Source organism: Durotheca rogersii (assembly GCF_024521655.1).
Source record: "Durotheca rogersii strain YMJ 92031201 chromosome Unknown GGS23scaffold_31, whole genome shotgun sequence".
In the NCBI taxonomy this organism is placed as follows: domain Eukaryota; kingdom Fungi; phylum Ascomycota; class Sordariomycetes; order Xylariales; family Xylariaceae; genus Durotheca; species Durotheca rogersii.
Window position 1 is genome coordinate 219,957 of NW_026251262.1, and position 239,433 is coordinate 459,389.

The 239,433-nt window shown below is 51.1% G+C and overlaps 54 protein-coding genes across 54 annotated transcripts; 29 read left to right on the forward strand and 25 right to left on the reverse strand.

Moving 5' to 3' along the window:
* Positions 1–3,829: 3,829 nt before the first annotated feature.
* Positions 3,830–5,515, forward strand: GGS23DRAFT_607437 (glycosyltransferase family 31 protein; the record flags this gene model as incomplete). Its single annotated transcript, XM_051520054.1, has 1 exon — positions 3,830–5,515. The coding sequence occupies one exon, from the start codon at positions 3,830–3,832 to the stop codon at positions 5,513–5,515; it is 1,686 nt and encodes a 561-aa protein (XP_051368289.1).
* Positions 5,516–8,113: 2,598 nt separating this feature from the next.
* GGS23DRAFT_314007 (uncharacterized protein) lies at positions 8,114–11,043 on the reverse strand. Its single transcript, XM_051512816.1, has 2 exons — positions 10,228–11,043; positions 8,114–10,156 (listed from the first exon to the last, which is right to left on the reverse strand). The coding sequence occupies exons 1-2, from the start codon at positions 10,624–10,626 to the stop codon at positions 8,180–8,182; spliced, it is 2,376 nt and encodes a 791-aa protein (XP_051368290.1). The 5' UTR covers positions 10,627–11,043; the 3' UTR covers positions 8,114–8,179.
* Positions 11,044–12,479: 1,436 nt separating this feature from the next.
* GGS23DRAFT_314081 (SWIB-domain-containing protein) lies at positions 12,480–14,592 on the reverse strand. The gene is made up of 5 exons (XM_051512817.1): positions 14,278–14,592; positions 13,839–14,167; positions 13,606–13,745; positions 12,934–13,449; positions 12,480–12,853 (listed from the first exon to the last, which is right to left on the reverse strand). The coding sequence occupies exons 2-5, from the start codon at positions 13,849–13,851 to the stop codon at positions 12,665–12,667; spliced, it is 858 nt and encodes a 285-aa protein (XP_051368291.1). The 5' UTR covers positions 13,852–14,167; positions 14,278–14,592; the 3' UTR covers positions 12,480–12,664.
* A 5,981-nt stretch (positions 14,593–20,573) lies between these two features.
* Positions 20,574–22,583, forward strand: GGS23DRAFT_314164 (G protein-coupled glucose receptor regulating Gpa2-domain-containing protein). Its single transcript, XM_051512819.1, has 2 exons — positions 20,574–21,390; positions 21,499–22,583. The coding sequence occupies exons 1-2, from the start codon at positions 20,702–20,704 to the stop codon at positions 22,340–22,342; spliced, it is 1,533 nt and encodes a 510-aa protein (XP_051368292.1). The 5' UTR covers positions 20,574–20,701; the 3' UTR covers positions 22,343–22,583.
* A 1,811-nt stretch (positions 22,584–24,394) lies between these two features.
* On the forward strand, positions 24,395–28,797 carry GGS23DRAFT_314215 (uncharacterized protein). The gene is made up of 3 exons (XM_051512821.1): positions 24,395–24,456; positions 24,515–27,439; positions 27,511–28,797. Exons 2-3 carry the CDS (start codon positions 24,934–24,936, stop codon positions 28,650–28,652), a joined length of 3,648 nt encoding a protein of 1,215 aa, XP_051368293.1. The 5' UTR covers positions 24,395–24,456; positions 24,515–24,933; the 3' UTR covers positions 28,653–28,797.
* Positions 28,798–29,241: 444 nt separating this feature from the next.
* GGS23DRAFT_314254 (uncharacterized protein) lies at positions 29,242–30,245 on the forward strand. The gene is made up of 3 exons (XM_051512822.1): positions 29,242–29,545; positions 29,613–30,177; positions 30,240–30,245. The coding sequence occupies exons 1-2, from the start codon at positions 29,346–29,348 to the stop codon at positions 29,983–29,985; spliced, it is 573 nt and encodes a 190-aa protein (XP_051368294.1). The 5' UTR covers positions 29,242–29,345; the 3' UTR covers positions 29,986–30,177; positions 30,240–30,245.
* Positions 30,110–34,048, forward strand: GGS23DRAFT_314175 (uncharacterized protein). Its single transcript, XM_051512820.1, has 3 exons — positions 30,110–30,177; positions 30,240–31,193; positions 31,246–34,048. The coding sequence occupies exons 2-3, from the start codon at positions 30,443–30,445 to the stop codon at positions 33,759–33,761; spliced, it is 3,267 nt and encodes a 1,088-aa protein (XP_051368295.1). The 5' UTR covers positions 30,110–30,177; positions 30,240–30,442; the 3' UTR covers positions 33,762–34,048.
* A 1,730-nt stretch (positions 34,049–35,778) lies between these two features.
* On the reverse strand, positions 35,779–37,305 carry GGS23DRAFT_600286 (fatty acid desaturase-domain-containing protein; the record flags this gene model as incomplete). The annotated part of the gene is made up of 2 exons (XM_051519044.1): positions 35,779–36,218; positions 36,273–37,305. The coding sequence occupies 2 exons, from the start codon at positions 37,303–37,305 to the stop codon at positions 35,779–35,781; spliced, it is 1,473 nt and encodes a 490-aa protein (XP_051368296.1).
* A 2,244-nt stretch (positions 37,306–39,549) lies between these two features.
* Positions 39,550–40,516, reverse strand: GGS23DRAFT_585132 (uncharacterized protein). The gene has a single exon (XM_051517355.1). It carries the CDS (start codon positions 40,062–40,064, stop codon positions 39,618–39,620), a length of 447 nt encoding a protein of 148 aa, XP_051368297.1. The 5' UTR covers positions 40,065–40,516; the 3' UTR covers positions 39,550–39,617.
* A 2,200-nt stretch (positions 40,517–42,716) lies between these two features.
* On the reverse strand, positions 42,717–45,034 carry GGS23DRAFT_615984 (chaperonin Cpn60/TCP-1 family; the record flags this gene model as incomplete). The annotated part of the gene is made up of 4 exons (XM_051520752.1): positions 42,717–43,260; positions 43,313–44,687; positions 44,789–44,943; positions 45,032–45,034. 4 exons carry the CDS (start codon positions 45,032–45,034, stop codon positions 43,201–43,203), a joined length of 1,593 nt encoding a protein of 530 aa, XP_051368298.1. The 3' UTR covers positions 42,717–43,200.
* Positions 45,035–45,457: 423 nt separating this feature from the next.
* On the forward strand, positions 45,458–48,868 carry GGS23DRAFT_585149 (eukaryotic translation initiation factor 3). The gene is made up of 3 exons (XM_051517356.1): positions 45,458–46,161; positions 46,229–47,777; positions 47,842–48,868. The coding sequence occupies exons 1-3, from the start codon at positions 45,893–45,895 to the stop codon at positions 48,253–48,255; spliced, it is 2,232 nt and encodes a 743-aa protein (XP_051368299.1). The 5' UTR covers positions 45,458–45,892; the 3' UTR covers positions 48,256–48,868.
* A 3,037-nt stretch (positions 48,869–51,905) lies between these two features.
* On the forward strand, positions 51,906–54,216 carry GGS23DRAFT_600289 (TBC domain-containing protein; the record flags this gene model as incomplete). Its single annotated transcript, XM_051519045.1, has 2 exons — positions 51,906–53,642; positions 53,704–54,216. 2 exons carry the CDS (start codon positions 51,906–51,908, stop codon positions 54,214–54,216), a joined length of 2,250 nt encoding a protein of 749 aa, XP_051368300.1.
* A 1,217-nt stretch (positions 54,217–55,433) lies between these two features.
* Positions 55,434–58,580, reverse strand: GGS23DRAFT_600290 (glycosyltransferase family 90 protein; the record flags this gene model as incomplete). The annotated part of the gene is made up of 4 exons (XM_051519046.1): positions 55,434–57,956; positions 58,035–58,333; positions 58,407–58,471; positions 58,540–58,580. The coding sequence occupies 4 exons, from the start codon at positions 58,578–58,580 to the stop codon at positions 55,434–55,436; spliced, it is 2,928 nt and encodes a 975-aa protein (XP_051368301.1).
* Positions 58,581–60,244: 1,664 nt separating this feature from the next.
* GGS23DRAFT_314578 (glycoside hydrolase family 10 protein) lies at positions 60,245–61,719 on the reverse strand. The gene is made up of 3 exons (XM_051512823.1): positions 61,397–61,719; positions 60,673–61,308; positions 60,245–60,596 (listed from the first exon to the last, which is right to left on the reverse strand). Exons 1-3 carry the CDS (start codon positions 61,622–61,624, stop codon positions 60,360–60,362), a joined length of 1,101 nt encoding a protein of 366 aa, XP_051368302.1. The 5' UTR covers positions 61,625–61,719; the 3' UTR covers positions 60,245–60,359.
* Positions 61,720–66,763: 5,044 nt separating this feature from the next.
* On the forward strand, positions 66,764–69,264 carry GGS23DRAFT_314701 (cytochrome P450). The gene is made up of 4 exons (XM_051512824.1): positions 66,764–67,195; positions 67,283–67,410; positions 67,465–68,688; positions 68,750–69,264. Exons 1-4 carry the CDS (start codon positions 67,037–67,039, stop codon positions 68,955–68,957), a joined length of 1,719 nt encoding a protein of 572 aa, XP_051368303.1. The 5' UTR covers positions 66,764–67,036; the 3' UTR covers positions 68,958–69,264.
* A 42-nt stretch (positions 69,265–69,306) lies between these two features.
* Positions 69,307–70,689, forward strand: GGS23DRAFT_314740 (uncharacterized protein). The gene has a single exon (XM_051512825.1). It carries the CDS (start codon positions 69,553–69,555, stop codon positions 70,441–70,443), a length of 891 nt encoding a protein of 296 aa, XP_051368304.1. The 5' UTR covers positions 69,307–69,552; the 3' UTR covers positions 70,444–70,689.
* A 246-nt stretch (positions 70,690–70,935) lies between these two features.
* On the reverse strand, positions 70,936–71,909 carry GGS23DRAFT_607449 (mitochondrial phosphate carrier protein; the record flags this gene model as incomplete). Its single annotated transcript, XM_051520055.1, has 2 exons — positions 70,936–71,778; positions 71,826–71,909. 2 exons carry the CDS (start codon positions 71,907–71,909, stop codon positions 70,936–70,938), a joined length of 927 nt encoding a protein of 308 aa, XP_051368305.1.
* Positions 71,910–74,295: 2,386 nt separating this feature from the next.
* Positions 74,296–75,540, forward strand: GGS23DRAFT_607450 (alpha/beta-hydrolase; the record flags this gene model as incomplete). Its single annotated transcript, XM_051520056.1, has 2 exons — positions 74,296–74,992; positions 75,095–75,540. The coding sequence occupies 2 exons, from the start codon at positions 74,296–74,298 to the stop codon at positions 75,538–75,540; spliced, it is 1,143 nt and encodes a 380-aa protein (XP_051368306.1).
* Positions 75,541–76,318: 778 nt separating this feature from the next.
* On the forward strand, positions 76,319–76,754 carry GGS23DRAFT_585178 (uncharacterized protein). Its single transcript, XM_051517357.1, has one exon. The coding sequence runs from the start codon at positions 76,367–76,369 to the stop codon at positions 76,688–76,690; it is 324 nt and encodes a 107-aa protein (XP_051368307.1). The 5' UTR covers positions 76,319–76,366; the 3' UTR covers positions 76,691–76,754.
* GGS23DRAFT_585180 (uncharacterized protein) lies at positions 76,755–78,059 on the forward strand. The gene is made up of 2 exons (XM_051517358.1): positions 76,755–77,341; positions 77,403–78,059. Exons 1-2 carry the CDS (start codon positions 76,926–76,928, stop codon positions 77,974–77,976), a joined length of 990 nt encoding a protein of 329 aa, XP_051368308.1. The 5' UTR covers positions 76,755–76,925; the 3' UTR covers positions 77,977–78,059.
* Positions 78,060–78,102: 43 nt separating this feature from the next.
* GGS23DRAFT_616002 (uncharacterized protein) lies at positions 78,103–78,979 on the reverse strand (the record flags this gene model as incomplete). Its single annotated transcript, XM_051520753.1, has 3 exons — positions 78,103–78,476; positions 78,558–78,793; positions 78,950–78,979. The coding sequence occupies 3 exons, from the start codon at positions 78,977–78,979 to the stop codon at positions 78,113–78,115; spliced, it is 630 nt and encodes a 209-aa protein (XP_051368309.1). The 3' UTR covers positions 78,103–78,112.
* A 643-nt stretch (positions 78,980–79,622) lies between these two features.
* On the forward strand, positions 79,623–81,421 carry GGS23DRAFT_585184 (uncharacterized protein). Its single transcript, XM_051517359.1, has 2 exons — positions 79,623–79,876; positions 79,965–81,421. The coding sequence occupies exon 2, from the start codon at positions 79,965–79,967 to the stop codon at positions 80,805–80,807; it is 843 nt and encodes a 280-aa protein (XP_051368310.1). The 5' UTR covers positions 79,623–79,876; the 3' UTR covers positions 80,808–81,421.
* A 157-nt stretch (positions 81,422–81,578) lies between these two features.
* Positions 81,579–84,786, reverse strand: GGS23DRAFT_314837 (uncharacterized protein). Its single transcript, XM_051512826.1, has one exon. It carries the CDS (start codon positions 84,166–84,168, stop codon positions 82,024–82,026), a length of 2,145 nt encoding a protein of 714 aa, XP_051368311.1. The 5' UTR covers positions 84,169–84,786; the 3' UTR covers positions 81,579–82,023.
* Positions 84,787–87,952: 3,166 nt separating this feature from the next.
* GGS23DRAFT_585191 (lytic polysaccharide monooxygenase) lies at positions 87,953–88,980 on the forward strand. The gene is made up of 2 exons (XM_051517360.1): positions 87,953–88,437; positions 88,508–88,980. Exons 1-2 carry the CDS (start codon positions 88,080–88,082, stop codon positions 88,879–88,881), a joined length of 732 nt encoding a protein of 243 aa, XP_051368312.1. The 5' UTR covers positions 87,953–88,079; the 3' UTR covers positions 88,882–88,980.
* Positions 88,981–89,667: 687 nt separating this feature from the next.
* Positions 89,668–91,748, forward strand: GGS23DRAFT_585195 (uncharacterized protein). The gene is made up of 5 exons (XM_051517361.1): positions 89,668–89,989; positions 90,055–90,196; positions 90,273–90,787; positions 90,861–90,959; positions 91,035–91,748. The coding sequence occupies exons 1-5, from the start codon at positions 89,807–89,809 to the stop codon at positions 91,263–91,265; spliced, it is 1,170 nt and encodes a 389-aa protein (XP_051368313.1). The 5' UTR covers positions 89,668–89,806; the 3' UTR covers positions 91,266–91,748.
* Positions 91,749–92,603: 855 nt separating this feature from the next.
* Positions 92,604–96,005, forward strand: GGS23DRAFT_314989 (kinase-like protein). Its single transcript, XM_051512828.1, has 5 exons — positions 92,604–92,835; positions 92,926–92,954; positions 93,034–93,151; positions 93,217–93,364; positions 93,432–96,005. The coding sequence occupies exons 1-5, from the start codon at positions 92,788–92,790 to the stop codon at positions 95,681–95,683; spliced, it is 2,595 nt and encodes an 864-aa protein (XP_051368314.1). The 5' UTR covers positions 92,604–92,787; the 3' UTR covers positions 95,684–96,005.
* Positions 96,006–96,488: 483 nt separating this feature from the next.
* GGS23DRAFT_314984 (uncharacterized protein) lies at positions 96,489–97,469 on the reverse strand. Its single transcript, XM_051512827.1, has 2 exons — positions 97,071–97,469; positions 96,489–97,002 (listed from the first exon to the last, which is right to left on the reverse strand). The coding sequence occupies exons 1-2, from the start codon at positions 97,296–97,298 to the stop codon at positions 96,616–96,618; spliced, it is 615 nt and encodes a 204-aa protein (XP_051368315.1). The 5' UTR covers positions 97,299–97,469; the 3' UTR covers positions 96,489–96,615.
* A 2,332-nt stretch (positions 97,470–99,801) lies between these two features.
* Positions 99,802–101,418, forward strand: GGS23DRAFT_315081 (Zn-dependent exopeptidase). Its single transcript, XM_051512829.1, has 2 exons — positions 99,802–101,066; positions 101,132–101,418. Exons 1-2 carry the CDS (start codon positions 100,034–100,036, stop codon positions 101,317–101,319), a joined length of 1,221 nt encoding a protein of 406 aa, XP_051368316.1. The 5' UTR covers positions 99,802–100,033; the 3' UTR covers positions 101,320–101,418.
* Positions 101,419–101,517: 99 nt separating this feature from the next.
* Positions 101,518–102,786, reverse strand: GGS23DRAFT_600306 (methylthioribose-1-phosphate isomerase; the record flags this gene model as incomplete). The annotated part of the gene is made up of 2 exons (XM_051519047.1): positions 101,518–102,515; positions 102,579–102,786. 2 exons carry the CDS (start codon positions 102,784–102,786, stop codon positions 101,518–101,520), a joined length of 1,206 nt encoding a protein of 401 aa, XP_051368317.1.
* Positions 102,787–103,490: 704 nt separating this feature from the next.
* Positions 103,491–108,538, forward strand: GGS23DRAFT_616010 (trafficking protein particle complex subunit 10; the record flags this gene model as incomplete). Its single annotated transcript, XM_051520754.1, has 3 exons — positions 103,491–103,524; positions 103,592–106,443; positions 106,493–108,538. 3 exons carry the CDS (start codon positions 103,491–103,493, stop codon positions 108,347–108,349), a joined length of 4,743 nt encoding a protein of 1,580 aa, XP_051368318.1. The 3' UTR covers positions 108,350–108,538.
* Positions 108,539–110,595, reverse strand: GGS23DRAFT_315129 (terpenoid cyclases/Protein prenyltransferase). Its single transcript, XM_051512830.1, has 2 exons — positions 109,626–110,595; positions 108,539–109,566 (listed from the first exon to the last, which is right to left on the reverse strand). Exons 1-2 carry the CDS (start codon positions 110,344–110,346, stop codon positions 108,728–108,730), a joined length of 1,560 nt encoding a protein of 519 aa, XP_051368319.1. The 5' UTR covers positions 110,347–110,595; the 3' UTR covers positions 108,539–108,727.
* A 1,011-nt stretch (positions 110,596–111,606) lies between these two features.
* GGS23DRAFT_600309 (increased loss of mitochondrial DNA protein 1) lies at positions 111,607–112,279 on the forward strand (the record flags this gene model as incomplete). The annotated part of the gene is made up of 2 exons (XM_051519048.1): positions 111,607–111,744; positions 111,842–112,279. The coding sequence occupies 2 exons, from the start codon at positions 111,607–111,609 to the stop codon at positions 112,277–112,279; spliced, it is 576 nt and encodes a 191-aa protein (XP_051368320.1).
* Positions 112,280–113,310: 1,031 nt separating this feature from the next.
* Positions 113,311–117,016, reverse strand: GGS23DRAFT_315245 (N-acetyltransferase B complex non catalytic subunit-domain-containing protein). Its single transcript, XM_051512831.1, has 8 exons — positions 116,650–117,016; positions 116,519–116,596; positions 116,372–116,461; positions 115,800–116,308; positions 115,449–115,749; positions 114,574–115,393; positions 114,398–114,516; positions 113,311–114,337 (listed from the first exon to the last, which is right to left on the reverse strand). The coding sequence occupies exons 1-8, from the start codon at positions 116,851–116,853 to the stop codon at positions 113,444–113,446; spliced, it is 3,015 nt and encodes a 1,004-aa protein (XP_051368321.1). The 5' UTR covers positions 116,854–117,016; the 3' UTR covers positions 113,311–113,443.
* A 261-nt stretch (positions 117,017–117,277) lies between these two features.
* Positions 117,278–117,830, reverse strand: GGS23DRAFT_315256 (uncharacterized protein). The gene is made up of 2 exons (XM_051512832.1): positions 117,573–117,830; positions 117,278–117,391 (listed from the first exon to the last, which is right to left on the reverse strand). Exons 1-2 carry the CDS (start codon positions 117,747–117,749, stop codon positions 117,371–117,373), a joined length of 198 nt encoding a protein of 65 aa, XP_051368322.1. The 5' UTR covers positions 117,750–117,830; the 3' UTR covers positions 117,278–117,370.
* Positions 117,831–118,396: 566 nt separating this feature from the next.
* Positions 118,397–119,584, reverse strand: GGS23DRAFT_585214 (uncharacterized protein). The gene is made up of 4 exons (XM_051517362.1): positions 119,303–119,584; positions 119,127–119,234; positions 119,001–119,028; positions 118,397–118,929 (listed from the first exon to the last, which is right to left on the reverse strand). Exons 1-4 carry the CDS (start codon positions 119,377–119,379, stop codon positions 118,888–118,890), a joined length of 255 nt encoding a protein of 84 aa, XP_051368323.1. The 5' UTR covers positions 119,380–119,584; the 3' UTR covers positions 118,397–118,887.
* Positions 119,585–120,361: 777 nt separating this feature from the next.
* On the forward strand, positions 120,362–121,289 carry GGS23DRAFT_315373 (uncharacterized protein). The gene is made up of 4 exons (XM_051512835.1): positions 120,362–120,404; positions 120,661–120,891; positions 120,947–120,998; positions 121,076–121,289. The coding sequence occupies exons 2-4, from the start codon at positions 120,764–120,766 to the stop codon at positions 121,193–121,195; spliced, it is 300 nt and encodes a 99-aa protein (XP_051368324.1). The 5' UTR covers positions 120,362–120,404; positions 120,661–120,763; the 3' UTR covers positions 121,196–121,289.
* A 743-nt stretch (positions 121,290–122,032) lies between these two features.
* On the forward strand, positions 122,033–123,343 carry GGS23DRAFT_315330 (uncharacterized protein). The gene is made up of 2 exons (XM_051512834.1): positions 122,033–122,721; positions 122,814–123,343. Exons 1-2 carry the CDS (start codon positions 122,357–122,359, stop codon positions 123,127–123,129), a joined length of 681 nt encoding a protein of 226 aa, XP_051368325.1. The 5' UTR covers positions 122,033–122,356; the 3' UTR covers positions 123,130–123,343.
* A 345-nt stretch (positions 123,344–123,688) lies between these two features.
* On the reverse strand, positions 123,689–125,563 carry GGS23DRAFT_600313 (tannase-domain-containing protein; the record flags this gene model as incomplete). Its single annotated transcript, XM_051519049.1, has 1 exon — positions 123,689–125,563. One exon carries the CDS (start codon positions 125,561–125,563, stop codon positions 123,689–123,691), a length of 1,875 nt encoding a protein of 624 aa, XP_051368326.1.
* Positions 125,564–126,624: 1,061 nt separating this feature from the next.
* On the reverse strand, positions 126,625–128,747 carry GGS23DRAFT_315400 (MFS general substrate transporter). The gene is made up of 4 exons (XM_051512836.1): positions 128,440–128,747; positions 127,939–128,376; positions 127,318–127,795; positions 126,625–127,261 (listed from the first exon to the last, which is right to left on the reverse strand). The coding sequence occupies exons 1-4, from the start codon at positions 128,512–128,514 to the stop codon at positions 126,792–126,794; spliced, it is 1,461 nt and encodes a 486-aa protein (XP_051368327.1). The 5' UTR covers positions 128,515–128,747; the 3' UTR covers positions 126,625–126,791.
* A 2,578-nt stretch (positions 128,748–131,325) lies between these two features.
* On the forward strand, positions 131,326–132,225 carry GGS23DRAFT_315501 (uncharacterized protein). Its single transcript, XM_051512838.1, has 2 exons — positions 131,326–131,621; positions 131,704–132,225. The coding sequence occupies exons 1-2, from the start codon at positions 131,488–131,490 to the stop codon at positions 132,029–132,031; spliced, it is 462 nt and encodes a 153-aa protein (XP_051368328.1). The 5' UTR covers positions 131,326–131,487; the 3' UTR covers positions 132,032–132,225.
* Positions 132,226–132,386: 161 nt separating this feature from the next.
* Positions 132,387–135,165, reverse strand: GGS23DRAFT_315462 (uncharacterized protein). Its single transcript, XM_051512837.1, has 6 exons — positions 135,026–135,165; positions 134,524–134,972; positions 134,313–134,461; positions 133,908–134,256; positions 133,021–133,761; positions 132,387–132,938 (listed from the first exon to the last, which is right to left on the reverse strand). Exons 2-6 carry the CDS (start codon positions 134,723–134,725, stop codon positions 132,634–132,636), a joined length of 1,746 nt encoding a protein of 581 aa, XP_051368329.1. The 5' UTR covers positions 134,726–134,972; positions 135,026–135,165; the 3' UTR covers positions 132,387–132,633.
* GGS23DRAFT_315520 (uncharacterized protein) lies at positions 134,683–135,804 on the reverse strand. Its single transcript, XM_051512839.1, has 2 exons — positions 134,907–135,804; positions 134,683–134,850 (listed from the first exon to the last, which is right to left on the reverse strand). Exon 1 carries the CDS (start codon positions 135,711–135,713, stop codon positions 134,985–134,987), a length of 729 nt encoding a protein of 242 aa, XP_051368330.1. The 5' UTR covers positions 135,714–135,804; the 3' UTR covers positions 134,683–134,850; positions 134,907–134,984.
* Positions 135,805–158,926: 23,122 nt separating this feature from the next.
* On the reverse strand, positions 158,927–159,844 carry GGS23DRAFT_315576 (uncharacterized protein). Its single transcript, XM_051512840.1, has one exon. It carries the CDS (start codon positions 159,533–159,535, stop codon positions 159,032–159,034), a length of 504 nt encoding a protein of 167 aa, XP_051368331.1. The 5' UTR covers positions 159,536–159,844; the 3' UTR covers positions 158,927–159,031.
* A 751-nt stretch (positions 159,845–160,595) lies between these two features.
* On the reverse strand, positions 160,596–162,078 carry GGS23DRAFT_585243 (S-adenosyl-L-methionine-dependent methyltransferase). Its single transcript, XM_051517363.1, has one exon. The coding sequence runs from the start codon at positions 161,916–161,918 to the stop codon at positions 160,707–160,709; it is 1,212 nt and encodes a 403-aa protein (XP_051368332.1). The 5' UTR covers positions 161,919–162,078; the 3' UTR covers positions 160,596–160,706.
* Positions 162,079–167,949: 5,871 nt separating this feature from the next.
* Positions 167,950–169,952, reverse strand: GGS23DRAFT_315903 (uncharacterized protein). Its single transcript, XM_051512841.1, has 2 exons — positions 169,004–169,952; positions 167,950–168,810 (listed from the first exon to the last, which is right to left on the reverse strand). The coding sequence occupies exons 1-2, from the start codon at positions 169,687–169,689 to the stop codon at positions 168,333–168,335; spliced, it is 1,164 nt and encodes a 387-aa protein (XP_051368333.1). The 5' UTR covers positions 169,690–169,952; the 3' UTR covers positions 167,950–168,332.
* Positions 169,953–174,655: 4,703 nt separating this feature from the next.
* Positions 174,656–176,898, forward strand: GGS23DRAFT_316006 (uncharacterized protein). Its single transcript, XM_051512843.1, has one exon. It carries the CDS (start codon positions 174,805–174,807, stop codon positions 176,677–176,679), a length of 1,875 nt encoding a protein of 624 aa, XP_051368334.1. The 5' UTR covers positions 174,656–174,804; the 3' UTR covers positions 176,680–176,898.
* A 1,513-nt stretch (positions 176,899–178,411) lies between these two features.
* On the reverse strand, positions 178,412–179,269 carry GGS23DRAFT_315970 (uncharacterized protein). Its single transcript, XM_051512842.1, has 2 exons — positions 178,967–179,269; positions 178,412–178,913 (listed from the first exon to the last, which is right to left on the reverse strand). The coding sequence occupies exons 1-2, from the start codon at positions 179,159–179,161 to the stop codon at positions 178,674–178,676; spliced, it is 435 nt and encodes a 144-aa protein (XP_051368335.1). The 5' UTR covers positions 179,162–179,269; the 3' UTR covers positions 178,412–178,673.
* Positions 179,270–183,991: 4,722 nt separating this feature from the next.
* GGS23DRAFT_616040 (subtilisin-like protein) lies at positions 183,992–185,473 on the forward strand (the record flags this gene model as incomplete). Its single annotated transcript, XM_051520755.1, has 5 exons — positions 183,992–184,267; positions 184,329–184,511; positions 184,569–184,661; positions 184,717–185,136; positions 185,195–185,473. The coding sequence occupies 5 exons, from the start codon at positions 183,992–183,994 to the stop codon at positions 185,387–185,389; spliced, it is 1,167 nt and encodes a 388-aa protein (XP_051368336.1). The 3' UTR covers positions 185,390–185,473.
* Positions 185,474–187,231: 1,758 nt separating this feature from the next.
* On the forward strand, positions 187,232–188,888 carry GGS23DRAFT_585271 (ERV/ALR sulfhydryl oxidase domain-containing protein). The gene is made up of 3 exons (XM_051517364.1): positions 187,232–187,952; positions 188,098–188,472; positions 188,543–188,888. The coding sequence occupies exons 1-3, from the start codon at positions 187,630–187,632 to the stop codon at positions 188,559–188,561; spliced, it is 717 nt and encodes a 238-aa protein (XP_051368337.1). The 5' UTR covers positions 187,232–187,629; the 3' UTR covers positions 188,562–188,888.
* Positions 188,889–189,022: 134 nt separating this feature from the next.
* On the forward strand, positions 189,023–190,565 carry GGS23DRAFT_585276 (proteasome A-type and B-type). The gene is made up of 6 exons (XM_051517365.1): positions 189,023–189,273; positions 189,331–189,376; positions 189,439–189,453; positions 189,521–189,555; positions 189,630–189,870; positions 189,963–190,565. Exons 1-6 carry the CDS (start codon positions 189,240–189,242, stop codon positions 190,276–190,278), a joined length of 687 nt encoding a protein of 228 aa, XP_051368338.1. The 5' UTR covers positions 189,023–189,239; the 3' UTR covers positions 190,279–190,565.
* A 6,256-nt stretch (positions 190,566–196,821) lies between these two features.
* Positions 196,822–198,441, forward strand: GGS23DRAFT_607470 (cyclin-domain-containing protein; the record flags this gene model as incomplete). Its single annotated transcript, XM_051520057.1, has 2 exons — positions 196,822–198,129; positions 198,265–198,441. 2 exons carry the CDS (start codon positions 196,822–196,824, stop codon positions 198,439–198,441), a joined length of 1,485 nt encoding a protein of 494 aa, XP_051368339.1.
* A 1,124-nt stretch (positions 198,442–199,565) lies between these two features.
* On the reverse strand, positions 199,566–201,529 carry GGS23DRAFT_316541 (uncharacterized protein). Its single transcript, XM_051512844.1, has one exon. The coding sequence runs from the start codon at positions 200,923–200,925 to the stop codon at positions 199,864–199,866; it is 1,062 nt and encodes a 353-aa protein (XP_051368340.1). The 5' UTR covers positions 200,926–201,529; the 3' UTR covers positions 199,566–199,863.
* Positions 201,530–202,811: 1,282 nt separating this feature from the next.
* GGS23DRAFT_585291 (uncharacterized protein) lies at positions 202,812–205,443 on the forward strand. Its single transcript, XM_051517366.1, has 2 exons — positions 202,812–203,031; positions 203,164–205,443. The coding sequence occupies exon 2, from the start codon at positions 203,344–203,346 to the stop codon at positions 204,946–204,948; it is 1,605 nt and encodes a 534-aa protein (XP_051368341.1). The 5' UTR covers positions 202,812–203,031; positions 203,164–203,343; the 3' UTR covers positions 204,949–205,443.
* On the forward strand, positions 205,361–206,144 carry GGS23DRAFT_585301 (uncharacterized protein). The gene is made up of 3 exons (XM_051517367.1): positions 205,361–205,406; positions 205,467–205,579; positions 205,653–206,144. The coding sequence occupies exon 3, from the start codon at positions 205,735–205,737 to the stop codon at positions 206,035–206,037; it is 303 nt and encodes a 100-aa protein (XP_051368342.1). The 5' UTR covers positions 205,361–205,406; positions 205,467–205,579; positions 205,653–205,734; the 3' UTR covers positions 206,038–206,144.
* Positions 206,145–239,433: the final 33,289 nt, after the last annotated feature.

The following is a 239,433-nucleotide window of genomic DNA, read 5'->3' on the forward strand; positions in this document are numbered from 1 at the left end:
GTGAGACCTATGACACCATCGGTATACCGCTACCTTTTTGTGTTTTGGTCTTTTCTTCGAGCCGCTTTCGAGTTGCGAGATGGGCCGCCCCCTTTAATGGATACCAGTATCGGACGTATGTATTTCCGGCTCCGACAGTCCCGGTGTTTGCCGGTCCGTGTGTTTTTAGTCGCTAACATATACGGGCCTAGAAATTAGCAGGTTCGGTAGTCGCTATTAGACCCTGCGCCCATGCGCCGGAGCGAAGTTGCCTATTTAGGACTATCACCCATCACCGTTCGTCCTTTGAAGGATAGACGCACGCGGTTCGTGACAGAATTGCGTTCTGGTTGACAGCGTCGTTGAGCGGCGGGGGTAAGGCAAAAGGTATAAGTAGGTAGGTAGGCAGGCAGGTAGGTAGGTAAACCTTGGCATTCCATACTCAGGATGGACCCCATTAGCTGCACCCAGGCCAGATGGTGTGTGAAGCATGCCAGTATATAGAGAGATGTAGAGATATACCTATGTACGTATACGTGTGCATGTACCTACGTAACGTGTACGTATACATACACGTACGCATGTACGTACGCATTATATGTCTATAGGGATATGTCGATAAGCACGATGGCTACTTTCCTCTCGTCCAGAGCTGCTGCTACCTACCTACGTAATATACGTACTACGCAGCAGGTCGGAGGTGGTGGTAGTCGCGCCAGTAGGTTAGGCTAGGTACCGCCTCATAATGGTCTACCACCCGAATTAGAAGCGGCGCAGTAGTTTGAACACCAAATCAAAAGGGGGGACAGGCTGGTCAAGGTACGAGCCGATCATGGCTAAGCTCCGCGTTAAGAGATCGCCGAGCCCCCACATGCCTTGCCACGATTGCGGATGCCAATAGGATTCGGTTCGCAGAGAGTAGACACATAAACGTCGGTTCTGGTCCCTGTATGCAAGCTTCTCTAGACATATGCCGTGTCTTGTCCGTACATACGTAGGTAGGTAGGTGATTCTTGCGAGATATATACCTGGGATACTTCGTCGCCGTATTTAGCTGCCCGTCGGGGACCCCTGCACGATGTGTACCAGAAAGACGTGCCGGTACGTGTACATCTGTAACCCCGTCCCAGGGCTCGGGATCCGGCGCCAACTTGTGGGTGGTACTCGCGTATTCCTCGAAGCGAGACGCTAAAGAGGCTGCAATTTATAATTGGTATCTAGTCTCCGCGTCCACACCACACTAGTTATGCTCCGTGTATAAGCGAGCGAACGTCGGCATTCCGGCTACACAATTCCATATTCCATACCTACACATTCCGTAGCTCCAAGTATTTATTTTGTTGTTTTTCTTCTTCTTCTCCTCCTTCTTCCAGATCTAACCAAGTTTATGTGTAGATGGAGGGGGTCGTTTCTTTTCGGCAATTCCTACCGAATGGCGCTTGAATGCCGACGGCCGCGTATGTGTCGTAGATCAAAATATATATTCAATAGGCGATCGGCCATGACATGCCTCGCTACATAGAGCTAGCCTCTCCGTCTATTCTACATTTTTCTTGGCCGCCCGCAGAGTATCTATGCCCTTCATAATACCGTCTGCCGATCTTTCACATTCAGCCGCTTCCCGCTAAGTAGCTAGACATATAGCCGTACGTGTAGGCATGCACGCAGGTATGAATACCTGGTGAGTATGTCGCGGGCGTATACGTGTGCGTGTGCGTGTGCGTGTGCGTCGGTAGGAGGGGTATGTGCTGGGAATCGCTTTGTTTGTTAGGGAGAGGCAGCCACCCTCCCCATTCCCCTCTATTCCCGAAAGACGAATGGCTCTAGCCTGCGGTCGATGATTTTGCGATTAGGTCCCCGACTAGGAGAGATTCGCCTAGGAGAGATTCGCCCGCAGCCGCCGATCCCGAGACACATACATACTACTCGAGCCATGATTTTACGGTCGTAAGTAAGCCCATTCGTCGACAACGACGCGGACCTTGCTGACGCATGGGCTGTTTGCTGTAGAAATCGCCCTCTTCTCGTTCTCACCCACTCAAGCCGGGCTGCAGAGTCTGGATGACGCGTCGCACCCAGGTGGTTTGCACGTATGCTTGCAGCACGTCAACCCCCCTCTCGTTCGACCGTGGCTTACCACTGGCACTCTGAGACATGGCCTGGTTTGTTGCAGGGCAAGCAGCCGGGCCATAAAGATCACCCCACGATGCGACATACGAATCTATCTGGCGCGGGCTTTATAGAGCTGCGTGCGGGTTAGTTCGCCACCTTACTCCTAACAGAGTCCTATCTTCCGCGAGCGATCAGAGTTGGACGGTTCCCCCGTCGTGGTGTCGACAAGACAGACAAAAGGGGGGGGCAGCAGAGGGTGCACAGTGCAGGGGTGGAGGAGGTAAAAAAAGGACTCTTGTGGCTTGGCCCGGTCCACTCTCAGACAGGGATGGAGCCACGGCTTCAGATAGATTGAGTCGGCGGCTTCTCGACGGCGTCCTCGCGCCTCGGCGCATCGCTCGAGAGTCTATTGGCCACGGCTGGACCTGGCACGGCTGAAAAGACGGGTCCGAGCCACGGCGAGCGAAAATCGCATCGTTCTCGAGCGGTACGCCCCCGGCGCAAGTGCGTCATCTCTTCTCCCCCAGCACCGCACACATTACCTTATAGAGGATACGTCTACATCATGCAGTAGAGATACCCGAAGGCCGCCACGTACGGCCTCTTACTCAGGTACCTAAGTACCGATAGGTACCCACCTCGCACGGCAAGGTACATTCTACCACCGTTCGATTGGAAGCCCCCTTCGAATCCATCTGAGCCCCCTCTTCCCACGCTCCACCTTCCCATCCGAACCCTCACCAGCCGCCGCTCCGCTGTAAGAGACCCTTGCGTGTATTGCGTAGGATAACCAAAGTTGTCCGCGCCATGTACCTACCTACGTCGCTAACCTGCTCGACATCTCTCTCCTCTGTCTCTTCGCCTGACTTATCCCATTCTTGCTAGGGAGGAGATAGCCTACCTCCCCTGCCCACCGCAGTGAGAAAGCCCGGGTTTTGGATAGAGGTCCCAGCCATGGGCCCTGCCTATCGTACACGGGTACATTCTTATTTTACTTCATAAGTTAGGTGCTTAAGGTACCTAAGGCAGGTACCTCCTTCGGAGGGCAGTCTTTGTATGTAGGTACATGCACGATTGGTAGGTACCTTTCATGTGTACGAGGAAGAGAGAACGGGAGAAAGAGAAAGGGAGAAAAGAGCGCCGGATTCATTCCAGTTCGATATTGGCAAACGCACCTACACAACAGGTCTCTACGTGTATAGAGATAATACCCATAGGTACCTCCTTTATCATAATTACCTATACATTCTATTCTGATACATTCTACTATACATACCTACCTACCTATGTAGACCTGGACCGGAGATCGTCGGGCTCGCCCGTTTTGTTTCGTGCCTCTCATCCCCCACCTTCCATCCGGAGTCGATACATGTTTCATTGTGCTACTTGCCGTACATATTTCCTGTCTCCTTTGCCCTTTCCTATTTTCGTGCCACCCGGCTTCTGCCTTCTTAGCTCTCTCTGCCCCTTCTTAGCTCCGACTCCGGTTCCCGCGCTTGGTCCTTGGTCAGCTCTTATTCCCTACCTCCTCTCGACTACACCCGCATCTTCCTCTCCCTCATCATCCGACCCATCATCCTCTTCTTCGTCGGCCAACCGACCCCCTCCCTCTTACTCTCGCAACCCCTTCACGCAGTCTTACTTACCATCACTCACGATAGTTCCCTATTTTATTCCTTGCTCTTGCTCTCTACCGAACTTCATAGCTATGACACCCATGCGGTGAAAGCGTCCTCTCATGTTTCCCGCCAAGGTACCCCGCGTCTTTGTCGTCGCCAGCATCATCCTCTCCTTCCTCGTTACCTATACCACCCTTCACCTCTATCACCGGGTTCCCCCATCCTACCCGGCCACAAATTCCCAGGTTGCCTCCATCGCAGATGCGGTAACCCTGGGACAGCGCCCTGGCCCAGGCCACGGCAGCAACACCGCCCAGACCGCCACCACCACTGTCTTACCGACCGTATTGGCCTCCCCCGCGCCTCGTCCCACCTCCGGAAAGGGGGAGCCCGATCGGAAGCCAGGTGCTGGCGAGAAACCACCGACTCCGCCGGTCCTGCCCGGCTACTATTCTAACGTAGCCGGAGGCACCTCTGAAGAAGAGCAGCAGATGCCGTTGCCCGATCCTAGGCATTGCCCCGAGGACCTCCGGTTTCTTGTGCGCTCCAGCATCGATCTGGAGCTGACGGAGCGGGTACGCTACACCCGTCGCTATATCCAGCCGGTCTTTTCCAAATCCACTATTAGGGACGATGTCGTAAACATTACCGAGCCCCTCGTTAAGGGTGACGTCGAGGTTGATTTGTACGACTGCAGCGATGTCACCATACCGACCTCGGCGCCGATCAAGCTTCACGTCCCGAACCCCTATCCGGACGCGGCCTTCGCACATCTCGTCTTCGGCGTGGCCACCGACTTCCACCGCCTTAACGATTCGATCCGCCCATTTTCTCACTGGATGTCTGACACGGGCGCAAAGCTCGTCGCCGTTGTCACCGACGCGAAGGACAAGAAGGCCGAGGAGATGGACAAGCTAGCTCGCGCCTTCGAGGTTGCCGGTATCAACGCGACCCTGGTCAGGCCCATCAACGACACGTTCACAACGTCCCAGAACCACTTCACCGTGCTCGTCAGCATGCTCGAGCACGCCAGCCCCGAGGCCCAGTGGTTCGGCCTCCTCGACGACGACACGTTCTTCCCGAGCCTGAAGCCGCTCTCGGACAGCCTGGCCAAGCTGGATCACGAAACCGACGCTTACGTCGGCGCCCTCTCAGAGGACTTTGCAGCTGTCCGGACATTTGGCTTCATGGCTTTCGGCGGTGCGGGCGCATTCCTATCGGCGCCGCTCGCGAGGAAGCTAGGCGACCAGGCGCTCAAGTGTATCGACGAGGCGACCAGCAAGGAGGGCGACATCATCATCCGCGACTGTGTCTATACGAACTCGAAGGCGAAGCTGACCATCCTACCCGGCCTCTACCAGCAGGACATGCGGGAGGATGTGAGCGGCTTCTTCGAAGCGGGTCTGAGGCCCCTGAACCTACACCATTGGAAGAGCTGGTACAAGGAGCCGGTGGAAAAGATGGCCGCGGCCGTCAAGTTGTGCGGGGACTGCTTCCTCCAGCGCTGGCGATTCGGCACCGACACGGTATTGTCCAACGGATTCTCCATCGTGATGTATCCGGACGGGCTTGACTCGGTCGACCTGCAGTCGATGGAGGGCACGTGGAACAAGGCCGGCAAGGACTACGATTTCAGCATTGGCCCGTTGAGAAAGGCATTACCCGCAGACAAGAAGAGGAGCTATAAATTGAGGGCCGCCGAGTTCGGCGAGAACGGGGATTTCCAACAGTTATACCTTAGGGTTGGCGACGCTGCCAGGGGGGAACTCGACGAGGTCGTCGAATTGGTATGGCGAAGGCATTAACTAGATTGGAGGCGTTTGCTTGTTCATGGGAGGGAGGCACACTTCTTTAAAAATTTCTTTTGTCAAGGTCTAGACGGGTCAAGGGCCTGATCGGAAAGTCGCTTGTCGGGGACAGCGCCATTGCATATTTCTCATCGCATATTTCTCACCGGTAGACCACGTGGAAGTGCTCCTTTTGGTCCCGGGAGGGTTACTACAAGGCATGTCAGAAAAAAATTATACCCTGGATATTACTACCTTGGCAGCACTCGGCGCCTTAGGTAGCTCCTAACTCACTCGTTCTTATTTTTCTGCTACTTCGCCTTGACATTTCTGATTGCTTTCAGACTCGGCCTACGTGACCCCGACGCTGTAAGCAGTGAGTTTGACGGTTTGATTTTGTATTCTGGACGTAGGCCTATACTATCGGTTACGATTCTAAGGAAACCGGTGGTAATGTATGACTTGCCACCGTGATGGGTCGAACACCTCAAGCGCGCTGATCTCATTGAGGGGGAATCGAGCTTGCGGGTAACCAAGTTACAAGCATTCCGATCCTCAAATTCGCTCTCAGGCCCCTAATGTGCAAACTCTGACTTGCAGAGCGCTCTGCATAGCATAGGCCTCGTTAAAGAGACCCAAACCGACGACTAACTATGCGCGCAGCGGTTCTTACATGAGAACTGGAAGAAGCTGTTTCTGGACAGCGAGCCACAGCAAAACAGACGAGACGCCGTAGAGTACTTGGTGCTGCGATCCTCAAAGAACACCGCGGTCCTCGGCCGAGGACCTTTTCCAGCTCGCTCAAAGGGGGCCTTTCCCTTGTCTCTCGCAAGCACTTTCATTACGGCGTCGCCCCTAAAGGTATCGCCCGCCTACTACCACGCCGTGGGCTATCACTACCATCCTGACATCCTACCCGCGTCATTCCGGGGTTGCTGACCTCGCAGGACAACTGTTGGCATGCCCGCCACGCGCGTTTAGTCTGGGAGCTGCCACACACCCAAGCGAATCGCGACCTGTGAATTGGCGAAATAATACAGACAAGCAGGTGTCGCGGCCTTGTGGAAAGGGGAGGAGGGTTTTCGGGTTAGCATTTACTGCACTCGTAAGATCGCACCACCGCAGGCACAGAGAGAGCTAAGTGCCAATAGCACCCAGCCGCGCGTGAGGCTGGCAGCCGGTCCGGCGGCGCTTGGTGTACGGCCGGTCGCGTCGCCGAGGCGACTAGAGGGGACCGGGGGCGCGCGCTCTCTCTCTCTCTCTCTCTCTCTCTAGGACGACGGCCGAGCCAAGTTGCGCAAGCGGCAAAGTCAGCTGCAACCCCCTACTACTTCCCAGGCTTCCGGGACACGGCGAGCCCCTGTGCAATAGTACGGTAGGTGTTCCCGTCTAGCGGGAGAAGAGCTGGGCGTAGGTAATTAGGCGTCGACATGTCGAGTAGGCGTGATTACCGAGCTGGGAGCAAAATATGAATAATAATAAAACTATTAAAAAAAAAACTGATTAAAAAAGAAGTCTGTTCTTAGCGGCGGAGGTGCTAATAGTTTGCACTACGAGGCGCCTAGTTGTTATTAAACGGAGTTAGTTTGTGTGCGTGTAGTTCTCGGGTAACAGGCGGTAACATGAAGGCATTTTCCAATCCCAGTGCCGAGTACAAAGTTGCTCCTCCGGATGCAAGGAAGACTACCAGCCTGATGTCTCTCGCGGTATCCTAGGGGTGCTATGGCACAATATACCTACCTCTCGGAATTCTCAAGTGCCACTCCCCAACTCTTTAACGATGGGGTGGATGATCTATCTGCTGTTGCAGTCGAGGCTTCAATATAGTAGATCGTGATGGGCGTGGACAAGTCTACAGTTATATTACAGCAAGTAGGTATGCAACGAATAGACCAACGTCCACGGCGGTGCTATTACTATGCGATACCTTATTACAGAGCAATCCTAGGTTAGAGGGGGTAATAGAGGCAGGGAACAACGGCCCTCGCAAGAGCACAAGGAGACGCAAGTCAGCGTCTATTTAGACTTACAGGCCGTGTCCCGCCAGCTTCCGCGTAGTGTACCTATGCATACCCGTGTCGCCGTGAAGACTCTGCGTCGAAAGGGCCCGACGATGCTATCCCGCGGTTGACGGGCGGCACCACCACGCAGTTTGGGGAAGCGTATCGACCTCTAATACGGAGCAGCAAGCCGTTCTCGTTCCCATAGCCAAGTCACATTTTTCCAAGCCTTAGTGCCAGTGAGGTTAGGTACAAAAGTCTTCCACATGTAACCCTTATGACATATCCCAGAAGTAACTTTTCCCGCCCGCCCCTTCTTACTACACCAATGAAAAAGGCTTCCCGTCAAACTAAGCCGCATAATCAAGGGAGTCCCCGTGGGCTTGGTGTGCAAGGGGTACGACCGGTATCGTATAATAAGCAATCCTCGGGCCAGAATGCCTCCGAAAGTACTCCGGAACCTGACAGGACCCCGAACAAGGGGACCAACTATGACGAACGGGGCCAGCTCTCACAGCCCTTACCGCGCACGATACCTGGCGTGCTATAGTGCGGTGCGGCCAGCACGCGCAACTAGGGTGGACACGTTATACTGACCGGATCGAAATCGCTCCGACCGGCCGCTTCATCGTCTCATGTAGTCCGTCGAACACCACCGTCCCGACCGTGGCCTCCGTATTCTTCATCCCCACTGCACGAGGACCTTCTTTCTACCTTTGTTGCCTTTCTTCCCCTTGGTAGTTCCCTCACCGTCGTTCCCCTCGGCCTCCGCTGCCAGAGCCGGCGTGCCTTCGTTCGACGCACCCCATGCGGAGCCCGCGTTCCTCGAGGCGCCAATATCTCTGCGTACGCTCCCCGTTCCGTATCCGAATATGGTGGTCGTAGGCTTGGGGGCGGTAGGGAGAGCCGGGAACGCCTCGTCTCGATTGGCCGGCCTGGGGGTTCTTGTCGGCGCTTGCGATGTTCCCGTCGAGCCCCACAACGCAGTCGAGGAGGATCGGGATGCGTTGGTGCTAGACGGTAGAGCGGGGAAAGAGGCTGCCGAAGACGGCGCTGGAGGCGGACGAGACGCTCCGGTACTGGGAAATAACGCCGGCGACTGCTGTGCGTTTAGTCGTTGCGACTGCTGGGTAGAGCTCTTGAGCTTGAGCACTCGAGTGGTATGTCTTTGCGTCGGTGCGGCCGCTGCTGCGACGGGAGAACTGGCGGCAGCGGCTGCCCAGCCGGTGCTCGACGTCGTGGCGCCATGCATGCCGCCCAAACCGGGGAGCGTCGGGTAATCTTCATTTATCGCCCTCCAGTCGTTCCATGCCTTCCGCAGCCTGTCACCTTTACTCTTGTCCTCGAAGAGTTCGGCGAGCTCGCGCACGAGCGTGCCGAGGGCAGAGGACGACGTGTCCGAAAACAGCGAGAAGAGCGCATCGACTAGGGCAGCGGCGGACACCTTGTCCTGTCTATATGATGATATATGGCTGCGAAAAGCGGCAGTTTTGCTACGGTCGTTCTGTAATAGATTCGAGGCACGCTCAATCACCGCCGAGTGACGAACTAGTCGTGCGCGGTCTTCCGGCGTGAGATTCGGGTCTGTCAGGCTTAGTCCTCCCATCTCCGCAACAGGTGCACCTGGCGTCGAAGCGGGGCCTCCAGTCGCACGCTGGCTCATCTGGTTAGGCGGTGCGGCGTTGTTAGCTGCTGCTGGTACAGGTCCCGGAGCTGATGGTGACGGTGATGACAGCTGTCCGCCAAAAGTCCGATTTGATACGGACTGTGAGGAATGTATGGTCACCTGCCGCTGAAGAGCGAGCTCGTCCCGCCGAAGCGGCTGTGCCGAGCTGGCCGGAATCGGTTCTGCGTTCGGATCGCGACCTCTTCCTCGTCGCTCTCGCGGTGGTTCTCCGTCGCCATCCCTATCTGCACCGGACCCTCCGCCGCCGCCACGTCGCTGATTGGGCTGATAGGGCTGCCGATAGTTGAAGCTAGCCATGTCCACCAAACGAGCGTCGCGTCTCGCGTCCTTGGCTAGCGAATTCCCATGGTCCCTGAGCTGATGTGCCTTCAGGTCCATCTCGGAGCCGAAGACGACGAATTTCTTCTCCAGGCACTCGCGATCGGGACAAAGGAAATGGCCCTTCTTGAAATGGTCCTCCAAGGAATTGTAATCACGGTAGTAATGAGGCTGTCTAGGGTCTTCTCTGTCGCATAGAAAGCAGCGTTCGTGGTTGCTTCGGCAGTGCTCATAAAGTTTGTCGTCGTCGTAGAACCGCTGACCGCAGAAGGCGCAAAGCGGGTGGCCCTTGAAGCCTGTCTGGTCAACGGTACCGGGACGGTCGTCACCGTGTCGCATGTGCTTCTCGAGCTCCTTGTCGGTGAACAGGTCGTGCTCGTGGGTGAAAACCTTCTTGTTTCTGGTACAGAGGTCGCACATCTTCTTCTGGTGCGAGCTACGAACGTGCCGGTGTAAATCGGGCCAGCCGAGGCCGGCAAAGTCGCAGGAGGCATCAGGACAGTTGTAGCGCAGGAGAAGAACGGTGTCTCCGACTATATCTTCGTTCGTATAGCGAATACCGATGTTATCGTCGGCGCTGGTAACGTCGGCGTCGGAGTAATCTTCGTATCGCTTCGTAGCGTCGTCGGTGAAGATGACAAACTGGGCGGGTGTCTATACACGAAGCGGGCGGGTTAGCCTTCAGCGCCTATCCGTCTTCACGCGGGTTCGCAGGGCAGGCATACTCGACAGTGCGCGCACTCCTTATTCTTGTACAAGGCCCTCATGCGCAGGGCGCAGATGTGGCAGGTCCTATGGTTGCAGGGGGCGACGGACTGGTGAACGACAGGGCTTGCGCAGATGAAACACACTTCGGCCTCTGTGTCTTCTTCGTCCCGGCTAGCCTCGTCATTGCCGGGTTGTATGCGAGGCTGAGGCGGGGGTAGTGCGGATAACGAGGACGACGGTGGTGATGCCGGCGCACGGCCTCCCCCTCCCCCTCTTCCGCGTTGCGATCTTCCTCGGCCACCTCCTCGGCCACGACCACGGCCCCGTCCTCTTCCTCTCGGGTTGGTATCGTCCCTATCTCCATCTCGGTTCGGGCCTCGAGGGCCGCCGCCGGATCCTGTAGTTGGTGCCTCCATCGAATGGCTCCTAATTTTGATGTTTGAGGGGTGAGATCTGTCCGACTAGATGATATCGATTACCCTAGATGCCTAAGGTATTCCCGCCCTGGGAGGCGGCAGCCAAAGGTCCGGATAGATTGTACCTGATTCTACTCGACGTGAGCTGGTATGCCGAAGGACGACAGAAGAGGGAAATAAAGAGACGCCGAAACGCGGGAGGAAAAAGACAGTAGGTCGAGCGGCTGCTGAGTCTGGACGCAAGTACCCCTAGCTAGAGTGTGTTGATCTTACCTATCAATTGGATAGCCCATAAGAACGTGATGAGGAACGGAGGAGCGGAAATGTTTGAGGTATTTGAGGCCGGTCAGTAAGACAAAGTTGGGCAAGTTCTAAGGGACCTACCTATATATCTTGCCTGTCTTATCTCTAGAAGGCAGGTACTCGTTGTTTCTGTACGTACCTAGGTATATACCCGCCTTATATAACATTTAAAAATACTATAGCGGGAGGGGGAGGTCTATCGATAGTATATCTGTAATGCTAATATAATATAAATATAATCTCTATATAATATAACATTAATAAACTCTTTCTATAAGTATAAAATATTTATAGTAAAAGTTATAATACAGATTTTATTATAATATAATATAATTATTATAATATGATTATTTTAATAAGGTAGTATTTATTAATTTTTCAATATTATATTAATTTAGATATAGATTTTAACTTAATACTATATAAGATAGCTATTTTATCCTTAAAAAGAGCTACTAAATTGATATAGTATTTATATTATACCTATATAGCATTCTGAGTTTAATTTGTTTTAGCGTCACGATAAAAATACTTTTAGCTATAATAATCCTTTCTAGAGAGGGTAATAGAACGTAATATAGTACCGATAGACCTCTATCCCCCCGTACAGCAGCTACTTACGTAGGTAGGTAGGTAGGTACCTCCTAATTTATTAAAACTACTTGGGTACCTACATGGGCGAACCTTGGTATATACGGTACTTCTATATATGCATTAATTATTAGGCATCTAAGTATATGTATGTGCATACTTAGGCACTCAGTACCTACATCCCATTACAGGTACACTGAGTTACACCTCAAGTGCTCACATGGTTGATGCCAATCCCCATCAATGGCACGCCCGGCATACCTCCTATATAGTATGAGGTCGCTATAAACAATGCGTACAGCCACACAATTGCGGGGGGAGGGGGGAATTCCGCCTATGGATCATAATGAGTAAGACGGAAGACCACAACTCGAGACCTGTTTAGGTACCCAGCTATATTATGTTAGGAGGCAGATACCTGTAAGCGCCCCTCATATACAATGGCAAGGCAGGGAGGTACCTATGTATGTATGTAGGTACCTACCTCCTGCTGAGGAGCGAAACCTCCATCTGAGGGCCGATACGGTATCGCCATCTGTCGCTCGCTCGGCTGCGTCGACCTCACACAAGCACGCGGAGCCTAACTGCCAGTGCTAAATTCAGCCAGGCCCAACGCAAATTACCACGATAACGACAGCACGTAAGCTTGGATACCTCGAAATCTCTACTTGCAACGGCGATGGTGGCGATGTAAGTGGGCAGGTAGATTACAACTCGTGTACTGCCGTACAAACCTACCCACCCAGACCCGTGTCTCCCAGCAATCACAATCATCCGGGGCCTGCCAGCCCGAGACCTTGCCCCGAAACTCCCGAGGTATAGGTATCGTCAGGTACGCAGGCGATCTGGTGCACGCGTCGCCTCGTCCAACGCTTCAATTTGTTCCGTCATAAAAAACGCCTTCCGGTGACTCGTCCCGAGATCCATCTCTCATGACACGTAAAGAGCCGGTGGTAGTAAGGAGAACAACCTTGAGAGAGAGAAAAAACTGTGATAAATAAACATGCTAATCCCACTGGGCAAAAAAATGCAACCGTGAGACTCCACGACGTGTTCGTCTCTCTGTTTCCCCTCCTCCTTCACACTCTATCCTAATACGATAGGTACGCGTGCCGTCCCTGAGCTTATCCTTGGGACCCGTGTATCATTCCTCGTCCACGGGGTAGAGATGGTTACCGACTAGTTTGTTCATCTGAAACATGTCCACTCTAGCCTGCTTGAAAACGGCTTGCATTCTCTCGTCACATCGAATTTGCCGCCCGTCGTTCGGGTCCTGTAGTTGATTCCCCTTAATGTGTTCCCATAACTTCTTGACCACCTGCGGTCGGGATAGCTAAGGGATGGGGTTAGTAAGCCGAGCCGACAACAGAACGACAATCACCGAGGGGTGGACATGATGATGAGAAAGCGTACCTGGGATTCGCCGCATAGCTCGGCCAACGGATAGCTGAGGTTGAACGGTTTCTGGAAGCCTCCGCCAGCCTTCCGTGGCCGGGTGCCCGACTCCTCGCTCCCGTCGACGTCGCTGTCATCTTCGGGGCGAACTCTCTTATCGCTCTTCTTCCGAGGCGCCGCCTTCTTCTTCGCAGGCGCCTTCGGCTTGCCGCCGCCGCGCGTCGCGCGGGTCCGCTGGTTTTCCTGTGCCTGCAGCAGCGCTGCTAACTTGGCGTCGGCATCCTCGGTGTCCTCGCTCTTCTCCTTGCGTTGCCTTTTTCTCGGCGGCTGCACTGACACCTTGATCTCGTCGCCGTTGGCGTCCTCTTTACCCTCTTCCGAGGCGTCTATACTATTCTCGTCGTATCCGTTAGCATCACGCTTAGGTGACGCCTGCGGAGATGCGGCTTCATCCTGGGGAGCTGCCGAGGATGGTGGCGGAGCGGCAGAAGATATGGCGTCGAAGCGCTCCTCGATGAGCGCCTTGATCGCGGTCTGTGATAGCCGACATTAGTTAGACATGAATATTCAGTGCGCCGCCGTTCAGCAGGGCAGTTGTGAAGAGGACCGGACGGGGGAGGGGGAGGGAGGAGGGGGGTGTGGTTATCAGTAGCCACAACGCGGTAAAGAAGATTAGGGCGCGCAATCTACCTTCTGATTAGACAAATCTTTCCCGCCTAAGGCGGCCTCGAGACCCATGCGCACCTTCTTGCGCGTGACGGTCAGGAGGTCAGCAGTAGCCAAGATCCCATCGATGACTTCCGTGTAGCGGGTCTCCTCCTCCAGAGTCACTGCGGCCATCAGTCAGCTGCTCACGAGTCGCAGACACGGCTAGATCACGGTAGCAACGCTAGAATATAAGATGGGAGGGGAATCGGGCTTACAGGGTGCGGACATGATGTAGGCGTCGTATGTACAAGCTCAGGACGTATGGTAACTAGGCGAGATAAGATCGAATCTTGGCGGCGTTTTGTATGGCAATGGGTGAAGATGAAGGCGGAGCAAATTAGGAATCAATGCAGGCGCTGTAGTCTGCTAGAGGGAGTCGCCTCGGAAGTTAGAGCATAGCGGGGGGGGGGGGAGCGGGCACGGGAAGTTTGATGTCGGACTCGGGAGTCGCGTATGGTACTGCTGGCTGGGCCGAGGCGGAGAGCGCTATCGGGAAGCACACGAGAAAGAAAGTAACAACAGGGCGGTAGGTATCTCCAAGGATCTGAGGATATCGTCAATGGTTATCAGTCGAAGAGATACAAGGTGCAGGAGCGGAAGACAAGAGATCGCGAGAGTGATCAGTTGGAATATCAGCTAGGGAGATATGCATACCTGTTGCTCGGAGCCAACGCCAATAGCAGCTCGTCCGCAGTATTCGGCGCGCCTGACCAGATATCGACTCCACCAGGTAGAAGGCTAGTTGTGCGACGAAGGGGGTGGGAAAAAAAAAAAACAGGAGGGCGGCGACAGCGACAGCAGTACGGCGGAGCAATTGGCAGGTGGGTATATGCGAACGCGACACGAGACGGGATGCTAGCAGATCAGGTCGGATAGAGTGGTCGTCGGATGCGGATATTTGGGGGGGGGGGGGGGTTGAGTATGCTATGGTGTTGTGGTGCGGTTGCGAGGGACACGCCTGAACAACCTAATGGCGATTGAGTGGGTGACGTCTAGCAATTTGCGCCTGTGGGATCGGGGTAAAAAAATGGAGGGACGGGGATATATGGCTACCTAGGTACTTAGTCGAGCGAGCCAGAGCGCTTGGTCCACTGCAACGGCTGACCTAGCAGAGCGAATGAGTGACAGAGAGAAGCCAAAACAAAAGAGGAAGAAAAAAAAAGATCGTCAGATAGGTAAGTAGTAGAGGGGAAAGATGTGTAACAGGTACGCAGCGCAGTGCGCAGAGGGACAGACGAGCGCGGACCTACGGAAAGGTTCGGTGTCCTTAACCTGTTTTTCCTTTCTCTTGTCTTTTTCAACAAGAACACGAAGTTTTTAGGGATGGACAACAGCCAACGGTGAGGTAAATTGAGGTCCAGTCAGGGAGGCAAAAGCTAGGTGCGGTTCGAACAATCCTCAACCCATTAACAATACAACATTGGCACTGGGGCTTACGGGGCTTAGGTAAGAAGGTACCGGCATATACCTACGGGTATCGTGAATACATACCTAACGTAAGGTAGGTACCTCCTAATATAACAATAACCTCTTGGCCCATCAGCCATCAGCTCAGGTAAGGAGGTAGGCAGGTAGGTAGGTACCTAAGGCAGATACGGTGTACAATATCTTGAGTGAGAGTGAGAGAGACAGAGAGAAAGACGTGGAGGCATGCCTATAAGCCATATGGGGATATGTAGATAACCCTGGCCTCCCTACGTATCTGTCGCATGTTTCCCGTTTCGAGAGGGCCCTGCTCGGCAGAAGAGGGAGGGCAGCAGCGGAGCGACAGGCTGGACTCGGTACCAAGCGGCAGCGCTAGCGTGAAGAAGGTTACGGGAAGATGGGAGGGAGGGAAGATGCGGCTAAACTGGGCTAATCACAGCTCTATGGGTCGGGTCCTGGTGCGCCACGTTCTCACGTCATTAGTCATGGGCTCCAAAATCTAAAGCCACACAACACATTCCTATACGCACCTCTATATAGCAGGTACCTTAGGTAGGTACCTAGGTACCTATGGTATTCTTCTCCGGGTCGGGCTACCTTATCTCATCACTTGCATACCTACGTAGGTACCTACCTACCTACCTGATATGTCCTGAGCCTCGTCCAGACTCATAGCACGCCTACTCTTGTCAACCCCTTCTTTCCGCCGCCCTATTCGAAGCAAATCGGCCACCGAGGAAGTCAACATCTCAGCTTCTACCCGACGACTTATGGTGGCGATCCCAATCAACGCCCAAGTTTGTTTACCGCGGTCTGACGAGGCGTGCCAGTCTGCCCTGATGACGGCTTACGAGGATCGAAAACGTTGTACACAGAGGTGCCATCCAGGAAGCCAGCCCACGAACTACCTATTACTTCCCTACGCCATCGCTTCGTCCATTGCCGTACAACACTAGTATTTTATCTCGCCGGCGCAACTATGCGATGACGGACGACCGGAGCTCGATAGATATGATATACCAACAGACGCCTCGTCTCCTTATAACCCCTGCATCTAATGCCCTATCGACTCGCCCTCCGTCTCCCCGCCCGAGTATCCTGAAGCTGTTGCTAGCATGTTGCTCGCACTATTACCCTGTCGGCGGTCCGCGAGGTGTGATCTGAAAATCAACATGCCGAGACACGACAGGTGTGCCATCCTCAGTATACAACCCCCCGTTGAACAACAATACCGCGTTATGCCTCGAGAGGGCAAACACCTAGCGCCCGCCGGACACCCCAGTGTCATTGCCAGTCTCATCCATAACCTGGCGAGGTACCCGCTCGCCGAGCAACTGGCTATCCCACAAACCATACGAAAATAGCGATATCAGCCCTTCCACATAAAACCCCATGGCCCCAGCTAAGAAGCGATGGGATTGAGATATGGACATGGATAGGTAGCATCCGAACGCCGAGGCGGTCTCCATACACGAAGAAGACCGGCGTCGTGCGTTACTGATGGAAATGTCGTCATTGCAATGCCACAAGGAGCTGCCTATCCCAAGGCAGGGGACAGGCAGGAGGAGGCACGAGATGCGAACGAGCTCTTGGTGTCCCGCACACATGTGGCACGTTCCAGGTAAACGGGTCTGTGACCCACAGCCACAGGCTTCAAGAGCCTGACGTACAACGGCGCTCAAAAGTGGGCTTTGATCTACGTCGAAGTCGGCCCCCGAAGGCCTACGCATCAACCCGGAGGTCGGCGGTACCTAAGAAGCTTCTCACACCTCACGATAGAAGGCATCGAGGTCTCGTATCGTGGGGGATTGGCTGTGCTGCCGGGCCGGCTGTTGGAAAAGCTCGTCCTGGCGCATACCTAGCTATAGAATTTAACCGCATGTTATCGACACTACCGTGCGACTGCCCAGACTCTAAGAGGTCCTTAACGCAGACCATATAAGAAGTAGAAAGGCCCGAGAAGCTTCACTGCGTGTTCGACGAGCGTTTCAACGCAACCGCAGCTCACCTCTCACCTCTCTTACCTCTCTCACCTCTCACCTAACGCGAGATCCACAGCCAGCCGCAGTACAATCCAGGCTGGTTTGGTTTGGTTTCCTAATCCGTCTTACGACGTCCTCGTGTCCTCTCTCCCGCACCTATGCGCAAGCTCGGGATCCGTCGGAACGCTAATGGGGCACAACGAGCAAGGGATGGCGGCGCATCGGAATATTTCAAGCCCCCGAGACCCAAAGCCATCGAAGGCACGGCGGAAATTCCTTAGGCAAAATAAATACATCGTCACCTTTCTACCAAGCAACAAGCCATCTAACGTGCATATGTCCACACCGATGCAATGGAGACAACGCAACGCAACACCGTTCGTCTATCTGGGGAAGCTGTCGGCTCCACGGTTTGGTTGCTTGGTTCGACCACCGTAGCTGAGTAGAGCTGATACTCACTACCACTAATCCTCGTGTTCTCTCGTCAGGGAGGAGGTAGCAACGCAAAAGTGCAAAATTGCCGTGCAAGGCCCTGCAAAGGTTGTGTTACATCGTTTACTACCACCTACCACGTGCATATGTAATCTAAGACGAGTCGTTGCAGCGCCAGCAATACAGTAATTCCGCTGGCTTCAACACATTGTATGCGTAACCAGAGACGAATGGCCTGCGGCCCAGGCCATTCATCTGCTAGTACGTAGTATGTGCTACCTGCCATGCCTTACAGCACACTGCCGCCGCCGCTTGGGAACAGCGGCGCTCCGATCCCCGGCCGGGTCGAGGCCGGTTATTGGCCCCATCGGACTTCCTTTATTATTTGGTAGCTTCATGGTTTCCTATAGCTACGCCGGTGTTAGGCCTATGCAGGTGGCCCCTCACACCTCTTCATCCATCGCCTCCCCTCTCCATCCAGGGGTTTTGGAGTACACCCACAGGCAGCCTCCTGGCCCATACCAAACGCGGTCGCCGCCGTATAGCTGGTCAGGAAGGCGTCACGTTCTCGGGCGTGTCCCAGGAAATGCAGGCAGGCATCGCTAACCAGGAACCCGTGGCAACGGTAACAAGCGAAAGGCCATCGTCGATGGGTAATCGCCAACTTGATAGGCCGGCCTCTGGGCAACAGTCTAACGGGAGTGTAACATGACCAGATGGTCAATTATTCATACGTGAGAAGAACCATCCATTCAAGGGCACTCCCTCCTAGTTGATTCTCAAGACCTATCATACAGTCCTAAAGGCCTGCCATGCAGTCCATGCTCCCTCAACCAGACTATACCGGAACCTAGTACGTATGGCACCTATATATGTACCCTAGCATATATAAGGAGTAAGGAGACCGGGGTTGGGGTCGGACTCAACGCCGAAAAGCTAGGAGCCTAGCTCCAACTTGCAACGAGAAAAAGATCCGTACAGATCGGCCAGCTCTGCCAGCCAATCCACATCCATGGCATCAAGGTAATTCCATACCACTCAGATCACCGGAAAACCTTGGAGCCGCTACTTCGAACCATGTACTTTGATGAGTCCCGTCACTTTAAACGCCCTGTCAACTAGTCGCTGATGGCACAGACAAGGCTGGCTCCTTATTGCACGTACGTAACATACCTTCATACTATGTACATGGTGGGCATATCGCTTAGCGACGCGTGCATTTCCTATGCCCCGTCGAATCCGCGTAGGATGTGCTCGTCAAGCCAGGTATCGTGTGGGCCGTATGTATTACATACATTCATGTCTACGCTGTGTTGGTCGTGCAACATAGCTATATCATATACGCAGAGTATGTATGTCGTTCCTAACATCCGGCCGCTATCAGCCACAAAACGCCGACGACAGGGTTGTCAGTCATCCCTACATATGTAGGTATATGTGTTGGTGGATGAGCCTCTCAGCGGAAAGCCGCACCCTACCAACTAGCAGTAGCCCTTCTTCTCCCTCCCTTTCCCCCCCACGCCGGTGACCCTTAATATTAGGACAAAGGCGGGTATCTGGAAGCTAAAGGCGAAAATTCCACATAGTTTCGTTCATTTCTTCATGTACCTGTAAAATCGCCTTGTCCCTACTATACTAGCCTACGAGCCAAGATCTCCTATGCCCTTGAATCAAGAAAACAGTCTAGATATATAACGTCAAGTCCGCATGGCCACCCAAGTGCTAGGGCCACCTTAGCTCAATGTCGACCATTCCTTTCCTCATGGTGGCATCCTAACGTGACCCGAGATTGGTTGAGAGACCAAACCAATTCAGGGGTCGAGACGCAAGCTGAAATGCAGCCAAGGCCCTAAAATAGGGTGCAAAGAGGAGACAAGACTGTCTTAGCTAGACGAACTGCACGTCACGTCGGGGATTGACACGTTAATGCGTGTATGAGTACTCTTCGGTGGTTTCTAAGCCACCAGTTCCTTCTAGACAGGGAGAAATAGGAATATTGTATCAACATCAGCTTACAACTCCACGATCCTATCAGCGAAAGGCCTCGAGTCGAGTCAGTGGCATCGTGGGAAGGGACGCCGGCTTACACACCTACATAGGATGCGACATAGTAATAAAAAACGTAGACGTGTAGGATGCGTAGATATCAAGCAACCCCAACTACTGCGTATTACTCCCTAAGCTCTATCTCCATCAAAGACAAGCCACCACCTACTTGTTGTGTCTAGACGTTATTTAATTCCCCTTGTCCCTACCCTCCGTTGCCATGCTGCTCACTTAAAACAGAGATCGGTTGCAAGCGGCAGAATAACACTTGTGTGGGACTCTCTCTTCGAACTCCTCAGCCTAGATACCTACATTAGCGCGCGGCACACCAGGTAGAAACCCGAGGGTCATAGCAACCGAGTCCCACACTTTGGAACATTACAACCTTCTACTATAGCTCTGTGAATACCTACCTACGTGGACGCCCAGTCCGGTTCGAAGTCACCCACAGAGGACTGCACCTACCGGCGTCCCTCTTGCACGACCGACTCGGCGTAACTGACCAGAGGTCGGAACGTCTTCCCAAAAACTTGCGATCCCCCCCCTGGCAGGATAACAACAATATTCTTAACGCCGACTTGTTCCGGCCATCATATGAACCCCTTCAGCTAGCTTTATATGGACCAGGATGCCGTTAGCTGTGCCGTTCGGCCGGATGATGTAGCGAGCAAACCCCCCGTCCCCTTCCCTTGTCGAGTATGTAGTAGCATGAAGAATGCTCCATCGACGGGTGGCGCTAATAAGAATTAGCCTGTCTGGACCGTCTCATCGCCTGGGTGGCTATCGAAGAAAAGGCAGAGTGCTGGAAGAGCAGACGCACCCGGCTTCTCGGGCTTGAACAGAAGAATCGTGACCCGCGATTTAGAACCCTGGAATCTCAAACCCTGTCTACGAGAAAAGGGTTTCGTTGCCACCATACAGGTATATCGCAGGTAAAACACTCCAACGCACCGCCAACCAGCATCTCGGTGAATGAAGCCGAACTTAGTGCCGGCCGGTGTTAGTATATCATTTACAATCTGCCCTCTCTCCCTCTCCCTCCCTCCACCTTCTTCTTCTTTCTCTCGGGCCACTCGGAACAATCAACCTCTGGCAAATGGTGTCCGCGCACGCATACTTCCCTCCTCCCGTTTCACTATCGTTCTAATCCCCTTTCCTCCCCATGGGACGACGAAGGAGAAGAAGAGTTGGGTATGGCGAATATAGATGACTACGGGCCTTTGGCTCCCGTCAGCGATACCCTATCGCCCTTAGCCGACAGCCATCGCAACGGGCTCGTTGCCGTTGTCGTCTGTGGCATGCTCTCGTTCGTTTCGACGACGACGCTGTTCCTGTATTTGACATACAAGCTGGTAACATGGCACCTGAACTACAGAAAGAATAGACAAAGCCAAGTTCAGCAACAACAAGCCCCGGCAAACGACCTGTCGCTAGGCTTGGCACAGAGAAACTTTGGCGCGACTAAGAAGGCCATCCCGCAGGATCAGAGAGATGCTGAGCAACAGCAAGTGGCAAGGAAGGGATCACCGAATCAGTTCCTAGTTCTCGTCTACAACCTATTCTTCGCCGACATGCACCAGGCCACGGCTTTCATGTTAAATTTGCCATGGGCCCAGAACAACGAGATTACCGTTGGCATCCCGACCTGCTGGGCCCAGGGTTGGTTCGTGTCGACCGGTGATTTAGCTGCGAGCTGCTTCATCTGCGCCATCGCTGTCCACACCTACTTCTCCGTTGTAAGGGGCCATAAGCCTCCCCAGTGGGCGCTGTATTTGGTTATAGTCGTTCTCTGGGTATTCGTCTATGTCATGGCCATCGCCGGTGTGGCCGCCACCAACAACGGCAGGGGAGTCGGTGGTTTCTACGTCCGCGCAGCGGCATGGTGAGTTTTGAACATTCCCTGCTCCTCTCCCCTTACCATATGCTTGCCATTCGAATACTTGCTAGTTATAGACGACGAGAATACGTTGACTAACGCGGGCACGGAAAGGTGTTGGATCAATGTGGAGTTTGAGAGCCTTCGCCTCTGGCTTCATTACTTCTGGATTTTTCTCTCGTTCCTGGTGACGAGTGTCCTGTACTCTCTCATATTCATCTCTCTCAGGCGGAACAAGGCCTTCTCACAACCCCCAACGCATGGCCATCCGTCGGAATCAACGCGGTCCGGTACCAATAATACCCCAACGCGATCCAACCCTTCAGGTCATCATCCTGCCTTCCTTATCTATCCGATAATCTACGTTCTCTGTACGGCGCCGCTGGCCTTAGGGCGTGTGGTGACCATGACCGGAACGAACGTAAGCGTCGAATACTTCTGCCTCGCCGGCGCTATGATAGCCTCTAACGGCTGGCTGGACGTTCTCCTGTTTTCGACTACCCGCCATACCATCATCTTTAACGCCTCGCTCGATATAGAAAATACCGGCCTCGAGACCTTCGCCTTCATGCGGACACCTCACTGGCGGCAGTACGGGAATATTGTCTGGGTGCAAGGCGGGGATCAGCCAGGCAACGGTGAGGGGGAACGCCAGCGGAGGCGGCGCCGGGGCGGCGTATGGGGGAAGATCGAAAAATGGGTGGGGTGGAACGGGAGAGCCGGCCGTTCTAAGAGCGGCGGCAGCGGCTGGGTCGGCGGCCAGGGCGGCGGGAGCCAGGAGTCTCTCAGGGGCATCACGGGAACGGCGGAGACAGGGATCCAGATGGATACGGTCACGACGGTTGTGGTGGAGATCGAGCAGGAGAACGCGAAGACAAGGTCGCGGGAGCCGTCGGCGCACTCGATCGACAGCACGGAGAAGGTGCCCGCCCACAGCGCGGGAAGCCTACGCCTATGAAGTGGGCATAGGTATGTCTGCGACAGTAGACTTATTACCTAGATTGACGTGTCATGAACGTCACGATGGAATTCGCGAGGGTGCCGAGGCCACCCGATCTTAGTACCACGCCCGAAGGTCACGTTGTATATATCTCGACGAAGTTCAATAGCGTCCCGGCATTTACTTAATCTAAACCTAACTAAGATAACGCTGCTACTCAATCACGTATTCGGCACAAGCATCCTAGGCATTCATACTTGACCTAGATAATCCTTGCTAACTGGATACTAAACTAGGTATGTGTCCCGAGACGGAAACAGGTTGTTGCGATCTGAGCCTGCAGCTTGATGGAAGAATTCAAGACGGCGCCCATCGTTAAGCGGCTACCAGGGAAAAGTTGCTAGGTTAGATACTATGCTAGAATGTATCCCGATTATACCAAATCTAGAGTACCTCTTAATGGGATGCAGGTACCTGCCCACCTACCTACGTAGATACCTCTAGCTAGCTGTAGCTATGAGTAGCTTCGCCGGATTCATCGTTGACGGGGTGACAGTACCGCTTCTCATACTCCTCTTAACACAGACGGCACCGTATGTAGGTAATATTACCTATGATTCAGGAGTCGAATCCTCCGAGGAGGGCCATACACGTGACGAGTGCTGCGGGAATTTATGAGATATTTAGCCGGGGGTTGACAGCTTACTAGAAGTTGGGCAGAGAGACGACTAAGCAGCAGGTTTTGAGTTATCTATGCAGGTACCTTGGGTGCACAGATATATTACCCGGGCACTACCTCTAGAGGTCCCTAAGGAGGTACCTCCTACCTAACCTAGGTACCTTAGGCAGCCACATTCGGTACTTGTAGGTACTTGACACGGAAGGCACCTCATATTGTACCTAAGGTAGACTACAGGTACATAATGTTTGGTGGAGGTTAGCATGAGCGAAGTCGCTAGCCTAATGAGTGTACCTGCAGACGTGTGTGTTCGGATAAAGGTCTAATAATAGGTAGGTACCCAGGTAGGCAGATGGGCAAGTACCTAAGCTAGGTTGGGTACCTCTACCTCCCTACCTACCTACCTACCTGTACCTCCTAGGCTTGATGCCTGGGGCATTACACCGTAGTGTTAGGTGCTCACCTTGACACCTACCTGCCTAGGTAGGTACCTAGGATAGCTCAGGCATGTACAATAGGGCGTCTTCCAGATTCGGTTTATCCGCAGCCTGGGAGGAATCCCTTCTCCCATGCGCCGCCCACGACCACCAAGGAATGGGAAGAGAGGGATGGAGAGACCCTAGTCAGGTTTCGCTTCTTTTTCCCCTTCACCCCAACGACTTATCTCACCACATCACCCTCACACCGCGCCGGAGAAGGCGTAGAGACGAGGAGAGAAGAGGGAAAAACAGGGAGAAGGGAGAAGCGAAGGCCCCGAAAAAGGGAAAGAGGGAAATCCTTCGGCGGATGGAAAACAGATCACCTGTCGAGTGACCGCCCTGCGCTGGCTTGGAGAGAGACTGTGTGTGGGTGAGCGTAACCCGCCTGTATTTTTTTTGTGTGCGTTATCCAATTTGCCCCTGCCGCTTCCATCGCTTTCGCCCTCTTCTCCCTGTTATTTTCACTGTCCGCTGGCGGGGTAGGGCATACCACTCTTCTCTCCTCCTTCTAACCAGCCACCAGCGTCGCCATCAGCGTTAGCATCAGCGTCACCACCACCATCATCACCACCATCGTCGCCATCGTCCTTCCTCCCGCCTCCCGCCTCATATATCCCGTGTACCATCTCTAATATCCCTGTGCCCCGTTGTCTCCGTCACCTACAAAATACCTAACGTTGGGGATTCGCCCTTCCCTTTCCGTTTAGTCTAGCGCTGCCTTTGGCGTCTTTTGGCCCTCTGTCTTGGAACACGAATCTTCGCTATTCCCGGTCCGTTCCGGTGCGTAGTCCGCCGGCTTGTGATTTGTATGCCGTCCCGCCGCGTGCAATCTCTTGCAAGTCGCCTCACTAATGCTGACATAGCTATTATACGTAGGGTGCCCCGACTCTCCCGGCGATTGTATCTGGCGGATCATATCTGGGCCTGCGCGACTCTCGTCGGACGACCCGGCTCTGGTTTTCTTGGGGGCAGAGGTGAGCAGCTGCGACTCAGGTGTCCAGCACAGTAAAACTCACCACTCTCTCTGTTTAGGTACCTACATATAGACGATCGACGCGACTGGACGCTCACCTACTACGACGACTCCCCTAGGCGAGGGTATCGACCCTACCAACCAACCAACCAACCAACCTACCAACCTGCCCGCCAACGCGGCCCCCTCGAGCTAGGCGGCTCGCCTCCGTCTCTTTCCCACCCCCCCCTTTGGTCTCCCGTCCTCCCTCGCCAATTCCCTCGTCTGACATCGTCTCACACCCCTTGCAACCCGGCCAAGCTTGGCCATAGTTGACCTGAACCCCCCCCATCGCTCGTATTGTTCTCTCGACTCGATTAACCTGCATTTTCTCTTTTTTCTTTCTCTCCATCCGGCTCGCCTCATGTGATCGATCGCCTTAATGTGATCGCTAATCGCCCATCTATTCTATCCGCATCAGCGCGTTGTCGTCTTCAATATGCTGCGACGGCCTCCGGGCGAGGGACGGCATATCGCTCAACAGCGCAAGGTCTTGCTCGCCTTGGCCGTCTTCCTTCTCCCCTGGCTTCAGCTTGTCGATGCTCGGCAGCGGCAGCCTTCCCCGGACCAAGCTCCTCCCATTCCCAATTATCTCAACGATAATGCCGACAGCAACGTTGCCGTCAACAAGCATCATGTCCACGATCGAGACATTCCCAATCCCCGATTCGAGTCTACCTTCGAGGCCAACCATGTCCTAGGCGACAACCGCGCCGCCGCTACGCACCCCAAGGCCCGCAGTGCCCACGGGACTCCCAGCGCCAGCCGCAAGAGCACGGTGGCTACCGCCGGAAGCGGCCGTTCCGCCGACAAGAAGAGATTCGCAAACATACTTGTTCCTAACGATGCGAGCGCCCTCGCAACTTTGGCTCCGGCTCAGTCCGTTCGAGCACCAAACTCTCTAAGACATCTGCCCAGCCTGCTTGCCGGTGCTGGGCTCTCCTCGCCGCAGACTGCGCGGAGTCTGGAGAGATGGGAAGTGGAAGACTACGTTCTTCTGGCGACCGTCGATGGACATCTTTACGCCGTCAACCGTGAATCCGGTGACGAGCGCTGGCATCTCCAAGTGGAGCAGCCTATCGTTGAGACGATTCACCACCGACTCAACAATTCCCTGGGCGACGACCAGGACGAACGCGACCGCCACCCCCTCGACGACTATGTCTGGGCCGTAGAGCCCACCCGCGACGGCGCCCTTTACGTCTGGTCCCCCTCCGGCTTCGGGAGCGGCTTGGTCAGTACCGGCCTTACCATGAAACAGCTGGTAGAGGATTTTGGCTCTTACGCCGTCCAGAGCCCGCCGGTGGTGTATACCGGACATAAAAAGACGACCATGATCAGCCTAGATGCCGCCACCGGCCGCGTTCTCAAATGGTTTGGCCAGTCCGGTTCCCAGGTCGACCAGAGCGCCACCTGCTATCCGCCGAATGGTCGGTTTGCCGACTCGGACAACGGGGAGTGTAGCAACACCGGCATCATCACCCTGGGCCGAACGGAGTACACGGTCACGATTCACCGGTCCGACGACGGAAGGGAGATTGCTACCCTTCGATACGCCGAATGGGGCCCGAATAATTTTGACAACGACCTCCACCAACAGTACCAGGCCACACAGGATAATCGGTATTTTACCAGCCAGCATGATGGCAAGGTGTATGCGCTCGCCCACCCCACCGGGGCCACTTCCTTCGCGCTCCAATTCTCCGTTCCTGTTGCTCGTGTCTTTGACGTCGCGAGACCCGAGGACGTCCCGCCCGGAACCAACCCGGAGCTTGTTTTACTCCCTCAACCTACTCCCCCGATTAGAGACGAGGACTCGGCGCGCGCCAGGAGCCATAGCGTGTTCCTTAATCAGACCGAATCTGGGAGCTGGTATGCGATGTCCGGCTGGTCGTACCCCCTTATCGTCGACGCTCCCGCAGCGCGAGTCAGCCGGGGAAATCCCTGGGATATGTTGGACGCTGCCGCGGCGGACCAGTCCCTTGTCGGTACGCACGTTCTCGGGAACGCCAGAAGCGTGCCGCAGTGGCCGCAGAACTTACCGCCCAGTCTACCCTCACGCCCCTCTCCACCGGACGTTAGCACCGATGATGCCGATCCTACCGCGTCGAGCCCGTTCCCTGATACAGTTTCTGAGCCGCCGAGCCTTGCCCACAAGGTCAGCGCCATCCCTCAGTATGCTGCTGACAAGACCCTCGATTTCCTGATGAATCCCATCTTATTTCCCGTTCTTATATACCTTCTGTTTCGCTACTACAAGGATCTGGTTCGGTGGACCAAACGACAGATTGGGCCAAAGGAGTACCCCGAAACCTTGACATTTGTGCCCTCAACGGCCCCTGGTATCAACCCACCTCCAGATGTAGTCAACGAGGAAGCCCGGCCGCTCGACCGCGATCCAGTGGTAAAGCAGTCTGAACCGACGGCACCTATCGAAGCTGGAAGGCCCGAAAAGGATGTAACTGCCACCATTCCCTCCCCAGATCCCGAAGGGGCAGATGTGGATGGCGAGCGCGAACAGCAACAGACCGAGGGGGAGTCCCCCGAAAAGAAGAAGAAAATGCATCGTGGTCGGAGAGGGGGGGTCAAGCATCGGAAGGGAGCGAAGAAGCCACGAGATGCGTCCGAGAATACCGGTGACCGTGACTCGCCGGACGCTGGGGAGGGAATCCCGGGCCTTCAGAACGTCGGTATGCCGCCGAAGCTCGAACCGAATGTCATGACGATGAATAACGATCCCGAGGATGTGAGCGGACCCATCGTGAGGATCGGCGGCATTGAGGTCAACCAGGACGAGCAGCTTGGCATGGGCAGCAATGGCACTATCGTCTTCGCAGGGAAATTTCACGGCCGAGATGTCGCTGTCAAGCGAATGCTCACTCAATTCTGGGATATCGCCACCCAGGAGACTCAACTACTGCTGGAGAGCGATCACCATCCAAATGGTATTCGCTTCACCTCTCCCATTATAATGATCAACGCCTCACCAGCTAACTTTGCTAACCCGGGCATTTAGTGATACGATATTTTGCAATGTCGAAGAATGATAGCTTCTTGTACATCGCTCTAGAGCTCTGCCAGGCTTCTCTTTCCGACATCATCGAGAAGCCTGCCTTGTATCGGGACTTGGCTCACGCGGGCGAGGTAGATCTACCGCGAGTTCTGTTGCAGATCGCCCACGGTCTAGGGTTCCTCCACGACCTCCGCATAGTCCACCGCGACCTCAAGCCGCAAAACATCCTCGTGACCATGGGGAGGGACGGAAAGCCACGACTTCTCGTATCCGACTTCGGACTGTGTAAGAAGCTCGAGGGTGGGCAGTCGTCCTTCGGGGCTACCACCGCCCACGCCGCCGGCACATCGGGGTGGCGAGCGCCGGAACTTCTCTTGGACGACGATGCACGCGAATCCTCGACAATGTCTATGACTAGTACGCATAGCGACTCGAGCCAACTAGTAAGCGCCGATGTTATGCCTAATCGCCGCGCCACCCGTGCTATTGATATCTTCAGTCTCGGTCTCGTCTTCTTCTATGTGCTCACCAAGGGACTGCACCCGTTTGACTGCGGCGACCGCTACATGCGCGAAGTCAACATCCGGAAAGGCCAGTTTAACCTCAAGCCACTCGACATGCTGGGTGATGTCTCTCACGAGGCCAAGGCTCTCATCGAGACGATGCTCCGGTCCGACCCTCGGGCACGGCCGTCTGCCAAAGACGTCATGTCCCACCCCTTTTTCTGGTCCCCCAAGGAACGGCTTGCTTTCCTCTGCGACGTATCGGACCATTTTGAGCTAGAACCTCGCGACCCACCGTCCAAGAGTCTAATGGAACTAGAGGCCTACGCGCCTCAGGTGTGCCGCGGCGACTTCCTCAAGGCCCTGCCGAAAGAATTTGTCGACAGCTTAGGCAAACAGCGTAAATACACGGGGTCGAAACTGCTCGACTTGTTACGGGCGCTGAGGAACAAGCGGTTCCATTACGGAGACATGAGCGAGCCTCTAAAAAAGCTAGTAGGATCGTTGCCGGACGGATATCTGGGTTTCTGGACTAGGCGATTTCCTAATCTGCTGATTGTGTGCTGCGAGGTCGTCTACAAGCTGAACCTCGAGGAGCTACACACGTTTAAAGAGTATTTCAAGCCGAGGACGCCTCTGTAGGCCGATTCTGATCCTTCCAATCTCGATTCGCTTTCTCTCTTTTCAATATACAGCGTATCAAACCATACTCAAGGTAAAATTCCACCATTTTCACAACCAAGCAGGCTTGCAATGTTATGAATATATGACTTCTTACTGCTCTCGGTATTATATATGCGGGCGGACATGGCATATAACCCACGCCTACACGGTACTACCGGAACACGCATGTATTATATCAATCACAAGCATAAATTAATTTGTGGTGTGGTATCAATCCAGGCGACTGCCTTGTAGCTTAGCCGTGGCCATGCTCATCTGGTCGGTGACAGGGGCGACAGGGGTTGAACGCGTCGAAACGCGTCTTCGCTTCTATGGCCAGACAGGTACCGGTAGATTACCTAACCTGCCTACCTCCTACATACTGGCATATAACATACGGAATGCCCCCAGACTTATCCTAACGTACGTGCCTGGATTTATTACCCGTCTTAGTATACCCTGAATCCGCGATAAGAAAATACGACCTATCCTACTTAGAACACTGTCTAGAATATCTATGTAAGAACTATGTACACATGAGTTTGTTCACGATCTACCACCCTTCAGCCACACACAGTGCCAAAATGCCTACCTTCTGCCTCGAGACTCTCTGCATCAACGTATGTACATGCGTTTGCGTACCCCTCCCCCTAACCCCCCTCCTCCTCCCGCATGCTATGCTCCAGCCGCCCCCGTCCTCTCAATCTCCTTGTTTATCTGTGCTTCAGCAGCCATGTACGGAACCAATCTGCTCCCGGTCATGAAAATCGATTTGTCCCTTCGGAGAGCTGGTTGCTGGCAAGGGGACGTAGAGGACGCGGGTCGGGTCGACTGCTTCCCGCGTCACCGAGCTCTCTTTGCTGTTATTTACGGTTGAACTCCTTGCGCACCGCCCAGCTTGTTCGGACAACCGACCTGACCTTGTTGCCAGGAGAACAGGCGCCATCTCCAAGGCAGTCGACAGTTTTCCTCAGTTTCAGCATTTGTCTCCTTTCAATGCTCATCTCGTTCTCTGTCTCTCGTTCTTTTCTCTTTTTATACCTTTCTCCTAACCCTGATTCAACTCACCCCTCTACTCCCTCAAACATTCAATCCAGCCATCAACAAGACATCCAAGTTGGCACCACCACCTACCCTTTTCTCTCTCCCCATTTTACAATCTGTGATTTCCCCATTTCGAGGAATCGGGTCGTGGCAACCAGAGTTGGATCTCTCGAGTTATTACCCCGAGCTACGCCCCCTCCCCTTCCCCCTCTCCCTCCGTCTTTCTCTTCTTCATGACATGCACTTTTTGACTCCGCAAGCTCGCTGAGGAAACCAGATCCATGCTATAGCCGGACAACGCTCAACGCATGCGCGCTATTTGACCTTAAAGAAGGAACACAACAGCTAGCAAGAGGGATTTCCCGAGGATTCTACGCAGCAACGGCGGGCTTAGTGAACGTAACCAAAGTCGCCCAAGTCAGTTGCCATCAATACAGCGGCGTTTCCGAACTAGACAGAGGTAATGAGATGTCATGTTCCAATCTGATAGTTTTGCCAGCTTGCTAATGGCCTGTCCGAAAGACGTGCAACCGGATTCAACGCATCCTTGCAATCCCGTCTCCCCATAAGCGAGGGATGAGAAACCCCCCCTAACGCCCTCTTCTAAGTCTGAACTCGGCGTAAAAGACCCGGCTAGGGCTCTCTCCAGGGCTGCCCTTCCGATTACAACGAGGAGGGGGGGATACGGATTCGAGGTCCCCCCTCGAGCAAAGCGGGCTTATCAAATGTCACTTGCGCCAGACTCCTCATCGAAGTCTACCGTGCCTCAGATGGCCAATGGACCTCATAATATAACAGCACCGTCGGCGATAGAGGCGGCCGCTGGGAACGTGTTGCGTTCAGATCAGCACATTGGTGATCCCAACACCTCTTACACGTCTATCAAGGAGCCGGCTGTCCAGTCCTCAATTCACGAGATCGCATCAACGCCAATTACATCGCAGGCTAACATCGCGTCGTCAACTCCTAAATTCCCTCCTAGGATGGCCAGTATCCTGGAAAGGTCTTATTCACGACTTCAAGGCCCGCCGGGTGTCCCCCCTCACGCTTGGATCGCCATCAGAGACCATCGTAATGAAGCCAAGCGTGTTAAAGCTCGGCACACCTCAGGTATCCCAGAAGGCGCAACCATCATCTCGCTCGACGATGACTCTTCTGATGATGAGATAGCCGCACCGCTCATATCGTCCTCCTATCGTCGCTCGCTGTCTTCTGGCGGCCCTGTTTCGTCTCGGCGCGCCCCATCGGGACTTCCAGCGAATGCCAAGGTCATATCACTAGTGGGATCGTCGTCATCGGCATCGTCTGAGTTCGTTGGGGGAGAAGAGTCTGCTAACGCCCTCACACCTTCACGTTCATTTGCTGGAAATGCAGAGAAGAATTCTCACACAAGCAATACCTATTCAGATATCACGGGCAAGACATCATCAAGTACAAGGCACGAGAATTTGGCCAGAATCGGTTTAATCGAGAAAGGTTAGGCTCCACGCCTAACCAAGCTGTACTCCTGCTAACATGATAGGGATAGAGCGGCCTATTCCCGAGTCGTTCTTTAGGGAACCTGAACCGTCTGACGACGAGTATCCATCCCCTCTCGGGGCCACTAGCGAGCAGTCTCACGATGATTCAGACGACTACGTGCTTTCACATCAAACACTCCGGGCGGTAACCCCGTTGCATCGCACAGGAGACGTGTTGTCGTCGTCACAGCTGAGTTCTTCTCGGGGACCTCGCAGCGGATCTTACCCAAAGCCTGGAGGGGGGTTCACGCCGATCAACAATCTGTCTCCCAAGATACGTGGGCAGCAATCGGCGCCCGAGCAAGTACAAACCAGGAGATTCGGCCGGGGTTACTCGAAGCGCGTCCGTGACGCTTTTTCTGATGCTTCCGCCTCTTCCGCATCCGAGGTTGAAAAAGACACATGGGCACCGAAACCGGGGATGCTGCCGCCAGGCCCTAGGCCTGCCTCAAGTCGTCAAGGTAGTTTCGAGAACACAGTTGTGTCCCCGCCATTAACCACCCAGAGGCAGCCGTCGTGGGAGCCACTTGCGTGGATTCAAAAATACGAGACGCTATTCCAAGGCGATAGGGCCGGAAGGCTGTGGTTCGCGAATGGGCCATTCAAAGGCTATATATGGAGCGGGCCTGGAGAAGGGAGCTATATGTTCGGCTGCAGGGCACCGGACGAAAGAACACTGCTCAAGGCAGAGAGGGTTGCCATCGCCAGAGAGGTGACTAGAACGGATGATCTATTGGGTATGCCGTCGAGTCATGATTATCAGAAGGCCCATGGCTTCAAGCGAGATGATACCAAGAATGAAAGAGATGAAAGCCTGCTGCGAACGAGGGAATATCATAATAGTGGAAAGTGTACGAGAGGATCCGTGCCCGGTGCCTGCCAAAACGACGAGACAGCTCTTAAGAGGAATATATTTCCCGTCCAGGGCTCCCGAGAGCAAAACATTTACGAGGCAGCTCCGGTACTAAGTACGTCTTCGGTGACAACGTTGCGAGAACAACAAGACCCCATTAAGACCAGCTCTCGAATTGCCACCGCCGGCCAAGACGAACTCGATAGCCAAGTCCGAGAAGGATCATCCACCAAGTTGAGGCCAACAAAAACCCCGACACGAACGCTCTCGTCGCCGTCAGAATCCGAGACGGCCTCTACTCTCATCACGCAACAGTTGATGGATTGCTGCCCGCCGCCCTCGAACCAGGAACTAGCAGAACTTATGAGCTCGAGTCCCACAAACTGGTGTGCCGGCGCCTCATCGCCTCTCCCGGAACACGGACAAGATGACAGTGGTTTCAGCAGCAGCAGCGAGTCAAGCTCCGGAATCCCCGCCCGGGTCGTTGATAGTACGCCAATTCCACGTGCAGAGAAGACGAGGACCACACCTTTAGTATGTGACCACCCCGACGCGGTGTTTGTATTGAACGGAATCGCCGAGCGACGAAATACGCTGCCCATCACATACCGCTCGCCCTCAGTCCCCAAATCGAGCTCGAGCCATCGGCATAATAGTAAAACACCCGTAGGCGCTAAGCTCAAATCCAGCCGAAGTAGCGAGACGCCGACGAAGCCACCACGGAAGCCCACCAATACAAGCAAGACGACGCCAAAGCCCAACGCAGTCGAGGAGGGATGTCCCGCAGAGGCCAATACCGCCGTCGAGCTGCCAAGTCTGGAGACCGAGAAGCAGACGCCGCCCAAGGCAGTTTCTCCAGGCCCGGAAGCGGACCACCTCTCCCCAAAGAGCTTCCAGAAAATCAACCAAGACACTAATATGCAAGAAAACGACAATTTCCCTCGCGATTCAGATGTAGCGACTCTCAGCTATGTCTTGGGGAAATGGCCTAAATCGCCAGAGAGCATTACACAGATCGACCCGCTGCCCACGCTCCCTCGCCATACCAACGGCCGGCTTACTCAAGAACCGTCTACGCCGTCTCCTCCCCACAACGCATCTGCTCTGCAGGCAGGAAGCGCGCGGGAGCGTACTCCCAGCCTTGATTCCGGGGCGTCCGCCACCAGCCCTCCGCCGGTCGCAGGAACAGAACAAGCTCCCGCCACCTCGGAGCTAATAACAATATCGCACGACCCTCGGGGGCGGGCCGACGACGCCGGATCGGCGCCGCCGGCGCGCAAGAAGCGAAGGGGCACGAAGAAGTCCCGAGCCCCGCAGCAGGGCCGCGGCGTCTCCGGGGGGGGGGGCGGCGCCTGCAAGTACGCGCCGTCCACGACGCCCATCCCGCCGCCCGCGATCCCGCTCCTGCGTCGGCGCTCCGAGCCGGCGACGAAAACGCTCACGGCGACGCCCCCGGCGGCCGGGCCGGACCCGCTGCAGCAGCAGCAGCAGCAAGGCCGCTGTCCGGGCCAGACGCCCGCTCTCCCGGGCGCCAGGAAGAGGAAAAACGACGGCGAGCTAGTTGTTAGCGGCGAAGGCGGCGGCGGCAGCCCGCGCAAGAGGAAGAAGAGGAACAGGAAGAAGAACAAGAACAAGAGGCAGAAGCAGAAGGAGAAGGGGGGGATCCAGTAGGGGGGGGCGGGGGGCGGGTTAGGTACTGCCGCGATTACTACCGTCGTTACCGGCGGCGGAAACGGAGATAGCGAGGATGAGATCAGGGATAAAAACGCCGTCTACGTCAGTATATACTCGTCTTGAGGCCGAGTGGCAACGGCAATTGGCCATGTGTATACGAAAGGGGAGAAGAGGGAGGTTAGAGAGGGACAGATGACTCGCGTAGGGGTCCGTCCGCTGCGCAGCCAGTATACGACCCCCACAGACGTAGGTAGGTAGGTAGCCCTATAGCGGCGTATCCTCGCATCCTACGTTAGGTAGGAGGTATGTAGGTAGGTAGTCCTTCCCCCCCCCCCGTCGACGATAACGATAACGCATTCGCGGAATCCCACCCGGTTGGGGGTCTTTGGCATCGCGCGTGTGCATCAGGGGTATAGTCAAGGCTGGCCCCGCGCGGCGACGGCGGCGGCGTTAAGAGGCTGCTGCATATTACCTACACGCGCGCGCGCGTGCGTGTGCTTACTGCCAGCAACGCCCATCTGGGTATCGCTCAGCGAGCAGATATGGCTCGCTCGTTAAAGCCGCGAACAAATGCCCGCCGTATATACGCTTGCCGCTTCGCCCGTGTTGCAATGCATGTATGTGCGCACGCCCGCAACTACTAGGGTCCGTTGTGTGTTCTCCCCCCTCAACAACGCTGCACTGCGCGTAGACAGATACCTAATACGTTCCACGCCACGCGCCTCTGCGCCGACAAGGCAGGCAGCGTAGTAATCGCCGCCGTCTCGCCCGTCCGCCTCTGTATACCCTCCCTCCCTGCGCTGCCCGCGTACCTATCTCCTCGCCCCCCTCCCCCTGTCGTATTTCCCTCCCTTTCCCCTGCGGTAGCCAGGTTACCCCTTTCTTTCTTTCTTTCTTTCTTTCTTTCTTTCCTTCCTTGCCCCGGCCTGAGGTGAGACATGATACCTGACCTCAATCAGGTACAACACACGCCGCGTACGCAGCCCCCCCCCCGTGTCTCAGAGCGGGCACGAGACGAACATCCATCCGTCCGCGGGGGAGGGAAGGTCGGGGCGATCGAACGCGAGCGAGAAGGAGAAGAAGAGTTCGGCGATAGTGGATTACTACTGCTACGCTGTGCTGTGCTGTGCTGTGCTGTGCTGTGCGGCATAATAATGCCTAACCTGGGAAATTGTTCCGGGTGCGCCGTGTTACTCGTGTCCCTGCATAGGTAGGTAAGGTTAGGTAGACATGGTAGACAGACAGACGCACGCAGATAATTCGGCCTTGGGTTATGAATCGCGGTGCGCTGCTGCTGCTGCGGTGGAGAGGGAGAGAGGAGGACGGCGAGTAATTGTACGCGCGCACGTCGTATATGACGAGGGACGAGGGGGTGTGTCAGCCCACCCTCACTCCTCCTCCGCCTTTCCCCTCTCTATTACCCCCCCTCTGTATATTGAATCGCGGATCTACCGGGAACAGCAGAGATATCTTAACCCCCCTTCCGCTCCCGCCGTCTTGACAACTTCTACCATTTCACGCTCGTCTTTTTGTCAATTCCCCTCTACGATGCACTGCGATTGTTCCCTCCGCTTGTCTCTCCCCTTTCTAACTCTCTCGCAGCGTTAGTTTACATACCCCACATCTCACTACCCACACATCCACAGCTCTTCATATTTAAGGTGTTGCGCACTCGTCGTAACGGTTTATTCATGACCCATACCTCTACGCTTCATATCCCTCCCTTCCCGATGGCGGCACAGCCAGCCACTATCACTCCTTAGGGCCGAGGGTAGAGATCCGTAGCTCTTTCTATATATACTGACTGGCTACAATCAAGTCAAGACCACAGATTCGGCGTTGCAGAACAACGCAACTTGAACTGCGATCGAGCGCTCCGCTGCGCGACATCCTCCACCGCTAAACCGTATCCAGAATGATCTGGTGAGGCCCTAGTCTATCAGTCAAGTTGCTGATACAGCAACGGCCTTCCTGTCTTCGCCCGAGTCGAACATGCCCCTCGACCCAAACCTCCTCACGCGTCTGCGCCAATGGTCATCCCTCGCGTCGGCGGGCTCATCTTCGCAGGCTTGGTGCCTAGGCCGTTGGAATTCCGGAAAAACAAGACACCCTTGCCTTCGCCCTTGGCACCCTCGCTAGGCTCGACCCAGTGGCACATTCTCGCGCTGCGCCACATCGCCTTGATGAAGCCGAGGGAACCGCCCTTCGTGTCTGATCGGTAGTGGCGGCCCATGACTTTCTTGATGGCCTCACTAGCCTCGTCGGCGTTGTAGAACGGGATGGTCGACACATAGTGGTGAAGGACGTGGGTCTCGATGATGCCATGCATCAGCTGGCGGCCGATGAAGCCAAACTCGCGATCGATCGTCGCGGCTGCGCCACGTACGTAGCTCCACGACTCGGGCTTATAGTGAGGTAAGGATGGGTCGGTGTGCTGCAAGAAAGTGATGGCAACTGTCATCTCGTTAGCGGGTCGGCACGGCTACCCTGCAATGCTGAGATACTCACCAAGCCAGTGGTTGACCCAGAGATACGGCAAGAAGTACCAGACGAAGAGGTTGCTCCAGCCAAACTTGTTACCAAGAAACACGAGGATGCTGATGGTGACGGCCAAGCCCAGGTCGCTCAGCACGATCAACTTCGCGTCCTTGGCCTCGAAAAGCGGGCTTGAGGGGCTGAAATGGTTGACGCCGGTGAACCAGCCGTTCTTCTTCCCCTTACCGCGACCTTCGCTCTGGCGTTCGTGGAAGTCATGCCCAGTGACGTTGGTCAGGAGGTAGTTGGGCCAGCCGAACAGCTGCTGCCCGATAAGCGTCAAGAAGGTTACGATGGGCGTCTCCTCGCCGAGCTCGCCGAGCTCATGGGCCAACTTGCCGAGGCGGCTAGCTCGCTGCTCGCGGGTCCGGGGGATGAAGACCATGTCACGCTCCATGTGCCCCGTCGCCTTGTGGTGCTTGCCGTGCGAAATTTTCCAGCTGAAATACGGCACGAGAAGGGAAGAATGCAGGATCCAACCGACAGTATCGTTGAGAACCTTGGAAGGGCTGAAGGCCTGGTGGCCGCACTCGTGAGCCAAGACCCAGACACCGGTTCCGAAGAGGCCCTGGATGACGGTGTAAACCCCCCACAGGACCGCACGGACCGGGGTCGAGGGGACATTCTCCGGGGTCAGATAGGTGTGGAAGAGGTAGAACGTCGTGGCTAGGCAGGAAATATCGCGGAAGACGTAGGACAGACTCTTAACCGCGGACCTCTCGAAGCAGTGTTTGGGGATGGCGTCACGAATGTCCTTGATAGTGTAGTCGGGGATCTCGAACTCGTTCCCGTACGTGTCGATGAGCTTGCCGTGAGCGGAGCTGTTAGGCTCAGCAGAGGACATAGAAGAGAGCGAGGTGGACGAAGCAGATGGCCTAGGAGAGTCAATCGGAGAGCCAATGGCGGTGGATGGCGCCGACATGTCTGGGTCCGCGGTGGTAGACGTGGCAGTCCGGCGAAGGGAAGGGTTCTGGCGGGGAACGCCAGTGGCGATGGCGGAAGGCATGATGATCGGAACACTACCAAGACCGAGGGCGAGGTTGGTTTCGACCAAGGCTTGCGAGATGGGAATCAACGAGGGAAGCAGGATCCGTCAATAGCTACTGCTACTATGAGACAGTGAAGCGGGACACCAGCCAGCGAGAGAAGGACGGTGACGTTGATCTACTTCCTCCACGAGGCCAAATGCGGAAACGGAGAATATATGACCAATGCTCGTGGTAGCACGTACAGCACCAGGCGAGACGTGTCAATGGCCAGAGAGATCCAAATCGAGGCCGAGGGGGAGGACCAGGATAAATATGTAGCGGCAGTGTGTACGAGTATAGGAAGATAGGCGTGTAGGGAGGGGGGGGGGGGGGGGGGGGCGTCTTAGTGAGAGGACGGGGAGGTTAACAACCACTTCACCACGGAGACCAAGAGGGATGGCCTTATAGGACGGCTGAGTTTGTTGGAGACGAGAGAGGTAAGTAGTTGGAAGTAAGGAGGGGACGGAGAAAAGGAGGGATTAGGCGTGGCCGAATTCTGGTTTCTTCCTCCTCTTATGAGAGGGAGAAGTCGAGGGTAGAGAACGTAGAGAACGTAGGGGGAGAAGAAAGAGGGAGGGAAAAAAAAGGTAGACAAGAAAAAAAAAAGTCGAAAGAGTTGACAGTTCGTCCGATGGTTTAAGGTTCGACATGTACCTACCCGGTACCTGTTTTGCCATCTCATCGCTGGTGCTACCTCGAGCTACAGATCTACGAGCTGCCTTAGGGTACGAATTGGTGAATGTCGGCGCCGACATTCATACCTCGGTACCTGTTGGGTAGCCTTAGGTAGGTACGTGTTGGGTTCGAGAGCACGGCGGCCCGGACCCATATCCAGGTAGGTATCGATCAAGTAGACGCCCCATAATAGGCATATATACGCGGGTACCTCTCAAAGCATCATTCTTATAAAGGGAGACCAGTTGGGAAATTCAAGCCCGCAAGTCACGTCTCAACGACGCCGCGATATAGCCTCGAGAGGTTAGGTACATGCCAATGTGCGTTGCAATAATTGACCTACCTCGAATGCACCACGTCGTTCAAGCCACCGAACTCCTCCGCCTGCCCACCCCACCATCGATTGGGACATTCTTCGATCGTATCAGTCCATCCCGCCTATGGAACCCCCTAGACGGCGCAGGGGGGGAGAGGGCTGTACCTATGCCATGCATACATTAGGACAGCCGTGTGTAGCTATATATGCATACATGCATATGCACTTACACACCATAGATGTATGTAGGCAGGTACCGAAGATACTAGGGGCTGATAGGAGGTAGGAGGTACCTCTTAACCCTTGCCTCCAAGAGACCATCACCTCGGTACCTATCTTTTAAGCTTAGGTAGTTATCGATTCTATATGTAATTTCGTAATTCGCCTCTCGGTTACTCCTCGTCGAATCCGTAGTGTTGAAAGTAACACCACTCGCTCATCTAGCTAATTATAAGAGAAGAAGAAGAGCCGCATGCCTACTCACTAGATTAGATGGCAGGTTTCACGTCAGTCTGTAGTAGGTTGGCAGGTTGTTACTCTCCTGCTCCTCTCTCTCTCTTTATATACATAAAGCCAAATCGAGCACTCGCTCCCTTACCTAAGGTCCCTCGACACCGCTCAACAGACGAAGGCAAAAGGTCATAAAAAGGGGGGGGGGGGGTCGGTGAGAATGGGTACGGCTCTAATATTCACCGCTTCTCAGCCCAATCGACCTCGAACTCAACCTCGAGCCAGTGATCACACAATAAAATAGTCACGTAATATGATCAGGGTTAGACATGCATAGCGCGACGTGAAGATCTCATATTCCAGCCGTGTTAGATAGGTGCATATATACCACGCCTGCCCACCGCTACGTGCTACATATAATATACCGGTACCTAGGTAGGTAGGTTATGCGCTGCACCCATGGTAAGCGGGACAGGTAATGGGATGCAGCGTTACCACGCGCAGAACCGGGCGGTTCGTGCTGCATATCCCTACCTGCATATACATAAGCGTATATACGAATGGCTCTCGGATGTGAGCACCCTAAAGTAAAGTATCCCCTATCCGTGCTATTATTGCTGTTGCTGTAACAATTCTTGCCTTCAGCTGCCTCGGCTCGCATCATACGGGTATATGCCTACTAAGCAGATAACCTCTTCCAGGGATGGATGTTACGGGCGGTTAATACCGTCGTGGAATAGGAGGGCGGGCTAAGGGGGAAAGGGGGTCTACTAAGTTAGTAGGAGAAATCGTAGCCGGCGTTCTAGAGTCTCTCTCTCTCCTGGCCCGGTTACGGGGATGCCGCCCCAGTTAGTCCATCCACCTCCTTTTTTTTTTTTCCCACCGTTCTCCGCAAACACACCCGACGGCGCAGGTAACGGCGGGAATCTCTCTCATCGCATCGTACGGTAACGGCAGCATATAGCACGCCCATCGTGCCACCGGCCGAGGGGAGAAAAAGACGGCGGAGCAGAGAGCGCCAGGCATGGGGTGCCAGCCAGGAAGGGGGGGGGGGAGCGCAAATAGACTCACGACATGTGGCGGCACGGCGTCTGCCTCCCGCCTTGCTCGCGTCAGGTATAGTGTGTGCGTATACTCACCGGGTCCCCCCGCCGCCCTCGACGAAATCGAGAACCCGAGATCTGCGCATCGACGGATACGGATAGTTTCGTCACCTCCTCCCCCCTCGGCCAGACGCAACAACGGAGCCCAGCCGAGCAGACATGTGCGCGTCGGAATTCCGTAGGTTCGAAACATGCATAAACACTATCGACGGACAACACACATATTCACATCATAGCTACAAACGCAAATAGATGTCCCCCTGTCTGTCTCTCTCTAGAGGTGTGTAGGCGTGTGTGTGTGTGTGTGTGGAGTTGAGCGCTTAAACTACCGAACCATAACTCAAACGAATGGTACCTCGGACGCTGCATATCCGTATACATGCATATCTGCAATCTGAAAGTCCCTACGTGCCCCTCTCCTCCATTTTTTCCCTCTAACAGCCGAGCGGAATGGTGGTAAGTAGGAGGTATGTAACGGCAAGGGTCCGACCAAGGTGGGAGAATAATATTAATAAAAAAAGGGGAGGAGGTTAGAAGAAGCGACTTTAGTTTCCCCAATCCAGCAACTGAACCCCAGCTCCGGAAATGGGGTTGAGGAGGGGAGGAGGCTCTCCGCTTTCTTGTATCCCTGGTCTGTGCAGTACGTAGCGACTTTTTTTTTTCTTGTTGGGGATCTTCAAGGATCTGGTCCTCCCGTACAGATCAATTGTTGAGAGAAGCCGATCCCTGCAGGCCCTCTTTTTTTTGGGTCCTCTTCTTTTTTTTCCCTTGTTTCATTTTCTTTTCTTCTTTTTTTCGCCCAACCCACCACCACACCACTACCGCCGCCAGTCGGCAGCCTCGAGAAACTCGTGCCAACCCGGCTCACAATCCCCAATCCACGTGCGGCGCCGATCCGCCAGCCACATCACGTATCCCCCTCCAGCGCAGGAAAGGTGGTGTCAGTCATGTTGTGCACCACACTATGTGCATACATATGTACATAAGACATACTTGATGCGTCCTGTCGCTGTTGGTTGCTACCAAGCTTAGGTAGTTACAGTCTCGGGTATCTATACATATATAATACCTACGCGTAGATGAACTATATGTATTGTCTTCGTGAAGAGCCTTAAAGTCTTCTTCTCTTGCCCCCCTTATCCCGATCCGCCAGCCCCGCCACTTATAAGTAGTGCCTCCGTGTGACTGCGCACCGTAGCCTCGGTCAGCGCCGAGGCGGACGGCGTACGGCCAGGTTATGGGGTAGGGTAGGTGACGAGATGGAGTCGGCTCCTTAGACCGGCTTTGCCTACGTCTCCACACCCAGTTGGTCCTCACACACACACGCTTGGCCGCGGGGATTTGAGATCGGGGACCTGAGCAACCTTCCCGTCTTGTTGTTAAGCATAATCCATCACCGCCTAATCCCCTTTTCCATGTGGGAAGACATCCCCCTCCTATAGGACGCCGAAGAAAGGCTGGCCTTTTGAATCTGTAGGTAGCATCACTAGCGACCCGCTTTGACCAGTACCTCGGCCCGTTGGCCCGTATACTTTAGGGAGGGAGTAGTAAGGGGGTTTTGCCTTCTTGTCGAGCGGCCGTTGTTAGGTAGATTTAGTGAAGACTGTTGCTTCTTACGCCACCCCCCCCCAAACTCGCCCGAGTGTGAACGGCTTGCAGCTTGATGAATCCCCTAGTCTTGCATCGGAACTCTCCATTTTAGCGGCTCTCCATTCGTTTCTTCTCTTGTGCCGTTGTTCGCTGCGTCTTCTTGGTCGGTCATCCGGCCATGGCTGCAGCCTCTCCGGATTGCGAAATCTCCTTTTTATCGTCTTCTACAGGGGTGTGCCACGAAGATCAGTGACCCAACTCCTCGGGGAAATTCTCGCCCGTCCTTACGACTCACTACGTATATAGACTTCGGTTGAGCTTCCCATTAACAGCTGGTAATTTTTACCCGCGTTAACAACCATGTCGCAATACCGCCAGATACGCACTCATTCATCGATCAAGATATATGGTGTCGTTGCGCCTTTAGCTTGCTTGCGATAATGTCTAAAAATCGACAAAGTTGCACTCCTAGCATGAAACCCACGAGTGAAGAAGCCGGTGCGGACCGGAGCATTTCCAGAGCCTATATGAGTAGGTAATCCAGACGATAAAGGTATGTATTCGATGCCAATGCCAAGGCGCCTGAATCCTCGCCCATTTCTTGCATATATGCGATTGTCAGTTACTTAGATATAATACCTGATAGGCTCATAGCATGCCATGGTGTAAGGTGAGTTTGGAAGGCCCGTAGAAGTCCTCCTTTCACATAGGTACTATTCAAAAATATGACTGCAAAGATAGACAGCGCTGGGCTTCAGTATCAAGTAACGATGCCATTGTACTATGCTTGGGATGGAACGTCGTAGGATATGGTGTGTTATCAAGGCTATGGTGCATGTCTCTTTCGACTTCCGACAACCAAATTGTCAGATATGTTCCGTTCTCGGTGCCACCAAAAAGTCCCAGATTCGCCTTCGAAACTCAACGTAAAATAATGGAAACCTGCCTTGGTTTATAACAAGGTCGGAATGTACGTAGGTCGTCAAGGTTCGACACGTTTGAGCCAGGTCATTTACCTAACATGTGTCCGCTGAACTTCGATCCTCACCTCTAGATGTTCAGAAATGCAACGGGCAGATCCGGGCTTAGTAGCATGCTAAGCGGAAATGAAGCCTCGCCTCTGCATTCTCGCCAGCTCCGACCCGGTAACAAGCAGAAGCCACCTTGCGTTCCGTGATACACGAAACCCCTATTTAGCCCCCCTAACCGACTGCCTCTAAGGTGGCACAAAATAGAAATATATATACGATGGAACGTTGTACATCATCCGCTGTGTGTTGTCATGTTATTCATAGTAACAGAGTAGTTGTACATTCGCTCTAACGCGCACCGGGGTCATATGCAGTGGAGGGTTAGGCAGGTGTATAATACTCTCCATAATCAGACGTTGATCGACATTATAGGAATACCGCGATTCATATCAAATGTGAACAGTATAGAGAAGCTCTCGTGATTCTTTTTTTTTTCTTTCAATACTCCTAGGTGCCTCTTGCCTCATTCTACAGAAACGCCGTGGGAATGATCGCCGAGCACTCGTGTGTTCACGTGTTAAGACTAGGTTTCGCCATCTATACTGCCGGAGGCTTTGCAGTTCTTGTCATTAAACGGTACCGTATTTTGAATTGTCAAACACCCAGACCAGATTGTTATTCCCAACCTCCTCATCAGGATTGGTATTTACCCAGTCTGCGGCCTGGTCTATCATGGTTATATATCCGCTTTTCAACATTGTCCTTCAACTAATGTCTCTCTCTTCTCCGGGGCGCCGCACGGATTATATCATCTACTCTCAGAAGTAACTAATTATGTCAGTATTCGACTTGGACGTTTGCACAAGGAAAGGTGTCTTACCTCTGCGGCTTCGCTCGCTGACGAGACGACAGCCTTCTTGAGCTTGTAGCTCTCAACAACTCCTAGGTCTCTCATGTCGGCTATCCCCCCTCCAGGGGTCATTAAATCCAGTCCGTAGGTCGACATGCCGTCGTAAATTGCCTTTCGTAGTCTTGCAACCAGGTCGCTTGAGTCTAACCCTGCATTATCGGCAAGAATTGTAGGTAGCTGTCGTAGAGCTATCGCAAATGCCGATACGGCTATCTGCTTCTTGCCCTCTACACGAGTTGCTGCGCCTTCTACCGCCTTGGCCATAAGCATCTCAGCACATCCGCCGCCGAGAGTTGTCCTCGGCTCCTTGACGGTCTGCGAAAGAACAGCTAGAGCGTCATGCAGAGAACGCTCCGCCTCGTCTAATAGCTGCTCGGTAGCACCCCGAAGGACGATGGTACAGGCCTGGCCTGCGGCCACTCCAGAGAACTTTATGAGTGTATCCTCACCAATAATGACCTCCTCGATCAAGTCGCAGTGGCCCAGCTTTACTTGTTCCGGGTGGTCGAACGTGGACGTGATCTCGCCTCCCGTAACTAGGGCTAGGCGTTCGATGCCGTCAAAGTCGGCATGTTCGATGGACATGATGCCAGCGTCAGTGAAGAGCTGCTCAGGCCAGTTATAGATTAGCTGTCGGTTGATGAAGCAGTTGATCCCGTGTGCCTTGATCCTGTCCACCTTGGCCTTCATCTTGTCCTTTTCGGCCTTCTCCAGCTCGGCTAGCTTTCCAGTCGAGCCGACCTTCATGCGAGCACCAAATATCTTAACTTTGTCCGTATCCATCGAAGTGTTTGCGACCAGGATCTTGGCCTTCTCGAGTCGTTTGGGTTGGTTTACCCCGATCCTTTTATCGAGAATGAACCCTTCGTCGAGGTACGAGTCGCTCAGCTTCCCGCCGGCCTTCTTGATAATCTGGATGTGGCTGAGATCCGAGGACCCTTTAAGTCGCAACACAGCCTCGACAGCCAGCTTGGCGAATAGGTCTCTGTCCTGGGCTAGCACCTTCGAGCTCAGGGTTGTGCGCCCGATGGCGAGCAGGTCCTTCTTGAAAGCCTCTGGGTTTTTGCTGTGGTCGACGGCGGAGCCCTCCAAAGCGTGCAGGGCAGCTTGACTTGCTATTCGGTAGCCCTCGATGATGGTCTGGGGATGGATCTTCTTATCGACGAGCTTCTCGGCTTCCCGCAATAGTTCGGCTGCCAATACGGCCACGGATGTGGTGCCGTCTCCCACTTCGTCGTCCTGCACCTTGGAAATGTTCACGAGTACTTTGGCTGCCGCGTTGTCAAGAGCGATCGATTTTAGGATGGTAGCGCCGTCGTTTGTGACCATGATCTCGGAGGTGGAGCTTGACAGAGCGTTAGCTAGGAAAACGCCACGATAGGCATACGAAACGATATATATATGTCTGCTAAGCCTGTACGGTGGGAAAGACGGGGGGATACGCACGCAGACTGTAATATCTTGTCCATCCCCTTGGGACCGAGCGTGCTCTTGACCAAATCCCCGACGGCGATGGCACCAACGAAGGCGGCGAGGCGGGCATTCTCCCCTTTCTCTTCGGTGGTGCCCTCCTCGAAGATCTGGGTAGGACTGAAGGACGACTGGACGAGGCGTTAGTTACCCAGCCCAGCCAGAGCTGGACATGCCCACGAGATCACGGAAGGGAGGGGGGAGGGGGCGTAGGCGCACCATTCTGGCTACTGTAGAGGTATATTTAACACGATTTGTGTTCGAGGATCGAGCTATGTTGTTGGGCTGGCCTCTGTTGCGAAGCTCTGAATTTCGAGCACACCCGTCAGTTTACCTAGGTATGCGACACGGTAAGTGGTAGGTGGACCCTGGCTGGGAAGAGCTCTATCAGCAGACGCACCCGCCTACCGCCTGAGCTACGTCCATCCGCCCTACCCCACTGAACTTCCATTTTTTCATCGCGGGGCACGGGATGACAACACAAAACGGAGAAAAGCGCTGCCGGTCTCCGACGTGGGTGGAGGGTGGCGCGGCTCAAGCAGGACTGGAAGGTGGGGGTTTCAAGGACGGGAGCCACTTCGTGGCTAACCAGTCAAGCAGCTGGAAGCCCTTGGCAGCGGGCTGGCGAGGACGTACACACACAATCGACAGGCACAATTGGGGCTTTTTTGGCCTTGTGGGCGTCCAAAAAAAAAACCCCCCCCACCTACAAAAAATAATCTCGCCTTTTCCTCTTCAAATCACGGCCCGTATACTCCTATTCGAGCCTGTATTGGCCACCGTCTTCCCGGCTACGACGTCGCAACCACGAAAACGAAAGGCTGCAAATATAATCACACTCTCCTTCCTCTACCATTTCTATCGGTCGCTGCAGCCCGAACCTCGAAGCCTGCTATCTCGCGTCGTCCTTACTAGCGTTACCGTTTTTTTCCAGAAAAAAAAAGAGAGAAACTGAAGGCGGTTGAAGGCGGGGCAACTTTCCTCTACCCGGCTTCTCTCCCCCTCCCCCTCGTCCCTCTACGAACGTATCTACCTTGATCTACGCACCGCTAGAACCCTCTGACTATACGCCCTCCCAACATGGCGCCCTCTTTCGATCATCTGCGTGATGCAGACGTCGACGAGGATGACTACGATGAAGATGAGATTGACTTCTCCGACCTGCGCGAGAAGTATGAGGTCCAGCTCGAGCAAGGATACGACGCCTTCGTCGTCATCGACGGTCTGCCCGAAGTCACCGAAGAGCAGAAGCCCAGGCTGGTGAAATTCTTGCTCAAAAAGCTAAATCAGGTTGGGAAGACGAAAGAAGACCAAGTCTACATGCCCATGGAGAATGGCTCGTCGCTGAGGTAGGAAGCTGGGTCTGTTGACAACACCGTGCTGGGATATCCCCCCCAAAAACTGACCTGGGTGCAGGTTCGCCTTTGTGGAATATTCCTCGCCAGCCGAAGCCGCCGCCGCTGTGAGGCAGCTTGATATGGTGCCCTTGGACAAGAGACACACGCTGAGGGTCAACAAGATGAGCGACATCGACCGATACGGGCGGGAAGGTCGTGTAGACGATAACTACGTGCCACCTAAGATCGAGGAATTTACCCCAAAGGAGCACTTGCGCTCCTTCTTAGCCGACCCGAGTGGCCGCGGTCGTGATCAGTTTGCTATGTATCGGGGTGACGTCGTCGGCGTATTCTGGAATAACGAAAAGGATACCCCCGAGAATATCGTCGACCGACAGCACTGGACCGAGAGCTTCGTCCAGTGGTCGCCCCTGGGCACTTTTCTAGTATCCGTTCACCAGCAGGGTGTCCAGTTGTGGGGTGGTGCTTCCTGGTCTCGACAGAAGCGGTTCGCGCATCCGTTTGTCAATATGCTCGACTTTTCCCCGAACGAGAAGTATATCGTTACCTGGTCGAACCGGCCCATCTCCATACCCGATGAAGGACATCCCCAGCTCTCCCTGGACGAGGACGGGAAGAACTATGTTATCTGGGACGTCGAAACTGCCAAGCCGTTGCGATCATTTGCGAACCTTGATCTTCCGAGTGCCAACGACTCCCACGCGATACCAGCCAAACAACCACCAAAGTTTCCCTGGCCGGCGTTCAAGTGGTCTGCGGATGACAGGTACGTAGCGCGGTTGACCCAGGGCTCCTCCATATCGGTCTACGAGCTGCCTCGCATGGGCCTGCTGGACAGGACGACGATTAAGATCGACGGCGTCATGGACTTCGAGTGGGCGCCTTCGACGCCTCAAAGAGACGGCGTCAAACAGTACGAACAGCTTTTCTGCTTCTGGACGCCGGAGATTGGGAGCAATCCCGCGAAAGTTGGCTTGATGAGCATACCCTCGAAGCAGATTGTCCGATCGTTGAACTTGTTCAGCGTTTCGGACGCTAAACTTCACTGGCAATCAGATGCCACGTACCTTTCCGTGAAGGTCGATCGGCATTCCAAGTCGAAAAAGTCGCAGGCCACCACCCTCGAGATCTTCCGTGTAAAGGAAAAGGGCGTCCCGGTTGAAGTTGTAGACACGATCAAAGACACTGTCATCAACTTCGCCTGGGAGCCGAAGGGGGATCGTTTCGTTATCATCACCACTCCGGAGCCGACCGGCCCCACAGCTGTCGCACCCAAAACCTCGGTTGCCTTCTTCTGCCCCGAGAAGGCCAAGGGATCAGCCGTAGGCAATTTCAAGCATTTGCGGACCCTCGATAAAAAGAACAGCAACGCCATCTACTGGTCCCCCAAGGGCCGCTTTGTTGTCATTGCCACAGTTGCCAACCAGCAGAGTTCGGAACTCGAGTTCTACGACCTCGATTTCGAAGGCGAGAAGCCCGAGAGCGATAAGGACCTCACGGCTAACTTGCAGCTCATGAATGCGGCTGACCACTACGGCGTCACAGACATCCAGTGGGATCCGTCAGGGCGTTTTGTCGCCTCGTGGGCGTCCGTCTGGAAGCACGCGGTATGTTTCACGTTTTGGAACCGCTTCATACACGTCCGTTTCTAGTGCTAATGTCTGGCGATAGATGGAGAATGGGTACCACGTGTACGATTTCAAGGGTGAACTGCTACGGGAGGAACACGTTGAAAAGTTTCGCCAATGGTTATGGCGACCACGCCCCCCCACACTCCTTACGAAGGACGAGCAAAAGCAAATCCGCAAGAATCTAAGGGAGTACTCGAAGACGTTCGAGCAGGAGGACGCGGAACGCGGAGCGTCGGCCGATTTGGCGGTTGTCGAGGCCAGGAGAGGCCTGCTCGACGAGTGGCTGGCGTGGCGTGCGTCTGTCGAAGCTGAGCTCGAGGACGAGAGGTTCGACCGAGGTTTGCCAAAGCACCCGGCCGAGGCGGACGGCAAGGCGGCAGACGATGGCGAGGAGCAAGTCATCGAAGAGATTGTCGAGGAGGTGCTCGAGGAGAGCGAGGAGATCATTCCTTGATATTCTTCTCTGTCCGCACCGCGGTGTGGGTTGGCCGGGGATACCTAACAAATAAACGGCATTCTATGCGAGGGCACTTATGAGATTTGCTGCTAGGTGGCATTAACCATGACGATTGTGGCCAATCGACACGTGCCTAATTAAGAGGACCGGGAGAGAACCAGGTGTGTTCCTGCTAACATGTCCCTTCGAGTTTGGCCTATAATAGTATGTAAATGCATATCATATGCCTTCCTAGGCACCGTGCTGGCCCGATCGGGGTGTTCTCGGCGTGGGCTTCTCTGTCCGATTCTACCGCGCAGCTAGCGACGTGGCATTCGTTTTCGGACGCGCTGTCGAGGTGTGTAGCAGGTGGGAAGACTGTGGGATGCCGCAGCCCCATCTTAGCCACGAGGGAGAGTTGGGAGAAGGAGGTTGTAAATGAAGACGGAGATGCGGAGTGCATGCATGAGTTGAAACGCCTCGAGCGAGTAAACGAAACAAAGTATAGAAACGAAACAAATGTAGGCGAGTTCACCTGCTGTTTCTAGCCCCTGCCGTATCCGTTCCGGGGAGGAAGGTCACAGGTGAGAATCTAGACTGCCTCCTGTCTTCCATCCTACCTGGCCGCCTGGCTAGGTACTGACCTTACCTGAATGCACGTAGCTGACGATTATTTCTCACGAGGGATGTGATGGGCTGCCGGCACTGAAACGGGCGGGTAAAATGGTCAACTTGTGGCTGAGCTGACTTTTAAGGACTTGTGCTCGTAAAAGGTCTTACCTCCCATCTCAGCACCTACCTTTTTGAACTACGCGAACGGGACAATATACCTACCTAGTAGGTCGCTTTCTGTTTATATTGTCTCGAGAACCTAGAATAGGCATCTTTAGGAAGGATGAACGAGGGGACGGAATTGCACGGTCGGGAATGCACCCCTGCAACAGCAGAAAAGGGAGTTCGACAGCTGCCTCGGTTCATCAGTTCACAATTCAAGGTGCATAATCATTCATGTCTGTGTTGTGGCATGTCCAGGCCGGCATTGCTCCGTAGCAGAGGATATCGTTTCCTTCCAACATAGGGTAGGTACCCGAATTAGAGGTACTTATCTATATGTAATGGATTAGATGCACACCTACTCCGGTTGAGGCAATGCGGAACGCTGCTGTATAGGTACCTCCTGCGTAAGTATCTCATCTAGACTGGTGCTCCATCTTTACCCATCTACGCACACAGATAAGTGCTATATGAGTATCGCATAATAGACGCATCTCCATGTACCCACGTCTAATATTACAGGTACAGGCAGAGAGATAGGTAGGTCTCTACGTAAATATGTGTATGTACATGTACGTACAGATGTATGGCGGGGCGCCCTGTGGGGACCTGGATGTGGAAATGACCGATGGCTCCGGCTTGGGAGCCCAAACCGCGTCGAATCAGGAGACGCAAAGATGCGTAGGGTCGGCAAGAACTGCATACATTATGGTATCGGCGCAAGGTAGAGGTACTTAAGGTAGGTGGGGGAAGTTGAGCAAAAACAAGGTGCTGGGAACTTGATTTGTGGACCGTTGCATTATCTGGCAGTACTTAGGTGCGTATATGTACGCCCTCCCCCTCCTAGGTAGGCCGCCAGTGCTATTCTGAATTCTGAAAGCTGCTCCGTATTTGGCTCTGGTCGGCCAGATGATTCCTGATTTGCAGCGATCCTTCGTTTCGCGCCTGCGTATTCTTGTTTCTCCAGAGAAGCTGCCAATCGCCCAGCAGTCAGCCCGTCGTGGAGGGTACGTCGGCGCTAAGTACCTCCTGATTATACGTGTACGCAACATGGCCACGGGGGTGAGAGGGAAAGTCCCCTGATTCTTGAAACACCCCCTGCTAGGACGAGTCGGTCTGCCCTCTTGTACTCAATGCGGGCCTTTCATGTACCATCCCCCCCTTTTCCCGATCATTCCCTCGGATTCCCGCGTACTCGGTACCTCCTTGCTTCCATGGGGTACGCGTCATTAGACCACCCGGACTAAATCAGATGGACCTATTGACGGCGCCAATGATCTGAGCAGGTGCAGCTTATGAAGATTACCTACCTTCTAGAGGTACCTACCTACCTAGGTAGGTATGTAGGTAGGTACCTTGGATGGTTATCTGCAGCTACCTGCAGAGGTACACACCTTGCAAGCGGGAGGTACCTAGGTGGCTTGATGTAACTATCTGCAGTATGTCCGTAGGAGGTACTCAATATACCCAGGTAAGTACCTACATATCTGGGCAGGTAGGTATCCTCACGAAGATTTACGTATGTTAGGTACTTATATGCGCAGTAGTGTTATGTATCCAAAGTACCTCTTTTTGGCCCTCCCTTTCCGTCGCCAGCATCACCTTTTCCCAACCCTCACCCCGTCACCGGCCGCCCATCTCATCTCCTCTCAGCTGGCTTTACCTCGCCCTCACCCTCTCTCTCCCACGCCTTTCCTCAACCTTCTCCCTACCTACCTTTTCTCCTCCGTCCAAAAGGGGTCCGCTCGTTCTCTACAGGATGCCATCTCCTCCTCATTGATTCCTGATTGAATATCCAAGACAACCTCGATATTCGTCCTCTCCTTTAACAAGACTATATTCTTCGCTCGTTCTTCGTCAAAATTCGTCCTTCGTTTACATCCACGTCGCGCTCTCTCTGCGGAATCCTGGCAACCCCCGGCAAGCCAGCATAATATTGACTACTCGAAAGGAATCGTATCTCGTCTCAGTGCCGGCATCAGTACCACGCTACTACCGCTGCCGCTGCCGTATCGCCCTAGCCGACACGATACTTTGCATTCCACACCACCAGATTGCTTTGTCCGTTGGGGGTTGCGGCTGTTTAGACTTTGCTGCTGAATTTGTAAATTGTCTCTCCCGCCAGCTCCCGGAGATCGACCGGACTGGAATGCTGCATTGCGACCATTGTTCGCCAATCATCCTTCCCTCGCTCGCGCTCGCTACCTACGACCTACGCTCAGAACGACATCGCCAGACCTCGTCAACGTCGACGATCCAAGACGACATACCGCTAAAACTGTTCATAATCATCTCTGTTTCGACTCGTTTCCTACACTAGACCGGACTTGTGCAAAATATCTTGAGCCGCCGAGTCGAGTGTTGCTAGTAATCAGTCAATCTTAATCGACACTCACAATCCCAATCCCCCGCCCGCCGGTATCCAGGGGTATATCCTAATCGGGATCGTGAGACAATATACAGGCCTCGTCTCGCTTGCGACCACGCTATCGCAGATCAGGGGCTATCTCCTGCGATCCTACTCCGCTTCAACAGGGCACCTCCCGAAACAACTTCCATTATCGTGGTTTGCCTAGGCGTGCTATTCACTTAAAACATCGCCGTCTCGCCGTTGCTATTCCTGTATACCTTGCGGGCCTCCCCTCATTCCTTCGCCCGAATTTGGCGGGAGAGAGCTCTGAACCTGAAATATCATATGAGTAGATATCCGACTATCTGCAGCCGGTAGAAGACGAGCCGATCCAAACAACTATCAACCTTCATAACATTGACGAAAAATAACTTCGAATACGATAGCGCCGTATATTACGCTCTACCACGGGAACCAAACTCCCGCCCTTAGCCCTAGGGAAGAACTATCATCAGCTAGCTACTCGATGCCCGACCATGCGACCATGACCTACGCCGGAGAACATTTCGACGGGGTTGAGCTCTCAATTCCGAGTCCTGGCTCGCCACCCGCTATGACTTCATCGACTATCACCTCAAGAGCGTCATCTGTACGCTCCTTCAATTCCGACGAGGCCGACGACGGTATCGCGGCAAACGTGGCCAACTTCGAAGAAATCGGTCTAGACGACGATTCGATTGATGCCTCCCACTTCCGCGAAACTCAGGCCAAGTCGCCTCCAAACCCCTATAGTGCCAGCTTCGCCTCCGATATTCGCGCCGCGTCCGCGAAGCACGTTGGCCCCAAGATTCATCCACAGGCCCGCGAGATAGCCCGTGCGCGGCCACAGCGTCCGATCCCTCTCCCCGGGTCTCGCCCTGGGCCCCCTACCCTAACTGCACAGTTTAAAGACACGAGCACGCGTAGCCTGAGTACGGGCATAGGAGCAGAACCTCAATCTAACCGGTTACCCATACACGGGCTCTCGGTACGATCTGCTTCGTCGTCAAATGCGGGACGCCGGCGTCGAAGCCCGAGCCCCAATGTCTCGGCTCGGTCGCTGAGCCCTCGAGATGCCGTCGGATTGGCACCAAGGCCGCAGCGGCGTAGCTGGCAGTGGAGTCGCGAAGTGAAATCGGCAATCGATCTGGAGAAGGAGTGTGACGACGACGACGACGACGACATTCCTGATGGTCTCATCCTTGATAATGTCCCATTATCACCCCGACCTCCGATGGAGAGATCGGCTAGCCGACCAGGTTCGGCTTCTGCTTCGCCCGAGAGACGGCCAAAGGAACGAGTCCGCAGCGTTGGGAATGGGACGCCGCCGGTGGCGGTCGATCAGGGTAGCCTCAAGTCACCAACGTGGAAGATGGATTCATCACCATTGTCACCGTCATCTACTGCAGACTCGCTTCAGTCAGCGCTGCCTTCCCCCATCAAAGGCCGTGCCAAGAGCTGGACTGCAGCTATTTTGGAACTCAGCCCTGAAGCAAAGGCTCTCACCGAGAAGCTGGAGGAGCATGCAGATGAGCTGGAGAAGCACGGCTTGTATTACTCGACATATGGTCGCCCAGCACCCAAGCCGCGGGTGAAATCGGCCCTGGCTGAACTGCCGCCTCTACGGCGAACCAACGTCATGATCGACCCATTACCTGTTTCCAAGGAGAAGGAGGCTGTACTCTCGCGGACAAGGCCGTCTTGGCTGCCACCGAAGGACCCCGCAGAGGAGAAGAGACATCTGAGAGAATATCAAAGGATGATAGCCAAAAGCATCGAAGCAGACAAGAAACGGGAGGCTAGTCGGAGGGAGAAGGAGCGGAACAAGGATATTGCCGCCAAGGCTATCGTGCAGATCTGGGAGGACGAGATCTTGAAGAGGTGGGATGTCGCTGTGAATGAACAGCGGACTCGGGAGCTATGGTGGAAGGGTGTAGCTCCTCGTAGCCGAGCTGCTGTTTGGTCCCGAGCCATCGGCAACGGGCTGGGGCTGACGGAGGCGTCGTTTCAGGCGGCCCTGACGAGGTCCCGCGAGGTCGAGGGGCGCTGCGTGGCTGGGAAGCCCAATGCGGAAGACGAACGCAAGATGGCCTGGTTTGCACAAATAAAGGCAGACGCCGAGAGAACCTGGGCCGATCTCAGGATCTTTCAAGTCGGCGCTCCGTTACACGGGAGCCTGATCGATGTCCTTCGTGCATACACCATGTACCGGAGTGACATTGGCTACGTGAGCGGCTGCAATGTGAGTTTTATGAACTGTCCTCCATATTTAGGCCGCTTGCGTTGCTAACTTGTCTGAATAGACGATCGCGGCGATCTTGTTGCTTAACCTCGCCACGCCAGCTGCGGCCTTCATCGCCCTGGCAAATATCCTGAACCGTTCCCTCCCGCTCTCCTTTTATGTCGCCGACCCTGGGGCTAAGGCATCCGTGTACGCCTTGGTTCTCGAGACTCTGGCTGTAAAGTCTCCGCGACTCCACCAACACCTAAACAATCCAGAACTCGGCTTACACCCGGACGAGTACCTTCGGGATATTTTCACGTCCTGCTTTACGCAGCATTTAAGTCTTGACGAATGCACCAGGCTATGGGATGTATATGTTTTTGAAGGCGATGCCGTCTTCATCCGTGCTGGCGTTGCTCTGCTGCTGGATACCGAGATGAAACTTCTCGGTGCCAACACGATAAAGGAAGTACGGGACGTGCTAAGCGGAAGAAGCAAGGCAGACGAACAGGAGAAAGTCGACTCGTGGATGGCGCGGGTCCGCAGCTCCCGAAAATCTTTGAATTCTCTTTCCAGCACAGGAGCAGCCTAAGGAAACTGAACAACTGAGTTCTAGGCCGATCGCAAGCATTAATTCTCTAATAAGCTAAAATAGTGTATTATTGTAATGCATGATATAGCATTGTCATCTGCTATAATATTTCGGGCCATGCTGGGCCAGTCGACAAACGCGCGATCTCTTTAGTGGGAGGAAGAGGAAGGGCAAGTTCCGGAGCATAGAGGGGGATGTTTACAGCCAAGGCCGCTTGGCCTGGCGCGGACTGCCTCGTGGAGGAAGGAAGGAAGAAAAAGAGGGAGAGGAGAAGGAGGAGTCCAGTGGAAATGAATCGTTCACGATGCGGGAAAAAGATTATATAGACCTTGGAAAGGGGTATAAATGGGACGGACGGGTTGGAGGTGGGAGTTGATTGTTACCTACCTATTCACCTACTAAACTACCCTGCTGTACCAACCACCTAACACATTACCTACCTACTAACCTACCTACTCATTTCTCTCTTCAACAACCCCAATCCCCCCCCCCCTTCCCTACCCTTTTTTTGTTGTCTTCACTTCTTGGAAACCCATATGCCGCTCTGATCCGCGGATCGGGCGCGCAACAACCTAGGCTAGCAATTAGCTACCTAATTTGACGCATCTTCTGCCCTGCGTGCGTGTACCTAATTAATTCACTGGCGATGTTGTTTAGTGCCCTCGTAACTACTTCCATCACTACCGATCACGGGTTACCGAGTCGGACGGACCGGAGGGGAAGAAGTTGGCGTGGCACGTCCTAGTCTGGTCGCTAAGCGATACGACGAGCCTCGCCTCCCTCAGCGCGCGCCGAGGTGTTTACTCATGTAGAGAAATCTTACATACATACCAGTACATATGGGTATAAATATAGAATTAATCAACGATAAGTAATTTTCCGAGTTAACGCCTCATTAGCATTATTATATCCGCCGCACCGACCTATATTATACATGAACCGACGACCATTCCTCCTCCCGAGTAGGCATGGCGAGATAAGATGAGAAGGGATAGGTACCAATGCCACAAAGCCAATTCATTCGCTAACCTGATTCTCCCCGAGTTCCCGCGTACATATATCCTTCGTGTGTGGTATGGTATATCGTGTATCTCATCATCCCTTGAGTGAAGGGGAGGGTATCATAGTGTGAAATTGCCCACATTGTACAAAACCGACTACTCCTAATTCCGATGGTGGCCCCCCGCGAGACTCCCCCTCTCCTCCCCCGCATTATCTCAAAGCGAGAACCCCAGGTCTTCCCTCCGGTCGTCGACGATACGACCCCACTCGAGGAGGAGCCTAAACATATACACCTGCATATCCTCTTTTCGGAGGGACCGGAGAGCCCACTCCCGTCCCGCGTTCGCCATCTCGGCCGCCTCCGCCTCGCCGGGCCCGCCCAGGAAACTCACGGCATCCCACAGGTCGCCGAGCCGGATGTCTAGCGGCACGAAGTGCCGCCACGCGTGGACGCGCTCCTCCCACCAGGTCCGGAAAAGCGCGGCGCGATACGGCAGGGATCCCGACTTGAGGAACGGCAGGAACCGGCCGCTGAAGGCGGCGCCGTCGAGATCGACCAGGTGGCGGTGGCGCCAGTGCTCCTGAAAGTCCTGGGAAGGCGGAGGCTCAGCCGTGGGCGAGCCATAGAAGGTTGTGTGCTCGGCCGTGCAGTCGCGCTTGTCGCAGCGCTGAAATTTGCCGACGAAGGATACATTGACCGTGATAGCGCCCTCCATGTGGGGAGGGTTCTGAGGCGTAGGCGGCGACGTCGCGGCGTTGGTGGAGCGGAAGGGGGAAGAACGGTACCTGCCGGGCAAGGCCATGCTGAATAGAGATTTTGCTATGATTGAAATCTTGGCTTCGGCGGCCTTGTGCACGAACCTGGCCCGAAGGAACATCTGCCAGGCGCCATGCGTAGCGAACCCGTCTGAGGAGGCGCCGCGCCAGTACACGCTGTTGAGCTTCTGATCCCAGGGTATGCGCTTGCCATCGTCGATGGTCACCTTGTCGCCAAAGTTCCACGGGCTCGGATACATGATATCGGCGAAATTATGCAACCGACTTTGACTGAATACGGGGAATAGGGCGTACGTCGGGGCCATGGCCGTCGGCGATACCAAGGCGCCGTGTAGGTAGGCAAGATCGGGCTGATGACACAAGTCGCCGGAAAGCGTCCAGTTGGAGACGAAGCCGTTCGTCATGTGCGGAGGGGAGCAGCTGAGGCACTCCGCTTTCCTGTTCCGCCAGCGATACTTGTTCGCGGGGGAGTCGGCGGGGCAGGTCGGTGAGATCCACTCGTGGAATATCTGACGCTTCGACCTTTGCGAGAACCAAGGGGACTGGTTATTCCAGATACTGTCGTCTGCGCCGAGATACTGTGTAGCCCACGGCGGTTCCTGCGCGCCGCCGAACCAGGCCAGCTTCTCCTTCGCGCCTAGTCTCGCCCTCGCCTTGATCGCTTCTTGCTTATGAGCCTTCATGCGGTCAAGGGGAACTGATACGCGGCACTCGTCATCCAGATTGAAGGCGAGCTGCATGTCTGGCAGCCACTTCGCAAAGGGATTCATCATGTCCTTGGTGGCGTCCATCATCCACCTGTGAGTGCCGTGAATGTGCGGGGAAATGCTGATTCTACCGCCCTCGACGATGATGCCGCCCATGGACAAAGCAGGATGCTCAAGCAAGTGTGTCGTTCTCTCGCGGAGGACGGCGGGCGAGACGCCCCAAAAAGGGAGGAGGTCCGAGTTGATTTGGTCGAAGATGTCGATGATGGGGGATTTGACTGAGGTCGCAAACTCGTACCACTTGTCGAAGTTGGGCGGCGGTGGTATCCCGTAGCGCGCTCGATATTCCGAGACGGCTTCCTTGAGGCTCTTGCTCTTCCCTGCCTGCGCTATCCACGCGTCGGACTCGCTCTTCGCACCAGCTATAATAGGCCGGGGAGTGGGCCTGAATCCGCCGGGGCTCATGAAGGCCGCCTGGCAGAAAACTAGGAGGAAGATCACGAGGGCGTACAGACCGTACCGGTTCCTCACGACGACGCCCTCGCCGAAGGGATGGTATCGCGTCGTGGCAACTTTCCCAGCCTGGAGCAAGACGCCAACGCCTAGAAATAACCAGATGCCCGTCAGGAGCCCCCACCAATTAGACCAGACCTTGATCATGGTTCCGTCCGCGACCCTCCATTGTATGTAAACAAATGTGCTCGCGGAGGCGAACAGGAGGCTCACGGTAGTGGCATGGAAGTGGCCAAGGAGATAGATTCCAGAGACTACAGCAAGTGTCACAGCGATACTATCGGGTATCAGATCACCGACGGCGAGCCACGTGACGAAGACGTTCCAGCGAAAACTAGCTCTGTCGATGGATGAGTAGATAGCCAAGAACGCTAGAACCGTTGCTGAGATTAAAAAAAGGCTACTCAGAAGGTGCCATACTTTCGGTTGGCCCTCGTTTGCCTGACGGAGCTTTGCGACTTGGGATATGAAAAGAGCGTCTAATAATAACATGACTAGCTGGGACAGGGGAACCGTGCGCTCGTTGTCTTCGCCGGTGGGACAGATGGCGCCGGTGGTGCGCTTAGAAAGGAGGAGGGTATCGGTGGCGGCTAAACCCCACAGTAAGGCGAGAAAGGCATATTTTCCGAACGGAGATGAGAGGCGCGCGGTCCGTACCTGAGCGTCATGTCCGTGCCTCGGTAGAAATATAGGTCGCAGCTCGAATACGCCAAAGACAGCGATCAGGAAGGGGAGAAATGCCTGTAGAATCGATGGGTGCTTAGCAGCCGTCTTTTCTTTACTCGTGTTTCCACGAGGGGGTGTCTATTAGGTACAGACCTGAAGGCCGTCCCACGAGCAGTGGATGGTGCGGATAATCCTCCGATACAGAACAACGCGAGCGACCACACAAAAGAGTAGCAGCGCGAAGGTGGATGACAAGGACCGAAGTCGTAGCGACGATCTCAAAATCTTGGTGAGGAAGCTAAACTTGGGGGAAAACGTCTTGGTCGAGATCGAGGAATCACCATTGCCAAGTGGCGCGTAGCTCGACTCCGCGCGAAACACATATCTAGCTGAGATAGACAAGGTGAGGCCGACGAAGAAGTATGACAGGATGGCGAAGTGGAAAGGGCGCTCTGCACTGGGGAATTAGCCAGGGCTAGCGCTCCTAGTTGCCAGGCCAGGCAAGGAGCTGGTAGGAACCCATACCGAAGGCGGCGCTTTTGTACGTGTAGTATCTCGACCAGACGAAGGCGTTGCTTAGGCCTAGGGTGCTGGTGCCGGTCAGCGACGAGGAGGTTGGAGAGGGCCCGCATCGGCTCATTACGAGAGGCGAGCTTACCATATAGCTAGGATGTCGAGTCGCTCGCGCGAGAGCGCCATGGCGAAGAGCAAAATACGGCCGGGAGGAGGAGGTATGGTTGCGGCGTGTGCACCCGGCTCGAGAGCGAAGAAATGAGGCGTCGATTCACGGAAGGGTGAACAAGTAGGCCATGATCATGACTGCGCGGGAGAACAACAGCCGATTCGGAGTCGGTTCCACATGGGTGGCAGAAAGCATAAAAAAAGAAGAAAGAATGCGAGATTAGAAGCTGGCAGCGAGACGAGGACGGCAAGAAGGGGACAGCACTATCAGCACCATCGACAGCAGCAGTGGCAGCAACAGACCTAGGATATAGGGACCCCGGGTAACGGGACCTTTGCCAGGCGCCTTGGCGAGATATACGAGTATAGCCCAAAAAAGAGGCAAGGCGTGTAGGCAGCCCACAAACGGAAATGCGGCACCACAACGAGCCTGGGGGCCTGTAGCCGACGGCTCGCGGGGGATCAACCAGGCATACGGGCTATAGGCTCGCCGATTGGACCGCCCCGTCGCGGGTGAGAGTAGAGATATGAGTTGCGATACATACGTAGGAGGTACATGGTGGGCAAGCGATGTAGGGAAGAGGTGTGAATTGTTGAATGATTCTGGGTCGCGTGCGGGGATGAGAAAAAGGTTGCATAGGAGGTACCTACCTGTGTTTGGAGTCCAAGGTTGTTAGTCCAAGGTTATTAGTCCAAGGCTACTATCATTACACAATTACCTGATGGCTCAAATGTTTATTGCGGAGGAGAGTCCCAACCCCTTTCTGTATGGGCACCTGTACTTACCGATCGCAGTACCTACATCTACCTACCTAGGTACCTTCCAGGCAAACGCAACTGGCCGAATTCTCGCAGCACCAGGAGCCAACCCCGCCCGGGTGGCGCTTCCACCTTGTGCTTCATTTAAGGTGTGCCAGATCTAAGGGGGAGATAGAATCGTCGCTCGTTAGGTTGTCTCTTGCTCGATTGGCGGATTGGAGAGCTCGATCGTCTAATTTTATTTGCTGGAATTCGCTGTCAGCGAATAACGCCAAGTCAGCCACCTCAGGGCGTTCCGGGGTATTGAGCAGATACGAAAAAAAAAAGGGAATGTAGGATCTTACAGAGCGCATCAAGAAAGATATAGGCGGGTACTTGAGGTATGTAAGCAGCCTATACCTACCTAGATTAGGAAGGTACATAGGTCGATACCTACCTAAGTTAGGTATGGGACGACATCGTATGCGTACCTGCGAAGTGCAACCTAGGCAGGTAGGTAGGTAGGTACCTAAGGTATCTATCTATACACACATACATAGGTGCGTACCCGCTGTAGACTGGTCGAGACCGCTGCGCTCGGCACACCCTAGTCTCTCGGCCCCCGGCAGCGATGTACCTAAGTATGGGTCGCGCTTGCATCCAGGTCCCCAGAAACCAGGTCCGGACGAGATGGCGCCAGCTGACAGCGAATTATGCAGCGTAATGCCGGCCGGAACGCCGACGCTACAGGTGCGACAGGACCGGGCTGGCAAGAAGACCTCAGGAGCCAGGGCCGGCTCATAGAAGCGCAGTATTCTGGTAGGCAACATTTCAAGTCCCTGTCTATGTAGGTAAGTAGGGGCAAGGTTCGACAGCAACGAGGTGATTCGAGCCACAGCAGCCTGTCTAGAGGTACCTATCTAACATCCATACAACCCCACGGGCCGACTAGAAGCATTGGGTATACCTATACAGAACCGGAAATCGCCAGACCGACCTAGGTACCACCGCCTGGCTACCGGCCAAAAAAAAAACACACCTACACCAGCACCGTCCTCGTCACGCCAATCGGGCCCTCTCCCAGCTGATGGTGCTCTGGTTGGAAGGTGGTGTCTCCGTCCCGTTCTTCAGTGCCTCGATAACCGCATCGTACGCCGGATGCTTGCTAAAGTCGTCAAACCACAGCAGCGCGGCGCCCTGGCCCTCGAAGACGTACGGAACCCAGCTGAAGGGGTCGTAGAAGTCCCAGAGCGTCACACCCACACACGCCGGAACCTGCACACACGCTCCGACCGACTGGAGAGGAATCCCACGTTAGCTTCGACAATTGCCTGCCTGTTTAGAGAGAGAGAGGGAGGTTCGCGATGCTCACATTCTTATAAACCTCGGCTTGCCATCCCAAACTAGTCTCGTTCGCCGGCAGCTGGACCCTCACGTCGAGTTCCGTCAGTGCCACCTCAACACCGAGCGCGGCGTACGACTCCATGACGGCGATCTGCTGATCGAGTGTGGGCCCCCTGCTCGCGACAAAGTGTGCCTGCAGACCGACTCCGTCGATCCGTATACCTTCCTCCTGGAGCAGCTTGACGATTCGGACGACTCCCTCGCTCTTGGGGCCCGGCGACTCCACGTTGTAGTCGTTATAGTACAGCTTAGCGCTGTCGTCGATCTCGGATGCTAGCCTGAACGCTAGCTTGATGAACTCGTCGCCGAGGACCTTGTAGAAGACGGATTCGCGGTACGTGCCGTCTTCGTTGAGCGCCTCATTAACCACGTCCCAAGCGTAGCACCGGCCCTTGTAGTGCCCCACGACGCTCGTGATGTGCTCGGTAATCACCGAGCGCAGTTCCTCCGGCGTCCATTCCGTCTCTTCAACCCACGACGCCAGTTGGTTATGCCAGACCAGGGTGTGGCACCGTAGCAACTGATCGCCCTCGGCGGCTATAGAGGACACGATGTCACCCTCTGTAAAGTTGAAAACGCCCCGCTCCGGTTCGATAAACAGCCACTAGACCATGCGTTGTGCGTGTTAGCGATTGAATTCGGCACGACAAGTCTCTGAGGGAGAAGAGATTTCGATGCCGCATCAGACATACCTTCTGACCGTTGGTCGGCGTGGTCTGGCCAAATTCATTCGTATCTCTCAGGATGGCGTCGTACTCCGGGTATGCAGTCTCTAGGCCGGCACGCTCTCTCTGTCCAGGGGAATCCGTCGCCGCACCGAAATACTTCAGACCGGCCTTCTTCGCATAAGAATTTAGCTGCGCTGTCGCTAGCGGCAGCGACATAGCTGCCAGGGAAAGCACCCCGATGGGAAGATACATGGTCGCGTAAATACCGATGACGAGCACGCAGAAACTAAGCTTCTCGAGAGTCAAGGTGCCCAACGAGGCTTCAGCGGCAGGAAAGGGGAGGGCAGAGGCTAGCTGCCTACATTAAATATACCTACATCTTCCTACCCACGGAGCCGCCATCGCTCGGCTTTTATGTCGGGGAGCGGACGGTATTGAACCGATGCCTGGCTTAATCTACCAACCAACCGTTCATCGCGCATTTTGTAGATCGAGTTGTGTCCGGTCCGAGCACCGGGATAGAGAAATTACTCGCAATATTCCACCAATCTCGCGCGCGCACGCCCTGGAGCCGAGGGCGTTTATCATACACAGACGTGCAGGTGCGCAGTCTTCTTGACAAGCCGAGCCGGGACAGGTGTCGTTCTTTTGGGTCAGGAATATGGGGCGTTATGTGGGCGACACGGTTAAATCCACTGGGCCGGTGCGTACGATATACCTATACCATGGCGGTTGAGCGCGGGGAACAAGAGTTACCCAGATGACCCCCGGATTTATCCGGCCTTGGGACATCTTGGCTATCCTCTGAGGGGATCTACCAAACTACTCGCCAACAGAGATCTGCGTCGCCCTCTGGCTCGCGGAGTGTGACGAGAATGCCTTCCGATTCCATTTGCCGCGTACGCGCGAACGAGAGAGGACTATATTTCACATTTTCCTGTAAGATAAGTAGGTATATTATGTAACTAACAATATCAAGAGACCTAGATACTCGGTGCTGGGGCAAACCATACGTTCGCACCAACGATAATTGTGCCAAAAGTCATAAAAAACTGGGTATGTGATGAGGCTAAGTCATGGTCCCCGTACGTCCATTCTATCTGCCTACTAATAGCTAATAGGACTTGGCGGTATCTACCAGGATGAGCAAGCGTCCTAAGCAGTAAGGCAGGTCGGGGTTTGAACAACTCCCCGCAATAAAATTCTGCTTGGTCTTTTCTAGATCTGCTTCGAAGACCATCGTCGACGGGTCGATAATCCGATCAATTTTATGCGCCAACCCCCGGTGTCCGCAGCTAGTACAGCATACCTAAGTGAGAGAGCATCACGTCACCAAAAAGGAGTCGCTGCAACCTACATTTGTCACTGAGATATCTGCCTCTACGATGGAGGCTGCGCGGTAGAGCGCGAGGTTCCCGTCCACAGTTTGCGTCCCGACGTAGAGGAATGTGCCTGTCTGAAATTGGGTAAAATTGGCAGAGAAGGACGAGGTGTTCGGGATGTAGTGATGCTACACTATATTACCGAGCCTCCATTTCCCCTTGGGTGTATTTACGAATGTGTCAAAGTACCGCCCTGTGTTGTTGAAGGTGCTCTCTGAAGGCGCGAAGAACGCGAAGTTCTACGTAGGAGTGGTGCTGAACGCCTCCACGAAGCCTGTCCTATTTGTCAACAACGAAACGTCTTGGTTGTGTTTCTAGATCTGTAAATGAGTCATGCAGTCGGGCTTTGGTAGCACGCACAAACCACCGGGACGTGGCCCATAGGATGCCGGGGGAGGTCCCGGGGGCTCGCCGGGGAGGTCTACGTTGGCTAGCGGGGGCCGAGAGACGAGCAAGTAGCGGGGCCACCGCACCTACATCGGGACCGAGAGTAGCATTGTAGGCTACGGGGAGCTCGATGCGCACACACCGACGCATCGTGGGGCGCCACCTACCTCAAGTACAACAACTGCGGCGGGTTCCAGGCCGGCACCGTCTCCAACCAGGGGTGGTTCCTGAGGATGGGCCAGGCGCTGAAGACCACGGACCGAGATATCTTCTCCGCTATGATCCGCAAGATGCGGGAGGTCTCCCCCTTCTAGAAGCCGGGGTCATGGTCCCGACAATTGCTGTGTGTGACCCAGAAAACATGTCATTATTGTCACTCTTTTCGCAGCTAATTAATGTGGTCGGCTAGTCTCAGCTGTACGGCGGGGGAGGGCTGAGCCTTTTGGTGTAGGTACTAGTCTGATATCACACAAGGTCTTCAGGGGAGAAACTCGTGTCACGTGTAGGGTTACAGCAACGCAGGTGGTAGTTATATGAGTAACTAGAACCGTTGGTTCGAAGTGTCTACCCTGGTACTGCCACTATCAGGAGGTTACGATTCCCGGTGCCGTTCGCGCCGGTCTTCCCGCCACCTGATATGGTACGATCATCGTCGTCGAGGAAGTCCCCTTGCCTCGAATACGACCATATGAGATCTCCCCACATTGGTTGATCAGTTGAGAGTCTGCCACCAGCCGCAAAAGAAAATGAGTGTAAATCAAGACCCTTATGTTTCTTCCTTCCCTTTTGGAAGGCGGTTAAGGGGGGGCAAGGGGAGGGGTTACACTGACAGGGCTGCTCTCCTCCAGCTGCATCATGGGCTGCCTTCGCCTGCGGTATGAATGGGGCGTCGAGGCCCCTCTTAACAACGTACTGGTAATAGAAGTTCTGGTTACGGAGATTATTAGCATGCGCCTCGGAATCCCGAAAAGGGTCAATATGAGACCCTTACATCGCATACGTGAGGTCCGCCTGCAGCGCCACGGCTTAGTATGTGAGTTGGCGACATCGGAGATTGCATCATATATCGCGGATTGTATACACGTTCAGCTTACCATCGCTATACCGTCTCGATATACGACGAATGAGAGGAGGGCTTTGATGCTAGCTAGCCAATAGTCGACCTGGCGGACTACGATCGACGGCCGCGCAACAGCCAGTATATATGGTTCGCGAACCCCGATGTCCCGGACGGTTTCGTCCTTTCTCAACCCATCCGTCTCTAACCTGCTGTGAGAAGAACGACATCGCAAGGCTGAGGCTCTCGGTCACTTCTACGCAATAAGCAAATCTGCCGAGCGAGTCTTAAGCGTCTTCCTCTAACCTTGCCGAAGGAAAGGCACCGTTGGCGGAGATTGCTTTGTTGGGAACGCCGAAATAGGGGGGTAGGGGGTTCCAGAGGCTGTCCCGCCTCCCGCACAGCGCCCTCGCAAGGCAAACGTATCCTCGTGTCCGGGTTAGTGAGCGAGAAGTTTCGGCTAGTAGCGATGCTACGAAATCTATCCACAAAGAAGATATCCCAAAACACTCTGCGTCTCTCTTCGCTCTCTCTCCAACTACGCGCCGGGGGGAGAATGCCATCCTCTTTGGCCATGAGTTTCGCAGCGCCGGCTGGTGGCTGATCGTTCTCCCCGACGCTGAGCTGGAGCTGTTTGAACAGTCGCTATTGTGAAGACTTGGTATTCCCCATGGCTCCCCAGCTGCCATAGTCGTAGACCTAGTTCATGATGCTTGGCTCCGGACTCCGTCTAGATATGTGTAATGCCTACATAATGGGGACTCGCCTATCGTTCCTTATCGCTGGGACGTCGTATCTATTATGTCCCAACCCAACTTCCCTTAGCGGATACAGCCGGAAACCTGTTAACACTACGAAAGCGAGATGGCGAAGCCTGAGGCTCAGAGTGACGACGGGCGCACCCCGCATCATGCAGATAGAGACGTCAAACTTGTCTTGCATGCTAGGCACCTACTTCTGCCAGTCCTTAAGAATATAGATGAGAGCTGAGACACGCACAACCAAATGACGCTGGCTGACACATGTATTTATCCGCCTCTTTATGGTTGGCTGGGGACGATTCTATACAGGGGTGTTCCCGTCGGCGAATAATATCCGACAAATCTCCTTCTCCAGAGATTTCCTGTCGCCAAATATCTTTCCGTCAACGTATTCTGTCAAGAAGTTGTCATCACATGCTCGGCAGCTGCCCACAGCTTCAGGTCTCTCGTGGCGGTTCGCTTCCTTCTGGACCTCTTCGAATCATGTGTGTAACCAGCCTCCATTATAGGTAATGTAAGCAGAGGGCGTCCCTGCACTCTCTACTCACTACCGGAACTAAATCAACTAACTCTAAGATAGGACGACTATGTGAGGAAGAAGAATTCAACTCTTGAGATCACTGCAATTATCAAAGTCATAAAAAACGAGGGTAAGTAAGGTGATATAGGGGGTATTAATTTGGAATCCAAGTACCAACGTTACATCAATCTGAAGACTCAGGAATTCGGCTACCAGCCTTGCAACAGCCGAAAAAATGACTAGTCGGAAACAGACAGCACGGCCTTCACCTTATGAGGGGAGAGTCTCTGCCAACCCGAACGCTAGTGGATATCATCTCCAGGAGACGAGGCGACAAGCCTTGAGCGCATCACGTTGCTTGACGACTACCCTTGTTGGACAGGGGGTAAACCCACTACGATCGATGACTTGGCATGCGTGTGTGTATGTAGACGAGCTGGCTAGGCATTCCAGAGGGATTTGGAACCATTATGCTAACGACAGGGCTGTGATCAGGAGCATCTGGTATTAAGCCGTGCTTTGTCTCAGGGATGTGACTCCGTACGAGCAGATCTTCAATCGTTCTCTGAGAGGGAAACCAGTTGAGCGAAGGAGATTCCCGACGACCAAATAGTTGTAAACGGGATGGAGGGAATAGAGAGAGAGGGAAAAGGAAAAAGAAGCAGGGGAAACTAAACCGAATATTGACTACAGGCGAGGAACCGATGAGTTCTCGATTAGCGAGTATACCTCGTGGATGATATTAATATGCCCGAACGAATAGCACCTACGGAAAAGGCAAACTATTCTCATACCCCAAGTTTCGTTCCTCTGGGGTCCCTATTCTCGTGATTAAATCAGACATTATTAAGTGCCCATAGCGACTTGGCGTGCGTACCCGACCCAGGAAAAGGGTCGGCGGCGGAGTCGCTAGTGGAGAACCGCCCCCCCTCTCTTTGCCCCGGCTATCCTATTCCCTGCCTATTACATCTTGAGATCGTCAATCTAGTGAAGCGGGCGGGCCTTAGTTTCTGTATGTATGTATGAGTATGTGTACTTGTGGACGATGTGTAGGTGCATGAAGTCACCGGACCCCAGCTTCATAGGTAGATCCCTCGGGAAAACATGGCCTCCAACCTGGTAAATGGCCCGTCTATGTTACGCTGACGCGTGCCGACGTCCTGGAATATCACCTGGGGCTGAGATCCGGGGGAGTGGAGCGAAGTGGATAAGAGGAGTCCTAAAGTAGTTTAAGTAGATGTCTGCAATGAGGAGTATCGCAACGGTCTACCCCACGCTCTTCCCCGGCAGATCAGCATCAACCAATGATTCAATGAGAGGGTAAATGCCGATAGGAGCGTCGGGGCATATAATGGTCACATTCGTCTATCGGCTGGCAGAAAGGGATAATAAAGTCTTCTCTCCCGCCATCAAGCCCCAAGGAGCTGGGCAGTTGTGGCCACTTACTCTCACCCGTCGTCTTCGATACTCTCACCTCCCTCCTAGTGGGCGTACTTGTCGACTTCGCAACCGTTAGGAGATAGATAGGCGCACACGTGGTATCTGGTCGTCATCGCTATGTTGTTCGACCAGCTCCTCGCTGGCCTTCGGGCCGGTGATGGGAAAGAGATATTCAGCCAGGTCTCAGCGTGGCACTTGGTTACCTCCATCTTAGGCATCAGCCTTATCACCTTAATAATCGACTATGCCTATATGTTATGGCTACGTTCTAAGCTGGTAAGCCGCCAACCTTCCACGCCGTGTTGGTTTTGGACGTGTAGGCCTTCACGAAACGTTCGGCACTAAATATCAGTATCCGTTTAGCCGCCCGGCCCTTTTCCCATGCCGGTGGTGGGCAACACGTTTATGCTACCGAATACCAAGCCGTGGATTTGGTTTGAAGAGCTTTCTAAGGAATACAATGCGCCGCTAATTACCATATGGATTGGCCGGTAAGAGAGAGGGGGCTTTCAGAACAGGAGAGCAGTAGCTGACTGTCGAGCTAGCAACCCGACTATCTGGATTAATGATGCTTGGGCTGCGTCGGAATTGTTTGAGAAGCGTGCGGGCATTTACGCATCGCGGCCGCGGATGCTCGTCTTCGCAGAACTAGGCGCCGGTCAGGACAACCTGGTAAATATGTACACGATGACTCCGGAACAGCGTGATCGCTGGCGTGTCCACCGCAAGCTCATGCACCAAGGCGTCGGGATCCAGTCTGTTCGCCGGTACCGAGAGTTCCAGAATAACGAAAGCCGGCTCGTCGCTTACGATCTGCTCTCGGCACCAGCAGACTATGTCAAGCACTTCGAGAGGTACGCCACAAGTGTCGTTTCCATCATCGCCTTCGGTCGGCGCGTCTCCAGTTGGGATGATCCCATCATCACCGAAGTCATCTCCGTGATGCATCTGGCTGCCGACTTGAACGTTCCTGGCAAATCCTTCCCCATGCTGATGGAGACCTTCCCCATCCTCGCCCGCTTCCCTAATCAGATTGCGCCTTGGAAGTCCGGATTGGGGAAAAAGCGCGGCACCCACTTCTTTTACGCCCTCGCCGACGAGGCAGCTAAGAAGCATGACCATCAAGATTCTTTCGTCAACCACTTGTTTTCCGAGGGCCCGAAGTACAACCTACAACAGGCCGAGATCTCCGCGCTCACTGGAAACCTATTCGGCGCCGGATCCGACACCAGCAGCAGCACGTTGATCACTTTCATCCTGGCTTGCTGCGCGTTCCCGGAGGCTGTGGTGCCGGCATGGGAGGAGCTTGATCGGGTAGTAGGTCCGTACAGGAGCCCGAATTGGGAGGACGAAGACAAGTTGCCCTACGTCAAGGCGTTTGTCAAGGAAGTGCTGCGGTGGCGCTCTGTTGCCATCATCGGAGGACAGCCTCACGCGCCGACGCAGGACGATTACTACAAGGGCTGGCTGATCCCCAAGGGAACCTGGATCCAGGGCAACGTTTGGGCAATCCATCACAACGAACGCGAATTCCCCGACCCCGACCGCTTTAACCCGAACCGTTTCATCTCTGGACACCCAGACAGCCGACCGTTCCCCGGCGAGAGGGGCTACATGACCTTCGGATGGGGTCGCAGGGTTTGTTCGGGTCAGGCGCTGGCGGAGCAGGGTACCTGGATCACGGTGGCCCGTCTGCTATGGGGATTCAATATCCAAAAGAAGAGGCGCGCGGATGGTAGCGTCGTCGAGGTCGACATATTCGATTACACGTGAGTGAACCCTCATGCCCCTCGGCCTGTAGCCGGGTAAGATGCTAACTGGACCGTTCAGTAATGGACTCAACATGCGCCCTCAGCCATTCGAGTGCGATATTACGCCGCGCAGCAAGGAGATCCGACAGACGATAGAGCGCGAGGGTAAACAGGCGCTGCAAGACTTGGAGCAGTACCGTGGCGAGACCAAGTACCGGATGTCGACGTTTTACGAGAAGAACGAACTGGCGTTAAAGAAGTACGGGAACGAGGAGACTACCTCGTAAATGCGATATTCGACCAGGAGAGACCCCGGGTCTGTAATAAACGACCGGTGAAATCCCGGCCGGCTCCGGTTCCGTGAGTGAAATGTAGCGATGGTTGACATCCTCCGTACCCAGGCCAGATCCTCGTACATAATATGGCCCAACGACATGTATCTAAGATAGCAATAGATGTGTAGTCAAAACCTAACATTGAGCAGAAAACGAGTGCATTGCTTGCAGAAGGGTATAGCGAACATAGCTAGACTTTTTTCTCACTTGTCGTGTCCTGAGAGGGTGGTAACAGGAATAAATTGGACGTCTGTATGTGCTTTGGAGGGGTTATTGTACCTATAGCACCCCTCTCCCTACCCTACAGCACCCTGTGGATAGCGGCTCTCTCTTGCTATAGGATAGTCTGTGGGTGCCTTACAGCAGCACCCCTCTGCCCCCCTCGCTGACCTCGCGCCACTGGCCGTCCCCAACTACAGACCTTAGGTACCTAACCGCGAATCGCAGACGGGATTTCTACGACTAAATACTCCGTCGCATTACAACATACGACTCCAACATTGGACTCTCACATACACGCCTACCGTTTGTGATTCACCCACTCGAGATGCAGATAACGCAACACGCGGACCGACATCACGAGAATAAGCATGTCGACCTGTTGATCCTCGGCGCCGGCTGGACGTCCACGTTCCTCATCCCGCTCCTCGAGCGGGAGGGGATCGCGTACGCGGCCACCACGACGGATGGACGGGACGGCACGATCAGCTTCAAGTTCGACGCGGAGTCGCGCGACCCAGAACCGTTCAGGGCGCTCCCGTCCGCGACGACGGTGCTCATCACCTTCCCGCTCGTCGGCGAGGGCCAGTCCGCCCGCCTCGTCTCCCTGTACGGGTCCACGCACGAGACCGCGTCCCGCTTCGTGCAGCTGGGCGCGACGAGCATCTGGACGGCACCGACGTGGCACGACGACTCGTCGCCGTACTCGCACACCGACCCCCGCGCCGTCGCCGAGGACGAGCTGATGGCGAAGTCCGGCGGTGCCGTGCTGAACCTCGCCGGCCTCTACGGCGCGGCGCGCCAGCCGCGGGACTGGGTCGACCGCGTGGTCAAGACCAAGGCCGACCTCAAGGGCAAGGGCGCGCTGCACGTGGTGCACGGAGAGGATGTCGCTAGGGCCATCGTCGCGCTGCACCGCAACTTTACGCCCGGCAAGCGCTGGCTCCTGACCGACTTGCATGTTTACGACTGGTGGGATCTGGCGCAGGATTGGGCGGTTCAGACGTTGCGGACGACAGAAACTGACGAGCTCCAGGACGACATTTCGATCGCTAAAGTCGAGAGGCAGAGGGAATTGCTAGCTTGGGTCGGTGAGCTCATGGTGGAAGAGGGGGTCAGAGCGCTGCCAAGGGAGACATCTCGGCTGGGACGCGCGCTGGACGGTAGGGGGTTTTGGCGGGCGATGGGCATCTGGCCGATCCAAGGGCGGCTGCGATGAGCTTCTCTTGGGTGTGTGTGTGTGTGTGTTCTTATTTCTCGTCCTTTACAACGGCTAAGTAGCGAGAGAGACACACACAGAGAGAAAACTACGTGGGCAAGTTGAGATCTGAAAATAGATGAAAGAGCGGATAGCCAGATGCCTATAATCGTGACGAAGAAGGGCTTGCCCTTGGCCGGATCCATCATCAGGTACTCATAGGTCCATATATATGTACCTAGGTACCCAATGTGTGCACGCACCACTATAATTGGGGCCAATTACAGGTACCTACCTACCTATAATTTAGAAGCTCCAGTAGGTAGAGGTATTATCTCCTTACCAATCCTCCCCTAATCCACTCCCCCACTCGAACATCACCTCAACAATGTCCTCACCACGCCTGCATCCATGCATCATACAAGCCGAGTTGCGAGCGATCCGTGGGTAATTGTGTACGGAAATCCAAATGCCCTCGAATCTATATATATGGCTGTCCCTCTATCCAAGTGATCACTCTTTATGAATTTCTATGCCTGGTGGTGCCCCGACGAGCGCCTTGCACTGTGCGTAGATTACGAACTGCCCAGCCACCAAACCACAAGTCATCACCACCCGCGGACCCAGTCCCGTTAGCAGCAGTCGCCTGGGCCCGAACTGGCGCGCGAGTGAGAACATTCGGCTTGTCGCGCCCTGCTTTCGATCGCCCGCTCCTTTATTTATGGCCGAGAGCAGCGTGTCGGCAGGATGGGAGAGCACAGCCGCCGCGACGCCAGCAACGATGCCCGAGCTCAGCTCCACGCCGGTCGACTGCCATTGCGTCAGCCTGTCCTTACGCTCGGGACCAATGGTGCGGTAGATCAGCTCAACGGCCGCCTCGTGTACAGAGAATTGTCCCACCGCGTACGGGACCTGCTTGAAGAGCAGCGGTATGAAACCCGAGTAGAACCCCCGCAGACCCTCTTCTCTCGCGAGCCGCACGAAGCCTGGGGCGAGGCCCGTGGCAAAGCCGCGCTGTGAGACCAGGCGGATGCGCGTCGCTTCGAGCGGGCAGAGGGCGATGTCGGCGAAGAACTCGGCCGTCGCGCTGGCGCCTAGGTAGATGGCCGTGCGCCGCCGCGTGGCCTGCTCTGGCGAGCCCGCTAGGCCGATGAACTTCTTCTTGAAGAATTCGTAACCGGCAAACTTACCGCCCCCCTGGACGCAGTAGCCGACGGCAGTTGGGCCAAAGCCGGTGAGCAAAGACGAGGCGCCTTCCTTGGCGACTATCTGTCGGCCAGCCCGAACCATATTCAGACCCTTCATCGAGTCGTCCACCTGGATCCGCGTCTTGACCACATCGATAGGAGTCGCAGCCTGTCCGTCCATTAGTCATCACTCGTCTTCAGCTGAGCGACGCCTACACCATGAGTGAGGGTCGCCGCCAAGGCGCCGGCCCCAAAGAATTTAAGATAATCCGTAGCGCTGAACGTCGGCGTCATGCCCATGCCCAGGGACGGACCCATGTTCACAGCCTGAATACGACCGGCAACTATGCGAAATGAACACTATAAGACGCTCTTCGGTTGTCGGCAGGGGTGCGTAGAGCCCAACGATCCAATTTCAGGCGCGGAGGACTTCCCGTAGTCGATCACTAGGGCGCAAAGCGATGAGAAGAGCGGTGTCGTGTTCATCAGAGCGCCCGATCTGTTTTCTAACGATTACAGAGTTATCGGGCGATGCTATCTCTAGATCTGGTCTTCTCGCTGAAGAGGAAAAATGATGGATGCGAGTCCGCGTACCGACGCGGATCGGCGGGCTTTTGTCGCGAACGCTTGACGTCATGACTTTGTTCGGCTTCGTCGGGTCAAACACGGGCGTTGCGTCTTCGTCGGCCCCGACTCCTATTCGGCAGCCCGAAACGAGTGGCGCCGTGTCGACATACAGGTTGTCAGACAGAAAAAGGAGCATACGAGACCCCTAGGTACATTATGTGCTGCGTATGGGTTATCCGTCAGGTACAATACATACCTAGGTAACCAAATGGGTGCAGGCATCCACTCCCTAACAGAGTACCTGCATTTCCACGTGACATAAGGCGATACACGATTACCGGTTTTGGCTTACTACGAAGCCGTCGACAACGGAGTCGACTTTGTCGAGTGGGAAAGATTCGGCGTCACCAGAGACCGGGATAACTCGAGTGTTTCGACGTGGACCAAGTTAGCAACTCCCTGTGCGTAACTATGAGTACGGCTCTTCGCTCGTAGCTCCGCGTCGATAATAACATACGACTCCCCCGCAACGTGCTCTATTATCTTACGACTCTGTATATCGGGATCGGTAAATCTGCAGTGTCCCTCCGCTTCCGGTTAAGGCATCACGCCGCATACCAGGTATAAAATGGATACCCTCTGGCTCAACTAAGTTCGGCGACTAAATATTGCCAATCACGTGACGGCGATGTGAACGTCGGAGTGCAACCGGGTACGAATGCATTCTTAGACTGGTTTCGGGATCCATTCCGTTGCCTGATCGCTTTATCACTGGTGGTGGAAAAACGTGCGATAGGGTGCATCACAGCACACAGGTTTCTGGGCGCGACGCGTCAACAGTAATAAGCCAACCTCAGCTCCCCGTTGTCTTATACCACAGACCTTAGCGAGCCCGGGACGATGCCACCGGTTGACCAATCTACATCATCGCGTAGAGCATTTTCCCTCCGGGGATAGCAGCCTGACTACAAATCCCAAGGCAGCGGTTATAGAAGCAATCAACGATCATCTCGATGTGCTTACATGCAAGCGTCAGGAACGGAAGGCGATATCCAGGTTATGACAAGGCCAAGAAAGCCATGCCTATACGGAAGAAGTCTATAACCATTCGATGTTCCCGCCTCTGGCGGATGCAGTTCCCCCTTGGCGTCTGCACGAGAACTCGGTAGCAATATTGGCAATACGGGAGTAACCTTAGCGGGCGGAATGCATGCCTATAATACATACGACAACAGCCCATGGGTAGGGATATGGGTGGTATTACCGCGCTACTATGACGACCCCGACGACAGGCATATGCATGTACAGGAATCCTGGTACCCATGGCCTATATCGCAGGAAGTCAGGGAGAAAATAAAAAAAATAAACACTTGATATAGGAGATGAACAGACGACGTTCAAACCCTAGAGGTCAACGCGCAAATTGGCTCGCCTGAAGAAAAACAAGGAGATGAGTTTTCAAAGGCAAGCCGTTGTCACGCCAGGAAGCGGTGAGCTTTCTGTCTCTCTTTTTTTCTTTTTTAATGAGTATTTCCTTTTTCTGAATCCGTTTTAGGAGCGTAGCAGTCGGCACTTGGTTGACGCATGAGACCCAATGCGTATAAGAGATGGGGCACGGAAACCGCCTTCTCTTTTTTTATCTGCCCATTTTATCTTAGCCTCACTTTGCTTCTCGAACCACGTTGCCATCTGACTGCCCGAATCGGGATGTAACAGATGGTAGGAGCCGTGGCGTCGTATCTTCAACGACGACTAAGCGAGCCTCGTGGCATGCCCGCGCCGCTGGTTGGGCACTAAAGGGCTTTTCTCAACCACCCACCTCAACGGCACCTGGGGTCCCCTCGGCGGCATCCACGTCTTGTCGTCACGGCTCGTCTTCCGCTGCTGAGGTGTGATTCCGGTAATATTCCTCGTGCTTCCTAGCCCGGTAGCATGTACCTAGCTCGTCTCCCAATCTCATCTAACTACAACCTATCGCCCTTTGCCTTGAGATCAGACTATGTAGCCTTGGTAGCATACGTATCTATACTTACATCGTCTATAAAGCTGCAATGCCGCCATCATCGTCTTCTTCTGCTCGTGGTGTCTCAAGGCTGATATCCCGTCGAAGAATTCCCTCATGGCGTCCCCGTGGCCCGCCCAGCCCTTCAAGGCGATCTATATCGCGCTGTTTCTCCTGAAAACCCCCCCACACTTAGCACTGCTTTCGCTCCGTTATATGTTTAAGTCACTCCGCCCCGTCCCCGGATGGACGTTCAGGACGTCCCTAGGAATCGCGCTCTTCCGTGCCCAGGTCCGCCTGTTCACGAAGATTCGCTACCAACGGGCCCCGCAGCTCAAGCCCGGCAAGGCGGGCGAGAGGTTTGTCTTGATAAGCCCGCCCGACTCTTGTTTCTTCCAGGGCGTCTTAGCCTCCAGAACCGTTCAGCCGGCGCCAGTCGGGGCACTATGGTTCCCGGGACCGGCCGAGCGTAACGAAAAGGGCATGGTAGAACGAGGCCAGAAGACAGTTATTCACTTCGCAGGCGGCGGCTTCGTCCTCGGTTGGAACCCCAATAAGATGGGACGGTCCGTTGCGGACGTATTAATGCCGCATCTCGATGCGACCAACATTCTCTATGTGCAGTACCGACTAGCAACCGAGGAGACGCCGTTCCCTGCCGCACTCCAGGACGCTTTGACTGCGTATTACTACGTGTTAAACATCGGCGTAGACCCTGAAGATATTATTCTCTCGGGAGATTCGGCTGGGGCCAATCTGATCCTGGGGTTACTGCGATATTTGGAGATGTTTCCGTCTCTACTTCCGCTGCCGAGTAAGTCGATTCTCATATGTCATCGTCCGAGGGACCCATCATCGAAGCGTCGCCTCGGGGCCTGGGACCAGACTGCTGACCCTTGCGTTACAAACGGCTTAGGCAGCGCTATGCTATGGTCGCCGTGGGTCAAAGTCACAGCCAACGACGGGCGCGAATACTACGGCTTGCCGAACTCGCGGGTTGACTTCCTGGTCCCGTCCGTTCTGGATTGGGGTGCAAGGGCCTATATTCCCGAAGGGGACTTGTCCCAAGAGGACGAGGCTTTCATCTGCCCGCTCTACCATTCGTTCCGGTCGAGCACACCGCTCTTTATACAGGCCGGGACGAAGGAGGCGTATTACGACGCGATGAAGAGGTTTGCCGATGATATGGCAGCCATAAAGGGCAACCGGGTGAAATTCCACCAATCTCACCTAGCGCCGCACGATATTTTCTTTACCTGTTCGATGGTAGGGTTTAAGAAAGAAGTCGGGCTGGCCATAGAGGAAGCCCTCGACTTCTTAACGCCAGAAAGCTTAGGGCACAAGGAATGGGATGATTGTTAGAGCACTTACCTGAGACAGATCTGGCTACACTCCTATACTCATAGGGTGTACAGAGAGCTATAATGTACATATAATATCGCTAAGCTCCCCTGGAGGGTCGGTCTAAGCCCTCTAATATATAGTTATACCCATTGATATTATTTTATCAAACTTCGACTCTTCTCGTCTCTAGCTCCCTCGTCCCCTTTCTAATACCGCACCTAACACAAAGCCCTGAACCACACATGCACGGCTTCTAATGCGGTGCGTAGGTTTCTACAGTTGTCACATTTAACAACGATTAGCAGATGTGGTTTCCAGCGTTCCTCTCGCCCCTATGTACTCTCACGATCTCGTAAGAAAGCCTATTTGGATATAATAGCACCAGAAGGAGCAAAGCACAACAGCAGAACCAGAGCAAGGAGGGAGAGAATGTAGATATAAGAGCAAGAGAAGATTTACACACCTAGGGCAGTTGACAGCGAGGTGAATGCCGACAGCTAATTACCATGAGGGAAAGTGTACTGAAGCCCCGTTACTGGACACAATGCAAATCTTATACGGTTCCACCGGCCTTAAGTGTTCGATCGAGAGTATAAACGAGGGATGGAATAATTCGATCCCCTTGGCTGGGACTCGCCCACAACCAGACTACTCTGTCGGGTTCCGGCGAGAGGCGTTTACCGATAGCCAGGTCGCCAAGCTGTCGCCGTTTATTAGCGACTCCATGGCCGGCGACCTGTCCTTCTTCATGACTACATACTACATGTATTTCCCCTTCCTCGCCTGCGAGGTGAAGTATAGGGCTACAGCACTGGACGTCGCGGGCCGCCAGAACGCCTACAATATGACTCTCGCGGCGCGGGGTATCGTCGAGCTCTTTCGTCTTATTAGGCGCGAGGACGAGGTTTACCGGCAGATCCTTACATTCTCCATCTCCCACGACCATTGCTCTACGAGGATATACGGATATTATGCAGTAATCGACGGGAAGGATACGAAATATTACCGCTACCCGATTAACAAATTTAACTTTACAGCACTTGACGGAAAGGACAAGTGGACTGCGTATCGGTTTACTAAGAATGTTTACGACACTTGGATGCCAGATTACTTTCAGAGGATCTGCTCGGCCATTGATCAGTTACCGTTGAAGATACCTAGACTTTGATATCGCGGCGCATACGAGATGGGTGGAGCTGGGCCGTGTGTGTGGCCAGGCTCTCTACCGCAGCACGCTTTTCACAGTCGGCTCGAGTCGTTATACCAGCATCGCCACAGTGGCTAAGCTCCCGCTAAATGGCAGCAAGTCCTCACGCCCTGGCGGACGACAGACCTGCTCTACATTCCGAAAACTATCAGACACAATCGAAAAAGATCTCGCATCCCATCTCCATTTGCCCGCCATGGCTCAGCTCTACAGCGACCTCGACGACGAGATCGGCCAATTTTTTGCGCAGGCATCTGCTTCCAGGGCAGAATGCGACGATCTAGCCCGCACGACATTCGGAGGGCTAGTCGAACCAGTTTCAGTCCAAGGGGCGACCAGCTACACCGTGGTAGCAGGGCTAAATAGAGAGAAGATTGTCCAGTTCCGAAACATGGACGCCCAGCTAGACATGAGAATGTTGGACCTAGCTAGACAGGTTCATGGAGACGTTGTGCCTGTAGGTGCTGCTCTAGGCCAAATTGGTAACGACGCGCAAGGACAGCTCGCTATATATGAGATGGACAGACTCCCGGGAGACAACTATGCCTTGGTGCGCACGTCTCTGGCGGAGGAACCCCAAAGCCAGTTGGCCGCCGTACACAGCCTGGCGAGGTTCGCCAAGACTTTGCATTGGCTTATTCTCTACTCCGGGCCAGCTAACATTGTGAACAAGCTTCTTTGCGCAGGCCTGGCGCAGGCCGGTGGCTCTAGATCAGCCTGCTATCTCTGCAATTGCTACCGAGTTCTCTAGTAGGCTCGACGCCGTCTCTTCCTCCGGCGTTCTCACCGATCGCTTTGGGCCAGCCCTCGACGAAGTGAGGGAGCATTTGCCGACGCTCGTTTCCGGAGATTTTCCACTGGCGCTCACTCACAGCGACCTCAACGAGCTGAACATCCTCGTCGACGGCGGTAGCGGCATTATCACAGGAGTCATAGACTGGACTGACGTGGGGATCCAGCCCTTCGGTTTCACCCTGTACGTGCTGGAAAAGTTTATTGGCAGCATGGGCCGTGATGGATGGATCTATCTCGACAACGCCGGCGTGCTGAGGGATGAATTCTGGAAGGCATTCGCCCACCACGCTGGGCGAGTGTCCCGCTCACAGATGAAGAGTATTGAGGCAGCGAGAAAGGCAGGATATTTCCTCCGGTACGGAACATTCTACAACAGTGGGCAGAAGGGAGTTGTAGGGGTCGAGAACATGAGCATTGAGAAGAGACGTCTGTATCTGGAGGCAATTCTTTAAAGGTGGCCGAACGAAATCCTGGGCAACCCTCGGCGTTCCATGCCTAGCTGCAGTAATGACCGTTCTGAACTTAATTCTCCAAGACCTCCCACAACCTAGTCCCGGCTGCTAGTCGGCCGGCCCGTGGACTCCGGCCTTAGTTGATGACTTCCTCCCTGCGCAGCGCGTCGATGACGACCTCCTCATCAATATCGACCTCCGCGTCAACGCCGCCCCCAACATCTGGGAGGCCCTTGCCGCCAACGAAGACCTTATGGGATCCTTTCACCGTCTCAGCATGGGATTCGTTGCCCTTGAGCTCGGTGGTGCCGTTCACGTTTCGCACAAAGGTCCAGCCCGTAACCCGGTAAGTCTTATTGGCGTTGGTCATGTTGGCATCCATCATGACGGTAATACCGTGGTTGTCCGACAGGACGAACTCCTGCATGTCCTTAGGAGTGCTGTCTCCGCCCAGGAGCTGGATGCCGATGAGGCTCGCCAGGTTCTTCTGCACAAGGTAGCTCTATAGGGCGGAGATAAAGGCGGTCTCGTTGGCGGTGATCTCCGGGGGAGGACTCTGGTGGTATTCGTAGGGCGTGAACTGGCCGTCAGCACCCAGCACGAAAATGTGACCATGTACGTTCCCGAGAGCCGCTTCCTTGACGCTAGTTGGGCGGTTCCAGCACGCATCGAGCTTTGTCATGGGCTGCCCGAGCATCACTCGACCCAGGGTCACCTGCAAGTGCCCGTGGACTAGGTGGTAACCGAACTTCTCTTGGACAATGTACTTCTCGAGTAAGCCCTTGAGATCAGCGAGGACGGTGTCGGCGACATTAGGCTGATCGTGGTCGTCGGGGAGCGCGTTTTAGCTTTGCCGCCAGACGGTCAGCATGGGTCCATCACATAGGGGGGGTTGCACGTGAGATCGAGCTTACGCCAGTCGAGATTTCTCCAGATTGTCCAACGTAGGTGCTTCATTAAGGCCAGGGATAACCATGGAGCCAAGGACGCTTGCGGTAGCCATCGTAAGCTGTGTTGCTTTTGGTTAAGCCTTACCGAAGAGGTGGAATGGAAGGGAGAGGGCAAGAAAGTCGGTTCTATCAAGGGAAGGCCGAGGATATTATCCAAGGAGGTCTAATTGCTCTACCTACTAATGGAAATACCCTCTGGGTTTATATGTCGGCAGGTACTCGGGAGAGAACACAGAGACGGCAACATCTACACTTTCGACGTGAGCTCTGTACCCCCACCGTGACAAAACACTGACACAATTCACACGCATGGATATCAACCACGTTACTAGGCATGGGATTTGCCTATAGCTAGCTGCTAGGCGTCGCAGTACCCCAGAATCCCGTTACTAGACATATGGCACTCGCGGGACCGTGTTACTAGATATAGGGCACCCGTGGGCCCGCGTTATTAGACACTATAATAGTACCTTAAAATCCTGTTACTAGATATATGGTACTCGCGGGGCCGTGTTATTAGATACGCTCGTAGGCCCGCATTACTACACCTTAAAACCACGTTACTAGATATAAAATACCCGTCGTGCCTCTTTACTAATCACCGTAGCTTAGAGCTGTATTTTTAAGATACCTATAGTACTAGTATAAAAAGTACTAGACTAGTACCGAATTCCCAACCTAGCTAATGACTACAATATTTTTCTTCCATCTTCCCCACCCCCTGCCACCTTTTTCGAGTCTACGAGCAACATCTTTCTATATTTTATTTCAACCTCTTCTCTTTCTTTAACAAGTCGAACTCTAGCAGCTCGAGTCGCCCGAGTTGTTTTTTATTCTGTCACGTAGCAGTTGAACCGGCCCTTATAAGCCTACATACCGCACAGCGTAAATGTGGGCGTCTACATTTTACGCGACATATCCGTTTTTCGGTTTCTTCCCTGCCTTGCAAGGTACTGTAGACTAGCGAGAATTCTTCCTCTATTCCTATTTTCATTTTGTCCTTTGTTTACTTTGCCCTTTCCTGCGCTAACCGGACAGATGGCGGTGCGATTTATCGGGAGGCGGTCGATCAAATGGGACCCAACCCTGACGCCGCCCACGTCTACAGAGGACGTCGATACAGAGCCCGACGCAGCACTGCCGCCGACGGATGAGCGCTTTATAGCCTTTATACGAACCAAGCTCGACTGCCTGCAACACGACACCCTCCTGTCGCAGACTGAGCGTGCGAAAGAAAAGAAGTGGCTTCTAGCGGTTCTCAATATTGCACTAGATCCGACCGCAGAGATTACCGGCGTGACGCCAGTCATGTGCTCCTTCCCACCGGAAAAGCTGGAGGGATATTTCACTATATGTCTCGAAGGCCTGATCCGCTTAATATCTATGCAAACGGATAGTTGGCTGATCAGCAAGAATGCCAAAAAGCGGAGCAGAGAGAGCGCCGACGTCAAGGCCCAAAAGGACGTGCCAACGTTCTACAACAATCGCTGCATCTTAACAGGCACCATTAAGCCGCAGGGTGCACACATTGTGCCTGTACGGTCAAGGGGGATTGATCACAATAAGACATGGAGTATGCTCCGGGCACTTTGGCCGCTGCCTGCCATCGAAAACCTGGTAATGCATGGACGCGAGAGGGAAAACATCTTCCCGCTCACGCACACCATCCACGCCATGTGGGATTGTTTCTTCTTTGGCATCCGTCCTATTGCGCATCCGACCGACCCTCTGCACCGGATTTTTATCCAAATGGTGTGGCTGAAGGACATGAATGGCAACCGCGTGGTTTCCGACTGGGATCATCCGCAGTTTGGCAGTACCGTCGTGGCGACACCCCCATGTTCCCAGCCTTGGAACACGGTGACGTCTACGAGCTGGTGACGGACGACCCAGTTGCGCGCCCGCTGCCGAGCTGGCATTTCTTGCAGATACAATACGGCATACACAAGATCATGGCAGGCATTCAAGCAGCTGGGGCACTCAAGAAAATATTCAGCGACGATCCGCCTGACGATGAGGAACGCTACGGTGCTAGCATTGATAACATCGATGACATCGATGTACCGCCTGAGTGGCAGCCGATCCTAGAGGCGGCCGTGGATGCTGAAGTCTTAGACGAAGCAGCAGCAATACTTTGGGGCAAAGCGTTTATTAGAGCAGCCGAGGCAGAGGCAGAGGCAGAGGCGGCGTATGCAGAGGCCGAAGCCGAGGCGGCTGATTTAGAGGAGAGCGAAGGCTGAGGAGGAGATAAGCAGCCGGCCTCAAAACAGGAAGGCCCATAGGATAGCACCTCTCTACAAGACGAGCAGCAGGCATCTTCCTTCCGCACAACCTACAGATGGGAATATAAGATTGGCCAATGCCTTTCCAGTTTTTCCGTCTCTGGGTTGTATCTGCAAATAGCTCGTGTATTGTCTGCAAATGCTGACATTACGCTGTAATAAGAAAATAGAAATAAAGGCAAAATATAAAAAAAAAACTAAGCATGTAGCAAATAAGTCAAGTATCGTAAGCTGAATGTCTTCAATCCCTGGAGACACGCGCACTCGTCGGCCATGTAAACTCCTCAGCGTCATCAAAGGGGCTGGTGAAAGCAATCCATACGTAATATAACAACCTAAACTGCCCCTCAACTTCTTGTAGCTACACACCCAGAGATATTAAACGGCTGAGTAAAGTGTATGAAAGATAGAATTCCTCCGTAAGTGCTACGGAAAGGCCTCGGACTAGAAGCGAAGTGATTGCTACGTATCTCAACTAGCACAGTTCGTCTACATCATTTATGATGCTCAGTCTCTTCGCTCCTTTCCCCTGCCCTCTCTCTGTTTGGGGCCGATTGTAGTAATGTTATGTAATATTGTTTAAAGCTATATGGAAACATAGCGGAGACCGTTATTAATATACTTGTCACCCCAGTTGCCGCCATTCTGCGTGATGTGAGCTGAACCACCCCGTGAATACCTTGTCGTCCATTCATGATGCCCACAGTTAAGCCTGTCCGTATAGACTAGCCCCTGCGAGTTGGGACATAGCGAAGCCCCCATTGCTATGTCTTTCAAATATTCGCTGCAACTCCCGCTGGTCTCCCATGTTGAACCTATGCCGAAGTCTGAGAAGCTATCTCGGCCTCCTCCATGGCTTTATCCAGCGTGAGCCAGAGGCGTTCCATCCTAGGCCAGCTCCCTGTAGCAGGGTTTTCCTGCGATAACTTCACGAGAACGACTTTCTTCAGCTTATAAATCTCGCCCCTGATCCCGCTCATACACGATGGAACGTCTTGCTGTTTGAGGCGGTTCAGATAAAGATCTCTCTCTAGTCCTATTAGCTTGTCCGGTGACGTGATCTGCTGTTTATCTGTTTGGTCTTTTCGGCGGGCCAGTTGCTCTTGAATGGCGCAAAGTTGGGTCTCTATCGAATGAGTATGCCGTCGGTCGTTCTCCGCCGCCGCCTGTGATGCCTCTAATGCCTCCTCTTGAACTTTGAGCCTACGCTGTAGTTCTGCGATTACATCCTGGAATCTATGATCCTTGATTGCGGGTGGCTGAAAGGCGATAGATGTGGGGAGATCTTTGAAACAGCTGATTAAGGGCTGGAACTCACGACAATTTACCTCTGCCCTGGACTCTCTAACCACTGTTGTCTCCGCAGTTTCTCCTGCTTCTTCCGTCCCGACTTGCTCTGAAATAGTTGTGTCCTTCTGATATGTAGTTTCCCCGGGGGGGCCGCCGGGCGGAACTGATAATATTGCAACAGAATCGACGCGATTAGAGTTCTTAGGCTCGTCTGGTCCTTTCAAATTGCTGGTTGGACCGGTTTCGTCGACGACGGTCTCATGGGATGAACTTCTATCCGGCCGCCGGCCAGGCGCTGCCGACGTATTCAACGTACTTGCTTCGGCGTGGATCTCCGGTTGTCGTTCCCCGCCATCCTTCTCCGACGGATCTACAAGGGTTTGATCGGAGTGTGAATCAGCTTCAGCACGATGCTCATAAATACCACTGGCACTTGGTGCGCATGAGGCGGCACACCGTTTTGAAGGCACCGCGTCGACAAATGATCCAGAAGCTCGTCTCTTTCGAGCGCCCGGTAAAGAAGTGATGGAGCTGGGGGGAGCGGCGAGCTTAGACAAGCTACTTGATTCTGTATCTAACCCTCCATTGGGGGGAGATGAAACTCCATGGTCCGGGCCCGGAATAGGAGGGCGAGGAGCCTGGCCCTTGGCTTCGTCCGACTTCGTAATGGGATCTTTCCGAATTTGTGAGCTAGGGCTCCTTTGAGGTAGACGGGCAAGGCTGGAGTCCCCATCTAGCTCCCCGCTCGTATAACCTACGATTCGTTGAATCTGTGAGGATGCGGATGGAGACTGAGGGGGCCCACGGAGTTCCGATTCTCTTCGCGCGCTACCGCGGCCCCCTAGGTATTCGTACTCGAAATTAGACCTAACAGGGTTCTCACGAGGGGCCGAAATACGGGAAGCCAGAGATCTGTCGACGTTATTGTTATCGATCTCTTGGGGAAGCCTCCTGACCGCGAATTGAGAGCCTGAATCGGACGACTCAGAGTCGGGGGTGGAGGGGTCGACTCGAGTTGTGGGGTCTCGGTCTTCCTCTCTCGCATCTCCCGCGCCATAGACAGGTGCTGAGATACGCGAGGCTAAAGAAGGCCTGGCACTCACCCGCTCAGCAAGTCCCCTGACCGGAGGATTCGGACACTCAGGAGCGGGGCTTGACACAATGTCTTCCTCGCGCCATCTTGCTAGCCTTTCTCGAAAAGCACCTCGGAGATCTGCACGGCGATGCACGGGAGTGGGAGGCCGTCTGCTGGCGGCTATGCAGTCATCCAAGAGCCGAACGATCTCGGATGGCGGGTGTGGCCTAGCTGCGATAGGGCGTCCAGCGCGCGCAGAAGCAAGGTCGCGGATGAATAGTTGTCTCCCAAGCATGTACGTATTAATTAGGCCCCGGATGGAATTGCCACCCCAGTTTTTGCATAGTGCCTGAGCCAGATCTCTCCAAAAAGTCTCACCCTGTTTAAAGTCGTGGAAGAATAGATAACCCTTCAACAGAACGCGAAGATTCACCGCAAACCGTTGCCGAGGGGTAGCGTCGTGAATGTGGCAAAACTGGGGTGTAAGTAATGTCGAGCGAAATTCCTGCCGCGTGACCATGGGTTCTTGGTCTTCAGGGAACTTGATGCCTTCAAGGCGCCAGTACTGAGGCGAAAGCGTTTCGGACCTCACCATGGCGGCTGAGCTCGAACAGAATCCGGTTCTAGGACGGGACCCCAGCGCGGACGGCTCTAGAGACACCTACGGCCCCGACAGGATGCTACGCGGGTGCATACCTGTATGTATGTATGTATATGTGTGTGCGTCGGCATGTATGCGTTGCGCGTGTCGGAGGCTGGTGTCGTGGGAGAGAAGAGCGAGGGGTCACCACCGTCGTCGGGGTACAGTATAGTTCGTGGTGATGAGAACCCGCTGAGAACTGCTGCTAGCTACACGTATGCCGGCAAGAGGTTGAGTAGGACGGGGATCCCGGGGGCGCGACACAGGTGAAGAGCAGGTCGAGCACAGGATGAAGTTGGAGCGGAAAGGGGTTTGAGGGGAGGTTTCGAGGACCCGCAAAGCTCGCGCGAGATCGCGAGACCGTGCCTACTTATGGTACGCGTTTGAGCTCGGTTCAGGCTAGAAACTACCTAGGGTTAGAGACCTACACCTGGGTAGCTCGTCGTGCCCTTCCGCCCAACTTGCCGAAGCCTAGGGTTAGCCTCGCCCGTTCACCCCTATGGAACCTCATTGCAACCCAAATTGACCTTGGGATATCGGGTCAAGTTCTGTGTTGTGCACAATAGGGCAAGTAACTGAGGTCCTTCAGAACCGGCGCGGGACCTTACCTCAGGTGGCTAGGCAAGTACCTACCTAGGTATCCCCTGTCGTAGTGCACCTGTACCGCGACCCAACAACCGCAATACAGGTAGGTACCCTAGGTACCTAAGGTAGATACCCCTCACATAGGTACCTGCTACGTACATAGGAGGTACCTACCCGGCCTGGTACCCATCACCAGCCCACCAGCCCCGCCGCTTTCTGATACCTGATGTGGCTGTGCCGCGTTGTTCGATGAAGACTCACCTTCACAACATCCAAGATCTGGCCGTGCCTGTAGGTCAACTACGTCGCCAAATATTCGAATCCCTCTGCGAGACCTCCCCCGCGAGAAATGCAAACGACATCTTCAAACAGGCCCGCTCGAACCCAACAAGCTCGAACAGCCTCTTCTTGCCATCTTCGACGCCTTTCTGTGCGACCGACACTGATCCGGCTCCGTCAGCTGCTGGCACTTCGAGTTGTCCGCCTGCTGCGTTAGGTGTGCCTGTACGAAGACTCGTAACCCGGCGCAGAAGATCTCGTCGTCCGACTGGCTTGCGCGGACGATTTCAGGACATTGGGGAATCTTCTTGACTGGTCTCGATAGGCGGTCGGTGGCTGCTTGATCGGTCGACCCGGTGATGCCAGTCCCGCGTGAAAAGATATCCACGTCGCTCATCGCACCCACTGGCTGTTCGCCGACCTGCAAATATCATAGGTGGGAACACGTAGCTTGTCTAGGCCCGTAGAGGAACCGAGATCTCGCTGGCTGGTCTCAACGGTAGGTATTGGGGGCACGGCACATAGGTATACCTTATGGTGGTGTGATGAAACCGACGCGCTCCGTATTACTAACCCTGCACGCCATCCAGGCAGACTGTAATAACTTCCCGGAATGAAGAAGACAGATCCTCATCAGAGATGAGGCGACATTATCAGTTACAGATCATTCCGGTAGCCAGGACGGCTGCTTCGATTGAGCCTTGTGCGTGGTAGCGCTCTCGTCATCTGGGTCAGTTGCAATAAGGTACGCGAAACGGAACGCTGGGGGTATTCGAAGCGGCGCGCCAACAATGGGAAAGTCCAGCAGTTCCATGTTCAAGGTTCGCCGCCACGCCGGGGAGATCCTCACCGTATCCGGCAAACATATCGACTGACTCCGCACTACGGCCGACGACCATGCCAGCGCTATCGGGGCACATATCAAGAACCTCTTCGGTAGCATCCCGGCTGCGGAGATCATACAGAGCGACTTGCCCGCACGTGTCCTTCAGTAGAGACTTAACATCCCTCCTTGCCTCCGCCATTCCAGTCGTCGAGGACGAGATTGGTTGTGCGCTCAGCGTCGAAGCACCTAACCGCAAAGGCGAGTAGGGCGTACGTGAAGTAATGACTCCCCTCCCTCTGTCAGGTAACCATCAGTCAGCTGATGGCACATATTCTCTACGCCAAGGTGGACGGGTGACGCGCCCAGATCTACGAAATCATTCCGCGTCCCGTGGCCCGCGTATCCGCGCCGGCTTCCCTGGACCCTTGCCCCTGTCGGAACGAAGAATAAGCTGCATGCGAACATCCACTAATACATGTAGGGAGTGAGGGACGGCATCCAGTGCCGCAGGCAATCTAATATCGCATAAAGTCACCGCATTAAGAGGTAGCATGTACGAGAAAGGGTACGACTTGCCCTTATAAACCCGCGTTGCTGGTCAGTCAGGTGCTTAGTTTTTATTATTTCATTCCTGCGTCCGCCCAACATGGATCCGGGTCTGGAGTTCATCGACGCTGTGGTTGCAAATTTGAGGGTATTCCTCTTCGACACGACGGCACGAACCCTGTGAGCGGATCTGCAATGTAGAGCCTGCGTTTGCGTCTGCATAATTAACGAACGGGGCTTACCTGGCTCCTGGGTCGACGGGAAGATTAACCGGCACCCATACCTATATCGTCCAAGCGTAGTTATCCACCTAAAGCTAACTCTCGAAAACTAAGGGTTTCGGTTCCCCTGTTTCTATCCCACCGTCTGGATTATAAGGGAGATAACATTTGCTGCCATATGGATAGGCACACTTGGCACAACATAGAGGCGGGGGGGTACTGCCGAATTCATCGACTCCTACAATGTCTCACATAAACGCGTAGACGCTCACATCTCCCTCGTGGGTTATGCAGGCTTGATATACTGAGATAGGCAGGACTCCTGACGTGACAAAATCGCAGCCACCATTCCGCCCTCCGCTTGCGACTGAGAAATGTTGGCTGTTACATTCACCTGGGTAAACAGTCCCTAATGGAGGCTTACGATAGTACCTGCGGGCTCCCCATCAACACGATCCGTTCTATTGAATGGAAACAGGTCTCTTGGTTATCAAGAGACCTGACATCATCTAATACATTCAGTATTTCAACCTGCCCCTCCTCGTCCCGTATCTCCCGGTGTGTCCTTGCTCGTGCGGCATGGCATCATCGAAGAAGGACATATTCAGCGAAGGGCATACCCAAGACCAAGATGTCGTCAAGCCCCAAGTCCGTGCTGTGCTGTCGAATGGTCACATCGTAGGCATATTAGGTGGTTACAACGCTTCGGCTCATCATATTACGCACGAGTCGCCGGGCAGTATGCACAATCACGTCAGGGGATCCATGCAACGCATGATATCCTACTTCTTGATTCTCGTTAAATATTACCGAATGTCCATCTATTGCGTGCCTTGCGGCTTTTCCGGGAAGTGCCAGAGACGCGAACCAGGAGAACCACTGACAAGGTTGTCGGAAGTGAATGCACAATAATAAGGGCGGGCGTTACATTACAGCAGCCATCAACCTGGTCCTTCAGGAGCGCCAAGACCGTCTATACTCAACCGAGCCCGGGCCTGGAGCTCCGGACAGGGAACCCGGACTATCGGGATCCGTCTCGGCACGGTGACAAGTTTGGTCTATCCAATGGAAACACTTTGCGCTAATACTATTGTCTTAGACGGCCAACCTCAAGGCCACCAATGGCTCGTCGACTGAGGCCGACAGACTTTCTGCAATGGGACACGTTATTGTCTTCGGGTGATCCGTTGTCTCAAACGGGACGCATTAGACCCCTAACCCACCGGAAATCCCAAGGCCATGATTACAGGGAAGCTGTAGCTAGCCAGCATGTCGCGTACGGCCATCATGAGTATATATGGGACAGCTCCCTTCGACGACGATAGCCGAATATCTTTTCTCTTCCAGCGACGATCAAGATCAACTCGGTAATTTCAAGAAGACCAATTACCTCGACAAGCCCTTCCAAAATGCGAGCCTCCACCACTCTTCTGGGCCTTGCTGCCTCCCTGCCCCAACTTACTTGGGCCCACGGTTACGTTTCCGGTGTCACCGTCAACGGGAAGTGGACTGCTGGTTCGAACCCGGTCTGGTACTACCTCCCATCCGGGTCGGCCCCCGCGACCGCAGGTTGGGATTCTCTGAACCAGGATCTCGGCTTCGTCGAGCCCGCAAGCTTCGGGACCGTGGATATCTCCTGCCACAAGTCCGCCAAAGCAGGCCAGAACTTCATCGAGGCACAAGCCGGTGATACGGCCATCTTCTACTGGAATACGTGGCCCGACTCGCACAAGGGACCCATTATCAACTACATCTCTCCCTTCCAATGTATGTATTGGCCATTTCCCTTGAGTGAAGCTGAAAGAAAGCGGAGTCTCCCCACTAACCTCTTTAACAGCGAATGTCGCAGACCTTCGATGGTCCAAGTTCAGCCAAGCGAGCATCGTCAGCGGCACCACTTGGGTAACCGACGAACTAATCGCCAACAACTTCACAACAACCGTCACGATCCCCCGAAACCTCAGGCCGGGCGACTATGTTATCCGACACGAAATCATCGCCTTACACGGCGGCCAGAGCGACAACGGGGCGCAAGCCTACCCTCAGTGCCTGAATTTCAGGGTCACTGGCAGCGGCTCCGTGGCCCCGACTTCTGGTGTACCCGGAACCAGTCTCTACCAGAGGAACGAGCCAGGCATCATTTTCAACCTGTACACTTCGTACTCTAGCTACACATACCCCGGACCTCAGCTCTGGACCGCCGCGAACTAAGAACACATACGGCACAGAATAGATTCGACGCTCCGCCGCTGCACCACACGTCAGAATCGAAACTCGATTTGGGTTGTAAGCTATCATGGGGGAGGGGGAAGGGGGGAAGGGGTAGGGAACGGAGCATCTGTTGATTCCTAGCGAGGTTATCATAGAGCCAATTTAGTAGACCGTTTCTCTTGCTAGGGGATTACGGTACTTTTCACGTGCCGTTCTGCCAGATTGTGGACAGAAATGTATGAAGTTGAGCATGAACGTGGGCAGATCTACATATAGATAGGGAATCGTACGCCCATAGGAAGGATCTCAGATAATATACGATAATCCCCTTTTAAGATGCTACTACCCCTCATATCTCAAGTTGATCAGTTCCCATTAATCTACCCTTAGAGAAGGTATTGCAATTTCAATCTGCACAATGGTAAGCTCAACCCAACGTAATTCTAATATCGCGTAGGAAGGTAAGTAACCCAGGGTCGAAGCCGAAATTTCTCATCTTATCGAAAAGGCGACCAACTCTGCCAAGAAGTGCGCACCGCAAGGTTTATAATGCGAACAGAAATCATATTCGAGGGATAATTATATTGTACCTAGGACGTGAGACCTTATCTGGTTGTGGGGTTTGAACGCGGCTCGGCTCTTTCCGGTACGCTCTAAGTTAACCTCTGCGTGTTGACAGAGGCTCGGGGTGCCACCATTGAAGATTTGGTAAACTATGGTGTGGTGAGGGTCTATCAGAATGCCGAGACTTTCCCGGCATCGGGCAAGCCAAGCAATGCCGTTGGTAACTCACTATCTGGACTCCGCATCCAGGTTGCGGGGCATGCATGAGCGTTACTACTGAAATCTACACCTTGTTGATACACGTCTAGTCTCGATCGGTGCTTGCTTAGAGGACCTGATAGCCCTGGAAAGTACTATATAAATGGGCGATCGTGCCCACGAAGATCGCGCCAAGATTCTGGGTCTTCCTACGTGTCTGAGTTCTAAGTCGTTGCTGGTAAGTTGGGGGTCTCGTTCTAGAACGATGCCAGCAATTCTGGTCCTCGCAGTCTTTGGGCTGTTGATAGCTGTTATGTTATGGGCACGGGCCCAACGCACGAAGAAGGTAAGCCGAGGTCCGATAACTACTTCAACTGTTGACCGCAGGTTAACAACGTGCCACCCGCATAGGAAGTCGCCTATGGCTCCTTTGAGGAGGGAGTCAAAGTGTCGCAGTCTGAGCTCAGTATCAAGCCCCTTCCCGAATTCGACTGGGAGGCTATAGAGCCGCAACAGTTTCGGCCATTCAAGCCCATTTATTACATCACGATGGGTGCGTTCGAAATCCCTGCGGAATGTCCAGGGGGAAGAATGGGTTTGGGGCTTCGTCATAGTAACTGTCTGTGCAGCAGTTAGGTCGACAACCCCGTCGGATCTCATTGTCATAGACAGGAACTACCTATCGCGCATACAAGGCCGGAAGGTCACTATGACCGACCACGCAAATCACACGCTCGGGTGTCTTCCGTCCGGGGTCGAAGCTGTCCAGGAGGTCTACTCTTACCTCTTAGGGGAATATCTCCCCACCCGGTATCCCACTCTCTTCTCGCGTGACAGCAAGTGTTTCCGTAACACAGTGACGGCCACTTCTCTCCCGCTTATACCCCCTAACGACCCGATAGCAGCGCTCCGGAGTATTGGCGAGACTGTCGAGGACGACATGTTCTTCCTACAGGAAACTCCAGAGGGACATCAGTGTATCGCCTTCGTGTGCTGTTGTCCATCCGGCTTCGACCCGGCCACCAAGCTGGGCAAGGGGCTGAAGGATATCCATAAGCCGGTGCCGTCATACGAAAAAATTGGCCCAAGCATGGAGAGATATTTCCGTCGCCTCGAAGTAGGGCAGAGCGCTTGCCGGGTCAACGTATGCTAGCCTCCCTCCCCCCAGCCTCGCCAGCAGAGTCTATGTCGAGCTCTTCCTGATCTGCGAGTTGCAGTGGTCGGTGACAACAGACCCCACCTTATTCAACGTCTCTGGGAACCACGTCAAGCCGGGGGACGAATTCGAAGAGGACATGGACGTAGATATTGATAAAGTGAGCACCTACCTTTCTCATAGGACCATCGCGTTGAGTGGCCGATCGGCCTGGGCAACTCCTGACGGCAGACAGGCGCGGGTTAGGATGGAGCTGCAAACACTGACGCGGATGCCCAAGACGAGGGCTATCCTGTTCTCCTTCAAGACGTACCTGTATCCCGTCGAGGAGATCAAGGCCGAGGGTCTGGGACCGGACCTGGCGGATGCGATCGCAGGACTGAAGGCCGGAAATGCTCCCGGGATGTGGGTCTACAAGGGTGGCGTGCGGTGGGGGAAGAGTGTTTGCGAATACTTGAGATCGTGATCGTAACTTGCCAACCGATTGCCGCTGGCGGCTTTGCTGCCTGTCCGCCCGGGCGGCTCGGTCTATTTTTGGCTCCTACGGATACGCATCTACGTGGCGTGAGATAGATAGGTAGGTTCCTTGTGTTTCTTGCCGCGTTACAGATTGCGGACTATGTAGTATAAGTATGGCGCTTCAACATCGAGGATCGTGGCAGAGGCGGCGAAGAGAAATGAGGGCATTATATGCGAGGAGCCTTTGTGTACCTAGGTAGAGAGGAGGTCGGCGGGTAGATTAGGTACCTTACCTACCTGTACTCATAGGTATGCGTTAGGGAGAAGGTTAGGCACCTTGGGTGCCTACACCCCCTACGTCAATGTAGTGAGAGGTACCTGCTATATATGAGACAAGTGCCTTACGTGGCGGTGGGTTGGGTACCTAGGTACCTACCTACCTCTGTAAGGTACCTATAAATAATGCATATACATACGTATATACATGCAATACATGCATAGGTGGGTATGTACATGGGTAGCACATGATCCTCTCAATCAACGCCAGGTCGCGAAATTGCTAGGACCGCCTGGAGATTGTTATTAGGTTGCCCAAAGAGGTAGGGAGCTGCTAGGGGGTACCTATATCCCTTGGCAAGGTCCCTAGGCCACATGCCGCCCCCCTAAGGTACTACGCATGTCCCTGAGGTTAGGTAGGTTAGGTACCTAGGGTACCTATCTAGGAGGTGCCTCGGGTAACCTCAGCATGACGAGTATGGTCAGCTGCAGGGGGGATAGGCCCTCGGGCTGCCCCGTCCTCCTTCCACGCGACATCCTACTATAGTATACGCACGATGTACATATGTACATAGATAGACACAGCCAATACCATACTATACCTACAACGGGTCCTAGCGGCAGGTATTGACCCTTGCTCGCTTCGCCCCTGGTCATCGCGGTCTACAGAAATCAGACTTCAAACTTTTCCCCAACTGCGATAGCTCGACGTACGCAATGGATTCCTGACCTACCTATCCATTTGTGCGATCCTGTATCCTTTCAAAGGGCTGACCTCCGTCCAGCTCCGGCCAGCCTTCCGCAACACCCGACCGAAATACGATCGCCTGCACATCTTCTTATTGCGACCCTCCCAGCGCCGACTCGTCCCGTGCTCGCCGATAGCTCGGGAGACCAAGACATTGCCATAACGCGAGGCCAACCCTTGAGACGGAACCCCTTATCAGACTAACAGGTTAGCAGGCCGTTAGTGCCATCTGCCAATTTCGCAGCGTTCGCGCCCGATTACGCATGTTGGGACCAGCTACGTCGAAACAGCTCTGACTTGTCGTCTTCTTCTCGTAGAGCTGCTGCGTTATTCATGAGCCGTCGAACCCAGCCAGGCGCCCCATCGCCATACCAGAGCCGTAGAATACGGCTTACGTCCATCCCCCAAACCTGCCGCGGACTCGGCGACCGACCTCAGAGCACCATCTCTCCCCCCACCGCCCCCGGAGGCAGTGGACGGGGTTGCAGACAGGCCGTAGAAGGATATGCAGGCGAACAAAGCTAAGGCTGAGGCACTGGGACGGAAAGCAAAGGTCGGTCAAGACTCATCACATCTTGCACGCTTCTCGATGTGACGTATCGAGGAACAGAGCGGGCGCTGACCATTCTTACGTTTTTCCCAGCTTGCCAACTCGTACCAGGAACTGCTGGAGTAAGTCTAGGTCCCGGCCTCCCGGCCACCCCCCCCTGACCCCCCAAGCTCCAACCTTTATACTCATCCTCTGTCGCAGCGAATTTTCGAACAAGGACCTGAAGCATGTTGGCAACTACACCCTGGGGAGGTTGATAGGAAAGGGCTCCTTCGGGAAGGTTTATCTTGCGAACCACAAGCTCACAAATGGCTCCAAGGTCGGTCTCTGCACGAATTTGTGTTCGGCCTCTAGTTAACTGCAGCTTCTAATTCTCGTCCATAGGTCGTTCTGAAGTCCGCTAACAAGGATGATTCGAACCTCGCTCGCGAGATTCATCACCATCGCCAATTTGTCCACCCTCATATTGCGCGTCTATACGAAATCATAGTGACCGAGTCCCTAGTATGGCTTGTCTTGGAATATTGCCCAGGTACGCCCTGACTGAATCTCTGAGCGTTGGGTTGCCGGCGCGTCGTTGACCTTTTCTTCTTCTTTAGGTGATGAGCTCTATAACTATCTCCTTAGACATGGCCCACTGGCAACCGAGAAGGTTCAAAAGATATTCACACAACTCGTTGGAGCTGTGTCGTACGTACACCAGCAGTCATGCGTCCACCGCGATCTCAAACTCGAAAATATCTTGCTCGATAAACACGAGAATGTCAAGCTGGTGGATTTCGGATTTACGCGAGAATATGAAGGGAAGTCGAACTATTTGCAGACGTTCTGCGGGACAATATGTTACTCGGCGCCCGAGATGCTGAAGGGGGAGAAGTACGCCGGTGAAAAGGTAGATGTGTGGAGCTTGGGTGTAATTCTTTATGCCCTGCTGTGTGGCGAGCTACCCTTCGACGACGACGACGACAATATTACGAGGTCCAAAATCCTGACGGAGGAGCCGAAGTATCCGGAACATCTCCCGCCTGACGCCGTTGCACTGATAAAGGCGCTCCTCTCCAAACGACCGTTACTCAGGCCTAGCCTCCCCGAGATTCTTTCTCACGCCTTCCTCTCAGAGCACGCCCCTCAGCAACACGCGATATTGAAGCTGCGTCAACCCCCCCCATTCAGTACCCACTTGGAGAAGGATTGCCTGCAGCGAATGCGCAGCGCTGGAGTAGACATCGATGCCGTTATTGAAAGTGTCCTTGCGCAGCGATGCGATGTGCTAGCCGGCTGGTGGACCTTGCTGTTGGAAAAGGAGGAGAGGAAGGCTCGCCGGAGGGAGAGAAGGAGGAAAGACAGAGAAGCCGAGAATCGAAATTCCCGCCGTTTCTCAGCGGCGTCTAGCAAGTTGGAGCGCATGGCGCCCATTCTCGACGAGGACGCCAGCGGTTCCGGTTTCTCAGGGGAACCATCCCTACCTAGGACGAGAGGGCGTGCGGAGAGGAGAAGCACACATTATAGCGACTTCCAGATTCCAGAATTGCCCAACCTACCGGAATCGTTGATCAAGGACCACCTTAGCCCCGATACGAACACCCCGCCGCCTCCTGTCGATAAAGACTCCGTACGGTCAGTCAGTACAACTCGACAACAACGGCCAATACCCCCACCAAAGGAGGGTATTCTTCGAAGCGCGAGGTCTAGAGGCTCGACTCTTCATCTTGTAACAACCTCCGACGCACTGGCAAGCGGTGGGGGGCAGGAGCTACGTCCTCCCCAGAAAGTTCGCAAGAAGCCATCCCAGGCGATCGTTGCCACATGGAAGAACTGGACTCACTGGATTGTCGAGAGCACGAGACGACACAGACCCAACAAGCGAGGCAGCATGTCCACCCCGAATTTGGCTAGTAGGGACGGTCAATCCGGCGGGAAAAATTCGAAGGATGTTAGTCCCCGGCCTCACACTAGTAAATACCCAGCCTCCACACATGGTGGTGTCGTACCGAGCGGCGGGAACTCTCCCAGCTTACCCAACGGAATCCCTCCAGGTGTCGGGGCAGGAGGCGGGGGTAACCAAGCCAAGAAACCTACGCCAGCTCCGCTCTCGACCTCTTACCACGCAGGGCCGCACCGTGTGTCATCCTCTACTTCGTCATACAAGCGCCAATCTCTGTCGCCGGTTCCGCTAACGCCGCGGTCTACGATGCGCCGTTCCTCGATCGGCCTGAAGGGCCGTAAATCGACCTCTTCATCGCTTTCCTCCATCCGTACAATGCCACGCCATCATCATTCGCACTCGAAGGCGAGCTCGACCAGCTCTACCGGGTCGGTGTCTACAACAAAGACGCCTGGACGCTCTCCGCATCATTCGGTGAAAGTTTTACCAGCCACACCAACCAGCACGTCGTTTCCCTCTAACATACGTCTTGTTCGTGGACCGGCAATCGCTCTCAGTTTCAACGAAGGCATGCCCCAACCTAAGTCCTCCGCCAATCCTCCTGGGTCTCCCAACCCATTTACGTCTAACAGTCCTTCGGTCCTGTTCGCTAAGCGCAAGCGTAATCTCTTCAAAGGTCCGATGCTGTCCTTTGGTACCCCGGCAGCCCGGAGTGGTACGAGCTCGGCCGGCCACAGCCGCAGCGCGAGCGCCAGCGGATTAGGGCGAAGGAGCGGCGAGATCACGATTCAAGAGGAGGACGAGGAAGCGGAAGCAGCTGCTTGCGAGGTGGACGCCGACGATGATGTCGAAGAAGTGGAGCAATTCAGCCCCATCATGCAAATTCCTGGCGAGAAGGTCGAAGAAATCTACGAGGTTGACGAAGAGCATCGCCACGTCGCAGCAGGCGTCGGTGCTAGTGGTTAAACCGGTGCCTTTAGGAATCGAGATGGAGTAAGACTTATACCCAGGTATCTACCGCAATGGAATTGTGTGAAAGGCAGTACGGCTTGTCGTATCAACAAGCTTATCCAGGTGCGTTGTGTTGTGTGTATATATATCTATATATATCTCTATAAATGTCTATCCAATCAGGTTGGTTTCTTTATTCGCGGGCAATGAACTGGGCGGTATAAGGCGCAAGGGCGGTCGTGGACAGGCAGTCTTGTATGAACGGTATTTTAGATACATTGTACGGTAGCGACAGGACGTAAATTAAATACTGATAGCCGTTTTGGGCGGTAGGGGGGGGGGGGATCTCCTTGACGCCGTTGTTGCGGCTCCTTTTACATTCCAAGCAGGTTAGGGGAACTCTATATACCCACGTGGTCTGGAGGTAGTATTCTTAGGGAGCTCGAGAAAATCCACCTCGTAATTTGTAGGGCAGATGTAAACTGATCCAGGTGTGCACGAAATGTTTCTCTCTTCGAGCCTTCTTAGAACCGCGCTCTCCCCTCCCTGGGAACGGCCCTTCACGATCCAAAGCCAGAAGTATCCTAACACCGGCCGCTCTTTAACAGGCAAAGCTCTAACTACGCCCCGTAGCAGTCACGGAGACCTCCCGATAGCTAACGTTTACTGCCGGATATATTCCAACATTCTATGATTAGTACGACATCGAATATAGACTGATAGGTGTGGCACCACGAGTTAAAGATGTATCATTGGTATCTAGCAGTGGCGCGCATCTTAGATGGCGGACAGGGCAAAGTCGGGTGGCCCGAGCTAGCTCCTTGCCCCTTTTAATTATGAATTAGGGACTATATCATCGACTCGTACCCCTCGGGACTGTAGAGCACGACGCCGCGAATGATGTAGATGCCACCCACATCACCTCGCGCTTGGAAGCCGGTCGCCGCCTAATCATCGAGCTCGGCGAAGCCGGCGCGGAGGAAGCCGGCGAACTCGCCATCGACGAGGCCAGGCGTGCCGGCGAACAGGAGGCGAACACGGAACGAGTTGGCATCTTCGAGGCGGCGGAAGGCCCAGGTGGTCTGGTTGTTCCAGCCGAGGAAGGTGCCGGGCTGGCGGGTGCCGTTGGCGAAGAAGTGCCAGTGCGGCTGGATCGGGGCGCCGCGCGTGACGGTCCGCGCGAAGATGAGCCCGTCGTAGTTGTGGTAGGTGTAGGCCGAGACGCTGAGGGGCTCGAAGCGGCCGCCGATGTTCACGGCGAGCATGTCGGAGCTGCCGAAGGCCTGGCATTGCACCTGCGGCGTCGCGGTGTCGTTCCGGCTGCTGATACTCAACTGTTGGTCACTAGGTTAGCGCCGAGGCCCGCGAGGAGAGAGAAAGGGAGAGAGGGGGGCAGTCGTACCCAGCCCGCTGCGAGACTGGTGTCGGAAAAGGTAACGTAGGAGGCCTTGTTGTTGTCGATATCAGTGCCGGTCGAGGAGGCAAAGAGGGTCCACGGGCCGGCGACGCTAGAAAACTGGCGGTAGAAGGGCCAGTTGCTGCATGTGTTCTCCCGGACGATGGGGGTGATCTCAGGCAGGGCTCGGACGGTGGCGGCAACCGCCAGCGTTACTAGGGCGAAGGAGACCATCTTGAAGAGTGGGAGAGACGATATTACCCTACTAAACGAGTGTGGGAAGACCGGTGTGGTTGCTGGTAAGGAAGGCCATTATCCATCCGGTGTCAGAACAAAGCGGCCCTTTTATACATGGAAGCATCGTGAGATTTCGTCGACTGAATACCATCTTCCCCCCCTCCCCACCCCCCCCTCCAAGGTAGCCTAGCGGACCCTAGGATCTCGGGTTGACATATTTTCTATACGGAGTCGCGGTAACGCGTCTAGCAGCGTAGCAGCGCTAGGTGCCAAAAGAGCAGCTGGACGGGCCTATGCCCGGGGCGTCATCGAGCCAGCAAGGATGCCAACCCCATCGCGGCGACGGCACAGCCCTATCACGCCCTACCCCGTGGGCTCTCGAACCCTGGGAAATCTCCCCTGCCGCGGCGCAGTGTCCTACTCGGCTTGGCGACCGGTAGGGTCCTTCTAGAATCAGTTGGTCTAAACCCGACGGTACATGATCAGCCAATTTACCCTAACGTACGACCGGTAATAACGATAATGCACCCTTAGGATTTCCTCCGATGTCGATAGCACGCTTGCGGTATAGGCGGATAGGAGAGCCCTAGAGAATATTCCGCTCTCAGTTACTGTGTCGATGGTTGGCCGTTCGAAAATGGCTGCCCAGATCCACCATTTCTGGAGTCCTGTACTGTTCGAAGTACACACACGGTATGTTCAACGCGCATGCCACAGCGGCCGGCGTAGCTCCAAGTAGTGCTGATGAGAAGAAGCTTGTAGTGGAGCTAAGTTCTCAAGCTTACACAATACCGCCGGGATACTCCTGTAGGGCCTTTGAAATCTACCCGACTTGTGGCATGGCTAATAGTACAAAAGATTGCAGTGCATTGTGTTCCCTATACCAGACCTGTAATTGAGCCTCGGCTCGCTCAGACAGACAATAGAGGCCTTGGTCCTTGATCAGGTCAAGCGAATCCGAGGGCAACACGCGGAGCTGGACGTAGGTACCGGAAGCCTGCTTGGTTCTTCGTCAAATCCAATTGCTGACATTAGCTGGAAGTCGGGACTGTTGCGTGTTAGAAGAGTATTCATTGAGCGTACACGCGTTCTCGCCTGGTATCGCGAAAGACGCTCCAGTAATTATTCATCTGAAGTAATCGCCTCACGGCAGATGTTGCAGGCAATTAACTGCACCATCTTGAGATGTGGTTGAATCAAATACCTACCTACATACAACCAGGACTATGGGAGGTTGCACCCTGTGTTGGTCACGTGTGGACACCCACCAGCCACACATTCGTTTCGCTCGAGAGCCCTCATTCCCTCGTCTCTCCTTCATCACCCATATGTGTCTCGTATCTATGGCAGATGTATTGCGTGAAATTGAGGGCTTCGTGGGCACCGAAGGAGTCGGGTCAATGTCCGGAACAGAGTATCTCCCCAAACAGGAGCTATACAATCGCTGGGTATCACACTCAGCTTCTCAAAGAGCACATATGATCCACATGTACGCGGAGTCCTGCCATCTTGTTTATTAGGTAGGCAATTCGCTTCGACGGCTTCCGCCAGCGCAAAGGATGCCCCAACCCCCTCCAGCCAAGCCGTATATACCTATACCTAGATATAGGTAGCGAAGTCAGGGAGAGATACTCGAGCCGTTGAGAGAGGAAACGGCAAATTCTATCTGAAGAGTGTGGTGATGTCTGGTCATATTCGCGTAACAACCTTCTTGACGTCTTTGGATGTGTATCCACCTTATATAGGTACCTAAGGTAGGCAGCCGAATGGCGACCTCTTCCGCATCACGGTAGGTACATACATGCACATTAAAGACGCCCTTCAAGGACCGGCCTATGCAGGAACACGACGGGCACTCCGCAAATTGTACTCCATACGAGGGCGCCGACTCAAGCGTGACTGAATGACATACCTATTATAGGTACTACCTACTTAGCATATGCATCCATCCAATCTACCTAAGCAGCCGAATAACGCCCCTACAAACCCATCTACTACTGCCCTCCCCTGCATCATACTCAACCGGAACCTATATACACCTACTTCTTGGAGGCGCACCTGATGGGCCGACATGTGTAGGAATAAGAAGGGTACCCTACAAACTGTGGTCTCTACTTAAATTATACTACGTATAAATTAGTACCTATTCATCCGCCGATCACGACTGCCTACCGAGGTTATCCCGGGGCCTCCCGTGGGGGCACTGTAGGCATGCTAAGCTGGGCTGCTAAGCTGGTCTATTTAAAACACCTGTCTCCAGTGGCCTATTCGGCAACTCCTGTCTACTGACGGCTTGCGCAGCCGTGTTTCCCACTGTGTCCTCCCTTCTCCAAGTGAAGGCGGCTCCTAGGTAGATGGAGATAAAAAGGCCGAAAATCGTGAAATATTAGAGGTAGAGGGGAGATGGTGTGCGGCCGTCTGTTAGGTGGAGTTCAGAGCTGGGAGACCCGACCGGGATCACCTGCCACCTAGGTAGGTATAGGCGGACGACGCCGATTGCAGCCCTCCACCCTAGGCACTTCCCCTTCCCGCTTCCAAATACCCAACTCGGTTGTTGACTTTCACCACCGCCATTGCACCGACAGCTTCACGTAACGGAGGTTCGCCATAGCTCCCGAGCGGCAATTGGTGCTTGCTGACTGATTTTTTTGCCCTGCCTGGCAGGTATTAAGGATCTATCGATCCGCTACATAATCACTCCCTCATACGCGATCTCGTATCTAGTGCTAGGGATGAAGTTTTCTCCATTCCTCCTCGTGCTGCTCCGCAGCTCTCGAGCCCTGGGATCCGAGTTGCAAAAGCATCTCGAGGCCGACGCACCGCCCTACCGCGACGACCTCGTATCCCTCCACAAATCCCTCGTCGATATCGCCTCTATCAGCGGTGAGGAGAACGAGGTCGGTAACTTCCTCGTCGACTATCTCACCGCCCGCAACTTCGTGGTCCAGCTTGAGTTCGTGCCTCCGCTGGCCGGCGAGCCCAACGGCACCAGCAAACCCCGCTTTAACGTCCTCGCCTGGCCCGGGCCGGACCGCCACCCGTCGCCGAAGGTCCTCGTCACAAGCCACATCGACGTTGTTCCACCCTACATCCCGTACTCGCGCTCGGGCGCCCCCGACGATCCGCTGACGAGGGACACCGTGTTCGCGGGCCGCGGCAGCGTCGACGCGAAGGCCAGCGTGGCGGCGCAGATTACGGCGCTGCGGGCCCTCGTCGACGGCGGCGCCGTCGCCCCGAGCGACGCGATGCTGCTGTACGTGGTGGGCGAGGAGCGCTCCGGCGACGGGATGCGGTACTTCTCGGAGACGCGGGGGTCGCTGTCGCCGCCGCCGGACTTCGGCGCGGCCATCTTCGGCGAGCCGACCGAGGGCCAGCTCGCCTGCGGCCACAAGGGTATCTTCGCGTGCGACATCACGGCGCGCGGCCGCGCCGGCCACAGCGGCTACCCCTGGCTCGGCCGCAGCGCCATCGAGGTCCTGGTGCGCGCGCTCGTGAAGGTGCTCGACGCCGACCTCGGCAGCAGCGACGACTTCGGCAACACCACCGTCAACGTCGGCGTCATCGAGGGCGGCGTCGCGCTCAACGTCATCCCCGAGAGGGCCGTCGCGCGCATCGCCGCCCGCGTCGCGATCGGCCCCGAGCTCGGCGGCGGCGCCATCGCGGCTAGCCGCTTGCAGGAGATCCTGCGGGGCGTCGACCCGGACGCGTTCGACGCCGACTGCAATACCGGGTACGGCGTGGTCGCGTGCGACTGCGAAGTCGAGGGTGAGTCGACCAACTTTCACCCTGCGTATTGCTGAGTAGCTGCGGCTGACATCTGATCCTCGCAGGTTTCGAGACGACCATCGTCAACTACGGGACCGACGTGCCCAATCTGAAGGGCAACCACACGCGATACCTGTATGGCCCGGGGAGCATTCTGGTTGCACACGGTGCGGATGAGGCGATCACGCTCGGAGAACTGGAAGACGCGGTGGAAGGCTATAAGAAACTGATCCTGCACGCGATTGGGAGCTAAATCGCCCTCTTACGGACGGACGCTGGAGACGCGAAAAGGCACCTTTATGATTCTTTGCTTTTGCCGCTAACTCGCACACTCGATAGGATATACCCCATATATTTGTTGACTTAATATACCTACTTAGCGTTCGTCGTGTCCCAGCTTACATTAAATTCAAAGTGGTTTCCCATTCTAGCGCAAAGATATGATCTCTTCTTATCGAGCGCCACCCTCCTGCGATCCGAATACCTCAGCCCACCTTTCCGGCATGATGTGCTGGAAATTAAAGGTGCCGTCTTCTCCTTTCACGACGACGCCCCGTTCCGTGACCACGGCGTCGATCAGCTCCGCCGGTGTCACGTCGAACGCGGGGTTCCAGACGTTAATCCCCTGATGCGCCGTCGCCACGCGCTCTGTACGGCCGATGTGTACCTTGCCGTCCGTTCCTATCACGGCTCCGCTGATCTGTGTCAATTCCTCGGGCTTCCGCTCCTCGATCTTGATACCTGCCTCAGCCTCCGTCCGCAGGTCAATGCTGGTTGTCGGCGCCGCAACGATGAACTTTAGCGCGTGGTGTTTGGCAAGGACGGCTAGAGTGTATGTGCCGATTTTGTTGGCCGTGTCTCCATTGCGCACGACCCTGTCGGCGCCCACGATAACTGCAGCGAGGTTATTCTCGGATTTCTTGGTAGCGAACAGTGCGCCGGCCATGGAGTCGGTGATCAGCGTGGAGGGGATCCCCTCGTAGACCAGCTCGAAGGCCGTGAGGCGGCTTCCTTGGTTGTAGGGTCGAGTCTCGGTGCAGAAGGCGTGGCGTAGGTGGCCTCCCGAATGCAATGATCGGATAATTCCGAGCGCTGTGCCGTGGCCCGATGTGGCAAGCGACCCCGTGTTACAATGTGTCAGGACAGATACTTTGCCGTCGGCGGATTTCGAAGGGGCATTCTCGAGTAACCACTGGCTTCCGTGCTGGCCTATGAGGAGGTTGGTCTGCGTGTCTTTGCGGAAAATCTCTTCGGCGGCGGCGATGTACGCGTCGATGATGGCAGAACGTCCTACTGCACCGTTCTCCTTCCCAGAGATGTCGACGGATCGGACGGTAGTCTTCAGGTGGGTAATGGCATTGCTGAGGTCCACGGCCGTCGGCCGCGACAGCTTGAGATAGTCTAGGCGCGAATCGATGTACGATATAGTCTCATCCGTAGTTGACGCCTCTGCGTGGGACGGAGTTAGTCCCTAAGCCGCCGCCATGTTCTATCGGCGATATCGCCACCTACTGCAGCTGCCGTTATGCAATTCGACCCCGTGAGCTAGAGCCGCCACTATGGCGATAGCGGGTGCGCCTCTGACCCTCATGGCCTTGATAGAGTCGAACGCCTGCTCGCTCGTTGCGACCTCATCGTAGTGGTGCTCGTGAGGTAGTCTCAGCTGGTCGAGCACCTCGAGCTTGCCCCGCGCATAGCGAATGGCTTGCAGACCCGACATACTGGGCAGGCGGATGGCGATGGCGCTTGTTATGTGTCCCGACACCGAGAAAAACTCAGTTTTGTGTGGGTAGCAGGGGCCAAAGCTTTCGAGGGCGAATCCTTTACGGTCCGATTCAGGAGGATGGGCGCTTGGGAAGACGAGAATAGCTTCATTGCGACAATAACGGGATACAACATGTTAGCTCGTTATCTTATCGCATATGGCGAAATCTAAGCTTGAATTTCTGCCGGACCCCGCCATGCATGGCCGGAGTGCGTCCTGCAACAGCCAATCGTCAAACATCGTGGTTCTTACCGCCTTCGGGCTATTTTACCCCTGGACCCGCCTTACCTTGACCGGGGTAGCTGCTTGCCGGCTGGCGAGCAGCTGTTCGATACCATATTCTGTACTAACGTACAGGTGCCCACCTTAGGTAGGTACCTATGTGAGCCACAACACAACTTCCACCACCAATGGGACGGTATGAGTAGCCTGGGCATTCCATATTCCAGCTTCCAGCACCGCACGCCTGAACCAGCTCCTAACCCTACTACTACTTGCCAGACATATTTAGCCCACACCCATTGCTGGCTGACCGCATCTTCGCGTAGCTACGTGTCGTCTTTGCGTTCTGTCAGCCTACCGTCACGCGCCGGTGTCAGACGTGCCCTCAAGCGTCTAACTAGCCATGAAGCAATGAGCAATCCCTAAAGCTGTTCGCCATGGAACAGCAATTCTCTACCTCCAAAGTCACAGGTACTCTCACGATTTGCCTTCCGCGCCGTATGCCATGCCATCCCCTGACCTGGCTGACGTATCGCAGTCGAGTACTTCGACCCTCACGACGTCTTCAAGCTCTTGGCCCCCGGACTAGTGCCCCGACTTCCCTTGCGCAATCTACATTGGCAGTCTCATGCCGGACCGTTGAGATCTATCGACACCCTCCATGTCGAACTTCTTCGTTCCGGCGACAGGAACGCCGTAAGTTCCCCAACAACCTCCACGTCTACATCTCAAGGGCTGGACAGCGCCACCACTCGTGACGACGGCTTCCAGACCCAGATCGGCGCCACCCAATCCTCCGACGCCGTCGACCAGACCGCGAACCGCATCAACACGCCTATACGCCGCCATCAGATCCCCGGGTTGAGACGCACACCGTATCTCAAGGTGCTGCTCGTACGATGCGACGATAACGACTCTTACAAGGGCCACGTGAGGCAGGAGATACGTGACTGGATCAAGAACCACATACCTTCGTCTAGTTCCAAAAAGAGCACCGCCGAAAACCACGATGCCTTTGAATGGCTCATCGTCCACGTTGTAATCCCAAACACAGTTGCTGCGACCCAGCCCCGCGACTCGGGTTCCATAGCCGAGAAAGCTTCTGCCCCGTCGAGATGGAGACCAGGTTCGAGCACGCTCCTCGAGAAGATGAGGTCGGATTTTAATACCTCGAGCAAGGGAACGACCGAGCGACTTGCCCAAATACGTATTGGCGTCAACGATGTTCCTTACGATAGTCTACCCCGTGTGGTGCCGGCTGTGCCAAGTGGCTACACCGAGTCAGAACAAGAGACCGAGAACTCCTGGACCGACCTGATTTCCAAATTCAGGAGTCTCATTCTTTCTAGCTTTGACCTGCGCGTTAGTCAATACGAGGAAGACATCAAGGAGAAGGACTCGCAGAGGAGCCTACCCGGATGGAATTTCTGCACCTTTTTCATCCTCAAGGAAGGGCTTGCCCGAGGCTTCGAGAGCGTCGGCTTAGTAGAGGACGCTTTAGTCGTCTACGACGAGCTAAGCGTGGGGCTTGATATGGTCGTCGAGGACCGAGTTGCTGGTCGACCGAGGTCCGCTGCGAATGCCCTCCTAAGCTATACCAAGGAACTCAAGCAGATTGCCCTCAAGGCCAGGGCAGCAATTATCGGGGTCGAATACGACGACGACGATGAACAGGTAGTCGACCTACAATCTTCCCAACCGGAAAGCGCCCAACCGAAGGACTTGTACGACGATATCCCTATTAGCTCTACTAAGAAGCCTTATCGTGACATGATTGTCGCCAACAACGTGTCTGTTTTTGATTTTAGATGTTACATTTTCGCCAGGCAGATATCTCTGTTATTGCGGCTTGGAAATGCGTGGTCGACAAGGGAAGAGCTGCTAGCAAAGCTCAAGGAGCAGCAGGAGTCGGTACTACACGGAGTTGCACCCCGGGCGCCGCCCCCGAAGCAAAAGGAGGACGAACATGAGGATTTGAACATGCTGGCCGAGATATGTCGACGGACGCTAGAATTCATCCCCACCCTGTCGCAGGTTATGAGAGATGATGTCTTTACCGCGTTGTCGGATCTCGCCAAAACGGATGAAGACAACGCCGCCTCCGGAATTCACGCCGATCTTCTCACATCGGAGGTGGTCGATAACCTTGTTGCTTCTTTTGCTTTCTCCATTGCGCAGCAGATTCTCGCTCAGACATCTACTAAAGCTTTACCTATACCCCCGTCTACACTAGCCTCGACGGACGGTCACGAACAGAAGTCGGCAATACCCGAGCTCAAGACAACGCTGCATCCGGCTAGAAACTCCTCTCTAGCGGTACGGGTGGGAGGCACCACTAATGTTGGTCGTCCGCCTCCGAGTCCGAATGTCTTCACAACACCGCAGGTCGGCTCGGCGGACGATCCGGCAACCTCCTCACCCTTTTTGAAGGCCGGGCTTGAGGAACTAGCTGCCAAAAGGGCGGAGCTATATATGGTGTCTCGAAATATTCTTGCGGAATGCGGAAAGAAACGCGGATGGTTCGATGGATGGACGAGTGTTCCAGTTATAGGTGAATCAACGATGGTTGACCTGGTCGACATCGACCTCGGCGACGACAGTGCGGCAAAACCGGCGAAAGACGACGAGGAATCGGCCGAAAGAGAGCCTGTGGTGTCAGAATGCGGTATAGACAGCAAGCTACTAAGAACAGCGCTCGATAATAGTAACGACTTTTATCGTTTATACGAAACACTAGCCGATAAGGCCCTCCGACATTATACCGTCGCAGATCATATCCACTCGGTTCAAACCAGTATGGCGGATATTGCGGTCTTGAAGTACCATATCGGCGATTACGACTCAGCGTCATCCTACTTCTGGAGAACGACCCCTTTTTTCGGAGAAAGCGGTTGGAGCCTCTTGGAGCTATCTATGCTTACCATGTACTCGAGGTGTCTAAAACAGCTCCAACGTCAAGAGGAGTACGTCAAAGTCATGTTGAAGCTGCTGACGAAGGCTGCTGCAGCGGAGAGAGACCGCCGAGCACAAAAGTCGGGATTCCGGCGAGTTTTTGAGGATAATATCGGCTTCCCCGATAACGAGACTATCAAGGGTTTTTTGGATGACCTACTCCAAGTAACGAAATCCCTGCCGAATGAATTGCGGATACAGTTATCTAGCTTCTTCTCCGCTCTGGAGGTCGATGGACCCCCAGAGTACCACCAAGACCGGGACAGCATATCCCTTAACCTGAAAGTGAACAGCCTGCTAGTAGATGATCTCACACTCGACAGCGCACAGGTGCGAATAGCCGATACTACGGGTAGATCCACCCGAGAAATACTTTTCGAACTTTCAGAGCCGGCAACAATCAAGCAGGGTAGGAATAAGATCAAGCTACACAGCAATGTGAGTTACATTACGGGACCAGGCGGGGATCTGATACTAATCGAAACAGTCCGCCGTGCCAGGCTCTTATGAGATCGGCAAGATAGATCTTGTAGCCAGCAATTTACGTCTCCATCACGAGCGTGAGGTCGGCAAACCCCTAGACAAAGCTACCGACATTCTCCTGTCACCTCACGTATTCATCTACCATCGACCCGATACGCTAGACGTGAGGTTATACGCATCAAAAGACATTCAGTTAGATCGACACAACAACGTCGATATCGAATTAGATTCTGGCTGGAATAGTTTGCTTAATGCTGAAATCCGAGTTAAAGCGGCTACTGGGGGATTGAGGCTCCTCACCAGTGAAGCAAAGTGTGTCGGTTCTTCGTCTATCTCCTTCTCTAGGCCGCCAGAGGGTGGCCTGTTCTGTTTCGACTCTTTACCACAGCGCACGACCGCGCGAATACGATTCCCCTACACCGTAGAACAGGAGACCCTCAGCATTTCTATACGCATCGAAGTAACTTATACGACCGAACACGGCAAATATGTCTTCTCCAAGACACCCACCGTCGACACGGCTCTGGCCCTTGGAGTCAATGTTCAGGATGTTTTCAAACATCACGCTCTCTTCTCCCGATTTACCGTGTCGGCCGCAAACCATAGTCCTCTACGGCTGTTTAAGAGTGAATTAATCAGCTCGGATATATTTGAGTCTGAATTCGGTACACCGTCGAGTGCCCCTGTCGTCATTTTCCCGAAGCAGCCAGCTAGTCTGCTATATAAGATCATGCGAAAATTGGACGTGAAGATCCACCCGAAAACCCAGAAGACCATGTATCTGAAGTTATGGTATAGCGTCTTGCAAGATGAGATTGAATCTCTGGTCCAGGACTCTCTAACCGAATCTCTGAAAGACAACCCTCTACGCCCCTTTTCTCGTCTCCTCTGGTCGACGATTCTTCCACATCTCCGACGGTCTCTCACCGGATACGAAGTCGAGCGCGTGGCCCTTGTCAGGTCCGTATCGACTGCATTCCTGTCTTCGGTCAACTGGACAAAGCATCTCGGGGGGCTTGGCAGAGCGCCAGACGGCTCCGACTATGCGCAGATATTGGCAGCCTACCTGCAGAGTTGGCAGGCGGAGAATCCCCAACTCACCCTCGACATCGACTTGGTGCCCGACGAGCCGCAATCGATCATCATCCCCGTAGACATACCGTCGCTCACCATCGTGCACACCGCCGACATCCGGCTACAGCAACAGCCACCGCAGCCACAACTCACATTTTCCGCCTCCTCCTCCTCCTCCTCCTCCGGCGTCGAGGCTATTACCCCCGCCGTCTTCACCAACCAGCTGCTGCCAGCTATTCTGCAGCTCAAGTGGACCCGCATCTGGGACACGACGACGCCGGCCGCGGAGCAGACGGACCTGGAGTTTAGCTACGAGCTCGCGGCGCCGCAGGACACCTGGCTGCTCGGCGGGAGGCGCAAGGGCCACTTCGTCATCCCCGCGGCGGCGGCCGCCGGCGAGGAAGAGGGGGACGATGGCGGCATCAGCAGCACGCCCGACACCGAGGCCGAGATCCCGATCCTCCTCATCCCGCTGCGCGAGGGCTGGCTGCCGTACCCCACCGTCGAGATCCGCGAAGTCCGGCCCGCCGCGCCCGACGGCGACGCCGCCGCTGCAGCCGCCGTCGACCCGTCGTCGCTGCCGGCCAACTTCGAGACCGACTTCCGCAACCTGGGCGAGACGATCCGCGTCGTGGCCGACCGGGCGCGCGCCACGCTCAGCCTCGACGCGAGCGGGCCTAGCGGCGGCCCGCTCGTCCTCGAGGTCGAGAGGAGGCTGCCGGGGGACGTCAGTCTCGCGGGGGAAATAGGGGTAGGTGCTGGGGATGTGGGCAGGGGGGTTGCCTAGCGGCCGATGTTGCGTGTTATTAACAAAGGGGGTGGGGGAGGGGGTTCATTCGGCCGGGGCGACCCAAGGCCACACGCCGCCTATCACGTTCACTAGCAGAGGCAAGTAGGTTGGACAACGTCCGAGAAAACAAGTTTACCAGCGTATCGTTTTTTTCCTTCCTTCTTGACATTGCGGGTACTCGTCAGCAGAGGGTATCACTGCAACTACAACAATGCTCAGCTCCAACTAGCTGTGTGCTCTCTGACATTCCTGTTTGTGTCCATCCGCCCTGTTCCTAAACTAATAGGAAGGTCAGACGACCGACCAACTACGTGCGTGCGTGCGTGCATACGTTGAACGTTATCGTGGCCCCGTCCTCGTTCTCGGACTCGTGCCTCACCGGCCCGGCGTCGTGCTACCTTGCTTCTCCTCCGCCTCGGCTTCCTCGTCGTCCTTGGCCCACTCAGGCGGGTCAAAGGGATTCCACCGCGTCATCTCGCGCCTGGGATCCTTGCCCGCGGCCCTGCACCGCGCCCTGCGGCGCTCGATCCGCGCGATCCGCGCGTCCCAGTCGAGCTTCTTCTTGATCTGCTCCAGCTCCTCCTTCTCGTCTTCGCTCAGCTCGTCGTCGTCGCCGTCGTCGCCAGACCGCGCCAGCAGCCCCTCGCGGCCCTTCGCTATCCTCGCGGCCGCCTCGGCGCCGACGCAGAGCCGGGGGTCGAAGCGGCCCAGACCCTCCTCCTTGGCGCCCTCGGCGCCGGCCATCGTGCAGAGCGCCGCGAGGCCCAGGTACGCGTGGTAGACGTCCGGCGGGCCGCCCGGGTGCTTGGCGAACCCGCCGATGAAGTGCTGCGTCTTCTCGAGTATGAACTTTCTCGACGGGCCGCGGTCGACCACCTTGTTCTCGCCCAGCATCGACAGCGCGCCGCTCACCCACCACGTGTAGCACGTGTCGGCAACCTTGTTGAGGCGACCATTGAATCCGACCAACTGCGCCCCGTCCGTCACGCTCAGGTTCGACAAGTCGGGGAGCTCGTGGTTTTCGGGCGCGTCCTCTTCGCTCTCCTCGTTAGATGCGCGGTCGAGGTAGTCCAATTGGCGGCAGGCGAGGAAGTATACTAGAGAGGGTATCGAAGGGATGCCGGCGTGTAAGTAGCGCCTTGGCTGCGTGGCTGCGTCGGGGTTGGCAAGGTCGAGGAGAGAAAGAGCCGCTACTGCGCAATATGCATACCCGGCTAGAATTTGGAGATTTGTGAGCCCGCGACCCATCGCCTGAGGGTAGGAGGGGGCTTACCATGGCTCTCGTGCATGGATGTCTCGCCCACGCCGCCGTCGAAGGTCTGTGCTCTTCGTATATGAGCGACGAGCGCGTCTACATTGATATCCTCAGCCTCACCCAGCTCCGCTCCTCCTAACATCCATCTGATGGTTGCCGCGAGATAGCAGTACCGCATATCTCTGCCTCCTCCTACATAGCGATCCTCGTCAATGATCTCCCCAAAGCTTCCGTCGTCTCTCTGGAGCTTCTTGAGCCAGCGGAGCGTCTCGATGCGTTTCACGCCCTCGTAGGCCCTGGAGCCGTCGTCGTCGGCTAGGATGCCCAGCAGCAGCAGGGCAAAGTAGGTGGCGGCTATGTTGGCATTGGCGGGATCGACAGCAACAGTGGCTCCGGAGACAGGGTCCCATCGGGTGGTGTAGTCAATCGGAAGGACGTGGTGGGGCGAGCCGCAAAAGCCGCCGAGGGGGTGCTGAAGCGATAGAACCCATTTTCGAAGACGCTTGCGGTCATCCAGGGTTATGAGAGATGCCTTGAGGGGATCGGACGGAGGCTCGGAATAGGAGGAGGACGAGGATAGGAGATCGAGAGCGGCGACGATGAAGAAGCCGAGGGTAAGTCGGATGCTATCGTTGCTGACATAGTGGTGGGGGAGCAGAGTTCGAAGGCATCGTTGCCAGTAGCGGATATGGCGAGCCGTGTCAAGAGGCGGCTGGTCTGGCGAGGACGACTCGGCCATGGCGATTTCTCATAGGGCGTATATGCCTGATGCGTAAAGTCTAGACATGGAAAGACGAGGGGCTGAATGAGAGAGGCCGAAAAGAAGTAAAGAGCATGTCGGTCAACGGTCAACGTCTAGCCGGACAACCTGCAAAAGGGCCAAGAGACGATTGAAAGATTAGAAGATTTCGAGGTTTGGAAAAAAAAAAAACTGGGGGGTAGCCAGCATATGGAGGGGTCGACGGGGAGGGAGAAGAAGGATAGAGGGAGGATGGAGGATGGAGGGGCACAACGGGATTACTAATCTTATACCTGTTTATACATACATTAGGTACCTAGGTATATACATAAGATTCATTGAGAGGTACCTGACAGGTACCTACCTAGGTAGGTAGCTTACACGTGGATAATGCTAGCGCATAAGGTACAAGGCTGGAAGGCAAGCCTAGGTACTTCCCTGGTTGCACATATCCACCTTCGCAACTTATCCAGGATAGGCGATAAAGACAGAGCAAGGCAGGGCGATAAGCAGGAGGGTGCTCACCCACACCAATCCATCCAAATCCACCACAACATCTACCCAAGCCCACCATCTCGAATCCCGCCCTGTCTAACCAGCCAACCAGTCCCTCGCAGCAAACCCCCACCTGGCAGTGAATTGGCATTGCATACACACATTACGCACCCTTGCCAGCCTGACACAACCGCTCCCCCAAGGACTCCTGCATGCATAGGTACGTAACCAGAGGCATTGCAACTAGCAGACTGTGGACGGGGGTGCCGTGAGGCGAGGCGAGGCGGCCAGCAGTTGTGGTTGCGGTTGGCCCGATCCGCGAATAAAAGCACCACCGACAGCCACACGACGAGACGGCGGGACGACGACCTTTATCATCTCCGCAAAGAAGTGAACGGAAAAGGAGTTCGCAGGAGAGAGCGATACAGAGACGCCGAGACATCGGGCCACGTGTTCCGCGGGGAAATCCCCCAAATCTGAGATCCGACACACCTCCTCGCGCGAAAATACATGCACCCCGATCCGAATCTCGACCTCGGAAGAACCGTCTGCTCGCCCAACTCCGCCCAGCTGGTCCCTGAGGAGGGGCCAAGGTGTGCAAGATCTGAGGGAAGAGAGACAGAGTCGCTGGTATAAGCAACAGAACGCCACCAAGCGCATGCGAAGACCCACATCCGCCAACTATCATCGGGTACCGAAAATATACTGGGAGTAAGGGTGAAGCAGGACCAAAACAGAAAAATATACTTGGACAAGAAAATCAAGATGGCGTTAATCTCCGCCAAGACCATCGTCACCTCGCTCTGCCTCTTCCACATCACGCTCGCCTACTTCTTCTACACGAACCCGGACGCCATAGCGGAGCAGGCCATCGTCTACGTGCTGGGCGAAGCCATGGGCATGGTAAGCTTAGCTCCCCTCCTCCCCTCCTCCCCGATAATAGCACACAAAACGAGCTCGGCCCTAGCTAACGCGAGAACGCCCGACGAAACCCCTCCAGCCCCAGACGGCCTCTTTCGCGACCCCCAGCGCTACCTCCTCCTTCCTCGCCGTCTCCCTCCTGCTCACCGGCGTCTCGGACCTGCTCACCCTCTCGATGCCCGAGGAGATCTGGCTGCTGCACCACTGGAGCGCGCAGGCCCCGCTGCGCATCACCCTCTTCTCCGGCCTGTCCCTGTTCGCCTACCTCTCGAGCCCGTCCTACGGCCGCGCCGGCCCCAACCGCCTCTCCCACCCGCTCACGCCCCCCGCCAGCTTCCTCGCCGCGTCCGCCGGCGCCACCGCCACCGGCGGCGACGGCCTCCGCAACCGCGTCTTCTTCACCTTCGCCTTCCTCGAGTTCATCAGCTGGCTCTGGGTCTGGGCCACCATCAAGGAGGAGGCGGACCGCTTCGTCACCCGCAAGAGGCGAAGGGGCAGCAGCAGCGTCGCCGGCTGAGGCGCGGCCCCGCGGTCGCCGAGACCACTACCTACGCGGCGCTGGGCGCTCGTTATGTATCGGCGAGCTGGTTAGCACGTCAGGGTCGGGATCGGGATGGGATGGTTCTAGTAAAGACCGTGCGATCTTAGGCAGATAATAGAAGCAAATTGCACGATCGTGTGCTGGTGGAATGGGAATACCCTCCGGGGCCATTTCCATCTCGACCCAATTCCCCCCCCCCCCTCTCCTCCCCCTCCCCCAAATCCCAGTCGCTTTTTCTTCTAGTATATCACGACGTGCGTAATTTTCCCGTATCGGGGTCCGCAGCTAGCCGACGCCTAAGAACGTAGGTAGTTATCATCGTTCGCCCATTGCGGTGTCGACTTTCTGCGGTATCACACAGCTCCTGCGGCCTAGACCCGGGCTCTCCGATTCAGCTGCGGGTCGGGCAAGGCTCGTGCCTAGGTGCCTGTGGAGCAGGACGCTAAAGCTGAAGCCGCATTCCTACATCCTGCGTACAGCATCCACCGTCTCCCTCGACATGCCGCCTACCTTAGGCACATCGACCTCCTTACTACCAACCCGGGCCAAAGACTCACCCCGGCGTCCGTCAGAAAGAAGCCACCGAGCGCGAGAACGTGGTGCGGATTCTAACCTGCGATTCATTGCCATAAAGCGTCTACCGTGTCCAGGGCCTATCCCTATTTTTTTTTATGTACAACGAAGGCGGTCAGAGGAGCAAGAAGAACAAGAAGCAGAACAAGACGAAAGCGGCCAGAAAACAGCATCCGGTGACCTGGTGCCAGGCCGCCAAGAGAGAGCAGGTCTGCGCCTTACTGTGCCCCCCACCCATACTCGGCCGGAGGGCCTGAGACGCGGGGACAGTTCCCTCGATAAGAATAGGTCGACCGTCTGAGGGGAAGTACGAGGCAGATAGTTGTTGGATATTCGCAGCGAACACGTTGCGACGAATTTCCCTGCCCCTGCCTTTTCGTTGAATACAAATACGAGTCGCGAAAGGGGGCGGGGGCGGGGAGAGAGGTGTGATAAAAGTATGCTTGGTTGCGGAAATCAGCGAAAGGCGGCCTCGTGAAGGGAAAGAGAGAGAGGGAGATAAATATGTCGCCGGGCGGTGGTCCGAACGGGAGCCGGAGTGGGATATTGCGGAAGACGCAGCCGTAACTAGTCGAACTTGACGGCCGCCCATCCCTTCATGAGATCTTGCCAGGAAAGGCCGACCTCATCGGACCATGCGTCAACTGTTGCTTCCGAGATGGCAGACCTCATGCGTTGGCCCATCGTCTTCTTCCATTCGCGATTCTCGTCATACATTCCGGCGTAGTCCCCGAACGTCCAGTCGTGGAGACGGCTCTTCCAGCCGTCGAGGTCTTCGAGGGAGCCTTTCAGCATCTTGATGCGGCTTTTCAGCGCGTTCTCAGACCCCGCTGCGGCAGCCGCCATCTTCTTAAGCTCTGCCAAAAGCCATCCGCCTTCGTTCGATGCGCGGGTCTTATCTGCGCTTCTGATCTTGTCGAGAGCGAGCGTAAGGTAGTTCACCGTATATTTCACGGCGAGGATTGATTCGCGTTGCATACCCATAGCATGCAAATCTACGAAGCCGTGGAATATATGCACCTTCGACTCGATACCCTCATAGATGGGCGTTAAAAAGTTAGCAGCTTGGTTGTTGAAGTTCTCTACCACCCCCCGCACACCAGCGCCAATATGCTCGCGGCTTTCGCTGGTGAGGGGTAAAGTGATATGTTTTAGAACCAGGTTTACTATGCGCGATAGTTCCCATAACAGCACGTAGTAGGAGGCTTCGGGCCCAGTAAGCGATTTGGCGGCCCTGTCTTGTTGTCCCTCGAGATACGCATCATCTTCTGGGGACTCCGGCTTCTTAATACCTAAAATTATACCGAGGTTTTCATGTAGATGGCCGGAGGTAGCGAGGGCGTATTCCCAATCAAGTTGGACTAGCTGCCCGGCTCTCGACGGTTTATATTCTTTTGGCTGTACGTAACAGACAAAGTCAAGGAGCCGTTCCGCTAAGAGTCCGAGATGACCACGCGCATTCTGGTTTCTGTTAGAATATATCCCAAACGTTAGAGGGATTTGGGAGTTAGGCCCACGAACCGATGGAAGGGGGCCATAAGATACAATCTCACGAATAGGCACTGAATTACGCCCATCAAGTTTAGGCAGTATCTCGTAGTCGGTGCTGTCCTTCAGTTGGTTTTGGATCGTGAGTTTTCCTATTCATGTAAGCGTCGGTGGACAGGCTCCCAGATACAAGGTGCGGTGTAACATACGAACTAGGGGATGATCTTCAATAGGGCTTTCGATCTTTCCCGACCTCAGCCTGGAGCCTCTCCGCTCTTCCACGACAGCAAGAGACAGGGTGCAGCTCAAGGTCTGTTTGGAAGCACGTTGCAGTAGCGGCTGGACGCTGGAATACGTTCCCTGGTCTAAACAATCTATAAGCGAGCTCGGTAAGGTTCGTCTGAGCGCTCTCGTGAAGTGGTGAATGATAGGCTCGACGGGGTTATTGCGGATCGAGCCTAGAATGAACAGTCCTGGCGCAATGGAAGACAATCGGTCGGTGTAGAGCAAACCCAAGGAGTCGTTAATGGCATTTTTAACGTCAAACCCATCCCAAAGGGCTGTTGCTCGAGATACACACCCCATCAGAATGTAGAGTTTTGTGAGGAGCATTCGGTGTGAATCATACTTGGGCGGCGACGTGAGCACGTACGAGTCGAGCCAGAGAACGGCCTGGAAAAAAAGATGCTGGTCGGTGTTAAACAGGGGAGACCTCATGCCCCTCGACCGGTGGTTGCGGCCAAGGCCCGCGAGTCTTAGGAGGCACATGGTGCCCACCACCGCGATATCTGAAAGCGGGTCCACGCTCTCAAAGGGCAGCCTGTTTCTGCGAAGATGAGAGTCTCCCATGCCATTTTGGTACAGATCGAGGGCATTATCCGCAATCGCCATCAGACAGGGGACGGAGCCGGAATCCTCCTGCCCGATGCCATGGTCATCGTCATCTGTCGGCTTTGCCAAAGTTGCCACAAAGTATTCGATCTTCAACTTTAGAGACAGCAGTGTTAAACGCTTGAATGTGTCGGTAGACTAGTCGAGAGGAGTTAGTTGAGTCGTGAAGAGGCGACGATAATAACCAAATTACCTTGGCGGCTTCGTCGTAGAGCAGTTCAATAAATGCCTCGATCTCCTGGCCGTTCATGTCCCTGATGAACATCATGGCTCGGTCAAAGCACAGGGGGTTATTATAGACCGGGACGATGTAATTGATCAGAAAGCAGACCCGAGTCGAGCATTCAGACACCGATAAATCCCGAGAGCATCTTTCAAATAGGGTGGCTAATGCTACGATATCGCGAGTTGTCTGGAAAACGTGTTTCATAGTCCCAGCCCTGTTCATGGCTTTGATCAACCTATCGAACAACTGTCGGACCTGCTTTAGCGCACTGAGGCTTGTTAGCATTCCCATTCGCCGACGCCTTTTTCGCAGACGTACCGTTTTCTGTCGGGGAGATGTTTGGCCGCTTCGAAAATACCCGTAAACAACGACCAGTTGCAACAGGCCGTGACGTAAAAATTGTCTTTCATCTTGCGCATAGGCCTGGCCTTCTCTATAGCCTGGGCCAGATTCTTCTTAGCTGGCGATTCTACCGCGGGCACGCCTTGCTTAGCATCGAGTTCGGTCAACCTTCGTAGGTTAATGACATTTTCGTCCTTATCAATGGCGTCGGCCTCTTCTTGGCTTATACGGATAGCCGTGTCCAGGATTTCGGTTCCAATTTTGAAAAGGTCATCCCATGCTTCGTGACTCTTTAGGTAAAGCATAAGCTCCGAGAATGGCTGATCTAGGCCATTTTCCAGGAATGTCAGAGGCCCATATTTGTGCTGTCTAAACAGGCTTAGATTCTCTTCCAGTTTGCAATGGGAAGTCCGGACATTCACCCAGAGCAAGGCCTCTGGTTCGGTAATACTGGCGTGTTCGAGATGGTGATCCTCACTTGAAGTCTAATACCGTAGTCCGTAGTTAATACAACACTCATACTCGAGCAGGTAATCGCCAGAACCTACCTTGGCGCGGAGATCAAAGGCCTTGTCGGCCAAGGCTTTGGCTAGGTTTCCGAACAGGCCCCTCTTATCGTCGGGGCACTCACTCGACAACTAATTACCAGTTAGTACGATGAGACGCCAGTGAAGTGACGGAGCACAAAGACTTACGGAATATACGTGAGTTGTTAAGATATACTGGAATAAGAACTTTACATCTTTGGAGTTCTTATGTAACGACGCGGCGATCTGACACTGTTAGCGGGTCGGTTCGAGGCCAGAGCATTGTAAGGGGTGACTACCTGCTGTGCGCTCTTCCAATCGTAGTTCCACACGCAAGCGTCGAAGCATCGCGCACAGGAATTCTGGTCCTTGGGGAGAGCCTTTACCAGTCTCAAACGCAGTACGCCGATGGTTTCCGAGTAATTAATATCGATACGAGAGCATGCAAACTCGTATAAATCGAGGGTATCGACGTCTTTGATGATGGTGCCATCTTTGACCATGCCGTCCACGGCGTTCTTCCCAGCGTAGCGATCTGCGACGTTCTCACTCTGAGATTTAGCAGCAATCTCGACGGCCTGTACACGATGATTAGCTTCCTTCGCCCCGGGTCGGGAACAACAAAGTCGAATGTGTTGTATAGGTAGTGTGTGACATCCATAGGAGATGCCACAACAAGAGAATGGGGTAAGAGGTACTCCGTTTGGGAGAGCGAGGCGGGTATGACAGATATGTCCTGCGGTATCGCTAGCGCTTCGCAGGCGATGATCCTCGTCTAGAGCTGCTTGATTCCCGTCTTGACGCCGACGATAAAGCACAACCGAGGAGACTAAGTCATATCAAGAGCTGAGAGGGGCTGAAGGTATTTGGAATAGCCCTCCCGTATCCGGAGGCGAATAAAGGGCCTACCGGTTCGGAGGACCACCCATGTTTCTAGTTCTGACGCCATCGCCATAATGCATATCTTAGCAACTAGAGCATGTTGACTAAGGGCCCAACGATGGACTCGAGCCAGACGGACTATGCCACTGAGAGACCAAGCTGAGAATGTCAGGTGTGACCCCGGGACGAGACTGTATGGCGAGCACCAGCCACACGGATGGACTCGAGCCATCTGCTGCCAGGATAGCGAGGAAGTGCTCCCGCCGGGGTTAAGGCGCCTGTGAAAGCTAACCCGGCGCCACCACAAAGGCTCAAAGCGACCAAGCATCCTTCGACTTACCAGAAAGTAGGGGTCCTTGGTAGCCTTGTGCCGCTGCCTGGCAAGGTTGGCAGCGTTGATCCACTGCTCCTCGCCAAAGGCAGTCAGGAGACTGACGTCCGTGGTCTGCTTGAGACGGACAGACCGGGCGGCCGGAGCCACCGGGGATAGCTGAGCGACTAAGCCTGCGCCTGGCATGCTGTCGATAGGGCGTAGCTCCAAGAGCTACAACTAAGTCAATGCAATAACAAGAAGTTGGGCTCAGAGATGGAAAGAAGAGGCGAGGTGACGAGAGGACTTGAGAGTTGAGATGGTCACGGTGGGGTATCATGGCAGGAGAGGGGGAAATTTGAGATGGGCATTAAATATAGAAAATAGGTGATCGTGTGGAAAGCATCTGAGGAGATATAATATAAGATATGGTGTCATCTGGCCATGGACACAGTGTGCTCGATTCGTGGTCGAAGAAGCATACAAATATCTGAAGCGGATAATATATGTGTGTGTAGCCTTGATAGTGGTGTTTAGTTTGCAGGCAGGGCACAGGTACCTGAGGTCGATATAAAATCGGCATCACGTCGCTTGTCGGTTGTAGGGCTAGGCAGGTTGAGGGACCTACAAGGTTAGGTACCTCGACCTAGCCTACCTCCAGTGGGTAGTGGGAGGTAGGTAGGTAGGTACCTAGGTAGGTAGGTAACATAGGACCAAGGCACTTGTCAGCTATTAGTACCTAATTTTCTGCCAAAGAAGAGGGACGGAGGGGTGCATTTCTTCTGGGTACAGCAGCAAAAAAGGCAGGCGGTCTCGAAAGTGGAAACTGGGCACATCTACCCATACTACTCAAGCTTCCAATGCCTCTGCGATGGCTTGTAGACAGGGAGGTGTGTGGCGTGGGCTGGCGCAGGAAGATTCTATACCTGCCTCTCTACCTAGGTATGCCCTGTCGTCCTGTCCTGTCTCGTAGAAAGGGTGCGGGACACGAATCCGTGGGGTCGGCAATCGCTCATCAGGTCAGCGGGTTCGCGTGCGTAGATAGCCAAGGTCTTTCTCTTACACCCCTCCCACACTTCCACACCTCGCCGGTGGCTATCTATGGCTTCGTGAGGAGCGGAATTCTACGCCGTCATATCCGGCACCTCTCCCTCGTCAAGTGTTTTATGTGTACATATGTAGTGCTATTGCGCCAATGATCCCGTCGTCACCGCCGTCGTCGTTGTATCCATGGTCGTCGTGCCGTTGCTTTAGCTCGCCGTACCCCCCGTTCATCTACACCTAGGTGTCACCTCCATGTCCTGTTCTTGCGATGCTCGCTCGGCCCGTCTTCGAGTTCTCCGCCCTAACCGAAAAAGGACCTCCCTTCTTTCTTACGCTTATCGATCTGCCAGGACTGGGCGTTAGGGAAGCCGAGGGAGGTATCTTGCGATCGGGCGATGCGGAGTCAATCCTTACCCATTCTTTTTTACATGCGCGATATGCCCTGGTCAGGTTCGTCTCGTTAGCGACCACGATCGTGCGTATTCGCTCTGCTCGCGACGCGGCACCGGGGTAGTGTCGGTCTGGCCCTCGGAGACTCACTCGAAGTAATCGGTGCACATCTGCCTATCCCCTTCGTTTCGGTTGAGGCATCGGAAGCTCCGCGCGGCGGCTTCCTGGCAGGGATCGAGATACTCGCTCTTGGATTTGCTGCAGCGAGTTAGGCTGACGGATACTGCGGGAACTCATGAAGACGTCACATTGGCCCGGGGGCGTACTTTTGGAACTTGCGCTTGGTCTCCTCGTTCCACGGGTCCGCGCCCGGCTGGGCGGCCGGCTCAGTTTGGGAAGACATGTCGAGCCATCAACTGTGCGCTGGAGAAGAACGGGAATGGGTCGGAGGCGGTGTCGTCAGAGGCGGTGTCGTCGGCAGGCAGGCGTCTCGAGCGATATGTATGTGCGTATGGATGCGATAGGTGCGCCTGGGCACATGTATGAAGGGTTTCGCTCGCTTCTGTCCCCACAAGACGGCTTCGGGACAAGCAGCCGAAGTCGATATCTTATCTTATCGATAGAGGCTTGTATTGGCTGTCTACCTAGGTATGTACCTAACGTGGAGATATAGGTACCTTTATGGCTATAAGTTATAAGGGAAAGTACCTGGACACCTAGGTGTAAGGTACATATCTAAGTAGCATCCAATTTCCCCCTCCGAATCACGCCGACCAGACAGGAAGAAACCGGGGTCTGACGGAGCAGCACCCGGATACTATTTCTAGAGGTACCCACAGGCATCTATCCTTACCTAGCCTCCCTCTCTATGTCCACCTCCCTGTCCTGCGCGCGATCGCCAACTCCCCAGATCCTTCAGGCCGCGGCCGGCGATATTTGGTGACTCGTCGCTTTCGTATCATCCCACGGCCAACCACGGCCACTTGCATGCGCGCGCTGGTCGATCAGAGTCCTCAGCTGTAACAAATGAGACAGATGTCAGTCACTTCTAGCCCCTAACGAGCATGGTGACGCTCCAAGGTTGAGTCTTAGACTCGACAGAATTCCGTGTTCCGGATACCAGCCAGACAGACCGGGGCGCTGGGCAGCGGGTGGCCGATCGCATACCTGCACATTGACGGAACACGTTTCCCCGGCCGTTGCAAGGAGTGTGATCCCGAGATATCTTGTCGTTCCATTGCAAGTCGCTACCTCTACCACGCGTGGCCTCCTCGGTGCCATATCAATATAGGCATGTCGTCACTTGAGATCGGATCTACGACTCTCGGCTGCACTATTCACGCAAAGTATTGGCCCGAGGCGCGCGAGGAGGCCCGCCAGTGACACATGGTAGACTAAGTAAGGGACACAGCCCGCGCTGGTGCTAAGGTTCGTGTGCTGTTACCGGTCGTTTATTTCCATCCCCCCAGCCGACGGCGAACTGTCACCGATGCCTACGTGTGTTCATATTCCCCGCCCCTTTCCTCGCTCGTTTTCGAATTTTTCGATCTCCGCTAATCGAGTTGAACCCCTCGCATAGGACCACCCGCCGTAGCGTCCTCTCGAAATCGTAAATTCATGTTATGCTTCATTTCCCTAGGCCAAATGCACCTGAAGACTAACTTGCTATCTACTTTGATGCGTTGGCTTCGGAGCCGAAACCAAGAAGATGCTTGTGCGTTTCGAAGCCTCGACGTATATGTACCAGCACCCTCCAGACGCACTCGTGTTACAATTACTACCCCGGGATGCTACCTTTTCGCACTTTCAGTATTTTATCGCCTACATGCACTCTGTTAGCGATGCTTGCAAGTGCCGGGCCTGTGCCCTTATGTCGCCGTCGACGGCCAAGCAGTAATACGTGGCTCGCTAATCAGTAAGCAATCAGGCGTGAAGTGGCTTGCTGAGGAATGACCAGATATGTCTATTAGGCACGTAGTAGTACATGGAGACGCTATAATCGTCAAGAATCCGCGGCGAGCTGTGCATACCCGCCCCTACCTCTCTATTTGTCCCCTTTCTTCTATTTAGTTATTGCTATGCTGATGTGAGAATTTAAGCGGCGTCCGGCGATTTGCAATGGGGGCCGGGCGGGCGACATAGGAGAACTGTGCCTAGCAGAGACCGCGAGACCATCATCTTGTTGGTTAAGCGCTTTACGGACTGATCTACAATTCTAGAACAGGGCATGCCAAGACGCGGCTGGCCGTGGGCCTATCCAAGGAACCTGGCCCTCGCCTTTTACGACCGAACCTATCAAGGCCTACTTCGCTAAGAAGTCGAGCAGGCATACGCCTTCTGCAATCAAATAGACCGAGCACCAACGCTGTCGATATGTCCCCTCTCCCTCGCTACGTCTTGATTGGCACTAGGACTTGATCCCTCTTCTGAAATCTCGGGAAACAAACCAGGGCTCTACACACGGGGCCAAAAGGGCCGACACCACAGTGATGTGATGTCTATCAGTGCAACCCCGTGGCACTAGGGTCAAATTAACTATACGGACGTAAGACGCCAGCGCCCCCAACTTGAGATGATCTTCCCAGATCGGGAAACACATCTCGAAGGAAAGGCCACGGGCTCGGCCGCGCATAATGAAGTTGACACCCTCTAGTGCCCCCAAGGCCGCCCAACCGAGGGCGGCACGTCCGTGGCTTGGCTTTCTACCTCCTGCATCCCCGATCTGAGACATGTCATCGAATAATGCGCCCCAGTTTCGGGTCTGAAGACCGGAATTCAAGTTCGCCAGGGCTCATAAGCTGCTCTCTGGCCGGGAAGGGACCGGAACTGTCGTGGATCATAGGGGGCACTTTTGACAGCTCCCCGTTTGGAATTCCATGCGCACACCAAGTCGCTCACTCCAGCATCCGAAACTGGTAAGGAGGATTCTTCGTGGAGGGGCGGCGAACAGGCGCTCCAATGTAGCCATATAGGATACCTACCCAAAATGTCCTAACGAGAAAAATCTTCCCAATGAGAGCCGTGTTTCCTGCAAGAGCCCTGCTGATGCCGTCGACGCCAAGCCATACGGGGCAGGGGCCTCACGAGCCTACTACTTACTATACGCACACGGTACTCGCTCGCCCTTCTCGGGGCCGTCAGCAACAGGGGGCAATCCTAGGGCCAATTCTGTGGCTGATCAGCCCCAGGACTGGAAACAGTGATACAGAAAAGGCGATAAAACGATCCTTCTTAACCTTTCCTCGTCTCTTCTACCTCGCTGTCTCCTGGTCCTGTCCCTACTTCTTCGTCCCCAATGTCGACGAGGGGAGTAGGCGAGAAACGGAGTTTGGCGAAGCCAACTTCGTCCGAATGAGTACCAGCAACCGGACAAGTTCACCATGTCTCGCCATAACCTATACTACGACCAACCCGGCCTCGAGGTAGTGCCGGAGCCAGAAGCGCCACAGGTCGTCTATGGACCGACGTACATAGAGAAGCCGTACGACAGCGCCGTTCCGTATCCGCAGCCGCAAGTGTATCAGTTTCAACAGGCCAGCATAGACCAGAACGCCGCCACCTACCCCTCTTCAGCATACCCCCCAAGCAGCGCGCCGCCGCCGAGCGGTATGATCCTGGGAGTAAGGAAGAAGAGGTTTTGGCTGATGTTGGGGCCATTAATTGCCTTGCTGATTATCGGCTTGGCCGTCGGCGTGGGTGTGGGATTGGGAACCGCACACCACGACCCCGACTCGGGGTCCGCCGCGTAAGTGATGCCCGACAGGATCTCGCCACCATAGTTGCCACCGTGGGCAGGGGAATACGAACCCATGCTAACATATCGCCTGCTACGGACAGAAACGCGAACTCTGTGCCAACCCCCGTCGAATGCCCCCAGGCCAACGGGACGGTCTACAAGAGAGGTAGCGAGAACTCGTTCCTGGTACTTTGCAACGTCGACTACAACGGCAAAGACAGCACAGGTACCGTCGACATCGCTAATAGGGAGACTAGCACGGTGGAAGGGTGCATCGATGCGTGCGCCGACTACCCAGGCTGCGCTGGCGCTGGCTGGGGCAACTTCGAAGGACACTACGTGTGTTGGATGAAAGGGCATCTTGGAGGTCAGCAGAACGCACCGGGCTGGTTCTTCGCTATAAGACAGGATCAGTGAATGAGAGGAGGGCAAACGTGAGTAATATTCGGCTAGGAGGCCGGGAAAGATCTATAGGATATCCGTGATGACGGGCGTTAGGAAAGGGTAAGAAACGCAGATGTGGAAGCGTGCGGACATGCACATAGGGATCCCAGGGGGACTGGGAATGGGGGAAGAGCCGGGTTTTCGATCGACTTTATCCCGCCGCTATAAGATACCATGCTCCTTTATATTGAACTCATATAGATAGCTTGAAGCTACCTACCTAGTATCCTACCGGGGGGACGTGTTGTAATTTTAGACCACTCGCCGCGACGGCTTCCCTCGTCTCCTGCCCTGTAGCTTGGCGAGAAAATAGACGGTCTCCACCCGCCCACCTCCGTCCCCGCACCCATCCACGGTGAACGAAAGCAGAACATGCGAGACAGCTGTTCCGAGAGAGCAGATGCGTCTGGAATATATTTATAGACCTGCATCTGGAGTGCTTGCCACTACTCCGTCGACCTGGCATTACGATCTATTTGCGTGTGTGCAGTGCTTGGCCTGGCGTTTCCCGACTACCCCCTCCCACCCTCGTCTACAGTCTCCCGGGGCTAGCCGCCCCGATCACGCCCCTCGCGGCCCTCACCAGCGCTGCAAGCGGGTTCCGCGCGGCGGCGCCGGGCGCGGCGGCGCTCGTCTGCTCGGGGGTCTGGGCGGTGGTATCCGCGGCCGGCTCGGCGCAGCGCCAGCTGGCGGCGTCGTCGACGGCGCCGACGCCGTCCCACCGCGCGACCTGGGGGTGGGCGCAGACGGGGCGCTGGCGCAGGACGCCGGAGGCGGGGTCGGTGGCGTTGCGCCAGGCGGTGGCGACGACGCTGTCGACGGGGACGCCGCGCTCGACCCAGGCGACGAGGGCGAGCAGGGCGTCGTGGGCGGCGTCCGCGAAGCCGGGCACCGACGCGGCGGCGGGGCCGAGCATGCCGGCCTGGCTGGCGCCGCCGAGGGCCCACGGCGCGCCCACGGCCGACAGCCCGCAGTGCTGCATGCCGGGGACGTCGAGGCGGCGGAAGAAGCCGCGCGCGGCGGCGACGTCGCCGCCGCTCGTCGCCGCCACCGCCCGCTCGTAGTACTGCCGCGCCGTCGTCGCCGGCACCAGCCCGTCCGCCGCCCCCTGGTACAGCAGCAGCTTGCCCCCGCGGTCGCGGAACGCCGACAGGTCGTACGCGTCGGCTGTGGCGTTGCCCGGGTCGCGCGCCGCCGCCAGCCGCAGCACGTCGTCCGTGTAGTCGGCCAGCGTGAAGGTCGGGTCGTCCAGCACGAAGTACCGCACGTACCCGAGCCCGTACGGGCTCGCGTCCGAGTAGTTGAGCACGGCGTACAGCTGCTGCTCCGACCCCGGCAGGAAGCCCGGCGCCACGGTCTCCCCCGTGTCCGCGACGACGTACCCGGCGTAGACGTTGCGCAGCGTGCCGATCTGGGCGTCGGACAGGCAGTACGAGGAGGTGGCGAACGGGGCGCTGGCGCTGCTGTTGCTGCTGCTGCTGCTGGTGCTCTCGTCGGCGCAGCGCAGCGCGTCGAAGTCGACGTCGCACTGCTCGGGCGCGCTGATGATGCCGTCGGCGACGCCGTCGCCGGCGTCGCACTGGCGCACGATCTCGGCGGCCAGCGGCGCCAGCGTCCGCCAGTCGATGTGCTTCGGGTCGTCGGCCGGCCAGTTGTACGTGGCGATCCTGCAGACCCACGTGTTGAGGTGGCTGGTGTACCAGGCGGGCGCGCCGACGAGCGCGCCGTCGAAGCTCTCGGGCGAGATCTGCACCTCCTTGAGCCCCTGGCGCCCGCCCGTCGAGCAGCCGCTGTAGTACGAGCGGTCCGCGGCGCGGTCGTAGTACGCGGCGACGAGCGTCTTGCCGATCGACACCGTCCCGTGGATCGCGCGGTAGCCCCAGTCGGCGCGGGCCTCGGAGTTGTTGAACGCCCAGCGCGCGTCGCCCGTCGTCGAGCTGTGGCCCGTGTCCGTCGACGCCGCGGCGAAGCCCAGCTGCACGCCGGCGCCCATGTCGAGCCAGTTGATGCCGCCGCCGAATCCGCCGTTCCCGACGGTGAGGAGGCGCCCGCTCCACTCGGTGGGCAGAAACAAGCCGAAGCGGTAGGTTGACGTGGCCGACGATGCGACGGCGACGATCACGGCGCACAGCTCCGGCAGGTTCGTTGGCGGGATCGGGTACATGAGGTTTGTCAGGGGCTCGCCGAACGTGCCGCCGGGGCCGACCGCCTCGACCCTCTCAACCCTCGCCTCGGGAGGAAGCGCGCTGGCGAAGGTAGATACCTGACATCTCGTGCTGCCGTTCTGTCTAGCGATGGGGTGGTGTTGGATGTTCTCGGCCGACGCTGACGCCGTGGTGATGGCAACGAGGACAGTAGCTAAGGCTACGACATTAATGCATGATCGGGGAATGTTGAAGTATCTCATGTTGAATAAGGGCATGTCCATTCCTCCGCACGATTCGCGGTCAGAACTGCTGTTTTAGGGCGTGATGTTCCCGTCCGACTTTAGCCTGAAGTTTGGCTCCCATAGACAAGACATACATAGGCCGCCTACGTATATCGGCACACGTACATCTATATATACATAGGTATGATATATATAGATATATATATTATATACCTCCTATATGCTGGCAATGGCACCCAAGTGCTAAGCCGAACTCGTTGATCTCCTTGGTGGGATTGCACGGGATTACCTGTGGTGGCACCCCCCGGAAACCCGAGAGATCGGCAGAGCACATACTACGTAGTGATCCGCGAAACAGTCGCCGAGGCTTACCAGCCACGGGTGGAGGAGATAATTCCTGCAGGGGCAGAGACAAAGGGAAGAGACCCTCCCTTCGCCGTCGAGAAGCGGTGTCGAACGGTCTGGCCTGGTGCCCCCAAGAACATTGGCCCTGCTTCTTGGTGTCAAGTGCGGGGTCTCCCTCGAGATGATTTGCCGACAGAATGCGTATTCCGGGGACGTAGGCCGTTGTGTCGGTGTATTGGGTGTCTCTGCTCGTACGGGATCGATCCAAAGTGTAACAACCGAGCTCCAGACATGCGGTGTTGGATTACGGGTAGGTTCCAATCCCGGTTCTGGCGAAGCAATCTACTAGGGTCATGTCCGACAAGACAAGCGTTTTCTAAATGTAAGCTCCTCCTTGTTCGATCATCCCATCCGTCAACGCCGTCGGCATCTAACCCGTATTGGCTTGGCACCCCAAGCTGCGTCACTCGGCTCGGTACTGTACGCCGTATACAAGATCCAGCTTGGAGGCGGATCGGCTTGGCGTCCGTGGCGGCTCCCAAAACACGGGGGCTCAAGTGGTTCTGACAGGTCGCTTGAGACTATCTGATTTTGTAATTGCCGACGCGCTTTTATGAGAGAGGCTGGGGCAAATATTACACGCTACCTAGACATTTACCAACCCCCAGAATACGGTATACGACAAGTACGGCTCCTCCTCGAGCCAGATAGTAGATCCGTGAGGCGCAACTGACAACGCAGGTGCATACCTATATCCAGCTTATTCTAGGTACCAATACCCATCCTAGGATGGGTAGCTGTCAAGCCTAGCCTGTTCTGATAGACTTGCCCTAGATGTTCCGAGTGCGGAATCTAAAAGGCGGCATTCGGCGACTGTATGATACCGCATCTGATAACGCCGTCATAGCCGATATAGTCTAGGGGTTGTCCCTTCGGGAGCGGCTTTCAAGAGGGCTCGGTTTCGCCGTCCGTAGAAGTATCTCAAGGAGAGGGCACCGACGGCCACGACGAACAGCATCGCACAGTTCACTCCGTGGCCGGTCGGGTACCCTCTAGACCGTTCGTCGGCCTTATAGATCCAGACCCCAGGAATCTGCCCGAGACCGCCACCAATGCTAATATTAATCGCTACAGCCAAACCAATCGAGGCCGTGCTGAACAAGTTGGACGTTAGCCATCCGAGCAGGGGTGGGACGCATGAGAAAGATCCGGCAGTCGCAATGATGAGACAACCGTAACGGCCGTGGAAAGCGTCGGCAGGAAGCGCGGCAGACGTTAAGAAGCCCACCGCGCCCACAATCGCGGCAGCCGCGGCGTGATAGCCACGACTGTTGAAGTGATCAGCTGACCACGCCATGAGGATTTGGACGACTGCTAGAATTAGTATGGTGTTGCCTGTAACTGCAAGCCTCGGGGAGCTAGCTTACCGTATGCGACGGCCCAAGGAGGCACTGTCATCAGCTGAGCTTCTAGGTCCTGATACCCGAGACCGGCGACAATCGACGGCGAGAACAGCGAGAGAGAGCTGAAGGGTAGAGACGCGGCGAAGTAGATGACATAGTGTCCGTAGAGTCGCCAATCTGTAAGAGTGGCTTTGGCGTCGGCCCAGGTTAGGGCGGGAGCAGACCCTTGGGAGCCTTCGCGGACACGCTGAGCTGCTAGACCCTTCTCTGCCTCCGAGAGCCACGACGCCCGTTCGGGATAGTCAGGCAGGATGAACCACACGAAGACGGCAGAGAGGCACGAGGGAATGCCCTCGAGGATGAAGAGCCACCTCCAAGCAGAGAGATTACGGGTCCGATTCATGTGGCCGACTCCGTAGGCTATCGCGCCGCCAAAGGCGCCGCCGAGGGTAGCGCTTGCAAGGATGAAAGCTACTCGGACGCTTCGTTCCTCGGGTCTATACTGAAGAACCACCCAAGTCAGATTATGTGGCCGGATGGGCGCTTCGCCCAAATTTCTCCCTCGTGGTTTGACGAGCTAGAAAAGACTCGGGGAGCACCCCGCTTCTGTTGGACCTAGGAGGGGGAATTTTCGGCCGCACTCACCCAGAACGTTAAGAGATACACCAGACCAGGGAAGAGGCCGGCTTCAAAGGCACCCAGTAGGAAGCGGACGCCCACCATAGCAGGGTAATTCTGGACGCCTCCGAGCCCGATAGTAATGGCGCCCCAGGAAAACATCAGGAAGGCAAGCCATCGGGATGGCCGGAACTTCTTAAGCAAGATGTTGGACGGGACCTCGAACAGGAAGTAGCTTATGAGGAAGACCATGAGCGCGATGTTGAATTGATAGTCCGAGGACCCGGTCTCGGTTTGCATGTCATTCCCAGTCGTGCTGTTGAGAACTTTGGCGTTGCCGATATTAGACCGGTCCACGAAGCAGAGGAAGTAAGTAGCCGCAGCCAGCGGGACGATGCGCTTGTCTTGTTTCCATACTAACGACCGCTCCGACTCGAGAGAGGTGGAAACCGCGTTGATGGCGGGCTAGCGAAGGTGAGCAACTCAGCTGGGCCTTGCTGTCAGAGAGACTGCACAGGTCCGACTTACAGGCTTCCCCTCGTGCTCTTCTGCCACCGGGCCACTGCCCTTCTCCACGTCGTTGGGTAAGACTTTGGTCGCCATTGGAGCATAACTATGGGCATGCAGGGTCTGGGGGGTGAGAGAGATGCGGAGGAAGCGGAGATATAGTCGTGTAAGACTCGGACTCGAGTCGCAACAAGGGGGTAAGAGGATGGGGCCGAGTCGGCAGAGACAGAGGGTGGTAAGCTACCGTCTGGGGTAATTCTCAACGCGGGGAAGCTCGACATCGTGACCAGCTTAGTTCAGACAAAGAGGCGCATCTAATCTGCCCGAGAAGGCCGAGTCGCTAGCGGTGAGCTCCAATGGGGGTGAGAACTTAGAGCCATACTGGGCGGATAGACTGTGTGACATGCCCAAATAAGACGAGGGAGGTGGCATTCCATAAGATGGGATGGACAGTTTCGGTCCCGATAGGATGCTGGGGAGATAATACGGCCTATCACCGCGGCCGGTACGGTGGCAGCAATAGTCACTCTCGAATAAAGAGGCTAACCCCAGCGCTACCCATCCTACGTTGCGCGGCGACGTTGCACGTAATCATGAGGAACCGAATGAGCCGTGGGGTGCTGCGAGTCGGGACAGATCAGCCACCAGTCGCATCGATTTAGGTCCACGTGAAGCAAGGGGCGAGACGAGGCGAGGCGAATAAAGAACCCCATGGGCGAGACCGGCAGTGTCCCCATTGCCGGAATAGTGTCGCTTTGTCGCTGGCCAGAAGCGACGGTGCTTAACCCCGAGCCCGTTACGAGGTGGTGGTGGGCTGGTAGGCTGGCCCGCCGCCAGGTACGGCAGCGCGTGCCGCATGGCAAGCAGGGTGATGGAGCGGGAATGCCATTGGTAGGGAAAATGAGGAGAGCTCTGCTCGCGAAGCCGCCGTTACCGCGACTAACCTCGGGAATTCTTTTGAGTAGAGGGACGAAGAGGAGGTAGGATGGTGACGACAGCGGGGGGCCACGGCCACCATTCGTCGCGTCTCGCCGGATGGCCCAGCCAGCCGTCGCACCAGCTGCATCACCCATCGTCCTCATTACCGGTTGCGACCTGTCAGACCCGTTGGCGCATACGTCAAGAGATGGGCTCGTCGACAGCACGTAGAGTCTAGACAATTACGAGAAGAGATGGAGGGGAAAGGAGAGGAGGATGAAAAGAGGACCAGCGAGAGACAGGTAGAGAACGAACGGCACGCCATCGGAGAGTGGATGACCAAATATTGCCGCTCGCTCGGACGTCCGATATACCTACCTTAGGTACCTCTTGGGTACTGAGAGCCAGAACACGGTCCCAGTGGACGTTAGGAGGTGCCTAGGCAGGTAGGTACCTCTTTGTAGCACGCGACATGATGGTGGGGTGCCCGAGATCATCAACGGGCGAGAATCGCCAGGTTGGCCAAAAAAAAAAGCCGCGCCTGGTAGGTTGGTTATTTGCAGACATCTCACCTAAAGGCGGCAGCGGAACACGAGGTTCGATTGCGGCGCCTCCTTTTTCTTGCCCACCTCACCTAGGTAGATACCTACCTAAGGTACCTATTCTCTCACGTCCCTAAGGGCGAAGAAGAGAGGAGAGGTTGGTTAAGTGCCTACCTCCTAGAGGTACCTACCTCTTATATATACCTCCTACAGGTAGGTAGGTACCTAAGATTAGGTACCTAAGATTAGGTACCTAACCTCCTACGTTAGGGACATACCTTACGCTCGGTACATCCAAGGCCTACTAGCGAGGAAGAGGAAAGACGGCATGGGGACCCGCGCGTGTCAGTGCCATGTGCTGCAGCCCTATGGGCGCAGGCCCCATCTGCCCAGTTTGGGGTCCCGGGAATTAATAGGGGGGCCCAGCAGCCAGCTATCCCCATCTTGGGTGCCCTAATAAACCACCCCCTATATGTCTTCTTATCTTAGGTACTGATCCTAGAGCCTAGAGCATAGAGCCCGCCCCCGCCCAGGCAATACGGCACTAAGATAGGTAGGCGTTTAGTCGCCTAGTGCTAGCCCAAACCTACCCCCTAAACGTCCACCGCTAATTGCTGTCAATTTCAACCACCCATACAACTCTGTCGCCCAGTGCCGGGCCGCTATTAATCCCAATCCTCCCCCCCCAGGCTTCTAATATTGCCGTCATTTCACCCCTTCTTCTTCTTCCTCATCCTCTCTCTCTCTCTCTCTCTATCTCTCCACAATCCCCATCCTCGTCGGGTTAGCCTGCCCGGAGTCGCGGAGAGCAGCGTTGTGCACACGCACACACCATGTAGTAGTCGGATCTGGTCTGCGACTAGGTACCTAGATGTCCCAGATCACGCCCTTCCTGCGCCCATCTCGGGCACAATACGAACACTCGGCATCGCCGTATTATCCTGTCATTCTTGGCTTTTTTCCGCTAGCCTAGGACCTATGGCGGGGGAGGGGGAGGCGAGCGTCAGCCGTCGCGATGCGCAAATCGCCCTTCGCGCGCGTACGTAAGCCTGCGTCTATACTGACTGGCGCGCCTTCACACGAGCAGGATTCGTGTGGCATGACTCTCTTCACTCCACCATCGAGCTACCTGCGCACCCAGCACGTCCTCCCCGTCGAGCCGACGCCCGAGGTTTAACGAATTGCGTCCATCCATCCACACACCGAGACACGGACGCGGTCCAGCTGGACGAGTGCGCACCGCCACGATGCGGTCCTGTCGGTGGTGGCATCCACGGACAACGTTACTCACTCGTGTAAGTCGGATCGTCGGATGGATTCCCACACCTGCGTTGGTGGATTCGATAGGCCACGGGTACGGATTTATGTGCGGTGTGTATATTAGCTCTGTGAATACGAGTATAAAGCGTAAAATACATATCCATACATACATACACATATATATATATATAAGAGCGGTCCGCTGTCGCCCTCGACCGGGAGACAAGAACATCTATCATCGCCACCCATCGTCAACCTCGTGTAGTCAGCAACACGACTCGAACAGCACAGCAACTCACTCAACCCCAACAGTAGCTAAACCCAGACGCCGGTTCAACTCGCCACCAAGATGAAGTTCCTCGCCGCCGTCTCGCCCTTACTCCTCGGGGCCGTCTCAGTCGCGGCCGCGCCCGTCTCCAAGCCAAGCATCCTCAACGTAGCCAAGTTCACTGCGCACACGCAGCCGAACGGCAACGGCGCCACGTAAGCTCGCCCTCCCGCCCTTTTTTTTTTTTTTTTTTTTTTTTGGTTTCTCGCCCCGCGCCGTGGGCTAACCGCCGAGCAGCTTCTCCTTCGACCTCCACGTGCCCGACACGGGGCGGGGCACGTCCTGCGCGTACAGCGACGACACGTCGGTGTCGGCGCTGCCGGCGGTCACCATGCGGCCCTGCGCCGACCCCGCCTTCGAGTGGCAGTTCCGGCAGGACCCCGGCCGCCCCGGCGCCGAGGGCCGCTACCGGCTCGTCGTCACGTACGACTACGGCAGCCCCGACCACGCTCGCGCCGCCGGCTTCAACGAGTGGGACGTCGTCGACTTCCCCCTCGAGACCGTCGGCTCCGCCTCCGAGACCTACTTCCGCGGCAACCCCGACTTCGCCATCAACTTGTCGTGATGAGAGGAGGAAAAGAAGGGGAGGGGGCCACACGAGAAGGTGGCGTGTAAAGAGAGAGGACTGGGGTGGCCCCACGGCCGATAAGAGACGAGGGCGGATCGGAGTATAGACTAATTTAAAAAAAAAAATAGATTTCTTCGCTGCCTCTCGGCGTCATGTTCATCCACGCCTTGCTCAAGTGGGAAATCTTGCGTTGCGTTGCGTTGCGTTGCGTTCCGCCCTGTAAGGGTAACGATCGGACATCTTTGTTAACCGGGAGTTGGCCTGGAAGAGCAACTTAGTTACCAGTTTCGCCACGTTGTCTGCTTAAAATCCTTGGGATTTATTTCTCTTCAACTCGTCACTTCAGCGTCTTGTATGTACCTCGTTGGTCCTGTATTACTATATTATGTATTATCTCCTCCGTCGTACACAGACTAGTGCGTATCCAGTTTCGAATTCGAGTTCCGAATCCCAACACCCGACTAGCGGGTGTGTTACACGTACAAGGACGAAATGCCTCTCTAGTAAGTATAAGACAGCAACGCCCAGTCCGTTGCCGAAGAGAATCCGTATGCGCACGTTGGGTCCTCTGCGTCGCAGAATACCTCCTTCGTCTTTCTCTATCCGCATAAGTCGCCCGGCACCACGGTAACGTGCACTACGGCGTCGATGTAAAGCTTATTCATGGCGCTGCAGTTAGCCCCTGACTTGATCCTGATCATGCCGTTAGGCCCCACCGGGAACTCTTGGCCGTGGATCTTGACCTGAAGTTTCCCAGATGCTACCGAGCAGAGGCGCAGCTTGTCGGTGCAGGGCTCCCACGTATGGATGGTTCCCGGCTTGATTGTTATGACCTGGAACGAAACGTCACGCCCGACTCGGACGGCCTGATTCCGGGAGAGATAGGCATTCGAGAATGCAAAATCTGTAGCATCTACCTGTTAGCAAGCCGGCGGGGTGGGGGCTAGACGCAGCGATCTGGGACGAGCAATACTGAAGGCACGTACTTCCAATCGTATCGTCTCCGTCGCTACCCATACGGCCGGGCGCGACCTCCCACATCTCAAGCTCTAGCATGTGTATCGGGTTAATGATGTTGGCAGAAGATACGCTAGCCCGGCTATCCTGAGGGCGTTCTTGAAGATTCGCATTGTGGGAATGGCGTAACGAGTGCTCGTCGGAGTTGGCGCGGGTGGTTACGGCCCCCGAATCGCCGGGAGTGCTCTCGACTTGGTTAGCATCGTGCGCAGCGCCATGCTTCGCCGCCACCGGACGCCCCGCTGCAGCTGACTCCTTAGCCGCCGCTGATTCCTTAAGCACAATTCGCGCAGAACGTCTCTCCACCGACTTCTCGACCACGGTTAGGCGCCGAGAATCCGGAGAAACTGCTGCTTCTGTTTTCAAAGTTGCTCCCTCCTGTTTCTGGGCGGTCTCGAGCTCCGGATAGGTCTCCAGCGTCCATTTCCTCAGGTTACAATAAGTCTGTTTGCATTTATAAAGGCAGTTGCCACAACTCAGGACCGACCGGCGCACTCTCAGAGGGGCATCTAGGGGGAGGATGTAACATCCTTTGAAGGGACCCCTTCCTTCTTGGCACCTGGTGCAAGCGACCTCTGCCTCTCGTCCGGCTGCCTGGATGATCATTGCACTGATGTCTTTCTCAGTTCGCTCGTTGTAGGGCTGTTGCGCGTTTGGGTTGAATTCGACGTTCCGAACGCGACGTAGCGACTGCAAAAGCTCTGGGACATCTAGCGCGGCACAGGTCAGCTTCCTCTGCCGCAGGTTAGGTGCGCGAGAGCTATATCTCTAGTTATCGTTTTAAACTAGAGATTTCGAAGCAGCGTAGTGGAAATGGGGCAGTGATGAGACGTAGGGTGAATACGGAACCACTTACAGCCGAGACGAGGTAACGGGGATGGCGGTGTTCGCACCAGTAGAGGCTGAATATATTTCCACAACGATATACCAGCTTCACCCATCGATCCCGGTGTTTTCCTTGGGCTCGATTTTGGCACGGCCAATGTTCTTTTTGGCGCTCTGGCGGGCCGCGAAGTATGAGGTTTTGCCCTGGTATAGGCATACGATGCGGAGGCTAAAGGTGTTAGCATGGGCGGTTCGTTGGGGTCAAGCGGTCTATTGGAGACTACTATGGCAGGCGCTTTCATATGATCCATGTCCAGCTTCCTGACGATGGATAAGGTCCCATCCCCATTGTCATTAAGCAACGCGCCTCTGTGCATTCGCTGTAACAGTGGTGAGCATTCTAGGACTATTGATTTCAGTGTCTTGGGATACGTACGTTGAAGTGAGCACCGAGCCCGGGAAGCCTCGATAATAAGGTGCGGCAATTGCGGATTGGGCAGATCCACGGAAGCTTAGGATCATCATGAAGCCTGTAGCTTTCGGGCAGTATTGCGCCATAAGTGTTCTGCTGTTCCCCCGACGGTACTGTGATGGTCAGCTAACACCTACATACGGAGCAAATGGGGACCAGGGGGAACAAGGCTTACATGTCCATACCGTATATTTCCAATCCGTTACTAAGGGCGGCGGCATGGAGGTTTCCCCCTCTTCTACACGTATTTCCCCCGTTCTCCCGGGCGCCTCGCTGTCGGGCCTGCTGCTGCCCACATCTTTGCTGGGCTGGCTCCCATCGTTCAACCCACTGCTGTCAGTTGTACCAGCCGACTCGATTGCGGAGGGCGTAGACATCACGTGATCATCGGCAGCCTCTTGGAAATCGGAGCCAGGATCTGTTGGCGTAGACTGCTCATCAGATAAAGGCGACCCAGCTTCAATCGGATTCTTTCGACTTTTCTGCGAGCTCGAGTCGTCCCCTGCTTTTCTTAAGCCTAGAACTCTTCTCTACGGGTCGCTGACTGAGTTGACATACCTGGCAAACTAGACCCATCTCGCTTTCTTTTCAGCATCTTCTCGCGAGAGCTGACCACGGCGATATCTGTGACCCACATTAATTTATGACGCTGTAACGCGGACCGGCCACGACCTTACCACTTGCAGAACTGCGCATCGCCACGGAAGCAGTCGATGGTTGGACTGTCATGTCTGAGGATTTACTGAGAGTTGAAGATAGCCCTGGAATACACGGGGAATGCAATGAGGCCCCAGAATAACTATAGATCAGAGCGGGTTCTGCAATATCGCTTACGATCCTAGCTGGTTCGGGGCTAGGACCGGCACGCCAGACGTGTGTGGCTGCTGCTTGCAAAGGTGCCTCAGCGGATTCCTGGACGAGCGGTTTGGTATCGGTACTAGTCTGCGAGAGGAACCGTTCAGGACGATTCGTCCGCTTAGCCGTAAAGGTCCGTTTACCTAGAAATGCCGTGCCTGGGTCCTGCGACGGCAATGCTGGAGTGGCCTGAATTCTCTTGGGGACAGCCACAGAGTCCGAAGTCCCACTCGACTTAAGAATTGGGGTCTGGATAGTACGGTCCGAACTGAGACTTGACGTAGCCTCCAATACCGTCATCTCGTAGAGCAACTTTGACGTGAGTCTAGACGGCTTTCCGCTCACGATAATGCGACGTACTTCCTCTAAGACTGGCCATCCTAATAGAGCACGGCATATCGAGGTAGACTGTAGAAGTATTTGTTCGATTTCGGGCGGCGTAGTTCCGTCGATGAACAACTTTCGAAGCGCGTCTATGGTCATGCCATTTGGTAGCTGCTGGAGGCTCATTTTGATCGATATAGGTTGATTATAACAACGAGCATTAAACCGCAAGCCAGGTAGAAACGGACGGTTTAATATCTAAACGTTTTAGGCTCTTGCTGCCACGTCGACATGATAAATAAAATCGCGTCTTGAGAACAAGTTAAGCGTGTAGCAAAAACAAGGTAAACAACCTAGGCTGTTCGTTGCTACGGTCGCCGCAATTCGAACGAGTCGCAATCGAGGCACCTAATAAAAAGAAGAGATAAATCCAAATATGAACGTAGACTAAATAAAGCAGCGGGCAACAGGATTGGAGAAAAGAAAGTAAATAACTAAGCAGAGAGTAAGGGTAAAAATAAGTAACGAATAAAGTAAAATCTACTAAAAACTTTTAATATAAAATAAAAGGAGCTTAAGCAAGTAGATAGTAAATAAATAAGTACATACTATACTGTTTTAGTATATATAGTTAGCATTATATATTATAATACTTATATATAATAAATTAATATCATAGTTAATTAGCTTTTTTATTTAATAGAAACTATATTATTAATTAATTAATATTTATTACAATACTCTATAATACTTTACTAAATTTATTAAAACTTAAATTATATATATATTATATTCTTAATATAATTTTTTTATTAAATTTTTATTACAATATTTCATAATGAAATAAATAAATATACCTTATAGCTAATAAAAATAATATAAATTATTTTAATAACTTTAAAGCAAACTTATTATTAGAGTTCTTATAATTTTAATAAAAACTTAAAATAATATAATATATAAATTTTTTACTTTAAATATATATTATAATATTAAGTTAAGTTTTAATAGTATTACCTTTATTATACTTGTACTTTTCTAAAACCCTAAAGTTGAAAATAAAGATAAAGACGGTACTAAGTAAAATTAGACGTTTCTAGACAATCTACTTCTACCCTGCCGCCTTTTACCAATGACAACTTGTAGCCACCGCCTAACGCTAAAGCGTAGATGTGGGCGCGCAAGCACGCAATCGGTCACGTGCAGCCACAGGATGAGCCCTGCCCTAGCGAGGGCCAATCGGGAGATAAAAGGCACGAAAAACGGCTCCAAAAGGCCACGTAGATAGCTGCAATTCCATCAACTGTTCACCCTTTCCTTAGATGGCCACAGTAGAAGAATATAACCTCAGGGCGCTAGGTGCTTTTGCTCGCTGCGCGGCCGGAAAATAAAGCAAATATCAGGGGTCGGAATTGAAACAGGACAGCCTATCTTTGGTCTCAGAACGGTCTAGTTCACCGACTCTCTGGCCGAGCGGCGCCTAAAACGTCTGAGCACCATGTGGTTCGACTTCTTCGCAGCCTCCGGCCAGTCTAGATTGTTCCGTGCTGCTGCGCAGAGCATATTGCAGTACTTTTGTCACGGTTTCAAGGGCTGTTCGCTGCGTAAAAGCCGCATATTGACGATTGGAAGCTGTACGAGGAGAGAGAGGGAAAAAAAAGTGCGCCCCTAAGGAGCCGCACCTGCAACAGCTAACTTAACCTCCATAGGTGCTGAGAGGGTGATCAGGTGCCAAGCCCCGGTACCAACCAGGACTCTGCTACTAGGCACAGCCTATTACAGCTTCTCTCTCTACTAGTAGATGCCTGCTGGTAGTAGTAGTGTAGAACTTTTACTCGTCTCTAGCAACGGCTTACTTCCACTAGAGCTGAGAGCCATTTGTACCTAATCTATCCTGAATAATGGCAACGTCTATTCTTTTACCGAGTTCGCGTCTAGCACGGGCAAGCATACACAGGCTGTGACCGGCATTGTTGTCAACTCTATAAATAGTAACGTGATTATACCAGGTACCTTAGTTTGCCCTATAATCTCGCTGCTATCACTCTGTCTGACACGAACGCTATGTAAGGTACATTCTTTATTTGTGCATTCATAAATGCTATCTGTAATTTCGAAAGCCACAGCATAGCATTTTATTTTATATATTAGAAATAAAGATTATTATATATATAGTTAATTTAAAACCCCTTATTTTCATAAACTTCTTAAGCTAATTATTAATAAAAGTTTTTAATGTAAAGTTTATATAATAATTAACCTAAAAGCAAGCTCTAGTTAAAGAAATAAGTTTATTCTATTTTTTCTTAACGTTTTTAAAATGTTACGGTTTCAAGAGCTATTCGTTAGGTAAAAGGGTATAAATTAAAGGAATAAAGCTATACGAAGAGGAAAAGGAAGAAAGGTACGCTTTATTAAGGCCGCGCCTTTAGGAGTTAGTTATATGCGGGAGGAGCGGTTACGTACCTTGGTATTATACTAACTAGGGTTCTATAATTAGGCGTAGCTTATTATATAAGCTTCCCTTTCTGTTAATTAAGGTATTCGAATCGTTTTTAATTAGTAGCGCTTCCTTTTCTTTTTAATTAATTAACCTTTCTCTTATTTCTTTTCTTACTTCTTCTTTTAAACCTTTCCTCTTTTTATAATAATAATAGCTCTTCCGCTCCCGTTACCTTAACTAACGTAGGTAAACCTCCTTTTCTATGGCTATTCGTCGCTATTATATTATTATTAAGGCCGTATTTCGTCGGGATATAGCTTTCCTTTTAATTCGCGCGTTCCGTAGGGTATTCGATTAATTTCTAGCTAACGTAATATTAATAAATGTTTTCTTTTTCGTTTCCCGATTCCTTAGGTCTTTTCGTTTTTACCTTTCGTCGCTTAATACGACGCCTTACGTCCGTTCCTTCCGCCGATAAAGGTAATAATAATAACGTTAATAGTATCGCTACCGTAACGGCCTTAATAAGGCTAACCTTTCCCGTTTCGTTATTCCTTTTATTTAATTACGTATTAATCGGTTTTATAGCGAGAAAACGCCTTTCCTAGCCTTAAGTCCGCCGCTTAAAAGGCTACCGCCTTTCCTTAAACTCTTATCCCCCCGTATACGGTTATCGCCCCGCGTACGGTTATTATTCCTCGCTCGGCCGTTACCCGTCCGGCGGATACCCGCGTCCTTTCCTACCGTCGTTACGTAGGCGCCTTACGTACTTATTACGATAAAAAGGACCGGGGCCCGGCGTACGTAAAGTACGTAGCTAACGGGCATAGCTATTAGCCGCTATAGGTATTACGTATATCCCGTATAAGTAATTATTATTAATATCTCTTAGCCTTATCGTCGCGCTTCCTACCGCTTATTAATAAGTAACCGGCCGTACCTCCGTTAGCGACTTCCGCTTACGGAACGCCTTCGCTTTCGTTAACGCCGCCGAACGCTTACTAGCCTACGGCTTAATCGGCCCGTTAGCCTCCCTTCTTCCTTTTTTTTTTTTTTTTTATATATTAATCCCTTTTTCTAAGGAATTCGTAAACCCTATAGCCTAAGCCTCTAGCCCGGCCCCCCGCTTTAACGAAGCCGCCTTTATCGGTTCGTTTACCGTCGCCGCCGCCGCTTCCGCCGGCTCGTCCGTTACCTCCGCCGGTTCGTCCGTTATTCCCGCCGTTCCCGGCCTTAATAACGCCGCCCTTTAGCGTACGGTTTCGGCCCTAGAGAAGCGGATTAACGCCTTAAAGGGCTCCCGGCGTTTCCGTTCTCGCTCGCCGGCCCGCTTCCCGCGCCCTTACTTACGCTTCCGCCGCTTTTAACGCCGCTTCCGTTTCCTAACTTTCCCTCTTTCCTTAGAAACGTTAGGTATTAACCGCGTCGCGCGCGCCCGTCGCTCCTTCGCCGCCCGATTTATCCTCGACGAAAAGGCCGAAAAAGCTAATACTTTCGAATCCTTTCCGGGGAAAGAAAAGGACGGCGATTACGACGACGACGACGATTAATCGGCCCCCCCTTACTTTTTTTTTTTTTTTATAATTAAATAACGCTTTTATAACGTTTAAGAAAGAGATTTAGCTTCGCGGCCCGGTTCCTAGGTATTCCGTTTTTTAATTAATCGTAATTTTAAGTTTTCTTAAGTCGTATATTTTTCCCTTAAGCCGTTATTTACGGTTATTAATCCGTACTTATTTTCGTAAACGTTTAATACCTCCGCCTTTATAAAGTCGGATAATAGGTACTAAGATAATTCCTAATAGCCCTTCTAACGTATTAAAACTTCGCGTTATTTTTTCCTGCTTACTTTTTTATCTTTTACGTAAAAGATTTCCTTTATTATAAATTCGTTAATCCTTTCGATAAATAATAAGAAAGGCTATAAGTCGTTTCGGGTTTAGCCTAGTAATTCGTTCATATGCGTTTTTCGTAATTAATCGACGTAAAACTTATTATCGATCTCGGCCGGGATACCTCTTAATTCGATTACGTATAGGTTTAGTACTTTCGTAACCGTATATTTTACCTTTAATTAATCGAGCTTTTTCTTAGGTTTACCCGTATTATAATAAGTAAGGTTAAGTTATACTTTATCGCTTATTTAAAGTCTTTCGGCCGGGAATCGTTTTTAGTTTACGTAAAATTCGTATTATTAAAAGGCTACGGCTAGCGTTACTTATACGAAGTTTAAAATTACGCGGACTTTATTTACGAACGCCTTCGCCTAAAGTTCCGGTAGTAAAGGTATTATTTCCGCGCCCGGATCGGCGGAAACCGTAGGTATAAGGTTTAAATCGAAGCCGTATATCGTAAAGAAAGAAAAGAACTTTATCGAGGTATTAAGCCGTCCGTTTAACGCTAATTAAACGATAAGTAGTTATTATATTTAATCGTCTTATTCGTAATTAATATAGCTTTATAATACCGCTTAGATTTCTTAATTAATCCTTTCGGAGCCCTTATCTATCTAGGGGTAATATACCGTACTTAGTTTTTATTTTATACCTATTAATCGGTAAAAATAACTCTAGAAACGGCTTAGTTAATTCGATTCTTTATCGCTTATAATACTCCTTAATTAGTTATAATATCGGACGTAATACGCTAGGAAGCGCTCCGTATACGCTTTTACGTTTATAATAAGCGTAAGCTCGAGGATTATAATCTTATTTAAGCGGTTCTTAATTACCTATATATACCGGTTATCCTTTAATAGGGATAGGTTTACGATAAAGTCTATCTATATATCCTTAAAGTAGCGATTAGATATAGGAAGGGATTTAAGGAGTCCTTTTTTATATTTCCTTTATAACTTAAAGCGGCCGTAAACGTTATAATTACGGATAAACCTCCTTACGTATTAATAAAGCATCGGTTAGTAGAAGTTTCGGCTTAGGATCGCTATAATATTCTTTCGGCCGGGGTAACCGATAGCGTATAAGTCGTAAGCTTTTTAAATTATTTTCGTCCGTAATTCGTTAAGTTAATCCGTACCTCGGGAGTTTATTTCCGCGTCTCCGGAAAGCGAACCTTTTAATATCTATATCCGGTTCCTAAATAATAACCGTCCTCCGGCGTTAATCGTATATTCCGTGATTTATACCTTTAACTTTATAATCGGAGCGAAAGAGCGGGCGTTTTATTTTACTACTTAATACGCTTATTAATATAACGTATCGAGGTACGCCGTTTTCTTCTATAGAAACTAGAGTTCGTTATCTTCGAAAACTTTAACATCGGGCCCGGCGAATTAAGACGTTATTATTACGTAGGTTTAATTTCGAAAAGCCCCTTTAAGGATAAGTTATAGGTACCGTAATTCCTTATCGTTTATACTTAATCGGTTTTAGTTCTTTCGGAAGAGCGTATCGGGAACCGCGGCTTAACTATTAGCGCGGTAAACGAGGTCGAAGTTATACCGGGATAAGAGCTCCGCTTAACGCGCTTATCGTTCCGAGAGGCGTTAGCGGGTTATAAAATATTCGAGGTTCTTATAATTAGTTAAGATAGTAAATTTTTTATAGCTCCTTAGTTCGGCGTCTTATTATTTTAAGTACTTAATAATAATTAATATTTCCTTATCGTAAATCGGGTAATTAATCTCGGCCGGCCTTAGCTTCTAAGAGTAATAAGCTACTACCTTTCTTCCTTCCCCGGCTTATTAGGGTAATACGCCGCCGAACGTTTACCTTAAGTAATCTACTTCTAAGAACGTTAGCTTATTTAGGTCTTACTACGTTAAAATAAACGCCGACGTAAATAAGGTCTTTAGGCGTTAGAACGCCTCTTCGTAAATAAGGTTCTATTTAAAGGGCTAATTCTTCTTTATTAAAGTAATAAGGGGGGCGGTAATCTCGGAAAATCCGGGAATAAATATACGGTAGTAATTAGCGAATCTTAAGAAGCTTTTAACTCCTTTTACTAAGGTAAGGGCTTCCTAGTTTAATATTACTTTTATCTTTTCCGGATCCGTTTATATTCCTTTACCGGCGTATATAATAAACCTTAGGTATTTAATAGTCGTTATTACGAATTCGTATTTCCTAGGGTTTAAGTAAAGGCCGGCTTCGTAAAGGCGCTCTAAGATTATGCGTACTTTAGCTATATAGTCCTTACGGGACCCGCTCGTATAAATAAGGACATCGTTTATATAAGCGTTAACGAAATCGTCGAGGAATCCCTTTAAAACGTTATTTATATTAAGGAGGAGCAGAGCGTACGCGATACTAGAGACCCGGATAGGTTCACTCGAAAGTATACTCTATCGAAGACTATAGTACGTACGATGGTCTAGGGTAGATGAAACTAGTATCGCTATACTAATCGAGAGGCAAGGAATCTAATGTAGTTATCGTATTTCGGCTATGCCCCTTGGTCGTAGAGATATAGTAATCGCTAGCCCGAAGGTATAAGAGGTAAGGGGAGAAAAGGGGCAAAACGTAAAAGTTACTTATTCGGCTATAGCGATACGACGAAGTAACTTAAGCGCCTATAACTAAAATAGATATATTAATCGGAGAACGACGAATCTAATAGTAAAAACGAATCTTTAATTAAGGTAAAAATAATAAAGATAGTAATCTAGCTAGGTAATAAACTAAATAATAAGCATAGTATATTCCGTACTTACGGGAGCTATGGTTACTTTATATAGGCATAAGGCCTATCGTAGCGTATTACGTAATATATTAAGAGGATATGTCTTACCGTATTACTATAGCCTCCTTAGTTTAATTATACCGTAAGGGATAATTAAACTAAAAAGGATAGTACGGTATATCCCGATTAATATCTCCCCTTAAAAATTACCGCGAAACTCCATTCCTTCGGCTATTATCTAACTACTACGGCCGCGCCTTTAACTTCTCGTCTAATATTATAAGGGAGCCCCTCTATTACTTTATAACTAACTTAGCCCGGTTTACCTTTACCGATCTAGCCCGATCGGCGTTCTCTTTCTTTATTTCGGCTACCTTCTTCTTGGTTTCGTCTTAGCCCTCCTAGTTAGGGGAATAGCAGAAGAACGGGCGCGTTCTAAGGGTTAACTAAGTATTATCCCTCTACCTATACGGTATAGAGGTCTCCCCTGACTGGAAAGCCCTGATCCTTTCTGGTCCGGGGGAAGGGAGGGGACGCGCTATACTACAGGAATATCTACTCCTAGAGGAACTTAGCGATCGTCTTAGAATCTATCTTTCTAATGGCTCGGGCTTCGAAAAAACCGGATAGTTCGTTTCGTGTTTCGATTATTACGATAAATCCGTTATTTATTAATATATATTATACGTTTATTACCTAGTAGGTAAGAACGTTAATTAGCTCGTTATATAAAGCGGGATCGACTTTCCGGGTATTATTTCCTTTTTAATATCTAGGATACGATTTAACCTTTCGGGCGACGTATTCGAATATACCGCGCTAATAGTATAGTTTAGCTATCCGATCGTAGGTCGAAGTACGTCCCTTATAGCCGAAATCCTCGTAGTAATTCTTAATTATAGCTTTACGTAGTTTCTCCTGGTTAATAATTCGTCGCATGCCCTTATACTTCTCGGGCTTCCTTTATAGGATACCTTCCGAAACGACGTATTTAAGCGCTTCCTTCTTAAACCGGGTCTATCGCTTTTAATATCCTATTAATCGGTTATCTTTTAATCGGCTAGGTAGTTAAAATCGCGTAAGAAACGTTACTATTTCCTACGATTTTATCGACCATTCTTCCGGCGGTTATAACGATAAGGCTTTATCGTTAGATTATTCGACGACGTTAAGTAATACGATTATATTTACGTATATTATATTAAGCTATATATTAATAAAGTCCTTTATATCGCCTTTCTATTAATCGTCGTCGTCGTCGCTTAGGCCGCTAGGTTTACGTAAGAAACCGTCCGTAGCGGAATATCTCTTGCCGGGTATATACTAAATATCGAAGCTAAATATCTTAATATAAGTTATTTACTTAATAAGGATAGCGCCCGGGAAACTAGAGAATCCGTCGTTAAGCTAGGCGATTAATACTTTAGCGTCGGTTTTAAGTACGAAGTAAATACCGTAAAGGTAGTTTCGAAACCGTCGTAGGAACTTAACGACTCCTAGATACTCTCGTTTCGTAGCGTCGTAATTTAACTCCGCCCTTCTTTAAATCCTTAATTCGTATCTCGAAGGTCTGAAGTTACCTTTATCGTTATCCTAACCTAGTACGTAGCTTTAACCGTTTCTTAATACGTCGACTTTTACTCGGATTAGCTATTCGATAGTATAATTTAAAATAATTAATACCGGTACGTTAATAAAAGTAGTCTTAAGCGAATTTATAGTATGTTATTAATCGATACCTTAAATAAAGTATACTCCCTTACGTATTAATATTAGGAGGGGTTTAGCGACTATAGCGTAATAATCGATCCATATCCTAAAAAAAACCGTAATACCGATAAAAGATCTTACTTCGTTTATATTCTTATATAACTTTTACTTTAAGATCTTAACTATCTTCGCTTCCGAGGGCTTCCTATCGTTTATACCGTATAGATATCCGACGATTACCGTATTACCTTTATACTAAGTAAACTTAACGGCGTTAATAGTAGTACCGGTTAATTCGAAGTTTAGGAAAACGGCGTCGATATTCTTTAAGTACTTTAAAATAAAGCGTCGTATTTCCGGAAAAGTCTCCTAGTTATCGTATCTCGATATTAGCTCTTTAATACTAACGTCGTCGAAAAAGGACTCGTACTTAATAAGAATTAAATCGTAAAGAATTCGTATAACGGCTCGGAGAAAAGCGGTAACTAAGTTCGTCGCGCCTTATAATAAAGTCGTTATACGTAAAAGGCTAATAAGAGTAACAAACGTAGTTAAGTTACGGTTCGTTTCCGTTAGCGTTACTTAATCGTACCTAAAGAAAAAGTCGACGATTATAAGGATTAAATATATAGCGAATTCTTAGGTAAAGAAGTCTCTATCTCGAGGTAGGAAGGCGTCGCGAATAGTCTAGGCGTTAAGTTTTATCGTAGAGTTAATAAGTCGTAAATTATTATCTTTTTTCTCGACTACGAACTACGTATTTCGATAAGGACCGTAACTTTCTTTTAGGATTTCGTTCTTTAATCGTATACGTAAGACTTCGATTACTCGTTCCTTAAGGGATATTAGGATAGGGATATCCTTAGCTTACTAGGCGTTATATAGTACCGTCTTAATCTTATAATCGGGGTAAACCTTAGGTCGAATTTTTCCGATTTTAAAGAAATCCTAGGCTAAGGTTATTTCTTTTCGGTATAGGATCTTAATTAATACGTCTTTCTCTTAATCGGTTAGTTCCGTATCTAATAAACCTATTTTAATAGCGTTAAATCTTTCCGTTATTAATTTAATACCTCGGGAATTACTAACGAATCTTAGTATAATATTCTTATAGGATTTATCGCGCTATAATACCTCTAACGGTTTATACTTCGACTTAACCTTTTTTATTACTTAATCCTTTTAATCGAGTATTCCTAGCGGTATTTAACCGTTTAACGGTACGTTATTTACGGGTTAAACTTTACGCGACTTAGGCTTATATATAGTATTAATTAAAAACGTACGTTTAGCTTGGAAAGCTAATTTCGAAATAAGGGCTAGGTTTCGCTTATGTTATTTCGATTCTTACGTCGTATATCGAATTACCTTCGTAACGGCTTTACTAAAAACGTAAAGGAATTCTTCGTCGCTTAATCTAGCGATCGCTTTATTTCCCTTATCTAAACTAAGTTCGAAGGCCGACGAGTCCTTAGCTTCGGAGATAGGTATTGCCTTTATATCGTCGTTATAAAAGCGAGTATAATTAATTTTAGCTTAGAGGCTAGCGTCGGTTTCTAGGTATTCGGTTAGGAACGCGTTTTTAGGCCTATATGCGCCATTAAAGCGGCCTAAGGTATTAATAGTATTTAGTTTTTTTAATCGCCGAGTATAAGGCTTAGTAGCGTATCGCTTCTTAAGTTAATAGCGAGAGGAATTATTATCCGGGCCGAGCTAAAGTTAACGGTTCTTATAAAGGTACTTCCGTCGAATTCGAGTTTCATACGGAACTAAAAGATAAAGTTTATACCAAGTAATAGGGGATAACTAACGAACCTATCTTTAACGACGTAAATCGGTAAGCGAAGGTAATAATCGGTAAGCTAAATAAGACCGTCGATTATTCCTATATATAAGGTCTCTATAAAGGATTTAAAACCCCGCTATATCGCTTTAATACCGGTTATAAGAAGACGCTACTTCTTTACGTAACTTTCTACGATTATATTAAACTACGCCCCTATATCGATTACCGTAGATACGAGAGTTTCGTTCCCGTTAGGTCCTACGTTAACTACTAACTTAGGGAAAGGCCGGATATAGTTCTTAGTATCCTTTACGATAATAAAATTTACCGTTATTTTACTCGAAGGGTTAGTAAACGGGGCGGTAGTTTACGGTACGCTAGGTATTTTAACGCTTTCTTCCCGATCCTTTTATACCTATTCCTTTATAATTTTAATAACCTTAGGTTAACCTTCGTTAATTTCTATAACGCGTATCGTAAGGTACTTAATTATTTATTCCGAAAACCCGGGTATGAATTTAATTAGGTCGTCCTACGAAACCTCGAAGCGTTTCCTATTATTCTTATTAATCTTATTTAACTAAAACTTTCTTAATAATTCGTTAATAATCTTCGCCTTCTTAGCTAGGTCGTTCGTATTCGAAGTAGCGTTCTTACCGGCTTTAGTCGGTTTACGTTTAGGTTATAACGATAGGACTTCTATATCCTCCTAATCGGGTACTTCTCTTTCGATATACTCGCCGTTAGGACCTCTAGTTCGCTTAACTACGTTAACTTCGATTAAATCCGTTTTAATAGTACCTTTATAATAATAGATACTTTCGTCGTCGATAAGACCCTTAGTTTAATTATAACCTAAGATTTCCGTTTCGTATAATTCGTAGTTATATTTACGTTCGACTATTTAAATAACGTTAATTTCCGATATAGCTCTTAATATCTCTTCCTGCTTTAATACTACTTCCTCGTTCTTAAAGTATCGTAGGTTAAGGGATATAAGCTTTAGCTTTTTAGCTAAGTAATAATATACTATCCTACGTACTTACTCTAGAGATTCCTTACTTTAATATACGTAAAATAAAATATAGTAAGCGATCGGCTTTCCTTTACGCTTAGCTTAGGTAATAATTAATCCTAGGATTAGTATTAACTCTGGCTTATCCGGGTTTTCGTTTTCGAAGTAATATAGTCGCTTATTACTCCTATGGTAGAACCGATTCTAGGTTATATTTATTAATAGCGGGTAGCGGCTATAGTTATAAAACCGATCGAGAATATTATAAAACTAGTATTCGAATTCCTTATAGTTATTCGTTTAGGTTAATAGAATCTTATTACGTATGCCTCGGTAGTTTAGTATAGTATTACGTTTAAAGCCTATTAGGGTTCTTTCGTTAATTTATAGGTTATAAAGACTTAAGTTCCGAACCGCGTTTACTAGGAACGGGTTTTCCTATTAATATTATTAATCGACGCCGTACGTATCCTTAGAGCTATAAGAGTTATTATCTTAACGGTAGTTTTACGAAGTTATCTTTATCTCTAGAGCGTTAAGTCGGTCGTGGAAGGCTTATATATTAACTTCCTAACTAATACTTAGGTAGCCGTAAGAGGGTTTAGGCTACGAAGGAGGCGGTAGTAGAGGCATTTAGAGACTAGGAGTCGCTAATCGTTAAACTATTTATATTATAAGCTTCTCGGGTTCTTCGAAAGTTACCGTTTTCTACTATCGTCGTTCTTCGGCTTAGGCCCTATCGGTAATTTATATTATTATACGACGTTCCGCTTACTTATAAAGCTAGGTATAAAGAGTCCGGTAATCGATATCTCCGATCTTATTATGGTTATAGTCTTCCGTTTTATAGAACTTTATAATTAGGGATATCCGGAATTTATCGGTTAGGTATCCTGCCTTTTAGGAAAGCTTTTCGTTATCGTTTACGAGCTTAAAAAGGCGTTTATAGTTTATGAAATACGTAAAGATCGCCTTAGGATCGTTAATTACGTTACTTTATTCTAGCTATACGAGTTTACGTTTAACGTTAGCTTAGCTTAATTTATCGGTAATCCTAAAACGATACTTTAAGGCTATAACGATAACTCTTTAAATCGTTTAATCCTTCGTAACGTCGTTAATACGCTTCCTAATAATCTTAGTCGTAATTTATTTACCGATCTCCTTAATCTTATCGTCGTTACTTATACGGTAGCGGTTAAATAATCGATTTATTCTTTCTAGTTATTAAGTTACGTTATATTCGTTAAACTTAAGCCTAGGATAATCGATAGGGTTAGGGAATCTAATAACTAATATTACGATAGTTAGGGTAGCTACCGGTATATTTTAGTTACTAGAAGCCCCGTTATTATTATTCTAAGATAATGCTATAAGGATTAGCGGGATAAGTATAAAGCCGCGGGTAAGGGGTAGCTAAGTAGGAGTTTTATCGTCGTCCTCCTTCTCTTCGGGCGGATATAAGGGCGGAGAATTAGTATCGACTCTTAAGGTCTTTATTAATGGTTTAATCTTTATTACTTCGGGTCCTAACGGCGATTTATTCCGTTTCCTAGCTACGGATTCCGTTTAATTTATCGGTACGAAGTATAAAGTAGAAAGGGGGGTAATAAGGGTCTTATTATTTAACATAAAGGTAAAGGTATAATAGCTATTATCTATGTCCTAATACTTTTCCTTTAGTATAGGTATATTACTATTTATTATATTATCCCGATCGATAGGGTCCGGGTATTATACGAGCTTCTTTAGTCGGCTAACGCCTAATTAAAGTACGATACGTATTCCCTGGATTAATAATTTAATTATTATAAATAAGTCGACGATAATTCCTCCTATTAAGGTCTAGAACTCCTAACGTATAACCTTCGTTAAAGTAATACGTATAGGGGATAAATCCCGAGTAAAGGATCGCGTTAGATACGATACCGGTTATAGCTATAGGCCGGTTTCGATTTAACGAAAGCTATTCAATAATATTAGCGGTATTACCGCTAGGCGTCGTTTTACGCCTATGTTAGTACTTCTCGCTATATTAACTATTAGTTAGTAATATAGGGCTAGCTTATATATAAGTATACCTATTAACTCGACTTTAGTTCCGTTTCCCTAATCCTTTATATCTACGTAGTCCTATTAATATTAATTCCTAGTTCTCTTTAAAACTATCGGTTATTAGTAGCTATTAGTTTATTAATTTTATCTATGCTATTAATATAAATATCTATGTTATATCGTATATTATATCGTCGAATCGCTACGCCTAGGTATCCTAAAATGCCTCTAGCATAATAAGTTATTAATATTTATATATTTAATTTATATCGATTAATAGGTTTAGAGGAAAAAAGAAGCTATCGTAAGGTCGGTTAGGGTATAATTATTATTAGCCTTTATCCGCCCTTAGTATTAATAAGGAAGTAGCGGGTCGTATAGGTTATCGTAATTTATACTAAGGCGTTCGTACGTCTAGTCCATATAGTAGGTAGATAATTACAAGGGAGCTACCCTAATCGCTATAAGCTTTATTTACTCGTACGAAATATACTATACTATTAGCGGTTCGAGGGAGCGGTTAGTATCGAAGGCTAAGTACTGTAGTGGTACGGTGGATCTAGGCTACGTAGCCTTTTCGATATATATTTATATGAGTCGCGTACTTATATTTTTATTAGTTAGACTTAGACCTATAGATATTACGACCTATAGCTATTTACTCGTTTCTTGCCATACCTTTCTAGCCTTCCTCGTCTTTGCCTTTTTTAGTCCCCTTTCCTAGCTGCTGTTTTTAGCTAGCCGATTAACCGATTATAGCTATTTATAGCTATAATCTTAGTTAATCGGCACTAGGCCAGTTATTAGTAGTTAGGTAGCCCTTTTCGTGCCTCCGTTAGCGTGCCCACGCTGCTCCTGTTCAGTAGCGACTACCTAGTAGCTCGAACCTCACCTTATCTTAGGAGCGACCTTTTACGCCCGTTTTTACCGTCATTAGGTTCAGGATTCGTCGATCAGGAGATTCCCTAATTTTCAGTTAATTAGGAGCTATTTTCGTAGCTCCAGAGCCGTTTTCGTGGCTTTCGGATTAAGCCTTTTTAGGCCACAGCCTGAATTTTCAGGTGGCTGGATCAACGAGAGGGCAGATAACCATAGCGACCATCAACAACCACGCCCTCCCATCAGCTTTTGATTAGCTTACCTGAAAGCTCGTTCGCCGATTAGTGGATCTATCTTATCCTCGTTTCTCTATTGTCTCTTTTAAAGGAGCTATGCCCGTTTTTACCTGGTCTCGTTTTCGTTTTTCAGTGCCTAAATGGTAGTTTTTCGCCCTCAGTTGATCTGACCAAGTTACCGCTACCCCCCCTTTTACCGTACACGCTTGAAGGCATCCGTTCTTTACCGATTAGTTTATTTTAATTATAAGAGGCTTACCGATAGCTCCGATCGCCCTTGTTTTATCCCTGCCAGCTAGTTACGGCACCTAGGGAGGTTTCTCCTCCCTAACCGATAGGTGCCACGATACCCTCAATTGCCACACGAAGATACCGATATACCTTATACCTACGCCATAAGCCTAATCGGGGACGTACCGATTAGGATCAAAGACCTATAAACGATACCGATACGAACGAATTAAATAAATATTAAATAAGACAACCCAGAAAAAAAAAACAGTCACAAGTCATAGTCGAGAACAGTCACAGTATTACCCAGAGACCCCTCTTGTCGCCCTTACCGATATATAGTTAATAGGAAGAGCCCAGAGAGCCCCTAGAACCACGTACAGGGGAGGGATCGAGGGTCAAGGGAAGCCCGGTAGATGCTGCCGGACGAACAACAGTCAGAACGGTCAAACGAATCACAGAAACAGTCGGGCACGAACAGGATATATCAATCAGTTTACAGGATCAGGAATCAGTTAAAAAGGATCGGCAATAGCCATGAACGAGAAGGACGGGATTACGTTACATCGTATGGGATTATTTCTTTATTTCTCACGGGAGCTACGCTTATTTTACCTGCCCGTTACAGTTCCTGTTTCCTAACTATTAATCCCTATTATTTCTTAATAGCCTTTAATGGAACTAGCTTGCTCCCAGTTAATCAGGGTTAATCAGGAACAGGTTAATCAGGTCAATTACAGTTACAGCTCCGCCAGCCCAGTTATTATCGGACCTTTCCTAATCTTTCCTATTATTTCCTGTTAATCGTTAATTAAACTAACTCAGCTCCCAATTAACAGCGATTAAACAGGTTCGGGATTAATCAGGTTCAGGTTCAGGATCAGGCACGGTTACAGTCAGTCACCCACCCCACCACCCACTTATTACTATTGCAATCGTTCCCAGTTAACCTACCTAACTTATCCTATTAGCCTTTAATTAAACTAGCTAGCTTTCAGTTAATCAGGGTTAATCGGGATCAGGATCAGGTTAAACAGGAACGAGAGCCACCGCACCTGTTACTATTAGGAGTTCAATTACTCCTTGCGGATCAATTAAACTAGGGAGGCTATAGTAGTACGGTAAATCTAGGCCACGTAACCTTTTCGATATATATTTATATAGGTCGCGTACTCATATTTTCATTAGTTAAACTTAGACCTATAGACATCACGACCTACAGCTATTTACTCGTTTCTTGCCATACCTTTCTAGCCTTCCTCGTCTTTGCCTTTTTCAGTCCCCTTTCCTAGCTACCGTTTTTAGCTAGCCGATTAACCGATTACAGCTATTTATAGCTATAATCTTAGTTAATCGGCACTAGGCTAGTTGTTAGCAGTTAGGTAGCCCTTTTCGTGCCTCCGTCAGCGTGCCTACGCTGCTCCTGTTCAGTACTATCCCTAGTAGCGGTAGTATTACGACGATAGTTTCCTAGGCTTACGGATACCTCCCTATAGGCAGGTAAATAACGATACAAGGAATGTCCTAATCGGTATAAACGCGGTCTAGTCGTCGTATTATATCGTAGTATCGATAGCTTATTAATATTATAAGTATTAAGGGCTAGGTACTATCTTAATAATAGTAGTATCGTTATAAAAGTTCCCGGGCTTATACGTATCTCTCTATAGTAGATAAATAACCATAAAGCGGGATACTTTATTTAACGTAAAACGCGGGTTACTTCGCGGGTTAAATAACGGCGCCGACGGCGATCGGTATCCTTTAAATCCTAATAGCGTAATAGAAACTCCGTAGACTAAAGGTTAAAGGGTCGAAAAAGTTATAGGGTAGTCGCTACTAAAGAGGAATAAAGCGTACGCGATACTAAAGACCCGGATATAATTACTCGAAAGTATACTCTATCGAAGACTATAATACGTACGATGATTTAAGGTAAATAAAACTAATGTCGCTATACTAATCGAAAGGTAAGGAATCTAATATAGTTATCGTATCTCGGTTATGCCCCTTAGTCGTAGAGATATAATAGTCGCTAGTCCGAAGGTATAAGAGGTAAAAAGAGAAAAGGGATAAAACGTAAAAGTTACTTATTCGGCTATAACGGTACGATGAAGTAACTTAAGCGCCTATAACTAAGATAAATATATTAATCGGAAAACGACGAATCTAATAACAAAAACGAATCTTTAATTAAGGTAAAAATAATAAAGATAGCAATCTAGCTAGGTAATAAACTAGATAATAAGTATGGCATATTCCGTACTTACGGGAGCTATAGTTACTCTATATAGGTATAAGGCCTATCGTAGCGTATTACGTAATGCATCAAGAGGGCATGTCTTACCGCACTACTATAATATATCTTTAAAAAGTCGCCGGGGCGCTTATTAACCCGAAGGATATTATTAGTTATTTAAATAACCCGTATCGGGTTTTAAACGCCGTTTTAAATTCGTCGCCTTCTGCGATACGGACCTTATAAAAGACCGCGATTACGTTTACCTTCGTAAACTACTTTACCGACGTAAAGTTACGTAAGGTATCGCCGATAAACGGAAACGGGTAACGATTCCCTCGGGTTAAGCGATTTAACGCCTAGTAATCGTAGTAAAATCGGAGGCCGCCTCTTAACTTACGGGCGAAGAAAACTAGGGCTTTTACTTCCGAGTTATTAACCCGGATAAATCCCTTATTTAGTAAGTCGCGGAGCGTTTTCCGTAATACTAAAAGCTTTTCCCGGAACATTCTATATAAGGGACCTTAAGGTAACGGTTTCTTTCTTTTATTTAATCCTTTTTCTATATTAATCTTATAATTAACGCCCGGGCGATACGGGACGAGACGATCGGCTTCTTCTTTCTTTTATAACGGAAATAAGTCGTAAAACTCCCGTAGGATTATCTTTCGTAACTCCGCTTCCGTTTTTATAGGCTTCGGCTTTAGGGCTTTCTTTATATCTATTAAAAAGGCGGCGAATATCGATATACCCTCCGTATTTATTCCTTCTTTCTTACGGCGGCGTATCCTCTTAGCTAAACCTATGAACGTATTAACTAATACGTATTAAGCCTTTTCTAGCTTCCTTATAAGCGGGATCGTACGTTCCTTTCCCTTATATTATACGCTTATTCGTATTTTTCCGTATTATAATCGGTTCTCGTATAAATACGAAACTACTTCGTTATATATCTATTACGGTTTTCCTAAAATTATTAGGAATTCTAGTAACGGAATAACGTATACGTATATTAATTACGTATATCTATTAATCTTTAGGGCTATATAAGTAATACCTTAAATTACCGCTTCTTCTATAGCGCTTAAAGCGCCTTTAATATTACGGAAAGGGATAAGAATAAAGAATAAGTTAAGGAATTTAAATAAATCCTTATTAATAGTTATAAAATATAAGTAACCTTCGTTTATAAGGGCTTCCGATAACGACGTTTTATTAACTATAATTAATAATAACGAAGGGCTGCTTTTTATTTTATCCTTATAGGCTTTCTATTTATTTATTACTTCTTAGCTAGGCTCCGTCGCCCGACTTTATAACGGAGCTATTCTTTTCCTATCGTTATATTAACTAATATATTCTTTAGTTCTTTTAGTAGTAGTTCGATAACTTACGTTATCCGTACCGGTACGGGCGGGAACCGCCTTTAATTACCCGGGCGAGTAGCCGGTAAGTAGGAGTAGTCCTTAACCTAGTACTAGCTAGCGCCGTAACGAAAGTAGTTACCCTAGACCTTCCTTTTTTCGTATTCCTCTTAAAGTACTTACCTTATCCGTCGGGTATTATTATTAAGTCCGTTATTAAACCCGCCGTAGGTTTAGCGAGGCTTCCCTTATAATTTAATAAAACCCGTTATAATCGTATCGCCTTAAGTATTTATCCGGACGGAGTCCGAACGTTAGATAACGGATATTAATTCGTAGCTCGGGGTCGCCGAGTAACGCCTATTCTTGCTTAACTTTTTCGCGAGCCGCTTAAATTCGGTTATTTATTCGTAACGCTACGCGATTAAATAGATTTAAGCGATAAAGGTATCGTAATCTTAAGATATTTAAATCGGAATTAATATATTCTAAAGGTAATTAAATAATATTACTTTTAGTTACGTTAGTTTATTATCGTTATCCTAGCTAAAGTCTTTAACGTTTATTAAGATCTCTTCGAAGTCGGATAGAAAGCTCCCGAAGGTCTCCTCCTTTTTCTACCGTAGTTTCCGTAGTTTTTATTACGCGTTCTTTTTAATTTAAATATTACCGAACGTTTCTTTTATATACCTTAGTAAATCCTTAAGTTAGAACCCGTCCCCTAAACCGCCGGATTTCTAGAAGTATTTTATTTTCCGCTACCGATCCTCGGATATCGTACCGAGGATAGAATATTATATCGCGTTATTATTACCGAATAAGCCGTCCGGAGCGTCGATTAGGATTTTCGCTTATAGCTTTTTTAAATAAAAGTAAAACGATATAGCCTTTCCGTTTTATTTATATTACTTAAAAGGTTTTCGTCGAGTTCCGTTTACGTCCGTAAGTAAGGTAGTTATAACCTTAAATACGGGTACGGATACCGGTAGTACGGGTACTAAGGAGTTATTTCGTAGGAAATCGGTTATATATTCTCTTATGGAATTTAAGAAGTAAGGGTCTTATAATAATACGTAATAAGCTAGCGTCGCCTCTTAAGCGCTCGACTACGCCTAGGCCTTAAACTTATCTTCCGTTATTTAAGAGTCGGATATCGGATATCTAGGTACTAACCTTACGGAAAAGATAATATAGCTTTTTATTACGGTTTTAAGAACTATTCGCTAGGTAAAAGGATATAAATTAAAGGAATAAAGCTATACGAAGAGGAAAAGGAAGAAAGGTACGCTTTACTAAGGCCGCGCCTTTAGGAGCTAGCTATATACGGGAGGAGCGGTTACGTACCCTAGTGCTATACTAACCAGGGTTCTATGACTAGGCGTAGCCCATTATATAAAATATCTTATATAACTCTTGCCTTACTTTTCTTCTCTCTCTCTACTTTCCGGCAAGGCGGAGAGTTAGATCATTACGAAATGGAGAGTCGTTTAGGGTGTCCTGTTGGGAGCTAAGCAGGGCGGCACAGGTATCTTCGCTTTCGTCTGCGATCCTTAGCGCTGAGTCTTCTATGAAGCCCCCTTCAATCGCAAGCAGCATTTTGTATCGCAGGTCGCGGTACGGAGCGCCCTTCTTTTCTCTCGGTCTCTGGTCGCTAGGCGTGACGGGGCCAGCAGAGCCGGATCGCGACCATTTGCAGCTAACGGAAGACGATGACTTCTTCGGAAGGAAGCGTTCTGTGTCGGGATCCTACGCAAAGTATCAACGCGACTAGCGACTTTACCCTTGCCTAATCGGGTCGATCTCGTCTTCGTCGTTGTCTAGTTGGTTGACGCAGACAGATGGCCGCCGCCGCTTCGCGGGGTGCTCCTCCGATGGGGGCTCGAGGGTATCCTGCCTTTCGTGTGATCGCTTTCGACCGCCCGACGAAGGAGCCGTTTACGTCTCGAATGGTGGCTCTGTCGGCGAAGTTTTGGCGGTTGCGGTCGGCGTCAACTTGGGAAGGGGAATTATTGAACGTCGCGAGGAGTGTCTAGGTTCGGTCTGTAGCTGCGGGGGTGGGGGGGTCGGTCGTCTGGCGATTCCTCTTGGGCACCGCGTTCCGGGGTTGCTTTCCTGCCACGAGTCAGCATACCTACCTACAACATCACCTTGACGGTACGACGCGGAGGGTGAGCGCTTGTCCCGGTCCGCTCGATTACACGCTCGATTTCGGGCCATGACGAGCAGAGGAGAGCGAGTGCTTGTCTTATGCGCAGAGAGTCTCTGGGGAACGAAGTTGGGTGTGAAGTGGAAGAACAGAGACGGGTGTTAGATGGGTTCGCGTGGGACGTTTGATTGGCGACAGGAATTCCCGGCTGTCAAAAGCTGTCAGGCGGATTTAGCGGCTCCACACCTAGGTACCTACCCCATGCATCGACCTTCTCCTCTTATTATCCGCCGAGACGAGCATCTTCACTTGCCAGAGAACATGCCGACAAAAGCACGAGGGTTGTAGAGGACCACACGATGGTGTTGGCGGGATCTCACATCTAGTGACGGAGTGTCAACCAACATTCCACAGTTGCATGTCGGGCCAATCTGTGATAGAGGCGGAGGGGGCAAGCCCAGTTGATCCAACGCGGCCATACAACTGCCGCGATGGGCGCAGAGGGTGTGGCATATCAGCTGCAAGGTTGGGTTACGGGCGTTGGCCTAGACCATGCGAAGGCGTCACGAAGCAGCCAGCGTATAGACACAATCGTTTCGTTCAACGCTGGACGAAGCTCGCTGGGCGGATACAACCCTGGGCGCGGAGGAAGCGCGTGAGTCGACGAGGCAAACTCACATCACGAAAGGGGGGAATGCATGGAGAGCGCGAGGGTGGGCCAAGCAGCTTGTTCATAGGGAAACTCGAGGCCAAAGGACAAGATTCGGTGGTGTATACGGCGGCAAAGGAGGTAAGGACTCGCTAGAGTGCCACCTCGGGAGAATCTTGTAAGGATACTCGAACGAGTCCTATGCTGTCAGCTGGAGGATAAGGAGACGGCATTCTCATGGCCAATCACTCCCGCGACATCCTCGGCATCACTCCCTCTCTATCGCCAACTATGTCAACAACTTTGTCTCGGACGATCCAGGCAGACTTAGGTGATGCTAGGTGAGAGATCTCGCGACGAGCCCATAGCCTAGGCTACGATAGCAGCATGGATTACGCGAACGAGCTGATGGGCGCGAGGTGGGAGATGAGCCTGGGCTCTTGTGATGTCAATACGCGTGTGAGCAATTGGATGCTGACAGCTCGACAGGATGTCCGAACTTCCCAGCGTACAGGAGATGCTCGCTGGTCTCGAAGGCGGGATTAACTTGATGAACGAGGGCATGACTCAATTCAGGAGCTTTGCTCGGATGCTTGTTGAAGAGCGAGGCCACGAGCTCCCCGCGCCCGTCCAGAATCCGACCGAGCGAGCAGGACAAGCTACGCAGTCTGCTGCTGAGGAGCGAGATACCACTGTGCAGAACGCTCCCAGTGCCAACGAGCTTGCTCCTGTCAATGTCCTTCGCGCCAAACCGACGGGAAGCTCTCCTGCCGTGCCTTACTGCCCGTATACTGAACGGGCATCGTGGTGGTGATGGAGAGCGATGGGGAATTGAAGAAACGTGTCAGGACGGCTCTGGATATGTCCCCGTGGAAGAAAACAGGGGAGGGAGAGAACCATCAGGAGAACGTGGGAGAATTTTCTCTTATGGTGTGGGAGCTCGAGTATGGGAAGGAGCGTTGCCGGGCACTGAGATTCTCGGGCTCGAATACCTAACCATTCTGCACAACCTCCGCCGCAACGTGTGCATCGGACAGGCGCTTTCTCTACCACTGGATGATCATCGCGTAGACGACCTCGTCTACAACTGTTCATACAGTATTAGTGAAATTGAAGGCTAAGTAGGTATAGACATCAGCGCAACTCCTCCCCTGTACCTCACCTGACTCGCACTAGCAGGTTGGGGCGAGTTCCAGCTAGACGTTGGGATGAGATCCAGAGAAAGAGTTGGGCTGGTCTGTAACCGGACGCGGCGCAAGGCGCGACACCTCTTCTCCCCTTTACCGACCAAGCGGCAGCCAACCCCAAAATCGAAGACTTTCGCTCCGGAGAAGATGGCCTTAGTAGTATATACGGTATATATCCCGCCCGGGATCTCGTGATTGCCTATAGATAGGTAGGTAGGCTCCCTTAAATAATGTACACACGTTGAACGTGCGGCACCGATCTAGGGCTTGGAGTATCCAACGAACTCCCCCCTCCCCCTCCCCCTCCCCCTTTTCTCTTAGACCTGCCACCACGCACGTCGATACTCCTCCTACCTTGCTGCGTAAAACGTAAGCGCCTATATTTTACAACTTGCAGATAGAGGCTTATAGTGTAGGTAGGATCTCCTATGCGATGTATCTCAAGTCTCCTGGGCAAGGATCCGATCCGGTTCAGGCTCGCCTCGCGTGCATTCGCAGCGCTTCCCCTCCAACCGGCCCTTCCGGGTTCTCCTTCAGCTCCTCGCGAGCACGATCGGAAAGCCAAAAGACTAGTAGCTCGCAGTGTTGTAAACGGGGCTCTCGAATTATCCCCCTTGCTCCGCGGCTGTTGGGGGCTTGACAGGAGCGAGAATAGGGGCAAATCGGTTCCCCCCACGGCACGCAGCACCCATCCCCCTTCGCACTCTTGCTGAATGGCCGTACGATATGCCAGCTTATCTTCGACGAAGAATCTTGGTCGAAGAATCTTCGCCTTCACCTTTTCATTCTCCTTGTTCTCGCCTGATCGGGTTGCTAAGGGAACCCCGTTTCTCGCTCATAGCGGAAGGGGACTACGGGGTCCCGGCTCAACGGACTTAAATATATCAATTTGGGTTCGCGACCTCCTATCACATTCGTCTCGTTCATTCTCCTTCGGGGGGGAAACAGGCTCCAAACAGGATCAACATAACACCCGCACACATATCGCGGGGCCAGCCATCTATCCGTCCTGTCCTCCACCCTACCGCCAACAGCACGTCCTCGTATTCCCCCCCTCCGCCTCCCAGCTCCGCGCCCTCGTTGCCTTCTTTATTCTTCCTTCCCCGAGCCGGGTCTGGAATGCGCGGGTATCGCTCGCGCCCCACACAGCCCAGGGACGGGGGGGACAAAGGAGACACCCGTCCGTCTAAAACACGCGCTATTCTATTCGACCACGATCCGTAAGCAGGAGGGCGGAATATGTAGGTATTTATGTTTACGGGTCGAGTGAGGTACGTCGTCGGCCGACATAGAGGGCGAGGGGGGGACGGTACTGTAGCTGCGGTGGCATTGCCAAAAGCGCTGCTCCAGGAAGGGAAAACGGAAGCCGAGAACGGCAAGAGGCTCAAAACATCTCTGTTCATCCCGCTTCTGGCACACACACACATCTTGAACGCGGGAGAAAAGCGCAATAACCAGGGCGGTACACGGTAGAATTCGTCTCCATGAAAATTTTCAATGCGTATTGAGGGTTAGGCGTGCCACGGGATAGGTGTTGTATCTATGGCCGACATGTCGTAGTCGGTACATGCAACCGAGATCACCGGAAAGCGTACGCATTTGCACTTCCGATTTAGAGACATAGGACTTTAATCACGGGGAATATTAGCACAGCTGCGGTATGGTGGGCTTGCTCGGTTACCGCGGGAATATAATATGTAGGTCTTGATTGAAATTTATCGACCCCCAACCTATGTGCTCGGTGTCTGCGTGTCAAAGGCACGAATTACAATACGCATTGGTAAAACCACCGTCGCTGCCTCCATCAAGGTATCCAGGCCGGCGATGAGGGCTGTCTAACTCAACTCCCGCTGTTTACTGGGTCGATGGGTGGTTCGAGGTCGGGATCGGGGCCGTAGCGACGGATATGGGGGTAGAAGAGAAGAGAGAGAAGAGAAGAACGTCGGGAGGCCTGCGGCCACAGATACCGCAATTCGGCTCGGTTCGATCTCACCCAGGCCCTCCCCTTTACCGATGCCGGTGATGGCGTTGGCGGCTGAGCCTTTCATGTGAACAAGGACAGAGTAAGCAAAGTTCTCTCCCCACTCGGTCCTGTTCGCCCTGCAAAGTCCTTAACAGCCCCCATCCAGCCTCTGGCATAGGTAAACCCGACCACGCGCCCCGGCCTGGCAATTAGTCCTCCTATTACCACCATCGCATAACCACAACGGCGCGCCATGGATGCAGAATGCTATTAGGTAAGAATGCTGGGAAATGCTTCCTGGGAATCTAAGAACGGGCTCCAGTGGGGAGACGAAGCTCCCGAGTATGTCGAATCGAAAGTGGAAAGTTTAGCGAGACGCAGAGCAAGCTTCCCCGTCGCGACGGCGATAAAATAATAAACCCGCCGCCCCGCCCAAGGATGCGAAGATGAAGTGTAGATAAAGTTGGCCGGCGATGGAGCCGAGACGCCCCTTTGCCAAGAAAATACCCCGGAGACCCCTCCCCCTAGCGGTAAGCTTCCGACATGTCGCCAAGTACATGGTGCTAAAAATAATTGGCTCTTGCCCGTCCTCTCTCTTCCTCCCCCCCCCCCTCTCTTTTCGGCCAGGTCGGTTATCATGACGAGGGTTTCTCGGCGACAATGCGATAAGTCGTGGTGATGAGGCGCATGTTATCCATCTTAACAAAGGCCTGGCCGTCGAGACAGAACCTATCGATGAGGGTCTTGAAATGTAACGGCAGGGCGCGCAGGCGGACGAGGCCGTGGATGACGCGCCTGACGGAGCGGAAGTAGATGTCGACTTTGTCGATGAGCGGGGCCTGCAGGCCGCCGATACTAGGGTTGTCCGACTTGGTAACGGCAAAGCCGGCGTCCACGAGCGCTTTCTCGAAGGAAGCCGGTGTCGGAGTGCCGACGGCGCCGATCAAAGGCTTGACTCGGCGCATGAGGCCTGCATGGACAGGGTCCTCTGGGTTGTACGGTGGCAGGCTAACCCAGTCTAGTAGCGAGAACTTGGCGCCAGGCTTGAGAACCCGATAGATCTCCTTGAACAGGGCCGAAGGATCCTTGCACAGACTCAATGCCTGAATCTCGTAGAAGGCATCGAAAGACGCGTCCTCGAAAGGCAACGGCAGGTCGTTCTGGTCGTGGACCACGAACTCGTTGGCGAGCCCGCGGGCATCGTTGAACTCCTTAGCCTGCGCGATCTGGTTCGCGTCGATGTTGAGGCCGGTGACCTGCGCCCCGCTGAAACTCGTCATGTGGGCGGCGACCCGGCCACGACCGCATCCCAGGTCCAGCACCTTCATGCCCTCCTTCAGGCCAACATCCTCCGCGACAGACTCTTCGTACAGCAGTTGGTTGTCAAGGACGGAGGCCTTCTTGTCCATCAGCGGCGGGATGTACATCTTCTCCACGTCGCCGAGGCTGCAGAGGTGGTTGAGCACCGAGTAGTACGCGCGGAGACAGTCGCCGACGCGTTGTTGGTAGTTAGGCCCGAAGGCCTTGATCATCTCGGCCTCGTCGGCCCAGTCGAGGTTGTAGATCTCGTACGAGGACATGAAGTCGTCGACCTCCTTGGGCGTCAGGTCGCGGATGTGCTTGAAGGCCTTGACGAAAGTCTTCCACGGCTTGGGTGAGGCGGCGCGGTCCGGCTGGCTACGGCCTCCATGATGACGTTTTGACGGAAACGAGGACGAGGTGTGAAGCGGGGTGGCGAGCTTCACCTGTTCGGTGCTGGTCTGGCTGGAGCGAGAACTATCACTACTATCGTTCCGAGCCGGTATACCAGGGGCGATAGGAGGCTGCGATACAGTTGCAGTGGCCATGTTACCTCTACTCGCCACTTGTACGCCTATGAGGTAGGTAGAAGGATGGCTTGGTGAGCTACAACTGGTCTGCGCGCGGAAATGTGCGGTATCCGTGTGAACGGGTTATGTAACGGGGACTTATGGATGCCCGTGTACGGCCGTTTGCGGATATACGTGCGTGCGTGCGTGCGCTCGCGTGTGTGTATCTTCGTAAGAAAGAAAGAGGAAGGGAGAGAGGCAGACAGAGACAAGAGACAGAGAGATTGTACAGATGCGTGTGTGCAAGGGAGCGAACGTGCAGAGTGGGTAGGTAGGCAGACAGGAGATATGACGGGGGTCTCGCGCTTTCGCTCGCGCGGTCTAGCGATTGTTGCTACGGGGAAAGGAAGGGAAAGCGTGGTTGGTTGTGATGGCACGAGTGTGTGTGGTTTGTCCGTATGGAGGTGACAATGGGAGCCGGCGGTAGTGGTGGTGGTGGTGGTGGTGGTAGTGATGGTGGTTGTAGGGGTAGTTGATGGGCGTGGTTTGATTTCACATAACATAAATAGGTCGCGCCGAGCGTTTTGGAATGGCTCGACCTGGGTCTGATGCTTCTGCCCTCTTCTCTTTTTCTCCTGTGGAGGACCGGGTTGGCTGAGTTACTTGCTAACGGGGAGAAAGAGATTTCCGTCGTATGATTGAAAAAGGTTCTGCTCCGAGCGACCCGAAGGAATGTACGGGTAGAGTCAGGTTTTATCACGAGTAGAGGCAGGCCGGCTCGGTGGATTCATATTATTCGGGAGGCTGGTAAGAAAGGGCAAAGAGGTCTTAGTACGGTCAGCTACTGAGAAGAAAGGCGCCTTAGGTAAGTAATGCAGAGCAGAGGGGAGGGATGAAGGGTTGGTCCGGGGGGGGGAGAGGGAGGATGAGGGAGACCTACCGCGGGTTCGGTAGACAGGTAGATCTGGCAGCTCTAGTATTATGTGGGCAGACAGAAAGAGGCGACTCGAAATTGTGACGAGAAACCACACAACCCCCCTCTCTGTCCCTCTCTCTCTTTTTCTGTCCCCCCTGTCTCTCCGTCCCTCTCTCTCCCTCTCTCTCTCTCTCTGTGTCCCTCCCCTCGCCTCCCGAGCGTGGGTGACCGGGCGATGGAGGAGGAGATGGCGGGTGGTGGATGGATGACGGATGGGCCGGTGACTAGCAAAGCAGGTCCCGCCGTGGTCTGCAGTCAGGCCAGGTGGGCAAGCAGATTCCGTCACCTCCTGTCCAGTTCCCAATGGCCTAACGTTGGTGCTAGCCCTAGCAGCTGCGGCTACGTTGGGTATGGCATTCGAATCCTGGTGCTTGTTCCCGTCCCTGTTGGGTACCCCGAGCAGGCCCTTGTGATGGGCGATTCCGCGAGCGGCTTAGGGGTTGGGGAGCGGGATGTGGACGAGAGCGATCCAAGACGAGGTGGGCAGCTCTATGTAGGAGCAGGTACGGGAGGAGGAGGTAGGAGGGTACCTAAGGTATACCTACCATAGGTAGATAGGTACCGCACCTCGGGTGTTGGATGTGCTCCGGGCAGGACCTTGTCGGACGCGAACATCGTATTCATCCGACCTCGTAAGAAAACCATCCCAGAGGTTCTGGAAAGACCAGAGCCAAAACGGGCGAGGTAGGTACCGAACCCGAAGGTAGCAGTACCTTCTGGGTACCTGTCTACCTACCTCCCCATGGAGGGGTCTTTCGATGCTTACATGACATAATAATACGTCCTGGGCGCAATCTTCGGGTTTGGACGCGAGGTCAGGGCAGAGGTAGCAACTCTGCCCGCGCTCTCCTGCTCTGTAACCTCGCTGTCATAAAAACCCGCATCGAAGGCCGGTTGATTGACTGGCCGCAGCTGGAACACTAGAGGCCATACCAGGGCAGTGAGGTGATGCACTGGCGTGACTGGGCCGCCTCCAGCTCAGCGGCGTGGCCTGGTCATGGACGTGGGTAAAGTTCGGGATGGCAAAACGTTGCCGCCAAAGGTTTATTCCCAGTCGACTGACAGCTAATACCCGCGCAGGTACCTGGCATGGTACCTACCTGCCTGCCAACCCCTCCAGGTAGGTAAGTTATAGGTACTCGCAGTCCAGCGGATGGCCAGACGAGGGAGGCACCAATACTCTTCCCAAGTACATATATAACTTCACTTGCTCTCGGTCTCGCTCTCTTTCTTCCTCCCTCCATGTCTCGCTCGGCCATAGGCACCCAACTTACTACGAGGAAGAGGTTGATACATGACGCCTGTTTAGGAAAGGAGGAGGGAGGGTAGGTACCTATCTAATGTAACGGAGCCCCGTGGGCACACACCTACCCCTATAGGTACCTCGTATAGATAGATGTCGGTACCTGTAGGTAGGTACTACACTTCCGCCTCCCGTCACGGCAACGACAGCTTGCTCTTCTCCTTCTTTGCTTTTCGGAATGGCGCCTCCCAACTCGATTGCGCCATTTCTACGGATGGGTCACTGGCCCACGGGCAGCTCGGCTCTCCGGTGCCTCCGCGTCACTTTTGTGTACTTTACGGTCGTCGTTGTGGTACTTACGGCTACGGTCAGTACCTGCTGCAACCGCGGGTATCTTCCTCTGCTACGGCTGGTACTGATACGGCTTAGCGAGCTGTCCCGTTACGGCTCTAGCCTGTTCCCCCGTAACATACCTACCTGCAATATTGTCTCGATTCCTCCTCGTTTCTCGCCTTTCGTTTCTCTGGCCCCACCAACCCTCTCCCCTCCCCCCTCTCGTCCCGGAGTTCCGCCTCCAAGCTGCCCCTTGTTTACACATATAAGTCATCCACTATTATCGTCCACTCCCGGTCGCACCGGGACCGGACTCTCGGATCCTAGCGCGATCGCTCGCTTAGAAATCCCCCTTCTTCGCGCTTCTTCGCCCTCTCCCTCCTCGCCTCCCCTTTCGCTTCCCTCTTCCGCTTCGCTGTGCCTCGCACACGCGACGAGTCACCCTACCATCCGGCCCTGGCCATCTGCCGCTGTCGCTGGTGCTATGATTACCCGCCATTACTCATTCGGCCGCCCTGCATGCGCCCTACGTACGTGTTATGCCTCCTCCATCCGTGCGAATGCCAACCTGGGTAACCCGCGGCGGGAGGTAGCATCAGGACAATCCAATGCTGATCAAGGACAAAATCCTCCCGTAACAAAGCTGACTGCTCTCTTTTTTTTTCTCGTCCCTGTGACAGACTCGTATGCGACCGGCCAGCAACGGTTGGCTCCACCAAAGTCCGAGGCTACGTGGAAATTCAACCGACCGTGGTGGACCGCACAGACGAGAACAACCGCCGTTGCTTATCCTTGTCTCGTCTTCTCCACCTCACAAAGTCGCCTCTCTGCCACTCGACCCTATTCTTATCTCCACCACTCTCGGCTTTCTACGTAGAGGAGATTCTAACTACAGACGAGCGCAAGGCTCAACGTCGACGGGCGACTTGCCTCGCTACCCGATTGACAGATCGTATAGGCATCCAACCCGCGAACCTGCGTCACCATCGCCATCCCCGTTTTGTGCGCGTGCGGCGGCTCTGTCTCTGCGCTGGCACAGACGTCGAATTAAGCTTTCGGCTGCATCGCCGTGGTCTCTATCGATCTGTCTCCAAGGCGACGCTGATGCGCTCATTGGGTCTTGGCTTCTCCAGATGCGTGGATATCCCATATGACGTATTACTACGGCCCCAATCTAGATCGGCAACCCGCGAGTCAGGGGCCGATGCAACGGCTAGGAGCCATGCGGTGAGCAGATGGGGAGGCTGCCGAGAGGCTAAGGGAACGGAAGGGATGGTGCTCTAGCGACGTCTGGGGAAGAATGGAAGCCGTGATGATTGGGAGGAGGAGGATGGGGGGGGGCTGAGTCGTGATGCCGCGCGTCTTGAACCCCCCTTTCCTTTTCGAACACCCCCATTGGCACCCCTTTGCGCCCAGGCACTAGTAACCGGCCATGATACCTGCGTGTTACCGCTGTACCCCAAGCATACGAGTAGCCTGGGTACGTATCTTGCTTCTCGTCGTAGGGCGGTTCCCGGATGTAGGTGTAAAGCTGCTGGTATAGTTTCGCCCAGTCTTGCCAATGGCATAGTCACCTACTTCATCCGAGGAACGGCCTTCGAGACTGGCGAGCCAGTCTACCTCCACGCTTAGCTACTTGTCAGGCCAGTCTTGGTACAGTAGGGATAACGTGGCGGGTGATACAACCATCATACGATCTATTTGACTTGGTCACCCGTTCTTCTATGCCCGAGACGAGGTCACTTTCTCATCTCAGTCGACTCCCAAGGCCACGGGCAGGCGGACGAGTTCTAAATCAGTGGCCACGCAAACTAAGCCAGGTCCGTTAGGCTATAAGAACGCTCTGCACCCCCAACTTACCGTAAAGCCTGTGCGAAGGGTTATTCTTCGTTTCTATGTGCAAATGCCTGGGCCGTTGAAGGCCGGTTTACTGCCGTATCCATGCCAAGGTCTCTCCGTCCGCGCTCCGAATCAATGTATGGGTAAGGAAACATACATCATCTCCAAGGCTGTATAAGACCACGTATCAAGGTATCGAAATGAAACGATGTAACTCCATAGAGAGTTGTCCCATAGGGAACGAGTCAACATCGCTAGAGCCCCTATTCAGAGAGCTGTACTACTTAAGGATTCCCCCTCCCCAAGACGAACCCATTTACGGGCAGCCAGGACCAAGTTGCCATCCACGTATGTCATACCTTTCATACTCCTCGCAACACAATACGCCATCGCCGGAAATGATTTGAACGGCAAGGTTAGGAGGACCGAAATTACTGGATGTGTTGAAAGCAGAGGAGGTACAAATAATCAGCTCGGGACCATGGCTACTGGTCGACTCCAAGATAATCTCCAAATATCCTCGACCACTGGTAAAACACCTCCAGCTACCATCACAAAATCCTAGCAAGCTCTTTACAACACCCCGACAATACGTTCTTTCTGCCCTCTCCCGTATTTCTTCCTGGCAAACAATCCGCCGGTATCAGCGTTTGCGGATGATTCTTTGTCGAGGTTCTGACTTGCAACCACGGGGCCGAGGAGGTCTGGCAGGTCGGTAGCAGACATACCCAACATGCCTGAATACATATGTACCCCATAACACAAATGGATAACCACATCAGGATGTCAGATATGCACAGACGTCGTAGCAGGCCTGGGGAGAACGAGGTCGTGTAGGGCATTGGATGGGCTGGCATAGGGAGAGCCCAGCGGTGGCCCCCGACGTGCTTCCAGGAACGCCGCCGCACTTGTCCAGTTTGCTTAGGTATATTAGCATGCCCGCAAAGCTATATGTGCTGCTTGTCCCTACGCCTTACTCCCTACCTAGGCATGTATGCGCTTATATCCCTGCAGAGCTGATCCGACATCCACACACACACACGGACATACTTACATACATATACATACAAACGTACGTACGCACATCCATATGTACAAAAATATACGCCCTCTCAGTATAGCTGTCCATTCCTACAAATCCCCAAAGCATCATCGAACTCACCCTATGCTCCACCCCCCTTACATATACCCAACAGCACAACACGTCGAGTCACGACGGGCCTTCTATCCCAAGACGCACCAGCACATAATCCCGCTATTACGCATCGCAGAAGAGGCCGTAGCCAGCGCCGGCCGGCTCTGCCAGCGAGAGAGGGGTCCGGGCAGTGACCAGCGGGCCGCCGAGTTCCTTAGCAGCGGTCCCTTCAGCCCCCTCTCCCCCTTCCCCCCTTTTCCGGACCCGTCTCCGTCCGCGTCCGGGCGAGTCGTCGTGGAGACGGGAGCGGATCAACGGGGCATTCTACGCACACCTTCTCTGCTGCAGTGCGGCAAACGGCGTATTAGTTTGTGTGCGGTTGCGTGAGCAGAGCCAACGAACGGGTCTATGAGATGGCGTGGAGGTAGCGGCATGTACACGAACAGCCACCAGATGCCTGTATAGGACTAGCAGCAGATGATATAAGCTTCGAATCGGGTTCAGGCACCACTGTATGACTACACTCGTCACGCAATTTACTATAACGAGCCAGAGGACTAAGGAAACGTGCCGTGGTTCTACTTGACGAAGGAGTGTCTTGGATTGCCCGAAGTTATTAAGTCTATATACATGATTAAATACGTTAATTTATCTGTGCCAAGCCGACCTTCCGCCGCACCAATAGCGCTGAGCGAAGGGCATTTCGCAGCCGTGCGCGCGCACCTAGAAGGCATGGAGGGGCGCGCGTGAGGTGGATGTGTGCACATCGAAATAGAGTCTACACCTAGCATATTACGCGTCAGAGTGTTTTTCCTTATCCGTTTTCGTTAATGCCTTGGTTCCAGACAATTAATGGTTTTCCACCATCCCCTCCCCGATCCTAAGTGCGAAAACAAAGAGAAGAAAAGGATCTTAGCTCCAGGTCTCCTAAATGGCGGTAGGACAGCTTGTCGTGACCTCCCACTTAGAAGAGACCCAGGCAGAAGACAGCGAAGGCCACGAGAGCACCTGTAGCACCGGACCCGACGACGGCGGCACCAGCAGTGACAATCGGCGGCGGAGCCGTGGTGGTCGGGTAGGTGACGGGAATGGTGTTCTCGGGGACCTGGGTCGGCGGCGAGGTGAACGTGCTGTTGCTGTAAACGGTAGACAGCGTTGGGACGTGGGAAGACGCCGGGTACGAGGGAGTCTCAACAGGGTACGTAGGGACCTCGGTCGGGTAGGTGGGCACGTCCGTGGGCTTAGTAGGGACGTCAGTAGGATAGGTCGGGACATCCGTAGGCTTAGTAGGGACACCAGTGGGATAGGTAGGCACATCCGTAGGCTTGGTAGGCTCATCAGTCGGCTTAGTAGGGATGCCAGTGGGATAGGTAGGGACGTCAGTGGGATAGGTAGGGACGTCAGTAGGGTAGGTAGGGACGTCAGTCGGCTTAGTGGGGACTTCAGTAGGGTAGGTCGGGACGTCAGTTGGCTTGGTATGGACGTCAGTAGGATAGGTTGGGACGTCCGTGGGCTTGGTATGGACGTCAGTAGGATAGGTTGGGACGTCCGTGGGCTTGGTAGGGACGTCAGTAGGATAGGTTGGGACGTCCGTGGGCTTGGTAGGGACCTCGGTGGGATAGGTCGGTACGTCCGTAGGCTTAGTGGGAACCTCGGTATGGTAGGTCGGGACAGTCTCCGACTCCGTGGTGCAAGGAACAACAACGGTGGTAGTTGATCCGATAGGGCAGCTGGTCACGGCAGGCGGGCACGACGTGATCGTCGTGATCACCGTCGTGTACTTTGTCGAAGGGCCGGTGGGGTAGCTGGGGGTGGTAACGCTCTTGGATTCGGTAGGGTAAACCGGGACGGTGGCGCTCTTGGACTCAGTAGGGTAAACCGGCAGAGAGGCACTTCCAGAGCCCGTGGGGTAGCTCGGGACGGTAGCGCTCTTGGACTCGGTAGGGTAGACCGGGACAGAGGACGTAACACTGATTGTGGGGTAGACATCGGAGGATGTCGCGCTGTAGGACCCCGTTTCCGACTCGGGGGGGCAGTCGTCCTCCTCTGAGCTCGTAGACGAAGAGCCCGGGTAGGTGGGAGTGACGACGGGGTAGCCCGCGGACGTCGAGGGTGTGATGGCCGGATACCCTGGGGAGGACGAGGTCGCGGACGGGTAGGGAGCCGAAGTCTCCGTCTCGGGGCACTCATCCTCCTCGTACTCTGGGGTTGTGTGAATATAGGTGGCATTGACGGAAGCGACCAGCAGGGCGCCGGCGCTGGCGTACTTGAACAGGCGGACCATTTTGACGAAACTTTTCCTTCACGACAAGCGAATGACTGAGGTTAGACCGATCAAGCGATTGCGATGCTCACAGCAAACGAGAGAGCACTTGGCAGAGACACAATCAAGTGTGGTGGTAGGAGGAAGAGAAAGTCTGGACAGAGGGCCACGGTGGCTAGCAGCTGGCCTTATAAAAAAGACGGCCGGGCAGTCAGCCATCGCGCATACACACGCCAGACTCTCCGCGGTCTCGTACTCCCATCCTATTCCGGCGGCCTGGTTCCTCATGCCTGGAAGTGTTCTTTGTGGGTCGTTCTTTGTTGCCATTGCTGCTTATTTCGGACGTGCAGGGATACTGTGTGCAGCATCAGTAGGTGCCAACCACGGCTGATACTGGGTCCTATGGGTTGGTTCTGTTTCTGTCAGTTGTCCGAACAGCTCTCAGAACACCCTAGGTCCCACGCGCTGCGATCTCCAGGGACCGGACCAGGGGCGGGTTATTTGGAGGGAATCCAGCGGTAACCGGATTTGGCAAGTCGAGGTGAATTAATTTGGCCCTGACAGATCCCACGATCGAGGGAAACATACGCAGTAGTCTGTATTTCGAGGAGCAATGCGCCAATAACGGGTGTGCTGCCATGCGCGGAAGCGAGCAGAGTGGTGGTAAAATCGTCGCCTCTCGCACCATGAGGCTTGGAGGCCGGCGCGCACTATTGGCACTAAGGTCCTTGGCCCAACACGCTCGCCCCTCCAGGGACCGAGAGCGATAGGCCTGGGACCCTAATAGCCGAAGGCATCTTGCTCGCACGGAGAGCAAGTGATCCACCCGTTGGCGAAGCACGCACCGCGGATACCCTCAGGTTGCTCGCCACGGAGGGGAAAGACGCAGACGGATGAGATATCCAAGCAGTAGGCTACTGTGAAGTATCTCTGGCAACGTTCAATGGGGCTGGGAGAGCGAAGAAGCGGTAGGATGGATGTGGTTGTTGGCTCGGTGCGTACATGCATAATACGCAGGAGGTAGGGAGGAGGTCGGTTGGAGGTCAACTGAGAGCTAGTGCGCAAAATCTTACCACGTTCGTATTATGAGGCCCATACGATGTGCCTCGGGTACGTACCTAGAGCGCGGACCTAAGGCGTGTACCTGAGCGATATTGTAGGTATATTTGTATGTAAATATACATGAGGTTCCGCTGTGGTTAGCAAGGACGAGTTGGGGAGGAGCACACTAAATAATGTACTGTGTACTTGGACAGTACTACAGGTAGTACAGCCAGCCATCCTCCCCCTTCCCCCCGCCTGCAAGCTGAACCAACAGCGCGCTGACGGAGGGAACACGGAGGGGGAAAGCCGGGCTGATTGGCCCAAGCCAGAGACGGCCTAGGCCGCCATCCATCGGTGGCGGGGCCGTGCAAGTACACACGGCAGCCCACACGTGTACCTATGAATAGAATATAAGCCTTTAGATACCTACGGGAAAGGATTGGCAACCTCGTGTGGGGACGAGGGTACGAGGTTGACACCTGGCTAGCTTCGACGGAAAACACGAGGCACGTTGCATTGCGACGGTGGGGCTGCCAAGCGCCTGACGCGGCGATAGAAGCTCACTGGAAGGCGACGAACACGGACAAGAGATGATGAAAAATAAATTCGTGTTGAGGAGAAGAGAAAGAAAGGAAGACAGAGAGAGACAGAGAGAGAGACACGGGCCGAGGACGCGAATGGATCGTGACGTCGCAGAGCAAGACAGATGTATCTAGAGCCTCCGCATGGGTTTCCGCACCGACTCTATATATGTACGCAATAAGTTGATGGCGCTGGCCTGTCTCAAGCCACAGAGCTGTTGATCGGATCCGTCAGCACAGGCAGATCGAATGACCCGAACTCGGCGCTCCGGTTGCGGCCAGCAGCAGCCTCCCCCTTCTCGTCAAATTCTCCCCTTCACTCCCTCACTTCCCTCCACACACGAGAGAGCCAGAGTACCGAAGGTATTCAGGTCGCCCGGTAAGCACCATCCCACGTACCAGGATCATATAGGAGGTATGCAACCATGCAACCGGGATACGCTTTCGTCCATGGCAAGTAGAGTATGGCTCGGGTTAGGATAGGCAGGAATTCCAGACGACTTGATTGGGCGAAGACATGATGTTGTAGTCCACGTGATGGGCCGATGTCACTCACGTTGCGCTGTTCTCGTTCTGACCGGTCGTTCATTTTGCTCAATTTTAATGCGCGCGCGATGGAATCCAGCCGAGTGGCGAACCGGACTGTCGCGTGGTGGACCGTCCCAATGTTAATTCGGGCGAAGGCGGTGCCTCGCCTTACTCATACGCAGCGCGACAACCACCACCGACTTCTCAGAAATTCTGGCGTCGGACGTCGACAACTACATGGGCTGGCTGGCTACTTTTCATACGGGACTAGCTTCAGGGGAATGTCGCTCCCAGCACCGCTTGCCGCACTGGCCGACTAGTGAGCTGGCGTATGCCAAGTGTTTGTTATCGGATCTTAGGCTTCGCCATTGGTCCCGTCGGGGTAAACAATAAGACTAGGTCCAGTCTCAATTCGGCCGGCACTCGCCAGCTTGGAGACGCACATGCGAACTAACCCGGGTGACGTCGGTACCTTTGTGCATTGATATTAATACTCCTTGGGCTTACATCCGGACAGTCTGGCTTCGGGAGTTTGTCGACGACTTTGGTCACCAGCACCGCCGTCGGAAAGCGTAAGACTGTCGCTGGGGAAGGAGGCGGGAAATCTAGGTACGACACGGCTCCGTACAGGAGCGAGGACGGATCCAGATCGGACGACGGAACACCGAAGGGCATCCGAACAGCCCTGATTTTGTCGAGCCTGAGGACAGTTTCTAAGGCGACGAAGCCAATCCGATATGCTCGACGATCGATCTGCTCCAACAAATCAGTGTGCCGTCGATGCCAGTCGAGCAACCAGCCTATCAGGCCACGCCAGGCATCGTATTTCCCACTGCACTCTTAACTAAGGATCATGCAAGCTCCGTATGGTCCCAGGCTCAGGGTGACGCCAGCCTGGGTGACGCCAGCCTAGGGCAACGCCAGCCTCGGGCGCCTTGACCTCTTCAGCAATCGAGACGGCGCGCTCGAGAAACGACGGTGTCGCGGAGCGGACGACACCCCGCGTACGACTGAGGCCCTTAGCTTGCGCAAAGGCCACGACAGAGCTATTTTGTCAGTGGCCGTAAGAGCAATATCAACAGGAATGTTTTCCCAAGTCCCTTTGGCAGGCACGGGGAGTACCAGGATCTCCAACGACAAGACGAGATGGCCACCCGCAGAGGGTAATGCTGTTCAAACTTGACACCGTAGTTATCCTCCAGAGAAGTGCTCACCACCGGGGAAGAGAGCAGGCGTCGGGTAGATCCCACGCATCTTGTCGGGAATGATCCGTCTGGTAACGATAATCAAATTACAGGTTAGTGGGCAAGGTGATCATCGAACAGGTTCCAGAGAGCTGGGGCGTTGATGAGTATGCAACCCCCCCCTCTCCTAACAAGTGTAGGGTTGGTGAGAAAGCGATGCTGGAAAAATAGAAGAAACGATCAGAGCCTGTCTCGAGGTGGGTAAGTAAAGCTGATGAGTGTATGGTGTGAGACCAGAATGAGTCAGGCCGGCCGGTCTCTACTCATAAAGACGACGAGAGGTGAAATTATCTCGATAGTACCTACCTAGGTACTTAACTTCCTATGCCTAAGGGAACAGCAACTCGCGCCTAATCGAAAGATAGATTTACCTGGCATTATCCCCCCTTTTCCTCTACCGCTTAGGCGGCCGAGGGCTCCTGGGAAAACCAGCACTCAAATGGAGGGGGGTGGGGCTATCGCAGATTCCAATCACGTGGACACTCTTAATTACCTAATACGCCACCTCCCACCCCGGAATAGCAGTCTGCTGTGCTAAGCTTCGGCCAGCCGCAAATTACGTCGTCTCATCAGCCGTCGCACAGCCACGATGACCACGCGGTTTCGATCGGGCACTTGGAGGGTAGATTTCTGGCACACTCTCTCATTGGGCGACCTTTCCGGGTAAACGGCATTCGATCTCGAGAAGACAACTATCAATTATTATAAGATACGTGCCTACGTACCAGGAATTCATGAGTACCTCCTACAGTACTGTGTAGGTAGGTACCTTGGTTAGGTACCTAAGGTATGCCCTAAGACGATAGAACTGGTCAAGATAGGTATATGCGTAATTACTTAGGTGTGTAAGCGTAGGTACGTAAGCCAGGTCCATTCCGTGGTAGAGGTGGGGAAACGACGCATCGGCCTGCCGAGTAAGTGCATGCCCACGCCCATGTAAACGCATTAGGTACCTCTTACGTGCATACATGGGGTAAGGCGAAGTCGCTGCCGGGCGCATACGATGGAAACCCAAACAGATATTAGACAGGTACCTCCTACTCACACATGGGATTAACAGGTGTACCGGAATACGGCACGGAAGTAGATTCCTCTCGTCTCCATGTTGGTCAAACCAGTCGATCTCGCCCACACCGGCAAAGACGGCAGGCCCCCGGTCTCGTTGTCGAGTGCCAGCCACAGACAGGCTATCTCCGGCCCTCGTTCTTTTATTCAATTGCCTCGACCCTCCTCTTCGCCGTCCTCTCCTCTCCGCTCGAGTCAACGGCCTTTTCTGCCGAGTTCTCTACGCTTCTCCACCGTCGGCAACCACTTGCCAGCACTGGCTTCGCGAGTCCCCAAAGACCGCCGTGCTTGACCAAGCGAGGCGGGATAAGGGTCGGCAGACATAATAACAAGTTGGAGGAGGGCGAGAAGCACCTCTTCCCCCACGATATGTAGTATATCGACGGTCTTTGCTCTTAGTTGGTATTTTGGTCGCTTCTCGTCAGCAGAGCGGCTCCCCCGACAAGCTTGTGGACTAATTGCCTCCCTGGTCAACGCCCAGCCCAGCGCCCAGCCCATCCAGCGCGCAAGACGCCGCCTTGGCATCCATCATCGCGGTTCCTTTCGGATCTCCGAACCACCACACACCGTGTCCCGCCCGTCATTCCTACGCAGTGAACGGGTCCGGCGACAATCAACCCCCCTAAACAATCCCTCGCCCTCGCCGTTGTCAATTGGCCACCGCATTGTCGGCTATGGCCACGCTTGTCGGGCAAGAGACGGTCGGCGCGCAAATCCAGAGTCAAGAGCCGCTGTTCCCGGGCGTAGGCGCGAACATAGCCAGCGAGAAAATCGACCAAATAGGCCCGAGCAACCACGCGTCGCCTAGCGAAGGCGAGTACCCACGCCCTGCCGATGCCGCCAATGAAAAGCAGGTCGGCCCGGTGCACCGTCAAGGCACCTTCAAGGGGAAGCTCAAGAATCAGAAGGAGAAGATCAAGACAAAGACGAGCCCTCCCGGAGGCTTCGACCCGACTCCAATTCCGGATGCGCCTCCAGGGTTTACAGTCAGGTTCACTTTCCATCGAGCGACTAACCTACCCGCTGCGGACATTGGAACCGGGTCGTCCGATCCCTTTCTGACCGCGACCCTGACCACGGCACTACCCAAGCGACATAAAGAAGATCCCGACTTATTCTATAGGACCCGGACGATCAGGAAGACTCTCGAGCCCCAATGGGACCAGGAGTGGACCGTTGCCAACGTCCCGTCCTCGGGGTTCAAGCTGAAGTGTCGCTTATACGACGAAGATTGGCCCGATCACAATGACAGACTCGGCAACGTGACCATCGTGGTCAATCGGATCAACGAAGCCTGGGAAGGCTTTGCGGCTCGAGGAGACGAGTTTGAAGTCAAGAAGCGCAGTGGTAGCAAACGTGCCTACCTCCTCAAGGCATGCTCTACCGCCTTTACCAAGGGCGTTTCCATGACTCCCAAGCTGTATGTGAGTGCCGTGGTCCTTGGCAAATCGGAGCCGCCCCACGGCCACATGTATACCGTCGGCCCGACCTATTTCTTTAAACATTTCTCGCCGATGATTGGTCGGATGACTGGCGTCAAGGTCAATAGGAACGAAGCCGAGGACTCTAATGACCACGACACGGAGCACCCCTCGCAGAGCAGCAGCAGCGGGCATTTCGATAGGAGGACTCAAAAATACGATTTCCAAGCCAATGAGATACAACTAGCCGGCCCGGTCCCGCCGAAGCTATATCACAGATACGTCGAATTCCGGCCTATCATCGGCCTTCTGTTCAGGAGCCGCGGGCTACGCGGCAAAATTCTCAACAAGGCCCTCCATCACCAGCACGGCCGCATCTACAACTTCGACAAGGGGACGGACTGGGGTGCTTTCCAGCCATGTTCAGAAGAGGCCAGTCTTCAGTTCTTGAAGATGGCCCACTTCGACGAGGGCGGACGCATATTCACGTACATCATCACCCTGGACGGGCTCATGCGGTTCACCGAGACGGGCAAGGAATTCGGCATCGACCTCCTCAGCAAACATACCATGCACAGCGACGCGGCAATCTACATCGCCTGCTCAGGGGAATTTTTCATACGGCGGCGGAGGAGGCCCGAAGCCGACGGGCCTAGCCATCCGGACGAGTCACGGAGAGGGCCCCTGGCGCAAGACCACCCGACGACAAGGCCGCAGGACTACCAACTAATCATCGACAACGACAGCGGCACGTATCGCCCCGACAAATCGGTGCTGCCCTACCTCCAGACGTTCCTGGAGCGGAACTTGCCGGGACTCGACGTGGTGACGCTGGCGTGCGACGACCCGGAGGACCAGAGGCTCAAGGACGCGCAGCGCAGCGTCAAGAAGAAGGAGGGCCGCACCGTCAACATGGTGCTGAACCGCAGCCCGAGCGCGAGCTCGTTCAGCTCGGACGACATCAGCGACCTCGAGGACATGGAGCGGGCCGGGGAGGTGGGCCGCCGGAGCAAGCGAGAGAGGGCCTGGGAGCTGCTCGAGGAGCCGAGGCGGATCCGGGAGCTGGCGGGCATGCGCGCCGGCGAGGCTTCGTCGAGCAGGCCGAACGACAGCGGCGTAGGCGTTTAATAGCCGGGGTGGATCCCGGCGACCTCGTCTCCTCTGAATAATGTCTTTTCTTTTTTCTTCTGTACCCCGGGGGCACTCCCCCTCTCTAACCCTCTCTTTATACTCCCCTATGTGACAGTACCGTGCAGGTAATTTGCAGCTGGCGTTTCCGTCCTGGCGTTCCGACCCTGGCTTTGAGCAGCTCTTGCAGCGTTTTCCTGGGCCATCCACCCCCCCCCCCCCCCCCCCCGCGTTTATCTATGTTCCAAGGAAGCAACAAACTTGTGTATTTACAATCTAGCCCGTTCCACCGGCGCGAAACCACGCCCTTCAATTGACTTCATCGAGGCAGCCTTCGCCGCATGGCTACCCCCGAAAACAGCACCTTGCGCGGTGGCTCAATTCCGCCTCCCCCTACCCTTTCAGGATACGGATCGTCTCGGCTGCTTTTCTTTTCGTTTCTTCCGCTGGGCGTATATCGGGTGTCTACATGTGTAGTTGCCAGTCGCTTCTCTGCGTCGCTCAGCAGCAACACCGGGAGGTGGAGCTAACCGTAGCTCCGACCCCTCCTTGGTGAGGCCTACCGTTTGAGTCGTTCTAAAAATAAAGGAACCGTGATAGATAATCGCACGGTTTTACTCCGGCGCAGTCGAGCCTCCTGTAGCAACCCTGTGGAGCCCCGCCGAACGGCGAATGCACCCTGCTTACCTACTCACCCGTCTCCGTCTCTTCTCACCGGCAGCGCTACATAACCGAACCTTGGACGAAGCGAGCGAGGACGGGATGCCAGAGGCGTCGCTAGACAGCTCTTGGCTCGGCTACTTCTCAAGTGTACCCGGTAAATAGCTCTGGCTAAGCCGCATTTTGTCTTGTGCGTCATTTGTGGAGCTGTACAACTACTTATTTCTTTAACATAGCCTCGAGAAGACTAAATTTATGCTAGGTAAATATCTAGAGAGTGGGTGTGAGTGTTGCACGGCAGACAAGGGGGCTCCCCCCCCCCCGCCCCGGTGGTTTGGCGTATAGGTAGTATATTAAGGAAAACATCCTAAAAACTACCCCCTAGGGGAAAAAAAAAAGAGAGCCGCTTTTGCAAACTTGTAATATACACACAGGACTGGTGTTACAGCTTCATTCGTTCCGTTGGCTGCTGTTAATAGGTAATACAATATAGTGTTGGCCCACCCACCTCCCTACTTACACCAGAATCTCCCCATCCCTGCTAACGATAATGACATCATCGTCTGCCTGGCTAGGCTTTCCGGAAATTAAACACCAGTGCAGATTGTCGCTAGAGACGGGGGCGGAGTTAATATTTCCGATTGCCAACACTCCCCCCTTCTCCACGTCCGTCGCCGAGGCTGCTTTCTTTCTCGCGTGCATGCCAGTGCCCGGCGAGTTAATCTCCCTCCAGAAGCAATCCCTTCGCGATACGGTTCGATTGCGAGTTGAGGAGGCATCCTGGGCTGGTCCCTGCTGGCTGCGCGGCTAATAGGCGTAATACGCGGTAATTTCCGGGACTGGGTGCCGCTGGGCCTTCGTCTTCGTCCTGATGTAGAAGGACGGTATTAGAGGCGGCGGCAGGCCGGGTCCTTGGCTCTTGGCTCCCGGGGTCGTCCGGTCGCCGCCGGTTTGGTTTGATGGCGACGGATTTGCCGTCATTTACACCCTACGGAGTACTATGGAGTCGCGGCGACGCCGTACTGTCAGCAGAACGACTGTCAGTGCGGGCGTCACTACGAACGAGAAGATGAGAACACGATACGAAGAGGGAATCAGGTTCGAAATGGAGCCTGTGGCAGCGGTATTACTGATCGTCGAGGGCTTAAGGGCAAGAAGGGAAATATTAACCCGCCCGACATCTTGATGGAGACAGCACGACGGACGAAGACGCAATTAGGTAGCTTCTATTACGACTCGCAGATGTAGGCTCGTATAAGGGCTAATCCCGTACGTGACAAGTCTCGAGCTCTAACAGGTGGCCACGTCGACACGCTGCGGCTGCTGCTCCAGCGCTACGACGTCAACGTCAACATATTCTGAGTGAATTGAATCTGCTTAGGCCTCGGCTGGTTGGGAGACGATTTTGACGAGCTGACGGACTCGTTGGCGTCTGAGTCGAACTGAGTGTTCGCTATCGAGTCGTGGCCAAGACGGCTGTACCCCCAGCCTTCCATAATCTCTACTTCGATATCGTCAACATGCTGCTCGCGCAAAAGACGGCGGCACCTTTGACTGATGGCATAGCCGTCGCCCTAGGAAATCGTGAGGGCGTGTCTCCAGTAATACATTGGATAAACGAACATACGAACCTCCGCTCCCCACCGATATCTATCTCTTGCCCCTTACTCAAATAAGATATATGACATAATGCTTGCATAACGTCTGTTAAGTCGGCAGCGTAGGGTCCAAGTGTTAGGGGTAAAATACTGTGCTTTCGGAGATGCTGACTCTCGGGTAAGAATTCAGGGATAAGATATCCACCTTGGATAGGCCGATACATATTCCTATACAGGCCGAAGGCATCTAGGAATAGCTGGAATGGTAAGGATATAATAGGTTCGCCGACGAAGCTATCCGAGAAGTGTCCGCGTGTAAATACATTGATCTCTAGCTCCCCTCTATAGGGTAATGTCGTCTTCACCGGGCGGAACCTGTCCCTTTGCGTCGACCGCGGTCAATATTAGCACCAGCCGGCTAATAGTGTCCCGGTTTCCCGATGGTAGAAGGGTGTCTTGCGGCCGGTCGAAAATCCAGGACCGCTCTAACTGTCGTTAGGCACCTCGGGGCGCAACCATGGCCCCGTGTCTGTCCTCTTCTGGTGGCCCTGCGAGACCGAAGAAGTAGAAGCTGGCTTCCTCGCCGCTTAGGGTAGACGGGACGATCGGCGAGGCCATAATGCTGTCAGGACTGAGAGCGGCGCCGTCGATCACGATGTGTTTCCCGAGGCTTGCTGCTTGTGGATGCTATGCCGGTGTAAGGAGGTTGATTCTGGGCTCGGAATACGGCCAGCGGCCCGGTGTTTTATGAGTAGAAGAAGTTGACACGGTTTCGAGAACTGCTCGCTGGGTGAGAGATGTAGCGGTAGAGGTACGAGGAGGGAAAGGGGGGAGGTGCGCCTTGCTGGGCCGTAGGTAGGTAGGTAGGTACGGAACAGGGTCTGCCTATATGGGGGAAGGAGCGGGATACGTGCCTAAATGCTTACTACCTTAGGTACCTATTCCTAGAAGAGGTACCTAACTGGCGTCAATCGAGAAGAGAACTCTACAGGTGTCACGGTACTGCCCAGCGCCACAGGGGTCTATGCGAATCGAACTGGTGCGACAAGGCCAGCACCCCATTGCGCGCTGTACACGTACCTAGGTCGGCGCGTTCCGGAGTGGCCTACCCTTTCTAGGTGAGGTAGGCGGTATTAAAATCTAACCCTGCCGAGGTCAATTCCCGGGTTGGAAAGCGGTAAGCGCCGACGAGGGCTACTCATAGAAATGTGCGAAGCCCATCAAGTACCTATGAGGGATGCTGCCAGCCAAAGTCGAGGAGATATATTAGGTACCGGCAGCACCCGAGGGCATCGCGCAGTTCCCAGTAAAGCGGCGGCGTAGTAGCACTTCCTTAAGGTACAACACGGATACGACCTCAGGAATGGGCGTCGAGGAGAAGGCTGCCCGGCCCTATTGCCCTGCCTACCTAGGTAGGTATACATGCGCTCCTGTTTATTTTCTAGCGGATTGATCCGATGCCCTTCTTTCCTCATTTCTCAGGCAACTCCCACATTAGGCATCTAGAAGTACCCAAGGTACTACGAGTAGGCGAAAGTCGCAGACATCCACTGTCAAGGCTCGCCCCGCCCTAAGCGAAGGAAGGGATCGATTGCGCTTGGTGGGTAGGTAACCACGTCACAAAAGATTAAGGGGTTGCATAGCGCGTTCCATTCGTAATATTTCAAGGATATGTTGCGATTTACTACGCACATAACACCCATGCCATAGTCAACAACAGCTAAGCACCCAGCAAACCGCACTTCTACAGCGGTCTAGCGGGGAATGATATAGGCAGGTGGACCTCGATCTCTTTTGCAAAGTGGGCACGATGCCAACACGATGGGTATGCCGACATGATGGGTATATCGATGGAGGTAATGAGTTGGGAGCTACCGGCTTTGTGTCGGCCTTGCGTCTGACGGATCGAACGCAACTACAACTCTATCTACCTAATACCAGACGCGGCACGATTAATATCTAATATGAGAAAGCTGCCGCCCCGTGAGACTGGGATGGGCTTCACAATTAGAAGCCGCCTGACGCGCGAGGGGAGCAACACATCTGTCCGTCCCTTCACAACTCATGGATGACGATCCTACCGTACATGCATGTTGTGCCGTGGCGACTATTCAGCTCCGGCCGTCTAGTGTTAGGTAGGCATATGAGTCTGTTGGGGCTACGGTAGGTATGACCCCCCCACTCTCGTGGAAGCCTACAGCAAGCTGGGTGAATATTTTTAACCCGATAACAAACGAGAGTTCTTGATGCTACGTGAGAGAAACCCCGCGCGCCTAACCACGGGAGGGTTGGTGGGAGTCGGGCGCTACGAAGGGGGAGGCGTGCGAACCCCTTGGGCCTAGGTAGGTGCCTTCTCAAGGCGCTGAATGCGAGACGAGAAGACGTTGCGCTCCTTGGCAACCAACTGCGGCCCGGACGTAACTGGTGGAAATCGGGGTGCGTGGGCTGGAGTTTGCGACTCTCGCGTCGCTCGAAGAGAAACTATGTGTCATAGAGAAATGCAGAGAACTGATAAAGAGAGAGGGAGGGAAATATCAGACGCGTGGAGAGATCATCTGATCATGACGAGCAACGTTGAAGCGCCGAGAGCTTACAATCAGCGACCTGCCTGGTAACGATAGATCCGAAAACGCAGACGGGCCAGGCCGGAGAGCCGTCGAGAACCATTGGGCAGTGGCGAGCATACCGGCAGCGCAGTGCCGAACACGACGAGACGCCAGCTCGACCTCCTTCCAGAAACACTTCCGTTGGACAGTGTCAGCTCCGGTAACGTATCCGGGTAAGGGAAGGACATCGACCTCGTTCGGGAAGGTCGTGGATCGTCAGCCTGCAGGATGCAGGAGCCTCCAGGAGATCTACCACACTGGAGCGCACGCCGATGTTTATTCGTGGAACGCCGTTTTATATTCCGATCTGGAGACGACGAGGGCAGAGCTGGACGAGTTCGCACTGGCGGTGTTGTGGCCGACGGCGGGTATGGGACGGCGCACTTCAACCTCAACCTCCACCCCCCGTGTGCGCCCAAGACGACCAATCCGGCAGGAGTTCACGCTGATAAAACGGCTGTATCTACAATTGGCCGAGACCAGACAGCCACGGTTGTGTCTGTATACATATTTAGCTTAGCCCACCCCTCCATGTCATGTTTCGCGCCTAGGTTGGAAGAATGTGAGGGTGCTGAGCCTACTCGACTCGGCGAGGGAGGCGATGACTGGGTTAGACAGGGAGGGCCGATAGTGGTCTCAGCCTGGGACTGTCCCCGTGACAGCATCGCCGGACGTCCACCGGGCAGGACACGAGTAGGTGCGCGTTTCCACGGGCACCTGGCGGAGCCGAGGTGCTCGTCGGGATCCTAGAAAGGCAAGTTGTTGTCACATGCGTTCCTATGGTGGCTGCACCGCATGCATTCGCGGAGAATCCAGCATGGGGGCCGGCGACAGGTCTGAGTGGCACGCAGAAACGCCTACAATACGCACAACTGCGTAGCGAACTGTCGACTGAGACCTCCGGTTCCACTGTGATGCGGGGAACACAACGGTACTTGAAGATGGTTGCCGACCTCTCCGGGGTCCGTCAAGATGTCAGGCAGCGGTAAGGATGTAGGTAGATCTCGGTGGTGGAGCCGGCACTAGCACGAATGGGACTGGCAGGCAAAAGTTCCAGCTGTTAAGCAGCCACAAACGGCATCCAGCTCCGAGGGTGGTGCGGATCTTAGATAGGTGCGCTTGGTCTGCCAGCTCGATATTACCGACTGGGCAGGTCGACCAGCCTGTTCCGCCTGTCGCTGTGGGCGAGACAGGCATGATCGAGCGCGCTGGAGACAACTGAGGACCAGGTTGACAACAAGTAGGTAGGTACATGACATGGTCAGCCTGGCCTCTCGGAGATAGGACAGAGTCCTGCTATGTAGTGCCGATATCTCTCGACAACGGCCCGGCCTGCTGCACACGCATACAGACACGGCCCAGGGGAGGGCCAGGGAGGTGGGGGATTGCTATCTTGCTGCTGGTACCAACATAAACGACGGCTTGGCTGGCCAGTCATTGTCGCCGAACCGGGCCAGGGACATTCTACGTATGCACATAGAGTACGCGTAAGTATGTACACATCTGGAACTAGAAACGAGCTCGGTCTTGGCCTCTGTTTATATGCCTTGATAAAGAGGAGGGGGGCTGATTTCCAGATGAGGAAGGCCGCGAACTGAGCGCCATGCGATCCGAGCTCGAGACCTCTTCTGGCGCCAGGACGACCGGCTTGGCACGACTTGTAGATAGGTGCAACCTCGTGATGCCACTGTCTAGTAGGTAGATTTTCCTGCCCCATGTCGTTGGGTTCGCCTGCTTAGCCTGTGTTGCAACCGGCTGCCCAAAGCCAAAGGGCTCTCTTACCTGTACCTATCCTCACCCTAACTCAACCTCATCCCTCTGATCCTTGCGTGCCATCCCGTCCTTAGTTAGATCTCGGCTTGCTTCGAAGTGCCACGGCCTAAGCCCCTGGCACCTTGCCCGCCGCTGATCCCTCCTTACGAATGCGGTATGGGCTCGATGTCTTCACTCCAAGAAAAACAAGCTCTGGGAACTCCCGCGCTTCCCCAGCCCATGGCAGCTCGGAGAGCTTGTCCTGCATAACATACAGGGCAGGGCTAGGCCGCCCTCCGCCAACCCGCAGGGATTCGCAGATAAGGTAGGGAGGGAGAGATTAGAGGGGGGGAGAGCTTCCCCAGCTCAGCAAGGTCCCCTCCGGCGTTTGCCGGTCAGTACCTCGCGGGATGGCCCTGATTGCCAACTACGTCGTCATCTAGCCTCTCCTCCGACTATAGCGCCGAGTAAGACGCTGGGTGTATAGGAGATCTGCGACTTTCCCTCTCGGGAAGGTTAAGATCGGCGAAGCACGAGATATGGTCAAGTTCAGCCCGAGACGACTCGACGATAAATAGCAGCCGTCCCGTCGTCAAGTTGAGCATGTAGTCTCTTCTCCCTCTCCATCAGTCAAGAAGAGCCCTCTTCAGACAGCCTGACCATTTCCTTCGCCTTGCCACCTCGACCTGGTTCAATATGCGTACCGCAGCTTTCCTGTCTCTCCTGCCTCTGGCATTCGCGGCCCCCGCGAAGCGGGCTACGCCAGCTCCTCTGCTCAAGCCGCGGACTACCCAGCTCGTCGAGGGCAAGTACATCGTCAAGCTGTACGACAATGCCGCCGTCTCTGCTCTTGATGACACCATGGGCATCTTCAAGGCTGATGCCGACCACGTCTACAACGTCGAGGGCTTCAAGGGCTTTGCCTCCACCCTGACGGCCGAGGACCTCGAGAAGCTGCAGAACCACCCCGACGTACGTGAATGATCAGCGTTGGAAGCGCGGGAGCGTAGCAGGCTGTCTAACTGCCCCTCAGGTCGAGTTCATCGAGCAGGATGCCATCATGAGCATCAACGCCTACACCACCCAGACCGGCGCCACGTGGGGCATCTCGCGTCTCTCCCACAGGACCGGCACCAACGGCTACGTCTACGACTCCAGTGCTGGCGCCGGGACCTGCGCCTACATCATCGACACCGGTATCTACACCGCGCACTCGGTATGCCTCGCCTGTAACACGACGGTCATTGGGACTAGGATCTAACGATATTCTTAGGAATTCGAGGGCCGCGCTGAGTTCTTGGCCAACTACGTCGACAGCTCCAGCACCGATGGCAACGGCCACGGCACCCACGTTGCCGGCACGATTGTAGTTCTCCCCCCCCTTTGGCCGATTGGGTATGCTAAACAGCTCCGCCTTATAGGGAAGCAGGACGTATGGTGTTGCGAAGCAGACCAAGCTGTACGCCGTCAAGGTCCTCAACTCCAGCGGCTCCGGCACCACCTCCGGCGTCATCGCCGGCATGAACTTCGTCACCTCCGACTCCCAGACCCGAAGCTGCCCCGCTGGCGTCGTCGCCAACATGTCTCTCGGTGGTGGCACTTCGACCTCGATCAACAGCGCTGCTAGGGCCATGATCAACGCTGGTGTCTTCCTTGCCGTCGCCGCCGGCAACGACAACGCGAACGCCGCCAACACCTCGCCCGCCTCTGAACCCACCGTCTGCACCGTCGGCGCCACGACCTCGTCCGACGCCCGTGCCAGCTACTCCAACTACGGCAGCGTCGTCGACGTCTTCGCCCCTGGCTCCAGCATCCTCTCGACCTGGAACAACGGTGGCACCGTATGTCTTGAACTCTTGCTCCCCTCTTCACTGTTTGGTTACTGACTCTTCGCTATAGAACACCATCTCCGGTACCTCCATGGCCACCCCTCACGTTGCCGGTCTCGGTGCCTACCTCCTAGCCCTCCTCGGCAGCCGAACCCCCCAGGCGCTCTGCAGCTACATTGCCTCGACCGCCAACTCTGGCATCGTCACCGGTATCCCCAGCGGCACCGTCAACCTGCTCGCCTTCAACGGCAACCCCAGCGGTTAAAGGTGGAAGCAAAGTTGGAGAAGGTCACGCACGAGGGGGGCGAGAAGGAGAACGAGAAAGATGTGCGGTTTTTGGAGCACGTCTTATCTTGGCATCGATCCCGGTCCCCCGCGGTTCTTCATAGCCTAAGAAGGCAGAAGTAACTACCATATGTACCTATACCGTCTTTCAGAACGAAAGCCCACATCCGTGACACGATTTAGCCGCAGTGCCATATTTAAATGTAAATAAGTACGATAAAAAAACGGGTTGCTCCCCCTTTTCTATCTGGTCCTTAAAGCGTTGTGGTGGAGTCCTGTCGAGGACGCCACGACGAAGAAGGGCTGAGCGAACAAGCCGTGGACCCTTTTCTTCTTCCCGTTGGGCATAATTGAGAGTTACTTGCCAGCCAGCGTTGGGGTTCATGCTCACATAGATGAAGCTAGAACAGCCGTTCTGTAAGATACAGTAATCAAATGACTCTAACTCGACAATGAACCTGCAACCCCGGTCGGAATGGGCGCGTTTTACTTGCTGACGAATGGATATGCCGTTCGCAGAATACGGGGGGCGGGAGGCGGTTCCGCAGCGCTCATCATTATGCACCGGCGCTAGATAACCAAAACGCAAAGGGAATATAGCGCGAATACGAGAGCGCGAATAGGATGACATATCTGGCTGCTGACATGCCTCGCGACCCAGCTACCACTTTCGAACCCTACCGTCGAAGGTCGAACGGTTACGCGGGGACCACGACACGAGGTAGGTAGGTAGAACGCGCGTATGACGAACCCTTTGCGGAAGATCCAAGCGAGCGCCCGTGAGCAGCACGAGAAGCGGGCCCTTGCCATTCACCCGGAGCGGGCCTGCAGGGGTTCGACGTCGACGTGATGGTGTCCATTTAACCCCCGAGGGAGGAGGTGGGAGGAACGTGTCGACTGACAGGCTAGCGGTCCGGCAGTTGGCGAGAGATCTTCTTCGCACGCATTGCCTACCTAGCCAATGCCTCGGATCCCGAGCGTCGGCTAAGAGCCTGCTTGGTCGAAGCCTATCAGCTGCTCGGGAGCCAGGCGTCGTCTTATGCCGTGCCACTTGCGTCTTCTCTCGCGCGGTGGGATAGATTCAGATAGCAGTGTGTTTCCCCTCCCAAGGACGGGAGGACGGCACGTCAAAATCCGAGCATGTCGACGAGGAGACCTGACAGAACCCACAGCATGCAACACCGCCGAGCCTGGGGTGTGAAAGGGGTCTGATGGTCCGAGCTCCCGATGGACGACGCATCGACGCTGTTGTATCGAGTAGGCTGGGGGGTGTTCGTCGCGTTGATCTTTTCGAGATTTCCCCTCCCCCTCCCCCTCCCCCTTCTTCGTAGATCAAACCTCATGGCGATTAGCACGCGATACCTAGAAACTGACATTGTCTATTCCTCCCATGACGGCTTGATATCCCATATCACAACGAGTATAGTAGGACGTTGGAGGCACGTTGGTAGAAAGCTGGGGTACCTAACCTACCTAACCTCCTAAGCTGGGTACCTCAGGTGCCTCCTCTCCCTGGAGGTCTTGTACAAGAGGTACCTGCATCAGCGCCACGCACCGAAATGGATCCCGGGTGCTTTCGGACCCTGAAAGCTTAGCTGAGAGGTACCAGTCCAGGGTGGGTGGATACCTAAGATATCTGGGCATCTACACCTATGTCGCAGGTATCTAACATGCCTACCTAGGTACCTCCTACCTCTACCTATCGCTCGGGACACTGCCCTATTGGATGGAGAGCGCCGACGGTTGACCCGATCGACCCATAAAAAGGGGTCCAAGGCGATGAGTGATTAGGTGATTATCTAATGAACAGGCGTCGGGGCCAGCCTTGTCCCTTGTCCCGCACGGCCTCGCTGTGGGAATAGCCTATCCTGGTTCACGGCGCCAAAGCCAGCATACTACCTACCTACGTACACCACGCCACGCCACACCATTGGACCCTCGAAACCATCACCCCTGAATCGTCACCGAATGGTTGTCAACCTCAGGCCATAAAACAAATCATCGCTTATCTGCCTCCCGGCGCTGTCCCCTCAACCAAGCCGGCGACCTCTTCAATGTTCCGCTCACATACTAGGTCGCTCGTTGTCCTCTAATAATTCTAACATCCTACCTACGACGACCTTTTCTTTTTGGACAGTCGGCCTCCTCGGGACGCGACCCGAATTCATCCTCCCACGCTAAGCACTCTTGCTTCCCCCCCCCCCCCCCCTTCGCGCTGAAATGGCGAGACACCTGTCTGTCATCGTTATCCTAGTGATAGCCGCGTTCATTGTCATGTCCTTCATGACGTCGTTTAGCGACAGGTCAGAGCAGATACGACAGGCCTTGCCAGTAAAAGGCGTGGCGGAGCGTCCACCCCGTCCGGCGCCGGTACCACCAGATACTAAGGCCCCTACGAAAGTCGAATCGATAGAAGCGGAGAAACCATACACCAAACCAGACGTCAAGACCGATGCGAAGTTGAACTCGGATTTCGCGTCGCTGCCTACCAATATCTTAACAGGGGACGCGATAGCCCCCAAACTCGAGAATGCCACGATCAAGTCTGTACCTCCGTTCACTTCCCGTCGACACCCACCTTGATCTGCGCCAGGCTCGAACGCCCAGCGCCCGCGAGATCATTAGAATTTCTCCACCCGAACCACGTCGCAGCGAAGCAGACCCCACTAACCTGTGTTGATCCTACAGGGCCGAGCTGGGCCGCTCAACCTGGAAGTTCCTCCATACGATGATGGCGCGTTTCCCAGAGAAGCCGACCGAAGAAGACTCTCTCGCGCTCAAGACCTTCATCCAGCTGTTCTCGCGCCTGTACCCGTGCGGCGACTGCGCGCGCCATTTCCAAAAGCTGCTCGCCCAGTATCCGCCGCAGGTCGGCTCGCGCAACTCGGCAGCCGGGTGGGCTTGCTTCGTGCACAACCAGGTCAACGAAAGGCTGAAGAAGCCCCTGTTCGACTGCAACAACATCGGCGACTTCTACGACTGCGGCTGCGGGGACGACGACAAGAAAGGCGCGGCAAAGGAGGGCTCGGAAGGCGTGGCGGAGCTGAAACTAGAGAAGGAAGGGTGAGCACCCACGATTCTATCGCCGCGGGCGTGCATCGATCTAGCGGCGTATGCTAATCCCGTCTCGTAGGTTGACCAAGGGCGGCTAAGCATGCTATCCTACGGCGTCAAGATTTTGCATATACGGCGTACCGAGCGGAGTCCCTGGTCACTGTTTATAGAGATTGGTATGCGCGCACGGCTATATTTTATAGATCTCAGCTTGGTATAAGCCAGGAGACCGTAAGCGCAGTTACCCTTAGTTCATAGATCGTGCCCTTTGAGGCGTGTGAGTAGAAGCCGAGCATGAACATAGCAAAGCTACGGACAATATGTCATTATTATACCGAATATGAAGAGCACAACCATGCCTGGAACCCCCCTGCATATCCCGGCGATCCGTTGGATGCATCCACGAGCCGGTACATGAAGTGAATATAGCGACCTCGAGGTGCCTACCTTACTATAAGGATTACGTATGACAGAAGACACGTGACTCTTATCTCGACCATGCTCGGTCTTTATGGAGAGGTATCCACGTACCACGCCAACCAAATACCTCCTACTTTAGGTAAGCCTTGCGCGTCGAAGCTGCCTTGAGCTTTAAGTCAAATAACCGTCGAGGAGCTCTTCCATCCTGCCTGTATCAACCGAGCTGCCCGCAATCGATTCTATCCGCACGACAAACCTGAAGCGACGAGCCTCTTCCCCTAGACCCCCACAGCGTCCGAATTCCCCCCTCCCGACGAGCGCATTGTCTTCCGACTACTAGTACCAGTGTCCTCACCATGGACTTCGGCACGCGGGGCGTTTTGAATGAGGGTATGTGAGCCCTCGATACGAACGCAGCGGATATGGGCTGACCAACGGCCCGAGTAGATGGGATCCACGTGGATATGGACAGACTAAAGAAGGGGGAGGTCAAGTAAGTGCTGAGCACCGGCCCGCGGGAGCAGAATTCGAAAACTAATCGTCTGTGTCTGCCAGTCTCGGCACCTCGATGTAGGCACAACCTTTCCAAGCTGCTTGTTGTTGGCGACAGCCGAGATTAACCTCGGGCTACATACAGTATGGCCGTGACATTCAAAGACGGCGTGATTCTCGGTGCGTCCTCGCGGCGGCGACCTCTTACCAACCCGCTGATACGTAACCACGCTAACGCTACGACCGTTACTCAGGCGCGGACTCGAGAACCACGACCGGCGCGTACATCGCAAACCGGGTCACGGACAAGCTGACGCGGGTGCACGACACCATCTGGTGCTGCCGGTCCGGGTCGGCGGCCGACACGCAGGCCGTGGCAGACATCGTGCAGTACCAGCTCGGCCTCTTCTCGATGCAGAATGGCGAGCCGCCCACTACGCAGACGGCCGCGGCCATCTTCCAGGAGATCTGCTACGTCAACAAGGACCAGCTGAGGTAAATAAATACTCCAGCCTCTACCGATCGCGAAAGTGTCGGTGTGCGGGGGGGGGGGGGAGATCAGGTCGCTAACGGAGACTGCTCAACAGCGCGGGCTTGATCATCGCGGGCTGGGACGAACGGCACGGCGGCCAAGTCTACGCCATCCCGCTGGGCGGCTCTCTGCACAAGCAGGCCTACTCGATCGGCGGCTCCGGCTCGACCTACATCTACGGCTACTGCGACGCCAACTGGAGGGAGGGCATGGAGGAGCAGGACGCCATCAACTTCGTCAAGGGCGCCCTGAACGAGGCCATCAAGTGGGACGGGAGCTCCGGCGGCGTGATCCGCCTGGTCGTCCTGACGAAGAAAGGGGCAGACCGACACCTGTATCTGCCCGACGAGAAATACGCGGTGCGCCACTGATCATAGGCGTAGAAGCGGTGAGTGGCTCGGCCGGCTCAGTGGCCGTGGGCAAAGACGGACAAACCACCAGGGAGCAAGGGGAGAAGACCCAAATGTGGGACAAGGGTCGGGCATGCCCACGATGCCTCCTACCTGTATGGTATTACCACGCGCACAAATAACCATGTTGTCGCGAGTGCGCGCGCCGTAGCTTGGTGGCGGCGCCGGCGGTTATGACGGGTAGACACGCCGCAATGTACGCCATACCTCTATGAGTCGAACGAATTACACAAAGCAGCATTGCAATGGTGATCACATAGACACGTAGGCGCGATGCGCGCGGACATGCGTAGTAAAACGGGGCGAAAAAGGGTCGAGCCCCGTTGACTTCACTATCCACACATGCACGCATCACAATACAGATGAGCAAATCGACCGATCGGAGTAGTAGGCGCAAATACGAACGCAGGAAAAGGGGGGACGTTAGGGACGTTAGGGGTCCGGGGGGGCGAGCGAGCGAGCGAGCAACGGAGCGGAAAACGGGAGGGGTCTATATATAATGCGGGGAGGGGAGGGGAGGGGGGCGAGGAGGGGGGGAGGTCCATAAGTATCCCATGACATCTGAGGGAGGAGACGTAAGGGCGGCGAAGAAGAAGATCGGAATACCGAAGAGGTGAAGTTGAGCTACCTATAAATTTCCTTCTTTTCTTTCTACATTTCGTTTTTTTTATTTATATCATTATATCAATCTCCCAATTAACTCGCCGGTGCCGTTGCGTAAAGCGCGCCATGTGCGTCGCGCAAGCGAGGGAAGGGGGGGGGGGGGGTGGGAGGGCGATGAGCGCGCTACATCATCGAGGTTGCGGCCGGCTTTACAAATAGATAAATGTACATAGGTAGGTAGGCACGTAGGCCTGCTCGACGTCGGGATGAGCCGGGTCCAGTGGGCGCCGAGGTGGTGTGGGACCTGGCTAAGTCGTCTGCGGATGACGGGAGGTTGGTTTGGGTGGGTGTTGTCGCGAAGATCGCAGGGCGGAGGAGGGTGCGCATTGCGAGGACTGGGGGCATCGCGCCCCCCCCTCCCCCCCTTTCCCTCGCCTCTCTTTCCGACGCCTCAGCTTCGCACTTCCGCGCGCGGCAGCGTCGCCGTCGAAAAGGACAAGTCTCCGGTCTGTCGCGGCCTCTCCGATAGTCGGGAGGCCAGAGATGTTAATGCCGGACAGAGAGAGAGAGGGGGAGGGATAGAGAGAGAAGAGGGCCGGGGGTCGCGAGCGAGCCTGGGGTTGTAGTTCCATGGCATAATACGCGACACCACACCGTGTCTCCCGTCCGGCCCAACACTATAGGCGCGCGATAACTCGCCGTCCCGCCCCGCGCCCGTGGCCCATCGTCACCGGTGCTACGTTGGCACTCCGTGATGTGCAGTAGACACGTACCCGTGTTGCGCAGGGTAGGTAGGTAGAGAGGTAGGTAGAATCACGACGGGAGACGAGATAGATAGGGGTGCCTCCTCCTCCGCTCCCCTCTCCCCGCCAAAGCCTATCTACCGTTTCGAAAAGAATGCTGAGATTTCTACTGTGGGCAACACACACACACACACGCCCCTTTTTCTATTAGGTGTTACTACGACCTTATAATCTCTCCACTTCGGGTCTCCGTCTCGCTCGTGCAGTGCGGACGGGGATTGGTCGAGCCCATTTCAGCCTAAAAATGAAACGCAACACGCGCAGAGAGAACGAGAGAGAGAGAGAGACGGAGGAGAGAGGGAAAGGAGAATGGTTGTGGTTGTGGGATGTGAGAGGTGCACATGTACCTAGTTGCTTTGCTTGAAGGTGGCTTAAGTCATATCCGAACCACGGTACTGGCAGGGGCATTTTCTGTCCCCTCTCCCCGGCAACACCCTAGTTCGACCAGCAACAGGGGGAGGGAGGTAGGTGATCAGATGCGTCGGGTGGGAAGAGGAGAGTAGTAGTCGAGCTAGAAAGGCTCGTTCCGTCCCTTGTTTTCTTATCTCAGCAATAAGTTTCCCTCTTTTGGGGAGGGGGAGGGGGGGGGACGGGGACTGGGGCGAGGAGGAGGGGTAGTTGATTTTCTTCTATCTGGAGGCGACGGGTGAAAAAAGGCGCGAGTACATAAAGCTCGTCGTGGTATGATGCCATCCTGTCGGTTCCTGGAACGGGCACACGTCAGCCGCTCCAAGGACCACGGGACAGGGTTGATGGAAGGAATGGGATCGTGCACCCGCCGTCGATAGACCCTTGGCACAGGGAGTCCATGCGGGATATGATGATGTCCTAGGGGACAAGTCTAGGGCAGGATGGGGGGAGGTGGACGGGTGGGAGGGGGTATGCTGAGTAATCTGTACCAGGACTTTGGACCAACACTTCTTGGCCGAGGGGATATACCTATACGTTCACGTTGACATGAAGCTTGGGTTTATGGGAGGTGGGAGGGCGCCGTTGCTGGCCCGGGAAAGGCGGCGAGAAAGGGGCCGAGGTCGGTGCCCTGAATCACGGGCGTCGAGAGATAGCTTCGGGATTTCCGCAGCAGAAGCCCATTAGTAATCGGGACGTTCACACTCGTCATCTTCTCTCGAAACCCTTCTCGCTGCTAAACCCGGGCTGGCATCCCGCGTTCTCCGGGGCCAACGCGGGGAGGGCACCAGCTGAACTTGTTGAGACAACATTCATGACTTGCAGCCGATGATCGACTGACTCGGTCAAGGTTGAGCTGGCGGCGTCCCCAGGCATGTTGCAAGCGAGGGCTCCATACTAGCCAGCCGCTCTCAGCTTATCGATTCTAGCACACCCTCGGGGCGTCTGAGTAGGTATACGGATGCGAGTCCGGATGGCACCGGAGCGCAGGCAGATGACGTAGTCCCCACGAAGGGATCGCGTGGATGCGGCCAGCTTCAGCCAATCTGCGTGTTCTCGTCGTCGTCTTCCGGCCCTAGTTGCGTGGGTGCTTCGAGTCGTCCGACCGCTTGTACCACCACGTGTGTTTATGAAATAAAATAACTAAAATAAAATAAAAAGGGGGGGGTGGTGGGCTCGAAGACAACCTCACCGTAAGTAACGTGTAAGAGTCCGAGATATCGAAGTCTCCCCTCAAGACTGCCAAGAGGAAATGTGATAGAGAGACGAAAAGCAAAAGTAGTCCGTTCACCCTCCCCCAACCTACACTGGCAACAGCACCAAGGCACGGAGTAGATGCTGTTAGCCGTGGCGGAGGGAGTTACTCTTGGTGTGGAATCCGTCCGTATGCGTGCGTAAGGACGTAGGTAAATATTGTATGATATCGACGTGAGCTAGCAGTCAGCGTCTCTTATTTCCTCTCTCCTGCCCCGGTATAATGGTATTTTTGGCAGGCATCTACCTACCAACTGCCTGCAGCTCGGGAGCTTCGAGTCAGGCTGCTTGGGCTACTTACGTGCCCATCTCTTGGCCAGGCTCCACGCGCATGCGTCCATCCACCCATCCCAGGTATCGCGAACACGTGCTGCGAAGCGAGGACGGACACGGCGAGTGATATTGGCCTTCTCCCGCGAGGAGGGATGGGGAGGGGGGTCAGAGTGAGAAGAGAGAAAAAAAAAAGAGGGCAGAGGAGGGAGGGGGAGATACGAGGAGAGAGAAAAGAAGACTGGCCCTGCACTCTTCGTCTATTTTCAGTCTGTCGCACATCATCTTGCTCGTTGCCGCCTCCCCTTCCCTCTTTTTTTTCCCTGGTTACCAAAGCTCCGCGTTCCGTGGCGCCAAATACAAGGCGTCGCCTTGATTACCAGGATCGTCGTCACCTCTAGGTCGTCGCCGCCTCTGTTTCGCTTGTCCCTTTCTTTTTTCACCTAGAAGCTCTCTCTCTCTCTCTTTCTCAAATCCTCGAGCAACACTAACGCTGATGGCGTGTTGTCTCCTCCTCTCTCCTTTCCCTTGGTTCCACCATCGTGGTTGCACGATTGCTCCGTCGGATCGGCTTGCTTTTATGTGATTGATCTGGGTATAAGATTGACGTTAATTTTATTCGCCGCGTGGATTCGGCGTGGCTTGAGGCGATCGTCGATACTACGTACATGGCAAATGACTGGCCGAGCGGCAGGACAGCTGCATGCGCCGACGAATCCGTCACTCAATTAATTAAGATTGTCTGGGCCGATTGACAACTAACGCCATCTATGTAGGTAGTAAGGTAGGTGCGTGTATGGAGGTATGAGAAATGCTTTTCCGGCGCACTAATACGACACCTTAGGTAGGTACATTGGATTATGCGTATTAGGTTATGTACATACCTATGGTTATGCGTATGACGGGATATTGATGATGGCAAAGCTGTTGACGTTGGATTAGGTACCTGACTTGCCTGCCCGTAGTGTAAGGTGGGAGATTAGGGGATAGGTATCCCTAAGCGGGTGGCGTTGTCGTCCGTCCTATCCCTTCTCGACTTGACCTTCGCGATGGGATGGGACCTCATCGCGAGGTACATGCGCTGATCTACAAATCGCACACATCTACGTACCGACCTCTCTAGCGGAGGTACCTGTCTCTGGTTGGCCTGCGTTGCTGCTGCGGCCACGTTACTTTACGTCGGTACAGGTACACACGCAAGCCTGCCCGCATGGTACCTATTCCTAGAGGCATCCCTTCTCAGCGGCCAATCGCACCACCAACCGCAGCAACCGATTAATCGCCCGTGGCACTGCCAAAGCCCCGACCTGCGCATTCCCTACGTAGGTACCTAACCTGCCTGGTGCATAACGCCCCATTTCGGCCGCTCATCTACTCCCACTCTGCTCAGCCCGGCTCATTTCTACCTTTCTGTTACTTACCTCTCTCTCCTACTGCTGCCTCCTCATCCGACGCCTCTGTCCACAGCGGTTGTTACCACTGTCGACAGAACAACCGAATCGACAACTAAACCACGTTGAACCCCCACTCAATTCATTAACCATACATGCTGTCGGCCAGAAGAATTAAGAGGGCGCCTATCGAACCTGCGATAGGATTGATCCCATGATATCTGCCGCGAACTTGCTTATCGGTTCTTTGTCTTTGTCGTGCTAGGATTGGCAGCAACTCGCGATACGCGGCCGCGAGCGGACAGATTACGTTTTGAAAATTTCGCTGTATTGGCTGGTCCGTCGTTGGCATTGACTCCCTATCTGGGGCTGAGTGTTGTTTTTTTTTTCTCGACGGGGAGAAGAAGCCGCAAAGGGCGAGGGGAAAACAGAAGGGAAAAGGGCACCGTTGCAAAGGCACCGTCGTCGCCCATCGCGCATTCGATAGCCGCTGGCTGGCGATACTCGTAATTGCGCCGGCTCTGCTTACGACCAAAACGTCATCCTGATCGGATCGGTATTATAATAGGAACAGGTAAGCATTCTGATTTCACGTCTTCTCGAACCTCCCGCTCTCAATCCTTGTTCATCCTCACTCTCTTCGCCGTCGCGTCTGCCAATTGTCTCCTGGGCGGTTGTTTCTACGTCCCTCGCATTATCCCGCCGCCCGTCTGCCTGCTCGCCTGCCTTCTGCCTGCCTGCCTGCCTGCCTGTCTGTCTGTCTGCTTGTTTTGTCTTGTCTCGGTTTGGCGTGGTATCTGCGTCTGTCGTTGGACCATGCCAGCAAAGATGTTGTTGATGCCTCGTGAAAGTCGTGAAGCATGCCTTGGAATTGGCCGGTGAGGGGAGTAGCAGGCGAGGAGCACGGGGCAGACGATTAGGACAGGCGTTCCCCGTCATTCCAACACCGACTTCGTTCCGCGTCGCCTGTCTCAAACTACAGCCCCCCCGGTCTGGCCACCTCCCACTTTTTCTCTCCGTCGCCCACGCGCGTTCCAGTTCATTTTACCTTCCTCCGCTTTCGCCTGGGAGTAGCCAACCTAGGCCGGAAACCCCCTCGAGGATCTGCTACTGTTCTCTATACGTCAATACTGCATATCGTTCGTCGGACTACGTGTGTGTGGACGCGGGACGGGGGGGGCGTGGGGAGAGAGAACGGCGGACGAGGTTAGGGGAGGTTCACTTCCTACTGCCGCCGTTCCACACCTATTTCTGGCTGGCCTCTGGCCTTATCTGTCTCAGCATGGGCCCCGTTGGGCTGTCTGAAATTGTGACCCGAACGAGTTCACTTCTCTTGTTTACCCGCTTCCCCACCCCCGTCCTAGACGACTCAAAATCAACGCAAGACCCAACAAGCCTCTCCTGGATATTTTTCAACACCCGAGCAAGGCTCCATCCAGCAGGGCTAAACTTATCGGTACTCACGATGGCACGGATGCCTCTACGTACAGACACCTACACATACATACCCATACACGCACTCATACACACCCATTCATCAGTCGCTATATGCTCACGACTGTCGAATGCGTTCCCTTTCGCTCCACAAAGGCAGCCCAATACTCTGCGACGGGAACCGCAGCATTGAGTCACTAATTTGCGTGCTCGCTTACTATATAGGTTTTTCGTTTATTATTTATATTTTTTTTAATAACTTTCCGTGGCCATCGTCTCTCCACCATACTCGCAAATACATCCCTCCACGGCTCGCGTGAAACGATGCAATGGCCACTGTAATGGGGGACCTCGTCACGGATCACCCACGCCTCCACAACCTGATCGCAACCTCGGGTTTGCCCCACGACCACAACAGACCCCGCGAACCGTCCTTCCGATCAGAATCCAGGAACCGGCCGCGCGAAACACCATCTCAGAGAGTATATTCCCCCGCCGTCTCTGCCTCATACCGGCCTTCGGCATCGAGCGCCACCCCGTCGAAGCGATCTTGGGAGGCCACGGAGACGGGGAAAGAAGAGAGGCATATCTCATCCACCGGTGGCGCCTCGCGATTTCCCACACCCCCCGAATCCTCCTCGCCGAACTCTGCCTCCGTACGCTCCAAAACGCAGAATGCGACGTGTCCATCGTCAGAATACATGGCATCGGAGACCCAGTCCACTGCGGCAGCAGTAACTAGCTTTACGCCTACGCCTACTCGTCAGCAGCCCTCTCCCGATTCCGATTCGTACGGCTCCCCGCCCCCACGCGCCCAGCCCGATGATGCTGCCGCCTCGCCGCAGGGCAAAACTATCTACGTGCGCGATCTCGCACACATCCAGAGTCTTGCTAGGGCCGACCTCATGAACGGTGGTAACGGGCCAGGGATATTGAACGACACGCCGCTACAAGCGATGAAGTATGAAATTAGTGGAATGCCTATAGGCGATATTATCGAGATGGTTGCCGCTCTCCTTACCAAGATTACGACCACGAACGACTTACAGCACGATGCCCTCCATCGAAACGTCACGCATCAGCAGACTGCGGCTAGTCACAGCTGCGACGGCGCCTCGATGAGTCCTCTCAGCAGTTCCGTGCTTGCGTTTCACGGCAAAAACGTGCCGGCGATCACGATCCTCAGTTACTTGAGTAGAATTCACAAGTATTGCCCAACCACATACGAGGTGTTCCTCAGCCTCCTAGTGTATTTCGATCGGATGACAGAACGGGTCAACAATATGGTCATGGAGGCAGAGTCGGCACGGCGGCAATCGAAGCTCCATGAAGCTCAGAAATCCCAACTCGCAATGGTAGAATCCAAGTCGGGACGCAACGCCGACAACGGAATACGGGGCGAGGATGGCAGAGATGACGAGGCCGAATCCGAACTCGTCGATGACGACGATGACGAAGAGGAGGAGGAGAGGGAGAAGGCGAGTAAAGCAGAGAAACGGATGGTAGCATCGCCGAGTCCATCTTTCTCAGCGCCGGCCACTTATTTTGTGGTGGACAGCTTCAACATACACCGTCTCATCATTGCGGGTGTCACCTGCGCGAGCAAATTCTTCTCAGATGTTTTCTACACTAATTCGAGATATGCCAAGGTGTGTAGCGGCCTACCAGCGCCTCCCTGACGTCGTAGCGCCCGGATCCTTGATCCTATCTCGCCGCATTTCATGCTGTGCTCCCAAGAGTTCCTGGGTTTTCTGGTGGGCGGAAGCTAACGGATCCAAAAATAGGTCGGTGGTCTGCCGTTGGCGGAATTAAACCATCTCGAACTCCAGTTTCTCCTGCTGAACGACTTCCGACTCGCTGTTCCTGTCGAGGACTTGGAAGCATACGCTACGATGCTCGTGGAGTTTTACGCACGGGAGGTCATAGCTCAGCGTTCGCGGCGCGCGAGCGGGGCAGAATAAAGATAGGAAAGGGAAGGGGGGGGGGGGGAGGGGCCAGAAGGCTTGGAATAAGACGCCAGCGGGACAATAATACCCGGAAGGGAGGAGGAGGAAGTAGCTTCACTTGGACTACAACCATATTAACATGTTATTATTTGGTGACCAAGAACGCGCGGGGAACGTCGCTGCACCGTTGCCGCGGTCGTGGCTGCGATGGCCGAAGACGCTGGGATAGGCGAGAAGCTCGACAGTGGAGGTTGGGAGGAACCTCGTATCAACCGCGTTAAGATTTCTCTGTTGACCATTGTATCAGATTTACACGGGGCGAACCCTTGGGGACTTGGTGTACGATGGTGTCGTCATGACGGCCGTGCCGGGCTCCGGCGCGAGCCTGGGGAAGACGGGCGGAGGAGGAGGAGGATGAGAGGGTCCAATTTTTTTTATTACTGATACTTGATACCCGGATAGACTCATTTCCTTTCGGGCTTTACGACAGTGTCTCTTTTTTGCGCACGCCCTCCTTGTTGTCCACGACGATTCCTCCTCTACCCCCCCCCCCCCCCCCCCCCCTCTCCCCTGCTTTCCCCGCTCTCTTCATTCTGCTCACGTACGCGGAACCGCCTATTCTTTCTGCCCCGTCAAGAGTAGTTGGCGGAGGAGGGAGGGCGTGGTCGCGGCTCCGTAACGGCTATGCGCCGGAAAGTCGCCGATATCTCCGGCGTAGACATCGTAGTCTCAGGGGCGGAATCTATAATGCCGGCTGTTCGAGCTGCGCGCATCCGTTTTAATAGGCAACTGACCCGGGTACGAGGCCGTGGCGCTGCTTACCAGCCTATATGCAATCTAGCCGGTGGAGACGCCGTAGGGCCGTCAGGCCTTTCCGAGATACGGGGGATACTGGTGCCTTCACTAGGCATCGGAAAGCATAGAGAGGAACCCCCAAGTAATAAGTACGATTAGAGTTAGGTGCCAACCCGTGGGGTGACTTCGATCCCCAAAAAACCCAAGAACAAAATGTGGCATCAACCTGGATCCTCAACGCCTAAACCACCGAACCCTTGACCCCTCACTCCCTCAACGAGGATAACTGACCACCGAACATGAACGCAAACACCAACACTGAAGTGACCCCCATCGTATCCCCTGGCTAGCCGGCCGTGCAGTTACGCTCCCGCCGCACCACTGCGTCCTGTTGCTGGCGTAGGCTGTCTTCGGCGTCGCGCCGCCTCGTCGCCGCAGAAGCACTCCCGCGCGTACTCGAGGCCGGCGGACGGATAACCCTCCGACTGGCAGACTGCGGCGCACCGCTTGATGGCTATGTCGTCGGACGCGAACTAGTGCCCGCTCGACGATCTCGCATTGCTGTCGACGGCGCGCCCGGCGTAAAAAGGTGCTTCCGCGCAGCCTCTAGCCGATTTCGGGGTTGAACATGGCGGAGGGACCCTATTGACCGGCGTTGTTGAGGGAGGGGGGCGGCTTGGAACATGGGTCGGCAGACACCCGCTCGGGGCCCGGCGTGACCGGGTTGCAGCCTGGGAGATCTTGCAGCATGCCCTTGACTTGCTCGTTGACGATGGGGCCGCGCTCTGGGCAATTGACGGAGGTCGCGGACTTGGCGAGGGGGGCGCAGTCTGAGACTAGGCCGTTATCGGTGTTAATGCATTGGTCTAGCGCCGCCTTTAGAACGCCTGAGTCCCAGCCGCTGATGAAGTCGCCGTGGAAGCTGTACCCCGTGGGGTCGCCGTTCGAGAAGACGAACCTCCCGTCAGGCTCTTTCTCCACGTCGTTGACGCCGTAAAGGACCTCGAAGAACAGGTGCGCTAGCTGCCGCGGATGCGAGGGCGGGCAAACACCGTTATCGATGTCCGACATGTGCGCCACGTGAGATTGGTCGGCCTGATAGTCTCGTCCGTCCCAGCACGAGGGGAAGTGAATCTGGGCGCGCATACCGTCCTTGCAATCTGTGCGCGACATGGATTTATCCTCCCCGTGGGCCGAACCGTCAAGGCAGAGGAAGGACGTACGGTCGGAAATTGGGCGACCCGCGACGCCCCGCTCCATGTTCGAGTAGGTGAGCGAGTTGTCGTAGGCGCGCAGGTACGGGTCGCCAGATATCATGCGGAAGCCGGGTGGGAAGGGCTCGATGTTGGAGCGGTTTTCGCCGCGGCCAAGGTAGTAGATGGTGGTGCCGCTGTTGGGAACCTCCTCGAAGCTGCCGTTGGCGTGCTGGTAGTAGAGCTGCGGCGTCCAGTACACTGACTTGTCGTCCTGGATGTCGCACGAAGTGCAACTCGACGCAGCTAGGTCCTCGTATGTGTTAGAGGGGCCGAAGTTGCTCGCACCCGAGATCTTATGAACATGATCCGAGACAACACCTGGATAGGCAATGGGGTCAAGGCGGCCGGTCTGTATCACCCCACAAGACATGCGCCAGTAGGCGTCCGCGCCGAGCAGGTAGAGACTCCAAATGGCCAGTATTTGAAAGGCCTTTGTCGGTTGAGCCATTTTGAAGTTGGCTTCGAAGTTGATCTTGAGGATATGTGATTAGCTGGGTTAGCCACTGGTGTAAGATGTCACAACCGATATGGAACGAGGCGGAGATTGCTTTCCTTAGGGGAGCGGAGGGAACACAAGCGTTATATAGGCCGTGCTCTCCATCTACAGAGCACAACCCTTACGGTCTTGAGCTAGGCATGGCCACGGGATCATTGGTTGACCGAAAGAAGGCTACCGGAGAGGAGGGAAGTTTGCGATGTTGCAGAAAGGTTTCGGACACTATAGTCCGTAGCGGTGGTCATCAACACATCAAGGCGCGAGAGGCCTCGTCCCTATGCATGTACGAGTCCCTTTGCTGTTTGAGTCGGTGGGCCCCGGCGGGTTCCAGTCTCGGAGCCCTAACAGCCGCCAGCAGCATGCGCCCGTGTTCGCCTCCTATATTCTTTAAGGTTTGTCGGTGTAGCGGGTTGAGGTACGAGTAGAGTTCCGAAAAGAAAACATCGCGGAGGCCGGCGCCGGAGGCGTATGTAGATGGTTCTCACTCCGATTCTGATGGGCCCTTGGCACGCTTGATTCCCGCCCCCCAGACTGGCCGACTTTTTGCAATACCAGCTGTGGACAGGCCTACATGAGCATAGCAGAGGCTATCTCTCTTCATGCGACTACGGAATCTAGGTATGCCTACTACTTGATGAATTAGTAGAGATCTGCGAAATAGGGTTCGTGTCGGGCACCCACGTGAGAGTCCTGATACTCATCTAGGTAGTTGAGGTTTCAGCTCGCCGCTTTGTTCTGGCGTGGTAAGTTTATTCGATGAGTGAGCGAGACTGTCCCGGCTCGATTCGTCGTGCTACGCTTTTCGTGTCGAGGCCGCGAGCACGCACGACTAAGCAGTTAGCTTAGTGGGTTGGGTTGGATAAGATGTGCGATGTGAGAACGATTCTTCGTCTTAGCGAGGTTTAAAGATATCCACATTCCGGGGCGACGGCAAGGAGTCATTTCTCGCGCATGTGAAGGTGCGAGCACCGGGAATCCACCCCGTCCAGGCGCGCGCCGGCGGCATTATTCTCGGTCCCGGAGCTACTCGCCCAAGCACCAATGCTCAAGTAACATCACTAGACCGTGCTATTCGTGTCTCATCTGCTACGCGAATTGCCAGACGGACAGACGCCACATGAGAAAGCAAGGAGAGCGGGACGCTCATATGGATAAGATGTTGGGGCTGGTTAGGGTCCCGTCGGTTGTGCTCGGATCACAAGTGACGTAACCATGCGGGTGCTCGACGATGAATCGTGCAGACACGTACCCAGCGGGGGATGTGAGGGTATACGAATAGGTACGTGGCTAAAGGACACCGGGCACCGAATCAAGCGTAAATGCGCCGTCGTAGGAAGGCCGCCCGCCAGCGAGAAACCCAGGCCATCCATCCAGGATCGCAACGATCTAGGTGCGGGGACACACCTTATGTCTACTCATGGATGGTCGTTCGTGCTGTAGCTGGCGCATATCTACCAGTGGCCTATGAAGAAGCCCGAATGCCGTGGGGAACTTGGGCGTCGAGATGAGATCGCCTAGCACCCAAAAAACGAGAGCGGAAATGCCACCGGCCCACCAAAGCTCGGGGCGTCCGGAGGGTTTCCTGTTCGGCATACCGGCACACACCAGCATCGAGCGCTAGTGGACAGTTAGTGTGGGCGGCGTTGAGGGTTCATGGTCAGGACAGGGATGGGTTGAATTGGGATTTCTCAGTTGCGTGGGCTGCGTTATTCCCATCGGCTACAACGTATCTCAATCCGAGACGACGTAGCTGCGCTTCTGTCGTCGAGAATCGTCAACTCGCTAGCGACCGCGTTGGCGCCTCACCCAGGCGCTGCTCCGTCGTATTAATTACAGGGGCGGCCAGGGATGAGTGGGGGTAACACGGTCGGTGGGAAAATGGCGCGCTGTCTGCGTGGGTCGGTAATTAGTTTGGCCATGTTCCAGAGTATGGTTTGGGGTGTTCTGAGGCGGTACGAGATGCCAGGGGAAGAGGGATAACAGCCTATGAGGCCGACTAATGACGCCGGTTTTCCATCTACCGCATGAAGCAACGCAACGCGCCATAGCCCCCATTTCCTATACGAGAACATATATGTAAACACATCAACGAAAGGAAAAAAAAACCACGTATATGCACATCGCGGTTTGAGGAAAGATTAAGAGGGGATTTGGGAAGTATCCCTGTGATAGATACAAAGGACAACTTACCCACTGAACTCGGTAGAAATTCATCTGCCTCCTTGCTTTTGTTTCCCTTTTTTTGTACTCTTTGTCAGCGAAGGCCTTAGAACTAGTTAGTGGTATTATTAGCTGGAGGATGCTTCATTAATCTCGTTTCATTTGTGTCCATGACATACCTTCTCCCCCCCCCCGCGTCTTATCATTGTCATGGCGCTCATCGGCTTCCCACGAGGCTTGCGATCCATCGTTCTTCCGGTTAGTCTGCTCGCCATCACCCTCGTGGCCCTAGCCCTGTACCATGGCGCAGGGAGTAAGGAGAATTTCTTGCGGAACCTCCCCAATATTCACGGCGGTGGCGCGGATAAGGCCGGCGCTCACGAGAATCACCGCCCGACAAATACGCATCCGCCCCCGAAATACAAACCGACACCGACCTATCTCGCTCCATCTGTGGTCGATCCGTGGCCGCTGCTTGCGAAGTCGACAGCAACGGCGCCACCTATACCAGAATATAACGTTCCTCGCCCGGGACTCCATCGAGAGTATGGGCTGTCTTACATGCCGCCCCTCTTCATCGGGTTCACGCGTCAGTGGCCGATGCTCCTGCAGTGCATCGTCAGCTACCTGACGGCCGGCTGGCCACCCGAGTCCATCTTCGTGGTCGAAAACACAGGCGTGCAAGATTCGAACGCGAGGGACAAACTGAGCCTGCAAAACCCTTTCTACCTCAACCACGTCGTATTGCGCAGACTAGGGGTCAACATCATACAGACCCCTGTCTTGCTGACTTTCTCGCAAATGCAGAACTTCTTCCTGTCAACCGCCCACTCCCGGAGCTGGCCGTACTACTTTTACTCTCACCAAGACGTGTTGGTGTTATCGTTTGAGGATGGTCCCGACACCATGAAGCGCCCCGGCGATCGAGACTGGTTCTTCTACGACGAGGAGGACGAGACGGATATCATGCGCCCGGCCGCCGCGGGTCAGCGTGGGTACCGCACCATCTACGAGAATTGCCTTCGCGAGCTCAACCGAACCCTAGAGCACGATAAACGCTGGGCATTCCGCTGGTTTCAGTACGACCACTTGACGCTGGTAAACAGAGCGGCGCTGGATGCGGTGGGCGGCTGGGACTCCCTGATGCCGTATTATGGCAGCGACTGCGATATGAATGCCAGGCTGGAGATGGACGGGTGGAGCATGAGACATCGGCGTGTGGGCATCATAAATGACGTATCGACCGTGTTAGTGGACCTCGCCGCACTGTATCGAGACCCAAACGTCTCTCCTAAGTTCATCGATCCGAACCCGATCCCCGAGACGGAGGACATGCCTGGGGAGTCTTCGGGGACGGAGGGGGGAAAACAGGAAGAGGCGGCCGGGGAAGGCCGCGAGGGCGACGAGGAAGCTAAGGAAGAGAAAACCGACGGAGAACGGAGGGGAGAAGGGGGGGGTCATGAAAAGTCGACGCAACGACGACGAGGCGATAGGCGCGAGGGTGCCTCTGGCACGAGCATCGCCACGGCGATCGAGTATTTTCGGGAGCTCGTCAATGTTGGGAACGACATGGGGGCGTATAAGTACCGCGACGAGAACAAAGCACGCAACTCGTGGCAGAGCAGTCAGCGCGGCGGGGTGGGAGAGCCGTACTACTACAACTCGGACGGGTTTTCCAAGTCATTCTGGATCCTGGCCGAGGCCGGCCGCGAGGTATTCCGGCAGAAATGGGGCCACCAAGACTGCGACCTCGTGAAGGGGACGGCTCTAAAGCTCGAGGATCAGTGGCTCGTCGAGAAGGACTGGGAGGGGTAGCGAGAGTGGTTGAGGACATACTCGTGGCAGCATACGGGTTAAGGCGTTTTTGATGGTGTTCGGTGAACCCAGGCGGTCGGGTTTCTAGGGTAGGGGAAAAAGCCAGAGGAAATGCGATGGCAGCAGATATGGCCTTACTGTAAATGAGGATATATACAGACAGGTAGGTAGATGGATTGGATGTAATGTTAGAGATGGAAATGGGATGAGCGAGGCTTTTAAGAAGGCCGAGAGAGGGCTAGGAGGTACCTGCCTCCAGCCTTTGGCGGTACCTGCCTCCCTTGGGGGGTACCTACCTTAGGTACTTACCTTCTTGAGGGGGCATCTACCTAACCTACCTTCCTCAGCGGGTACCTGCGACTCTACGCTGACGAGGCTTATTGGCGCGGTCGACGTTCATAGATCGTATAGTATTTAATATACCTAGGTAAGAATATGCCGCTTGGGAGAGAGCCAGCCTAAGCGGTTGAATAGATGAGCGGGTTCTCGTACCGCGCGATATTATAGGGTGCTCTCACAGTACGTGATGCTATACAGTACCCCGCCTCTCTGCTGGGGACAGGAATACGCCCAGCTTGGCAACCCCCCACGGTTCCATGGCTCGCGAGAGAAGGAGGCCCGAAACGCGGGTCGTAATGATGTTAATAAGCCGAGGCTCAGGTACAGCGGCTGGCAGGCTAATAGAATTGCGGGGATGGGCCTACCAAGCTTTGTGGATTTCCCACAAATTTAGGTGGGTTACCGATGACTAGCAGCAGCTGCTGATCACTGCTGTGAGTATGGCGCATGCGTTCGTTAGGCGTCCGCGCCACGGCTGGGTTGCCCGAACCCGGACCCGATAATGGACTCGGGGACGACTCCCTCGTGCTGGGTGACGATAAACTCAAGGGAATCGCCCGGTTTCAGGAAGGGATCCACCACCACGAGACCGACGTGGGCAAATATCGGCTTTATACCAGGACACGAGATGGCCTGCTCCGAAGGCATGCCGATTTACGACTTCCGATCGCTACGTACGAGCATGTCATACTTGACGAACACGCGGCGTACAGAACTTTTAAGGCGAACAGTATCCCGAAGACAACCTAGAAAGACGACGAGATAGAGGAATGGGAGCGCTTTATTCGCGTTGCTATAGCTAAGTCTAAGCGCCTTATAAGTCTGAAAGCCGTTGGCAGGCTCTAGGGTCAGTGGACTTCTAGAGGGCTTAGGTTTCGCGAAACGCTTTTCACTGTAGTACGTACAGTGTCTAACCTACCCAAAGCTATAATTAAGTTAAATAACCCTACACTTCGACGGTATTAAATTCCTCGACGACGGCTAATTGAGAGCTCGGTAAATCCCATTAGTTACGCAGATTTAGAGAACCTAGCGGCCTAGAATTATATAAATCTCTTCGTTTTTAAGAGTAACGTTAAAGATATAGCTCTATACTGCCGACTACTGACGGTAGAAGACTTATCTGACGGATTCGGGTTTAATAAATTCGGCCTCAAAGTACTGTAGTAGTACGGTAAGACATACTCTCTTAATACACTATGTAATACGTTACGATAGGCCTTATATCTATATAGAGTAACCATAACTCTCGTAAGTACGAATTATACTATAACTATTACTTAATTAAATTATTAACTTTATTATTTTTATCTTTATTTGAGATTTATTCTCATTATTAAATTTACTGTCTTCCGATTAGTATATTATTACGTAGATATACGCCCTTAGTAGGAACTACCTAAGTTACCTAAGCTAATTAAGTACTTTTATATATACCTATAGATTGCTTTATACTCTCTAGTAGCTTTCCTTCTTTTCTAATTAATTAATATATACCTTCTTACCTGTATCCCATTACTTCCTTTATGCGTAATCTAGTAAGATATACGTAATTCTCGTTAGCTACGTAATAATTATAAGCCCGGGATACTTATAAGGAGCTATTATTACTTAGGTTATTCTAACGTAAGTAAGTATCGCATATTTATTCATCTTTTAGGTCTTACGATTATTTTCCTTTCTTATTTCCATACTAGTATTCTGCTTTCGTATCTAATATTATATTACGTAGCTAGCGAGAGCTAAGCTTAGGTTAATAGGTTATTCGCAAAGAAAGTAATGGAATAAGGATAAGAAGGTATATATTAACTAACTAGAAAAGAAGGAAAGCTATTAGAGAGTATCGAGCGATCTATAGGTATATATAGTAGTACTTAGCTAACTTAAGTAAGCTAAGTAGTTCCTATTAAGGGTACATACCTACGTAATATACTCCCTAGTTAAGCTTACGATAGTAAGGTTAACTATAATCCTTTACTCGCGATAATAGCCTAAGGGGTTATTCCCTAGTCTCGCTATACCTCGTTAAGATTAATCGATTACTAGGTGCCTTATTTCGGGCTCCCCTATATTCCCTTATCCGTATATGCTCCGGTTTATTACTAGTAGTATTTTCTCCTAAGTTATATATTCTTCGTACCTCCTACTTAATACTCTATAGTTTATTATAAATGAAAATAATTACTCGTATAATTATTCGTATAATTACTCGCTTTCGATTAAGCGGTAGTTAGCTATATAGGTAATATAATAGTAATAGTAGTAGCTTTAGTATTAATATTAAGATTTAATCTCCTTTATTACTATCGTATACGCTCGCGCGCGTTACCTATACTAACCGATTCTGCCGTTTCTCTTACGAAGGCGGTTAAGTATAAATATATCTAGGATTTCTCGCTTTCGAATTAAGCGTACCTCTTTTTCTTCTTTTCTTCTTTAGGTTATTTATTATAGGTATATACCCTTAACTATAATTAAATAATTCTATTAATTACGCGATCGTAAGCTAATATAATTAATAAAGCTTCGTTAATTTATTATCGTAAAGTAAGTCCGCTTCCTTTATAATTTACGTAAAGCGTAACTCGCGTATTATACGAATCGTAATATACTTTTATTAAACGACCGTAGGATAATAACTTAGCTTATTACGATAAAGGTTATTATTTACGATTAATATATTACTTTTAGTATTAAAATATCCTAGGATAATAAAGCGATTGTTAATTATTTTATATTAATAAATAAAAGGTTATTCGAAATAATCCGTTTATTACTTATTCGTTATCTACCGGTAATAATATAGTACCGTAATTAACGATTTCTTAGTATATCCGATACTTAAAAGCTTCGTAAAATAATACTAACGCTTTAAAGTACCGTAACCTCGCTAGAGTAAAGGATACTCGGCTTTTCCGCCGCGAGCTCCTAGCCTATCTCCCGTATTCGTACGGGGAATAACGTTAGAGCTTCGGCCGGTAGCCTTACTCGCCGCGAAAGGATATCCTTTACTCCCGGGTCCGGGGCCTTAGTTATCGCTTAGCCCTTTAAGGACCTTTTTATCGACGAAAGCGACGTCGATATAATCGTACCTAGCGCTTTAGTATAACGTATCTAAGCCTTAATTATTCGCGTTTCTTAAGGTACCGTATCCTAAGTTATTAAGGTCTTTATCGACGAATCCTTTAAGGAGGAATCTTCCGAGGAAGACTCTTCCTCCTTATACGAAGGAGTAATCGAAAAAGGCGACCGCCCGGTTATATTAATTACTCGTAAGGTTTTCTCGCGTAAAACCCGAGCTTAAACTCGCGTATATTAAGTTACGTTTTTTAATAATATCGCCGTTACTCGCGTAACCTAAGCGGCCGTTATTATTATTATTTCGATTCGTAATAATATCGTAAGACGAAAACGAGGATAAGGACGAGGCCGTAGCGTTTCTTCGGTTCCCGGAGTTATTACCGTTTCCGTTATTTCCTTTAGCCCGGCCGCTTCGGCGGTTCCGTTTAATATCTCCGTCGCGCCGACCGCTTCCGCTTTTATTACCGTCGCCTTAGGAACTACTTCGATTATTCGTAATCGAGAATACGGAGCTCGTCGTATAATTCCTTACTTAGGTTACGTACGTAATACGGCTTAGAATAGGTTTATTAAAAAGTACTTCGATTCTTTCTAAAGTACCGGCCGTTACTACCGCTACTTATCCGGCTACGCCTACGTATCTCTATAGGTATTCTTACCTTCGTACGTCGAAGTTTAAAGTTAATATTATATAGGACCGACGCTTTAGTTTTACCGGCTACCTACCTTATCGTCGCCCGTATCGAAGGTTTTATCGATATATAAGCTTTATTTCGCGTTATTTAATACTCGTTAACGTTACTTATAAGTCCTTAAGTTCGTTACGATAATAAAAAAGCTCCTAACTTTTTATTAGGATAGGAAGTAAATGCCCGCGGTTCCCGAAACCGTAGAATCGTAACGAAACGTAACTAACTCCGGTTAGTTTACCTAGCTAGGCGTAAGTCCTTCGGCTATCGAACTATCGACCGCTTTTACCGTATCCGCTCTTAGCTTTATACCTATTAGTCCTTTTATTATTTTAACCGGTATAAGTAACGCTTCCGCCGGCTTATCGACCGTAATACTTAACGTAATTTCGCTTATTATCGCCCCCGAGTAAGAGTTAGATATAAAAATAAAGGACGTTAAAGAAAAAGAAGGAAAAAAGGAAACTTCCGAGGACGAAGAATAATTTTCTAAGGAAGTAATATTTAAGATCGCTCGCGCTTACGCGCCTATTTCTTTCGAATAATACCTATACGAAGTATTATACCGATAGGCCGACCGCTTATACGAAGAGATTATCGAATATTAAAACGAATCCGCCGGTACTCGTATCTCCCGCTAATTCGGCCTTACTTATTACTTCCGTAGTTAAGTTCTTTATCTTAAAATAGCCTTCCTATATTAGGATTTATAAGTAAAACGAGTTCGGTATTTAGTAATAAGAAGAGCTATTTTTATATAGCGATAATACTTTATATTTATATATTAATTAATTAAAGGGAGAATTTACGTACCGTTAGTACTTACGGCGACTCTTTAAGTATTATTATAACTATTTTTCCGCGAGCGTTTTATAGGTTAAGTAATATTTTAAAGTATTCGAACGATTAACGTAATAAAGCTTTCGTAAGTCCGTTTACTAGTATTTAGTTAATAAGGAGGTAGATTACTTTAAAGGTATCCTTTTAGTATTCCTAGCGTAGCTATATATTCTATATATCTATATAGCGTAACCTAGTATTAATCCTTTCTTTCTTTTCTATTATTAGTCTTATCGTTTACTAGTTATCGTTATATATCCTCTAAGGTTCTCCTAGCTTTAGGGTAATATTCCTAAAGAAACGTTTAAAAGCTATCGTTTCTTTAGCTATATATTCTAATGCGAGTAATTTAGCTTTAGTCGTCGATATCGATATTATATCCTAGCGAACGGCTCTCTATATAATTAGACCTTTAAATAAGAATATTACGTATCTCTAAAACGACTTTCTTAACTTAGAATCGTTTATAAACGAAGCGTTACTACTAATTAAGAGTACTTAAGCGTTATTATTCTTATCCCTATACCTTATGCTAAGGAAGCGAGTAATATATAGGTATTTAATCGTTTAATTAACCGCTTTAAAGTACTAAGGTCCTAAATTAGTTAGGAAATGGAATAGTTAGGACGTTACGAAAGCGACGTTTAGGCGTATTATAATTACGCTATAGAATAGTAACCCTACTTTCTCCTAGTATTCCTTAACTTATTATTTCGAAGTAACGCCTATATACTTTATTAGCTCGGTAATTAGTAATAATATTATCGGAAATTAATTATTATCCGCTAGTTTAAAGCGTTTGGTAATCTTCTCGATATAAGCGTCGTATATTAAGGTTATAGTTCGTACTTTGCGATTACGTATTACCTTAATCCCTAAATATTACTTTATTAATCTAAGCTCTTTCGTTTTATAGGTATCCTTTAATCCTTAAGCTACCTTTTATACCATCGCCTTTAAGCTTTTATAGTTTATAATTAATATATCGTTTACGTATACTAATATAAAGACTTCTCGTCCTTCTATATAGAATAAGTACGGCTTCTCTAAAGAGCTCTAAAGTCCTAAGCGGTTAAAGGTACTCTCGATCTCCTTAAACTAAAGTAGGGGTAAATCTCTAAACCCGTATATTACTCTTATAGCGAAGGCGTATTTTCCTTCTTCCTTAAATCCGTTTAGTAACTCTATAGATATAAGGTCGCTTTCCGGTCTTATTACGTTAAAGAACGCGTTTTTAATGTCATACTAATTAACTTCGAGGTCGAATTAAGCTACGATAACTATTATTATACGGAACGATTTTACTATTAACGTAGCTACGTAAGTACTTTCGAGTAACTCTTTAGGCTATAAATCTTCTCGCGCTACTAAGCGCGACTTATAGGTAATAAGGAAATTATCTTCGTCGAATTTATAATCGAAGACCTATATTAATAGAATTAGCTTTATTCTTATCCGTTCGCGATTAATAATACGCTATACTCTAATACGTAGGAAGGCCTTAATCTTAGATCTAGCGTTTTCTTTAAATCGCTTTTCTAATGGATATTTATTTAGGTCCTTTTATATCTTTAGCGGTTTAAGTAAATCGTCGCGGTAAATTCTTATCTTATTAGGCGATACGCTTAATCGCTCGGCCTTCGTTTAATTAACGGCTATTACGAAAACTAAGTATAGCGTAATATATTTATCGTAATTCTTTATTTATTATCCTTTTAATTAATTAAGTTAAAAGGTTATTACAAAGTCGAGCTAGCGATCTCTTAGGAGGTTATTTCTAGTCGTTAGGTTATCCGATATTACGTAAACTTTAGTACTTAAGCTACTTATTACTTTATTCCTTTCCGGGCTTTTTCCTTTCTTCTTTTTATTATAACGGATAATAAGAGAATGGATCTTTTTCTTGCGTTACTTACGCTAAGTAGTTTACGGGAATAGGTTATATTACTCCTTTTCTTCGGAGGAAGTACGAGTTTCTTTAGTTAATTACTTTAGAGGCTATTCCCGAGTATTTATTCCGTCGGCGAAGTATATTCGCCGCTCCGGACTTTCGGTACTTTTATTAATAACCGTACCTAACTTTAGTTACTTTATACTCCTTATCGGAGTATTCTTACTTCCCGTAGCTTCCGCGGGTACGATTAGAATAAGTCTTAAACTCGGAAGCCCGTAAGGTATATCCGCTTCTTCGTTTAATTTCTCCTAGGTTTCCGCTTCGAGTTACTTTTATATCTCTTATTCGATTAATTCGAGTAATTTTATTAACTCTTACGGTTATTCGTTTTTAAACCTAGCCGTTTCGTATTTTAAATTATCGGAATCTATTTCTGGTTCTTCTTCTAAAGGCTGCTCCTCTCCCGAGCTAGAACCGGCGGATTAAGTCGTATCTAAATCCTCGTTACCCGAGGTAAGCTCGCTACCCCCGAAAGGAGTTAGCTCGTTACTTAGCTTTCGATTAAATAATACGAGCGAATCTTATAGGTCTAATGCTTCGATAATTAATTAAATAACGTTATTACTTATACGTATCGAGAGATTTATTCGATTAATTTCTTTCCGTTCGAGTTATTAAGCTTTTAGCTTATCTATTTAGCTATAAAACGTTTCTTCGTTAAAGATTATATCCTTAATTAGGATTACTTTACCTAGCTTAGGAACCTAAATTCGGTATAGGTTACTAGTATAATATCCTACTAAATACCCGATATAAACTCGTAGGTTTACCTTAAACCCTCTCTTATTAAGATCTTAAGTACGCTTTCTTATTAAGGGATACGCGCGATATCCGTATATATAAATACCGTTCTAGTCCGGTCGTAGGTCGCTCGTTAGCTCCCTTATTACCTTTAGAATATACCATCTAAAGTACTACTTAAACCAGGTATTTAAGAGCTCGTAAGGTATACGAAGATTATAAGCTTAGCTAGGGCTAATATTAATTAGATATACCGCGGCTTTAACGGTTTCCGGCTATAGTTTCTTTAGTAGCCTTACTTTAATCCTTATCTTAATCGACTTAACGATAATAATCTATTTAGCTCTCTTACCCCTACCGGTTAACTCCTTAGTATTAACCGGCGGGAGTTCGAGATTAATGCCTTCTTTTATTACCTAGATCTTATATCCGGATATACCTTTAATACTTATTACTAAGCGTTTATTATCGTAACGTATCTTATAAATTAAGAGTCGGAATTACTTCCGAACCTATCTTTTAAAGAATCGAAGAGTTCTTATTACTAATAAACCTTACTTACTTTCTAGGGTCTTAACCTATAATATTCCGCTAAATTTATCCCTAATTACGATAAATTACTTAGATCCGTCGTAACCTTCCGGGTAGTTAAATAAATCCTAGTATACCTTTTAAAAAGGACGTAACGAACGATATATTAATAAACGGCGCGAGATTACTTTCTTACCTATCGCTTAACTATAATATTCGTACTTAATTATAGGTATATCGTTAATCTTAACGTTCCGGGCGTTTTTAACGAGGACTTTAAGCGCCTTAAGATTAAGATACCCTATTCGCTAGTACTAAAGTACCTCGGAATCTTCTCTCGGTTTAATAGTATCTCTCGATCTTTTTTACCGGACGTTTCTCTCCGGGAAATAAGATATTATTACGATCGACGCTACGCTACGTAAAATACTCGATAGTATTATAGATAATATTACGGGTAGGACTTACGAATAAGAAAAGAACTACTTAAATTCGAAAAAGACTAGGTTAAAGCGTCGCTCTAGCTTCCTTACTATAATACTTTTCTCGAGGGTTCCATTCCTTAAAGTATAATTTAAACCGTAAAACTAAATACCTATACTACGAAGTTTCGCTTTAGAGATAATATTAACGTAAAAATCTTTAATAAGTACGACGTCCTTAAGCTTTAAATTAAAGGTAGGCTTATCGGATTAATCCAAGATATACTTCTCGATAATCCTACGACCCGTATTAGTAATAAGAAAGCTCGTAGTACTAGCTTCGACCGTCTATCCGTCTTTAGCGGGAACGAATAACCCCTTTACTAGAAGATTACGATTATTAATAAGGTAAACTACTCTATAGTTATCGAAAACGGTACTCTCCGATAATAAGTATCGGACTAGGTCTATAGTAAAGTAGATCCTAATTTAAGTAGATAGGTATATAATACGTAAGTCGATTACTATTACGTTAATATTAGCTAGCTAAGTAGTAGCGTTATTTCCTCTCCCGTTCCCGGAGCGATTATTAGGTATATTATTTACGGGAACGTCCTACCCCTAGCGGTTAATTTAGTTTCGGAACTTAGCGTATTTAAATAAGTCGTATCTAGCCTTAATTTTTCGCATAATATTAACCGGGATCGGCTTTAGGTTACGTATAATCTAACTAGTAACGGACTTCTATAGGATTCTATAAAAGCGAGCTACTTATAAGTATGGTTTACTTCTAGACTTATAAGGGCATTCGTAGCTCGTTAGTTTTCCTTAGCCGCTATTATTAGTTAATTTCGCTCTTAAAATCGGTCCTTAGTAGGCTATTACGAAAATTCTATAACTTAATTTACCTTTTTACTTATTCTCGGTAACGAAAGCGCTAAATACGATGCCTAATTACTTAAAGGTCTTTAGTTATTCGCCGAATTTATTAGCTTTAGTAAAAGCGATTAATACCCGTATAACTTAATCGATTACGATCTTAGCCTTAATTACTTCGAGGAAATCCTTTACTCTTATAACGCCCTTAATCTTGTTAATATAATAAGCGCGAGCGTAAAGGAAGGCGTATTACTATATAACGTAGAACTACTTAGGATTATAAGTACCTGCCTTTACTCTCTAAAGTACCTTACGATATTCTCGTTTAACGAACGTCTTAATAACGGCTTCGGTAAGAGTAATCTACTTACGAAAGATCTTTACGAGGTTTTAAATAATCGGATCGAGATCTAGGAACTATATTTTTATATTAACTACCTTAAGAAAGCCTATAGAAACGGAAGCGAGAATCTAGCTATAGAGGACCTTATATTACTTATTAATAATTATAACCTAAGCCTCGATCGTTATTTATTAGGAAACGAACTTATTATACGCTACCGTTTATTACTCTCGAGTTCGTACCTTAGGCCTTAGTAGCTAATCTCCTCGGTCTTCGGTTAAGATCGACGCCTATTCGTAAACGGCTTTCTTATAGTTTTCTTTAAGGAATTCGTTCTCTTAAGTAATATATTCCTTAAGAGTACTTACTACGACTCGAGTAGCGTTAAATTTAACTCCATTTAGATTAACGTCTTTCTAGATACCGAACTAAGTAGCTATCGACTTAAGCGTTAAGAACTAACGTAGCTACTTATCGTAAGCTCGTAAGTAAACGTTAACTGGAATCTTATCTAGGAAGAATTCGGACGTATTAATCGTTATAATAAAATAAGTAAGCGACTATTTAAAGCTAAATACGAAAATAAAGTACCGGTATAGAAAGGAGAAGGGAGTATAATCGTAAGAGCTAAAAGATAGATAAATATATTACTTACTTACGCTAGAATAACCTAAATAATAATAGCTCCTTAAAAGTACCCCGGGCTTATAACTATTACGTAACTAGCGAGAACTAAGCTTAGGTTAATAGGTTATTCGTAAAGAAAGCAATGGAATAAGGATAAGAAGGTATATATTAACTAACTAGAAAAGAAGGAAAGCTACTAGAGAGTATTAAGCGATCTATAGGTACATATAGTAGTGCTTAGCTAGCTTAGGTAAGCTAGGTGGTTCCCACTAGGGGTGCATGCCTACGTAACATATTAAATAATTACTTACCTATTATAGTAGTGCGGTAAGACATGCCCTCTTGATGCATTACGTGATACGTTACGATAGGCCTTATACCTATATAGAGTAACCATAGCTTCCGTAAGTACGGGCTATGCTATACTTATCATTTAATTCGCTACTTTATTAGATTACTATCTTTATTATTTTTATCTTAATTAAAGATTCGTTTTTATTATTAGATTCGCCGTTCTCCGATTAATATATCTATCTTAGTTATAGGCGCTTAAGTTACTTCGTCGTACCGCTATAGCTGAATAAGTGACTTTTGCGTTTTACCCCTTTTCTTCCTTTACCTCTTATGCCTTCGGGCTAGCGACTATTATATCTCTACGACTAAGGGGCATAGCTAAGATACGATAACTATATTAAATTCCTTATTGAACAGGAGCAGCGTGGGCACGCTGACGGAGGCACGAAACAAGGACTGCCCAACTGTCAACAACTGGCCCAGTGCCGATCAACCTAAGATCACAGCTGTAAACAGCTGTAATCGGTTGATCGGCCAGCTGAAAACGGCAGCTGGGAAAGGGGAACTAGAAACGGGCAAGGGCAACGAGGATGGCTAGAAAGGCATGGCAAGAAACGAGTGAATAGCTGTAACAAGTGATGGCTACAGGTCTAAGTCTAACTGATGAAAATATGAGTGCGCGACCCATATAAATACACATCGAAAAGGCTACGTGGCCTAGATCCACCGCACCACTACATTATCTTTCGATTAGTATAGCGGTATTAGTTTTATTTATCTTAGATTATCGTACGAGCTATAGTTTTCGATAGAATATACTTTCGAGTAAACCTATCCGGGTCTTTAGTATCGCGTACGCTCTATTCCTCCTTAGTAGCGACTACCCTGTAACTTTTTTAATCCCTTAACCTTTAGTTTACGGAGTTTCCATTACGCTATTAGGATTTAAAGGATACCGATCGCCGTCGGCGCCGTTATTTAACCCGCGAAATAGTCCGCGTTTTATATTAAATAAAGTATCTCGCTTTATGGTTATTTATTTATTATAGGGAGATACGTATAAGCCCGGGAACTTTTATTACGATATTATAGCTACTAGGATATTACTTAGCCCTTAATACTTATAACGCTAATAAGCTATCGATACTATAGTGGTACGGTAGATCTAAGCCACGTAGCCTTTTCGATGTATATTTATATGGGTCGCGTACTTATATTTTCATTAGTTAGACTTAGACCTATAGTCATTATAGCCTATAGCCATTCATTCGTTTCTTGCCATGCCTTTTTAGCTATCCTCGTTACCCTTTTCTAGTTCCTTTTCCTAGCTGCCGTTTTCAGCTAGCCGATTAACTAATTATAGCTATTTATAGCTATAATCTTAATTAATCAGCACTAGGCTAGTTATTAGTAGTTAGGCAGTCCTTATTTCGTGCCTCCGTTAGCGTACCTACGTTACTCCTATTTAGTAGCGACTACCTAGTAGCTCGTCCTTACCTTATCTTAGGAGTAACCTTTTACGACCGTTTTTATAGTTATTAGGTTTAGGATTCGTCGATTAAGAGATTCCCTGATTTTTAGTTAATTAGAAGCTATTTTCGTAGCTCCAGAGCCGTTTTTCGTAGCTTTCGGATTAAGCCTTTTTCAGGTTAGGATTAACGAAAGGGCAGATAACCATGGCGACTATCTAAACAACCCACGCCCTCCCATTAGCTTTTAATCAGCTTACCTAAAAGCTCGTTCGCCGATTAATAGATCTACTTTATTCTCGTTTCTTAGTTATCTCTTTAAAAGAAGCTATGCCCGTTTTACCCGGTTTTACTGTCGTTTTTTACTAGTACCTAGATAGTAGTTTTTCTCTTAGTTAATCTAACTCCGTTACCGCTACTACCCCCTTTTTTTATAACACGCGCTTAAAGGCATCCGTTCTTTACCGATCGATCTATTTTAATTATAAGAGGCTTACCGATAGTTCCGATTACCCTTGTTTTATTCCTTTTAGCTAGTTATAGTACCTAGGGAGGTTTCTCCTCCCTAACCGATAAGATACTACGATGCCCTTAATTACTATAAGAAGATACCGATATACCTTATACCTACGAACCTAATCGGGGACCTACCGATTAACGCGAAAGACCCATATAAACGATACCGCGATACGAAATAAATACGATATTAAATAAGATAGCCTAGAAATAGTTATAAAATAGAAAATAATTATAGGTTAATGCCTAGAGACCCCTCTTATCGCCCTTACCGATATATAGTTAGTAGGAAGAGCCTAGAGAGCCCTTAGAACTACGTATAGGGGAGGGATCGAGGGTTAAGGGAAGCCCGGTAAATACTGCCGGACGAATATAGGAACGGTTACCAGAAACGAATTATAGAAACGGGCATGAATAGGATATATTAGTTAGTTTATAGGATTAGGATTAATTAAAAGGATCGGTAATAGCCATGAACAAGAAGGACGGAGATTACGTTACATCGTATGGGATTATTTCTTTATTTCTTACGGGAGCTACGCTTATTTTACCTACCCGTTATAGTTCCTGTTTTCCTAACAGATTCCTATTATTTCTTAATAGCCCTAATAAACCTAGCTCGCTCCTAATTAATTAGGATTAATTAGGAATAGATTAATTAGGTTAGTTTATAGGTTATAATTCCGTTAGCCTAGTTCTTATTATTAGATCTTTCCTATTTCCTATTAATCGTTAATTAAACTAGCTTAGCTCCTAATTAACAGCGATTAAATAGGTTCGGGATTGATTAGGTTTAGGTATAGTTAGGTACGGTTGTAGTTACTTATCCTACTACCTACTTATTACTATTACAATCGTTCCTAGTTAACTCTATTTCTTCCTAACTTATCCTATTAGCCTTTAATTAAACTGGCTAGCTTTTAGTTAATCAGGGTTAATCGGGATTAGGTTAATTAGGTTAAATAGGAACGAGAGCCACCGTACTTATTACTATTAGGAGTTTAATTACTCCTTACAAATTTATTAAACTAAGGACGCTGTAGTAGTGCGGTAGATCTAGGCTACGTAGCCTTTTCGATATATATTTATATGGGTCGCGTACTTATATTTTCATTAGTTAGACTTAGACCTGTAGCCATTACTTATTATAGCTATTCACTCGTTTCTTGCCATGCCTTTCTAGCCATCCCCCTTACCCCTTTACTAGTTCCCTCTCCCAGCTGCCGTTTCAGCTGGCCGATTAACCGATTACAGCTGTTTACAGCTGTGATCTTAGTTGATCGGCACTGGGTCAGTTGTTGGCAGTTGGGCAGTCCTTTTCGTGCCTCCGTCAGCGTGCCCACGCTGCTCCTGTTCAATACTACGATTTAATACGACGAATAAATAACGCTTATAGCGATTAGCGTAAACCTCGTATAACCTTTTACTTAATTATAAGGAGGTATCCGTAAGCCTAGGAAACTTTCGTCGTAATATTACCGCTACTAGGGATAATACTTAGCTTTTGATACTAACCGCTCCCTCGAACCGCTAATAGTATAGTATATCTCGCGTAAATAAATAGCGCTTATAGCGATTAAGGTAATCCCCTTACGCCCGTTTATCTACTATATGGAGGACGTACGAGCGCCTTAATATAAATTATAATAACCTATACGACTTACTACTCTCTTATTAATACTAAGGGCAGATAAAGGCTAATAATAATTATACCCTAACTAACCTTACGATAGCTTCTTTTTTCTTTTAAACTTATTAATCGATATAAATTAAATATATAGATACTAATAACTTATTCTACTAAAGGCATTTTAGGATACTTAAGCGTAGCGATTTAACGATATAATATATAATATAATATAAATATTAATAATAATAATATAGATAGGATTAATAAACTAATAGCTACTAATAACCAATAGTTTTAAGAAGAACTAGGAATTAATATTAATAGGACTACGTAAATATAAAGGATTAAGGAAACGGAACTAAAGTCGAACTAATAGGTATACCAATATATAGGTTAGCCTTATATTATTAATTAATAATTAATATGGCGAGAAGTATTAACATAGGCGTAAAGCGGCGCCTAGCGGTAATACCGCCGATATTATTAAATAGCTCCCGTTAAAACGAAACCGGTTTATAGTTATAACCGGTATCGTATTTAACGCGATCCTTTACTCGGGACCTATCCCTTATACGTATTACCTTAACGAAGGTTATACTGAACAGGAGCAGCGTAGGCACGCTAACGGAGGCACGAAAAGGGCTACCTAACTGCCAATAACTGGCCTAGTACCGATCAACCCAAGATTATAGCTATAAATAGCTGTAATCGGTTAATCGGCCAGCTAAAAACGGCAGCTAGGAAAGGAAGACTGGAAAAGGGTAATCGAAGAAGATGGCTAAAAAGACATGGTAGGAAACGAATAAATAGCTATAGGTCGTAATATCTATAGGTCTAAGTCTAGCTGATGAAAATATAAGTACGCGACCTATATAAATATACATCGAAAAGGCTACGTAGCCTAGATCTACCGCACTACTACAGCCTCCCTAGTTTAATTAATCCGTAAGGAGTAATTAAACTCCTAATAGTAATAGGTACGGTAGCTTTCGTTTCCTGTTGATCCTGAACAACCTAATCAACCTAATCCCGATTAACCCTGATTAATTAAAAGCTAGCTAGTTTAATTAAAGGCTAATAGGATAAGTCAGGAAGAAACAGGGTAATCCTGATAACTGGGAACGATTACAACAGCAATAAATAGGTGGTGGGGTGGGTGACTACAACCGTACCTAATCCTGAACCTAAACCTGATCAATCCCGAACCTATTCAATCGCTACTAATTAGGAGCTAAGCCAGTTTAATTAACGATTAATAGGAAACAGGAAAGATCTAATAACAAAAACAACTAGGCTAGCGGAGCTATAACCTATAAACTAACCTAATCGACTTATTCCTAATCAACCCTAATTAACTAGGAGCAAGCCAGTTTCATCAAAGGCCACCAAGAAATAACAGGGATTAATAGTTAGGAAATAGGAACTACAACGGGCAGGTAAAACAAGCGTAGCTCCCGTAAGAAATAAAGAAATAATCCCATACGATATAACGTAATCCCGTCCTTTTCGTTTATAGCTATTACCGATCCTTTCAACTGATCCTAATCCTATAACTAATTAATATATCCTATTTAATGCCCGTTTCTATGATTCGTTTCTAGTAACCGTTTATATATTCGTCCGGCAGCATCTACCGGGCTTCCCTTAACCCTCGATCCCTCCCCTATACGTAGTTCTAGGGGCTCTCTAGGCTCTTCCTACCAACCATATATCGGTAAGGGCGACAAGAGGGGTCTCTAGGTAATCCTATAACTATTCTGTAACTAATGACTTATGACTGTTTTTTTTTTTTCTAGGCTCTCTTATTTAATATCTATTTAATTCGTATATCGCGGTATCGTCTATATGGGTCGTTCGCGTTAATCGGTAGGTCCCGATCAGGTTCGTAGGTATAAGGTATGTCGGTATCTTCTTAGTAATTAAGGATATCGTAGTACCTATCGGTTAGGAAGGAGAAACCTCCCCAGGTACCGTAACTAGCTAGCAAGGATAAACAAAGGCAATTAAAATAGCAAGCCTCTTACGGTTAAAATAAATCGATCGGTAAAGAACGGATACCTTCAAGCGTATGTTATAAAAAAGGGGGTGGTAGCGGTAACTTAGTTAGATTAACTAAGGGCGAAAAAAACTGCCATCTAGGCACTTGAAAAACGACGGAGGCAAAACCAGACGAAAACGGGTACAGCTCCTTTAAAAGAAACAATTAAGAAACGAGGATAAGATAGATCCACTAATCGGCGAACGAGCTTTTAGGCAAGCTAATTAAAAGCTGATGGGAGGGCGTGGTTATTGATGGTCGCTATGGTTATCTGCCCTTCCTATTAATCCAGCTACCTAAAAAAAAGGCTTAATCCGAAAGCCACGAAAACGGCTCTAGAGCCACGAAAACAGCTCCTAATCAATTAAAAAACAGGGAATCTCCTGATCGTCGTATCCTGAACCTATTAACTATAAAACGGTCGATTAAAAGGTCGCTCCTAAGGCTGAGGTAAGGACGAGCTACTAGGTGGTCGCTACTGAACAGGAGTAGCGTAGGCACGCTAACGGAGGCACGAAAAGGGCTACCTAACTGCCAATAACTGGCCCAGTGCTAATCAACCTAAGATTATAGCTGTAAATAGCTATAATCGGTTGATCGGCCAGCTAAAAACGGCAGCTAGGAAAGGAAGACTAGAAAAGGGTAATCGAGGAAGATGGCTAAAAAGGCATAGCAGGAAACGAATAAATAGCTATAGGTCGTGATATCTATAGGTCTAAGTCTAGCTAATGAAAATATAAGTACGCGACCTATATAAATATACATCGAAAAGGCTACGTGGCCTAGATCCACCGCACCACTATAATACGTTAAAAGTTCTAGACCTTAATAAGAGGAATTATCGTCGACTTATTTATAATAATTAAATTTTTAGTCTAGGGAATACGTATCGTACTTTAATTAAGCGTTAACCGATTAAAGAAGCTCGTATAATACCCGGACCCTATCGATCGGGATAATATAATAAATAATAATATACCTATATTAAAGGAAAAGTATTAAGATATAGATAATAACTATCTTACCTTTATCCTTATGTTAGATAATAAAACCCTTACTACCTCCCTTTCTACTTTATACCTCGTACCGTTAAACTAAACGGAATTCGTAGCTAGGAAACGGAATAAATCGCTATCGGAACCCGAGGTAATAAAGACTAAATTATTAATAAAGACCTTAAGAGTCGATACTAGCTCTTTACTTTTATATCCGCCCGAAGAGGAGGAGGACGACGATAAAACTCTTACTTAACTACCCTTTATCCGCGGCTTTATACTTATTCCGCTAATCCCTATGGTATTATCTTAGAATAATAATAACGGGGCTTCTAGTAATTAGAATATACCGGTAGCTACCCTAACTATCGTAATATTAATTATTAGCTTCCTAAATCTTATCGATTACCTTAGACTTAAGTTTAATAAACGTAACGTAACCTAGTAACTAAAAAAGGTAAATCGATTATTTAACCGCTACCGTATAAGCGACGACGATAAGATTAAGGAGATCGGCGAATAAATTACGATTAAAATTATTACGAAGCGTATTAACGACGTTATAAAGGATTTAATAATCTAAAGAGTTATCGTTATAGCCTTAAAGTACCGTTTTAAGATTACCGATAAATTAAACTAAGCTAACGTTAAACGTAAACTCGTATAGCTAGAACGAAATAACGTAATTAACGATTCTAAGGCGATCTTTACGTATCTTATAAACTATAAACGTCTTTCTAAGCTCGTAAACGATAACGGAAAGCTTCTTTAGAAAGTAAGATACCTAACCGATAAATTCCGAATATCCTTAATTATAAAGTTATATAAAACGAGAGACTATAATTATAATAAGATCGGAAATATCGACTACTGGATTCTTTATACCTAGCTTTATAAGTAAGCGGAACGTCGTATAGTAATATAAATTACCGATAAAGCCTAAGCCGAAGAACGACGATAGTAAAAAACGGTAACTTTCGAAGAACCCGAGAAGCTTATAATATAAATAGTTTAACGATTAACGACTCCTAGCCTTTAGATATCTTTACTACCGCCTCCTTCGTAGCCTAAACCTTTTTACGGCTACCTAAATATTAGTTAAAAAGCTAGCATATAAGCCTTTTACGACCGACTTAACGCTTTAAAAATAAAGATAACCTCGTAGAACTACCGTTAGGAAAGTAGCTCTTATAACCCTAGGGATACGTACGGCGCCGATTAATAATATTAATAGGAAAACCCGTTCCTAGTAAACGCGGTTCGGAACTTAAGTCTTTATAACCTATAAATTAACGAAAGAACCCTAATAAGCTTTAAACGTAGTACTATATTAAACTACCGAGGCATACGTAATAAGATTTTACTAACCTAAACGAATAATTATAAGGAATTCGAATATTAATTTTATAATACTTTCGATCGGTTTTATAATTATAGCCGTTACTCGTTACTAATAGATATAACGTAGAATCGGTTCTACTATAAAAGTAATAAGCGATTATACTACCTCGAGAACGGAAACCCGGATAAGTTAAAATTAATACTAATCCTAGGATCGATTATTACCTAAGCTAAGCGTAAAGAAGAACCGATCGCTTATTATATCTTATTTTACGTATATTAAAGTAAGGAATCTTTAAAGTAGGTACGTAGTGAACAGGAGCAGCGTGGGCACGCTGACGGAGGCACGAAATAAGGACTGCCCAACTGCCAATAACTGGCCTAGTGCCGATCAACCAAGATTATAGCTATAAATAGCTGTAATCGGTTGATCGGCTAGCTGAAAACGGCAGCTGGGAAAGGGGACTGGAAAGGGTAAGACGAGGATCGCGAGAAAAGGCATGGCAAGAAACGAGTGAATAGCTGTAGGTCGTGACGTCTATAGGTCTAAGTCTGGCTAATGAAAATATGAGTGCGCGACCCATATAAATATACATCGAAAAGGCTACGTAGCCTAGATCCACCGCACCACTACAGTAGGATAATATATTACTACCTAGCCGGAAAGCTAAAGCTTATATCCCTTAACCTACGATACTTTAAAAACGAGGAAGTAGTACTAAAGTAAGAAGAGATATTAAGAGCTATATCGGAAATTAATGTTATTTAAATAATCGAACGTAAATATAGCTACGAATTATACGAAACGGGGATCTTAGGTTATAATTAAACGAAGGGTCTTATTAACGACGAAAATATTTATTATTATAAGGGTATTATTAAAACGGACCTAGTCGAAGTTAACGTAATTAAGCGAACTAAAGGTCTTAACGGCGAATATATCGAAAGAGAAGTATCCGATTAAGAGGATATAGAAGTTCTATCGTTATAGCTTAAGCGTAGACCGATTAAAGCCGGTAAAAATATTACTTCGAATACGAACGACCTAGCTAGAAAGGCGAAGACTATTAACGAATTTTTAAAAGAGTTTTAGCTAGATAAAATTAATAAGAATAATAGGAAACGCTTCGAAGTTTCGTAAGACGATCTAATTAAATTTATACCCGGGTTTTCGGAATAGGTAGTTAAGTACCTTACGATACGCGCTATAAAGATTAACGAAGGTTAGCCTAAGGTTATTAAGATTATAAAGGAATAGGTATAAAAGGATCGGGAAGAAAGCGTTAAAATATCTAACGTACCGTAAACTACCGCCCCGTTTACTAACCCTTCGAATAAAATAGCGGTAAATTCTATTATCGCGAAGGATATTAAAAACTATATCCGGCCTTTCCCTAAGTTAGTAATTAACGTAAGACCTAACGGAAACGAAGCTCTCGTATTTACGGTAATCGATATAAAGGCGTAGTTTAATATAATCGTAAAAAGCTACATAAAGAAGTAGCGTTTCCTTATAACCGGTACTAAGGCGATATAACGAGGTTTTAGATCTTCTATAAAGACCTTATATATAGGAATAATCGACGGTTTTATTTAGTTTACCGATTATTACCTTCGCTTACCGATTTACGTCGTTAAAGATAGGTTCGTTAATTATCCCTTATTACTTAATATAAACTTTATCTTCTAGTCCTATATAAAACTCGAATTCGACGGAAGTACCTTTATAGGAACCGTTAACTTTAACTCGGCCCGGATAATAATCCCTTTCGCTATTAACTTAAGAAGCGATACGCTACTAAGCCTTATATTCGGCGATTAAAAAAACTAGATACTATTAATACTTTAGGCCGCTTTAATAACGTATATAGGCCTAAAAACGCGTTCCTAGCCGAGTACCTAGAGACCGACGTTAGTTTCTAAGCTAAAATTAATTATATCCGCCTTTATAACGACGATATAAAGGTAATACCTATTTCCGAAGCTAAGGACTTATCGGCCCTCGAACTTAGTTTAGATAAAGGAGATAAAGTAATCGCTAGATTAAGCGACGAAGAATTCCTTTACGTCTTTAATAAAGCCGTTACGAAGGTAATTCGATATACGACGTAGGAATCGAAATAATATAAGCGAAACCTAGCCCTTATTTCGGAATTAACGTATTAAATTAAACGTACGTTTTTAGTTAATACTATATATAAGCCTAAATCGCGTAAAGTTTAACCCGTAGATAACGTACCGTTAAACGGTTAAATACCGCTAGAAATACTTAATTAAAAGGATTAGGTAATAGAAAAGGTTAAGTCGAAGTACGAGCCGCTAGAGGTATTATAGCGCGATAAACCTTATAAGAATATTATATTAAGATTCGTTAGTAACCCCCGAGGTATTAGATTAATAACGGAAAGACTTAATACTATTAAAGTAGGTTTATTAGATACGGAACTAACCGATTAAGAGAAAGACGTATTTATTAAGATCTTATACCGAAAGGAGATAGCCCTAGCTTAAGATTTCTTTAAAATCGGGAAAATCCGACCTAAGGTTTATTCCGATTATAAGATTAGGACGGTACTATATAACGCCTAATAAGCTAAGGGCATTCTTATTTTAATACTTTTTAAGGAACGAATAATCGAAGTCTTACGTATACGACTAAAGAACGAAATCCTAAAAGAGAGTTACGGTTCTTATCGAAATACGTAGTTCGTAGTCGAAAAGAAAGATAATAATTTACGACTTATTAACTCTACGATAAAACTTAACGCCTAGATTATTCGCGACGCCTTCTTACCTCGAGATAGAGATTCCTTTACTTAAGAATTCGTTATATATTTAATCCTTATAATCGTCGACTTTTTCTCTAGGTACGACTAAATAACGCTAACGGAAACGAACCGTAACCTAATTACGTTCGTTACTTTTATTAGCTTTTTACGTATAACGACTCTATTATAAGGCGCGACGAACTTAGTTGCCGCTTTTTTCCGAGCCGTTATACGAATTCTTTACGATTTAGTCCTTATTAAGTACGAGTCTTTCTTCGACGACGTTAGTATTAAAGGGCTAGTATCGAGATACGATAACAAAGAGGCTTTTCCGGGAATACGACGCTTTATCCTAAAGTACTTAAAGAATATCGACGCCGTTTTTCTAAACTTCGAATTAGCCGGCGTTATTACTAACGCCGTTAAGTCTACTTAGTATAAAGGTAGTACGGTAATCGTCGGATATTTATACGGTATAAACGGTAGGAAGCGTTCGGAAGCGAAGATAATTAAGATCTTAAAGTAAAAGTTATATAAGAATATAAACGAAGTAAGGTCTTTTATCGGTATTACGGTTTTCTTGAGAATATAGATCGATTATTACGCTATAGTCGCTAAACCTTTCCTAATATTAATACGTAAAGAAGTATACTTTATCTAAGGTATCGATTAATAACATACTATAAATTCGCTTAAGACTATTCTTATTAACGTACCGGTATTAATTATTTTAAATTATATTATCGAATAATTAATCCGCGTAAAAGTCGACGTATTAAGAGACGGTTAAGGCTACGTATTAAATTAGGATAACGATAAAGGTAACTTTAGACCTTCGAGATACGAGTTAAGGATTTAAAGAGGGGCGGAGTTAAATTACGACGTTACGAAACGAAAGTATCTAGGAATCGTTAAGTCCTTACGACGGCTTCGAAATTACTTTTACGGTATTTACTTCGTACTTAAAGCCGACGCTAAAGTATTAATCGCTTAGCTTAACGACGGATTCTTTAGTTTCCCGGGCGCTATTCTTATTAAATGGATAGCTTATATTAAGATATTTAGCTTCGATATTTAATATATACCCGGTAAGAGATACTCCGTTACGGACGGTCTTTTACGTAAACCTAGCGGCTTAAGCGACGACGACGACGATTAATAAGAAGGCGATATAAAAGACTTTATTAATATATAGCTTAATATAATATACGCGAATATAATCGTATTACTTAACGTCGTCGAATAATCTAGCGATAAAGCCCTACCGTTATAACCGCCGGAAGAATAATCGGTAGAGTCGTAAGAAATAATAACGTTTCTTACGCGATTTTAATTACTTAGCCGACTAAGAAATAACCGATTAATAGGGTATTAAAAGCGGTAGATCCGGTTTAAGAAGGAAGCGCTTAAATACGTCGTTTCGGAGGATATCCTATAGAGGAAGCCCGAGAAGTATAAGGATATACGACGAGTTATCGACTAGGAAAAACTACGTAAAGTTATAATTAAGGATTACTACGAGGATTTCGACTATAAGGGACGTACTTCGACCTATAATCGGATAGCTAAATTATATTACTAGCGCGGTATATTCGAATACGTCGCCCGAGAGGTTAAATCGTATCCTAAATACTAAAAAGGAAATAATACCTGGAAAGTCGACCCCGCCTTATATAACGAGCTAATTAACGTTCTTACTTACTAAGGAGGAGCTAAGCGTACGCGATACTAGAAACCCGGATAGATTTACTCGAAAGTGCACTTTATCGAAGACTATAGTACGTACGATGGTCTAAGATAAATGAAACTAATATCGCTATACTAATCGAGAGGTAAGGAATCTAATGTAGTTATCGTATCTTAGCTATGCCCCTTAGTCGTAGAGATATAGTAGTCGCTAGCCCGAAGGCATAAGAGGTAAGGGAAGAAAAGGAATAAAACGTAAAAATTATTTATTCGGCTATAGCGGTACGACGAAGTAACTTAAGCGCCTATAATTAAAATAAATACATTAATCGGAGAACGACGAATTTAATAATAAAAACGAATCTTTAATTAAGGCAAAAATAATAAAGATAATAATCTAGCTAGGTCGTAAACTAAATTATAAGTATTTTATATCCCGTACTTACGGATACTATGGTTACTTTATATAGATATAAGGCCTATCGTAGCGTATTACGTAATATATTAAGAAGGTATATCTTACCGTATTACTATAGCCTCCTTAGTTTAATTATACCGTAAGGAATAATTAAACTAAAAAGCGTAGTACGGTATATCCTAATTAATATCTTCCCTTAAAAACTACCGCGAAACTTTATTTTACCGGCTATTATTTAATTACTATCGTCGTACCTTTAGCTTTTCGTTTAATATTATAAGGGAGCCCTTTTATTACTTTACGGCTAACTTAGCCCGGTTTACCTTCGCCGATCTAACCCGATCGGCGTTCTTCTTCTTTATTTCGGCTACCTTTTTCTTAGTTTCGTTCTAGCCCTCTTAGTTAAGGGAATAATAAAGGAACGGACGCGTCCTAAGGGTTAATTAGGTATCTTTCCTCTACCTATACGGTATAAAGGTCTCCTTCGATTAAAAAGCCTTAATCCTTTCTAGTCCGGGGGAAGGAAAGAGACGCGCTATAACCTTAACGAGGTTATTATAGCGGAAGTTTACGTCCGCCGATACGAAGAAATAAAAGGGATTAGATACTAAAGCTATAAAAAAACGACGGACTTCGGCTTATGCGATAAACCGAACGAAGGATTTACGGCTAAGGAGCTCGCCGATCGGCGTACTTTAAGCGGATACTATAGCGTTAATAAGGTTAATTCGCTTCTAGTAATTTACGGCTTACCGAAGACGCTTAACGATACTTACTTCTCCCTTTAAAACTCGAACGCTATAAAATTACTCTACTACTTCGGCGTATTTTCTTATAATATTAAAAGGATCGAGTCCTTTATTTTCTTAGGCCTAGCGCGCGACCTCGATCGGTCGTTTAAAGATAAAATACGGTAAAATACCGCTTTAAAAACCGTAATTAAAGCTATCTTATTAATTTACTAACGTAACGTAGTAAGTAAACTAAGGGATTATATTAAGCTCGAGATTACCGTCTTTCTATACCTACCGTAGCTAGCCGAGCGCGTACGCCGCTCGATCGAAGGCGCCGTTCTTAACTATATTAAAGTTAAATAATCTTCGGGGCTTAAGGAGGTATAATACTACGGCGAAGTAGGCTTAAGAGAACTTTAAGGGGTCGGTAATAATTCGTTCGGGGTCTATTAAATCCGTATAAATCGTAAAAACTAAAGTAAAGGTAGGATTATCGAGAAGGTATTAGCGGGTTAGGAAGTTAAACGATCCTACCGATCGGTAGCCTATCGTTTAGTACGGGTCTACTTTAAAGGCCGCTTTTCGGCCTTTAAGGTCGTAATTAATTATAGTATAGAAGGCGCGGATATCTTTATTAGTAAGGTAGTCGTAGCGGGCGAGGCATACGAAAGAGTTAGCTAGGGCTACTTTCGTTTACTTTTATAACTATTAGTTTATAGTTCGGGGTCGATTAACGGATAGCCGAAAGGCCTAGGCTATATCGGATCTTAACTCGATCGGACCTTTCCCCGAATCGTAATTATTTAAAGTATTAAGCTAATATTCTTTTATATTACTTTAGTTATCTTCTTTATTATAAATCTTCCGTAGGAGTTCTATTAAGTCGGTTAGATCGGTACGACGTACGTTTCTATGGACGGAGGAAAAGGAGAAGAAGGGGGGGATTCCGGCGGAGCGGGGGAAAGACATAATGAAAATAAAAAAAAAAGAATTAAGGAAAGGGGGAGAAAAGATAATAAGTTAAAGGTAAAAATAAGAATTTAAATTAATAATAAGAAAGGCAGGCTAGAGATTAATAAGAATATATGTTACATAAAGAGCCACTTATATATGGCTCCTTACTCTTTCTCGAGTTGCTCGCTTACCTAACATAGCTCCCAGCTCGCTTATATAATATAGCTCGTAACTCCTTATCTTCTATATATAGGTAGCTCGTATCTCCTTTATTAATCGCCTTCCTTCTTAGATAGTTAGTTAATTTACCTTCTTCCTCCTACCTTCCGTTACTCCTAAGAAGTAACCTTAGTACCTACGTAGCTCTCCTAATCTACGTATTAGTTATAAGCCCGGTAACCCTTCCAAGGAGCTAAGTTAACTAAGGTCTTATTATATAAGCTTCCGAGGAATTTTATTATTTATCTCTATCTCTTTAATCTCTCGATTAATCGTTTTTCTTTTAAATATCGCTCTCGTTTTCCTCTCGAGTAATATATCTATAGTAATAACGGATACTAGCGGAAACTTCTTTATTAAGAAGTTACCTATTAATATTAATCTACGTAACTTCGACGAATATCTACGATAATTTATTACTTTCTAAAACTACGCCGAGTAGTTTAATATTTAGAAGGATATTAATCCTAATATAAACGACTATAAGCTAAGCTCGGCGATACTTCTATCGCTCGAAGAATTTATTACTTAGGAAAAGAAGCGAGCGAGGAAGTAATACCTCTAAGCTTTTTACGAGTAGGTCGAGAAAGATCCTAAGACTCGTAGGGAGGAGCCGAAAGCTTTAACCGAAAACCCGCGCTACTTCTTTATCGAAGAATATAAGTAATTATTAAGGAGGAGCAGAGCGTACGCGATACTAGAGACCCGGATAGGTTCACTCGAAAGTATACTCTATTAAAGACTATAATACGTACGATGGTTTAAGATAAATGAAACTAGTGTTATTATATTAATCGAAAGGCAAGGAATTTAATGTAGTTATCGTATCTTAGCTATATCCCTTGGTCGTAGAGATATAATAGTCGCTAGCCCGAAGGTATAAAAGGTAAGAAGAGAAAAGGGGTAAAACGTAAAAGTTATTTATTCGGCTATAGCGGTACGACGAAGTAACTTAAGCGCTTATAATTAAGATAGATATATTAATCGAAGAACGACGAATCTAATGGTAAAAACGAATCTTTAATTAAGGTAAAAATAGTAAAGATAGTAATCTAGTTAGGTAATAAATTAAATAATAAATATAGTATATCCCGTACTTACGGGAGCTATGGTTACTTTATATAAGCATAAGGCTTATCGTAGCGTATTACGTAATATATTAAGAGGGTATGTTTTACCGTATTATTATAGCCTTCTTAGTTTAATTATACCGTAAGGAATAATTAAATTAAAAAGGATAGTACGGTATATCTCGATTAATGTCTCCCCTTAAAAACTACCGCGAAACTTTATTCTATCGGCTATTATTTAATTACTACCGTTATATCTTTAGCTTTTCGTTTAATATTATAAGGGGGCTTTTTTATTATTTTACGGCTAACTTAGCCCGGTTTATCCTCGCCGATCTAACCCGATCGGCGTTCTTCTTCTTTATTTCGGTTATCTTCTTTTTAGTTTCGTTTTAGCCCTCTTAGTTAGGGGAATAGTAGGGGAGCGGGCGCGTCCCGAAGGTTAATTAGGTATCTTTCCTCTACCTATACGGTATAAAGGTTTCCTTTAATTAAAAAGCCTTAATCCTTTTTAGTCCGGGGAAAGGAAGGAAACGCGTTATAACTTTAATAAAGTTATCGTAGCGGAGGTTTACGTCCGTTAATACGAAGGAGTAAGGGGAATTAGGTACTAAGGCTATAGAGGAACGGCGGACTTCGGCTTATGCGATAAACCGAATAAAGGATTTACGGCTAGGGGATTCGCCGATCGACGTATTTTAAGCGGATACTATAGCGTTAATAAGGTTAATTTACTTTTAGTAATTTACGGCTTACCGAAAACGCTTAACGATACCTACCCCTTCTTTTAAAACTCGAACGTTATAAAATTACTCTACTACCTTAGCGTATTTTTTTATAGTATTAAGGAGGTTAAGTTCCTTATTTTCTTAGGCTTAACGGGCGACTTCGATCGGTCGTTTAAAGATAAGATACGGTAAAATACCGCTTTAAAACCCGTAGCTAAAGTTATTTTATTAGTTTATTAGCGCGACGTAATAAATAAATTAAAGGGTTATATTAGGCTCGAGATTACCGTCTTTTTATACTCGCCGTAGTTAGCCGAACGCGTACGCCGCCCGATCGAGGGCGCCGTTTCTAACTATATTAAAGCTAAATAGTCTCCGGGGCTTAGGGAGGTATAGTATTACGGCGAAGTAGGCTTAGGAGAACTTTAAAGGGTCGGTAATAACTTATTCGGGGTTTATTAGATCCGTATAGATCGTAAAAACTAAAGTAAAGGTAGGGTTATCGAGGAGGTATTAGCGGGTTAAGAAGTTAAACGATCCTACCGATCGGTAGCTTATCGTTTAATACGGATTTACTTCGAAGGCCGCCTTTCGGCCTTCGAGGTCGTAGTTAGTTATAATATAGAAGGCGCGGATATCTTCGTTAGTAAGGTAGTCGTAACGAACGAGGTATACGAAAAAGTTAACTAGAGTTACTTTCGTTTATTCTTATAGCTATTAGTTTATAGTTTAGGGTCGATTAGCGGATAGCCGGAAGGCCTAGGTTATATCGGATCCTAGCTCGATCGGACCTTTTCTTAAATCGTAATTATCTAAAGTATTAAGCTAATATTTCTTTATATTACTTTAGTTATCTTTATTACCGTAAATCTCCCGTAGGAGTTTAATTAAGTCGGTTAGATCGGCGCGACGTACGTCTTTATAAACGGAGGGAAGGGAGAAGAAGAGGGGGATTCCGGCGAAGCGGAGGAAAGATATCGTAAAAATAAATAAAAAGAATTAAGGGGGGAAGGGGAAAAAGATAATAAATTAAAGGTAAAAGTAAGAATTTAAATTAATAATAAGAAAGGTAGGCTAAAGATTAGTAAGAATATAATAATTATAAGGGGAGGTTTCGGAATGAAATGCCTAAAGAGGAAAAAGAAAGGAAGGAAGGAAGACGTATTAACGATATAGTTAGATATACTTTTACGGTTAACGCTTTAGGAAAGCGCGTTTTCCCGCGTACGTATAAAGCTATAATAAGAGACGCGTTAGCTTATAGCTTCTTATTATATATTCTTAATAAAGTAATAAGTACGTACGTTCGTAGATTCGTAATTAAACGTAGGCTAGGGTAGGTATTATCGAAACTCTCCTAAGTACGGTACTTACGACCTAAGTAACGTATTCGATTCTCTTATTCTCGTCCGACCTTTCCTTTTATTTCTCGTTATTCTACGGTTCCGATCTATTTCCTTTCTTTCATTCCTTAAGTCCTTTATCTTCGTTTTAATTCGTTTTTCGATTTTTCTTAATTCTAGATTTATAATTTCGTCGTTCCTATTTCTCTTTCTTATATATATATATATATAATAAACCCTACCATTTAAAAGTAATTCCTTAAACTAAACCGGGCGTTTACCTTTAAGCTATTCGAGTAGTTAAAGGCTACGGGGATTACCGACGAGGAGATTACCGGGGCGTCTAAGAAGGCTAAGGAGGATAAGAAGAAAGCCGTAACGTATTAACGGGCTAAGTCGATACCGCCGCCGGTAAACTTAATAAATAAATAACCCGACGAATTCTTCCGCCGCTTATCCTTTACCGAGGAGTTCCGGGACGTTAATCGGTTAATCCCTAAGCCTTAGTAGGTACCGTACGCCCCGTACTCCCGCTTATTAAACTAAAGCCCGAAAGTAATTATCGGCCGGTAGTTCCGGGATATCGAAGAAATTCGGGTAATAAATTAATAGCGCTAGGTATATAGCTCTTAATATTAATAAGATTTATTAATCGAAGGTTATATTAACTAATAATAAGATAATTCGTAACGTCCGGTTTTATTTTCTAGGTAAGCCGGCGGCCGGCCGGTATATCGCATGAAAGATTATAAGTAAGGACTTTTAAGAGGTTACCTACCTTTAGAGCTACGTTATATCCTTCGTTTATTACGTTTAATTCTTTCGCCGCCGGACGTTATTTATAGAGATTAATAATAAGGGCCCGGTTAACGAATATTTCCGTCGGTTAACGACGGACCCTCGTTACGTCGTTAGCTTATTCGTTTAATAATATAAGGTACCTAACGAGGTACCTTACTAGTACTACGAGCGCCGGCTCGCTTCTTTCGATACCGCTAAGTACGCGGATATATAAGCCTTCTTTTCCTACCGATCCTTAGCCCCCGATCGTATCTTTAGGTACTCTTACGGTATTTATTTCTTTTCTATTAACGGGATACGCTATAAATTCCGGGACGAGCGGTTTACCTACTTACGGGTAAGGATAAATCGCAACCCCTTTTTAATAAAGGATCTAAGCTAGGCCGTATACCTACTTATAATACGGGTAACGGGGGAGGAGTTATTATTTATAATAAACTCGAAGATCGCTACTTTCCGGGGGTCGGGAAATAAGTAAGTTTTTAGTTTTTTTAGTAATTAGTAAGTAAAGGATAGGGTAAGAGGGTAAAGAGGAAAAAAGAGGTATTAATCGGCGGATATACGTTACTTCTGGCTTATTTTTAGACGCGTATTTCTTTCCTTTCCTTTTCTTTTTCTTTTGCTTTTGTTAATATAAATTACTTTCCTTGCTTTCCCTTTAAATATTAAAATATACCTATATTAAAATATAATAATTACGTAATACTAGGATATTAATATCCCGGATTCCTAACGATAAACGTAAAGGATAACTTATTTAAGTATAGGAACGCGTTAATCGGCGTTAATAATCTATGGAAACATGCTTTCTTTTAAAGTAAGAGGTAAGAGAGGGGCGTATCTATTAGTATTATAATTTAAGGTATTAATTTCGTATATAAGCTACCGGTTTAATAACTATATAGGGACAACTTCTTTCCTTCCTTACTTAGGAAAGCGATTATATATTAAGCTCTTAGGCTTTATTATTCTTCGATCGGTATAGGTAGGTTATTTTAGGGCATTATGGCCTTATCGTATTATAATAAGAGGGTTATTTATTAAGTCGGGTCGATCTTCTTAGTCCGGGTTTATCGTTAGGTATAACTTCGTATCCTTTAAGCTTTTTGTTTAATATTTTTATTATAATTCGTACCTTATCGTTCGGGGCTAACCATTCTTCTTTTTTATCGTCGATTACCGAGGGCATAGGCTCTAGGCCTTCTTTAGCTTAGGGGTCGTTAGTAGTCGTCGATTCTTAGTTCTTATATTTAGTCGGTAGTAGGCGTATAATTCATTCGTCCTCCTCCGGGTTTTCTAGCTCTTAAAACCTATTAATATCTTAGATAAATTTCCGTAATCTATGGCTTAAAACCGGGTATAATAACGTAACTTTATCCGGTTCTTTAAGCTTATAACGATTCTAGCTTAGATCTTCGGCGATTAAGTACGGTTCCTTCTAGTAGTACTTTAGTTTTACGGCTATCGACTTATTTATATATCGTAGCGTATCGTATAATAGTACGAGGTTATCGGTTTTTAGGGGCTCTTTTCGTATTCGGTAAGCGTTTTTTTCGTTTTAGTACCGGATAGCTTCCTTATATTTAGTTACTAAAACCTTAGCTACGGTTAATATATCTTCCTAGCGTTTCTCGATTAGTCGTACGCGTATTATTAAAAGCGATTCTCGGTCCGGGATATTCTTTTAGTTTATAATACGCTAGGTCGGGATAACGGTTTCTATCGGGATAATAGCCTTACGTTTATATATTAATTCGTATAGCGACATTTCGTATAAGCGCGTCGAAGTTTTATTTACTTATATAATTACCTTTAATAGGTTCGATTATTTCCGATCGCTACCGTTTATATCTTTTATAAGGCCTTTACGAATTATTTTATACCTAACCTCGACTATACCCTAAGATTACGGGAAATAAGTAATATCGATTTTAATTTTAGTACCGACTAGCTTTATTATTTTACGGACCTTCTTTTTATTCTCGGAATTATTATTATACTTAATTACTAAGGGTACGCCGTACTATAGAAATATTTATTTCCAAAGGAACTTAGCGATCGTCTTAAAATTTATCTTTCTAATGGCTCGGGCTTCGAGAAAACCGGATAGTTCGTTTCGTGCTTCGATTATTACGATAAATCCGTTATCTATTAGTATATATTATACGTTTATTATTTAATAGGTAAGAACGTTAATTAGCTCGTTATATAAGGCGGGATCGACTTTCCGGGTATTATTTTCTTTTTAGTATTTAAGATACGATTTAATCTCTCGGGCGACGTATTCGAATATGTCGCGCTAGTAGTATAATTTAACTATCCGATCGTAGGTCGAAGTACGTCCCTTATAGCCGAAATCCTCGTAGTAATCCTTAATTATAGCTTTGCGTAATTTTTCCTAGTCGATAATTCGTCGTATGTTTTTATATTTCTCGGGCTTCCTTTATAGGATATCTTCCGAAACGACGTATTTAAGCGCTTCCTTTTTAAACCGGATCTATCGCTTCTAATACCCTATTAATCGGTCGTTTTTTAATCGGCTAGGTAGTTAAAATCGCGTAAAAAACGTTGCTATTTCTTACGACTTTATCGATTATTCTTTCGGCGGTTATAACGGTAGGGCTTTATCGCTAGATTACTCGATAACGTTAAGTAATACGACTATATTTACGTATATTATATTAAGTTATATATTAATGAAGTCCTTTATATCGCCTTCTTATTAATCGTCGTCGTCGTCGCTTAGGCCGCTAGGTTTACGTAAGAAACCGTCTATAACGAAATATCTTTTACCGGATATATATTAAATATCGAAGCTAAATATCTTAATATAAGTTATCTACTTAATAAGGATAACGCCCGGGAAACTAAAGAATCCGTCGTTAAGCTAAGCGGTTAATACTTTAGCGTTAGTTTTAAGTACGAAGTAAATACCGTAAAGATAGTTTCGAAGCCTTCGTAAGGACTTAACGACTCCTAGATACTTTCGTTTCGTAGCGTCGTAGTTTAACTCCGCCCCTCTTTAGATCCTTAATTCGTATCTCGAGGGTCTAAAGTTACTTTTATCGTTATCCTAACTTAATACGTAGCCTTAACCGTTTCTTAATGCGTCGACTTTTACGCGAATTAGTTATTCGATAGTATAGTCTAAAATAATTAATACCGGTACGTTAATAAGAGTAGTTTTAAGCGAATTTATAACATATTATTAATCGATACCTTAAATAAAGTATATTTCCTTACGTATTAATACTAGGAGGAGTTTAGCGATTATAGCGTAATAATTAATCCATATCCTAAAGAAAACCGTAATATCGATAAAAGACCTTACTTTATTTATGTTTTTATATAACTTTTACTCTAAGATCTTAATTATTTTCGCTTCCGAGGGCTTTCTACCGTTTATACCGTATAAATATCCGACGATTACCGTATTACCTTTATATTAAGTAGATTTAACGGCGCTAGTAGTAATACCGGTTAATTCGAAGTTTAGGAGAACGGCGTCGATATTCTCTAAGTACTTTAGGATAAAACGTCGTATTCCCGGAAAAGCCTCCTAGTTATCGTATCTCGATACTAGCCCTTTAATATTAACGTCGTCGAAGAAGGGCTCGTACTTAATAGGGATTAAATCGTAAAGAATTCGTATAACGGCTCGGAAAAAAGCGGTAACTAAGTTTATCGCGCTTTATAATAAAGTCGTTATACGTAAAAGGCTAATGGAAGTAGCGAACGTAGTTAGGTTACGGTTCGTTTCCGTTAGTATTACTTGGTCGTATCTAAAGAAAAAGTCGACGATTATAAGGATTAAATATATAGCGAATTCTTAGGTAAAGAAGTCTCTATCTCGGGGTAGGAAGGCGTCGCGAATAATCTAGGCGTTAAGTTTTATCGTAGAGTTAATAAGTCGTAAATTATTATCTTTTTTCTCGATTATAAACTACGTATTTCGATAAGGACCGTAACTCTCTTTTAGGATTTCGTTCTTTAGTCGTATACGTAAGACTTCGATTATTCGTTCCTTAAGGGATATTAGGATAGGGATACCCTTAGCCTACTAGGCGTTATATAGTACCGTTTTAATCTCATAATCGGGGTAAACCTTAGGTCGAATTTTTCCGATTTTAGAGAAATCCTAAGCTAGGGCTATCTCTCTTTAGTATAGGATCTTAATTAATACGTCTTTCTCTTAATCGGTTAATTCCGTATTTAATAAACCTACTTTAATAACGTTAAGTCTTTCCGTTATTAATCTAATACCTCGGGGGTTACTAACGAATTTTAATATAATGTTCTTATAGGGTTTATCGCGTTATAATACCTCTAGTAGTTCGTATTTCGATTTAACCTTTCTTATTACTTAATCCTTTTAATCGAGTATTCCTAGCGGTATTTAACCGTTTAACGGTACGTTATCTACGGGCTAAACCTTACGCGACTTAGGCTTATATATAATATTAATTAAAAACGTACGTTTAGCTTAGTAAGTTAATTCCGAAATAAAGGCTAGGTCTCGCTTATATTATTTCGATTCTTACGTCGTATATCGAATTACCTTCGTAACGGCTTTATTAAAAACATAAAGGAATTCTTCGTCGCTTAATCTAACGATTGCTTTATTTCCCTTATCTAGATTAAGTTCGAGGGCCGACGAATCCTTAGCTTCGGAAATAAGTATTACCTTTATATCGTCGTTATAAAAGCGGGTATAATTAATTTTAACTTAAAGGCTAGCGTCGGTTTCTAGGTACTCGGCTAGGAACGCGTTTTTAGGCCTATATACGCCATTAAAACGGCCTAGGGTATTAATAGCATCTAGTTTTCTTAATCGCCGAATATAAGGCTTAGTAACGTATCGCTTCTTAAGTTAATAACGAAAGGAATCATTATCCGGGCCGAGCTAAAGTTAACGGTTCCTATAAAGGTACTTCCGTCGAATTCGAGTTTTATACGGAACTAAAAGATGAAGTTTATATTAAGTAATAGGAGGTAACTAACGAACCTATCTTCGACGACGTAGATCGGTAAGCGA

Coding starts and splice junctions, on each gene's coding strand:
- GGS23DRAFT_585180 (XM_051517358.1), top strand. CDS start 76,926: ATGGCTCAGCTCTACAGCGACCTCGACGACGAGATCGGCCAATTTTTT. Junction 77,342..77,402: donor GCCGTACACAGCCTGGCGAG/GTTCGCCAAGAC, acceptor ATTGTGAACAAG/CTTCTTTGCGCAGGCCTGGC.
- GGS23DRAFT_314175 (XM_051512820.1), top strand. CDS start 30,443: ATGTCACTTGCGCCAGACTCCTCATCGAAGTCTACCGTGCCTCAGATG. Junction 31,194..31,245: donor AATCGGTTTAATCGAGAAAG/GTTAGGCTCCAC, acceptor TGATAGGGATAG/AGCGGCCTATTCCCGAGTCG.
- GGS23DRAFT_315520 (XM_051512839.1), bottom strand. CDS start 135,713: ATGAGCCTCCAGCAGCTACCAAATGGCATGACCATAGACGCGCTTCGA.
- GGS23DRAFT_585276 (XM_051517365.1), top strand. CDS start 189,240: ATGGACTTCGGCACGCGGGGCGTTTTGAATGAGG. Junction 189,274..189,330: donor GCGGGGCGTTTTGAATGAGG/GTATGTGAGCCC, acceptor CGGCCCGAGTAG/ATGGGATCCACGTGGATATG. Junction 189,556..189,629: donor CAAAGACGGCGTGATTCTCG/GTGCGTCCTCGC, acceptor ACCGTTACTCAG/GCGCGGACTCGAGAACCACG.
- GGS23DRAFT_314984 (XM_051512827.1), bottom strand. CDS start 97,298: ATGGTCTCCTTCGCCCTAGTAACGCTGGCGGTTGCCGCCACCGTCCGA. Junction 97,003..97,070: donor CCAGTCTCGCAGCGGGCTGG/GTACGACTGCCC, acceptor AGTGACCAACAG/TTGAGTATCAGCAGCCGGAA.
- GGS23DRAFT_315576 (XM_051512840.1), bottom strand. CDS start 159,535: ATGTGTGTGTGTGCCAGAAGCGGGATGAACAGAGATGTTTTGAGCCTC.
- GGS23DRAFT_585132 (XM_051517355.1), bottom strand. CDS start 40,064: ATGTTTCGAACCTACGGAATTCCGACGCGCACATGTCTGCTCGGCTGG.
- GGS23DRAFT_316541 (XM_051512844.1), bottom strand. CDS start 200,925: ATGGCTCAACCGACAAAGGCCTTTCAAATACTGGCCATTTGGAGTCTC.
- GGS23DRAFT_585243 (XM_051517363.1), bottom strand. CDS start 161,918: ATGGCCACTGCAACTGTATCGCAGCCTCCTATCGCCCCTGGTATACCG.
- GGS23DRAFT_315462 (XM_051512837.1), bottom strand. CDS start 134,725: ATGTCTACGCCCTCCGCAATCGAGTCGGCTGGTACAACTGACAGCAGT. Junction 134,257..134,312: donor GGCTCGGTGCTCACTTCAAC/GTACGTATCCCA, acceptor CCACTGTTACAG/CGAATGCACAGAGGCGCGTT. Junction 133,762..133,907: donor CCCGTTACCTCGTCTCGGCT/GTAAGTGGTTCC, acceptor GTGCCGCGCTAG/ATGTCCCAGAGCTTTTGCAG.
- GGS23DRAFT_314215 (XM_051512821.1), top strand. CDS start 24,934: ATGCTGCGACGGCCTCCGGGCGAGGGACGGCATATCGCTCAACAGCGC. Junction 27,440..27,510: donor GAGCGATCACCATCCAAATG/GTATTCGCTTCA, acceptor CCGGGCATTTAG/TGATACGATATTTTGCAATG.
- GGS23DRAFT_315129 (XM_051512830.1), bottom strand. CDS start 110,346: ATGGCCGAGTCGTCCTCGCCAGACCAGCCGCCTCTTGACACGGCTCGC. Junction 109,567..109,625: donor ATCCATGCACGAGAGCCATG/GTAAGCCCCCTC, acceptor TCCAAATTCTAG/CCGGGTATGCATATTGCGCA.
- GGS23DRAFT_314254 (XM_051512822.1), top strand. CDS start 29,346: ATGCTATGCTCCAGCCGCCCCCGTCCTCTCAATCTCCTTGTTTATCTG. Junction 29,546..29,612: donor TCTCTTTGCTGTTATTTACG/GTTGAACTCCTT, acceptor CCAGGAGAACAG/GCGCCATCTCCAAGGCAGTC.
- GGS23DRAFT_314164 (XM_051512819.1), top strand. CDS start 20,702: ATGGCGAATATAGATGACTACGGGCCTTTGGCTCCCGTCAGCGATACC. Junction 21,391..21,498: donor TACGTCCGCGCAGCGGCATG/GTGAGTTTTGAA, acceptor GGGCACGGAAAG/GTGTTGGATCAATGTGGAGT.
- GGS23DRAFT_315903 (XM_051512841.1), bottom strand. CDS start 169,689: ATGGTCCGCCTGTTCAAGTACGCCAGCGCCGGCGCCCTGCTGGTCGCT. Junction 168,811..169,003: donor CCCACCGAGGTCCCTACCAA/GCCCACGGACGT, acceptor CCTACCTACCCT/ACTGACGTCCCTACCTATCC.
- GGS23DRAFT_585178 (XM_051517357.1), top strand. CDS start 76,367: ATGACTCTCGCGGCGCGGGGTATCGTCGAGCTCTTTCGTCTTATTAGG.
- GGS23DRAFT_314007 (XM_051512816.1), bottom strand. CDS start 10,626: ATGGAGGCACCAACTACAGGATCCGGCGGCGGCCCTCGAGGCCCGAAC. Junction 10,157..10,227: donor AGGAGTGCGCGCACTGTCGA/GTATGCCTGCCC, acceptor CTTCGTGTATAG/ACACCCGCCCAGTTTGTCAT.
- GGS23DRAFT_314578 (XM_051512823.1), bottom strand. CDS start 61,624: ATGTATCTTCCCATCGGGGTGCTTTCCCTGGCAGCTATGTCGCTGCCG. Junction 61,309..61,396: donor CGCCGACCAACGGTCAGAAG/GTATGTCTGATG, acceptor CGCATGGTCTAG/TGGCTGTTTATCGAACCGGA. Junction 60,597..60,672: donor AAGCCGAGGTTTATAAGAAT/GTGAGCATCGCG, acceptor ATTCCTCTCCAG/TCGGTCGGAGCGTGTGTGCA.
- GGS23DRAFT_314081 (XM_051512817.1), bottom strand. Junction 13,450..13,605: donor AAGATTTGTCTAATCAGAAG/GTAGATTGCGCG, acceptor CGGCTATCACAG/ACCGCGATCAAGGCGCTCAT. Junction 12,854..12,933: donor AGCTATGCGGCGAATCCCAG/GTACGCTTTCTC, acceptor CCCATCCCTTAG/CTATCCCGACCGCAGGTGGT.
- GGS23DRAFT_315256 (XM_051512832.1), bottom strand. CDS start 117,749: ATGCCAGGCGCAGGCTTAGTCGCTCAGCTATCCCCGGTGGCTCCGGCC. Junction 117,392..117,572: donor CCAAGGACCCCTACTTTCTG/GTAAGTCGAAGG, acceptor TGACATTCTCAG/CTTGGTCTCTCAGTGGCATA.
- GGS23DRAFT_315245 (XM_051512831.1), bottom strand. CDS start 116,853: ATGGTCAAAGATGGCACCATCATCAAAGACGTCGATACCCTCGATTTA. Junction 116,462..116,518: donor TAACAACTCACGTATATTCC/GTAAGTCTTTGT, acceptor ACTGGTAATTAG/TTGTCGAGTGAGTGCCCCGA. Junction 114,338..114,397: donor CTTATGGCCCCCTTCCATCG/GTTCGTGGGCCT, acceptor AACAGAAACCAG/AATGCGCGTGGTCATCTCGG.
- GGS23DRAFT_585214 (XM_051517362.1), bottom strand. CDS start 119,379: ATGTCTTCCCAAACTGAGCCGGCCGCCCAGCCGGGCGCGGACCCGTGG. Junction 119,029..119,126: donor ATGTGCACCGATTACTTCGA/GTGAGTCTCCGA, acceptor GAACCTGACCAG/GGCATATCGCGCATGTAAAA. Junction 118,930..119,000: donor GCGCATGTAAAAAAGAATGG/GTAAGGATTGAC, acceptor CAGTCCTGGCAG/ATCGATAAGCGTAAGAAAGA.
- GGS23DRAFT_314989 (XM_051512828.1), top strand. CDS start 92,788: ATGCAGGCGAACAAAGCTAAGGCTGAGGCACTGGGACGGAAAGCAAAG. Junction 92,955..93,033: donor TCGTACCAGGAACTGCTGGA/GTAAGTCTAGGT, acceptor CCTCTGTCGCAG/CGAATTTTCGAACAAGGACC. Junction 93,152..93,216: donor AGCTCACAAATGGCTCCAAG/GTCGGTCTCTGC, acceptor TCTCGTCCATAG/GTCGTTCTGAAGTCCGCTAA.
- GGS23DRAFT_585291 (XM_051517366.1), top strand. CDS start 203,344: ATGGCGCTCATCGGCTTCCCACGAGGCTTGCGATCCATCGTTCTTCCG.
- GGS23DRAFT_585271 (XM_051517364.1), top strand. CDS start 187,630: ATGGCGAGACACCTGTCTGTCATCGTTATCCTAGTGATAGCCGCGTTC. Junction 187,953..188,097: donor CTCGAGAATGCCACGATCAA/GTCTGTACCTCC, acceptor TTGATCCTACAG/GGCCGAGCTGGGCCGCTCAA.
- GGS23DRAFT_315373 (XM_051512835.1), top strand. CDS start 120,764: ATGCTACCTTTTCGCACTTTCAGTATTTTATCGCCTACATGCACTCTG. Junction 120,892..120,946: donor AATACGTGGCTCGCTAATCA/GTAAGCAATCAG, acceptor TATGTCTATTAG/GCACGTAGTAGTACATGGAG. Junction 120,999..121,075: donor TCAAGAATCCGCGGCGAGCT/GTGCATACCCGC, acceptor TGAGAATTTAAG/CGGCGTCCGGCGATTTGCAA.
- GGS23DRAFT_585191 (XM_051517360.1), top strand. CDS start 88,080: ATGCGAGCCTCCACCACTCTTCTGGGCCTTGCTGCCTCCCTGCCCCAA. Junction 88,438..88,507: donor CTACATCTCTCCCTTCCAAT/GTATGTATTGGC, acceptor CCTCTTTAACAG/CGAATGTCGCAGACCTTCGA.
- GGS23DRAFT_315400 (XM_051512836.1), bottom strand. CDS start 128,514: ATGGCGACCAAAGTCTTACCCAACGACGTGGAGAAGGGCAGTGGCCCG. Junction 128,377..128,439: donor AAGAGCACGAGGGGAAGCCT/GTAAGTCGGACC, acceptor CACCTTCGCTAG/CCCGCCATCAACGCGGTTTC. Junction 127,262..127,317: donor TCCTTGGGCCGTCGCATACG/GTAAGCTAGCTC, acceptor TAATTCTAGCAG/TCGTCCAAATCCTCATGGCG.
- GGS23DRAFT_315970 (XM_051512842.1), bottom strand. CDS start 179,161: ATGTATCGGCCTATCCAAGGTGGATATCTTATCCCTGAATTCTTACCC. Junction 178,914..178,966: donor TCGGTGGGGAGCGGAGGTTC/GTATGTTCGTTT, acceptor ACGATTTCCTAG/GGCGACGGCTATGCCATCAG.
- GGS23DRAFT_585301 (XM_051517367.1), top strand. CDS start 205,735: ATGCGTTCGTTAGGCGTCCGCGCCACGGCTGGGTTGCCCGAACCCGGA.
- GGS23DRAFT_585184 (XM_051517359.1), top strand. CDS start 79,965: ATGGCGGTGCGATTTATCGGGAGGCGGTCGATCAAATGGGACCCAACC.
- GGS23DRAFT_315501 (XM_051512838.1), top strand. CDS start 131,488: ATGAAGTTCCTCGCCGCCGTCTCGCCCTTACTCCTCGGGGCCGTCTCA. Junction 131,622..131,703: donor CCGAACGGCAACGGCGCCAC/GTAAGCTCGCCC, acceptor ACCGCCGAGCAG/CTTCTCCTTCGACCTCCACG.
- GGS23DRAFT_585195 (XM_051517361.1), top strand. CDS start 89,807: ATGGGCGATCGTGCCCACGAAGATCGCGCCAAGATTCTGGGTCTTCCT. Junction 90,788..90,860: donor AGAGCGCTTGCCGGGTCAAC/GTATGCTAGCCT, acceptor TGCGAGTTGCAG/TGGTCGGTGACAACAGACCC. Junction 90,960..91,034: donor TGGACGTAGATATTGATAAA/GTGAGCACCTAC, acceptor GACGGCAGACAG/GCGCGGGTTAGGATGGAGCT.
- GGS23DRAFT_314701 (XM_051512824.1), top strand. CDS start 67,037: ATGTTGTTCGACCAGCTCCTCGCTGGCCTTCGGGCCGGTGATGGGAAA. Junction 67,411..67,464: donor ATTACCATATGGATTGGCCG/GTAAGAGAGAGG, acceptor CTGTCGAGCTAG/CAACCCGACTATCTGGATTA. Junction 68,689..68,749: donor GTCGACATATTCGATTACAC/GTGAGTGAACCC, acceptor TGGACCGTTCAG/TAATGGACTCAACATGCGCC.
- GGS23DRAFT_314740 (XM_051512825.1), top strand. CDS start 69,553: ATGCAGATAACGCAACACGCGGACCGACATCACGAGAATAAGCATGTC.
- GGS23DRAFT_585149 (XM_051517356.1), top strand. CDS start 45,893: ATGGCGCCCTCTTTCGATCATCTGCGTGATGCAGACGTCGACGAGGAT. Junction 46,162..46,228: donor GAGAATGGCTCGTCGCTGAG/GTAGGAAGCTGG, acceptor ACCTGGGTGCAG/GTTCGCCTTTGTGGAATATT. Junction 47,778..47,841: donor CGTCCGTCTGGAAGCACGCG/GTATGTTTCACG, acceptor GTCTGGCGATAG/ATGGAGAATGGGTACCACGT.
- GGS23DRAFT_315330 (XM_051512834.1), top strand. CDS start 122,357: ATGTCTCGCCATAACCTATACTACGACCAACCCGGCCTCGAGGTAGTG. Junction 122,722..122,813: donor CCCGACTCGGGGTCCGCCGC/GTAAGTGATGCC, acceptor TGCTACGGACAG/AAACGCGAACTCTGTGCCAA.
- GGS23DRAFT_314837 (XM_051512826.1), bottom strand. CDS start 84,168: ATGGTGAGGTCCGAAACGCTTTCGCCTCAGTACTGGCGCCTTGAAGGC.
- GGS23DRAFT_315081 (XM_051512829.1), top strand. CDS start 100,034: ATGAAGTTTTCTCCATTCCTCCTCGTGCTGCTCCGCAGCTCTCGAGCC. Junction 101,067..101,131: donor GTGCGACTGCGAAGTCGAGG/GTGAGTCGACCA, acceptor TGATCCTCGCAG/GTTTCGAGACGACCATCGTC.
- GGS23DRAFT_316006 (XM_051512843.1), top strand. CDS start 174,805: ATGGCCACGCTTGTCGGGCAAGAGACGGTCGGCGCGCAAATCCAGAGT.